Source organism: Salmo salar, chromosome 19, assembly GCF_965601325.2.
Source record: "Salmo salar chromosome 19, fSalSal1, whole genome shotgun sequence".
Lineage (NCBI taxonomy): Eukaryota > Metazoa > Chordata > Actinopteri > Salmoniformes > Salmonidae > Salmo > Salmo salar.
The window spans coordinates 66,246,154-66,499,466 of NC_138309.1; the positions used below are offsets into that span (position 1 = coordinate 66,246,154).

Sequence of the window (253,313 nt, forward strand, 5' to 3'; positions counted from 1 at the left end):
CATACTGGTTACAGACACATTACATAGGCATAGTTCATAGGGTTGGTTCCGACATGTGTCTGGCACCGTCTCCTATCTTAACTTATAGAACATATTCATGGCGTTCTGTCAGATGGTCCTAAGGAGTGGGTCATGTCACCCCCTCTATATCTTTACCAAGCACAGGCAGGAACCAAGGATTATTTATGACACGAAAGACAAGATGAACATTTTCAAGGTTGTCTCTTCACATGATAAAATTTTCTTCACAGTGTCATGGCTTTGCACATTGTTTCTGCATGCCGCTACCTAGTGTGTGGTAGTGTGTGGTTGATCACGTTACATTTTGCCATACAAAAATAAAAAAGCACCACCAACTAACCCTACACTTACGTATATACCAATATTTCATCAAATTAAAAAAATCACCACCCCATTCCACTACTTTGACCCTAACTGATCCTACACCAGGCAGACGGCCTGGGAGGATGGGACTCTGATTCAACACACCTTGTAACTCTCCTGCAGTAAAACCTTGTACACCCAAGTACTTCTCTGCAGCTGCCACCACAACATTCTCTGTGATTTACGTTCCATTGCTGCGGTACATTTGATAACAATGGCAATGAATGCTAAGAAGCCAATCTAACTGAAGCACAAATTCATATCACTCTGTATTGGCCTAGGCCTACTACTCACCCTTGACCCATCATCCTCTACTCTCTTCACTGTCTCAGCATATGATACCCTCTGTTCCACTCTGACCCTCACAACCCCAACCTGTCTCTCTTGCACCGGACACTTATGATCCCCAGCAACATGGGCACCCCCACAATTGACACAAACCGTTTTTTCCCCCCACTAATACTACACATTCCTTTGTCCCATGCCCTCCTGCACACTTCTCACATCTCAGAATCTCTCATCCTACACTCTGCTGCTACACGTACATGACCATAAGCGTGGCATCTGAAATCCCTTAGTGGGTTTGGCACAAAAGCTCTCACGGGATAACTGACATATCCTAACAAGACTTTATCAGGTAAAGACTCAAAAGGACAGACAATGTCTTGTCAGTTTCACCACGCTCGCCACTGGGTATGCGTCGCACCAAACGGTGTGTGTCACTTTCAAAGGCACCCTGCTCTGGAGAGCAAAACAATTCACAGGTCTTGTCCCTAGGCGAGTGACGCGAAGCACCCACTCCCTCTGGATGGAATAATCAATAAAAATCCACTTTGAGCTACCTTCACCTAATACAAAATTCACTTTTAAGTGTTTTGTTCACAGAATAGTAGCTATTTTCATCAGAAGAGAAATGTATGCAATTTTTTTTATTTAACCTTTATTTTGACAGAGAATCAATACTGAGACCAAGGTCTCTTTTCCAGATGAGCCCTGTATAGCACCACAATACAATAAACACATTAAACTACACATTCATAAACACAATAAAATACACGTTATTATACACAATAATAAACGAAAAGCAAAACACAATGATAAAAAACAGACGCAATAAAAAGGTCCCCTAACAACCGTTTGAAATGTTCTAGACGCACCAATTCCTCACATTTGAAAGTGTATTGTAGATCATTCCACACATAAGGTGCAAGGAAATTAAATGCTGATTTACCTAACTCTCTAGACACCAAAGGAGTGTTCAGAGTTAACCAACCCTGTGAACAGGTTTTAAATCTTAACAGGGATGTTAGGTAAGTCAGAAGTTTGTGGAGCAGGGCTTCGTAAACAGAAATAACATAATGATGTGATCTACGGGATTTCAAAGAGGTCCAGCCTTTTGGTAAAGAATACAGTGATGAATAATACAACTGTCTCGTGATAAAACGAAGGGCACTATGAAAAACGACATTCAAGGGTTTAAGAGTAGAAGCAGCTGCACTTTAATAAATTGTATCACCATAATCAAGAACAGGTAGAAAGGTTGACTGCACAATCTGCATCCTGCTGACTAGAGAGAGACAAGATCTGTTTCTGTAAAAGTGTGTTCACTGTTTCCAGCAATCAGTCAATACTATTGTACAAAATTGTAAATCACCCCATCAGAGTCAAACCATGTACAATATAGGGAAAGATCTCTAGCCAATGGGGACTCTTATTTTTATGCTGTTGTTTTTTTACAATATTGCAGACACGCGGAGATGCAGAGAATGAAGTTGGGTTACTTCTAAGTGACTTTGGTTTACTCCTTAGTCATCCTCTCCAACATTGTGACCTTCCATTACAAAGGTGTCATGCTGATATACGGGTTGATTGTTTAGCAACAAACCGAGGTGTGTGCCACTATGGGGCAAAACAGATCAGTTTGACTTAGATTATTGACAACATGTAAGTTATATTTAGTCTCCAATGTTTATTGAAAACGAAAAAATTAGCAATGAGCACTTGTTGTCTCTACAATACATTGTTACAGTTGTAAGTTAGCTCGCTAGAGGATTTTAGCCATATTACCATTGACATTAAATCAGTCAAAACACCTCAAAACAAATATGGTATCAATAACAAGATGAAATGACCCACTTATGATTAACCACATGGCAGTTTCTTGTCGTCCTTGCTAACAATCTGTCCATTCAGAATCACAACAACACGCTGACCTCAGCCCCACATCGTTTTCGTGACATTGTTAGCTAACCAAACTTTAGAGGGCACAGATTTGTCCTGTTTAAAAAATAATAAAAATTGTTTTCTCTGCAATACTAATTACCACTTAGTAACTTTATGAAGCTGGCTTTAGCTAGCCCAGATAGGTTCCCCATTTCCCAACCTCATAACTAGGTACCAAGAAGCCATTTCAGGCTATGAATCAAGTTAGAGTAGCTAGCTTGTCTAACTATCATAGCTGGCTTGCCTGCTGGCAAAGTTAGTAGCCTTTAGAAAACAATCAATAACTAAATATACTGAATAAGACACACATTCCCTTCAATCTTTTATCCAGATTTTAGCAAAGATGTGGAGAAGCATATTTAGTTTCTTTAAAAAAAAGAACCACCAGTCAGGAGGATACAGAAAGCTCAAGAGGTATGCTTAAATGTGCAGAAAAATATACTTATTTTTTAAATAAACTCAGAAAAAAAAGAAACGTCCCATTATCAGGACCCTGTCTTTCAAAAATTATGTGTAAAAATCCAACTAACTTCACAGATCTTCATTGTAAAAGGTTTAAACACTGTTTCCCAAGCTTGTTCAATGAACCATAAACAATTAATGAACATGCACCTGTGGAACGGTCGTTAAGACACCAACAGTTTACAGACGGTAGGCAATTAAGGTCACAGTTATGAAAACTTAGGACACTAAAGAGGCCTTTTTACTGACTCTGAAAAACACCAAAAGAAAGATGCTGTGAGATGTTACCCCACTCATCCACCAAGGTACTTGCAAGTTTCCAGACATTTCTGGGGGGAATGGCCCTCGCCCTCACCCTCCGATCCAACAGGTCCGAGACATGCTCAATGGGATTGAGATCCGGGCTCTTCACTGGCCATGGCAGAACACTGACATTCCTGTCTTGCAGGAAATCACGCACAGAACGAGCAGTATGGCTGGTGGCATTGTCATGCTGGAGGTTCATGTCAGGATGAGCCTGCAGGAAGGGTACCACACGAGGGAGGAGAATGTCTTCCCTGTAACGCACAGCGTTGAGATTGACTACAATGAAAACAAGCTCAGTCCGATGATGCTGTGACACACCGCCCCAGACCATGATGGACCTTCCACCTCCAAATCAATTCTGCTCCAGAGTACAGGCCTCGGTGTAACGCCTCATTCCTTCGACGATAAACGCGAATCACCCCTGGTAAGACAAAACCGTGACTCGTCAGTGAAGAGCACTTTTTGCCAGTCCTGTCTGGTCCGGCGACGGTGGGTTTGTGCCCATAGGCGACGTTGTTTCCGGTGATGTCTGGTGAGGACCTGCCTTACAACAGGCCTACAAGCCCTCAATCCAGCCTCTCTCAGCCTATTGCGGACAGTCTGAGCACTGATGGAGGGATTGTGCGTTCCTGGTGTAACTTGGGCAGTTGTTGTTGCCCTCCTGTAACTGTCCCGCAGGTGTGATGTTCGGATGTACCGATCCTGTGCAGGTGTTGTTACACGTGGTCTGCCACTGCGAGGATGATCAGCTGTCCGTTCTGTCTCCCTGTAGCGCTGTCTTAGGCGTTTCACAGTACGAACATTGCAATTTATTGCCCTGGCCACATCTGCAGTCCTCATGCCTCAGGCATGTTCACGCAGATGAGCAGGGACCATGGGCATCTTTCTTTTGGTGTTTTTCAGAGTCAGTAGAAAGGAATCTTTAATGTCCTAAGTTTTCATAACTGTGACCTTAATTTCCTACCGTCTGTAAGCTGTTAGTGTTAATGACCATTCCACAGGTGCATGTACATTAATTGTTTATGGTTCATTGAACAAGCATGGGAAACAGTGTTTAAACCCTTTACAATGACGATCTGTGAAGTTATTTGGATTTTTACAAATTATCTTTCAAAGGCAGGGTCCTGAAAAAGGGACTTTTTTATATTTAACTAGGCAAGTCAGTTAAGAACAAATTCTTATTTACAATGACAGCTGGACGTGATGCAGCCTGGATTCAAACCAGGGACTACAGTGACACCTCTTGCACTGACTTACACCACTGCGCCACTCGGGAGCCCTGTGCAGCAAGGATTTCAGCAAGCATTTGATACATTTTCCCTGTGCTAGGCAATCATTTACCATATTTCTTCATCTATAATGATCAATTAAAAAATAATGAAGAAATTAATATAATCTACTCAGGACATTGAAAGGGAAAGCACACTTGCACTCTTCATCAAAAGAGGACTGGTGCTCCTCCCTGAACTTCAGTTCCCCTCCTTTGTCCAGGCACATCAGCAACTTGTTTGGGTCATTTGGGCTGGACATCTTTCCTCTCCCTGAAGTGCTAAAGGTCTGCAGCATCAAGTAAGATTCTGACAACCATCCTGCAGACCTCCAGAGACAACTCAATGTCAGAAAGGATGACCAGCCTTAGAAGTCCGCTTTTGATGGAGACTGAAGTGTGCATTCCCTGATAATATCCTGAGCCACATCTTCAGCCAAGATGTTTTGAGTTACCACTCATTGTCGGCTTGATGTTTCAGTGTGAGCAAAAAAACATTTCTGCTGAAACATCATTACAATATTATTTAAGTAGAGTTGCGCCACAATGTCTTTCTTCAGTGTGTTCTTCTTGGCTTTAAAATGGGCCAGGTCTCCCCAGGGGCAGTGCAAGCTATTTGGAATTTGATTTGGGGCCCTCTCCCTATCTTGCAACAACACACCAACCTCCTCCCCTTGGTTAACACATTGCGCAGTATGGAATCTGCTGTTGGCAACCATCTATCTATTTTAGGGCTAGCCTCACTGATGGACTGATTTACAGTCTCAGTTTAAATATTCCTACCAACACAGGCCATATGGAACCAGTCTACAGTAGTATTTGGATGCCACTTTGGGGCTTTTTTTGGCTTCGTCAGCAACCAAGGCAATGAATGGAGATGAATGGCCGCATCGTGGGCACCAAGCCACTATACATGGCCCTAGCCCAGAGCCAGTGCAGACACAGTGACAGCCATGAGCAAGCCTCAGTACAAGTAGGCTACTTACAGTGCATTCAGAAAGTATTCAGACCCCTCCACTTTTTCCACATTTTGTTACGTTACAGCCTTATTTTAAAATTGATTAAATTGTTTGTTTTACTCATCAATCTAAACACAATGCCCAATAATGACAAACCAAAAACTGTTTTGAATTTCTTGCAAATGTATTAAAACTTAAAACTGAAATATGACATTTACATAAGTATTCAGATCCTTTACTCAGTACTTTGTTGAAGCACCTTTGGCAGTGATTACACCCTCGAGTCTTCTAGGGTATGATGCTACAAGCGTGGCACACCTGTATTTGGGGGGTTTCTCTCATTCTTCTCTGCAGATCCTCTCAAGCTCTGTCAGGTTGGATGGGAAGCAATCGCTGCACAGCCAGGTATTCATAAACTTCCTCACCCTTGGAAAAAAGCATCAAAACATTATTTCCCAATGCTTCTTGCCTAGCATAGATCGGGTTCAAGTCCAGGCTCTGGCTGGGCAACTCAAAGACATGATTGGTTTCCTCATGACAGGATTGGTTTCCACCTGGCCACTCTACCATAAAGACCTGATTGGTGGAGTGCTGCAGAGATTGTTGTCCTTCTAGAAGGTTCTCCCATCTCCACAGAGGAACTCTGGAGCTCTGTCAGAGTGACTATCGGGTTCTTGGTCACCTCCCTGACCAAGGCCCTTCTCCCTCATTTGCTCAGTTTGGCCAAGCGGCCAGCTCCAGGAAGCGTCTTGGTGGTTCCAAACTTCTTCCATTTAAGAATGATGGAAGCCACTGTGTTATTAGGAACCTTCAATGCTGCAGAAATGTTTTGGTACACATCACCAGATCTGTGCCTCGACACAATCCTATCTCGGAGCTCTATGGACAATTCCTTTGACCGTATGGCTTTGTTTTTGCTCTGACATGCACTGTCAACTGTGGGACCTTATATAGACAGGTGTGTGCTTTTCCAAATCATGTCCAATCAATTGAATGTACCACAGGTGGACTCCAATCAAGTTGTAGAAACATCTAAAAAAAATATCAATGGAAACAGGATGCACCTGAGCTCAATTTTGATTCTCATAGCAAAGGGTCTGATTACTTACATAAATAAGGTATTTCTGTATATTATTTTAATAAAATATAAACATTCATAAAAACCTGTTTTCTTTTTGTCATTATGGGGTGTTGTGTGTAGATTGATGAGGAAAATTGTTTATTTAATACATTTTAGAATAAGGCTGTAAAGTAACTAAATGTGGAAAAAGGGAAGGGGTCTGAATACTTTCCAAATGCACTGTATGTATGATAGAATGAAATGTGCCTTATTAACCTTTTACTGCAGTGGGCTAAATCAGGGTCACACAGAGTGTTCTTTGGTAGTCTTAAACAAGTCTACTTTGAAACAAAAGTATACATCTCACACACATGGTTATGGTCTTATAAAAATAAGACACCAGTATCATGTGAGATATAGACTTGAAATGTATTCCATTTTGAGTTTGTATCCCAGTATTACACTTTGTATACATTACAGAAGACTTGAATATAACATAACTGTGAGAAAACCCTGGATTATATTAAATATTAATAACATTCCACCCATGTGGCCACTGGAGGGCGAATTGGTCAGTTGACTGCAGGAAGGGGCTACATAAATGTATTTGTACAGCATAAAGTGATGTTTAGCTGATTGTTAGTTTTTATAGATGATATTATTTAAAAAATAAATAGGTCTGTTATCTTTTCTATATACTTTATGTCTGGTTTTTACTCATTTTAAGTTTTTATTCAGAAATGTTATTGAAAAAAAAAAAAGCTGAAAACATTTTTTTTACACTGTTTGGACTTGGCGACCCGAAACGGCCCACCTGAGGATTTCAATGGCAGAAAAATCCCTGGCTCTTTTGATGTCAAGAAATTCGTATAGAGGTAGAGCACAGCAAGGTGGCTGAGTCGGTGGCTGTGCTTCAAGCTCACCAGGCTAAAACTGCTACACAGAAATCTGTCCACAACACAGCTGGAGCTTGAACCAAAGGAAGGGACCACGATCCTTGAAACTTCCTTGAAACTTGCTTCATCGAAATAAAAATGTCAGAAAACATTTTTACATTGAAAAACATCTGGAAACATTGCAATATTGAGAAAGAAGCACTTGTTTACTTTTGAATGAAATTAATACATAAATGTATTCATACAGCATTAAGTTTACCATTAAGCAATATGATAATCATTCACCTGAGTGCGATAATACATGTTCGATCTGTGTCCTCTCAGGGTTTTTTCTGGATCAAAAAGTGGCTTGGATGGTGGGCGTGGCAGAGGGCACGGTTGGACCGTCTGCACGGACAAAATGTGGATACAATTTTAGAGGTCCCGCCCTTGGCGGTGTAGAGTAATTTTGGCATTTTTAAGCCAATGTCCGTCAATTCTACAAATTTCTCCTTGGAGCTGAGAGACATTTTTGCCATTTTATAAGGAATTTCCTGCAATTCTACACATTTTGCCATGCAGTTATGAGATAATGTTGCAGTTTTAAAGCACATTTCCTGCAATTCAACATATTCTGCCATGGAGTTGAGAAAAACTGTCTAGCTTTTACTTAGTTGTTAGTTCCCAGAGATTATATTATTTAGAAATACATAGGTCCATTATCTTTTCTACATACTATATATCTGGTTTTACTCATTTATGTTTACTCTGAAAGCATTTTTTCATTCTGAAATTTTATTGGGAAAAAAAAGTTATATATATATTTTTTAAATATTACACTCTTTGGACTTGGCAAACGGAAACAGCCCGCCCAAGGATTTCAATGGCAGAAAAATCCCTAGCTCTTTTGATGTCAAGAAATTCATATAGATGGAGCGCACAGCAAGCTTCTCGTTCATTACAAATGTAACTGAAGCAAGCTTTGCTGTCCTTGTGAATCATTTCTCATGTCTTCCCCCATCCAGGAGTACAACATTACAAAGCAACCCAATACCCACAGATTTCCATATTCAAGTCCAGGAGCCTCTGATGGCCTCTGTGCTGGCTGCTGCTCTTCCTCCTCAGGAACAGAAGCAAATGCTGGGTGAGAATCTCTTCACCCTCATACAGAACATGCACCCTTGCCACTCTAAGAAGATCACAGACATGCTGAGTTGCTCCACATGCTGAAGTTCCGAGAGTCACTATGGTCCAAGGTTGATGAGGAAGTGGCTGTGCTTCAAGCTCACCAGACTAAAGCTGCTACACAGAAATCTGTCCCAAACACAGCTGGAGCTTGAACCCAAAGGAAGGACCCCAATCCTTGAAACTTCCTTAAAACTTGCTTCACTTAAACATTTTTACATTGAAAAACATCTGGAAACATTGCAATATTGATAAAGAACTACTTCTTTACTTTTTGAATGAAATGAACACTTTGAGTATGTGATTAACCAGAAAATGTAAACACAAATGTGTGTGTGTGTGTGTGTGTGTGTGTGTGTGTGTGTGTGTGTGTGTGTGTGTGTGTGTGTGTGTGTGTGTGTGTGTGTGTGTGTGTGTGTGTGTGTGTGTGTGTGTGTGTGTGTGTGTGTGTGAGAGAGAGAGAGAGAGAGATGGGCAGAGACCTAGCTTATCATCACATTTGTTTCAAATAATGATGCAAAAGACCACATTATCTCAATATTCAGAATGTTGTGACTTCTATCATCAGAAGCCCATCTGCATTTGTTTAATCTACAGTGCAATGATGATTTACCTTACAGAATTACAATTTAACCACAATAAAATAAAACTAAATATAGTTGATAATATTCCAGTCAACAATATCGACCTGACAGTGGAAAAGGATGTCGCGACCTTAGGTCACACTAGCCATCTCTAGGGTACTGCAAGTCTGCAGTAACTCTCTTGCCTGTCTCCAGTCGTCACTAGCTTCTATAGACACAAAGTCATAAACCCAGCACATTCATACAATATATCTTCTTAAAATGTAATTTTAAACCTAACCCTAAATCTAACCACACTGCTAACCTTATTCCTAACCCAAACCTTAAATTAAGTTGATTTTTTTTGCAAATTTGGGCTTTGCGGCTGTGGAATCTGACTTTGTGGCTATCAAAGCTAGTGGAAAGCTCATTGCTTTCCGGGTTCCTTGAAAAGTCCCTACCTCATTGAAGTTTGAATGTAAAATTGTTAAAGGTAAGGGTTAAGGTTATGGTTTTTGATTCATGGTATGGACGTCCCAAGGACCCCAGATAGCGCTGACTCTAGGGGAAACCCCTGTCTTCTCCCCTCTCAGGACCCGTCCGCTCGCTAGACCCATAATTCCCCGCGCCAAGACAAGATGGAAGAAAGCAGGGGCCCCAAGACAACAATGTTTTGGCTATAAAACCTAAAAAGAACGAGAAAGGGAAGAAAATACGAACGTTTAATGCAAATAGCGGTCATGTGTAGGTAAATATACATTTCCATTTATTTTGGAGTATTTGTTGAAATGTGTCGAGTTATGTGGAAATGTGAAACGCATATCGTTTCAACCAGCGAGAGATGCACTCAAAGCCGAGCATCATTGTTTCTCTGTTGCATGGATCATAGTAATGCGGGGTTTCAGTTGGAGCGGCTAGCTCGTTAGCTTTAGCTAGCTGGTAAGCACTAATTTGGCTCATAGCATCCGTAGTTACTATTTTCAGAATGCGGTGCAATTTAACTTTAGATCCCAAACAGTACATCATGTATTACTAAATGCAGCGGTAATTGCTAGGTATAATTAGCTACAGTTATAACTAGCTAGTTACTGTAGTTTGATAAATATACTCGAACGCCAGAGATGACCAGAATGTTTTCTCGAGCCTGGTCCCAACCAATCGTCTTTCATAAATGGGTTAATAAAATGTGCTCCACCGTGAGCTAATGTCACTATTTGAGTTTTTATTAAGGTCGTGCGACCTGTAAAGCCATTGAATCCCAGGGTAATGTACTGTAATGTTTTGTCAGTTTGAGATTAACGTTACTTGGACTTAGCTAGCACAACTAGCTAACGTTACCCATTATTATTGAGCCGTCGCCAACCAGGTTAAATTTTCACAATGTATGAGTCGATTTGTTGTCCTGTGTTATTGTGTCTTAATAGTATTGCATTTGTGACAGAAGTGTGTTTTGTATCAGCAAAGCTGGCGAGGACATCTAGGTAGGTAGCTAACGTAATTCGTTTCATTGTAGCCAGCTAGCTAACTAGCTATGCATCACAAAAGCCCATCCGCTTTCCATATAATTCGATGTCGCGTAGCCAAATGGTAGGCTAGACTAAACAATACATTTGCGCCTGAGCCGTTCAGGATCCAGCTGGAATAGTCAGCCAAAGAGCCGTTTTAACGTTATACTACATTATGTTACTAAATTCAAGGTGAAATATGGTTTGTTTTAGACTAGTGGACCGTGTAATTTGACGTGTTTATCACAGGCAGTGACTAAAGCCTGTGGTTCTTCTTATAAATTGTCAAGGGCAGCAAATTCAAGGTGTTCACATCCCGGGTAATACATTTTAATAAATTGTCAACCAGACATTGTAATTTGAAAGGGAAAAGATAAACGTGCACATTTTACATTGCAGCAACGATTTTTGTTTGGCTGCATGTGATATACAAAATGTCGCACGTAACACGTGATTTGGATAATGTTTCAGAAGTAGCTAGCCTACATTTGATTGGTGATGGCTGGCTACACTATTCTTCACGGGCCTAATATTATGGTGATGTCTAATTGGTATTAGGCGAGCACAAGGTCATTTGAGAGGGTTAGAGGCTTCTGCTAGAGCATCGAGGAAAACAACTTCCATGTCGATCATTATTTTTTATAGAGCCCTGAGTTGATTAGTAAGCAATAATGCACGAGGGGGTGTGGTATTTTCGCCATATACCACAAACCTCCTAGATGCCTAATTGCTGTTTATAAACTGGTTACCAACGTAATTAGAGCAGTAAAAATTAATGTTTTGTTATACCCGTGGTATAGTGCCTGATATTTATTTTATTTTTTATTTCACCTTTATTTAAGCAGGTAGGCAAGTTGAGAACAAGTTCTCATTTACAATTGCGACCTGGCCAATATAAAGCAAAGCAGTTTGACACATACAACAACACAGAGTTACACATGGAGTAAAACAAACCTACAGTCAATTATATAGTAGAAAAATAAGTCTATATACAAAGTGAGCAAATGAGGTGAGATAAGAGAGGTAAAGGCAAAAAAGGCCATGTTGGCAAAGTAAATACAATATAGCAAGTAAAACACTGGAATAGTAGATTTGCAGTGGAAGAAAGTGCAAAGTAGAAATAGAAATAATGGGGTGCAAAGGGGCAGAATAAGTAAATAAATAAATACAGTAGGGGAAGAGGTAGTTGTTTGGGCTAAATTATAGATGGGCTATGTACAGGTGCAGTAATCTGCGAACCACCCGATTTATAATCCCTTTTATACCATTGTTATAATTGTTAATTTGCCTGTAGAAATGTGTTCAACATCCACTCAAGTAGTTAGCAAGTTTACAAGATAGCTATAGTAGTTGCCTGGGTAACCAAACAGACTCGCTAGTTTAACTAACCAAACCATCAGCTTGCTATTATGAAAATCGAATTCAGCAATGCCAATAATGTTTTTAATTCAACATTTGCTATCAAAAGCAGGTCAAACACAGAACAAGTAAGCATGAACTATAGCCTTTGAATTCTACTTTGAGGATATACCATAATGCATGCTCTACAAAAGCCCTTCCAATCAGAAATAGGCTTAGGAGGTGTACCTCATAGTGTTTGTAAATAGCCACAGGATGGGTTTTCAATAACATCAATACTGTGAAGTTTTTCAATAACTTATAATATTTGTTGCTACTTTAAGTAAATACCTGCAGGCAACTTGTGCATGCGTTAGATGAAGCAGATTGCGTTCTTATTTCACCTGTCACATTATTTTACATTTTGAATTACTTAGTTACTTACTTAGTTCCCAAGCACAGTTGAGCCAGTCACGTGTTTGTTTGTAATTATGAACTGGGTGGTTCGAGCCCTGAATGCTGCTCTTATTACGTTGGTAACCAGTTTATAATAGCAATAAGGCACCTTAGGGGTTTGTGGTATATGGCCGATATACCATGGCTAAGGGCTGTATCTAGGCACTCCGCGTTCGGTCTAATGCTGATTGATTAAAACCGCATTCCAGCCGATGTCTATTTCACAACTTACTACCGGCTTAATCAATGATGTTAAAATGCCTATTTACTGTGTTCCATCTGACTGCACAATCCACTGTCTCATCAGCCCAGCCAGATATTTTATAAACTTAATCTCCACTATAAAAAGCATCTAGACATTATCTCGCATTTCTTTTAGACTAACATTTAGTTTTCAACAGCTAAGATTTTTATAAACCTTGCTGTCTGTGTCTGACATTTGCAACATTGTTTCAATATTCAAATTTGATCTCCAGCTGTCCCATAGTAATGAACGTGTCGGGACGAGACAGGCAGGCAGCGTTTCTCAGACAGTCGAAACCATGAATCAGCTGGCATAATTTTTATGTATATATATATATATATATATATCTCTATATCTCTCTCTATATATATACAAAGAAATGTAAATTGGAAAAAGATAAAGTGCAGCTAGTTTGCAGTCATTCCAGCTTCAGTTTGAAGTTTATTGTGTTAGCTGTGTTGTTGGCTAGCTCCTCTGAACACCGGTTTTCTGACGAGGGAACACATTCTCTATGCCAGGCATAATCGCGCCTCATTAGACTGTATCTTGTGGAAGGATGAACTAGTATGAATAAATTCATCAAAATAACGTTTTTGTGCAAATATGTCAATCATTATTTGAATTATGTTAACCTGTCGTATAAAAGTGATAATACCATTGATGCCGACGTTTGGAGGATAAATTGGCACGGTTTGCCAGCCCTCGGCTTCGTCTCGGGCCTAACAACACCCGTGCCAATATATCCTCCAAACACCGGCTTCTCGGGCATTATCACTTAAATGGCACAACAGGAGAAAGCGGGAGCAGATGAGTCCAGCTGTGTATTGACAGGGGTCAAGATTTATATTGAAGCTAGTGTTTTATTGCTTCAATAGGGTGATCAGGGACGTGCAACTATCGTTTTCCATCACAGAAAATACATTAGTGCAACACATTCGACATAAAATGGCTTCCATTTTCATCAATGACAACAGAAGTGTAACACTATTTGGCTGGCAGCCACACAAGTAAATGAGCTTACAATGAATAAATAAAACTATGCATGGTCATCATATTTCTAATGTTTACGCCTGTTATAGAAATAATGTTCGCAGGTACATTTCCTAATGTTTTTGCTAAAAGTTAATCTTGCGTTTTACCAGAGATAAATTAGGCTGGCTACACTCAAAGTACTGGAGAAAAGAAGCTATTCATCAGTTGGAGCGCTGTCTGCTGATAGAATGGGCACTCATGAACTCTCATCCGAGTATAGAAGTGCAGCTGGAGCACAGAAATGGTTTAATGCCGAGCAGAAATTACAATAAGAAGCATTTTAGATCTGTGTTTACAAAACGCAGCAAGATATTTCTTGTGCGTTGAATCTTTTTTTCCTGCGTGAAAAACACAAAATTATGCGTAAACACGACCCTTCGTTTTTTGCTATCTAAAAGTGGCTGAATTAATAAGGTGACGGGGAATCATATTGTGTTAGCTTTCTGACGTGTTTGAGAAGGTAAGCCCTTTTGGATTAGTTATTTGTACAGCTGCCATTGCTATCTTGATTTCCTTGTATTTTTCTCCTCTCTGTTCACAGCCGGTCTGCTCCTCCCCCCTCTTCTTAGAGCAGGCAGGCCAGTTGCCCTAGCGACTCCAGACTCCACACATCTTGTAGACATGCTGCTGGAGCGCCAGTGCTGCAATTCGTCAAAACTTTGTTAATTTGCACAAATACCTAGATATGTAGACCTTTATGAGCTTGATTACCTGTCTTTGCATATTGTTTGCGCTCGTTAACATATTTAACTAGCAGCCTCCATGCAGCTTCGATATATATATATATATATATATATATATATATATATATATATATATATATATATATGACATAGACGCCCAATGGGCTTTTTCGCGTTTTTTTTGGTGCCCACTTGTGTACTAAACCGCTTATACCAGAAATCCCAGTGTGAGAGAAGGACGGTATGACGATATGAAAATCTGGATACTGCCCAACCCCAATCAGACTGCAACATAGGGACCGGAGAAATTCTAGTTCATCACTCACCACTTTAGGCTATCAAATGCTAAAAAAAAAACACGTCTTTGCTGAAACATCAATACTAGCTAGCTAAGTTTTTCCTCGATGGATCTGCATTTACAATGTAGTGTGGTTGTTGGTTTATTTTTCTGTAACTTTATAGCAAGTATGGTCTGCATGTGTAGGTGCATATTGCGTCAGGATTGCGAGGTGTCCCGATACCTTTTACAACTGTCCCATTATCTGGTTTTAATGTCCATTTCAGAATGCCCTTCTAACCAATCAGAAATGAGTATTCTACAATGCTGTGGTATAAACATTTGTAACATTTGCATGGACCATGGATAAACAAGTAGTCGTTGAGAGTCGACTCCAAACGACTCGATTCCTCGACTCCTTACCCGTCGTAGTTGCTGTCGGCTACTTCCGAGAACAAACTTTTTAGCGTCTTTCACAGCAAATAAGGAGCTGGGGAGGGGCATAGATAAGCAAGTCAACAACCAGGCAGACAGTCCTAACCATGCCTCGGTATTCAAAAGCTGTATCTTGCAATACTGTATCTGTCAATTTCTTGGCATGAAATGTCTCAAGTTCACTAAAGTAGGGGCTATCAATGAGTAGGCTACGGTACTCTAGACGCAACAGACCCACACAGACTGAACACACACTCACATCTTTCATAGCCAAGATAAAGAGCAGGCAAGGGAGAGACAGTCAGTCGGAACCGTGCGCATAGGCTGTATCTTTGTAATCTGTATCTCGCAATGTCTTATCTTGCAATGCCATGTAAATTCACCAAGAGTATATTAAAGTATAGATTATGCTATTAATGAGTATGGCTAAGCTATTCTACCATGTTCAAGTGGAATTGAAGTTCATCATCGCCAAATGCGTCAATTTAATTCGGCCAAAATGGGCAAAAAGTGCTGTGCCTATATATGTTATTTAATGAATTCCTGGCTGTTGATGTCCTAGGCAATAGATCGCAAAGCAGGGCATCCCCGATTCCCCGCTGTGCGCTTTCCAAAAAGTTTAGCAAGTTCACTTTCTCATCCATTAATGCGGCTCGTGCAAATACTGTTCAGCAGCTCAAATCAGCAGGATGGGAGGCATTTTTATTAGGGGTGGCATATACCATGAATTGCTAAAATAATGGTTATCACAGTTCCTTAATTTAAATATTATGGGGACATGTATACGTTTGGCAGTCAACCATGAGTTATCAGTGTAGCCTATTATTATTGTTGTTCTTTCGACCAATCGATTGGTCAAAATTCTTAGCGGTGTACAGTGCCTTTGTAAAGCATTCAGACCCCTTCACTTTTTACACATTTTGTTACGTTACAGCCTTATGCTAAAATGGATAAAATACAATGTTTTCCTCATCAATCTACACACAATACCCCATAGTGACAAAGCGAAAACATGTTATCAGCAAATGTATTACAAATAAAAAAACATACCTTATTTACACAAGTATTCAGCCCCTTTGCCATGAGACTCAAAATTTAGCTCAGGTGCATCCTGTTTCCATTGATCATCCTTGATGTTTCTACAACTTCATTGGAGTCCACCTGTGGTAAATTCAATTGATTGGACATGATTTGGAAAGGCGCACACTTGTCTGTATAAGGTCCCACAGTTGACCGTGCTTGTCAGAGCAAAAACCAAGCCATAAGGTAGAAGGAATTGTCTGTGGAGCTCCGAGACAGGATCGTGTCGAGGTACAGATCTGGGGAAGGGTACCAAATGTCTGCAGCATTGACGATCCCCAAGAACACAGTGGCCTCCATCAGTCTTAAATGGGAGACGTTTGGAACCAACAAGACTCTTCCTAGAGCTGGTCACCCAACCAAACTGAGCAATTGGGGGAGAAGGGCCTTGGTCAGGGAGGTGACCAAGAACCCAATGGTCACTCTGACAACGCTCCAGAGTTCCTCTGTGGAGATGGGAGAACCTTCCAAAAGGACAGCCATCTCTAGAACACTCCACCAATCAGGCCTTTATGGTAGTAGACAGGAAAGGGAAAGGCGGATACCTAGTCATTTGCACAACTAAATGCTTTCAACTGAAATGTGTCTTCTGCATTTAACCCAACCCCTCTGAATCAGAGAGGTTTGGGGGGCTGCCTTAATCGACATCCACGTCTTCGGCGCCCGGGGAACAGTGGGTTAACTGCCTTGCTCGGGCAGAACGACAGATATTTACCTTGTCAGCTCAGGGATTCGATCCAGCAACCTTTTGGTTACTGGCCCAAGGCTCTAATGGAAGCCACTCCTCAGTAAAAGGCACATGACAGCCTGCTTGGAGTTTGCAAAAAGGCACCTAAAGGACTTTCAGACCATGAGAAACAAGATTCTCTGGTCTGATGAAACCAAGATGAAACTCTTTTAAATTAATGCTAAGCATCACGTCTGGAGGAAACCAGGCAGCACTTATCACCTGGCCAATACCATCCCTACGGTGAAGGATGGTGGTGACAGTATCATGCTGTGGGGATGTTTTTCAGCGACAGGGACTGGGAGACTAATCACGTTAAAGATGAACAGAGCAAAGTACAGAGATCTTTGATTTAAAAACCTGCTCCAGAGCGCTCAGGACCTCCGACTGGGGGCGAAGGTTCACCTTCCAACAGGACAACGACCTTAAGCACACAGCCAAGACAACGCAGGAGTGGCTTCAGGATAAGTCTCTGAATGTCCTTGAGTGGCCCAGCCAGAGCCCGGACTTGGGCTTGTGTGTAGATTGATGAGGGGAAAAACAATTTTAGAGTAAGGCTGTAACAAAATGTAGAGAAAGTCAAGGGGTCTGAATACTTTCCGAATGCAGTGTATACGAAGCATACGAATGACATGACTTATTATAATAATTGTAATAACAATGAGTTAAAGAAAAAGGAGGGTGTAGGAGCGAGAGCTGCGTGCATATTATCAACCTGTTGACTTGAATGGCGTCAGCCCAAGTCGCATACTCCCTTTAAAGAACTTCGCTTGAAAAAACTCACAATAGCACGGTTTATGTCTCTTGAGACTCCAGAGCCAGTATACACTTCCTCAAAATAGTCCGAATTAATCTACGATATCTCAAGAAATCTGTCATTACTTTTGATGTTTTTGCAGAGGAGATCTTAGTCGCCCAATTTTTACATCTATGATGCAGTATTTCTCAAGTGGAAACATTTGCATGAAAATGAGTATCGTTGAATGACAAACACTTAATTGAAGACTGCCTACTGTTGACCAATGACCAACGAAGGGCCGTAGACTTTAGCTCCCGAACTTGGGCTTGCCTCGTGAAAAACGTTTGTGCACAAAATCCTTGACGAAGACAAATGTTGTCATAATATATGCAGACAACTTAAAGAATCCATCCAAAACCACTAATTCCTATAATTTACAGTGTTACAATAATATGTGAGAACAATATTCTTTGTGAAATGTTTCATTTTGTTAAGGTTGGAAGCAACATGAACATTTATTGTGGAAATCTGTTGCAGCTCAAGTTGACTACAAAACCCGCAATGCTCTCTCTATTGGCTGGCTGGCTAGCTAGCTAGCTAGCTAGCAAATGTAGCGGCTCACAGTAATAGCAATGTCAGTATCACCATGTGGAGTGGCTAGTTAGCTGTAAAATCACCTAAACAAACTGCACTATTAATTTAGCAGTCTACAATCTCACCATGTTCAACATGCAGATCGATGTGCCTCAGAGTGGAGTCTTACATTCGCAACGACACCATGCAATGCACCCTGGACTGAAAAGGCAGACAAATAGGAGAAATGCATTAGGGCCTCTGTTAAATTACACATTTCTTGAGGTAGGAATATATATATATTTTTAAAAGAGAACCTCCTGCGTTATGACATCTGACAGTATTGATATCTGATATCTATGATGTTTTTGCAATCTATAAATCAAATTACTATTAACTTCCAGTGTAGTGAGAGCGGCGTTATCGCAATGCTACGTTATACCTGCCGATTTTCTGCCAGCTTGAACGGTAATAGCTCAGATACACGTGAAATGACCCGGGCAATCGATAGTTTCACTCAGATTCACAAAAACAATATAACTTTCAAAATGGGTGAATCTTTTTTCTAAGTCTCCATATCGATCTACACTCCTATTTAATATGAAGGTCTGACTGCAGGGGATGTCCACTGTTCGGGTAGTCTAGTGCCTATCTGAAAATTGGTTTCTAAACATTAAAACAGAGAGTTGGGATTGTATTTCGCATGGTCCCACCGGTAAGCGGTGCTTATAGCTGAGAACCCTTGGGATAAGGCAGAATGCCTTGTTAAATGCGTTGTGTTTTCGAGAGCAAAATCTTCAGCGCCATTTATTAGGCAGATATTCCATTCAGACTGCCACAGCTGCTGGCCTTGGTCCATTGTTGGGGGCATGCTGCCTGCAGTCAAGAGGTTAAGCTTTGCTTTAGCTTAAGTTGTTTCTTTAATCTTTGTTGACCCGGTGAGATAGACTTAGTACGGTTAGTAATGGCCTTGATTTTGCTGTGAACCTTATGTGACATTGATATAACGCATGTCGCTCCCCTAGTGCTTTGCATGATAGCACTGGACTAGGCAATTTAGTCCCTGCTTTAACAGTATAGTTATTTTGCCCTCTTTAATCATGGCAATTTGATTTAGCCATAGCCGCCTGGCATTTGGAAATGTGAGCTATCCTACATTATATTGCATCAAGTAAACAAGAGGCAGGATGTTTAAAAGGTCTTCAAAGGAGCCACAGAAGTTTTGCTTGATAACCATAACCCAGCCACTATATCATAGCCTCACTCCATAGAAGTAGAATTACTCATGCATCCTGTTCCAGATAGGCAAAGCCCAATAAATCCAATCAAGTAATTAATGGATGACTGGGGAAATGGAGAACACGCAGACTCCACCTGGGACCAGTCTAGCCCTGAGGTCAGGGTTACACGATTGCTTTACAAGATTGCAGGCTTGCAGCCTATATCTTCCTCGGAATAACTGTCCGGCTTTGTTTTTTTCTCTCATGCAAAAAGCCACCGGAGAAAACAACTTTTCGTATATATTCTCTCAACTCAAGATATAGAAAAATCTGTCAATGTCCCCTCAAGCAAGGCAGTTAAAGGGAAATTTCACCAGCACCACCCCAACATCAACATGTGCTAATAGTATATTTCTATTTTTTTGTAGTCAAAAAGATAGAGGAAGAGAAGTGTTTCCAATGATGTCAACAAATTAGTAGGCAATGCCTACTCATAGTTGGTTGAAGTCAATGACGTCATTGGAAACATCTTCCTCTTTTTTTCCCCCCCAGAAAACATAGAAACATGCCAATTTCACAGGTGGTGCTGGAGATGATGAATATGAAGTTGAACAATTGTGAAATGTCCCTTTAACCCTAATTAATCCTTTAAGTTGCTCTGTATAAGTGCGTTTGCTAAATAACACTTGTAAAACTGATAATGTGGTTTTATACTTAGCCTCTTCTCCCTTCTCTTCCAGGACATCCCCACCTGGCCCCATTTAGTGTTTCCCCTTTCTACACGTACTGACCAACCATGAGTATTATCCAAGACAAGCTAGGCAACGAGTTTCTGCGAGGCAATGGGGGCATGGACCCAAACTTTGCCCCCGGCATGCTCATGTTCAGCCACCTGCCACCCGTCACCAGCTTCACCCGCCTGGCCTCGCAGTCGGTCATGGAGATGCCCCAGGAGATGATCCTGAAGAAGGAGCGCGACTCGCCACCCAACGCCCACGGCTTCCTCCACGGCATGGGCATCAAGCAAGAGCGGATGAGCGAGCTGGACTACCGCATGCCCCTTTATAGCGGAGGTGGCGGGGGAGGAGGAGGGCTGGGTGGCAGCTGTGGCGGAGGGGGCGCGGGGAAGGGCAATGAGATGCTGGAGATGCAGTTTGGTGGAGGCCACCACCACAACCATCAGAACATGCTGCTGCACGACCTCAGCCTCGGCAATGTCCGAATGGGAGAGCCGGTGAGGAACCATGTTTATTTGTAGCGTTGTAGTTTTAGTGGCTGAAAAGGGGCCTCGCTCAATAGATAGTTTCTGTAGAGTTATCATGTATGCTTTCATATTTTTGTCTTTGGTACTCCCTCTGTGAAGATCAAAATTAGTTATCAGTATAGCGCCTATCGCTCCTTTGAGAATATTCACACTGTGTGCATGAGATATCACATCATAAGCACGTATCTGTCTACATGGCCAACCACCACCTCTGCTTTGTCCTCAGATGTCTGGAAGACCAGAGAAAGGGCCGAAAGAGACGTCGGGAAGAAGACGGAAGAGCAACAGTGATGGGGAGGGGAAAGCCAGAAGAAAACGTGGAGAACCCAAGGTAGAACACATCTCTAGCATTTACATTAATATGCATTTTTAGAATCAAAGATACCAAAAAGTCGCACAGCAGATCAGTTTTGCTGTGGTCAGGTCATGTTAACAGCAGTTTGTCCCCTCAAACAACATGTTTACACTTCGCCGAAAAATTGCATTCGGGTTATTCTGACCTTTAATTCTGTCCCGCGCCCCGCACAGGCCATGATGTTGGACGGCGAGGGGACCGGCCTGTCTCCCAACTCCAAACCGCACATCTGTGAGCACTGCAACGCTGCCTTCCGCAGCTCCTACCACCTCCGCAGACATGTGCTCATTCACACAGGTGAGAGGCTTTCGGTGCTTTCTGCATGGGAATTATTTTGAGGTGGCTGGAGTGCGCACTTTTTTTATTTTTTTTAGGTAATTCTATTGGTTCTAAAGTGAAATCCTCACCCACCCAAGGCACAGGGTGAGCTAAAACGAATGCACCCAATATCACTGACGTGAGTAGCGTGGATGACATTTGTTTGATGCTACAAATGTCCTGTAAATGTTGAGGTAATGTAAATGACACAAACATTTCTTGCAGGTTTGACTCATTGTCGCCGCGGTGAGGAATTCTGTTTTATTATTTTTCTTTCAAGCGAATGTTCCGCCAAATTACAAATGTCTATGTGTATATATACATTTCTTTACCTTGAAAGTAGTCTATGGACAAGGAGAGAATGCAATCCACGTTGGTTTCGGTAAACAAGACACTGCTCCCCCAAAGTGTTTTATTGCAGATTCTGTCCAAAGATTGCTTTCAAGGTAAGGGAACAAATATAAATGTGTTATTTGGCTGAACTATCCCCTTTAGGATTTCACTCTTTAACTTACACTAGCATGTTTGCTTCTTCTGCAGTGTTTATCCAAAAAGTCGAATTTAATGAACTGAGACTTGAATAAAGCCAACTTCTGCTTTCCCCCACTGATAGTCAATTAATGTGGAGAGTGGGTGATTGTATTTTTGATCGCACAGGTGAGAGGCCTTTCCGGTGCAGTCAGTGTAACATGAGCTTTATCCAGAAGTACCTGCTGCAGCGGCACGAAAAGATCCACAGTGGTGAGTCTTGACCTATGACAGCCAGCACTGTGGTCAATTCCATTTCAATTTAGTCAATTCAGGAAGTAAATGGAAATTCAAAGAGACATTTGAATTTGAAATTCAGTTCACTTCCTGAGTTGAAATTAACCCAACCCTCATGCCTGAATGCCATTTATTTTGTATGTATGTACTGTACCAGCTAAAAGTTTGGACACCTACTCATTCAAGGGTTTTTCTTTATTTTTATATTTCTTACATTGTAGAATAATAGTGAAGACATCACAACTATGACATAGCACATATGGCATCATGTACTAACCAAAAAAGTGTTAAACAAATCAAAATATATTTGAGATTCTTCAAAGTAACCATGCTTTGCCTTGATGACAGCTTTGCACACTCTTGGCATTCTCTCAGCTTCATGAGGAATGCTTTTCCAACAGTCTTGAAGGAGTTACCACATATGCTGAGCACTTGTTGGCTTCTTTTGCTTCACTCTGTGGTCCAACTCATTCCAAAACATCTCAATTGGGTTGAGGTCAGGTGATTGTGGAGGTCAGGTCATCTGATGCAGCACTTTATCACTCTCCTTGGTCAAATAGCCCTTACACAGCCTGGAGGTGTGTTTTGCGTCATTGTCCTGTTGATAAACAAATGATAGTCCCACTAGGCACAAACCAGATTGGATGGCATATTGCTGCAGAATGCTGTGGTAGCCATGCTGGTTAAGTGTGCCTTTAATTCTAAATAAATCACTGACCGTGTCACCGGCAAAGCACCATCACACCACCTCCATGCTTCATGGTGGGAACCACACATGTGAAAATCATCCATTCACCTACTCTGCGTCTCACAAAGACATGGCTGTTGGAACCAAAAATCTCTAATTTGGAGTCATTATACCGACAGATTTCCACTGTTCTAATGTCCATTGCCCATGTTTCTTGGCCCAAGCAAGTCTCTTCTTCTTATTGGTGTCCTTTAGTAGTGGTTTCTTTGCAGCAATTCGACCATGAAGGCCTGATTCACACAGTCTCTTCTGAACATTTGATGTTGAGATGTGTCTGTTACTTGAACTCTGTGAAGCATTTATTTGGGCTGCAATCTGAGTCTGGTAACTAATTAACTTATCCTCTGCAGCAGAGTTAACTCTGGGTCTTTCTTTCCTGTGGCGGTCCTCGTGAGAGCCAGTTTTATCATAGTGCTTGATGGTTTTTGCGACTGCACCTGTAGAAACTTTCAAAATTTCTGATGTTTTCTGGATTATCTGACCTTTATATCTGAAATTAATGGACTGTTGTTTCTCTTTGCTTATTTGAGCTGTTCTTGCCATAGTATGGACTTAGTCTTTTACCAAATAGGGATATCTTCTGTATACCACCCCTACCTTGTCACAACACAACTGATTGGCTCAAACGTGTTAAGAAGGAAAGAAATTCCACAAATGTACTTTTAACAAGGCATACCTGTTAATTGAAATGCATTCCAGGTGACAACCTCATGAAGCTGGTTGAGTGTGCAAAGCTATAATCAAGGCAAAGAAGAAGAAGAATCTCAAAATATAAAATATGTTTTGTTTAGCACCTTTTTGGTTACTATACATTATTTCATAGTTTTGATGTCTTCACTATTATTCTACAATGTAGAAAATGGTACAAATTTAAGAAAAACCCTTGAATGTGTAGGTGTGTCCAAACTTGACTGGTTGTGTGTGTGTGTGTGTGTGTGTGTGTGTGTGTGTGTCTGTCTACACACACACACACACACACACACACACACACACACACACACACACACACACACACACAAGCAGTGCATTTGTAAAGTATTCAGACCCCTTAACATTTTCCTTATTTTGTTATGTTTCAGCCTTATTCTAAAAAGGATTAATGGATCAATCTACCCACAATTATCCCATAATGACAAATATTTAGCAAATGTATTAAAAATAAACTGAAATCACATTTACAAAAGTATTCAGACCCTTTACTCACTACTTTGGCAGTGATTACATCCTCTAGTCTTCTTGGGTATGACGCTACGGGCTTGGCACACTTGTATTTGGAGAGTTTCTCCCATTCTTGTCTGCAGATCCTCTCAAGCTCTGTCAACTTGGATGTGGAATGTCGCAGCACAGCTATTTTCAGGTCTCTTCAGAGATGTTGGATCAGGTTCAAGTCCAGACTCTGGCTGTGCCTCTCAAGGACATTGAGACTTGTCCCGAAGCCGCTCTTGCGTTGTCTTGGCTGTGTGCTTACGGCCGTTGTCCTGTTGGAAGCTGAACCTTCGCCCCAGTCTGAGGTCCTGGAGCAGGTTATCATCAAGGATCTCTCTGTACTTTGCTCCTTTCATCTTTCCCTTAACCTCTTGGGGCTAGGTGGGACGCTAGCGTGCCACCCGTGGTGCACTCCATCAACAGCAGGTGCATTTCAAGAGCGGCAAATTTGAATCCAAATAAATGTCAAAATTCAAATTTTTCAAAAATACAACTATTTTACACCATTTGAAAGATAAACATCTCCTTAATCTAACCACGTTTTACGATTTCAAAAAGGTTTTACGGCGAAAGCATAAATTTAGAGTATGTTAGGACAGTACATTTACAAGAGTTGTGTGTAATGTTTTGTCAAGTCAAAGACAGGGTCACCAAAACCATAAAACCAGCTAAAATGATGCACTAACCTTTTACAATCTCCATCAGATGACACTCCTAGGACATTATGTTAGACAATGCATGCATTTTTTGTTCTATCAAGTTCATATTTATATCCAAAAACAGCGTTTTACTATGGCATTGATGTTGAGGAAATCGTTTCCCTCCAATAACCGGCAGTCAAGTCAGCGTCACAAATTAAATAATTAAAATTAGAAAACATTGGTAAAATATTATATTGTCATTTAAAGAATTATAGATTTACATCTCTTGAATGCAATCAACTTGCCAGATTTAAAAATAACCTTACTGGGAAATCACACTTTGCAATAATCTGAGCACTGCGCCCAGAAAAATACGCGTTGCGATACAGACTAGACGTCATGTTGGGGAGATCTAAAATCGAAAATACTATGTAAATAATCCATTACCTTTGATTCTCTTCATCAGATGTCACTTCCAGGTATCACAGGTCCATAACGAATGTAGTTTTGTTCAAAAAAGCTCATAATTTATGTCCAAAAATCTCCGTCTTGTTAGCACATGATGTAAGCCAGCCGGACTTCTCGTCATGAACGAGGGGAAAAAATATATTTCCGTTCGTTCAAACATGTCAAACGTTGTATAGCATAAATCATTAGGGCCTTTTTTAACCAGAACATGAATAATATTCAAGGTGGACGAATGCATACTCTTTTATAACGTATTGGAACGAGGGTACCCAACATGAACTCGCGCGCCAGGTGTCTAATGGGACATCATCGTTCCATGGCTCTTGTTCGGTCAGATCTCCCTCCAGAAGACTCAAAACACTTTGTAAAGGCTGGTGACATCTAGTGGAAGCAATAGGAAGTGCCAAAATATTCCTAAGCCCCTGTGTTTTTCAATGGGATAGGTTTAAAGTCAATACAACACATCAGGTATCCACTTCCTGTCAGAAAATGTCTCAGGGTTTTGCCTGCCAAATGAGTTCTGTTATACTCACAGACACCATTCAAACAGTTTTAGAAACTTTAGAGTGTTTTCTATCCATATATAATAAGTATATGCATATTCTAGTTACTGGGTAGGATTAGTAACCAGATTAAATCGGGTACATTTTTTTTATCCAGACGTGCAAATGCTGCCCCCTAGCCCTAACAGGTTAATCCTGGCTAGTCTCCAAGTCCCTGCCCCTGTAAAACATCCCCACAGCATGATGCTGCCACCATCATGCTTCACCTTAGGGATGGTGCCTGGTTTCCTCCAGATGTGACACTTGGCATTCAGGCCAAAGAGTTACATCTTGGTTTCATCAGACCAGAGAATCTTGTTTCTCATGTTCTGAGTCCTTTGGGTGCCTTTTGGCAAACTCCAAGCGAGCTGTGCTTTTTACCGAGGAGTGGCTTCTGTCTGGCCACTACCATAAAGGCATGGTTGTTGGAGTGCTGCAGAGTTGGTAGTCCTTCTGGAAGGTTCTTTAATGTCCACAGAGGAACTCTGGAGCTCTGTCAGAGTGACCGTCAGATTCCTGATCACCTCCCTGACCAAGGCCCTTTACTCCCGATTGCTCAGTTTGGTTGGGCGGCCAGCTCTAGGAAGAGTCATGTTGGTTTCAAACTTCTTCCATTTAAGAATGATGGAGGCCACTCTGTTCTTGGAGACCTTCAGTGCTGCAGAAATGTTTTGTTACCCTTCCCCAGATCTGTGCCTCGACACAATCCTGTCTCGGAGCTCTACGGACAATTCCTTCGACCTCATGGCTTGCTTTTTGCTCTGACATGCACTGTCAACTGTGGGACCGTTATATAGACAGTTGTGCTTTTCCAAATCATGTCCAATTGAATTTACCACAGGTGGACTCCAAGGACACCACATCACCATAGTACCCTCCAAGCTCTTCATTAAGCTTAAGTCCCTGGGTCTGTACCCCGCCAATTAGGTCCTGGACTTTCTGACGGGCTGCCTCCAGGTGGTGAAGGTAGGAAATAACATCTCCACTTCGCTGATTCTCAACACTGGGGCCCCACAAGGGTGTGTGCTCAGGCCCCTCCTGTTCTCCCTGTTCACCCCTTACTGCGTGGCCATCTCAATCATCAAGTTTGCAGACAACACAACAGTTGTGGGCTTGATTACCAACAACGACGAGAAAGCCTACAGGGAGGAGGTGAGGGCACTCAGAGTGTGGTGTCAGGAAAACAACCTCTCACTTAACGTCAACAAAACAAAGGAGATGATCGTGGACTTCAGGAAACAGTAATGGTTCACCGAAATGGTCCACCCACACAGACAGTGTGGTGAAGGCGCAACAGCGCCTCTTCAACCTCAGGAGGCTCTAGAAATGTTGCTTGGCACCTAAAACCTCAAACTTTTACAGATGCACAATTGAGAGCATCCTATCGGGTTGTATCACCGCCTGGTACGGCAACTGCACCACCATCAACCGCAAGGCTCTCCAGAGGGTGGTGAGGTCTGCACAATGCATCACCGAGGGCAAACTACCTGCCCTCCAGGACACCTACAGCACCTAATGTCACAGGAAGGCCAAAAAGATCATCAAGGACAACAACCACCCGAGCCACTGCCTGTTCACCCCGCTACCATCCAGAAGGCGAAGTCAGCACAGGTGCATCAAAGCTGGGACCGGGAGACTGAAACAGGCCATCAGACTGTTAAACAGCCATCACTAACACAGAGAGGCTGCTGCCTACATAGACTCAATCATTGGCCACTTTTAATAAATGGATCACTATTTACTTTAAATAATGCCACTTTAATAATGTTTACATATCTTACATTACTCATCTATTATGTTTATACTGTATTTTATACTATCTATTGCATCTTGCCTATGCCGCTCGGCCATCGCTCATCCATATATTTATATGTACATATTCTTATTCCATCCCTTTACAGTTGTGTGTGTGTATGTATATTTAAGGTAGTTGTTGTGGAATTGTTAGTTCCGACAGTGCAGTACTAACAAGTAATCTATCTATCAGCACAAGCATTTCGCTACACTCGCATTAACATCTGCTAATCAAGTTGTAGGAGCATCTCAAGGATGATCAAAGGAAACAGGATGCACCTGAGCTCAATTTTGATTCTCATAGCAAAGAATCTGAATACTTGTGTAAATAAGGTATTTCGTTTTTACATTTTTAAAATAAATTTGCCAAAAAATATAAACCTGTTTTTGCTTTGTCAGTATGGGGTATTGTGTGTAGATTGAGGAAAAATGCATTTCATCCATTTTAGAATAAGGCTGTAACGTTACAAAATGTGGAAAGTCATGGGGTCTGAATAGTTTCTGTGTGTATGCACGTGCTCAAAAGTTTGGACTCTTACTCATTCAAGGGTTTTCTTTTATTTTTGCTATTTTCTACATTGTAGAATACTAGTGAAGACATCAAAACAATGAAATAATATACATGGAATCATGTAGTAACCAAAGAAGTGTTAAAAAAAATCTAAATATATTTGAGATTCTTCAAAGTAGCCACCCTTTGCCTTGATGACAGCTTTGCACACGCTTGGCATTCTCTCAACCAGCTTCATGAGTTAGTCACCTTGAATGCATTTCAATTAATATGTGTGCCTTGTTAATTTGTGGTATTTCTTTCTTTCCTTAATGCGTTTGAGCCAGTCAGTTGTTTTGTGACAAGGTAGGGGTGGTATACAGAAGATAGCCTTATTTGGTAAAATACCAAGTCCATATTATGGCAAGAACAGCTCAAATAAGCAAAGAGAAACAACAATTTGGTTCTGTGTCAATGTTGTCCCATTCTTTCCTTAGGAGAGAAGCCCTTCAGCTGTGACCAGTGTAACATGTGCTTCATCCAGAAGTACCACATGGAGCGACACAAGAGGACCCACAGCGGAGAGAAGCCATACAGATGTGACACCTGCCAACAGGTCAGTCACAAGGGTAACTAGGTTTTACCCTCGAAGCAGAACAGATTTTTGATTGGCAACCGACCTGTGTTCAAATTAGAGTATTTCAATTACTTTCAAACACATTTCGAGGTAAGTATTTTAAAAAATGTAGTTGAATATTGGAATGTATTTGGAAATACTTGGAAAGTATTGGTGTGTATTTATTTAAGTATTTTCAAGTACAAATATGTAGCCCTTAACACTTACAACGGGTATACGGGTTGAAAATGGCAGATTTGGCTACTGATAAGCTCCTAAAATGGAACGCAGTAGCTGTACAGTAAACTGTACATGAAGTCAGAGCTCAGGGTCTCCGCCTTTTCAGCTATGTATGGGATTCAACTGACAGCCTTTCTAAACTTGAGCACTGCTCGCAACAAGAATATGCCCCCAACCCTCCCGCTAATTGGGCTCCTTTTGCAAATGTTTTGTCTGAGTGAGGGCAATGCTGTAAATCAAGGTGTTCTGAGACGTTGAGAATTATTAAAAGAATGCCGCTTTGATGTCAGGAAAGCAAACCACACATCCGTCCAAATGTGCACTTCACATTTCCATATTTATAAAACTTGTCATTTGTATATCAACGTTTATGATCGCTTTGTTTGATGTACAACGTACATGGCGTCATACCCTGGGTTCTTCTGAACAGAATGAACCTATGTTGGTCATATTGTAAAGAGAACGATCATTGGAACAAGCACCCAAATCCACTCATGACTCTATTCTATTTCCAACAGAAATACGATGTTTCTCTGAAGTTCTTTGTGAAAGTCTAACACTGTAAGATCATATTTTATAACTTAGCTAGTAGCGATGGGCATTTCACATTTTTTGTGTTCGAGTACTCAAGTGACTAAAAAAGGTCTATTTTTAGAAAAGGGCCCACACTGGGGAAATGGTCTAATTATCTATATGCCAACAGTGCGCAACAATGCCTAATTTATTACCATTACAGATAAAGAATCCTAATTGCTAAATTGCCTCACACTCTGAGTGTACAAAGCATTAGGAACACCTGCTCTTTCCATGACGGACTGACCAGGCGAAAACTATGATCCCTTATTGATGTAATGAATTAAATCCACTTCAATCAGTGTAGATGAAAGGGAGGAGACGTTAAATAAGGATTTTTAATCCTTGAGACAATTGAGACATGGATTGTGTATGCGTGCCATTCAGAGGGTGAATGGGCAAGACAAAATATTTAATTGCCTGTGAACGGGGTATGGTAGTAGGTGCCAAGCGCACCGGTTTGAGAGTTTTAACAACCACAACACTCCTGGGTTTTTCACGCTCAACAGTTTCCTGTGTGTATCAAGAATGGTCCACCACCCAAAGGACATCCAGCCAACTTGACAAAACTGTGGGAGGCTTTGGAGTCAACATGGGCCAGCATCCCTGTGGAACGCTTTCGACACCTTGTAGTCATGCCCCAATGAATTGAGGTTAAAAGGGGGTGCAACTTAACATTGAGATGTTTTGTTCAGTCAATTAAAAAAATGTCCCATTTAAGATTCACTTATTGAAACCGTAATATCAACTGGTTATATTATGCAACACGATCTTCAAAAAGGTAGCCTATGGCTGTGCAGTGGCATAGTCTTGTTTTGTTAATTTAGTAGACAATACCCTCTTATTTCCCGAGCCCATATTGCAGTCAAGACACATCTATTTTATAGTAAAAAGAAAAAAACATGATGTAATATAACAGAATAAAATAGAACGGAATTGTGCGAAGTGATGCGCATCTTTTTATGTATTTTTACAATATAGGCCATTTCGACTTTGTGGCTGTGGTAACTAGTGACAATTTCAATTATTCCAAAATGCAGCTCATTGTTGGAACACATATTTCCTTACTTCAGTCAACCAGTCCATTTTGTGTGTGGCTACTTGGAGACACCAGTTAGACCTCTCACTCAAACCCTTGTCCTTTTGTTTGTTTGATGCGCCTAAGTCTCATGAATATTCTTACTATGTTACTGAATGTATCCAGTGTTATTTCAGATTTCTTTCATTGACAAATGCTGCAAAAAGTACAGTAAATGTAAAATGCACATAAAATCAAGTGTTATGTTTGGATTCAGTCTTGAAGTCAGGTCAGGTGAACTGTTGTGGATTTCCAAAGTGTTCCCTTTCATTTGCTACCATGATTATACACATGCTTCTCATATTTCTTCTGTTAACATTTCTATTTGCATATTTCTTCTGTTAAAAACATTTCGAATTTGGCCCTATCCATATAGGCCAATTCCCGTAAGTGTAAATGTTTAAGTACTTCATGCACTTGAACCAAGGTCTGCTTGGTCCTAGGTGTATTTGATATAATGTATTTGGAAGTAAGTATTTGAAAATATTTTTGTCTATTTATAGGAATTTATTTGAAAATACTATATAATAAGTAAAATACAAGTAGCTGATTTGGCCACATTATTTGAAAATACTAAAATACATAGAAAATGTGTATTTTTAAGTAACATACTTGAATACGCATTTATTTGAACCCAGGTCCGATTGACAATAGTTCTTGATGTTAGACTGATGTTTGCAGTTTATCTCAATCTAGCATGTTTGCTCAAAATATCATGGGTGTTCCACACTGTTGGAAGCTTGCTACGTGCTCTGTCATCAGACGTTTCAAACCATAACGCTTGGTCAAGAACACTTTGGGTGCATCTAACAGTGGGCCGATGCATTTTGCTGTCGGTGTGCCATTTGCTCAATCCAGTGACTAGAAAGTTTTCAAATACTCTGCATCTCCTCCCCCCGTTCCCCTGTAGTTTTTCTCAAGGACGGACCGGTTACTGAAGCACAAGCGGACCTGCGGAGAAGCCATAAAGAAGGGCCCGGACCCCAGCATGTTGGAGCTTGCCCACGGGGACATGGGCCAGGGCAACTACTCACTCACTCAGGGAAACGCTACCGCCACCTCTGCATGCAAGAGGGGCAAGTCCAAAAACGCAGGCGAGGGCAGTGATCGTAAGCGTAAGAAGGCTGCTGCCACCACTGCGTCGTCCGGGGGCCTGCAGGACTACGGCATGGAGTGTTCCGACCCCAGCCTGCAGGGCCGCACACCCAAGCTGGTGTTCAAGAAGGCTAAGAAGGGCCTCGTCCCCATGGAGGACGGGGGGCAGAAGCTGCTGTCTCAGAAGCAGGGCTCCATGGAGCTGGCGGGGGGCTCGGGGCTAGATGCCATGGTCCTCCAGGGCTCCTCCAGCGGAGGCGCAAAACGAGGCCCATCAGCCACAAGCAACAACTACGATGACGCCATGCAGTTTGTGAAGAAGCGGCGCTACCTCCAACACGTGGCCAACAACGACTACGCGGCGCCCTCCCTCCACATGGGCCAGCCCCATGCCAGCAGCGTGATCCAAGGCTCGCTGGGACACCACAACGAGCCCACCCTCACCATGCTGGACACCTCGCCCCTGGACCTCAAGCACCACGACAAGTCGGTCATCCCGGACGAAGTGCTCCAGAGCCTGCTGGACCACTACAGCCACAAGTCGGATGGCACGCACCACCACCACCACGACGTGACCTTTGACCTCTCAGACCACAGCGGCCCGCACCACGTGACCCTGCAGCCGGCGGCCCCTGTCACCCCAGAGCTGGACGACGACTCGCCCAACGGCGGCGACAAACAGGTGGTCATGAGTGAGTACTCCAAGTTTCTTCTGCAGGCCCTGGAGCGCACCAGCCACAGCGGGCCCTTCCCCACGCTGGGACCCAGCGGGCCCTTCCCTTTGCTCTCCAGCCCTACGGGACCCCTCTTCTCCGATAAGCATGTCTACACTACGTCTCCGCTGGAGTGCGGCTACCCGCCCACTGACTCCTCGCCACTGCCCATCACCTCCATCTCTTCTTCTTCCTCCTCTTTGTCTTCCTCTAAGTCCCACTACAGCATGGTGGTGGGCTCCCCCTCCCAGCCGGCCTTTCACCTCAGCGGCCTAGAGGCGGCTGGCCACCAGCAGCTCATCCCCTCTCAGGAGCTCACCGAGCAGCTGGAGAAGCAGCACCACTCCCCCGCGTTCCAGCTGACGCCCCAGGAGCTGACGGCCGCCGGTGGAGCCCCCAAGGAGCAGGGGGCCAAGGGCAACGGGAGAAACGGCAGCTACTCCGACCTGGACACGCCCAAGGAAATGGACCTGCGGGCCACCTACCAGATCGAGAACTTCGCCCAGGCCTTCGGTTCCCAATTTAAGTCGGGCCGTCGCACCCCGCTGGGCTACAGCACTGGGGCCGAGGTCGACCACCGAATACGAACTCCCGTGTCAGAATTCTCAGGGTATACCAGTTTGTTAGCTGACGTCAGTGAGCCAGTAAGTACAGGATCGAAAACCCCAACAAGCCAAAGTTTCAGGTAAGGGTTAAAACGAGGTGAACCTAGTTGCGGGTCTTGTGTTCTTCTTTGTGTCCCTATACCCCTCTACATTTTGTTCTTGTAGCGAGGTCAATTTTTTTTTTTAAACACTGCCATTAAATGTTGATAACGAGAACTCTACCAGGGGAAGGTCTTCAAGGCCTCAAATGCAATTTTTTATATTCCTTTTTAAAAAATCTGTATTTAGTCTTTATTTTGTTAGTGTAGTTGGTATGATATGAACGTAAACGTAGATTTTAATGTAATTTAAAATGAAAAATTAGGGGTTAGCTAAGCTTGATGATTTTTCTTTGAACTCTTGTTTTACCAATCATCATACAGTTGTAAAGTAATAATGAATGATGTTAATAATTTCAATAATAATACGTTTGTGGCAGGGAAAGGCCCAGAATTCAAATGGCAAAAAAAGTTATATATTGTCTGTTACTAGAATCGTATTACTCAGGTATTAAGGCAAAATTGTGTAATAAGGAGAACTTTGTATTATGAGATGCAATTAGCACACTTTTTTAAGTGTACTTTGAGACTACAAAGCTTTGTTACTATTTATCCCTCGAGGAGGGGGGAACAAAAAGACAAACAAATTCAGCGGATCTTCCTGTTCAGTTTTCTTCGCCATTGAACAACCCTTTCCTCTACGTGTAGCTGTGTAGAGATTACGGTACTTCTGTGTCAATGTGAAAATGACCGTTCCCATTTCCCCCCGTAAAGGGCCACATGTAAAACACACGCTAACACGGATATTTATACACTCAAGAACTCATAGTGCACACAGTCCAGGCTCAACGGAAAGAGGTTTCAATCCGCAATCCTTTTTTGTTTATATACAGTGTCAAGTGATGTTTGTCTAGCCATGCACCTTTTGGATGGCCCCTTCAGTGGCCCGTGACAAGGAAATGTGCTGGCCCCGTTGGCGACGTTTCAACAACTGTTGTCGCTCATTTTTACTGGGTTCCACTCCACTCCTGGCCGTTAACTTTTTTTTTTTGTCAGTGGAAATCAAACAAGCACTTTGAAAAACAAAATTGTCATTGAGACCTGAAAACAACCCAACTCAATTAAGGATGCGCAAAACCAAGTGATTCTTTTTTTTTTATTAGAGAGAACTGTGAACGGGGGTGGGTGGGATAGGGTGGTTTGTTGTTCTGTAGGGAGGGTTAGACTGGGGTTGAATAGATGTATTTTTGTTTGTGTTTTTTTGACGGTTTGGTCAAGGGGAAGGGTTGTACAAATGATTTGCCATTACTGTATGTAACCCAATGTTCTGAGAAGACCTCTGTATTGATACCGAACAAAAATATAAACAACATGCAACAATTTCAAAGATTTGACTGAGTTACAGTTCATATAAGGAAATAAGTCAATTGAAATGTATTCATTAGGCCCTAATCTATGGATTTAACATGACTGGGCAGGGGTACAGTTATGGGTGGACATAGGCCCACCTTCTGGGGAGCCAGGCCCAGCCAATCAGAATGAGTTTTTCCCAACAGAAGGGCTTTTTTATTTTGGGTTCCCGAGTGGCGCAGTGGTCTAAGACACTGCATCTCAGTGCAAGAGGTGTCACTGCAGTACCTGGTGATTGGGAGTCCCATAGGGCGGCGCACAATTGACCCAGCGTCATCCGGGGTAGGCCATCATTGTAAATAAGAATTTGTTCTTAACTGACTTGCCTAGGTAAAGGTTAAATAAATCAAATATATATATTACATTACATACCAAAATACTGCTCAGCACAAATTAAAGAATTAAGCTTTTTGTGCGTATGGAAAATTTCAGGGATTTTTTATTTCAGGTCATGAAACATGGGACCAACACGTTACATGTTGCTTTTTATATTTTTGTTCGGTGTAAGTTGTTTCGAGAGGGGGCAGATAATATGCTGCAACACTTCTTTTTTTTTTTTTGTATTCCCACTGATGTACTAAGACTCTACTGGATGCAAAAATCAAACTATTTTCCCTTTATTTATTTGTAACCTAGCAAGAGTTTATTTTTGCAGGACGATTTTGAAGTGCAAGTATTCACTGTACATCAATCTGTCTGTACCCTATGAAATCGGGCCTGATACATAAAAATTACCTCACTTGTACAGGCTCAACGTTATGTGTATGTATATATATATCCCCCCCAAAAAGGCAGTCCTTCAAACTTTGCAAGAATAAACAATGGCCTTCTTTGTCTTCCACAGCTCAAGCCATTCTCTCCCGGCAGTCAGGGTTGGTATTTAGATCATTTCCTGTGTGCCCCCCACAGCTGATAGACTTTTAAAGCTGCTCAGATCACAGGGAACAAAAGAATGACTGACCGGCCACTTCACTCCAAAACACATACTATGCTTTTAAAGAAAAGAGGGAGAGCGAGAGGCAGATGAGGAAATAAAAAATAGGATTGACCTAAATATACAGTGGGGTCCAAAATTGACAACCTTGATAAAGATTAATAAAAGTGACTGTAAAATACTGAGTTATATTGTATTCTCAAACAAATTAGGAAAATATATTAGATTATGTTTCAGTGCCATTATCCTCTGACGGTGAGGTATTGAAAACAGGGGTATCAATAATTTTGACCCCCGCCTTCGTTCTCTGAGCAATTGTATTAGTATAAAATAATGTATTTTCCCCAGCATGCAATATAGCTCAGTATTGGAATTATTTTATACAGCAATTTTTGCTCATTTTTGTCAAGTGTGTCTTTCAGAGATCAATGTACCTCATATCACTGAAGCGTCAGAAAACAGGGACACGTTTCATGTACGTAGTGGAAATACTTGTAGTATAGGTTAAACATTTGTATAATCATGTAACAATGCCTGTGTTTACAATTATAGAAGAGCAATTGACTCGTTGAATTGCAAAATGTATTTGTTTTGTTAAAGCCTTCACGCCAAGCAGTGTTGCATTCTAGATGCCTCATAGAAACTTTAATTTCTCTCATGTTATATCCCTTATTTTTGTTACTCGCCATAAATGTTTTGATATGATCTCTAGAAGGATATTGTTTACAAAAATGTACAAAAACACTAAAAATGTATGTTAATTTTTTGTTTTTGTTTCTACCGATATGCATGATATGTTTTTGTATGGCTTTTTTCTGATCGTCACAACACCAAATTTTGTAGCAGATGCCTCCCTATCCCTGTCTTATTTGTTCAAGACCCTTGTGATATGATTTCCAGGGCTGTACCTGTTATTGAATTTATAAACTGATTAGAGAAGCCAATAAAAACATTTTTGGTAATAAAAAAATGCCTGTGCAGACTGGACTTGATTGTGATAGTGAAGTCCTCAACACGTCAACACTTATTTTTGTAAGGGTTTGAACCACAGTAAAGACAGGCAAGAACTCACATTTAGATTTTTGGATTGATTCTTATACAATTATATTGCGAGATTTGAATTACAGGGGGGCTACGGGAGCAAAATAATGGAAATATCAATGTTTGTGTAATTTGAACCATCATATGTTCTATTGTAATTCTTTAAAATCTTCCTGGATATGATTATTCTTTAAAATCATATTTTAAAATGCTCTATCAATGCTCTCAATTCAAAGCAGACGCTAACATCGGTACTGACTGGTAAGTGACCTGGCATAATAGGGAGAATCTCAATTGCATATCCTCTTCTGCTCTCTCTCCTCTCCTCCTCAAAACCCTTTAGAGGAGAATGTTGGAGGAGAGGGACATCTTTTTTTCCCATGTCTTATGTTTTGGTAATACTTTACATTAAGGTGCCCTTTAAAGGTGTAAATGAGTAGTTAAGTAAATAAGTAGTTAGACAGTTAAATATCAATTAATATGAATTAGGACTTAATGTCAAACTATTAACTATCTAATGTAAACCCTTTACAATCCCCATTACAGGGTACTACATTTTTCCCCTCTAAGAAATCATCTTTATCCTAAAGCTTCATGTTCCATGTTCTTTTTCGTACCAGTTTTGCGTATGTTCTCAGCTTGACAGTTACTGCAACCATGTATCCCACTGATGTGTTCATGTTTGCTGTTCTGATTAATTTTTTTATATTTTATTTCACCTTTATTTTACCAGGTTGGCCATTTACAACTCCGACCTGGCCAAGATAAAGCAAAGCATTGCGACAAAAACAACACAGAGTTACACATAAACAAACATACAGTCAATAACACACAAAAGAAAAGAAAAATAGAAAACTCTATGTACACTGTGTGCAAATGTAGGGAGGTAGGCAATAAATAGGCCCTAGAGGCGAAAATAATTACAATTTAGCATTAAAACTGGAGTGATGTGCAGATGATGATGTGCAAGTAGAGATACTGGGGTGCAGATGATGATGTGCAAGTAGAGATACTGGGGTGCAAAAGAGCAAGAGGGTAAGTAATAAAATGGGGATGAGGTAGTTGGGTGTGCCATTTACAGATTGGCTGTGTACAGGTACAGTGATCGGTAAGCTGCTCAGACAGCTGATGTTGTTAAAGGCCTAACTATAATTTACCTAATTTTTGTAGTGATTTTCACTAGTCTTTATCTTATCCCACCTTTGGTTTTGCTTTATTTCTCCCCACTGGCAGTGGGAAGAGGGGTGTAGGAGAAAATGGCATTCCCTTTAACCAATTGCAAAAGCCACCTGAACTATCTGATAAGATGGCACCAGGAACAGTCCTAAAGGCCCAAGTTCTAGACTTCACTGCTTAAAATTATAACACACAACCCACATGGTGTAAAGAGAGTGGGGAGAACCTTTGGTCAAATCAAAATCAAATTTATTTGTCACATACACATGGTTAGCGGCTCTGGGCATAAGCGAAAATAACTTAATCAATGGTCCTTTCATGCGTAGTTTGGTCACAACGGTGCTAAGAGCCGATTCGATAGGGGTTCCTGACCATTTAAAAATTAATAATTGTGTGCGTGTGTAATTATTTATATATATATATATATATATATTATATATATACTGCTCAAAAAAATAAAGGGAACACTCAAACAACACATCCTAGATCTGAATGAAATAAATAATCTTATTAAATACTTTTTTCTTTACATAGTCGAATGTGCTGACAACAAAATCACACAAAAATAATCAATGGAAATCCAATTTATCAACCCATGGAGGTCTGGATTTGGAGTCACACTCAAAATTAAAGTGGAAAACCACACTACAGGCTGATCCAACTTTGATGTAATGTCCTTAAAACAAGTCAAAATGAGGCTCAGTAGTGTGGGTGGCCTCCACGTGCCTGTATGACCTCCCTACAACGCCTGGGCATGCTCCTGATGAGGTGGTGGATGGTCTCCTGAGGGATCTCCTCCCAGACCTGGACTAAAGCATCCGCCAACTCCTGGACAGTCTGTGGTGCAACGTGGCGTTGGTGGATGGAGCGAGACATGATGTCCCAGATGTGCTCAATTGGATTCAGGTCTGGGGAACGGGCGGGCCAGTCCATAGCATCAATGCCTTCCTCTTGCAGGAACTGCTGACACACTCCAGCCACATGAGGTCTAGCATTGTCTTGCATTAGGAGGAACCCAGGGCCAACCGCACCAGCATATGGTCTCACAAGGGGTCTGAGGATCTCATCTCGGTACCTAATGGCAGTCAGGCTACCTCTGGCGAGCACATGGAGGGCTGTGCGGCCCCCCAAAGAAATGCCACCCCACACCATGACTGACCCACCGCCAAACCAGTCATGCTGGAGGATGTTGCAGGCAGCAGAACGTTCTCCACGGCGTCTCCAGACTCTGTCACGTCTGTCACATGTGCTCAGTGTGAACCTGCTTTCATCTGTGAAGAGCACAGGGCGCCAGTGGCGAATTTGCCAATCTTGGTGTTCTCTGGCAAATGCCAAACGTCCTGCACGGTGTTGGGCTGTAAGCACAACCCCCACCTGTGGACGTCGGGCCCTCATACCACCCTCATGGAGTCTGTTTCTGACCGTTTGAGCAGACACATGCACATTTGTGGCCTGCTGGAGGTAGTGCTCCTCCTGCTCCTCCTTGCACAAAGGTGGAGGTAGCGGTCCTGCTGCTGGGTTGTTGCCCTCCTACGGCCTCCTCCACGTCTCCTGATGTACTGGCCTGTCTCCTGGTAGCGCCTCCATGCTCTGGACACTACGCTGACAGACACAGCAAACCTTCTTGCCACAGCTCGCATTGATGTGCCATCCTGGATGAGCTGCACTACCTGAGCCACTTGTGTGGGTTGTAGACTCCGTCTCATGCTACCACTAGAGTGAAAGCACCGCCAGCATTCAAAAGTGACCAAAACATCAGCCAGGAAGCATAGGAACTGAGAAGTGGTCTGTGGTCTCCACCTGCAGAACCACTCCTTTATTGGGGGTGTCTTGCTTATTGCCTATAATTTCCACCTGTTGTCTATTCCATTTGCACAACAGCATGTGAAATGTATTGTCAATCAGTGTTGCTTCCTAAATGGACATATTGATTTCATAGAAGTGTGATTGACTTGGAGTTACATTGTGTTGTTTAAGTGTTCCCTTTATTTTTTTGAGCAGTGTACTCTATGGATTTCACATGACTGGGAACGGTCAAAAAAGAAAAATTCCCTGTCTTAGGTCAGTTAGGATAACCACTTTTTATGTTAAGAATGTGAAATGTCAGAATAATAGTAGAGAGGGAATGATTTATTTCAGCTTTTATTTCAGTCATCACATTCCCAGTGGGTCAGAAGTTTACATACACTCAATTAGTATTTGATAGCATTGCCTTTAAATTGTTTAACTTGGGTCAAACGTTTCAGGTAGCCTTCCACAAGCTTCCCACAATAAGTTGGGTGAGTTTTGGCCCATTCCTCCTGACAGAGCTGGTGTAACTGAGTCAGGTTTGTAGGCCTCCTTGCTCGCACACACTTTTTCAGTTCTGCCCACAAGTTTTCTATAGGATTGAGGTCAGGGCTTTGTGATGGCCACTCCAATACCTTGACTTTGTTGTCCTTAAGCCATTTTGCCACAACTTTGGAAGTATGATGGGGTCATTGTCCATTTGGAAGACCCATTTGCGACCAAGCTTTAACACGGGGGCCCCTCAGGGGTGCATGCTCAGTCCCCTCCTGTACTCCCTGTTCACTCATGACTGCATGGCCAGGCATGACTCCAAACACCATCATTAAGTTTGCTGATGACACAACAGTGGTAAGCCTGATCACCGACCACGATGAGACAGCCTATAGGGAGGAGGTCAGAGATCGGGTCGTGTGGTGCCAGAACAACAACTTCTCCCTCAACGTGATCAAGACAAAGGAGATAATTATGGACTACGGTTAAAGGAGGACCGAGCACGCACCCATTTTTATCGACATGGCTGTAGTAGAGTAGGTTGAGAGCTTCAAGTTCCTTGGTGTCCACATCACCAACAAACTATCATGGTCCAAGCATGGTCCACACTAAAACAGTCATGAAGAGGGCACAACAAAGCCTATTCCCCCTCAGGAGGCTGAAAAGACTTGGCATGGGTCCACAGATCCTGAAAAGGTTCTACAGCTGCACCATCAAGCATCCTGACTGGTTGCATCACTGCCTATTATGGCAACTGCTCGGCCTCTGACCGCAAGGCACTACAGAGGGTAGTGCGTACGGCCCAGTACATCACTGGGGCCAAGCTTCCTGCCATCCAGGACCTCTATACCAGGCGGTGTCAGAGGAAGGCCCTAAAAATTGTCGAAGACTCCAGCCACCCAAGTTATAGACTGTTCTCTCTGCTACCGCACGGCAAGCGGTACTGGAGTGCCAAGTCTTGGTCCAAATGACTTCTTAACAGCTTTTACCCCCAAGCCATAAGACACCTGAACAGCTTATCAAAGGGCTACCCAGGCCCCTCTTTTATGCTGCTGCTACTCTGTTTATTATTATCACTTTAACTCTACCTACATGTACATCTTACCTCAATTACCTCGACTACCCGGTGCCCCCGCACATTGGACTCTGTACCGTGACCTCCGGTATATAGCCTCATTATTGTTATTTTACTGCTGCTGTTTAATTATGTTACTTTTATTTTCTATTTCACATAACCAACAATGCTTTAAGAAAAATAAGTGTTAAGGCATTGTAAGTAAGCTTTTCACTGTAAGGCGCATATGACAAATAAAATTGTTTTGAAGACAGAGACAGTACGGGTGCATCAAAACTGGGCCTGAGACTGATAAACAGCTTCTATCTCCAGGCCATCAGACTGTTGAACAGTCATCACTAGCCGGCCCAGTAGCCTGCCCTGAACCGTAGTCACTGTTACAAGCCGGCTACCACCCGTTACTCTACCCTACACCTTCTGCTGCCCTATGTACATAGTCATTGAACACTGGTCAATTTAATCATGTTTACATACTGTTTTACCCACTTCATATGTATATACAGTATTCTTCTAGTCCCTGCTCATCCTATATATCTACTGCTGTACACACCTTTTCTATTCATATACTGTTCATACTGTCTATACACTGAGTATACAAAACATTAAGAACTTTTTCCATGAGGCTGACCCAGGTGAAAGCTATGATCCCATATTGATATCACTTGTTAAATCCACTTCAATCAGTGTAGATGAAAGGGTTTTTAAGCCTTGTGACAATCACAACATGAATTGTGTATATGTGCCATTCAGAGGGTGAATGGGCAAGACAAAAGATTTAAGTACCTGTGAACCGGGTATGGTAGTAGGTGCGAAGCGCACCGGTTTGAGTGTCAACAACGGCAACGCCGCTGTTTCTTTTAACGCTCAACAGTTTCCCGTGTGTATCAAGAATGTTCCACCACCCAAAGGACATCCAGCCTATTTGGCACAACTGTGGGAACCATTGGAGTCAACATGGACCAGCATCCCTGTGGAATTCTTTCGACACCTTGTAGAGTCCATGCCTTGACCAATTGAGGTTGTTCTGAGGGCAAAGGGTGGGCGGGGTGCGCAGCGCAACTCGATATTAGGAAGGTGTTTCTAATGTTTGCTATATTCCGTGTGTACGCCATTATATTAGGTACACCACTCCATTCACGACAATGGTTCGCTCCTACAAACTGTGAGTCACATAGCCGTGGTTTTCTATGTAACGCAGGCAGACAGGCATCGAGGCATTCAGTTCCTGTTCCATTGACCTTGAGCGTGGTATGATCGTCAGTGCAAGGCGAGCTGGTTCCAGTATCGCAGAAACGACTGGCCTCCTGGGATTTTCACACACGACAGTGTCTAGGGTTTACCGAGAATGGTGCGGCAAACAAAAGAAACATCCAGTCAGTGGCAGTCCTATGGGCCAAAACAGCTCGTTGATGAGAGGTCGAGGGGAGAATGGCAAGAATCGTGCAAGCTAACAGGCGGGCCTCAAACAAATAACAGCGCAGTACAACAGTGGTGTGCAGAACGGCATCGTGGAACGCACAACTCGTCGGTCCTTATCACAGATGGGCTGTTGCAGCAGGCTACCACACCGGGTTCCACTGCTATCATCTAAAAACAAGAAAAAGCGGCTCCAGTTGGCACACGATCACTGGACGATTGAGGAGTGAGAAAAACATTGCCTGGTCTGACGAATCCTGGTTCCTGTTGTGTCATGCTGATGGCAGAGTCAGGATTTGGCATATGCAGCATGAGTCCATGGCCCCATCCTGTCTGGTGTCAGTGGTACAGGCTGGTGGTGTAATGGTGTGGGGAATGATTTACTGGCACACGTTAGGTCCCTTGATATGAATTGACCAGCGTTTCCATGGCCCGAAGATTTCTGCTAGGTATTACTGCACTGTTGGAGCTAGAAACACAAGTATTTTGCTGCACCTGCTTCATCTGCAAATCTGTGTGCTCGACCAATAAACTTAGATTTGATTTAACCTGTTGGGGCTCGGGGGCAGTATTGAGACATTTTGAAAAAAATATGTGCCCATTTTTAACTGCCTCCTACACCAACTCAGAAGCTAGGATATGCATATTATTAACACATTCGGATAGAAAACACTCTGAATTTTCTAAAACAGTTTGAATGGTGTCTGTAAGTATAACAAAACTCATATTGCAGGCAAAAACCTGTGAAAAATAGATCCAAAAAAATGTGAATTTTGTGACTGTACTATTTAGTGTCATTGTTTTATAGATACCATAGTGAGAAAGGATTCATTTCGCAACACCTACGGCTTCCACTAGATGTCAACGATCTTTATAAAGTTGTTTGAAGCGTCTATGATAAACAGAGAGCAAATTACAATGCGAGGAAGTTGACATGTCATCACTTCATTTTTTTGCGCCTGCGCATAAATCTGAGAAGCGTGAGTTTGTCATCATTGTTTATCTAGACATAGGATAGGTTGTGTGAAAATATTACTGATGTTTAACGTTAAAAATGGACCAAAAGATTAATGCTAAACAACATTTGACATGTTTGAACGAACGTAAATAGATTATTTACTAGGTTTTTTTAGCTTTTCGGCGTGATTTTACACCCCCCCCACCACCACGTTTTGTGGGAGCATAATGAACGCTAAGTACTTGGTGTTATTTGGACATCAATTATGAACTTTGTCAAAAGAAACCACATTTGTTCCGGACCTGGGATGCCTGCCTTCTGATGGAGATAATCAAAGGTAAGGGGATATTTACAATGTTATTATCGATATTAGATGATGCTAACTGTATAGCATAGCTTATTGTTCTTAGCATAGCACCCCGTTTATTGCAAAATGTGATTTCCCAGTAAAGTTATTTTGAGATCTGGCCATTCGGTAGCAATTACGAGATGATAATATATTATTCTTTGAATGACAATATTATAATTTACCAATGTTTTCGAATAGTAATTTTGTTATGTTCACCGGAAGCATTTCAGAGAAGAAAAAAATCTGAATTTCACGCTACTGTAAAATGCTGTTTTTGGATATAAATATGAACTTGATGGAACAAAAAATGCATGTATTGTATAACATAATGTCCTAGGAGTGTCATCTGATGGAGATTGACAAAGGTTAGTGCATAATTCTAGCTGGTTTCTGCTTTTGGTGACGCCTGACCTTGAATTGAAAATGGATGTTTGTACTTTTGTGGCTATGTACTGTCCTAACATAATCTAACTTTATGCTTTTGCCGTAAAGCCTCTTTGAAAATCGAACAATGTGGTTAGATTAAGGAGATGTTTATCTTTTAAATTGTGTAAAATAGTTGATTGTTTGAGAAATTGAAATTATTAGATTTTTGATGTTTTGAATTTCCAGCCTTGTTAGCAATCCCGACTCGGGGTTCATTGCTAACCTGTAGCCCCAACAGCAGTTTTCTGTTATCAGTTATTTTTTTGATTGGTAAATTAGTCTAGCCAGCTATCTAAACTTGTAGTAGGCTAATCATGGTCTAATTACCCACCGGACATGTGCCCAAGGGCCCTGACCCCAACAACATTATTGCTTAGGGCCCCCAAAAGGCTAGGGCTGGTCCTGGGAGAACCCATTTTAAAGAAAGTATTCAACCTCCCCCAAACCCATTTGATATTTGGAGTGTAGTTTTCATCCACATCCTGCCCTAAAAACAATTAATTGTCAAATGTATTTCAAGCATGTTTTCTGATTCTCCTCATGCTGGCTCTTTTGGAGCGTTATGTGGAAATATACAGTTTTATTTTCTATCAGTCTCCTCTCTCCCAGTTTAGATTTAAACCACCAGTTAGGTCATTGAGTCTTTATATTTAAGTATCTTACCATTATATTCATATTATCAACACATTTATTCTGTCATCAAAATACAGTGTGTAATTACACTGCCGTCAAAGCCAAGCTAACTATCTCTCACCCCGTCAAAGCTGTTGGCTGAAGTTTTGTCCAACTACTGTAGGGCTGGGCCAAGTGAACTCTTGGTCCAATGTGTTCAAATAGTGGTCCTAATCATCGTCAAAGTACATCGCCACCTGTCAGCAATGGTCTGGTTGGGTGTGGGCGAGATGGCCTTGCCCGCAAGTGACGTGAGAAAATTGACTTTCCCATGGCAATGCGACAGTGTCAATTTCCGAGCTGTGACGATGACGCACCCTTGCCATGCCTGCCTGTTAATCTATAAGTCTCTTCTAGTGTTTACATTTCTCACAATGATCTCTGCTCTTATCTCTAGACCCTTGTGATGCCAATGTCAAAGTTTTATGACAATCAATAGGCCTTTTCTCATAGTGGGTACAGTGCAATGATGTATATAAACCCTGGATTGCCGATGTTATGTTTTGGCCATGGAAATGCTTTGAAGGCACTGGTCGGCCATATTGGCACTCCTCAGAAAAGCAGTCCCGCATAGGAATGAATGGAATTCTACAGTATTTCATTTAAATGTAAAGACAAAATTACATGTATTTAAGTATTTTTTTTGTAGTTGTGACAGTAACATTAGTACTTTCTTAAAATTATACTTTAAGGAAAATGTTTTTATATCTTTTTTAATTTTTATGTTTAGATCACAGTCAAATTTGCACACACCTACTCATTCAAGGGGTTTTTCTTTTTTTCTTTTTTTCTTTTCTACATTGTAGAATAATAGTGAAGACATCAAAACTATGAAATAACAGATATGTAGTAACCAAAAAAGTGTTAAATAAATAAAAATATATTTTAGATTCTTCAAATAGCCACCCTTTGCCTTGATGACAGCTTTGCACACGCTTGGCATTTTCTCAACCAGCTTCACCTGGAATATTTTTCCAACAGTCTTGAAGGAGTTCATACATATTCTGAGCACATGTTGGCTGCTTTTCCTTCACTCTGCGGTCCAACTCATCCCAAACCATCTCAAATGGATTGAGGTCGGGTGAATGTGGAGGCCAGGTCATTGTGCTGTTGAAAAACAAATTATATTCCCACTAAGAGCAAACCAGATGGGATGGCGTATTGCTGCAGAATGCTTTGGTAGCCATGCTGGTTAAGTGTGCCTTGAATTCTAAATAAATCAGACAGTGTCACCAGCAAAGCACCGCCACACCATCACACCTACTCCTCCATGCTTCACATGCAGAGATCATCCATTCACCTACTCTGCGTCTCACAAGGACATGGCAGTTGGAACCAAAAATCTCAAATTTGGACTCAACAGACCAAAGGACAGATTTCCACCGGTCTAATGTCCATTGCATGTGTTTCTTGGCCCAAGCAAATCTCTTATTATTATTGGTGTCCTTTAGTAGTGGTTTCTTTGCAGCATTTTGACAATGAAGACCTGATTCACGCCGTCTCCTCTGAACAGTTGATGTTGAGATGTGTCTGTTACTTGAACTCTGTGAAGCATTTATTTGGGCTGCAATTTCTAAGTCTGGTAACTCTAATGAACTTATCCTCTGCAGCAGAGTTAACTCTGGGTTTTCCTTTCCTTTGGCGGTCCTCATGAGGGCCAGTTTCATCATAGCACTTGATGGTTTTTGCGGCTGCACTTGAAGAAACTTTAAGTTTTTGAAATTTTCCAGATTGACTGACCTTCATGTCTTAAAGTAATGATGGACTGTCATTTCTCTTTGTTAATTTGAGCTGTTCATTACATAATATGGACTTGGTATTTTACCAAATAGGGCTATCTTCTGTATACCACTCCTACCGTGTCACAACACTACTGATTGGCTCAAATGCTTTAAGGGTCGGACCCTTTTTTTCTATTTTTATCTAAAATGACATACCCAAATCTAACTCCCTGTAGCTAAGGACCTGAAGCAAGGATATGCATATTCTTGATACCATTTGAAAGGAAACACTTTGAAGATTGTGAAATTAATGTAGGACAATATAACACATTAGATTTGGTAAAAGATAATTCGAAAAAAACATGCAATTTGATTTTGGTCACTAGATGGCAGCAGTGTATGTGCAAAGTTTTAGACCGATCCAAGGAACTTCTGTTCAAAATGTTGTATCAAGTCTGCCCAAATGTGCCTAATTGGTCAATATATACATTTTCATGTACATTACTGTGCACTCTCCTCAAACAATAGCATGGTATGTTTTCACTGTAATAGCTACTGTAAATTGGACAGTTCGATTAACAAGAATTTAAGCTTTCTGCCCATATAACACATGTCTATGTCCTGGGAAATGTTCTTGTTACTTACAACCTCATGCTAATCACATTAGCGCTCGTTAGCTCAACTGTCCCGTCAGGGGGAAACCGATCCCGTAGAGGTTCATTTGTGAATTTCTTCCCCTTCTTAACAAGGTACAACTGTTAATTGAAATGCATTCCAGGTGACTATCTCATGAAGCTGGTTGAGAGAATGCCAAGAGTGTGCAAAGCTGTCATCAAGGCAAACGGTGGCTACTTTGAAGAATCTCAATATACAATATATTTTGATTTGTTTAACACTTTTTTGTGTTATTTCATAGTTTGGATGTCTTCAATATTATTCTACAATGTAGAAAATAGTAAAATGTTAAAAAAGAAGAAAAACCTTGGAATGAGTAGGTGTCCAAACTTTTGACTGGTACTGTAATATAATTTAAAAGTATGCATGTAGGTGTCTGTAATAGAATATTCGTGTCAAAAACAAATATAGACATTAGTAAATGCATTTCTATAGCTTCTACATTTTTTTTTAACAAAGGTGGCGTAGTGCCAAAATGGTGGCGCGGTGGCTTCAAAGCAGCGCACCAGGGGTGTCAAACTCATTCCATGGAGGGCCTAGTGTCTGCAGGTTTTTGTTTTTTCCTTTCAATTAAGACCTAGGCAACCTGGTGATGGGAGTTCTTTACTAATTAGTGATTTTAATTAATCGATCAAGTACAAGGGAGGAGCTAAAACTTGCAGACACTCTGCCCTCCATGGAATGAGTTTGACACGTGATCTTGTGTGTGTGTGTATATATATATATATCAGTGCTTTCTGAAATTATTCAGACCCCTTGACTTTTAACACATTTTGTTACGTTACAGCCTTATTCTGAAATGGATGAAATAAATGTTTTCTACACACAATACCTCTTTAATGACGAAGCAAAAACAGGTTTTTAGACATTTTTGCAATTAAAAAAAAACAACAGAAAATACTTTATTTACATGAGCATTCAGAGCCTTTGCTATGAGACTTGAAATTGAGCTCAGGTGCATCCTGTTTCCATTGATCATCCTTGATATGTTTCAACAACTTGATTGGAGTCCACCTGTGGTAAATTCAATTGATTGAACATGATTTGGAACTATGTCTATAGATACACGTCTATAGAAGGTCCCATAGTTGACAGTGCATGTCAGAGCAAAAACCCAAGCCATGAGGTCTAAGAAGTTGTCCGTAGAGCTCCGATACAGGATTGTGTCCAGACACAGATCTGGGGAAGGGTACCAAAAAATATCTGCAGCACTGAAGGTCCCCAAGAACACAGTAGCCTCCATCATTCTTAAATGGAAGAAGTTTGGAACCACCAGGACTCTTTATACAGTTGAAGTCGGAAGTTTACATACACTTAGGTTGGAGTGATTAAAACTCGATTTTCAACCACTCCACAAATTTCTTGTTAACAAACTATAGTTTTGGCAACTCGGTTAGGACATCTACTTTCTGCATGACACAAGTAATTTTTCCAACAATTGTTTACAGACAGATTATTTCACTTATAATTCACTGTATCACAATTCCAGTGGGTCAGAAGTTTACATACACTAAGTTGAGTGTGCCTTTAAACAGCTTGGAAAATTCCAGAAAATGATGTCTTGGCTTTAGAAGCTTCTGATAGGCTAATTGACATAATTTGAGTCAATTGGAGGTGTACCTGTGGATGTATTTCAAGGCCTACCTTCAAACTCAGTGCCTCTTTGCTTGACATCATGGGAAAATCAAAATAAATCATCCAAGACCTCAGAAAGAAAATTGTAGACCTCCACAAGTCTGGTTCATCCTTGGGAGCAATTTCCAAATGCCTGAAGGTACCACGTTCATCTATACAAACAATAGTACGCAAGTATAAACACCATGGGACCACGTAGCCGTCATACCGCTCCGGAAGGAGACGCGTTCTGTTTCCAAGAGATGAACGTACTTTGGTGCGAAAAGTGCAAATCAATCCCAGAACAACAGCAAAGGACCTTGTGAAGATGCTGGAGGAAACAGGTACGAGAGTATCAATATCCACAGTAAAACAAGTCCTATATCGACATAACCTGAAAGGCCGCTCAGCAAGGAAGAAGCCACTGCTCCAAAACCGGCATAAAAAAGACAGACTACGGTTTGCAACTACACATGGGAAGATCATACTTTTTGGAGAAATGTCCTCTGGTCTGATGAAACAAAAATAGAACTGTTTGACCATAATGACCATCGTTATGTTTGGAGGAAAAAGGGGGATGCTTGCAAGCCGAAGAACACCATCCCAACCGTGAAGCACGGGGTGGCAGCATCATGTTGTGGGGGTGCTTTGCTGCAGGAGGGCCTGCTGCACTTCACAAAATTAATGGGAAGGAGGAAGGAAAATTAAGTGTATATATTGAAGCAATATCTCAAGACATCAGTCAGGAAGTTAAAGCTTGGTCGCAAATGGGTCTTCCAAATGGACAATGACCCCAAGCATACTTCCAAAGTTGTGGCAAAATGGCTTAAGGACAACAAGGTCAAGGTATTGGAGTGGCCATCACAAAGCCCTGACCTTAAGCCATAGAACATTTGTGGGTAGAACTGAAAAAGTGTGTGCGAGCAAGGAGGCCTACAAACCTGACTCAGTTACATCAGCTTAGTCAGGAGGAATGGGCCAAAATTCACCCAACTTATTGTGGGAAGCTTGTGGAAGGCTACCCAAAACGTTTGACCCAAGTTAAACTATTTAAAGGCAATGCTACCCAATACTAATTGGGTGTATGTAAACTTCTGACCCACTGGGAATGTGATGAAATAAATAAAAGCTGAAATAAATCGTTCTCTCTACTATTATTTTGACATTTCACATTCTTAAAATAAAGTGGTGATCCTAAGACAGGGATTTTTACTAGGAATAAATGTCAGGAATTGTGAGAAACTGAGTTTAAATGTATTTGGCTAAGGTGTATGTAAACTTCCAACTTTAACTGTATATGTGTATGTGTGTATGTATGTATGTATGTCTCCCAAAAATATATATAACCCCCAAAATATATATATATATACCCAAATAAAAAACAAACATCCTGCTTGGAGTTTGCCAGACGGCACCTAAAGGGCTCTCAGACCATGAGAAACAAGATTCTCTGGTCTGATGAAACCAAGATGGAACTCTTTGGCCTGAATGCCAAGCGTCACATCTGGAGAAACCTGGCACCATCACTCCGGTGTGGGGATGTTTTTCAGTGGAAGGGTCTGGAAGACTAGTCAGGAGGCAAAGATGAACGTTGCAAAATACAGAGAGATCATTGATGAAAACCTTTTCTAGAGGACTCAGGACCTCAGACTGGGGCAAAGGTTCCCCTTCCAACAGGACAACAATCTTAAGCACATAGCTAAGACAACACGGGAGTGGCTTTGGGACAGGTCTCTGAAAATCCTTGAGTGGCCCAGCCAGAGCCCGGGCGAGGCTGTAATCGCTGCCAAAGGTGCTTCAACAAGGTACTGAGTAAAGGGTCTGAATACTTATGTAAATGTGATTAAAAAAAATGTTTTAATTATAGATTTTTTTTTTAATTGTGCAAACGCATTATTGCTTTGTGGGGTATTGTGTGTAGATCGATGATAAATAATTTAATCTATTTTAAAATAAGGCTGTAATGTAACTAAATGTGGAAAAAGTCAAGGGGTCTGAATATTTTCTGAATGCACTGTAAAGCCAATCTAATATCAGGGTGATTACATCAATCGTTTATAGAAATGAGATCCATTCCATTTAGCTCCACATGTATAAAAAATGTATTAATAGAACTGAACTTGAATGAACCCAAACCATATATTGATAGAAATTATATGTAATCGTCAAACATTGATCATGCATATGATAATTAGGGTCAGATCCACTGAACTGGGGTCAAACTAAATGAATTGGTGCAATTCGATTGACTAAATTGACAAAATATTTTTTGTGCATGTGATGGAGAAAAGTTTCATGTTACTAGGCTGGTGAAGCAGGAACCCGGATTGCCAAATTTCGATTCCCGGCTGTTCCCTATCATAAATCATCCCAAATAAAGTTGATATGTTTGTTTACTTTTTTGGAATTTGGAATGATCAGAACACTCAGATTTTATAAGGAAATTCCCTCCTACGATAGCTGCACACTACTGAATATTATGTAGAAAATGTCAACATCGAGTGAAGGGTAATTCCACGGTAAACGAGTGCCGCTGAGACTTTACCTTTTCACTTTAAAATGTATGCCAAGCAAAAACCCTTGCCTGCAAAGTTTAACAAACCATACACCGAAATGCAGGATGTCTACTTTTAACAATTGCCACTGACTATTTCACAAAGACACACTTACTTGAGAAACAGTGCATATGCAAAGTTTGGTAACAGAATGACGCTAAAATCTCCCTTAGTTTCTGATGAGACCACATTTTCCAAGAACTCTATTAAAGGTCCAGTGCAGCCGTTTTTATCTCAATATCAAATCATTTCTGGGTTCATTCAAGTTCAGTTCTATTAATACATTTTTTATACATGTGGAGCTAAAAGTAAACAAAAATAGCTTCTTGGCAAAGAGCAGTTTCTCAAGCAATAATGTTTCTTACACGAAAAGGGCATTGTCATCATTTTCACAGTATTATTTGAACCTCATAGTATCACTGGGCAGTTTATTTAGTACACCCTTCTAATAAACCGTGTCGGACCCCACTTTGCCTCCAGAACAGCTCCCGAGTGGTGCAGCGGTCTAAGGCACTGCATCTCAGTGCAAGAGGTGTCACTAGAGTACCTGGTTCGTATCCAGGCTGTATCACATCCGACCGTGGTTGGGAGTCCCATAGGGCTGCGCACAATTGGCCCAGCATAGTCCAGGTTTGGCCGGGGTAGGCCATCATTGTAAATAAGACTTTTAGAGAATTTGGCAGTAAGTTCAACCGGGCTCACAACCGCAGACCACGTGTAACCACGCCAGCCCAGGACCTCCACATCCGGCTTCTTCGCCTGCGGGATCGTCTGAGACCAGCCACCCGGACAGCTGATGAAACTGTGGGTTTGTACAACCCAAGAATTTCTGCACAAACTGTCAGAAACCGTCTCAGGGAAACTCATCTGCGTGCTCCTCATCCTCACCAGGGTTCCGGGCAGCCGAGCGGAAATGGAGGAAAACTCGCCTCCCTGCGGACCTGGCATCCTTTCACTCCCTCCTCTCTACATTTTCCTCTTCTGTCTCTGCTGCTAAAGCCACTTTCTACCACTCTAAACTCCAAGCATCTGCCTCTAACCCTAGGAAGCTCTTTGCTACCTTCTCCTCCCTCCTGAATCCTCCTCCCCCTCCCCCCCCTCCTCCCTCTCTGCGGATGACTTCGTCAACCATTTTGAAAAGAAGGTTGACGACATCCGATCCTCGTTTGCTAAGTCAAACGACACCGCTGGTCCTGCTCACACTGCCCTACCCTGTGCTTTGACCTCTTTCTCCCCTCTCTCTCCAGATGAAATCTCGCGTCTTGTGACGGCCGGGCGCCCAACAACCTGCCCACTTGACCCTATCCCCTCCTCTCTTCTCCAGACCATTTCCGGAGACCTTCTCCCCTACCTCACCTCGCTCGTCAACTCATCCTTGACCGCTGGCTACGTCCCTTCCGTCTTCAAGAGAGCGAGAGTTGCACCCCTTCTGAAAAAACCTACACTCGATCCCTCCGATGTCAACAACTACAGACCAGTATCCCTTCTTTCCTTTCTCTCCAAAACTCTTGAACGTGCCGTCCTTGGCCAGCTCTCTTGCTATCTCTCTCAGAATGACCTTCTTGATCCTAATCAGTCAGGTTTCAAGACTGGGCATTCAACTGAGACTGCTCTTCTCTGTGTCACGGAGGCTCTCCGCACTGCTAAAGCTAACTCTCTCTCCTCTGCTCTCATCCTCCTAGACCTATCTGCTGCCTTTGATACCGTGAACCATCAGATCCTCCTCTCCACCCTCTCCGACCTGGGCATCTCCGGCGCGGCCCACGCTTGGATTGCGTCCTACCTGACAGGTCACTCCTACCAGGTGGCGTGGCGAGAATCTGTCTCCGCACCACGTGCTCTCACCACGGTGTCCCCCAGGGCTATGTTCTAGGCCCTCTCCTATTCTCGCTATACACCAAGTCACTTGGCTCTGTCATATCCTCACATGGTCTCTCATATCATTGCTATGCAGATGACACACAATTAATCTTCTCCTTTCCCCCTTCTGACAACCAGGTGGCGAATCGCATCTCTGCATGTCTGGCAGACATATCAGTGTGGATGACGGATCACCACCTCAAGCTGAACCTCGGCAAGACGGAGCTGCTCTTCCTCCCGGGGAAGGACTGCCCGTTCCATGATCTCGCCATCACGGTTGACAACTCCCTTGTGTCCTCCTCCCAGAGTGCTAAGAGCCTCGGCGTGACCCTGGACAACACCCTGTCGTTCTCCACTAACATCAAGGCGGTGACCCGATCCTGTAGGTTCATGCTCTACAACATTCGCAGAGTACGACCCTGCCTCACACAGGAAGCGGCGCAGGTCCTAATCCAGGCACTTGTCATCTCCCGTCTGGATTACTGCAACTCGTTGTTGGCTGGGCTCCCTGCTTGTGCCATTAAACCCCTACAACTCATCCAGAACGCCGCAGCCCGTCTGGTGTTCAACCTTCCCAAGTTCTCTCACGTCACCCCGCTCCTCCGCTCTCTCCACTGGCTTCCAGTCGAAGCTCGCATCCGCTACAAGACCATGGTGCTCGCCTATGGAGCTGTGAGGGGAACGGCACCTCCGTACCTTCAGGCTCTGATCAGGCCCTACACCCAAACAAGGGCACTGCGTTCATCCACCTCTGGCCTGCTGGCCCCCCTACCTCTGAGGAAGCACAGTTCCCGCTCAGCCCAGTCAAAACTGTTCGCTGCTCTGGCACCCCAATGGTGGAACAAGCTCCCCCACGACGCCAGGACAGCGGAGTCAATCACCACCTTCCGGAGACACCTGAAACCCCACCTCTTTAAGGAATACCTGGGATAGGATAAAGTAATCCTTCTAACCCCCCCTTAAAAGATTTAGATGCACTATTGTAAAGTGGTTGTTCCACTGGATATTATAAGGTGAATGCACCAATTTGTAAGTCGCCCTGGATAAGAGCGTCTGCTAAATGACTTAAATGTCTTGACCTGACTGTAGTTCGGCGTCGTAACCGACTTCAGTGGCCAAATTCTCACCTTCGATGGCCACTGGCACGCTGGAGAAGTGCGCTCTTCACCGATGAATCCTGGTTTCAGCTGTACCAGGGAGATGGCAAACAACGTGTATTGCGTCGTGCGGGCGAGCAGTTTGCAGATGTCAATGTTGTGAACAGAGTACCCCATGGTGTCAGTGGGGTTATGGTATGGGCAGGTATAAGCTACGCTCAACGAACACAATTGCATTTCATCAATGGTAATTTGAATGGACAGAGATATTGTGACGAGATCCTGATGCCCATTGTCGTGCCATTCATCCGCCGCCATCACCTCATGTTTCAGCATGATAATGCAGAGCCCCATGTTGCAAGGATCTGAACACAATTCCTGGAATCTGAAAATGTCCCAGTTCTTCTTCTGGCCTGCATACTCACCAGACATGTTACCCATTGAGCCTGTTTGGGATGCTCTGGATCCACGTGTACGACAGTATTTCAGTTCCAGCCAAAATATCCAGTAATTTCGCACAACCACAGGCCACAATCAACAGCCTGATCAACTCTATGCGAAGGAGATGTCCTGCTGCATTTGTCAAATTGTGGTCACACCAGATATTGACTGGTTTTCTGATCCATGCCACTACCTTTGTTTTGTACTCCCAGTCATGTGAAATCCATAGATGAGGGCCTAATGAATTTATTTCTGTTTTCCTTATATGAACTGTAACTCAGTCAAATCTTTGAAATTGTTGCATGTTTGCTTTTATTTATTTTTTCAGTGTTGATAAGTATGTACTCAATATTCAGGAGTAGGCCTAGGCTATAGAGGAGTTCAACACAACGCCTTGTCCATTGATAATGTACGTTTAATTTTCTTTCGGGCTCTATTCTTATTGCACCAGACAAAAACATGCAACGGCACAGCCAGCACACATATCCCGACAATGGATATGCTATTTGTTATATTGTCTTTGGGCAAGTTCAGTTGCAATGCTGTTTGTAAAAAATATTTGGGCAAGTGCAACATCAATTGTACAAAGCACTTTTCATTTCTGATCAAGAAGCCTAAATTACATTATCACTCCATAGGTGCTTGATCAGTTTGTGGACACCATTTGGAAAAGATAGGGTGCTTTATGGCATAATATTATTGATCTCAAAATCTGTTAATATATCACTTATCTTCCAGAATGTTACTTTTTTACGTTGTACATTTTAGTTTGAAATGTTGGTCAAACTTTGTCTAAAGCCTACAGGTATAGCCAGCTTTAAATGCTTTATAACTTGTTATGCATGAGTCTCTTATTAGGCTTATAGTTATGTCAGAAATGTTAAACTTACTCAAAATGGCTGGTCTTTAATCATAATCATTATGATATATATATTATTTGATGATATTACATTAGAATGGGGTCATACATAAATGACTTATATCTGGCCAGACAGCCTATTGCATGTAGCCTAGTTTTGACTCTAGTCATATTGCGAAATAGATTGACTCAATTTGATTATATGTCCAAAATACGCAATTTAGTCTTTCCCACTACTTTTCATGGCAAAACCCAGAGCCTTATAAATACATTTCTATTTTTTTTATTAAGTAACAGATCGGCTGTTTTTGACGGCGCGGAATTTATTCCTAGTATGACCAATTACCCTAAACACGAAAGTAGGTGAGCGGTTTGATTGTGTCTTCCTAATCAGGGAAAAAATAATAATAAAGTACTAAGCATGACGCGGTTATTAAGTGATCATAGTGCATTAACATACTCATAAAATAAAATACGTGCCGCCCTCGCGATGAGTGGTCAAAGACACCTGAGCCATCAGTATTCACACAACGAGGAAGACCACCTGGCGACGCACCTAGAAGAACTCACCGTATTTATCGCCTGAAGAAAGTTTCTCCTTTTATGTTAATTTGATTTCATGAGCTGAGCAAGATGTTCGTCGTTAGACTTATTCTCTTCTTATGCCTTGCAGTGGCCGTTTTCGGACAGATATCAAGTAAGTTTAACGGTCTCTCCCCCATTTTGGACAACAGGTTGTCGTTATATAGTCTATTGAATGTCTTTGTCGAACAATGCATTTCAAACCAGTTTAGTTAGTCTTAAAGCTAAAATCCATAATCGAAACAATAACAAAGCGACTCCCTGCCTCTGAGGGATGGGCCTGGAGAACTCTCAAATGTATAGACTGAGCTATGGATGAAAGGACTGACCATCCATGATATCCACATTTGAGTTTAACCATGTTTTGAGGATATACGGTGTTTGTTTACGTTTACAAAGTTCACAAACATAAATGTATAAGTCTAAAAAATGGATGTAGGAACTAAGGATTATAGTTTTAAAGAAACGGAAAGGGGCTGTGGGTTATGAACTTGAGTTTAAACACATTTGAAAAAAAAAAAATTAAATTCAGTAAAAGTTAGAATTCAATCATAAGACTAATGCACTGAGTTATCCTTACATTCTCATAAATCAGGAGTAAGACTGAAGTTAATGAAAGCAGGCTATCATTGGTGAAAGGCTGTAATGCTTTCAAGTTGCCTCTGAAGAGTGAGCGCTCAATCTGCTGTTCAATGGTCACTTCTAACTTCCAATACTAATTTACTCACACAAATTCAAAGAAATTAGTAGGCCTATAATTGTCATTGTTGAAACATCTGCATTTGCTTATTTGTCAACATTTTAGTATTTTTAATACCCTTCTGTGCATGTTTATATTGTTCAAAGTTAATATGTAATACTGTATCTCTGCAGTTGAAGACAAGCTGTAGGCTACAGTAAACATTACCTAGCTATTTTTCACAGCATCAATTTGGGGAAGAGTCCCGTGTGCCAAAGAGCATCTCTATAGTCACCTCTTATCCATAATTGGCTTGGATTGATACATGTCTAAAAGCATTTCCCCCCAAGCGTTGTCTTGTGGACCAGTATGGGAGATTAAGGAGTGCTACTTGAAGGATTTCCCCCAGGAATTTTAATCTGTAATTTAATTTCCCCCAGATGGTACACTGCCATACAAATGTGTTGGGAGTCTGATGAGCTGACCTGAAATATATTGGCGATTGCAACATTTTTATTATAAAGACATACATAATTGTTTTGCTACTGCTGTAGGTTTACAAATAGTTTTCATCAAATCCATGCATATACAGTATTCATTTTGTAAAGGTCCAGTCTGCCTTTGCTCCTGAAGAGTCATTTGGGTGGCCCTAAGCTTTTGAATAGATATTTTGGCTAATTCTCAGTGTTTGCAACTGTTGCAGATGCCTCACTGATTCCATGTCAGTCAGGCTGTTTAGTTCCTATATTTGAGTCTGGTCCTTACAGAGTTTGGCTGATCTGGGATCTGCTAGCATGCCAGGCTTAAGAGATGGTGCTAGCTCAACCACGTCACCATTCGATTTCTTTCCAATCGCTGAAATGCCGTTGTGTCATATTTGAACCTTTCAAATTGTTTGCCTTTATAACAGTCGTCGTATGGAGTAGACCAAGGCGCAGCGGGTTGAGTGCTCATATTTACTTTTATTGAACACTTACAAAACAAAACAAGAACACGAACGAACAACAGTCTTGCAGGCTACACACAGCAATGCAAAAACAACTTCCCACAAAAGACAGGTGATAAAAGGACAGGTGAAAAAAGGTCTACCTAAGTATGACTCCCAATCAGCAACAACGATGTACAGTTGTTCCGGATTGAGAGCCATACCAGGCCAATAAAGAAATACACAACATAGAAAAACCATAGAAATACAAAACATAGAACAATACCCAAAAATCCCGGAACACATAAAACAAACACCCCTCTTACATAAGAACATATCCCAACAAACCCCGAACCACATAAAACAAACACCCCCTGCCACGTCCTGACCAAACTACAATAACAAATAACCCCTTACTGGTCAAGACGTGACAGCCTTCACACTTTGATCCTGGTCTACAGTATTTACTACTGTATATGACGTGGTTACTCATATTCTATGGTGGCATGCCATCTGAAACAATGTTTTTAATGTCATTGCTTGAATTACTGTGGCTCTGGAAAGCTTAATTGTGAGGAAGGATAACATAAGGAATGCAAATTTAAGTTGGTTCTTCTTCGCATCTATAAGAAAAGCCAGTTTTGAGCACCCAGTTGATCATATCAAGAAATTGCATTGAGTTGGTCATTGAAATCTTCATCCAACCCGTAAATGTCAAACTGGGATGTTCTGTCCTGAGAGGAAATGATACAGCTGTGGCCCACTGATTGCCAATCTCTCTTTTTTTGTAGTCTAGGACTGCAACCTGCACTGCTTGATGGGATAATGACTATTTCAGGAATGCGCCCCTAATCCCCCTGAGTAAGCGGGAGATGTTACCACAGTAACTCAGGAGAGCATTGGCTAGGCCCTCCATCTTCTTGTTTGGCTAAAACTCAAATGACACTGCACAGTGAAGACCCCCGAGTTTCTCGCTCATTGGGATATCAAATGACTTGGCTTGATTGAGACTCAAATGACTCAGCACAGAAAATACCCTCGTTTTTTTTGCTCAGTGAGGACTCAAATGACTTGGCACAAGTGAAGAGTCCAGTGTTTCAGGGAATCCAATGTCCTGGCATAATTCCGACTCCACAGTGAGGAATCATATTGCATATTGCTTGATTCAGACTCTAATTATCTAATTCAGTCTGGAATGAGTCAATTTAAGACTACTATGGATGACTATCCTCAATTAAGGCTCTTGTGATGAGACAAATATGACCTGAGACATTTAAGCCTGCTCAGTGAACCCCCACTTGTTCGTCATGATCACTGTATTCAACAATATAGTGTACCTTGGCCTTTTTTGTGATGGTTTCTTTCTAGAGAAATGAACAGGCAAAGTCCATGAACTCATAAATACCTAGGCTTCTCGAACATTATGTTCATGTCATGCTGATAGGCATATATTTTCCTTGTCGTTTTGATGATCAGTTGACCTTAGATAGTGGAGTTGATTCATAGGCATTGCTTTTATAACTACTCAATGACACTGATGTGTGTTGCCATTAGTGCCCTGATAGAAAGTTATTGACATGGACAAACATTTTGATTATGAGACAGGGACTCAGAAAGTTGGAATGGGACCCCACTGTGTTGGTCTTCTTCATACACTTTCAGTGGGGATGTGCAGGTACGACTGTGCATGTGAAGGTGTGTGTGGGTAGGAGAGGAGAGTGTGGGGTGGGTTGCTTGGAGGTCAGATGTGAGGTTTCAATGGGGGTCTTTCAGAAACCAGTGGGATTGTGTTTCAGGTATGTCCACACACACACACACACACTGTCTTATCGTCCCTGTCAATTAATAACGTTTTAAGTGCTCTCGGTTGCAAGTCATGACTTGATAAAAAGGCTGTTAAAGAAATGTCTCAACAAGATGGGTCAATTTTATGTCTGTAATGACAGAATGTCTGGATAATGTAGCCTCTGACCTAGCGTTCATTTTGAGTACAATACGTTCCTTGCATTCAATTCAATCATAAAACTAGAATAATTTACATAATATGAGAAAAAAAACAACACGTCACGTACAGGGATTCAAACTTGGCAAAATATTCCCTTTTAGTTAATATTCTATCCATCTGAGAGGTGGTGATAAAGGTCAGTCTGTTACTTTCTCATGGGTCTTACAATCACTAACTTAAACTCTTTTATCGTGGTTTTTGTGGTTCAACTCAGAGTTTTCAACGTTTGCGTATTTCCCCAACCATTGTGTTGGTGGGCCGTCCCTCCGATCCGGATCAGGCTCTATGGAATAGTATTGTAGCATGTGTGGGTGAAAACGTGCTTTGGTGATGAAATGTCACTTCCTTACCAAGACGTATTATTATTGATCTTCTGAATCGTTCAGTGGGGTCTTTCTCTAACGTACACTACATGGCCAAAAGTATGTACAGTAGCAAGGAAAAGTATGTGAACCCTTTGGAATTACCTGGATTTCTGCATAAATTGGTCATCAAATTTGATCCGATCTTCATCTAAGTCACAACAATAGACAAACAGTGTGCTTAAACTAATAACACACAAATTATTGTATTTTTCTTGTCTATATGTAATATATAATTTAAACATCCACAGTGTAGGTTGGAAAAAGTATGTGAACCCCTAGGCTAATGACTTCTCCAAAAGTCAGGAGTCAGCTAACCTGGAGTCCAATCAATGAGACAAGATTGGAGATGTCGGTTAGAGCTGCCTTGCCCTATAAAAAACACTCACAAAATTTGAGTTTGCTATTCACAAGAAGCATTGCCTGATGTGAACCGTACCTCGAACAAAAGAGATCTCAGAAGACCTAAGATTAAGAATTGTTGACTTGCATAAAGCTGGAAAGGGTTACAAAAGTATCTCTAAAAGCATTGATGTTCATCAGTCCACGGTAGGACAAATTGTCTATAAATGGAGAAAGTTCAGCACTGTTGCTACTCTCCCTAGGAGTGGCCGTCCTGCAAAGATGACTACAAGAGCACAGCGCATAATGCTCAATGAGGTTAAGAAGAATCCTAGAGTGCCAGCTAAAGACTTATAGAAATATCTGGAACATGCTAACATCTCTGTTGGTGAGTCTACGATACGTAAAACACTAAGTAAGAATGGTGTTCATAGGAGGACACCACGGAAGAAGCCACTGCTGTCCAAAAAAACCAAAAAAATATTCTGTGGACAGATGAAACTACAGTTGAGTTGTTAGGAAGGAACACAAAACACTATGTGAGGACGAAAAAAAGGCACAACACACCAACATCAACCTCGTCCCAACTGTAAAGTATGGTGGAGGGAGCATCATGTTTTGGCGCTGCTTTGCCGCCTCAGGGCCTGGACAGCTTGCTATCATCGATGGAAAAATGAATTCCCAAGTTTATCAAGACATTTTTCAGGAGAATTTTAGGCTATCTGTCCGCCAATTGAAGCTCAACAGAAGTTGGGTGATGCAAAAGGACAACGACCCAAAACACAGAAGTAAATCAACAACAGAATGGCTTCAACAGAAGAAAATACGCCTTCTGGAGTGGCCCAGTCAGAGTCCTGACCTCAACCCGATTAAGATGCTGTGGCTTGACCTCAAGAGATCAGTTCACACCAGACATCCCAAGAATATTGCTGATCTGAAACAGTTTTGTAAAGAGGAATGGTCCAAAAGTCCTCCTGACTGTTGTGTAGGTCTGATCCGCAACTACAGAAAACATTTGCCAAAGGAGGGTCAACCAGTTATTAAATCCAAGGGTTCACATACTATTTCCACCCTAAGTTGTGAATGTTTACACGGTGTGTTCAATAAAGACATGAAAATGTGTAATTGTTTGTGTGTTATTAGCTTAAGCAAACTGTGTTTGTCTATTGTTGTGACCTAGATGAAGATCAACTTTTATGACCAATTTATGCAGAAATCCAGGTATTTCCAAAGGGTTAACATACTTTTTTTTGCCACTGTAGATACCCCTTCAAACTATTTCAGCTACACACGTTCCTGACAGGTGTATAAAATCGAGCACACAGCCATGCAATCTCCATAGACAAGCATTGGCAGTAGAATGGCCCATACTGATGAGCTCTGTGCCTTTCAACTTGGCACCGTCATAGGATGCCACATTTCCAACAACTCAGTTCGTCAAATTTCTGCCCTGCTAGAGCTGCCCGGTCAACTGTAAGTGCTGTTATTGTTAAGTGGAAATGTCTAGGGGCAACAAAGGCTCAGCGGCCACACATGCTCCCAGAACGGGACCGCCGAGTGCTGAAGCGTGTATCGCGTAAAAATTGCCTGTCCTCGGTTGCAGCACTCACTACCGAGTTCCGAATTGCCTCTGGAAGCAACGTCAGCACAATGGAAACGCCTTCTCTGAAGTGATTAATCACGCTCCACCATCTGGCAGTCCGACGGATAACGGATTAATCTGGGTTTGGCGGATGCCAGTAGAAAGCTACCTGCTTGAATGCATAGTGCCAACTGTAAAGTTTGGTGGAGGAGGAATAATGGTCTGGGGCTGTTTTTCATGTTTCTGTCTAGGCCCCTTAGTTCCAGTGAAGGGAAATCTTAACGCTACAGCATAAAATGACATTCTAGGCGATTCTGTGCTTCCAACTTTGTGGCAACAGTTTGGAGAAGGCCTTTTCCTGTTTCAGCATGACAATGCCCCCGTGCACAAAGCGAGGTCCATACAGAGATGGTTTGTCGATCTGTGTGGAAGAACTTGACTGGCCTGCACAGAGCCCTGACCTCAACCCCATCGAACACCTTTGGGATGAATTGGAACGCCGACTGCGAGCCAGGCCTAATCCCCCATCCCCCATCATCAGTGCCCGACCTCACTAATGCTCTTGTGGTTGAAGGGAAGCAGGTACCCCACAGCAATGTTCCAACATCTAGTTGAAAGCCTTCCCAGTAGAGTTATAGCAGCAAAGGGGGGACCAACTCCATATTAATGCCCATGACTTTAAAATGAGATGTTCGGGGAGCAAGTGTCCACGTACTTTTGGCCATGTAGTGTTATCATTAACATTATTTCCCAAAAGTCCGATTTTATAACCTAATACATCTGAAAATAAGCACTGAGCTCTGACATAGCTGTGAAGGTTTCTCGTAACAACTTTGACGATTTTACATTTTGTGGTCTTTAAAGTTGTTTCCGCGGGTTTCAAAATTGACACAAGCTGAATTAAATGTAAAAGGCTTTGAAAACAAAAGCTTGGTATACGCTCAGTGCTCCGTTGACATTTCAGAGACACGCTTGTTTTTGTGAGAAATCGTTGAAAAATAAGAGGTATTTCGAGTGAATATGAAAAGCGTATACTAAAATATGAAAATACTAGTCATGTTTCAAAATCGATATCCATCTTAGTTCTATTGTTTTATGTCCTGCGGATTCGAGAAGAAAGATGAGAAGTTCAACGGGAAAGTGAGCCTGTCAAAATTCTTGCACAGAATCCAGCCTAGCTGTTGCGATGCAATTTTCCAGATTTTTGACCAGTTTTTTTCTCTGGCCTCCATTGATTTCGTCACCATAATTCTGGCCATCCTACAAGGGTCAAAACTCCAATAACTTTTGAACGGATTATGTTAGAGGAATGAGGATTGGTCGAAAGATGCATTTTTGATTGGACATGCTAAGTGTTGTTGTCTAACTTTGCACAATTTCCCCAAGACGATTTCCCAGAAATGAGCTATGAATCAAATCAAATGAAATCAAATGTATTTATATAGCCCTTCTTACATCAGCTGATATCTCAAAGTGCTGTACAGAAACTATACGAACTGTCTCATATACAGGTAACAGACAAAATATAGAACACACAAGTAAATTAGAGTTTTGGTGTCTCTTATGGTGTGCTGTGCATTTTCCTGCTAGTTTGGAACCACCAAGACTCTTCCTACACTTTTTCCTAACCAAACTGAGCAATCGGGGGAGAAGGGCCTTGGTCAGGGAGGTGAACAAGAACCCGACAGTCGCTCTGACAGAGCTCCAGAGTTCCTCTGTGGAGATGGGAGAACCTTCCAGAAGGACAACCATCTCTGCAGCACTCCACCAATCAGGCCTTTATGGTAGAGTGGCTGACGGAAGCCATTCCTCAGTAAAGACACATAACTGCCCGCTTGGAGTTTGCCAGAAGGCACCTAAAGGACTCTCAGACCATGAGAAACAAGATTCTCTGGTCTGATGAAACCAAGATTGAGCTCTTTGGCCTGAATGGTGGCAGCATCATATTTTTCAGCGGCAGGGACTGGGAGACTAGTCAGGATCGAGGGAAAGTTGAGCGGAGCAAAGTACAGAGATCCTTGATGAAAACCTGCTCCAGAGTGCTCAGGACCTCAGACTGGGGCGGAGGTTCACCTTCCAACAGGACAACGACCCTAAGCACACAGCCAAGACAACGCAGAAAAGCTTCGGGACAAGTCTCTGAATGTCCTTGAGAGGCCCAGCCAGAGCCCGGACTTGAACCCGATCGAACATCTCTGGAGAGACCTGAAAATAGCTGTGCAGCGACGCTCCCCATCCAACCTAACAGAACTTGAGAGGATCTGCAGAGATGAATGGGAGAAACTCCCCAAATACAAGTGTGCCAAGCTTGTAGCGTAATACCTAAGAAGACTCGAGGCTGTAATCGCTGCCAAAGGTGCTTCAACAAAGTACTGAGTAAAGGGTCTGAATACTTTTTGTTTTATTCATAAAAAACAGTTTTTGCTTTGTCATTATGGGGTATTGTGTGTAGATTGATGAGGGACATTTTTTATTTAATCCAGTTTAGAATAAGGCTGTAACGTAACAAAATGTGGAAAAAGTCAAGGGGTCAAGGGGAAAATGTGATATTTCAGTTTTTTTATATAAACTCAGCAAAAAAAGAAACGTCCTTTTTTTCAGGACCCTGTCTTTCAAAGATAATTCGTAAAAATCCAAATAACTTCACAGATCTTCATTGTAAAGGGTTTAAACATTGTTTCCCATGCTTGTTCATGATCCATAAACAATTAATGAACGTGCACTTGTGGAACGGTCGTTAAGACACTAACAGCTTACAGACGGTAGGCAATTAAGGTCAAAGTAATGAAAACTTAGGACACTAAAGAGGCCTTTCTACTGTCTCTGAAAAACACCAAAAGAACGATGCTCAGGGTCCCTGCTCATCTGCGTGAACGTGCCTTAGGCATGCGTGCCCAGGCACGCACAATCCCTCCATCAGTGCTCAGACTGTCCGCAATAGGCTGAGATAGGCTGGACTGAGGGCTTGTAGACGTTTATTCGCGTTTATCGTCGAAGGAATGAGCGTTATACCGAGGCCTGTACTCTGGAGTGGGATCGATTTGGAGGTGGATGGTCCGTCATGGTCTAGGGCGGTGTGTCACAGCATCATCGGACTGAGCTTGTTGTCATTGCAGGCAATCTCAATGCTGTGCGTTACAGGGAAGACATCCTCCTCCCTCATGTGGTACCCTTCCTGCAGGCTCATCCTGACATGACCCTCCAGCATGACAATGCCACCAGCCATACTGCTCGTTCTGTGCGTGATTTCCTGCAAGACAGGAATTTCAGTGTTCTGCCATGGCCAGCGAAGAACCCGGAACTCAATCCCATTGAGCACGTCTGGGACCTGTTGGATCGGAGGGTGAGGGCTAGGGCCATTCCCCCCAGAAATGTCTGGGAACTTGCAGGTACCTTGATGGTGGAAGAGTGGGGTAACATCTCACAGCAAGAACTGGCAAATCTGGTGCAGTCCATGGGGAGGAGATATACTGCAGTACAAAATGCAGCTGGTGGCCACACCAGATACTGACTGTTACTTTTGATTTTGACTTTGTTCAGGGACACATTATTCCATATCTGTGGAACTTGTTCAGTTTATGTCTCAGTTGTTGAATCTTGTTATGTTCATAGAAAGAAATATTTACACATGTTAAGTTTGCTGAAAATTAACACAGTTGACAGTGAGAGGACGTTTATTTTTTTTTCTGAGTTTACATTTGCAGAAAAAAACACTTTTATTTGTCATTATGGGGTGTTGTGTGTAGATTGAGGAAAAAAGGTCTGAATGCTTTCCGAATGCATTGTAAACTTAGTATTATTTTCTTAGCTACAGTATACATATCTCCCTGGCATATTACATCATTTATGCAGCAGCATACAAGACATTGTTGGACTCACCCTGTTGTTGTGCTCTGCTCACTTGAACAGGAAGGTGGTGCGGTGGGCCTTCGTGGGCAAATTTTGTCATCAGGCTTTGTAATCAAAGTCTGTCATTCTCTGGATTTATGGCGCTTTCAAGACACCTGGGAACTCCGAAAAAAATAAGGTTGAATCATGACGTTAGTGATCTTCAGGTCGGAGCTCTAGAAAGAGGCCCAAGTTCCCGACTTGGAATCCGAGTTGGATGACAATTCAAAATGTATTTTCCCAGTCTAAGCTTGTTTTTTTTCAAGAGTTCCCAGTTGTCTGAGATTTCCCAGTTCTGATTTTCCAGTTGTTTTGAACGCGACAGAAGTCATGACAGCATGGCCAATGTTGAATGTTTATCCTTTTAAGCTTGGAAAAGAGACCTTTAAACACAGACTTGGACCACACATCCACTCCAATGAATCGCAGGCTAGTGATTGCTTTGTTTGCAGTTACCCACTGATTCCTTCCAAACCACTCATTGTTGAATTTGCGATTTCCAACTTGTTGTGTAATGTTTATGTCCAATGGCCAATGAGCACCGAAACATTTTATCTATAATTTCTTCGTATTTTCCTCTGGCTGACCCACCACCACAGAAAGCACTGAGTTAGGCTAAAACACCTGCATTACTCAAGAAAGCAAAAAAGAGACTGTTTGTATGCGGCTTTATTAACTCAAATATGTTTAGTTTTTTTCCATTGTTTGCAAACTGATATGTGACACGTATTAATGCCAAAATAACATGCAAAACAGACACACCTGCACTGAATGACGGGTCGCCACTGGTCATTAAAAGGAGTTGGTAGAAGCAGTATAGGAACTTATCAGAAGTATTTAAGTGTCATGAATATTTTGCAATTAACTTCCCTAACCATTACAAAGTAGTTTCATTGTAGGGCAAATTCATGTCCCGAATTGTCTTGTGTGTTTTATGTGTGGACGTGAATCATTATATAATTTTACTGTGACACGAAAGAGGAAGAGACAGTGAAATTCAGCCCCTTTCCTGGCTGCTCACCCCCCCAGTGAACACGTAACCAAGCGATAAATCTATTTAGTCACACAACACAAAGTACAGAGCAGGTTACCTACCTACAGTACAAATAATGGCATTGTCTACGCCTAGTAGTTATGGCCTTGGACAGTGGACTCTTGCGTATTTTATTACATGACATGCTTTTTCTCTGAGTGATACCTGTAAATATGTTTCCTCTGACAGTGTAGGCATATACAATGTAGAGTGAAACTTTAGCCAAGTGTTGCTGGCTGGATAGCTTTGTTCTCTTTCAGGGGCCCCTGTAGTTCTCTTGGGAGAGGGTTGAGCTGTATACAGTCAAGGGCTGAACCCACAAGACTCCAAATAAAGACCCTATTCTTTACTGCTGCTGTTCTGCAAGAGCATCATGGTGGACAGTGAATGAAAGGATGTGGGTGTTTGTGTCTGCATTGTCTGTGTGTAGGGGTTGGTGTCTGCTTCAGTTATGAAATATGACCATTTAATCAGTGTCTATCTATCTTGGTGAACTTGGATCTGTCTTATCCTGCCAACTACAATTATCCAAATGAATGGCATATTATAGATTTTATCGTAGCATTAAGAAGCAATGGCTTAAGTCGCAGAGGGACCTAGCCTATACTGTATATGGGCTTAGTTTGTCATGTTAACTGTACATGCCCAATGCTGCATTTTTATTTGTTCACAGCTTGCCGCTTGCTGTTACGTGCCCTGGATTGCACCTGAAACGTAAACATAACGCAATGTTTATCATCCCGATGGTCTCATGATCAAGGTGACACAGTCTGCTGAAGTGGACACATCCTGTGTTTGGCAATCCTGTTATTGACGTGCTATATTATGAGTTTCAGGGTTGGTGGAGGGAAAGATGGTGGGGAGGGTGGAGAACTTTTCTGAATTCCGAATTTACCTCTAGGCCCTACCCTTCGGCACTTCATGTAGATCTGAAAGGATTGGATAGGTATAAGCAATATTGTACTTTCACCTTTTCCTCTGTACTTTCACCTTTTCGACCGAGTTACACCTGTCCAAGCCTTTAGCGCTACAGAAATACCTAAGGGACATGGGATAAGGGTTCTTCCCACACCCCTTCTACCTGAAGTGTGCACTTGTTCAAGTGCCTACCATATTTCTTACACCAGTCCAATTCTTTGAAATCCTTGATGGGGAGTGAATGAATCGATACCATCACCTCAGGGAGAAGGGGGGGGGGAAACCGTATTGGGCTAGGGTGGAACATAGAGGATAGGAAGACTCAATGTTTTTCCAGGGCCCATGCCAGTAGGTTGTGGGAGTCTTCCCAGCTGGGCCGATTAGAGAGGGGAGGAAGAGAGTCTGGCTGTGGCAGTACAGCCTTGTTTCCATTGTGTGACAGTAAATCAAGAATGAACTGGTCTTCTCTACCCATCACAGTACCTGACCATTGACAATATTTCCTGTCCAATTTCATTATATAGAATTTCTTAGAATTAAAAAGTTTTTGTAACATATTGTTATACATTAGCTACAGTAAAAATGAGTGTCAACTTTTTTTATGGGACACAGACCTTTCCAGTCAGCCACTGAATGTTGTTTTTGCTACAGTAATTATCTTAAAGGGCAATTCCACATCTTTTCAACCTCATATTCATTATCTCCAGTACAATACCAATACCAGTGTCTACATATGTGAAAACGATGCATTTCTACGTTTTGTAGTTAAAAATATGAAGTTAAAATGTTTTACTCATTGACATCAAAAGTAAAAACATTGATTTTCAAACAATATGAGATTTGCTGTGACACTGAAATGGATTGGTGAAATGCCATCCCCTGGCAAAAAAAAATCATTGCAGGTTTTGAAAAGTGGTGCAATTGCACTTTAATCTTTTTTTTAATCTATACCCTTCAGACGCTAATCCCAATTCTGAACCCCCAGCTACTGACGTTCCCCTGTCTACTGCAGCTCCCCCGTCTACAGAGGCTCCCCCATCTACTGAGGCTCCCCCGTCTACAGAGGCTCCCCCGTCTACTGAGGCTCCCCCGTCTACAGAGGCTCCCCCGTCTACTGAGGCTCCCCCGTCTACTGAGGCTCCCCCATCTACTGAGGCTCCCCCATCTACAGAGGCTCCCCCGTCTACTGAGGCTCCCCCGTCTACAGAGGCTCCCCCGTCTACAGAGGCTCCCCCGTCTACAGAGGCTCCCCCGTCTACTGAGGCTCCCCCGTCTACTGAGGCTCCCCCGGCTACTGACGCAACACCAACACCGGAGGCCACTACAACACCATCAAAATCAGGTAGGCTCATTAGTCATCCAGCTAACCTTCTTGTTTTTCCATGACCAGGGGTGACAAACAGCAGGCACCAATTTCAAATGGGCTGTCATGTAGGCTTGTTAAGATTGATTTTCTTTAAAAAAAAAAAAAATTCAATGACTAAAGCCATATAGCTTGTAGAAATGATAATGGCTGATGGAAAATTATTAGCTTAACAATCACTGAAACGAAAGCTAGACAGTCAGGGAACATTTATTGAAAGAGGAGTAATTGTTTTGCAGATTTTGACGATAAAACAAAAGCTAGAGTCATTGAGCATCAGAAATTCCAAAGACTATGGATAGAGGAGTATATTTTGCAAACTGTGACGGCAAGGCAATACAACCCATTTTCATTGCTGCCCTCTAGACATCAGTGAAGGCCCTCGGGGCGAAATGACTTAGTTGTTTAGATGACAGAATGGCAGTTCCCTAAATTGACTGGAATAGGGTATGGATTGGGTTAACACCATTATCAGACCTCGAAAAGTTATCTGGTGACATGATTAGATTTCAGGCAATTATTTCAATGCACATATACAGTGCCTTCAGAATGTATTCACGCCACTTGACTTTTTCCAAATAAAATAAAATACCAATATGTTTTCCAATGCCTCGCAAAGATGAGCACATATTGGTATTTTATTTTATTTAACCTTTATTTAACTAGGCAATTCAGTTAAGAACAAATTCTTATTTACAATGACGGCCTAGGAACACTGGGTTAACTGCCTTGTTCAGGGGCAGAATGATAGATTTTTAACTTGTCTGCTCGGGGATTCAATCTAGCAACCTTTCGGTTACTGGCCCAATGCTCTAACCACTAGGCTACCTGCTGATAACAATAAAAAAAAAGCTGACAATGAATATCCCTTTGAGCATGGTGAAGTTATTAATTTGGATAGTGTATCAATGCATCCAGTCACTACAAAAATACAGACACCCATCCTAACTCAGTTGCCGGAGAGGAAGGAAACCGCTAAGGGATTTCACCATGAGGCCAATGGTGACTTTTTAAAACAGAGTTTAACCGTTGTGATAGAAGAAAACTGAGGATGGATCAATAACATTGTAGTTACTCTACAATATTACCCTAATAAAAGAAGGAAGAATACAGAATAAAAAATATTCCAAAACATGCATCTTGTTTGCGACAGGGCACTAAAGTAACACTGCAAAAAATGTGTGTGTAACTTTTTGTGTAACTTTTGTCCTGAATACAAAGTGTTATGTTTGGGGCAAATCCAATCCAACACATTACTGAGTACCACTCTCCCATATTTTCAAGCATAGTGGTGGCTGCATCATGTATGCTTGTAATCGTTAATGACTGGGGAGTTTTTCAAGATAAAAAAAGAAACGGAATGGAGCTTAACACAGGCAAAATCCTAGAGGAAAACCTGGTTCAGTCTGCTTTCCACCAGACACTGGGAGATGAATTCACCTTTCAGCAGGACAATAACCTAAAACACTGTAGTTTCTTCTACAGTGATTACCCATTATGGGCATAGCCAATTCAATATTAAAATCCAAAATGAGTGCCCCATTGCCAATCTTAAGTGGTGATATGATATCCCACTTTGGATATTTTTTTATTTATGTGCATTATTTTCAGAGTAAGAATTTAAAAAGGTAATTACATTTTGTACATCATTTTCAGGATTCACAGATTAATAATTGACACCTAGTGTGGTGGCAGGTAGCCTTAAGGTTAAGACCATTGGGCCAGTAACCGAAAGGTTGCTGGTTCAAACCTCCAAGCCGACTAGATGAAAAATTGTTCTGGGGACTTGGCTGATTTCTTTTGATTTTCCCATGATGTCAAGCAAAGAGGCACTGAGTTTGAAGGTAGGCCTTGAAATACATCCACAGGTACACCTCCAATTGACTCAAATGATGTCAATTAGCCTATCAGACGCTTCTAAAGCCATGACATCATTTTCTGGAATTTTCCAAGCTGTTTAAAGGCACACAACTTAGTGTATGTAAATTTCTGACCCACTGAAATTGTGATACAGTGAATTATAAGTGAAATAATCTGTCTGTGAACAGTTGTTGGAAAAATTACTTGTGTCATGCACAAAGTAGATGTCCTAACCGACTTGCCAAAACTATAGTTTGTTAACAAGAAATTTGTGGAGTGGTTGAAAAACGAGAAGTACACACACAAGGGCTGTGTTTAGGATGAAGGAAATGCAGTAAACATTTTAAGTAAGTGGTAATGGGGCTGTTTTGATCAACCAGTGGAGGAAAGTTATTATTGTGGCTAACATGGCAATTGGGTACGGTGTGCTGCTGCATGACTATTGGTATTTGGGTCACATTTGAATAGCAGTGCGTGGTCACCCTGAGGACACCCTGAGCAACAGGAGCAAACGGACCTCAATGAAAGTTGAATAACTGTGTGCAACATTTTTATTATTTATTTACCCTTATTTTACCAGGTAAGTTGAATGAGAACATATAATTTTTTACAGCAACGACCGGGGGAATAGTTATAGGGGGGAGGAGAGGGGATGAATGAGACAATTGGATGCTGGGGATGATTAGGTGGCCATGATGGTATGAGGGCCAGATTGGGAATTTAGTCAGGACACCCGTTTTAATATTCCATCCAAAAAAAGGCGCCCTACGCAGGGCAATGATAACTTCACTGCCCTGGGGAATTGGGATCTCCTTTGACCAGATAGAAGAGTGCCCCCTACTGGCCTTCCAACACCACTTCCAGCAGCATCTGGTCTCCCATCCAGGGACTGACCAGGGACCGACCAGGACTGATACTGCTTAGCTTCAAAGGCAAGCCAGCAGTGATTTGGAAGCAGGGTGACATGCTGCTGGCAATTTCAAGAGCACTTAAGGGAACTTAATTAGTATGTACTGTTGCAAATGTAACCAAACATTTATTTGCACAAACCTTTATTTGCAACATGTAAAAAGACAAAGTAACATGGTGACAGTCTAACATAACATGGTGACAGCTTATATATAAACCACTTATAAAATTAACTATATTAACTACACTTTTTGTTGTCCTATTTTAACTACAACTAAAATAGGAAAATGAAAAATGTATAGAACTGAACTCACCCTTGGTTTCCCTGCTAGAAATCTGTACCTCGTTGAAATGCATCAAGCAAACCGGTTGTACACCTCAGATTTTTATTCTTCAGGGCAATTTTGCTGTTTAGTGGACAGAAAGTCTCCCCAAGACTTGCTCTGTACCATCTATTCTACACAGATTATTTTGTATTAATAAATGCATCACAAAGTGCTACGTGTGTTCTGAAGAACTGTGTTTCTCTTTGATTTTAAGATCCCTGTGCCTCACACCCATGCAAAGGTGGCAGCAGCTGTCAGCCAGGCTATAACTCCCACTTCACCTGTCTCTGTCTGGCTGGCCAAAAATACTCTGAGGCTAGAGGGCTATGTGAGGAAGGTGGGTATCTCCTGTCTGCCACCACTAGTGGGTGCTACAATACCATGGAGGACAGAGCGATATAGGCCTAAATAGCTCTGATTGATAGGGAGGAGAGCTTCATCATCTGCAATGAAAAGTTAGGAACTTTAGAAACTATTCTGATTTAAGACCAGTTTAGAGTGTTTTGTCCTGAGTATGGTTAAGTGTGGATAAACTGGTTCTAGATTTGTATTTAGCTTCCATGTGAAGCAATCGGATAGGCTTAGGTTTTGGCCAATAAATTGATATATTTATAAATGTATGAATACATAAATGAGAGCAACCTAGATGACAATGGCTAGAGGAGTCAAACTCAGTTAAAGATATATTATATTAGCTATAGCATCTATACATGTATATTGGATCTCATGTACCATCTCCTCTGTGGGCTTTTTAACACAATGCTACACCCCCACCATTTTCAATAGGTGCTTATAATTCTTATTTGTCATGTGATACCACCATGTGTTGATTCTGAATTTCAGCCAAGGTCTTCCCTGGATCTCTGACCCTACCTAATCAGCCCTTTGACGAAAGCATGACCAACCCACAATCAGAAAGTTTCAACGCCACAGCTGACAGTTTAATTGCTTTGGTAAAATAGATATTATACTTTTTACACTGTATGTATGTCTGGCTGTAGTTCAAAATCACAACTTTTCTGCAACGTCACATAGGTCATTACCAAGCTGTTTGTGACATTTTGACAACGTGTGAGCTGGGTAACAGCTGCATTACACTTGTTTCTAAGTCCTTGGAAACTATCCCAGTCAACCCAGGTCGTAGAAGCTGTAGAATTTCTCCCAAGCAGGTATTTTCAGAACAGTTAGTGCAGTAATTCTGAGGAGAAAATATGGGTTAACTTGATCTTCTAAGGAGCATCCATGTTGACCCGTTCAATCAGTGAACATACATCCACTGTAGTAATATGAACATTCTCATTTACTTACTTAATCTCACATATGAGATGAAGTTGATAAAGAAGTGCCATCTATTTTAAACATTTTCTAATTAACGTGATGGGATACAATTTCATGTGTGTGTGGGTATCCTTCAGTCAGTATCAGCTACTGTAATGGCCTCGAAATATGCTAATAAAGATGGACCCCCATGTAAAAATACGATAACGACGACTTTAGTACAACCCCTAGGGATTGGACCCTCTTGGTATAATGGATCAGGTTTTGGAATGGCAGTCACAGGGACTAGGGTTAGGGTCCTGGTCGGGTTACCCACCTAATTAACTACATTGGTGTAGGAAGTGGTTAGTACCATTGGAAGCATGTCCCTAGCAAGTCTGGGCCACAGTAACATTTTCTGAGGCATAGCTATTTGTGGTTGTTAGTGTGCATGCATTACAAAGTAATCAGAGCTATTCTCACTATATTGAAATGCCTTAGCTGCTATTCAGCTTGAATTCTACATCTCACAACTATAAAAACAAACAACATTTTCTTCGGGAAATGTACCATTTAAGTAATATTTAGCTTACCATAGAAGTATTATGTCAGTAGTGACGTCATCTACCATAAGGCCATGTTTACTTTGCAGGCTGACTAATACTATCTATTGAGTGATGGAATGTCCCATAAATGTATTGCTCAAATCAATTTATACAAGACATGTTTTGCCGCTATATAATCCAAAAGAAAGCTTGAGATGTTTACTGGAAGCCTGAGAACATGTTTGCTGTTATCTTGCAACTTTTCAGTAGGCTACATCTTATCTTTTTCCTTTTGCTGTTCGCAATTCACAAATGATTATTTTAATTCAAATGATTAGATTCACCATGATTGAACCATACCCATCTACGACAATGTTTGTAACAAACAACAATCTCCTTTATTTAGCTGTACTAGGCTAATAATGATGAACTGTCCAGTGAAATTATATTGTGAACTAATTAGCATTTGTCTGTCCATAATACAGATGGGGAAGGTTTTTGTGGATACACCTGGCTACATTGATTCCACAGTGCTGAATCTCAGGTCAGTGTTAATGTAGTTACTGTGGTCCCTGTTTTTACCAATAAACTATAATTTTGCATTACCACTCACGCTATAGGCTACACTACAATTTCTTTGTTGTTGGTTTGATTCTAACAAACTACCTTCATCCTTGAAGTTAATGTCTTGAATTTTTTTAACCTAATTTATTGTCAGTCCAGATTATTATAGCCATCATGATAATGTATCATTTTGATTTGGAGGATATCACACGCCCAAGACAACTATTGAGAGAAGATTGATGCTGTTGCTATCACTACTTTCATGAGTATGTGATAGTTCCATGATGATCATAATTCTAAAAACACTGACACTAATTTGCCTCCTAGCGAAATAGTTCCAGCTCGTACCTCCTGGTCACTTAAGTCAGGTGGTGTCAACGTGATCATGGAGAACAATTTTAAACTCGACTTCAACATCGAAGAAAACGTCATCAAGGGAAAGATAGACGGTGCTATTGAAACCTGTACCAAATCGGATCCAGGTTGTTTAGATGCTCTACTTAAACAAGCAGCATACAAAGGTATGTCACCTATAGTAATAGTAACACACTATTCCCTTGATGTATAATGACTGTGGTTTAACATAAACTAGGAGGCAATCTTGTGAGAATAGCTACATTGAATGTCAAGGAGAAGACAGAGAACCAGTGGTGGGAAAAGTACTCTTTTGTCATACTTGAGTAAAAGTAAAGATAACTTAATAGAAAATGACTGACGTAAAAGTAAGTCACTGAGTAAAATACTACTTGATTAAAAGTCTAAAAGTATTTGGTTTTAAATATACTTAAGTATCAACAGTAAATGGAATTGCTAAAATGTACTTAAGTATCAAAAGTAAAAGTATAAATCATTTCAACTTCTTTATATTAAGCAAACCAGACGGCATAATTTTCTTGTTTTTATTTTATTTTATTTACGCATAGCCAGGGGCACACTCCAACACTCAGACATAATTTACAAACGTAGCGTTTGTGTTTAGTGAGTCCACCAGATCAGAGGCTGTAGGGATGATGAGGGATGTTCTCTTGATAAGTGTGTGAATTTGAACATTTTCCTGTCAAAATGTAATGAGTACTTTTGGGTGTCTGGGAAAATGTATGGAGTAGAAAGTACATTATTTTCTTTAGGAATGTAGTGAAGTAAAAGTAATAATTGCCAAAAATATAAATAGTAATGTAAAGTACAGATACCCCCAAAAACTACTTAAGTAGTACTTTAACTAAGTATGCATTCAATCACAATCATGATGCTGTCATATGACATTGGTAGTATGATGTAACTTCACACTAGGGTAGTGATCCTCCTAAATCCTGTTGCTGGAGAGCTGTACCTGTATTTTGTTCCATGATTCAACTATTCATCTGATCTCCAACCCTTTCACTAGCTGGATCTGGTGTTTCACTGCTGAGCTACAATAAAAACCTGCAGTACTGCAGCTCTCCAGGAGCAGGATTGAGGATTATTACTCTTCTAGGAAAATATGTAAAAGAGGAGTTGAACAGTAGAAAAAGGTTTGTCACTGTAACTCCCATTGATAGACGTCTGGAGCATTCAGTAGACTAGGCAACTATAGTTAAGGAATTCTGAACACTATCCACATTACTATGTACTGTTTGTAATGCTTAGTCATGTCTTTTGGATGTGATGCATTCAGGCCTCCGGGGGGTAATGAAGACATGATTGGGGGGGGGGGGGGGGCAATTGCGTCACATCAGGCAATTGATTGAATTGATGGAATTGATCACTATTTGCCCCAACCACAATGCTGAATGGAGGTACTTTCTTACTGTATGTAATCCTCTCCCTGTGGTACTGTCTATACAGAAACCAATCTGTGTGATTCGTATCGGAAACCTTGTGAGGACGTGTCAACTACTTGTCAATCTAAGAATGGTAGACCTGAATGTACCTGTCTGGACAATTACGTGAAATCGGAATACTGTACCAGAACATGCAAAGGTGAGTGGCACTGATTGTTCCTCTTACAATAGATTCTGGGGGTTTGTGTAAGAGAGGGTAAAAAGAGATTGGGGCTTGGTGGTGAGTGTGTGTGTGATAGACTTACTTTACCGTCTCTGTCTGCAGCTTGTGAAAGTGGGAAGATAGCAGTGGACGGTGTGTGTAATGAGTAAGTACTTAAAACATTTAATCAATTTAGTAATTTTCCATCAATTCATTTATTCAGTCATATCTATTTTCACATAAACAATGTCTTTCAACTGGGAGTTTGGATACAGTGCAATGGTTAACTTGCATTATTGTTCTCTTTCAGTTGTTCATTTGGTTATTCGGGTTTTAACTGCAATGAATGTAAGTATAACATACCATATTATGGTATGATTCTTCCTTCCAAGGATTTGACACTAGGCTGCCTCTGGCCTTCGCAACAGGTGTTGTTCTCACCTTTAATGTGGTGTTTCCTGTAATAGTGGTATTGAGTATACTGGTGTTTGCAAGTTTTTTAACATTTCTCTCTCTCTCCCCCCTCTCTCTTGCTCTCTCTCTCTCGCTCTCTGTCTCTGCAGCATGGAAGTTGATACTGGTAATTGTCGGCACTGTTCTTGGCGCGCTGCTACTCATCACGCTAATCATGCTGCCAGTAGTTGCACGCAAGTGAGTCACACACACACAGAGGACAACATTTACACCATAACATTTGAATCACATCAAATACAATTAAATATATACCTTCATCTTTAATCTTGTTACGATTCCACGATTGACCCTAATGGAGTATAAAATGTAGTTGTTAAATCTTATGTGTATTATCATCTTCTATAGGACGTCCAAGAAGAGCTCCTCCAAGAAGTCCTCGAAGAACGCTGAGGTTCCTACCTACACCAGCCCCTATCCCACCAAGGACTTCAGGGCATCGGCCTTAACCAATGGGGGGGTGACCAATGTCAGTTCAGGTTTTGCGGGTGTACCCAAGATCCCCCGGGCCATGCCCAACAACAACAGCTGGGACCGTGGCAGCAACCTGGAGATGACGGAGAGCGGTAGCAGACAGGCACTGGTGACCAGGGGAGACAAAGGAGGGGTAAGAACCTCGGGAAGGGAGAGAGGAAGAATGAGTGAGAAAGGAGGGTGGGGAAGACACAAGAGTTCATCTGGCCAGATAACTACCAACATATGACTTTATGTCTAATCTCGGACATTCAGAACTAACATCTTGCGTAATTGCACCAGATGCTCGATTAAGTTCTGGGGTAAACGTGTTAGAAAATCTACTAATGAAACTAGTGAAGTCTCCACCTCTAAACCGAAATACTCAGCCAGTTTTAGGCAAGTCTATGGTCAGCATGTCCCCTGATTTATCCATATGATCAATGACACAAAGTCAGTGTGTGGAATTCTGGGAGGGAAATGCTCATGCAAGGTTATTGCTAAATTGTCAAATATTTAAATGTCAGTTATCATTTGATACAAGTTGGTGATGAGTGTAACCATTATATGCCCAATTACAAAAATACCACCTCTTGGCAACGTATATCATGTCTTGAAGAAGTACCTTCATGCCCTTATGCTGTCACTTACTATAAGATAAGTGACAGAATTATTTAATGTAAAACGGAATCATTTTATTTGATCAACAGAGGATTTTCTTACCAATAATTTGAGGAAATGTTTAAAATGTGTTTTCTATTCTGTGTATCCATGAATTATATTAAATAATTAAAAATATGAACAAAAAGTATATTCAGAGTGAAGTATCTTAAGATGTGAAGTACTGTACATATAAAGTACCAAATAGTACAAAGAACTGGGCCATTTAATCCCAACGAAAAACAATTTATTGAAGAACATTTCAAGCACTTGCATTCAACATTAATTGTGTATTAAAGTATACAAAAAAGGTGTATTTGTATGACATTTTTTATTGGTTGTAATATGATGTCTTCTCAACCAGAACACTAGTTGCAACCAGAAAATGACATCATTAAAATGTCTGGCGCCAAATCTTTCCCGCTGGGTAAAGACCAAGACCCCCAGGACTGAGACTGTCAGATACAGATGTTGTTTTGTGTTTTAGATTGGCGGCTACCAGAACCCTGATGACACAAGGTACTTCAACAACAGGAACCCCTACCAGAGCGGAGGTCAGGGCAACAACCCCTACCAGAGCGGAGGTCAGGGCAACAACCCCTACCAGAGCGGAGGTCAGGGCAACAACCCCTACCAGAGCGGGGGTCAGGGCAACAACCCCTACCAGAGCGGGGGTCAGGGCAACAACCCCTACCAGAGCGGAGGTCAGGGCAACAACCCCTACCAGAGCGGAGGTCAGGGCAACAACCCCTACCAGACCCGAAGCTAGGACAACCCTTACTTTACACACGACAATGGAAGAAGAAACTGAAGACCCACTGGAACAGTCAACTAAGGATACCATTTTCTTCACAACACAAATGCTTAGAAATCAGAAAGCAATAACAATGGTTTTTAAATAGTCCTACTTGTGATTCTTCCCTATGTTCTACTCAACTTTTATGCACTGTGTATCAATCTTTTTTTTTGTACAAGAAATGATAGTTGAGTTGCAGTGTCCATTCTGAAATTGATGTAGCCAAAAGGCTGTTAATGTATTGTCGGTCAGTTTTTCTTATGTTTTTTAGTATCAGTTAATCCATTCTCATGTCCTGATTGTATTGTATAACTGTAATTAATGTGTTTTCTAATATCAATCCAATACTGTATTCATGTGTGATACATGAGGGCTTAATCTGTGACTCATGCAAATCTTACATTAACATCAATGCAAGATGTTATAACATGAAAGTCCCAAGTTTCGCGTGCTAAATCATCATTACTTTATGATTGCATGGGTCTGTCATTTTAAATGTTTCTTGTTTATTCATTTAAATATGGACGAACCCAGTTAAATTGATGTTAGGGGAATTTATTGGTGTGGTTCGCCATTATCTGTTTAATCTCTTGTACATCTATGAATTTGCTGATATTCAATCAGGGTTTAGAAACAGCAAATAATGCCTTTTATCCTTAATGTGCCATCTTAATACATATTGTATATGTAATATAAATATTGTCAAATATAAATAAACAGAATGTGTGTAAAATTGTTCAACCATACATACAGTTCAGTATGATGACTTTTACACAATACATTTTGTAAATGAGACTGGCTTCTTGATGTTAGAATAAAGAAAAGGAAAATAAATCAATTTTGATTGTACAACTGCGTTTGGTTATTAATTCAGACATACAGAGTTGTGTGTTTCTGTACATAATGGAATTTAATAGTGTATCATATTGCAAATATGTAATGAGTGCTGTCAGGAAGCAGTTCTGTATTTTAAGATGAACACAAGCACCCCCTGAAATTGGGCTTTCGCTTTATCCCAACCGCTCCGAAAGGCATGTATAGGCGACACTTTGGAGCTTGGGGCTGCCACACTGGACCCCCGTGGAGCAGTTACTGGGGGGTCAGGTGCCTTGCTCAAGCGCGCAATGGCATCTAGGATTTTTAATAACACTTGTGAATAATGTCTGTAAAGGTACATGCTTCCATCTTAGAAATGTGTTTAAAATTATGCTTAGGTGGAATTATTAGTATTTCTGTAAAAAATAGCCTGTGGGTACATAACCGAGGCTACGTTTGAGGTCAGCAGGGGAGTTTGTAAAGGTTTCCAGATTTCTCCCTCCCTCTACCTTCTGACGTCTCAGATTTGATATCTATTCGTATCCCCAAATTCTTGTTTTTCCAATGTGTCTTTGTAACTATGTTTATGGTAGGTCTTTGGGAAAAAGTCATGCTTCGTCAGATTTCAGCATGATTTCAGATTGTTTTTAGATAAAAGTAACATTGCTCTCATAAAATGTATTACCTTGAGCACCACAGATATATCAACCCAATGTTATTTGTGAGAATTGCTCCATTGTTAAATATTTTGTTGTTGACCCACTCTTTGATGGTAGTCGTGGCCAAAGGTTTTGAGAATGACACAAATATACATTTTCACAGTCTGCTGCCTCAGTTTGTATGATGTCAATTTGCATATACTCCAGAATGTTATGAAGAGTGATCAGATGAATTGCAATTAATTGCAAAGTCCCTCTTTGCCATGCAAATGAACTGAATCCCCAAAAAACATTTCCACTGCATTTCAGCCCTGCCACAAAAGGACCAGCTGACAACATGTCAGTGATTCTCTCGTTAACACGTGTGAGTGTTGACGAGGACAAGTCTGGAGATCACTCTGTCATGCTGATTGAGTTCGAATAACAGACTGGAAGCTTCAGAAGGAGGGTGGTGCTTGGAATCATTGTTCTTCCTCTGTCAACCATGGTTACCTGCAAGGAAACACGTGCCGTCATCATTGCTTTGCACAAAAAGGGCTTTACAGGCAAGGATATTGCTGCCAGTAAGATTGCACCTAAATCAACCATTTATCGGATCATCAACAACTTCAAGGAGAGCGGTTCAATTGTTGTGTAGAAGGCTTCAGGGCGCCCAAGAAAGTCCAGCAAGCGCCAGGACCGTCTCCTAAAGTTGATTCAGCTGCGGGATCGGGGCACCACCAGTACAGAGCTTGCTCAGGAATGGCAGCAGGCAGGTGTGAGTGCATCTGCACGCACGGTGAGGCGAAGACTTTTGTAGGATGGCCTGGTGTCAAAAAGGGCAGCAAAGAAGCCCCTTCTCTCCAGGAAAAATATCAGGGACAGACTGATATTCTGCAACAGGTACAGGAATTGGACTGCTGAGGACTGGGGTAAAGTCATTTTCTCTGATGAATCCCCTTTCCGATTGTTTGGGGCATCCAGAAAAAAGCTTGTCCGGAGAAGACAAGGTGAGCGCTACCATCAGTCCTGTGTCATGCCAACAGTAAAGCATCCTGAGACCATTCATGTTTGGGGTTGCTTCTCAGCCAAGGGAGTGGGCTCACTCACAATTTTTCCTAAGAACACAGCCATGAATTAAGAATGGTACCAACACATCCTCCCAGAGCAACTTCTCCCAACCATCCAGGAACAGTTTGGTAACGAACAATGCCTTTTCCAGCATGATGGAGCACCTTGCCATAAGGCAAAAGTGATAACTAAGTGGCTCGGGGAACAAAACATCGATATTTTGGGTCCATAGCCAGGAAACTCCCCAGACCTTAATCCCATTGAGAACTTGTGGTCAATCCTCAAGAGGCGGGTGGACAAACAAAAACCCACAAATTCTGACAAACTCCAAGCATTGATTATGCAAGAATGGGCTGCCATCAGTCAGGATGTGGCCCAGAAGTTAATTGACAGCATGCCAGGGCAGATTGCAGAGGTCTTGAAAAAGAAGGGTCAACACTGCAAATATTGACTCTTTGCATCAACTTCATGTAATTGTCAATAAAAGCCTTTGACACTTATGAAATGCTTGTAATTATACTTCAGTATTCCATAGTAACATCTGACAAAAATATCTAAAGACTGTGAAAATTAATATTTGTGTCATTCTCAAAACTTTTGGCCACGACTGTAGTTAAAAATGGGTCTTGATTGGTGTGATCTGATCTTTCAAAACCAGGATGAAAAGAACAATTCCTGTCTTCCTGTTGCACAACAATGACTGGGGATGTTTTCTTGCTGATGTGGACAACATCTCCACCAGTACAAGTTAATCTTAGATGAATTTCATGTAAAAGAGAGTCATAAAAAGCTGTGTACTTCAAATTGGACCCTATGTCATTTGGGTTTCGAAAACTTCATCCAAAAGACACTCTGGTTTACACTGGGCTTAGAGGGAAGATAGGTGATAGTTAAGATTGAGTATGAATCAATTTTGTTCATCATACTAATTTATACCCAAACAAAAAAAGAGAGTATTGATTAAAGGGTGCTTGAAGATGGACCTCTTAGGTCTAAATGTTCTGTCTCTCTTACTGCTCTCTCAAGGAATTCAGCTTACTCAAGGTATGTATGATTTGAAAAAAAGGACGTGTCTATTACTGTTTGTTTTAATTTACTTTAATAAATTGTTATAGTAGACGTATTGCATTTATGGCACAGAGATAATGCAATATTTTAGTTTTATTGAATTTATTGAATCATTGTCTTTCTACATGATTTGAAAAGTGTCCTCTTAGTTGAACAGTTAGGTGTTCAATATGCTTTCCAGAATGCAACGTGCAGCCAAATGCCCAAAGCCCCAAACATAAAAAAAGATTAGTTTTTACCACAGGTCTAACCAAGATCCATAGGTGTGCTGACCTTATTCTATTATACCACAGGTTCCTTCAGCAAAGAATGTCATGAGTTATAATGTGCAATCGTGTAGACATGTTAAGTTTAGAATTGTAGGGGGATCCAAATATGTTTTGAAACATTTCTTGGTTGTTATTTTTATAGACAAACAGTATGAATCGTTAGATTTACTAAAAACTGCACACATTTTGATTTATATGAATGTTAGATATGTCTGCTCTAGAGCTGCGCACATTTAGATTTATCTGAATGTAAAATATATCTGCTTTAGAGCTCAACAGGTTAAAGAAGTCATGAAATTATTGTTTTTTAAAACGGAGTAGCTGATTGATTATCAATATGTATGAAGATGTATTTCCTTTGAAAAGTATTACATGATGACATGATTTGGTCATCTAAAACCAGCTATATGATCAAGGACTCATCTCTCATGAGTTTCAAGGTCATAGGATGTGCCCTGACTGCATTTATGGGCAATAATTAACTCTATTTTTAAAGGTCCGTCACATGCGGTAGGGTTCACAGGCCGTACAAAGTAGACGAAACAGTAGCTGTAGTTGTCATAAACATTGTTACTTATTGTTCAGGGAAACAGTAAAATGTTATTTTTTTCTAGCAAATTCTACCAGATGAAGAGATTCAAAGATATGTTATTAACAGATAGTCCATCTCAATGTCAGTTTTGTTCAAATGCACTGAAGACTATCATTTGTTTCCTTCACATCATGTCATTTTGTCTATCGAAAAGTACAACATATATATCATTAGTATCAAGACATGAAATGATAAAGGTTCGCTAGTTCTGTAGACTATCCAGGAGTGTACAATTTGATATTCTAATGGTTTAGATAAGTGATGGGGTGGGGGGGAGGGTCACAAAAAAAATCTGAACTCATCATGAGGGGCCGCAGTGGCTTGCGGGTCTGCGTACCCACATCCATAACCACACGTGCAGTCAGAGCTGGCCCTAGCCTTTTGGGGGCCCTAAGCTATTTATTTTTTTAACAAGTCGCAGTTACCACACTAACTGTGCTACTGACCGCTGAACTCTCTTTTTTTGAAGGCCAATGTGACAGTGGTAAGTTTCAGTGTGACAACGGTCAGTGCATTGACTTAGACTGGAGGTGCGATGGAACCAAGGACTGCACAGATGACTCTGATGAGCTCAATTGTCGTGAGTATCACCGGTACCATGATCTTGGAATTCCTTATACTGTACATGGCTTCAGGTTTTCTCTTATACATATTGAACATGATGCTAACTGTACCAGATCAAATTCAATTCAAATTTGATTGAGTGTATTTGAAAACGCCAGGCACTGGGTTATAGGTTTTGATTGAATAGTTCCCTATGCATAACTTGTCCTGGGCCTTATTCATGAAGCATCACAGAGTAGGATCAGGTCTTCTCTGTCCATATAATCTTCGTATCAGGGCACAAGGCGAGACCCAGATGGAGACATAGGAGGCAGATGGTTAGAGTCCAAGATGTTTATTAACAATCCAAAAGGGGTAGGCAAGAGAATGGTCATGGACAGGCAAAAGGTCAAAACCAGTTCAAAGTTCCAGAGGTACAGAATGGCAAGCAGGCTTGAGGTCAGGGCAGGCAGAATGGTCAGGCAGGCGGGAATGGAGTCCAGAAAAACAGGCAAAGGTCAAAACCAGGAGGACTAGTAGAAGATAATAAAAAGGCAGGAGCACGGGAAAAACACGCTGGTTGACTTGAACATACAAGACGAACTGACACAGAGAGACAGGAAACACAGGGATAAATACACCAGGGAAAATAAGCGACACCTGGAGGGGGTGGAGACAATCACAAGGACAGGTGAAACAGATCAGGGTGTGACACTTTGCCATTGTAATCTAAAAGGGAAAACTGATCCTACATCATATTCTGAGATGCTTTGTGAATATGGGCCCTTGTGTATTTCTGTGTGGCAGCACCTCCATCCTGTAGCTCCCAGCAGTTCAAGTGTGTGACGGGAGGCGAGTGTATCTCCCTCCAGTTTGTCTGCGATGGGGAGGAGGACTGCACTGACGGCTCAGACGAACAGAGAACCTGCAGTACGTACAAGTTCACAAGGCTTCACTTTGGGTTACATGGGGTGCCAGTTTCCTCTGGATATCACTCACTTAAGACCAACATTTTACTCTGAGACGCTTTATACATCCAGGCCCTGACCTCACACAGTTTGGTCTAATCTCAACCTGGTCTCAGAGAATGTCATATTATTCTGTACATAAATCTGAGACACTCCATTAAGTATGATATGTTACGTTTTGTATGGTATGCATTCATTTGTGTATGTCCATCAGCCATTTTGTATGATAAGTTACGAATGAGCAAAACGTGTTATATGCTATGAATTTGAAAACCGTACAATATGTTACGAATTTGCAAAATGTATGGGGGTGTTACACTTGCATCACAATTTCATATCAAGTGTCAGGAGTAATGTATCTTACAATTTGACTTTATTTAAAAATAACAGGGCAGCAGAGTTTCTGCATCTCAACAGCTCAAATATTCTCAAATGTAGTAATGTCTTATTCCTGGGGATTAAGACAAAGCTGTTGCATATCTCCCTCAATGTTTAGAATCCTGAGGTAAAATGTGTTTGTATTGGATATTCAGTTTTCTCTCATCAATAGCTATTGAACCAAGCATGCCATGACTATGAAAATGGTAAATGCTGAATCAGGGGTGGATGGAGAAAAATACACTGTAAAAAAAAGATAAAATGTTGCTTTCAACCTTCAATAGCTCTTGAACAAAGCATGCCATGACTATGCAAAAAAAAATATGTTTACATGGTACTGTACATATATAATATATGTACAGTACCAGTCAAAAGTTTGGACACATCTACTCATTCCAGGGTGTTTCTTTATTTTTACTATTTTCTACATTGCCCTATTTGGTAAAAGACCAAGTCCATATTATGGCAAGAACAGCTCAAATAAGCAAATTGAAACGAAAGTCCATCATGACTTTAAGACATGAAGGTCAGTCAATATGGAAAATTGCAAGAACTTTGAAAGTTTCTTCAAGTGCAGTAGCAAAAACCATCAAGCGCTATGATGAAACTGGCTCTTATGAGTACCGCCACAGGAAAGGAAGACCAAGAGTTACCTCTGCTGCAGAGGATAAGTTCATTAGAGTTACCAGCCTCAGAAATTGCCGCCCAAATAAATACTTCACAGAGTTCAAGTAACAGACACATCTCAACATCAACTGTTCAGAGGAGCCTGTGAATCAGGCCTCCATGGTCAAATTGCTGCAAAGAAACCACTACTAAAGGACACCAAAAAGAAGAAGAGACTTGCTTGGGCCAAGAAACACGAGTAATGGACATTAGACCAGTGGAAATCTGTCCTTTGGTCTGCTGAGTCCAAATTTGAGATTTTTGGTTTCAACCGCTGTGTCTTTGTGAGACGCAGAGTAGGTGAATGGATGATCACCGCATGTGTGGTTCCCACCATGAAGCATAGAGGTGGAGGTCTGCTATGTGGCGGTGCTTTGCTGGTGACACTGTGATTTATTTAGAATTCAAGGCACACTTAACCAGCATGGCTACCACAGCAGCGATACGCCATCTCATCTGGTTTGCGCTTAGTGGGACTATCATTTGTTTTTCTACAGACCAATGACCCAACACACCTTCAGGCTGTGTAAGGGCTATTTGACCAAGAAGGAGAGTGATGGAGTGCTGCATCAGATGACCTTTCCTCCACAATCACCCGACCTCAACCCAATTGAGATGGTTTGGAATGAGTTGGACCGCAGAGTGAAGGAAAAGCAGCCAACAAGTGCTCAGCATATGTGGTAACTCCTTCAAGACTGTTGGAAAAGCATTCCAGGTGAAGCTGGTTGAGAGAATGCCAAGAGTGTGCAAAGCTGTCATCAAGGCAAAGGGTGGCTACTTTGAAGAATCTAAAATATAGACTATATTTTGATTTGTTTGGCACTTTTTGGTTACTACATGATTCCATATGTGTTATTTCATAGTGTTGATAACTTAACTATTTTTCTACAACGTAGAAAATAGTCAACATTTTTTACTGGTACTGTATATGATATATAAAAACTAAATTTGAATTGGAAAAAAAAAAATGGATTTTTGTCCATCCTCCCATGATTCTGAATATATTATTTTCATAGTCATGTCACGATTTGTGTAAGAGCTGTTGAAGATTGAAAGCAAAAAAATGAACAAAAAAAGATGTTACAAAAAAGAAAAAGCCGTGGAGTTTTGTACATTCTCCCTTGATTCTGAACTTGTCATTTTCATAGTCATGTCATGCTTTGTTTAAGACTATTGAAGATTGAAATCCGAAATCGTATTATTTACAAAAATTTATGAAAAGAGTCTGAATATTTCTCCATCCACCCTTGATTCATAATATACCATCTTCATAGTTATGGCATGCTTGGTTCAATCGCTATTGACGAGAGATACCGAATATCCACGGAATATCAAATATAAAACTAAGTTTACCCTGGTGTAAATGCATTTGGAAGTAATCAATCCCATTGACTTTTTCCACATTTTGTTATGTTACAGCCTTATTCTAAAAATGATTACATCATTGTTTTCCCCCATTATCTACACACAATACCCGATAATGACAAAGCAAAAATAGGTTTTTAGAAAATTTTACAAAATGATGAAAAAAAATATTCAACTGAAATATTTACATAAGTATTCAGACCCTTTAATCAGTACTTTGTTGAAACACCATTGGCAACGATTACAGCCTCGAGTCTTCTTGGGTATTACGCTACAAGCTTGGCACACCTATTTTTGGGGAGTTACTCCCATTCTTCTCTGCAGATCCTATAAAGCTCTGTCAGGTTGGATGGGGAGCGACACTGCACAGCTATTTTCAGGTCTCTCCAGAGATGTTCGATCGGGTTCCAGTCCAGGTTCTGGCTGGGCCACTCAAGGACATTCAGAGACTTGTCCCAAAGCCACTCCTGCGTTGTCTGGCTGAGTGTTTAGGGTTGTTATCCTGTTGGAAGGTGAACCTTTGCCCCAGTCTGAGGTCGTGAGCGCTCTGGAGCAGGTCTTCATCAAGGATCACTTTTTACTTTGCTCCGTTCATCTTTCCCTCGATCCTGACTAGTCTCCCAGTCCCTGCTGCTGAAAAACATTGCCCCGTCATGAGGATGCCAGCACCATGCTTCACCGTAGCGATGGTGCCAGGTTTCCTCCAGAGGTGATGCTTGGCACCTGGGCCAAAGCGTCAAAATGTACATGGGCAATCTTGGTTTCATCAGACCAGAGAATCTTGTTTCTCAGGGTCTGAGAGTACTTTACGTGCCTTCTGGCAAACTCCAAGCGGGCTATCATGTGCCTTTTACTGAAGAGTGGCTTCCGTCTAGCCACTACCATAAAAGCCTGATTGGTGGAGTGCTGCAGAGATGGTTGTCGTTCTGGAAGGTTATCCCATCTCCACAGAGGAACTCTGGAGCTCTGTCAGAGTGACCATCTGGTTCTTGGTCACCTCCCTGACCAAGGCCCTTCTCCCCCAATTGCTCAGTTTGGCCAGGGGGCCAGCTCTAGGAAGAGTCTTGGTGGTTCCGAACATCTTCCATTAAAGAATGATGGAGGCCACTGTGTTCTTGGGGACCGTCAATGCTACAGACATTTATTGGTAACCTTCTCCAGATCTGTGCCTCGACACAGTCCTGCCTGTGAGCTCTACGGACAATTCCTTCGACCTCATGGCTTGGTTTTTGCTCTGACATGCATTGTCATCTGTAGGACCTTATATAGACAGGTGTGTGCCTTTCCAAATCATGTCCAATCAATTAAATTTACCACAGGTGGACTCCAATCAAGTTGTAGAGACATCTCAAGGATGATCAATGGAAATAGGATGCACCTGTACTCAATTTCGAGTCTCATACCAAAGGGTCTGAATATTTCTGTAAATGAGATATTTCTGTTTTTTAGAATAAGGCTTTAATGTAACAAAATGTGGAAAAAGGGAAGGGGTCTGAATACTTCCTGAATGCACTGTATATACTAAACAATAATATAAATGCAACATGTAAAGTGTTTCATGAGCTGAAATAAAAGATCCCAGAAAATGTACATGGGCAAAAAAAGCGTATTTCTCTCTCAAATTCTGTGCACAAATGTGTTTACATCCCTGGTAGGGAATATTTCTCCTTTGCCAAGATAATCCATCCACCTAACAGGTGTGGCATATAAATAAGCTAATTAAACAGCATGATCATTACACATTTTGCTGGGGACAATAAAAGTCCACTCTAAAATGTGCAGTTTTGTCATACAACACAATGCCACAGATGTCTCAAGTTTTAAGGGAGTGTGCAGTTGGCATGCTGACTGCAGGAATGTCCACCAGAGCTGTTGCCAGAGAATTGAATGTTCATTTCTCTATTATAAGCCGCCTCCAACGTTGTTTTAAAGAATTTGGGAGTACGTCCAACCAGCGTCACAACCACAGACCACGTGTATGGCTTTGTGTGGACAAACGGATTGCTGATGTCAACAGAATTCCCCATGGTGGCGGTGGGCTATGGTATGGAAAGGCATAAGCTACGGACAATGAACACAATTGCATTTTATCAATGGAAATTTGAATGCATAGAGATATCGTGACGAGATCCTGAGGCCCATTGTCGTGCCATTTATCCGCCTCAATCACCTCATGTTTCAGCATGATAATGAACGGCCCCATGTCGCAAGGATCTGTACACAATTCCTGGAAGCTGAAAATGTCGCAGATGTTCCATGGCCTGCATATTCAACTATGGGTTGTCATGTATGACAGAGTGTTCCAGTCCCCGCCAATATCCAGCAACTTCACACAGCCATTGAAGAAGTGTGGGACAAAATTCCACATGCCATAATCAACAGCTTGATCAACTCTATGTGAAGGAGATGTGTCGCGCTGCATGAGGCAATGGTGGTCACAGCAGATACTGACTGGTTTTCTGATCCACAACCCTACCTTTTTGTTAAGGTATCTGTGACCAACAGATGCATACCTGTATTCGCAGTCATGCGAAATCCATAGATTAGGGCCTAACTCATTTATTTAAATTGACTGATTTCCTTATATGAACTGTAACCCAGTAAAATCTTTGAAATTGTTGCATGTTACGTTTCAATTTTTGTTTAATAATGCCTTGCCCCCAAAATAAGATATTAGTCTCCCGTGTGGCGCAGTGGTCTAAGGCACCGCATCGCAGTGCTACAGATCTGTGTTCGATCCCGGGCTGTGTTGCAGCCGGCCACGACCGGGAGACCCATCATGCGGGGCACAGTTGGCCCAGCGTCGTCCGGGTAAGGGGAGGGTTTGGCCGGCTGGGATGTCTTTGTCCCATCACGCTCTAGCTACTCCTTGTGGCACGCCTGGCTTCCGGGTTAAGCGAGCCTGGCTTCCGGGTTAAGTGAGTGTGTCAAGAAGCAGTGCGGCTTGGCGGGGTCGTGTTTCGGAGGATGCATTGCTCTCATCCTTCGTGTCTCACAAATCTGTATGGGTGTTGCAATGATGGGACAAGACTGTAACTACCAATTGGGGAGAAAAAGGGTGTAAAAAGTACCAATAAATAAAATAAGACATTAACAATAAAGTGACGGGAATGTGAATTTCCTCCTGATCCATTTGACATTACATTGACATACCTTATGATTTCTGTGCTCGTGTTCTCCTACGTTTTCAGGAGAGCAGACTTGTGGACCACACCAGTTCACGTGCCAGGAGGGTCAGTGTATTCCCAAAGTGTACCGATGTGACCGTGTGAAGGATTGCCTGGACAACTCTGATGAGAACAACTGCAGTAAGAATTTTAAATCCACATTCCTTAATAAGATTGGTCTGTAGTTTACGGTTCTTTAAAACTTGTCTGGTTAATTTGCGGTAGATCATTTCTGCTGCTAGCAGAGGTTGTGGGCATTTGTCTATTTTGACGATAACACATGTTCACATGATTGAGTGTTATTAGTAGATGCTTGTGATTTACTGTATGATAGATGTAGGATGTATGTACAGTTGAAGTCGGAAGTTTACATACACCTTAGCCAAATACATTTAAACTCAGTTTTTCACAATTCCTGACATTTAATCCTAGTAAAAATTCCCTGTCTTAGGTCAGTTAGGATCCCCACTTTATTTTAAGAATGTGAAATGTCAAAATAATAGTAGAGAGAAGGATTTATTTCAGCTTTTATTTCTTTCATCACATTCCAAGTGGGTCAGAAGTTTACATACACTCAATTAGTATTTGGCAGCATTGCCTTTAAAAATGTTTAACTTGGGTCAAACATTTCAGGTAGCCTTCCACAAGCTTCCCACAATAAGTTGGGTGAATTATGGCCACTTCCTCCTGACAGAGCTGGTGTAACTGAGTCAGGTTTGTAGGCCTCCTTGCTCGCACACACTTTTTCAGTTCTGCCCACACATTTTCTATGGGATTGAGGTCAGGGCTTTGTGATGGCCACTCCAATACCTTGACTTTGTTGTCCTTAAGCCATTTTGCCACAACTTTGGAAGTATGCGTGGGGTCATTGTCCATTTGGAAGACCCATTTGCGACCAAGCTTTAACTTCCTGACCGATGTCTTGAGATGTTGACTCAATATATCGACATCACTTTCCTAGCTCATGATGCCATTTGTTTTGTGAAGTGCACCAGTCCCTCCTGCTGCAAAGCACCCCCACAACATGATGCTGCCACCCCTGTGCTTCATGGTTGGGATGGTGTTCTTTGGCTTGCAAGCCTCCCTCTTTTTCCTCCAAACATAACGATCGTCATTATTTCCAAACAGTTCTATTTTTGTTTCATCAGACCAGAGGACATTTCTCCAAAAAGTACGATCTTTGTCCCCATGTGCAGTTGCAAACCATAGTCTGGCTTTTTTATGGCGGTTTAGGAGCAGTGGCTTCTTCCTTGCTGTGCGGCCTTTCAGGTTATGTCAATATAGGACTTGTTTTACTGTGGATATAGATACTTTTGTACCTGTTTCCTCCAGCATCTTCTCAAGGTCCTTTGCTCTTGTTCTGGGATTGATTGAAACTTTTCGCACCAAAATACATTCATCTCTAAGAGACAGAATGCGTCTCCTTCCTGAGCGGTATGATGGCTACGTGGTCCCATGATGTTTATATTTGCGTACTATTGTTTGTACAGATGAACATGGTACCTTCAGGCATTTGGAAATTGATGATTTATTTTGATTTTCCCATGATGTCAAGCAAAGAGGCACTGAGTTTAGGTAGGCCTTGAAATACATCCACAGGGACACCTCCAATTGACTCAAATGATGTCAATTAGCCTATCAGAAGCTTCTAAAGCCATGACATCATTTTCTGGAATTTTCCAAGCTGTTTAAAGGCACACTCAACTTAGTGTATGTGAACTTCTGACCCACTGGAATTGTGATCCAGTGAATTATAAGTGAAATAATCTGTCTGTGAACAATTGTTGGAAAAATTACTTGTGTCATGCACAAAGTAGATGTCCTAACCGACTTGCCAAAACTATAGTTTGTTAACAAGACATTTGTGGAGTGGTTGAAAAACAAGTTTTAATGACTCCAACCTAAGTGTATGTAAACTTCCGACTTCAACTGTATGTACTGTATGTTCATAGTGAATGATACTGCAATTTGTGGGATTTGCAAATGTGCAAATTCAGACTGTTCTATTGTATATGGGACTAACTTTACAACCTTTCTTATTAAAAATATAAGAAGCATTCCGGTTTTGTTCCAGCTAGATATGCTTTAGTCACCAAAGGGTTTGATTTTTAATTAGGGGTTATTACGTTGTTAACTCAGATTGCATCTCCTATTACTGGCCACTGTTCATCTTAATGTGGCAATACAGAAGTAGACTTTATTCTCTCTTCCTTTTTTAACAAGAAAGTTGTTAAAGTCTATCATAGTTAAACTATATAATCCTCAGTCACATTGTCACATTTAACTCATTGCTTTGTCACAATTTTGTCCCCACAACCATTTTGAGATCTTGTGAGAAAATGTGCAACATGACAGTCTACCTTATAGCATGAGTGTGTGTGTGTGTGTGTCAGGGTTGGGGTCATCTCAAGTTGAAGTCAGCTAATTCAAGGAGTGATTAAAATACAAATGTTAAAACTTTTGAAGTAAATTGCTTCTCCTTTTCAGTTTATTGAGAATTAATTGAGCACAAATGGCCTTTTCTCAATTATTGAACTATAATTTCAGTTTACTTCCTAAATTGACTGATTTCAATTCGAAATTGACCCCAACCCTTGTGTGTGTGTTATTCTCCAGACTACCCCAGCTGCACTGAGAAAACCTGTGCCAATGGAGCTTGCTACAATAACTCGCAGCACTGCAACGGTCTGCAGAACTGTCGGGACGGCTCAGACGAATCCAACTGCAGTAAGTCAAATGGGTCAGGGGAACCTAACTATACAGCGTCAATAGAGTTAGTTAAATTGAACTTCAGTAGATCTAGAGAGTCTGAAAATTCAACTGAAGATAACCGTCACATAATGGTCTGTTTGAGGGGGTAGTCTTGACCTGAAACACCAAAGACACCTGTGACGTCCTGACCATAGTAAGTTGTTATTTTCTATGATAGAGTAGGTCAGGGCATGCTGTTTGTCCCACTTGTGTTTTGTGGGTGATTATATTTGTGAGTGTGTTTGTTCCTCCTGCGTCACGGTTTGTTGTTCTGTTCCTTCAGTTTATTTTTGTATCGCATCAAGTTTCACAGTCCAATAAATATGTGGAACGAAACCGACGCTGCATTTTGGTCCGATCATTCGAACAGCCGTGACAACACCTAGCAGGATGATAAAATATATGGCCCAATTAAGAAATGATGGTTTGACATAATCAAATAGTCATGCATTTATCCCATTTTTAATGACAATGACAAATGAAGACACAAAATATATACTAAATATATGTCAGGAATATGGGTTGACATAAGATTCATGAATTTATTAAATTTTCCTATATGTCTGCTCTTTTGCTGAGTATATTACATTGTGTCTCTTAGCAACACAGCAATGTCCTCTGCACCAGTTCCAGTGCACCAATGGCTACTGTATCCCCATGTCCTTTATCTGTGACCACTGGGACGACTGCGGGGACAACAGCGATGAGCAAGGCTGTGGTATGAAGCACATAGACCACCCTCGGTTCACAGGATATTCTTACCTCACAACATAAACACGGTGAAGTCCTAAAACATTGGTGTAAATATGTGTTAATCTGAGATTGCTATTTCAAACCTTTGTACCTCTCGCTAAATCAACTCAACAATATCAACCATACAGGATCTAATGGAGGTTTCATCGTGCCTATTGTTATGAGCCCACATGTAAAAATGCTATAGTATACTATGGTATAAATACTATAGTATTCACTGTTGTGTTATTTGTAAACATTACTGTAGTATTCACTATAGTGTTTTTGCGGACATTACTGTAGTATTTACTACAGCGTTATTTTTGCAGATAATACTGTAGTATTTACAAAATGCTATAGTAAACACTGCACATGATCGAGGGATACTACAGTGTGAAGTATAATATTCTTCAGTTTACTACAGTTTACTATAGTAAGTACTGTAGTATTCTATAGTAAACTGTAATATTTTTTCATGTTGGGAGCAGCCATTCAGATTTGATGGCTAGTCATGGCTTTGTTAAATGACAGACAGAAAGACACACACACACACACACACACACACACACACACACACACACACACACACACACACACACACACACACACACACACACACACACACATACACACATTGTATTGTATTGCATCATTTTCTTCCCCTTAGAGTACCAGAGCTGTAGTGGAACTCAGTTCACCTGCCCCAGTGGCCGCTGCATCCCTCAGAGCTGGGTGTGTGATGAGTTCAACGACTGTGGGGACTACAGCGACGAGAACGGATGTGGTGAGAAATTCACTAGGAAATCTTGGACAGTTTATTATGTCACTGACTATGAAGATTGAGACATTGTTGATTTGGAAATCTAAACGGTAATATGTAATAAGTGACAGAGAGGAACATAAAAGAGGAACAAATAACATTGTAGCTGTATGTGTAGCAAAGTAAATATTCTAAGTAGTGGTCATACTAAATGAAGTGAATGGAAACAATGGTTTTTTTTTTAAGCATACTGTTTCGTCAGCCCTAAAACATTGACGAATGAATGAATAAATGATGAATTAATTACATTTTATTTTCATGTCATGTCGTCAGTTGGCAACCCATTCCTTACGGGATTAATTTACACATAAACAAACGTTACAATAATTCAGTGGTAATTCAGTGGTAATTCAGTGTGCGCTGCATAAAGAGTGAAACATAAATCAATACATAATAGTAAATAAGGTTATTCAAGAAATAATTATATTGACATTTTAGTCAAAGCTGAGTGAAATGTATAATTATTGGATAAAAAGAACTGTGCCGTTGAGGCCTACCCAGCAAAAGGTGGTAAATAAAATGTGTTGTCTTTGCTCTTTCAGATAGTAACTCCCGAGACTGTTACCCTGGTGAGTGGCCTTGTCCAGGCTCCTCCATGTGTGTGCCAGTGGGCAAGGTGTGTGATGGCAAACCAGACTGCCCCAGAGGAACAGATGAGACCAACACCACCGCACTGCAAACCTGCAGTGAGTCTCTTCTTCTATCTGACACGTTTTACTACAGGGCACACCTTTGTACTGGGTTTTATGAGGTTAATAATTTGGTCAGCATGACCTTTCTCGAAATGTGTTCGGGACCTGGGCATGGACACAGGCACGCACGCACATACACTCATACTCTTGTATTTATTCGCTCACACAAACACACACGCCAACACACCAGATCAAATACTATTTCAAATATCTCAATTACTTTTACATACATTCGAAGTAAGTATTCAGATATCTTTCATTTGAAAAGACAAGTAGTTTAACATTTCCATGTATTTGGAAATACACTTGGAAAGCTATTTGAAAATGTCAAATACACTGACTCAAATACACTCCCATGCGTTTAACCCAGGTATTTGAAAATAGTATTTAAGTATTTGAATATCCTCTTAAATACAATTTGTGTCGACTATTTGGTTTTTACCAATAACCATTCAAATACGCAAATAAAAGTACTTGTTTTGTGCTGTGTATTTGAAAATACTCAAATACACAGAAAAAGTATTTTCAACACCAGATACATAAAATACACATGTATTTGAACCCAGGTCTGGCACACACACACACACACACACACACACACACACACACACACACACACACACACACACACACACACACACACACACACACACACACACACACACACACACACACACACACACACACACACACACACACACACACACATATATACACACACACACACACACACACACACACACACACACATATACACACACACAAGCGTACATAGTCAGCTCAATGCTGTGTGATGTTAAATTGGGCAGTAAAGCGAAGGTCCTGTGGTCATGCAACAAGACTGTACTCTTGAATGTTTTAATGTTCTTCCAAACTCACCTGTTACGACCGCTGTCGTCACATTTATGGCTTTAACTCTCACCTTCACTTATCCCTTCATCAGCATGTGCTTACACGCTCTTTGTTAAATATTTAACTTTGCACTTTTACTTACAACTACATAAAAATGTCCTCTTTAGTAATTTTACTGATGTTATAGTGTAAGTCATAGGCAGCCAGTAGAAGTTGGATTGTGGACATTCAGAGACAGTTTCCCCCAACAGAGATCAAGCTTAATCATTTTTTAGAATCTCCATTCAACATTCTTCTTAGTTCAGGACTAGGCTTGATCTGCGTCCAGGAAACGGCCCCTCAACGGCTGCTACCCAAATGGTACCCTATTCCCTATTTACTGTGCTACTGGTCAAAAGTAGTGACTATAGGGAATAGGCTGCCATTAGGGATGCACAATCTAAAAGTGTTAAAGTGTTTGAAAACTAAAAGTTTTAGTACAGCATTGGGGGTGTAGTAGATAATATGTCCTGTTGCAGTCCGGCCCATTTCCACCACTAGTTGTATCTAGTTGTTCATCTCGTTCCCCTCTCCCAGGCCTGGACCAGTGCTCAGCGCTGAGCTGTGAGTACCTGTGTCACTTCACCCCACAGGGCGGAGCCTGCTACTGCCCAGATGGCTTCATCGTGGCCAATGACAGCCGCTCCTGTGTGGGTGAGTCTGAGTGTGAACGGTTTGATTGGTGGAAGTAGTAAGGACAGAAACAGCTGAAGAAAGTGAGGAAGGAAACATGGCCGCTAGCAGTGATGTGACAAAAACTATGAATGAACCCACATACATATTACTAAATAGAAACAGATCTAGGCCAGAGAAATTAACAAAAATGACCATTCTTTAACATAGACACACAGAGGTATGTTCTATTCTATTCTATTCAATTCTATTATGTTAGTGTAGGTACAGGTAACTTCCAAAATAACGTAAACACCGACATAAAGTGTCTTAATAGGGCGTTGGGCAACCACGAGCCACCAGAACAGCTTCAATGCACCTTGTCATAGATTCTACAAATGTCCTGAACTCTATTTTGTATTTTTGCCAAGGCATCAGCTGCTCTTCCTGGGGTCCAGCAAAATTAAGGCAGTTTTACCATTTTAAAAACATTACAATACATTCATAACAGATTTCACAACACATTAAGCGTGTGCCCTCAGGACCCTACTCCACTACCACATGACACAAAATCCATGTGTAGGTGTGTGTATAGTCCGTATGTTATCATGTGTGTGTATGCATGTGTCTGTCCCTATGTTTGTGTTGCTTCACAGTCTCCGCTGTTCCATAAGGTGTATTTTTATCCATTTTTTAAATCAAATTTTACTGTTTGCATTAGTTACTTGATGTGGAATAGAATTCCATGTAGTCATGGCTGTATGTAGTACTGTTCGCCTCCCATAGTCTGTTATGGACTTGGGAACTGTGAAGAGACCTCTGGTGGCATGTCTTGTTGGGTATGCATGGGTGTCCGAGCTGTGTGCCAGTAGTTTAAACAGACAGCTCAGAGCATTCAACATGTCAAAACCTCTCACAAATACAAGGTGTGATGAAGTCATTTTCTCCTCCACTTTGAGCCAGGAGAGATTGACATGCATAATATTAATGTTAGCTCTCTGTGTACATCCAAGGGCCAGCCGTGCACCCCTGTTCTAAGCCAATTGCTATTTTCCTGAGTCCCTATTTGTGGCACCTGAACACACGACTGAACAATAGTCCGGGTGCGACAAAGCCATGTTCTGTAGGACCTGCCTTGTTGATAGTGCCGTTAAGAAGGTAGAGCAACACTTTATGATGGACAGACTTCTCCCCATCTTAGCTAGGAGGGATGCGACACCATTCTTCCACAATAAATTCCATAATTTGGTATTTTAATTGATGGTGGTGGAAAACGCTGTCTCAGGCGCCGCTCCAGAATCTCCCATAAGTGTTCAACTGGGTGGAGATCTGGTGACACAAACACATACACACACCCTTCAGACTCCCTATGCTCCTTTGAAAACCTCCTTTCAAAGTCACTGAGATCTCTTCTTCTAGCCACGGTAGCCAAAATAATGGGCAACTAAGCATTTTTATGCATGACCCTACACTGTGTGGAAGCACCTGCATTCTATATACTTCGTATCCCTCATTTATTCAAGTGTTTATTTTATTTAGGCAGTTACCTGCAGGTTTAGGCTACATGACAATACTGTGGTTGTGTTACCCAGACTATGATGACTGTGACATCTGGGGGATCTGTGACCAGCTGTGTGAGGACCGCCCCGGGACCCACCGCTGCAGCTGTGCAGATGGATACTTCCTGGAACAGGGCAACCGCTGCAGGGCCAACATCTCAGGTACAGGATGTGACACCACTAGCGTCACTCGTGATCACGTGGGAGCACTACTGTATTTTTGTTCAGGTTCAAGTTCATTTAATTCGTTCACATGCAGAATATAATTGATATCTTAATTGTGTGATGAATAAAATAAACGTAAAACAAACAAACATTCATGAAAGTTACATTTAGGGAACTGTAGTTTTTTTGTGATAAGTTGTGGTGTGGTGTGGCTAATGAGCTCGCAAGAGTGAGCATTGTGTGAAAGTGATGTGCTTAATTGTGGGAGTTCCATTGAAGGTCGTTATTCCAAAAAGGGTCATTGTGAAAAGACCTTTCTTGTGTGCATAATTGTGCTTAAGTAAACTTACAGTAAGTGTACCAGTTATCATTCCAAAATATAAAATGACTGTCCTATATAGGGTTATCTCCGTTATGATCAAGTTCAAGGACCTGGATGTAAGCCCTGTACTCTTTTCAATTATCTTCTCAGAAAACATGTTAACTTGAATTCAGGTCTCTGCCTAGTCCATAGATAATAACCTAACATGGTGTCAGAAGTAGGCTCAGAATGAACCCTTTACAGCAGGGGTGGGAAATTCCAGTGCTCGAGGGCCTGATTGGTGTCACAGTTTTGCGCCAGTCCCAGCAAACACACCTGACTCCAATAATCACCTAATCATGATCTTCCGTTTAGAATGCAGTTTGATTAATCAGCTGTGTTTGCTAGGGATGGAGAAACAGTGTGACATCAATCAGGGCCTCGATGACTGGAGTTGCCCACCCATGCTTTACAGGATAACAACCTATGCTTTATATCTACCCTGTAGTTGGCTTGCCGCAGCTCATCTTCACCAATGGCGGTGAGGTGATGATGGCAGACATTCATGGGCGCTTTATCAGAACCCTGGTCCCTTCACAGGGCAGAGGTAGCTCGGTGGGTGTGGGGTACCACTGGCACAGTCAGAGGGTCTTCTGGACAGACACTAACACTCAGAAGGTGGGTCGTATTTACTGCTTGTGGGTGACATTTTCCTCACGCTAAAACAGCACTGCGCTGTGAACTAACGCACCGTAATGATCTAAATAAGGGGAGCTCCGATACCTCAGAGCGATTGCATTGGTTTTGGCGCATGCAGTGCACTGTTTACTACATTTCTGGTTAAACTAAAGTTCCCCCTAACGGAAATTGTCAATGAAAAGTTACGACATAAATCGCTTACAGTGCATTAGCTCACAGTGCAGGTGACTTTGCCAGAGAAAATGTTTGACTATTGTCTGAAAAAGAAGCAGCCAATCAGGGGAGACCTAACATCTAAATGTGTAGATGCCCCCCAAAAATATAGGCCCCAAAAAAACATACTTGTGTGTCATGCCTTAAAGAAATAGCTCACTTTTAAATGTTAGAAAAATAAATGTCTCTGTTTGGTATCCAATAATAAAAATGTCACACAAGATTAATGCATGTAAGGGAGTGAACGTTATTTATAATAAGGGTTACATGGAGAAAATCAGACCTCTCTGAAATTAAAATTGATGTCCTTCCCTTATATATTTGACCTAAACCCTCACTGAACGCTTGAAAACAAAAAATGACCCTCCCCTATAAGCAAATAAAACAAAGTGAATGGCAGAGAACATGTCTACCATTTACAGTCACTTCTTGGACAGACCAAAGCCTTGGATATGCCGTTTTAGAAACAGTTCCTCATCCTGTAAGCATTACAGAATTTTTATACTACACAGGGCTGCTGGCCAGAAGCTTGTGGGTTCACAGACCACCCTGGACAAGTATGGGTGGAAAGATCTCCTTTATAGTAAAAGCATGGCATGAATCTATCATCATATTTGCAGGTCTTTTATAAACATTTCATACAATTCTACATCATTTTACATATTAGCAGAATATTTTTTTAATACCTGTCACGCCCTGACCTTAGAGATCCTTTTTATTCTCTATTTTGGTTAGGTCAGGGTGTGACTAGGGTGGGTACTCTAGTTTTGTATTTCTATGTTGGCCTGATATGGTTCCCAATCAGAGGGAGCTGTATATCATTGTCTCTGATTGGGGATCATATTTAGGCAGCCTTTTCCCACCTGTTGTTTGTGTGATCTTGTTTTGGTACTGTGCTGTGTAGCCCTTATGATCGTTACGTTAGTATTTGTTTTGTGTATTCATTTAATAAAGAAAGATGTACGCCTGGGTCCAATCCTTCAAACAACAAACGGGACAGAAGACCCCACCACAAACAGACCAAGCAGCGTGGCCAGGAGGAGCAGACATCCTGGACATGGGAGGGGATCCTGGAGTTGGGAGGAAATCCAGGCCGGAAAGCATCGCCTTCCATAGGAGCAGACGGAAGCAGCGAGGGAGCAACAACGACGACACCGGGGATCTCGACCACGAGGGAAGCCCGAGTGGCAGCCCCCATTTTTTGGGGGGGGGGCACACGGGGTGGTTGGCAGAGCCAGGGTTTGAACCAGAGCCAACTCCCCGTACTCACCGTGGGAAGCGTGTGACCGGTCAGGCACCTTGTTTTGCGGTGATACGCACGATGTCTCCAGTGTGCATCCACAGCCCAGTGCGTCCTGTGCCAGCTCTACGCTCGAAGCCTCCAGTGATGATCCATGGCCCGACGCCTCCAGTGATGAGCCATGGCCCGGAGCCTCCAGAGACGATCCAAGGTCCGGAGTCTCCAGCAACGGTCGGCAGTCCAGCGCTTCCGGCGACGGTCCCCGGTCCAGCGCTTCCGGCGACGGTCCCCGGTCCAGCGCTTCCGGCGACGGTCCCCGGTCCAGAGCTTCCGGCGACGGTCCCCGGTCCAGAGCTTCCGGCGACGGTCCCCGGTCCAGAGCTTCCGGCGACGGTCCCCGGTCCAGAGCTTCCGGCGACGGTCCCCGGCCGGTTCCTCTGGCGACGGTCCTCGGTCCGGTTCCTCTGGCGACGGTCCACGGTCCAGAGCCTCCGGTGACGATCCCTGCACCAGAGTCGCCACCGAAGATGGCGAATCCGCGAGCAGAGCGAGGTCTACGTCCTGCACCGGAGCCGCCACTGAGGCTAGATGCCTACCCGGACCCTCCCCTATAGAATCAGGTTTTGCGGCCGGAGTCCACACCTTTGGAGGGGGTACTGTCACGCCCTGACCTTAGAGATCCTTTTTATTCTCTATTTTGGTTAGGTCAGGGTGTGACTAGGGTGTGTACTCTAGTTTTTGTATTTCTATGTTGGCCTGATATGGCAGCTGTCGATCGTTGTCTCTGATTGGGGATCATATTTAGGCAGCCTTTTCCCATCTTTTTGTGGGATCTTGTTTTGGTACTGTGCTGTGTAGCCCTTCTGATCGTTACGTTTCATTTTGTATTTGTTTTGTTTTCGGTGTTCATTTAATAAAGAAAGATGTACGCCTACCACGCTGCACCTGGGTCCAATCCTTCAAAGAACGAACGTGACAATACCGAACAAATTACCGCAATTAAAGGCTAAGAACGGACAGAGATATAGGCCTATTTGTTCATCTTGTCATATTTCTCCAATGCCAAATCAGTGTGTCTTGTTTGCAATGAAACTGTGCCTGTTTGCAAATAATTAAATCTGAGACCTCGATTAGTTATCTGAGCACGGTACTTTCAAAAGTTAGGCCTACCTTTCCACCCCAGACTGCAGGCCTACTGACACAAACATTTAAGCTTTAACTGCTGGCTACTTTTCTTCCATGGCTTAACCCAACGAGAGAAGGTCACAAGTGTTTCCCTAAAAGCTGTCTGGGTTTAAACATCTTCTATTGTACAGAGAGTGAATAGCTTAATCAATTGATGGTAACAGAATTAGATTACTTCCCTAGTAAATTTGTTGTCTCAGTTATAGAAGGTTGTAGCTCAGCCTCTGAATGTCAAAGAAACTAAACAATGATATCCCCATATGCATCTTAGCCACGTTTTCCATGGTATTTTACAGCTTCTTTCTAGCATAAAGCAGCGTGGACCAAAGTGCTATAGATCACTTTAGATAATCGGATCTGTTTTATTTTCTTCAAAATCTTAATCTAACAATAGGTAGGCCTGTGGTTTTTTTAAATTATTTTTTAAAACATTTTCTTTAATAAAAGGTAGGTCTATGGCATACCCTCTCATACCGCCTCAATTAGAGTCCTGGTTTTAACTTAGCTTTCCTCCGTGTCAGTGAAGGACTGTTATTTAAAGAGTGCATGGTGGGTGGAGGAACTGGCAGACACATCTATGGATATAGCAGCATATAGCCTAATTTCGTTTATCAAACAGGTAGGCTTCAACACTAAGCCCTCTTGTTAGTCAAGTCTAATTAAAATTAAGATGGTTGAAATGAATTATGCCTACCGTAATTTCCGGACTATTGAGCGCGCCTGAATATAAGCCGCACCCACTGAAAAAAAAAACAACATTATTTTGAACATAAATAAGCCGCACATGTCTATAAGCCGCAGGTGCCTACCGGTACATTGAAACAAATGAACTTTACACAGGCTTTAACGAAACACGGCTTGTAACAAAAATAAATAGGCTTTAACGAAACACGGCTTGTAACAAAAATAAATAGGCTTTAATGAAACACCGCTTGTAACAAAAAATAAAAAATTTGCAGTAAACAGTAGCCTACCAAGAAAGTCATTGCTCCAGACCAAGCTCCCGTGCAGCAGCTCTATTTCCTTTTCCAACAGCCAGATCAATCGCCTTCAACTTGAAAGCTGCATCATATGCATTTCTCCGTGTCTTTGCCATGATGCGGGTGACAAAATGACTACCATAATCAGAATGATGGGAAGTTTGAGCGCGCTCGATTTAATCTAAACAGTAAACAAAAAGGTTGTTTGACCTTAACCCGTTCGGCAATTTCATTGGTCTAATGAAAGCTTCGTGCCGCCAAAAAACTGAGCACGTCACAGAATGTGTTTAAAAAAAAATATATATATATTTGAAAGTGGGAAAAATCCATATATTAGCCGCGTCATTGTTTAAGCCGCGAGGTTCAAAGAGTGGGAAAAAAGTAGCGGCTTATAGTCCGGAAATTACGGTACTTGAATTTGGCTACGTTCTACACCATGAGCTGTCCATTTCCGATTGATTGTGCAGCAGTTGCTGCTTCTAGTTTCAGCACCACAATGTAAGTTACTCGAATCTGGCAAATAACTCTCATAAATACATCATGGGCAAGAAACATATTGTTTTTATTCAAATTAATTATAGTAGTAGCAAGCTATCAAAGTTTACCTCCTGTCCTCCTTCTCATCTTTGGGTCTTCATTCTCAAATTGAAAGCACATAGGCTATAGGCTAGACCGTCCGCAAGATATAGATCCCAACATTTTTTCAGAAGAATTCTTTGACTCTCTTCCTGAACTGCCACTGTAGGCCTACACGGCACAGTCATTGGTTAGGCAGCACAAATAAAAGTTTGGATCAACAAGATCAGAGCAGGCTGGGGCTCAGGGTTGGAATATCCATTGCAGTGTGTAATGCAGCCTAGTTTTATTTACACAATCCCAGCAGCACAAAATAAAATACATTTTCTTAGAAATATAACTTTGCTCTGTACTTCTCTGAGCATGCACTTCCTAGCCTATAGCCTAAAGGCTATGGATAATTTGATTGAGACCAAACTAAATAGCCTATAGGCGCACTTGATATTGTGCGCCCAGCAGAGAATCAGAAACGAGGGGCGATATATAGCCTAATAAGCCACTAATTCTAAAATACTGCAGATTGAAAAAAAACTAAACCCTCTCCTTGAATGAAATTGAAAAAGCATCCCCCATTTTCCTCCCTAAGTCTAAATGTTAAGAATAAGATTTTGACATATTTGCTATATGTAATAAACTCACAAACTAAAAACACACGTCAAACCAGCTTTGTTTGTGTTTGCTGAATCAGACTTGTCTTTAAATTACCGTTGCAACCCAATATTAATACAACAAATACATTTTTTAACACATCTGTCATGCAATCATTTCTAGTACGGCGTATCCCTTAACTTTTTTTGCACTCAGGTTAATGGTGCAATCTGAGATATATGCAGCTGTTTTTGAACAATTGCAATGAATGATATACCTATTTATTCTTCAAGAATCCCAGATTGTATCTTAAATTAGTGTCACTCTCTCCCTATAGGTGTACTCTGCCAACTTTGATGGAGGTGACATCCAAGAAGTGCTGAACGAGGCCGTTCACAGTGCCCAGAACATCGCTGTGGACTGGATCAACTTCAAGCTCTACGTCCTAGAGGCCAGGGTGGAGCGCATCGACATGTGTGACTTTGACGGAGGCAACCGGGCCACCCTTGTGGCTGAGAACCTTTTGACTCCCCACGGGCTGGCTCTGGACCCCACAGTGGGGTAAGAACTTAGAACTTTGAACGTCTCACCACCAAAGAAATTAAACATGGAACCCATCCCCTTTACATTAATATAACCCATTACATTTACATTTACATTTAAGTAATTTAGCAGAAGCTCTTATCCAGAGCGACTTACAAATTGGTGCATTCACCTTATGATATCCAGTGGAACAACCACTTTACAATAGTGCATCTAAATCTTTTAGGGGGGGGTTAGAAGGATTACTTTATCCTATCCTAGGTATTCCTTAAAGAGGTGGGGTTTCAGGTGTCTCCGGAAGGTGGTGATTGACTCCGCTGTCCTGGCGTCGTGAGGGAGCTTGTTCCACCATAGGGGTGCCAGAGCAGCGAACAGTTTTGACTGGGCTGAGCGGGAACTGTGCTTCCTCAGAGGTAGGGGGGCCAGCAGGCCAGAGGTGGATGAGCGCAGTGCCCTCGTTTGGGTGTAGGGACTGATCAGAGCCTGAAGCTACGGAGGTGCCGTTCCCCTCACGGCTCCGTAGGCAAGCACCATGGTCTTGTAGCGGATGCGAGCTTCAACTGGAAGCCAGTGGAGAGAGCGGAGGAGCGGGGTGACGTGAGAGAACTTGGGAAGGTTGAACACCAGACGGGCTGCGGCGTTCTGGATGAGTTGTAGGGGTTTAATGGCACAGGCAGGGAGCCCAGCCAACAGCGAGTTGTAGTAATCCAGACGGGAGATGACAAGTGCCTGGATTAGGACCTGCGCCACTTCCTGTGTGAGGCAGGGTCGTACTCTGCGAATGTTGTAGAGCATGAACCTACAGGATCGGGTCACCGCCTTGATGTTAGTGGAGAACGACAGGGTGTTGTCCAGGGTCACGCCAAGGTTCTTAGCACTCTGGGAGGAGGACACAATGGAGTTGTCAACCGTGATGGCGAGATCATGGAACGGGCAGTCCTTCCCCAGGAGGAAAAGCAGCTCCGTCTTGCCGATGTTCAGCTTGAGGTGGTGATCCGTCATCCACACTGATATGTCTGCCAGACATGCAGAGATGCGATTCGCCACCTGGTTATCAGAAGGGGGAAAGGAGAAGATTAATTGTGTGTCGTCTGCATAGCAATGATAGGAGAGACCATGTGAGGATATGACAGAGCCAAGTGACTTGGTGTATAGCGAGAATAGGAGAGGGCCTAGAACAGAGCCCTGCGGGGCACCAGTGGTGAGAGCACGTGGTGCGGAGACAGATTCTCGCCACGCCACCTGGTAGGAGCGACCTGTCAGGTAGGACGCAATCCAAGTGTGGGCCGCGCCGGAGATGCGCAACTCGGAGAGGGTGGAGAGGAGGATCTGGTGGTTCACAGTATCAAAGGCAGCAGATAGGTCTAAAAGGATGAGAGCAGAGGAGAGAGAGTTAGCTTTAGCAGTGCGGAGAGCCTCTGTGACACAGAGAAGGGCAGTCTCAGTTGAATGACCAGTCTTGAAACCTGACTGATTTGGATCAAGAAGGTCGTTCTGAGAGAGATAGCAAGAGAGCTGGCCAAGGACGGCACGCTCAAGAGTTTTGGAGAGAAAAGAAAGAAGGGAAACTGGTCTGTAGTTGTTGACATCGGAGGGATCGAGTGTAGGTTTTTTGAGAAGGGGTGCAACTCTCGCTCTCTTGAGGACGGAAGGGACGTATCCAGTGGTCAAGGATGAGTTGATGAACGAGGTGAGATAAGGGAGAAGGTCTCCGGAAATGGTCTGGAGGAGAGAGGAGGGGATAGGGTCAAGCGGGCAGGTTGTTGGGCGGCCGGCCGTCACAAGTCGCAATATTTCATCTGGAGAGAGAGGGGAGAAAGAGGTCAAAGTATAGGGTAGGGCAATGTGAGCAGGACCAGTGGTAGAAAGTGGACCAGCGGTGTCGTTTGACTTAACAAACGAGGAGCGGATGTCGTCAACCTTCTTTTCAAAATGGTTTACGAAGTCATCCGCAGAGAGGGAGGAGGGGGGAGGAGGATTCAGGAGTGAGGAGAAGGTGGCAAACAGCTTCCTAGGGTTAGAGGCAGATGCTTGGAATTTAGAGTGGTAGAAAGTGGCTTTAGCAGCAGAAACAGAAGAGGAAAATGTAGACAGGAGGGAGTGAAAGGATGGCAGGTCCGAAGGGAGGCGAGTTTTCCTCCATTTCCGCTCGGCTGCCCGGAGCCCTGTTCTGTGAGCTCGCAATGAGTCGTCGAGCCACGGAGCAGGAGGGGAGGACCGAGCCGGCCTGGAGGATAGGGGACATAGAGAGTCAAAGGATGCAGAAAGGGAGGAGAGGGTTGAGGAGGCAGAATCAGGAGATGGGTTGGAGAAGGTTTGAGCAGAGGGAAGAGATGATAGGATGGAAGAGGAGAGAGTAGCGGGAGAGAGGGAGCGAAGGTTGCGACGGCGCAATACCATCCGAGTAGGGGCAGAGTGAGAAGTGTTGGAGAGCGAGAGGGAAAGGGATACAAGGTAGTGGTCAGAGACTTGGAGGGGAGTTGCAATGAGATTAGTGGAAGAACAGCATCTAGTAAAGATGAGGTCAAGCGTATTGCCTGCCTTGTGAGTAGGGGGGAGGTGAGAGGGTGAGGTCAAAAGAGGAGAGGAGTGGAAAGAAGGAGGCAGAGAGGAATGACGTGGGGAGGTTAAAGTCACCCAGAACTGTGAGGGGTGAGCCATCCTCAGGAAAGGAACTTATCAAGGCGTCAAGCTCATTAATGAACTCTCCAAGGGAACCTGGAGGGCGATAAATGATAAGGATGTTAAGCTTGAATGTGCTGGTAACTGTGACAGCATGGAATTCAAATGAGGAGATAGACAGATGGGTCAGGGGAGAAAGAGAGAATGTCCACTTGGGAGAGATGAGGATTCCAGTGCCACCACCCTGCTGGCCAGATGCTCTCGGGGTATGCGAGAACACGTGGTCAGACGAGGAGAGAGCAGTAGGAGTAGCAGTGTTATCTGTGGTAATCCATGTTTCCGTCAGCGCCAGGAAGTCGAGGGACTGGAGGGTAGCATAGGCTGAGATGAACTCTGCCTTGTTGGCCGCAGACCGGCAGTTCCAGAGGCTGCCGGAGACCTGGAACTCCACGTGGGTCGTGTGCGCTGGGACCACCAGGTTAGAGTGGCAGCGGCCACGCGGTGTGACGCGTTTGTATGGCCTGTGCAGAGGGGAGAGAACAGGGATAGACAGACACATAGTTGACAGGCTACAGAAGAGGCTACGCTAATGCAAAGGAGATTGGAATGACAAGTGGACTACACGTCTCGAATGTTCAGAAAGTTAAGCTTACGTTGCAAAAATCTTATTGACTAAAATCATTAAAATGATACACGACTGCTGGCTGGTGAAGTAGGCTAGCTAGCAGTGGCTGCATTGTTGACTTTGTTTGAAAGTGTAGCTGGCTAGGTAACCTCGATAGTTTCAGTACTACACCTTTATCATGATACAAAAGCAACTATGTAGCTAGCTAACATAACACTAATCAAGACGTTCCTTTGTAATGTTTTTAGTTTCTACAATGCTGCTCGTCGGTAAAAGTTGGCTAGGTTTGGAAAATGGCGTCGCGGGGGACGAAAATAGTAGGCTATTGACAAACAAACCCATTAGAAAAACAAGGAGATTGACAGAGAAATTTGATTGTCAACTTTTTCAACTCTGCTTACATGTGTGTGAAACCAACACTGTTTTTGGAGCACAGATATGCTGTCTTGGTCCTAACCAAGCTTACATCATGAATTCAGTTACTCTCCAACACTGTACTGCCCATAGTATTATTAATAACTGCTGCTAACTAGCACTGGCGAACGCAAGTTAATCAACTCAATGCTAACCCTCAAAATCTAACTTGGCTCTTGCTTTTTGAAGGTACATGTTCTTCACGGACAGCGGCTACATCAGTGAGGACATGAAGCTGGAGAGGGCTTACATGGATGGTAGTAACCGTGTGGAGCTGGTGAAGACCAGGCTGGGGATGCCGACTGGCGTCACCCTGGATATTGTCACCCAAAGGGTCTATTGGTCCGACAGCCACTTTAACATGGTGGAAACGGTCACCTACAGTGGTCTGGAGAGGTATGCATGCAAGTCCTCAGGTCTCAGGCAAGGTCCTACTAGTTAGAGAGGTGGATCTGCAACTGGAGGGTTGCTCGTCCAAATCCCAAGTCTGACAGGAAAAATTATAGGTATCCTAGATGCCATATCCTGCCTGTATGTCCTTAACCCCAAAACAGCTAACACATTTGCATGAGCTCAAATAAATGATTCTTCTTTTTTACCGAACCACCACCTTTACACTAGCATGCTTTTATATATATATAAAAATCATTGCCGTCTACAGTGTTAGCCATGTTTGCTAATTCTCCACAGGAAAACGGTGCTCAACGGTGGCACCCAGGTTCCATACCCATTTGGCATCTCTGTTTTTGAAAACCATTTGTTCTTCACCGACTGGACCAAGATGGGGGTAATACGGACCAACCGCTTCAACGGTAGTGACCCGAACCTCATCTACAGCACCGCAGACAGACCCGGTCACATTGTGGTCGCGCACCCTGCCCTGCAACCCATTGGTGAGTAGAAGAACAGCAGACTGCCTATCAATAAAGCACATGGTTTTCTCCAGTGTTGCAGTACTTTATAAGCCTGGTTCCAGATTTGTTTGTGTTGTATAGCCAACCGCTATGGTAATTTTCATGTTCAGGTAGTTGGAAAAAAACAGCACAAACAGATCTAAAATCAGGCTAGTACTTTATACAGTATATCTTACCAATTAATGTACTTTGCTAGATTGTAATGTGCCCAATTCTGCCTGGCATGGACCTCTGCAGGAGGTTGAGAGCATGTTGCTCTGTCTGGTTGCAGTAAAGTCCATAGGCATTGTGAGATTTGATCATCACACAATGATATCACAGCATACACAACCTTGGGGATATTTAAGATGGTTTGACTTTGAACATGAACATCCTTATTCGCATTTAAGAATCTAACTTTTTAAGAGATATTTGATGGTAGTCAAAAGTCACTACTGAGTCCATCTTTAATATTTTTTTTGGTGGGCTTTTAGCATTGTTGTAATTGACTGTGTGCAGTTCTACTCTGCTCTCTCTCTCTCTCGCTCCCACAGTGATGAGTCCATGCGGTCGAAACAACGGGGGCTGTCAGCACATCTGCGTCCTGAGTCACCTCTCCGACAATGATGGCCTGGGCTTCCGCTGCAAGTGTCGCCTGGGTTATGACCTCCATGAAGACCGCCACAGCTGCTTCAGTGAGTGACTGGGACGGAGGGGGTCTCATAAATTATTAAACGCCCAATCCTGAATTATTCGTAAAACAACAAAATGACAGTTCTGCCACTTGGTAAAGAGTTTAATATTAAAGAATTTCTGATTGTTCTGTCCCCCCTCCAGAGGTGAGAGACTACCTCCTACTGGCCACCCAATACGCAGTGCGTGGGATCCCCCTGAACGTGTCCCTCCAGGAGGATGTGACCCTGCCGCTGACCGGCCTGGGGGTCACCTTCTCCTCATCGGCTGTAGAGTTCGACGGCAACGAGGAGGCTGTGTTCTACAATGACCGCAGCAGGCAGATCATCTACAAGTCCAACACCAACGGCTCCAGTGAGTTTGTAGTCTTTCAGGGCCCGTGTTCACAAAACGTTTCAGAATAGGTTTCCTGATCTAGGGTCAGGTCCTCCCTGTCTGTATAATCTTATTCATTATGATCTAAAGTGGAAAATGTATCCTAGATCAGCGCTCCTATTCTGAGCTACCCAGGTCTGGCTGATTGCGTTCTGTCATGTCCTGCCTTTACCACAAGGTGGCAGTAAAGTTTGCAATGTGTTGTACCGCAATATCAGATCTGTTTCAATATTCACATTAGCGTACTACTTAGAATGAAGTGATTTATTGGACATGCATTCTAAGTGAGATGTTAGTATAGACATAGAAAAATAGCTTCCTGTCTTTATGCACATAAGTGATTTTGTTGTAAGGAAAAAGATTGAACTGAAGTAGTAGAAGGCTAAAGAGGACTTTACACATTAGACTTTACCTTTACACCTTCTACATTGCTAGTTTAAGTCTGCATTGCTACCTTAAAGTGATTTATTTCTCCAACTCCCTAATTCTACTCTTTCATTTACTACAACAAGCTTCATTGAAGTTACTGATACGTAAACATTCCACATATCTGTTTTGTTCTCTGGTATTAAAAATGAAAAATACCACATCCAATTGTCAGGCGCTGGACAAAGAAAACATAAGAGTTGTGGACATTACATTTTATTTAATGTTTTGTTCTCCAGACACAGAGATCCTGACAGGCTACAGGGTGGGCCATGCGGAGTCCATGGCGTACGACTGGACCTCCAAGGTCCTCTTCTGGACATCCAGCTCCTACAGGGTGGTGGTGGCCTTCAGAGTGACCGACAAGTCCAGGCGGGACATCGTGACAGGCCTGAAGAGCCCCAGGGGTCTCGCTGTGCACCCCAGTGCCGGGTGAGAACCAGAATTTTTACTTAAATGTAATCTTTATTTATCCCGGTTAGTTTCATTGAGAAAATCTATTTTTGAATAGCGACCTGGTCCAACCAAGACAACAGCAGGGGGAAATAATGTTTCAGATAAATCTCGGACATAGCAACACACCATAAACAATTTAGGATCAGTTTTGCCTCAAAGACCACAGTGAATAAGAATACAGGGACAGGGGGTGGGGGTGGGGCTTTCTCTCTAGACAGTCCAATAACAAAGATATTGGCCCACAGATATCTATTCTGGACTGACTGGTACCGGCCAGCAGTGATCATGAGGTCCTGGACTGACGGCAGCAACGCTGTTCCCCTCATCAACACCACACTGGGCTGGCCCAACGGACTCACTATTGACTACGTGTAAGGAGGAATACTACACACATCTGTTTGTTTAGGTGTTTCCATGCGTCCCAATTTTCCACCCTTTCTGCCCAATCATACTCCACTCGAGTGATTGCCGATGAAGACTTCCCTTCATGGATTTAAAAGGAAAGGACTGGTATGAGAAGTAAAGCGGAAACTGCCTCTAGCCCATGCCTTTACCAATCCAATGCTTTTAAATGTAAGGGGAAGAGTGCACAAATGCACACTTTTCAGAGAATTGCAGGTCGTCCCCTAAGATTTCACTCCAGCTCTTAAAGTAATGGGCGCTTCCTTCCCAATTTTAGTCAGTTGACACGTTTTTAAAACAACTGGAAGTTTATATGGAATTGATAAGATCTCTGCTAGCATGTCACAGGAATACTTATCTCATCAATGTAAAAGACGCATAGCTGATTCCTATGATTCGGCGCCTAAATAACAACCTGATCTCCTCTGACTTGGTTCCGGTTGGCAGGAATGACAGGCTGTATTGGGCGGATGCCCTCCTAGACCAGGTAGGCCACGTGGGCATCGACGGGTACGACAGACAGATGTTCTCCAACATCGGGCAGATCACCCAACCCTTCTCCATCACTATCCATGCAGGTGGGCACAGTCAGATGAGCCAGACTCTTATCTTTATTTGTGTAACTGTGAATTGAACTACATGTACATTTACATGTTCAAATGTTTGCATGTGAGTTACAAGTAGCATCTTTTCATTTAGTTTATTGGGGGGGTTGACTATGGATCTGTCTCCATCCATTCATACGTACGTTAATCACACACAATATCTCAGAGACCATGACAAAACTTGAGTGAATGGTGCATCTTGCCATGAAGATCTGACGTTTACAAAATTACACTGATTGGCCCAAGGGGGTTGCCATAGTAATCATCTGAAATCTTTGAACGAGCGTATCTCCTGTCCCGTTTGAGCTACAGCCATGAAATATTATACATATATGCAGAACCCTCATGAGTGGCAAGTTCCCGTAAGGACCTACAGTATAAGTTTTAAGGCACTGCATCTCAGTGCTAGAGGTGTCACTACACACCCTGGTTCGATCCCGGGCTGTATCACAACCGGCCGTGATTGGGAGTCCCATAGGGCGGTGCACAATTGGCCAGCATCGTCCGGGTTTGGCCGGGGTAGGCCGTCATTGTAAAATAAGAATTTGTTCTTAACCGATTTGCCTAGTTAAATAAAAAATAAGCTCTGCCTATTAGATTTTCAGAAAATGTTTGTCCCCCACAAAACTTTGAACAAACAAATAATTGACATTCAGATTTAATAAAAAAAATAACTACATAGCACAATTTCGCAACAGCTCTGACACATCTACATGTGAAATGAATGTATTTTCCCACATGCCACTAAGTTTGTTGTCTTTCCTTTATCCTGTAATGCATCTCCATATCAAGCGTGGAATCTGTTCTCTGACATCCCATCCATTGAGAGCTATCAAGTTATGATTTCCAACGAGGGAAAAAATACTTTAATTTCTCTCTCTCCCATTAATCCACACAACATAAGTTTTAATAATTGGCACTAATTGGACCAAGCGGGGAGCTGCAACATTCATGATTACTGTTCCTTTTGCACATTTTTCTCTTTCACTTTTTCATCTCTCTCTACCTCCCTCTTTCCCTTGTCTTTCTTCTACTCCTCTCTTTCTCTCCTTGTTCTCCCTCTACTCTTTCCCTCTCTCTCTTACCCTTCCTCTCTCACTCTCTATCTCTCTCTCCCTCTTCCTCTCCCTTTTTCCCCTCTCTTCTTCCAGATTACCTGTTTGTGTCAGACTCGAGGACCAGGTCGGTGTTCCGGATGCGGAAGAGGGACGGGGGTGAAATTACCCCTATCCGAAAGGGAATCTCCGGAATCCTGAGTGTCAAGGCTTACACAGCTGACCTTCATGGCAGTGAGTGAAAAATAAGCGATTTACAAACTATTTTGTTTTGTGAATAGAGTTTATGCATCTAGTACGCAAAATTAGCATTAGCATTTAGGTTACTCGTGAAATGTCATCTCTACTAGCCTGGGTACCAGTCTTTTTAGCTAACATTCCACTCTTTGCCACTCCTGACAAATGACATGAGTGGTAAGGAGTGTAATGTTAGCTAAAAAGACTGGTACCCAGGCTAGTAGAGATGACATTTCGCGAGTAACCTAAATGCTAATGCTAATTTAATACTGCCGTTCAGTTAAACCACCTTATTTTTTTACCACTATATCCCTAGTTAGGGGGCTGGTGAAATAATGCACTGCTAAACTACAGCTGTGCTGTGTCTTTTACCATTGTTCTTTTAAAAATCAACCGAGCCTCAAGTCACACAAGTTAAACACAGACATTGCTGTATTGATTTGTGCTTATAAAAGCTTTGGACTTTGTTCTGCAGCATTTCATCTGGGTGTTATAAACCAGACACTATTTCTCTCTCTTTCTAATAATAAAATAACACATGGGTTTTAAAGACCCAAATATGTTTCTGCATGTCTTTTTTGCACATCTGTTTCTCGTCTTTCGATGTTATATTAATTTCTCCTCTCTGCCTCAAAGTGTTCAACAGCCGGTGCAACATGGTACCAAATGGCCGCTGCAGCCACTTCTGCTTCCCCGTGCCCTCCTCTAGCCGCGTGTGTGGCTGCCCCTATGGCATGAAGCTCCAGGAGAACCAGAGGGACTGCGTGAAGGATGACTCAGTCCCCCCTATAGACACCAGCTGTGGAGACTACTCCTTCCCCTGCGACGGGGGCCGCTGCATGCCCAACTCGTACCGCTGCGACGGGGTTAAAGACTGCATGGACCAGACGGATGAGGCCAACTGCACTGACACAGGTGGTGGCACTAGAATGCACGTTTGCATCCTGGCAATGTGACTAAAACGGAGGCCATCTCGGTCAGGGATTCTTTTGTTTTATATCTCTATGAGTGGGGGACAGTGCAGGTATTTTGTGTTTAAGTGGGAGTGTGTGAACTTACATGTGCAAGATTGTTTGTGGTTTTCATTAGTGTGTGTGTTTATGTGAAATAATGAAAACTGTACGAGCGTGTGTCAAAGTGTTGTGTTAACATAGAAAACCTGTTTGTGTGTGAGATAATCAGCATCTTGTATCGCAATTTAAGCGCACCTGAATATAAGCCGCACCCACTGAATTTAAAAATATATATTATTTTGAACATAAATAAGCCGCAGGTGCCTACCGGTACATTGAAACAAAGTAACTTTACACAGGCTTTAACGAAGCACGGCTTGTAACAAAAATAAATAGGCTTTAACGAAACACGGCTTGTAACAAAAATAAACAGGCTTTAACGAAGCACGGCTTGTAACAAAAATAAATAGGCTTTAACGAAACACGGCTTGTAACAAAAATAAATAGGCTTTAACGAAACACGGCTTGTAACAAAAATAAATAGGCTTTAACGAAACACGGCTTGTAACAAAAATAAATAGGCTTTAACGAAACACGGCTTGTAACAAAAATAAATAGGCTTTAACGAAACACGGCTTGTAACAAAAATAAATAGGCTTTAACGAAACACGGCTTGTAACAAAAAATAAAAAATTAGCAGTAAACAGTAGCCTACCAAGAAAGTCATTGGTCACTATCTTCCTCCTCCTGTGCACTGAAACCACTGAAGTCATCTCCTTCGGTGTCGGAGTTGAATAGCCTCAGAATTGCTTCATCCGATATTGGATCGTTTTCATTGTCGCTCTCGTCACTTTCATCCGGAGGCAAATCCCCCGCTGAGCCCTCTTCAACACGCAGCAGTCCAGCCTTTCGAAACCCGTTGATGATAGTGGATTTTTTGACAATGCTCCACGCTGTCAGGACCCACAAATTTGAAAGCGGGAAAAATCCATATATTAGCCACGTCATTGTTTAAGCCGCGAAGTTAAAGCGTGGGGAAAAAGTTGCGGCTTATAGTCCGGAATTTACGGTAACTGTATCCTATCGTGCTCCCAAAGCAAACAAACATAGACAACCCAACAAGTTTTACCTATGTCCTCCTCTTCATGCTTCTATCCTCTTCTCCTTCCTTTACCTGTTTACCAGGCATGACCTGCTCCCCGTGGGCGTTCACCTGCGACAACAAGCACTGCATCCTGTCCAGCTGGCGCTGTGACGGCCACGAAGACTGTGGCGATGGCTCAGACGAGGTCAACTGCCCCACACGTCTGCCCTTCACCTGCAGTTCAGAACAGTTCGCCTGCACTGACGGCAGCAGATGCATCCCCAAAGCCTGGACGTGTGATGCCGACAAGGACTGCAGCGATGGCTCGGATGAGAGAAACTGCAGTGAGTAAAACTGTGAGGGGGCAGGATTGTTAGGGGCGGATAGAGTTTTATAAACATACTGTTACTTAAGTGTATCACTAGTCAAAAAATCCTATAGGATTAATGATTTTGTCACCTCTATCAGATTCCTATTGGAATTCATTTTTTCCTATTGGAAATCAAAAGTAATCCTATTGGATCCTATAGGATTAACACAATCCTATTGGATTTTGGCACCTCTATCAGAATCCTTTTGGAATCCTGTTGGAGTTCTTTTTTCCTATTGGAAATCAAAAGTAATCCTATTGGATCCTATAGGTTTTGTCAGATTTTGTCACCCCAATCAGAAGTGTTTTCTTAATTTAACACATTAAGTTATAGTTTGTTCTCATTTGTTCCAGTACAATACAATAATGTAATTGACAACATTTTTAGTTGATCGGAAACAACAGTTCTATATTAATTTCTGTTTTATTCACCACCACAATATGGGAGAGATTCAAGTGTGTTCATTTGAAGTATGACCACCAGTACAGCACACCTTTTTCGACAAAATACTCAGTTATTTGATTTGATTCTTACTCATGCAACTTGTCTTTGAATTAGACATTACAATGTGACATACAATACTATGTACAATGTTACAATACTATGTACAATGTTACAATAACACAAGAATGTAGGGGGTTTCCCCATAGAATGCACAGCATCTTCACATTTCTTATATGTAAATAAAAAAAAATCTGAATCAGATAAAATCATATAGGATAGGTTCCAAAATATGATAGGATTTTGTATTGATTCTAATAGGATTTTTTTTCATTCAAATCCTATAGGATAATTTGACTAGGGATATGTTTACTTGCCTGACGACTCATTCTTCCGCTGCTATATGTTGGCTACATACTTAAATCTGAGACTGCCATCATTGAAGTCGTTTGTGTTGATGTCAAAATGAGGGGTGTTGTACAAACCAAATTAATCAGTGATTGGATCATCTCTAACCAATCAGTGTATCAAAGCCAATGATGAATTTTCTAAATGCTGCTTTACCAAGGTGTGTTCAACTTCTGACTCTGGCCGAACCCATATGTTTCTGGGACCAATCAGAATGGTTAGAATGTGTTTGCGTTGTAGAAATGGTCAGAGAGGTACTCAGATCCAGACTCATTGCGGACAAGAAATTAACATCCGTTGGCGTGGCGTGGAATTTGGGTAGCCAGGAAAATATTTCACAGTATATGATTGCTTTGCGAAATTCTACTGAACTACATTGTTGATTTGTGTGTTATTTTATTTGAAGTGGTAGACTCATCAAGTCCCGACTTTTAAGTAATTTCTCAAGCCTTTACCCTCTCATACATGTAGCAAACAGACATGATGTTAAAGCGAGTTACATTTTTTTTAAATAAACTAAAACGTGAACTATAAGGATTGACCTCTGTCTTAATAAATCTGTCAGGGATTGTTCTGCCATTGAAATCCGTGGACGGGCCTTTTTCAGGTCGCCTTTAAGTCCTAACTGTTTAAACTTTTTTTGGGCTGAGATTTTTCCCTGGATGGAAAAACACTTAATGTAAACTTAAAGCTGCAGGCGACCCACCATATTAACATAGAAATGTGAATTATAGAGCTGTCATTCTCCTTGAAAGCAAGTCTAAGAAGCGGTAGATCTGTTCTATGTGTGCTTTTACTTCGATTTTGTACACCAGCTTCAAGCTTCATATTTTTGATTATGGAAAATATATTTCACAGGGGTTTAGATGGTACGATTATTCTCTACACTATACTTGCTTGTTTTGTCACATAAACTGAAATTAGGCGAACTATTTGAATTTTCACAACCAGGAAATGGCAGAGCGATTTCTGCATAATGCACCTTTAAACGACTATACCAGATATAAAGTATGTAGAAAATATAATGGACCTATATATTTTAACTACCAATCTCCACAATAAAAGCTAGACAGTCATGGAGTATTGAAAATTCCAAAAACAATGAATTTAGAAGTATATATTTTGTTATTATGTTTGAGTAAAAGAACATAGGATTAGCCATGCATGTAATGGCAGGAAATTTGCTTAAAAACTGCACCATTTTCTCTCAACTGCATGGCAAAATGTATTGAATTGCAGGAAATAATCTTAAAAATGCAAACATTTCTCTTCACCGCCAAGATGGGATGCCTCTGAAATTTCTCTAAAATTCAGCCGTGTCGATGGGCCAACCGTGCCCCCTGCCACACCCGTGTCACGTCGACCACCTAAGCCCCTTTTTGATTCAGAAAAAACCCTGCTCTGTCTCTTCTGACAGACGGGACCATCGCTACGTGTGAGCCTGGGTACTTCTTCTGTCCCGACCACCGCTGCATCTACAGTTCCTACGTGTGTGACGGAGACCAGGACTGTATGGATGGCTCCGATGAGAAGGACTGTGGTACGATGAGTAATCTAAGACTATCCTCCTCCGTGTGCTCTGTCACTGGGACATATAAGAGAGAATTAGTTATATTCAATAAGCTTCTATTTCTTTTTAATAAGCTTCTATTTCTTTAAGTACTCTTGTTAATCTAAGTTTTGTATTTTGCAATATTGTGCAATGTTTTTCCCCACCCTTTCTATTTCTAAACTATGCTCTTTTTTGCCTCTCATTTTTCTACTCTCCCTTCTCCTCCCCTCACAAATCCCCCTTTCCATCTTCTCCTTTACCACACCTTCTCTTCCTCTCCTCTCAGAGTTCTCTTGTTCATCCTATGAGTTTGCCTGTGCCAGTGGTGACCAATGTGTCAGTAGCATCTACCGCTGCGACGGGGTCTTCGACTGTAGGGACCAATCGGATGAGAGCGGCTGTCGTAAGTCAACTCTACCTGCTTCCTGTAGCATCATCCTGGGTTGACTCAGATTTCAAGTCATATGACAAATTCAATTTAGTTTTTCCCGTAGGAAAAATAATTGCTTTATACTTCCTAACTTTGAGTAATGCTGTGTTCTAATTTTATTGCAAGGACTTATCAAGCCAAATATTTATGCTTATCTGAGATTTAATCATATATTAATTGTATCATATTCTGCCCTCCAATGTCCTTAATGGACTCCTCAATCAACGTGTTCATTTCTTACGTCTGCAGCCACGCGAGGACCTGGCCTCTGCCACAATGATGAGTTCCAGTGCCAGACGGACGGCCTGTGCGTGCCCGACGAGTGGGAGTGTGACGGGCACCACGACTGCGAGGACGGCTCTGACGAACACAACTCGTGCCCGCCTGTAACATGCCACATCAACTATTTCCAGTGCGCCAACGGCAACTGCATCTCTCCGAGCTGGGTGAGTGAGTGTGTGAGTGAATGAAACAAGTGAATTCATTAATTTTGATTAGACAAATTCTAAACACACGGGAGTGTATCGACTTGTTTCCATTGTGGTCATTGTTATTATCAGGTGTGCGACGGCGACAACGACTGCAGGGACATGAGCGATGAGCAGAACTGCCCCACGCCTCCTTTCATGTGCCCCTCAGGCCAGTGGCTGTGCCCCACCGGCCAGGTGTGCATCGTCCTAGGGAAGGTGTGCGACGGACAGCGGGACTGTCCCAATGGAGCTGATGAGTCACCCCTCTGCAGTGAGTGACTGTAACGCTAGGGCGTAGTGGGTGCAGAGTCAGGAGCAGGAGGCAGAGAATGCAGGGTAGTGTTATTTATTCAACACACAACGGCAAAACACAAGCCGCCCCAACAGCGAACTAGAGCGCACACAAAAACCAACGTGCCCAAACACATGGGACAAAAACAGGTCGGCGCAACATACGCACTCGCACCTCAAAATACAAATGAGCGTGCATACACAAGCAATACAGCAAATAAATAATCTAAAATACAAATGAGCGTGCATACACAAGCAATACAGCAAATAAATAATCTTTCACACAGAGCAGGCGGGCCTCCTGGCTAAAATAGCCCAGCTAATCAGCCCAAACCAAAAACAGGTGCACACAATAAACGAAAAGGGGGAAAAGGGAATCAGTGGCAGCTAGTAGGCCGGCGACGACGACCGCCGAGCGCCACCCCAACAGGAGGGGGAGCCACCTACGGTAGGAGTCGTGACAGTGACAAGGACGTTTCTAGTTTACAAGTAGTGTATGACATGTAATAACTTTCAGGTACACAAGTGAAGTCACTATGAAACATACCTGCACACTGTTGAGTGCTCCCGCAGTGTTAATGTGCAAAGTTTTGACCTGAAGGTAGTTGCTGAGAGATGAATGCTTTTTGAGTTCGGTTCGGTTTCGGTTAGATTAAAATATAATCACAGAATTTTCTTTTACATTTACATTTACTATGCATTATGTAGGTTGAATGCTGTAACAACACAGAATAAAAGTATTAATTAAAGTCCCATGAGGGTAGTGACAGCCCATTACTGCTTATCACTAAGTGATATGACTTTTATAAGTAATACTGTATTAACCATAATTTATTCACATTACTTTTATAAAATATTTCAGTTCTGTGCATTAAATTTGTTTTATTTATGCATTCTTCTATCTTTTCTCTCTCTCTATGTGTCTGCCCCACACAGACCGCACAAGTAGACTCGCAATGGAGTATGGGCATTGTAGTTAATTCAATTGAAATCAAAATTACCACATTTTCTGCGCTAAACTATGTAGAATATATGCCTGTTGGAAACTACAACTCACTACCACACTGAACAAAAATATTAACGTGTTGGTCCCCTGTTTCGTGACCTGAAATAAAAGATGTACAAAAAGCTTTTTTCTTTAAAATGTTGCACACAAATTCATTACATCCCTTTTAGTGAGCATTTCTCCTTTTCCAAAATGATCCATCCACCTAAAAGGTGTGTCATATCATAAGAATCTGACTAATCAGCATGATCATTACACAGGTGCACCTTGTGCTGGGGAACAACAAAAGGCCACTCTAAAATGTGCATTTCGGTCACACAACACAATGCCACAAAGTTTTGAGGGAACATGCAATTGGCATGCTGCAGGAATATCCACCAGAGCTATTGCCAGAGAATTTAATGTTAATTTCGCTACCATAAGGCGTCTCCAACGTCGTTTCAGAGAATCACAACCGCAGACCACATGTAACCACGCCAGCACAGGACCTCTACATCCGGCTTCATCACCTGCAGGATCGTCTGAGACCGCCACCCCAACAGTTGATGAAACTGTGGGTTTGCACAACCAAATCATTTCTGCACAAAGCCGTCTCCGAGAAGCTCATCTGCGTGCTCGTCGTCCTCCCAGGATCTCGACCTGACTGCAGTTCGGCGTAGTAACCAACTTCAGTGGGTAAATGCTCACCTTCGATGGCCAATGGCACACTGGAGAAGTGTGCTCTTCACGGATGAATCCCAGTTTCAACTGTACCGGGCAGATGGCAGAAAGCGAGTATGGTGTCGTGTGGGCGAGCGGTTTTCTGATGTCAATGTTGTGAACAGAGTGCCCAATGGTGGCGGTGGGGTTATGGTAGGGCAGGCATCAGCTAAGATTGCATTTTATCGATGGCAATTTGAATGCACAGACTTACCGTGATGAGATCATGAGGCCCATTGTCGTGCCATTCATCCGTCACCATCACCTCATGTTTCAGTATGATAATGCATGGCCCCATGTCTGTACACAATTCTGGAAGCTGAAAATATCCCAGTTCTTCTATGGCCTGTATACTCACCAGACATGCCACCCATTGAGCATGTTTGGGGTTCTTTAAATCAACGTGTATGTCATAAGCGTCGAAAGGATTAGACCAAAGCGCAGCGTGTTGAGTGCTCATCTTCTTTTAATAACGTATAAAGTGAACACTTAAACAAAAATAACAAAACGACAATCGACAGTTCCGTAAGGTACACGGACTATACGAAAAAACAACCACCCACAAACCCAAAGGAAAAAACAGGCTGCCTAAGTATGGCTTCCAATCAGAGACAACGAAAGACACCTGCCTCTGATTGGAAACCATACTCGGCCACACATAGAAAATGAACATAGAAAATGAAAACTAGAACAAATCCCCATGAAACAAACCAACCCCAAAACACACAAAAACAACACCCTCTGCCACGCCCTGACCATACTACAATGACAAATGACCCCTTTACTGGTCAGGACGTGACAGTGTACGACAGCGTGTTCCAGTTCCCGCCAACATTCAGCAACTTCGCAAAGGCATTGAAGAGGAGTGGGACAACATTCCACAGGCCGCAATAAACTGCCTGATCAACTCTATGCCAATGAGATGTGTCGCGCTGCATGAGTCAAATGGTGGTCACACCAGATACTGACTGGTTTTCTGATCCACGCCCCTACTTTTTTAAAAGATATCTGTGACCAACAGATGCATATCTGTATTCCCAGTCATGTGAAATCCATAGATTAGTGCTTAATGAATGTATTTCAATTGACTGATTTCCTTTTATGAACTTTAACTCAGTAAAATCTTTGAAATTGTTGCATGTTGCGTTTATTTTTGTTCAGTGTACATCGCACAGTTCGGGCTTGATCTGATTTATTTCTAGAGAAACTGAGCATTGAGCTCACAATATATATTTTTTTAAATAAATGGTATTCAAATAATTGAACTGACATAGGTTAATTAGTTGTTTAAAAATGCTCAGCACTACCTGAAGGTCTTAGTCAAGCTGACAATGATGTTACACGCAGTTGTCTCTGACTTTGCCTGTCTGTTTCGGTGATTACAGTTGTATTCATTTGAACATGAAAAATACAAAATGAAAGAAATTGCTCAACAAGACAAGTGATGGGGTGTAAATAGACATTACTGACCTGTCTCTTGAAAGGTCACGTTACGTGTTCTCTCCCCTTCCCTAGGGTATATTGACTTGCACCTTCAGTGTTGATGTTAAGATTGACATGTGATATAACTGCCACGGATGTTGAGTGAAGACTTGTTTTAGTCTGTCCATGTTAGGTGAGGGTGCCATGCAATAAGTATTAGTGGTACTAGTGTGACTTTAACATGTGACAACATACACTATATATGCAGAAGTATGTGGACACACCTTCAAATTAGTGGATTTCAATTAGTGGATTTCAGCCACACCCGTTGCTGACAGGTGTATAAAACCGAGCACACAGCCATGAAATCTCCATAGACAAACATTGGCAGTAGAATGGTCTTACTGAAGAGCTCAGTGGCTTTTTCAGTGACTTTTCACCGTCATAGGATGCCACCTTTCCAACAAGTCAGTTCGTCAAATTTCTGCTCTGCTAGAGCTGCCACAGTCAACTGTAAGTGCTGTTATTGTGAAGTGGAAACTTCTAGGAGCAACAACGGCTCAGCCGCAAAGTGGTGGGCCACACAAGCTCACAGAATGGGACCGCCGATTGCTGAAGCGCGTAGAAATTGTCTGTTTTCGGTTGCAACACTCCCTACCGAGTTCCAAACTGCCTCTGGAAGCAACGGCAGCACAATAACTGTTCGTCAGGAGCTTCATGAAATGGGTTTCCACGGCTGAGCAGCCGTACACAAGCCTAAGATCACCATGCGCAAAGCCAAGCGTCGGCTGGAGTGGTGGAAACGCGTTCTCTGGAGTGAAGAATCACGCTTCACCATCTGGCAGTCCGACGTAAGAATCTGGGTTTGGCAGATGCCAGGAGAATGCTACCTGCCCGAATGCATAGTGCAAACTGTAATGGTTTGGGGCTGTTTTTCATGGTTCGGGCTAGGCCCATCAGTTCCAGTGAAGGGGAATTTTAACACTACAGCATACAATGACATTCTAGACGATTCTGTGCTTCCAACTTTGTGGCAACAGTTTGGGAAAGACCCTTTCCTGTTTCAGCATGACAATGCCTCTGTGCACATAGTGAGGTCCATACAGAAATGATTTGTCGAGATCTGTGTGGAAGAACTTGACTGGCCTGCTTAGAGCCCTGACCTCAACCTGATCGAACACATTTGGGATGATTTGGAACGCCGACAGCGAGCCAGGCCTAATCGCCCAACATCAGTGCCTGACCTCACTAATGCTCTTGTGACTGAATGGAAGCAAGTCCACGCATCAATGTTCCAACATCTAGTGGAAAGCCTTCCCAGAAGAGTGGAGGCTGTTAGAGCAGCAAAGGGTGGACCAACTCCATATTAATGCCCATGATTTTAGAATGAGATGTTTGACGAGCAGGTGTCCAGATACTTTTGGTCTAACATTTAATATGTTTAAATATTACGTTTATTTAACAGGGACACATACTGTAATTAAAACATAACTCTCATGGAGAAATGTGATGCATTGTACTAGATTTAGCTAAACAGGTCATTTATATCTACTGTCCCTGAGCAGGTGAACAATAAACATGCCTCTGTGTTTGTTCCTCCATAGACCAGGAGGACTGTGCATTGAACAACGGGGGCTGCAGTGACGGCTGTATCCAGGGTCCTTTCGGAGCAGAGTGTACCTGTCAACCAGGCTACCAGCTCCTCAACGACTCCAAGACCTGCGACGACATCGACGAGTGTTCCATCCCAGGCTGGTGTAGCCAGCAGTGCTACAACGAGAGAGGCTCCTTCCGCTGCTCCTGCTCAGACGGCTACATACTAGAGGCCGATAGTCGCTCCTGCAAAGCCACCGGTAAGGGTGCAAGCTGACATTTTAGCTGTTCGTTCATTGCTATTTTTTGGGGGGGGAAATTGCACTTCGAAAGAATATATTTATCTTTATAATTTTGAGGTGAAAGTGATGTGATTATTTTGACATTACAGTAAAAAAAAAAAAAACGAATCCCAATAGTTTTTATTGGCGAATACTAAGTAAGATATTGTTATGGAAACATTTTAGCCATGTAATGTTAGCAAATATTTTTATTACAATATATTGGTATAAATCTAAACGCTAACTCCCTGTAATCTATTGTGAAATACTTTTCTTGTATTTCCTACTTATTGGTTTACCCGCAGACCCCACAGCAGCCACGCTCCTAGTTGCCAAGCGCAGTCAGATCATCTCCAACAAAGTCAACCTCCGACCGCCCCTCATCCACCCTGTGGTCAGCGGTTCCGACATCGTGACCGTTGACTTTGACCGCTTGACCGGCAGAATCTACTGGGCCGACGCCTCGCTGAAGAAGATCTTTACCTCCTTTCAGAACGGCACGGACAGACGAGAGGTCTGAGAACATGCGTTAGGAACACGCTGAATGATGGTTATTTTTTTGGTTGTTGCTCCAAGAAAATGCCTTCGTCCTGTTTTTAATAACAAATATAGTTATTTAATATACATCAGAATGCTGTGCCTTATTATGATTCTTAATATTTCATCCATATTAACACAATATAACAGTATGACCTATATGACGTGCTGAAACTCCAAAATACTGTGTGTTGTAACGGCAAGATTTCAAACACATGAAATTGAACTCCACTATGGTCTACAGTGTTCTATTATACCACACTTTGTTCTTCTGTGGTTCTAGGTGTTCTCCACTGGTCTAATGGTACCGGAGAGCATAGCTGTGGACTGGGTGGCGAGGAACCTTTACTGGACCGACTCGGTGATGGAGAACATCGAGGTGTCCACTCTGGACGGCCGCTTCAGGAAGGTTCTCCTCACCAAGAACGTCACCAGCCCCCGTGGACTGGCTCTGGACCCCCGAAACCAGTAAGGTCTTTCACTGCTAACAATAGGAACACAGCAATGATTGAATGATCAGTAACACTGAAAGGTACCTACATAAGGATTTTCTAGCACATTCATTAACCATACATAGCACATTCATGAGCAGTAGACAATAATTCATTAAATTCCTGTCAACAAATGCTCAAATTATGAATTACTTAATTAATTAAGATACTTAATTACTGCTTATGAATGTGTTATGCTGACCCTTTTTAGGAAACCTTCAAATAAAGAATTGCAAAATTTTCTAGCACCACTGCATTTTACCTTACATGATGTTTTTTGAATCATTATTGTGCATTCTTTTTCTCTCTGTTGAGTTATCGACATCTACCTTATTCACTGCAAAATCACAGCACAGCAAAGGTAAAAAAAATGTATCATAATTGATTTGGCATTTGACCTTCCCCAGCACCAACGTAATGTTCTGGTCAGACTGGGGTCAGAACCCGAGGATAGAGATGGCCTACATGGACGGCACCGGGAGACAGGCCATTGTCACCACCAAGCTCTACTGGCCCAACGGTCTGGCCCTGGACTACACCACGCGCCGGGTCTACTTTGCTGACGCCTACCTCAAGTACATCGACTACTGCGATTACAACGGCAACAACCGCTTCCAGGTCATGGCCAGTGATATGGTGAGCATGGGTAAAACCTGCAGGCTGAGGTTGTCCTAAAATGTACACTGTACACTAGTATCTTATTCTTATTGTAAGGGCCCATGAATCATTTGTTCTCATGGCACTACTTCCTACAGTATCGTATTCATTGGTAACACTTAATGCAGACGGTAATGCATTGTAAGGCTGTTATAATGAATGCATCGTAAGACTTAAGCATAAGCATTTATGACCCTTTATAATGTCTTAGTATCATCACATGTTTGTGGCTAAGTAACTGCTATATAAATACATGATAAGTTGTATAATAAGACATTATAAAGGCTCAAACTATAACATGTAATAAAGGGTTGAACACGTTGGCTTTAAGTAAAGTGTCAGCCTTCTATCCTTTATAAATCCCAGTTTCTCCACCACTCTGTCCTTCCCCCTACCTCTCTGTAGGTTCTTCAACACCCCCACGGTATGACCATCTTCGAGGACCACATCTACTGGTCGGAGCGCTATACTTACCAGGTCCTGAGGACCAACAAGTTCCACGGGGGAAACACGACCACCATGATCACCAACGTCTACCAGCCCTTGGGCATTGTCATGGACCACCCCATCAAACAACCAGCAGGTAACGTTCAAACAACATCCAGATAACATTCAAACAAACAGTAGGTACTGTTCCAACAAATTCTGGATAACATTCTAACAACCAGCGGGTAACATTCAAACTTACTATTTGTTTATAGTGGATAGTGCTGAACAATTCAAATCAATTCTGGTTATTGAATGATGTCAGTTAAAGTAATTGAATTCCATTTCGTTCTTTTATTTTTGTGAGCGCAATGCGCAGTTTCTCTAGAACTAAATCAGATCAGGCCTGAACTGTGCGTTGTAGTAGGGAGTTCTACGAGTTTAGCGCAGAAAATGGGATAATGAACTATAACCATAAACCACTGCGCACCTCATTGTCCAGTCTGAGATGGAGAGAAGTGACAGAAGAAGGCACAAGCGAGACGGATAGAGAGCTTTGTGAGGTATCTCTACCTGAAAATACATGATATAAGTGGTTGGTAGTTGGTATTTAGCCTTATTTACTTTGAAGAACTACTAAAACAGTGCTTTTGTCAGACCGCACTTGGAAATGAAATAATAAAGTAATCAAATGTAATATACACAACAACTGAAATATTTTATTAAAGTAAAGTAATGTGAATAAATGATGGTTAATAAGTAATAAGCAGTAATGGGCAGCCACTACCATAATTGGACTTTTATTAATTGTTTTATTCTGTGTTACAGCATTCAACCAACATAAATGTAATGCCTAAGCATTTAAAGTAAAAAAAAGTATAATCAAAACCAAAATCGAAAACCGTGTGTCACGCTTCTCTTCGTCAGAAGATATGTTGAAATCGCTGTCGGACAAAGTGGACCAATATGCAGCGGATTGCGTGCTCATCATCATTTATTTTAAATGTGACCACGAGGAAAAAACCTATAAACAAAACTCACGACAGGAACAGTGTAGCAGGCGAAACAAAAGCAGTGCTAACATACAACTACCCAGAAGTGACAAACAAAAAACACACCTACTTATAGGACTCCCAATCAGAGGCAACTAGAAACACCTGCCTCCAATTGAGAGTCCAGCAACCAAACCTGCACATAGAAAACTTAACCTAGAACCTACTCATACTAAAACATACACCACAAAACCCCGGAACACATAAATAACACACCCCTCTAAGCTATACACAAAAAAACCACCATACAAAACAAACATACCTCTGCCACGCCCTGACCAAATAATACAAATAATCCTCTATACTGGTCAGGACGTGACACCGTGATTATTTTTTCATAATCGAACCGAAACCGAACTGACCTCAAAAAGCACTAATCACTCAGCACTAGTAGTGGATAAAGCATTACTTTACAGTTCCATTGACATTATTGTTCCATTGTTTTCCACTATGCAGCAATCAACCCATGCGCGGAGCACCTGTGCAGTCAGCTGTGCCTACTGTCTGGCTTTAGGCCCAGGTACTACACCTGCCACTGCCAGTCTGGCTGGAACCTCAACAGTGATGGGCGCACCTGCATCAAAGGTACCCTAACAGCAGCTCTAATGATAGGCTTGTAGCATCCCTCTTAACTCATCCATTTGACCTGATTAATTATTGCTGTCATAGTACAGTACAAGGGATTTTTTCTATTCCTAATCAATTGTATTTTGTTTCTATACCACTCTGATTTATACTATTCTGTATGAAGGCAAATGTGTTATGTATTTGTCATAACATCAGAAAAAAACAATGGTTGATTTTGCTTTTCTGTCTTGCTTGTCTCTTTCATATTCTATTCAATTCTATTCCACTCAACTCCACCTCATCCCTTTCTATCCTACTCTGTCTCTACCTCAGATGACACTCCGTTCCTGATGGTGGTGAAGGAGACTGTGATCTTCGGCATCCCTGTGGACCCGGCCGACCCCTCCAATAACGCCATGGCACCCGTGTCTGGCATCACCCAGGGGCGGGACATTGACTTTGACGACCAGGAGCAGTTTGTCTATTGGGTGCAGGACTCGGTGAGTGACAAGTTGCTCACAGTAAATAAGCCACTACCATTTTAAATTTCCAGGTTTTCCAGAAATCCTGGTTGTGAGATTCCCGTAATAGGGCAGGAATAAGCAGAGAATCTGGAATCCTCCAACCAGGATTTCTGGGGGGAAAAATGGGACGGTTACCCTGAATTTTGCAACTTTAACCATTTTTAACCTTTAAACTTTAACCATGTTCTGACAAAGAGTAAAAACTCAATCGGACGACTAGGAAAATGCTTAAACCAAGTTTATTCACCCACTGGGTCCAACAGCTGAAAAGACAAAGACATGTTACACAAGTACATATATTTATACCCTCTACTGGGCAGAGTCAACTTCTTGCACATCTAGACAGCCAATACATCTGTTGCTGGGCAGGAACTTAAGTGGTTCCTCTCATGGGTGTAGTCACGGCCTTGCCTCCTATGTGTGTATGTAGTGAGCAGGAACAGTCCTATGACATCTGACCTGACCTCGGCCCACATTCCTCACTTCTCCCTAATCCACGGCTATACAACCTTATCAGTGACTGAAACCAGACTGTTACTCTTTCCCTCTCTCCGTAGGATACATGAGATTTGACAATAACATGTTCCGACAGAATGTACATTTTCTGGGCTCCCCTTTCTCACTTAGTAGATTTACATGCACCCAGTTCTAATATGGTAACATGGATAAGGATATTTCAAGTTAGAACCCAGCACCCCAAAATTCACTTATTTCAAGTCTGGATTCGAGTCTAATATAAGTTAATTGTTTGCTGTCTCCCACTCTCAGAGCTCCATTTACAGGGTGAAAACTGATGGAACCAATAGGACTCTGTTTGCTCCATCTGCAATCATTGGCTCGCCCTCTGGTCTGGCTTTTGATTGGATAACTCGCACGATGTACTACACTAATCCAACTAATAAAGCAATAGAGGTAGCGTATCATGTCCTCATTGTAAATGATGTATAGACTATATCTGACTTGCTTTTGTAGAAATACAATATCATTACTTGGCTTAAGGTGTTATTGGATCCAATCTAGAGATGATAACTGAGTAGTTTCACGCTAATTGTGACTATATCTCTTTACTTTGCATAATGTCATCTTTTAACTGCATTCGTAGTAACGTGGTTATAATGTATTAATTTAACATGATATAGCAAGTTTCTCATCTACTGTAGGTCATTCGTGTGGATGGAGTTCAACTCTACAGGAAGACCCTCATCACAAACACAGGGAAGCTAGAGGGAGCAGGGGAGCCTATTGGAATAGCCCTGGACCCAGCCAGAGGGTAAACACTCATCTGTGTATCATTGTTACTAGTTACAAAGGATACAACTAAATCAATGTAATACTGACAAACAAGTAGTACTGTATGTGTGTGTGCCGTCCTGCGTGTGTATGTTTAATTGTCAAGTAATAATACTGTACAGTTTGTTGGCTACTGATCTATTTAGGAAATCAAATAATCAATGTGACTTTATACCAACATTGTACCAAGCGTTTCATAACCTTATAAGGAAAATCAACGACAACACCAGACATATATTTTGAATTGTTAGTTAGTCTTCATTCCATGTCATCATCAGTGGATTAATACTAACGCTATTACTAATTAATACTACACTTTCTGACTTCCTGCTTGATAGTAAATTGTTCTGGACAGACCGGGGGACAGACAGTGGCGTACCTCCTAAGGTTGCCAGTGCTGACATGGATGGAGGCAACCTGAGGAACCTCTACACCATCAACCAGGGGATCATTGGGTTCATCACCGCAGACATCGCTATGAGCAAGCTGTACTGGGGCGTAGCCAGCACCGGAGTGGTGGGTACCGAGTTACACAGAAACAAATATATCAAATCAAATTTTATTGGTCACATACACATATTTGCAGATGTTATTACCGGTGTAGTGAAATGCTTGTGTTCCTATCTCCAACAGTGCAGTACTATCTAACAATTCACAACAATACACACAAATCTAAAAGTAGAAGAATGGAATTAAGAAATAAATGAATATTAGGACGAGCAATGTCGGAGTGGCATTGGCTAAAATACAGTAGAATAGAATACATTATATACTGTACATTATTAAAGTGACTAGTGTTCCATTATTAAAGTGGCCAGTGATTCCATGTCTATGTATATAGGGCAGCAGCCTCTAAGGTGCAGGGTTGAGTAAACAGGTGGTAGCCAGCTAATGATGGCTATTTAACAGTCTGATGGCCTTGAGATAGAAGCGGTTTTTCAGGCTCTCAGTCCCAGATTTGATGCACCTGTACTGACCTCGCCTTCTGGATGATAGAGGGGTGAACAGGCAGTGGCTTGGGTGGTTGATGTTCTTGATGATCTTTTTGGCCTTCCTGTGACATCGGGTGCTGAAGGTGTACTTGAGAGCAGACAGTGTGCTCCCGGTGATGCGTTGGGCAGACCGCATCACCCTCTTGAGAGCCCTGCGGTTGCGGGTGGTACAGTTGCCTTACCAGGCGGTGATACAGCCAGACAGGATGCGCTCAATTGGGCATCTATAAAAGTTTGTTAGGGTCTTAGGGGCCAAGCCAAATTTCTTCAGCCTCCTGAGGTTGAAGAGGCGCTGTTGCGCCTTCTTCGCCACACTGTCTGTGTGGGTGGACCATTTCAGATTGTCAGTGATGTGTACGCCGTGGAACTTGAAGCTTTCCACCTGCTCCACTGTGGTCCCGTCGATGTGGATAGGGGCGTGCTCCCTCTGCTGTTTCCTGAAGTCCAAGATCAGCTCCTTTGTTTTGATGACTTTGAGGGAGAGGTTATTTTCCTGGCACCACTCCCCTCACATCCTCCCTGTAGGCTGTCTCGTCATTGTTGGTAGTCAGGCCTACTACTGTTGTGTCGTCTGCAAACTTGAGGAGAATATATGCCATTTAGAAGACGCTAAAGCGACTTACGTGTGCATACATTTTATGTATGGGTGGTCGTGGGAATCGAACCCACTACCCTGTCGTTACGAACGCCATGTTGTACCAACTGAGCTACAAAGGACCACACGGACGGACGGACGGACAGCCATACATGCGCGGACGCGCACAACCACTGTTGTAATCATTTCTCATTTAGTGCACACAACTTTATTGCATATCATATACTGATGTGTTGTTGTATGTGTCTGAAACACCACTAGCCTTAGTAATAATTACCCTAAGGGCACAAATAAGGTTGTACTGAATTCTATTGAATAGTGTTGCAACTGAAACATAGTAACTCTAAATGTACCAGAATCCCTCGACACTCCATTTCCCTGTGAACAGATTGAGTGTGGTACGATGGACGGGGTCAGCAGGGTGACCATAGTGAGCCAGCTGTCCCACCCCTGGGGCCTCACAGTGCACCAGCATTATCTCTACTACACCGACCTGGACTACGAGGTCATCGAGAGGGTGGACAAGGGCACCGGGGCCAACATGGTGGTGCTGAGGAGTGGGATGACAGGAGTCCGAGCCCTCAAAGTCCACGCCCGAGACAGTGAGTGTGGCTACCTACAGCTAACCTTCTAACCAGCTAACCTTCTAACCAGCTAACCTTCTAACCAGCTAACCTTCTAACCAGCTAACCTTCTAGTCTTTGTCCGCTGGTCTTTTTTCAACAGAGAGCGACAGTATGTAGAGTATGATACTGAACATTTTACTGATCCGATATTGGGTACATTTGCCACCAAGTAGATTGTCAGTAGATTCAAAGGTCCTTGAATTTTCATGTAAGTTGGTGTCAGTGGGAGATTTTTGTGAAAAAAAGTGTTCCACACAAGCATTATATCTCAAGTTAATTTCTCATCCTTCATCTTCTTCCCCAGACTCGGCCGGCACAACCAACGGCTGCAGCACCAACAATGGGGCCTGTCCCCACCTGTGTTTGCCCAAGCCTGGGGGCCAGAAGACATGTGTCTGCACCACAGGCTTAGTGCCTTCCAAGGATGGCACCACCTGCGTGCAGTACGACTCCTACGCAGTGGTCTCCACCCCCAGACTTATCCGAGGCTTCCACATCAACAGCTCCGACCACTCGGAGGCCATGGTGCCTGTTGCTGGATGTACGTAACCCTAACTCTAATTATAAAGTAACCAGACATAAATATACCCTAAGTCTATGTCTGAAACACATCTTGTGATGAATCCTCTTTCATGAATCTATACCCAACTTTGTTACTAACTTATACTGTAACTGAGTATCTCGATAAGTTAACATGTCTTTACCCACTGCAGACTCTTACTCTGTGATGGACAAGCTGGATCTTCACGTCGCCTCTAGGTACATCTACTGGATCGACAACAGCACTTCCAGCTCTTACAGAGGGATCTTCAGGGCCCAGACAGACGGTGGAAGCTTCACTCCCGTCGTCAACCAAGGCATCGGCCGAGGTGGCATAAAAGGGATGGCTGTGGACTGGATCTCAGGTTAGGATCCATGATGTAAAGAGTGGAGAGACATACTCCAAGTTGTAAATAGTTCTGGTACAGAGCCTCATCTATAAACCACATCCAGCAGGCAAAACTGTTTGAAATGACTTTATGCAATTGTTACCTGGAGATAAATGGGGGATGGGTTAGTATTTTTTTATTTAGTCCAGGGGAGGGTCATGTAATTTGTAATCGATTGAATGTTAGTATTTGTCAGCATTTTGGAATTGACGTATTGAATTTGACTCTGTGTATCTTTGAAGTACAACCCAAAAGAACTGGGGCGTATTCATTACGATGGTTCTGTTGCAAAACCTTTCTTAAACGGAAGCAAACGGAACGAAACGGGTAGGGACCTACAAATAGAAACTCTCGTTTTGCTCTGTTTGTTTTCGTTTGGTTATCAACAGTTAAACGGTTTCCGTAATGAATATGCCCCTGGCTGGGAATTTGAAAGGAGAGAGAGAGAGAGAGAGAGAGAGAGAGACTGCGCAGTGGTGTGATCAAAATACACCAGATGAGTAGCCTGCTAATGTAACTTTCAGGACCTTGTAAACTGTTGAGAATAGACCCATAACTGTTCCAAATGATTGCATAATCAGGCCTAGGCTGTATGGCACTCTCTGTATATACCTCCATTCTTGTGTATTTTTATTTTATTCCTCGTGTTACTATTTTACTCTGCATCGTTGGGAAGGGCTCGCAAGCAAGAATTCACGCTAAAGTCTACACCAGTTGTATTCGGCGCATGTGACAAAAATGTTATTTGGTTCACTCTAATCAGAGGGCTAATATCATATACTCTGCATGCCAGTCTCTCTTGGCTAAAAGTAAAGGAGAGACTGATTGCATTACTTTTTGTTTTTAGAATTCTGGCCTCTCTCTTCCAGCTATTCCCGTGCGCAATAGGCTATAGGCTACAAGCCTCTGCTATTCCGCTTCTCGTGAAATCCCAGGAAAAGCTATAGACTACAAAAACAATAGGAGTTTTTTTTTTGCTGTTGCATTTTTTTATACTAGGCCTAATAGCCTTCTTCTCTCCACGAAAAGCCTTTCTTGCTACTGCTGAATGTAAAATAGGCATTGGCAAAGTTGCGGAGAGAGAGTGCAGAGATGATACCATTGTTGCACAGAAGTAGCCTATTAAATGGTTGCACAGGACAGATAGACGGTGAGAAAGACGGTCCAAGAAAAATGGAAATCACTTTCAAACCACATGAGCAACGAGGCAATCAATGACATGATGTAAAAGATGTGCTGGCTAAACAGCGTTTGTTGTTGAATTTCAACATGTGATTAACATTTTCATTAAGCTACATGTAGCCTACATTGAAATATTATTAGCAGTTGTCACTATAACAATGGACACACTTTGAAGCACTGAAATGGTCTGTGTTATCACCTTATTAATAGGCCTACAGCGTGCAGTAGGATGCTTTGATAGTTGATTGACAGGTGTAGGCTACTGTAGTATACTGTATACTTTCTGCTAGTGTGGATGCTCTCCAACGTTTTATAGTTAGGTATAATTTATCGTTAGATTTATCGTCCTTGGTGTGGACGGCCCTTAACGCTTAAATTGGTAAATGCCCCCTTCTAGCAGAGAGCAGTGGTTCTCAACCACGGGTTGATTTGATAGAAAGCACGTCTGCAACATTGATAGCCTACTAAAAAGGGATTTAATATTCCTTGATATTTTGTTTTAATAATACTTTTTGGAGGGGGGGTTACATGTTTCGTTTTTTTTTTATGCCAGGTAAAAATATTTGTCCTCAGGGGGAGTGCCATCCATTTTAATTTCAAAGAGGTCCAGGTATCCCTCTATGTAAATGTTGTTCACTCCCTAAAATTATCTTTCTCCCATTCCCTCCCCCTTAGGCAACCTCTACTTCACCAACGCTATTGAGGCCCAGACCTACTTGGAGGTGACCCGCCTCGAAACCCCCTACCGCACGGTCCTCCTCAAGTCCACTGAGGACCGGCCCAGTGACCTGGCCGTCAGCCCCAAGCTCCGTTTTCTCTTCTGGGCCGACGGAGGCCAGAACCCCAAAATTGGTAGGTAGTCCAGAGGTTATAGAGGTTGACCAGTAACCGAAAGGTTACCGATGAGAACAGTGACCTAGGGTGGTCTAGCGGTCTAAGCCGCTGTCTCCGGCACACGTCTAAAGGGTCGGCATAGGTTTGAATCCGGCCTATTGCCCTTTGACACAACCTCTATCTTTCCCCACTCACCCTCTCTCTCTCTGTTCAATAAAGTCAGAAAACACCTTACAATATACAAAAGGAAAAGTGGAAATTGAACTGGCTACTGGATGGCTGCTGATGTTATTACTCCCACTACCGTTGTGCCCTTGAGCAAGGCCCTTAACCCCCAAAATAGCTTTCCATCCAGTGGTGCTGCATCCTAAACATGTGCCTAAACCCTGTGCCTTTCAATGTGTGTGTAACAAATGTATTATTTTCTATTCTAGAACGTGCCCAGCTAGATGGTGCCAACCGTACCGTGTTAGCCTCCGAGAGCCTGGCATCGCCACGCGGCCTCACTGTCGACTACACCAACGATTTCCTGTACTGGACAGACGATGTGCTGGATATGATTTCACGCATGGCACCCGATGGGACACAGAGGGAGATTGTCCGTTATGGGAGTCGATACCCTGCTCCGTACGGATTGTCGATATTTGGGAATTCTATGTTGTGGGTGGATAGAAAGCTCGGGAAGCTTTTCCAGGCCAGCAAGGATCCAGCGAATACGACCCAGCCAGAGGTGATTATGAAGTAGCTTTATGTTGCCTAGTGTCTCTTTCACTTTTTAGAAAAATTTCATATCAAAGTAACATAACAAAAATAATTATAATTAATGTACGCAACAATGTATGCAATGGGTAAACCCACAACATACAACTCCTAGATATTGATACAACAAGCTGCCCAAAAGTAGCACAAAATCACAAAGCACAAAATAGTGTCGTTCACATTCAAAGACTGAAATAACAACATCACTGTCATCACCAGGTGATCCGCGACGGCATTGACGGGCTCACGGACGTGGTGGTCTTCAACTCCCACGTGCAGCCCACCGCTGCCAACCTGGTGGGCTTCAACCCGTGCCAGGAGGACAATGGGCGCTGCCAGCAGCTCTGCTTCGCCCTGCCCGAGCAGGAGCAACCCACTTGCGCCTGCGCCCACGGTTCGCTCCTCAACAATGGAGTGTCGTGCGGCTACGGTCTGGACGAGTTCCTGGTATTCACCACGGACTACACCATGAATAGTTTACGTTTAGACCCCTCCGATCACACTAGCCCCTACCCTACTATCAACTTGGGCTATAATGTGGTGGCGCTGGATTTCGACTTTGCAGACAAGAGGATATTTTTTGCTCAGTACATGGGGATAGGCCGAAGCAGGATAGGCTATGTTATCACCACGGTTACCGGTGCTCCTGCCATCATAGCCGACAGTAAGTGTTGTGAATCCGAGGGTTGGGGAAGACAATGTAAAGTATGGTTTTTCCAGTTTTTGTAACGATTGTGGAAATGATGAAATTGTGAAAATGATGATAAGAGTTTGGAAAAAAATGCCTGGAATTTCAGCCAGCTCAGATTGTGACATCACAATCTGATTATTCTGATCAATGACCAGTCATCCTTTATTTGCATATGTATCCTCCTACTTTTAAGGGTAAGCGCTAGGCTGTAGAGTCTAGACCAGTGTTCGATCTCCAAGGCATTCCTAGTCAATCACCAAACATTTATGTTAAAACCAAACGATAAAGCCTTGCCTTCCTATTTGCGTTCCAATTATACATTTTTTCCGCGCTCTTGGCGATAGGTGCACTTGATTCAGCAGCCATAGCACCGGGAAGGCAAAGTACTCCAACTTTGAACCATTTCATGTGTCTGAAGGTAGAACTCCGCCTACCCGGCAGGCCAAGACAGCAAATCAAGTGCACCTAGAGGTTTACTGCTGGCCAATCAGAAAGCTCAGATCACTGTGTCTGCACAGTTTCCTCGAGTCATAGACTGTTAAAAGAAACCTTGAACGCTCAGAAAAGTTAATACTGTGAGATTTCGAAACATTTAAAACCATGACTAGAGAGAGACAACGAATACAGCAAAGAGCTGCTGTTTTTATGAGTAAGTTCATGTTTAAGTTGTTATTCAGCACTGTCAACACTTTGCTCAATATTTTATAAGCCATAAAATGCGCATTCTCCCTACTTCCATTTACGCTACAACCAGCACTGCAGCTGCAATGAATGAGTATATCGAAGTGTTTCGATAAGCTTGCATTGTTATTATTATTGGCTTATGTTTTTTTTAATATCGAGGAATATTTCACTTTCTCTGGTCATAGGAGTGACAACATGAATTGGTGCATTAGGCAGAAATAATGCAGTGTGACTTGACTTTCGCCATCAACTGGAGAACTGTTCCCTTTTCTCTGTGGAGGGAGGGAGAGCAAAGGGACGGTGAGTCAGGTGAGAGGCAGCCTCACCATTGCTCTCTCCCCTCAGACTATCTATCCAGGCCATCAGTCTATTAAAAAAAGTGAATTATTCTGCTCACTCAGGTGTGCCTCACAAGTAATACTACAAATTGTCTATTACCAGTGTGATCATATACAATTTAAAAAATATATATAATTTCAAAATTGTCCCAAGGACAACAACATTTGGCAGGGCAATTCAAGCATAGCCAATATGCAGTGATAATATATTTGGCCTATAGCCTACTGCACAAACCTGATTGATACATAACTGTTTTTAATTGGTTAATGTTGCATAGGCTTAATACGTTTTTTAAGTCATGATCTCAGCTTCCGTTTTGACTCAGAAAGTGATCTTGACTCAGAAAAGGTAGGTGACCGGTGACCACTGGTCTAGACGATCCTATCCGCGAATCAGGGCTGTGTATGTAAATATATTGAAATGTGTATCGACACGCCCATGCGATCAGACTGAGCATTTCAATGGCAAAAGGAGGCTCAGGGAAATAAATGATAACAAATATATTTGGATAAAAATATATACGACATGCAACAATTTCAAAGATTTTACAGTTCATATAAGGAAATCAGTGAATTGAAATAAATAAATTAGGCCCTAATCTATGCATTTCACATGACTGGGAATACAGGTATGCATCTGTTGGTCACAGATACCTGGTAGGGAAGTGGATAAGGGTCTGGATCAGGTTGGGGCGTGGATCAGGTTGGGGCGTGGATCAGGTAGGGGTGTGGATCAGAAAGCCAGTAAGTATCTGGTGGGATCCAGAGCATCCCAAACTGCTCAATGGGTGACATGTCTGGTAAGTATGCAGGCCGTGGAAGAATTGGGACATTTTCAGCTATCAGGAATTGTGTACAGATCCTTGCAACATGGGGCCATGCATTATCATGCTGAAACATGAGGTGATGGTGGCGGATGAATGGCACGACATTTGGCTTCAGGATCTTGTCACGGTATCTCTGCATTAAAATTTCCATCGATAAAATGCAAATGTGTTCATTGTCTGTAGCTTATGCCTGCCCATACAATAACCCCTCTGTCACCATGGGGCTCTCTATTCACAACGTTGACAACAGCAAACTGCTCACCCACACGACGCCATACATGTGGTTACATGTGGCGTGTGGTTGTGAGGCCCAGTTAGACGCACTGCCAAATTCTCTAAAACAACGATGGAGACGGAGAGAAATGAACATTAAATTCTCTGGCAACAGCTCTGGTGGACATTCCTGCAGTCAGCATGCCAATTGCACACTCACTCAAAACTTGAGACATCTGTGGCATTGTGTTGTGTGACAAAACTGCACATTTTAGAGTGGCCTTTTATTGTCCCCAGCACAAGGTACAGCTGTGTAGTTTTTTGGGGGAAATAAGCTTTTTTATGCTTATGGAACATTTTGGGGATATTTTATTTCAGCTCATGAACATAGGACCAACACTACATGTTTATATTTTTGTTCAGTGTACATAGGACCTTCTAACTAGCAAGTTTTGCGTGGGTGGAGTTTTGGCTTGACTGGTGACATAGCCAGATGGTAAATTAGGTTAAAACTATATTTTGGTATTTGTTTCATTAGTCCATTGTTGATATAGTCTAAAAATGTTTTGCATGTCAGCAATCATGTTTTCAAGATATATAACTTTCAAAATACAGAAATACAGCCAGTATGATGCATTTGCATAATGAAAGAAATGCCAAAATATGTTTTTGTTTTCCAAAGCTCTCTGCCAATAACAGATACTATTCAGTTTCCCCCTTCCTACTTCCAGACAGTCTTAGCAAAAATCTGTCTTGAGAAATTGTTTTTGCAAAAAATCTATTTGTGACCATTTTTAAATGGAAAACTATTACAGTAAGGTACTTAATTTCCACCCAGAAATGATTTGATTTACGAAAACGGCTGCATTGGGCCTTTTAATGTCTTGTTGCAGTATTGAGTGTAGCTGTTAACATCTATAAGTTGCAGTATTAGTTACCTTGGTGACTTAGGTTTTCTCCATCCTCACCTTTTCCCACTCTGACCCCCCCCCTCTCTCTCTCCCCTCTCTCTCTCTCTCTCTCTCTCTCTCTCTCTCTCTCTCTCTCCTCTCTCTCTCTCTCTCTCTCTCTCTCCTCTCTCTCAGATTTAAATTATCCACAGGGGCTGGCCTATGACTGGGTTCACAAGCGCCTTTACTTCACCGACAACTACAACAGAAGTGTCCAGGCCATGGGGGTGGACGGGCAGAACCGCTCCTTGATAGCCCATGCCAACCGCCCTCTTGGCATCATTGTGGATCCCTGCTATGGGTAAAACCAATTGAGATGTTTGCATACATTGATCGCTAATTTTACAAACCCCATCCAGGTTTTCCACAAATTGGTCCTTCGAGCAAGATACGAACAATTTTCTTGGAACGCTAATATCAATTATTTTGATTACTGCTGATGATATCTGGAAATATGCATGTACACCCTGGCCCATCTACTGTTGCTAGCCCCAATTCTGACTTGTGCTCTGATATCTGCTTCACCGATTTCTGCTCTCATAAAAGCCTGGGGTTTCTGCATGTTAACACTAGAAGCTTATTACCTAAAATGGATCAATTGAAAGTATGGGTTCACAGCTCCAATCCAGGTCATTATTGAGACGTGGTTAAGGAAGAGTGTTTTGAACACTGATGTTAACCTTTCTGGTTATAATCTTTTTTGGCAAAACAGATCCTCCGAAGGCGGGGGAGAGGCAATCTTTACCAAGGAACACCTTCAGTGCTCGGTTGTCTCCACCAAGTCTTTCCTCATACAATTTGATTTGCTGGTTTTAAGCATTAAACTTCCAAAAAACTCTTTGACTGTTGCCGGGTGTTATCGTCCTTCATCAGCACTGGCCTGTACCCTACCTGCACTGAGCTCTCTCCTATACCCTTACCTTAAGTCTGAATTTGTCCTGCTAGTTGCCCTAAACTGGGACATGCTTAAACCACCTGACCAAGTCCTAAACCAATGGGACTCCCTAAATCTTTCTCAGATTATTATCAATCCAACAACGTATGACTCCAAACACCCAGAAAAGGCTACTCTCCTGATGGGTATCAATCTGGTGTTTTCTGTAATGACCTTAGTGATCACTGTTTTACAGCCTGTGTTTGTAATAGCTGCTCAGTGAAACGACCGCTCCTGATTTGTCATAGACACTTTCTAAAACAAGTATGGCCCCGACAGAGATAGCCTCCTCGCTTCGCGTTCTTAAGAAACTATGCAGTATTTCGTTTTTTTATGTATTATTTCTTACACTGTTACCCCAGGAAATCTTAAGTCTTATTACATACAGTCGGGATGAACTATTGGATATAAGAGCAACATCAACTTACCAACATTACGACCAGGAATACGACTTTCCCGAAGCGGATCCTCTGTTTGGACCACCACCCAGGACAATAGATCGGATCTCAGTAGACGACCCAAAACAATGACAGGGCGCAGAAGGGGCAGACAGAGCGGTCTTCTGGTCAGGCTCCGTAGACGGGCACATCGCTCACCGCTCCCGAGTATACTACTCGCCAATGTCCAGTCTCTTGACAACAAGGTAGATGAAATCCGAGCAAGGGTTGCTTTCCAGAGAGACATCAGAGATTGTAATATTCTCTGTTTCACGGAAACATGGCTCACTCGGGATGCCTTATCAGAGTCTGTACAGCCACCCGGTTTCTTCACACATTGCGCTGACAGAATCAAACATCTGTCTGGTAAGAAGAAGGGTGGGGGTGTATGCCTTATGATTAACGAGTCGTGGTGTGATCATAACAACATACAGAAACTCAAGTTCTTTTGTTCACCTGACCTAGAATTCCTTACAATCAAATGCTGACCGCATTATCTACCAAGAGAATTCTCTTCGATTATAATCACAGCCGTGTATATCCCCCCCAAGAAGACACCTCGACGGCCCTGAAAGAACTTCATTGGACTCTATGCAAACTGGAAACCCCATATCCTGAGGCTGCATTTATTGTAGCTGGGGATTTTAACAAAGGTAATCTGAAAACAAGGCTCCCTAAATTTTATCAGCATATCAAATGCGCAACCCAGGCTGGCAGCATTCTGGATCATTGTACTCTAACTTCCGCGACGCATACAAAGCCCTCTCTTCGGCAAATCTGACCATGACTCCATTTTGTTGCTCCCAGCCTATAAACAGAAACTAAAAGAGGAAACACCCCTGCTCAGGTCTGCTCAACGCTGGTCCGACCAATCTGATTCCACGCTTCAAGATTGCTTCGATCACGTGGACTGGGATATGTTCCGGATAGCCTCAGACAACAACATTGATGTATACGCTGATTCGGTGAGCGAGTTTATTAGCAAGTGCATCAGTGATGTTGTACCCACGGTGACTATTAAAACCTTCCCAAACCAGAAACCGTGGATTGATGGCAGCATACGCGCAAAACTGAAAGCGCAAACCACTGCTTTTAATCATGGCAAGGTGACCGGAAACATGACCCGAATACAAACAGTGTAGCTATTCCCTCCGCAAGGCAATCAAACAAGCTAAGCGTCAGTATAGAGACAAAATAGAGTCAAAAAGAAAACCAGCCCCATCGCAAACACCAACGTCTTGCTCCCAGACAAACTAAACTTCTTTGCTCGCTTTGAGGACAATACAGTGCCACTGACACGGCCCGCTACCAAAACCTGCGGGCTCTCCTTCACTGCAGTCAACGTGAGTAAAACATTTAAACGTGTTAACCCTCGCAAGGCTTTGAGAGACTAGTCAAGGATCATATCACCTCCACCCTACCTGACACCCTAGACCCACTCCAATTTGCTTACCGCCCCAATAGGTCCACAGACGTCACAATCACACTACCCTAACCCATCTGGACAAGAGGAACACCTATGTAAGAATGCGGTTCATCGATTATAGCTCAGCATTTAACACCATAGTACCCTCCAAACTCGTCATTAAGATCGAGACCCTGGGTCTCGACCCTGCCCTGTGCAACTGGGTCCAGGACTTTCTGACGGACCGCCCCCAGGTGGTGAGGGTAGGAAATATATATCTCCACCCCGCTGATCCTCAACACTGGGGCCCCACAAGGGTGCGTTCTCAGCCCTCTCCTGTACTCCCTGTTCACCCATGACTGCGTGGCCATGCACGCCTCCAACTCAATCATCAAGTTTGTAGATGACACTGCAGTGGTAGGCTTGATTACCAACAACGACGAAACGGCCTACAGGGAGGAGGTGAGGGCCCTCGGAGTGTGGTGTCAGGAAATAATGTCAACAAAACAAAGGAGATGATCGTGGACTTCAGGAAACAGCCGAGGGAGCACCCCCCTATCCACATCGATGGGACAGTAGTGGAGAAGGTGGAAAGTTTTAAGTTCCTCAGCGTACACATCACGGACAAACTGAAATGGTCCACCCACACAGATGGCGTGGTGAAGACTTCAACCTCAGGAGAAGCTTCAAACAAGGTTCTAAAGACTGTTGACATCTAGTGGAAGCCTTAGGAAGTGCAAAATGACCCCACAGACACTGTAGTTTGGATAGGCAATCGCTTGAAAAACTACAGACCACTTCCTGTTTGGATTTTTTCTCAGGTTTTTGCCTGCCATATGAGTTCTGTTATACTCACAGACATCATTCAAACCGTTTTAGAAACTTCAGAGTGTTTTCTATCCAAATCAACTAATAATATGCATATCTTAGTTTCTGGGCGTGAGTAGCAGGCAGTTTACTCTGGGCACGTCAGTCATCCAAGCTGCTCAATACTGCCACCATCCATAAGAAGTTTTAAGCAAACCAGACGACACGATGTTCTTTTATTTACAGATAGCCAGGGTCAACACATAATTTACAAACTAAGCATTTGTTTTTAGTGAGTCTACCAGTTCAGAGGCAATAGGGATGACCAGGAAAGTTCTCTTGATAAGTGTATGAATTAGATAATTTTCCTGTCCTGCTAAGCATTCAAAATGTAACGAGTACTTTTGGGTGTCAGGGAAAATGAGTAAAAAGCACATATTTTCTTTAGGAAGGTAGTGAAGTAAAAGTTGTCAAAACTAAAAATAGTAAAATAATGTGCCCCTTCATAGGGGCCTTGGCTAAGCTAAGATGCTAGGATAACATTTCTCTCTAACTCTCTGTAGCTACCTATACTGGACTGACTGGGGGAGCCCTGCTAAGATAGAGAGAGCTACTCTGGGTGGAAACTTCCGGGTGCCCATCATCAGCACCAGTCTGTCCCAGCCCAAAGGACTTTCCATAGACAACGAGGAAAGGATGCTCTACTGGGCCGACGCTTCCCTGTAAGAACACGATCATTTGTGTCATTCTGTAATGTTTCAGCTGTTGTTTGTTTTGTGTTGTAATGTACAGCACTAAACATTTTTGTACCATAATTTGAATGAATCTCAAAGAAAGAAAGTAACTCATACGTAATTACCATTTGACCGTATCATTTCTTAGAATGTAACTGGTCGTTTAGTTGGAAATGAGGTGGAATCAATAAGTCCAAATCATGTGCCATTTGTGACACAATAGATTTTTTTTACCCAGAAAAGTGTTGAACAATTCTCCACTTCCTTAAATATTTAAAAGCACTAGGCTACACTGTTTTTCTATGCACCCATTTCTCATGATCTCTTAGCATTCTAACTCTCCATCCATCCATTCATCCTTCCATCCATATATCCATCCATCCACCGACTCACTCACCCACCCACCCATCCATTATTTTTCTCCATCCCCACTCCCCTCCCTCTCACCATTAGAGATAAGATTGAGCGTTCCACCCTGACCGGGGAGAGCCGCCAGGTGATCATGAGGGGGGTCCAGTATCCCTACGCTATGACCGTGTTCCAGCAGGACATATACTGGACTGACTGGACCACGCGAGCGGTCTACCGTGCCGGGAAGGACGACGGGTCAGGGTTCACGGTCCTGGTCCAGGAACTACAGTACAGGCCCAACGACATCCACGTGTTCGCCGGCTCCAAGCAGGAGGCTTGCTCAAGCCCCTGTCAGCAGTTTAACGGAGGGTGTAGTCACGTCTGCGTGCCAGGTCAGGAGTTTGAATAAGAAAACATTTCATTTTAGTGTCTTGGAGTTCTTACAGGGCTTGAGATCCACATGCTAAACTCAAATTTCTCATCTCTCATTGACATCAATTAATGATTCAGGTGAAAGTCTGAGAACAACAATACCCACTGGGCACACCACATTATTTCAACATGTATAATTTCGTAATACAGCATTTGGTTGAGACGTTGATCATTGAGATTACAACCTATATTCACCCACTCAAAAGACAGCCAAAAGACAGCCAAATCACTATGCTTTCAACCATTTAAAAGTACAGCAAAGTTTAAATGGGAATACAATGTCAGATATTTTGTTTAATGTGCTATCACTGTGCTTCATCTAATAGCAGAATCAAATGACCTGAATTGCAGTTTAGATGACATTAAAAGTACATGTTGCAAGTGATCATTGCCGTTCGAGATTCTGCACAGATTATTACAGCAATTGGGAAGATCTTCACAGACCTGCGACGACCTGGACCCACTCCAATTCACATACTGCCCCAACTGATCCACAGATGATGCAATCTCTATTGCAGTCCACACTGCCCTTTCCCACTTGGACAAAAGGAACACCTACGTGAGAATGCTGTTCATTGACTACAACTCAGCATTCCACACCATAGTGCCCTCAAAGTTCATCACTAAGCTAAGGTCCCTGGGACTGAACACCTCCCTCTGCAACTGGATCCTGGACTTCCCGATGGGCCACCCCCAGGTCAGGTGGTGAGGGTAGGCAACAACACATCTGCCATGCTGACCCTCAACATAGGGGTGCGTGCTTAGTCCCTTTCTGTACTCCCTGTTCACCCACAACTGCGTGGCCCTGCACGACTCCAACACCATCATTAAGTTTGCCGACGACATGATGGTGGTAGGCCTGATCACCGACAACGATGAGACAACCCCTAGGGAGAAGGACTACAACCTCGCCCTAAACTGATCATGGACTACAGAAAACTGAGGGCCGAGCACGCCCTCATTCACATTGACAGGGCTGTAGTGGAGCTGGTCGAGAGCTTAAAGTTCTTCTGTGTCCACATCATTAAGGATCTATCATGGTCCAAACACACCAACAAAGTCGTGAAGAGGTCACGATAATGCCTCTTCCCCCTCAGGAGGCTGAAAGGATTTGGCATGGGCCCTCATATCCTCAAGAAGTTCTACAGCTGCACCATCGAGAGCATCTTGACTGGCTGCGTAATCACTTGGTATGGCAACTGCTTGGCATCCGACCGCAAGGCGCTACAGAGGATAATGCGTACAGCCCAGTACATCATCTATGACCTATATACCAGGCAGTGTCAGTGGAAGGCACAAAAAAATTGTAAATGACTCCAGCCACCCAAACCACAGACTCTTCTCTCTGCTACCGCATGGCAAGCGGCTATCTTGAACATGCATGCTTTATATGATTACATAAGACATTTATAGTTACAGTAACCTCAAGATGAGGCCATTTTAAGGTTGAATGTTGCATTAGTTTGTAAGAGAGCCTTAACTTTAGGCTATTTACGGTATTTCAAAAGTGATAATGAATTGTGTTTGGTTGTCAACGCAACCAAATATCAATATTTGAAGATTTATCTTCTGCTTGGATAGTTCCATCTGTGCCACTGTCTGGCTTTAATTCCAGTTTGTCTACAAATGAATAATTGACATGTTGGATTCACATCTCCATCTCAACCAAAACAATCTAAGTTTAAGAATTGGACTAAATCAAACTTTAAATGCACTTTAAATAAAGTTTGATTTGATTTAGTCCTATTCTTTAGCTAGATTTTTGGTTGCGATGGAGACGCGAATCCAACATATCAATCAAACTGGAATTAAGGCCAGACAATGGCACATATGGAACTATCCAAGCAGAAGATAGAGGTAACCGCCAAAATAAAGTAAACATTTGAGTTGTTTAAGCTGTCATGGTGTGGGGTGCATTTTCCTGGCATGGTTTAGGTCCACTTAGAGGGAGAGGCAAACACCTGTAAATACACAGCCATTCTGAGCGATCAGCTTCAACATATGGTGAAGCATTTCTATCCTGATGGGAGTGGTTTCTTCCAGGATGACAATGCCCCCATCCACAGGGAACAAGTGGTCACAGAATGGTTTGATGAGCATGAAAACGTTGTAAATCATATGCCATGGCCATCTCAGTCACCAGATCTCAACTCAATTGAACACTTAAGGGAGATTCTGGAGCGGCACCTGAGACAGCGTTTTTCCACCACCATCAACAAAACATTAAATTATGGAATTTCTGGTGGAAGAATGGTGTCATCCCTTCAATAGAGTTACAGACGCTTGTAGAATCTACAGTCCATTCTGAAAGTATTCAGACCGCTTGACTTTTTCCACATTTTGTTACGTTACAGCCTTATTCTAAAATGAATTTAAAAACATTTCCCCATCATCAATATACACACACAATACTCCATAATGACAAAGGAAAAACACGCTTTTAGACATTTTGGAAAATGTATAAAAATAAAATAAAAAAACTGAAATATTACATTTACATAAATATTCAGAACCTTTACTCAGTACTTTGTTGAAGCACCTTTGGCAGTGATTACAGCATCTAGTCTTCTTGGGTATGACGCTACAAGCTTGGCACACCTATATTTGGGGAGTTTCTCCCATTTTTCTCTGCAGATCCTCTCAAGCTCTGTCAGGTTGCACGGGGAGTGTTGCTGCACAGGTATTTTCAGGTCTCTCCAGAGATGTTCAATCGGGTTCAACTCCAGGCTCTGGCTGGGCAACTCAAGGACATTTAGAGACTTGTCTCGAAGCCACTCCTGTGTTGTCTTGGCTGTGTGCTTAGAAGGTGAACCTTCGCCCCAGTCTGAGGTCCTGAGTGCTCTGGAGCAGGTTTTCATCAAGGATCTCTCTGTACTTTGCTCCGTTCATCCTTCCCTTGATCCTGACTAGTCTCCCAGTCCTCTCAGTCTTGGTTTCATCAGACCAGAGAATCTTGTTTGTCATGTTCTGAGAGACCTTTAGGTGCCTTTTGGCAAACTCCAAGCAGGCTGTCATGTGCCTTTTCCTGAAGAGTGGCTTCCGTAAAGGCCTGATTGGTGGAGTGCTGCAGAGATGGTTGTCCTTCTGGAAAGTTCTCCCATCTCCACAGAGGAACTCTGAAGCTCTAACAGAGCTTCAATCAGGTTCTTGGTCACCTCCCTGACCAAGGCCCTTCTCCCCCGATTGCACAATTTGGCTGGGCAGCCAGCTCTAGGAAGAGTCTTGGTGATTCCAAACTTCTTCCATTTAAGAATGATGGAGGCCACTGTGTTCTTGGGGTCCTTTAATGCTGCAGAAATGTTTTGGTATCCTTCCCCAGATCTGTGTCTCAACACAATCCTGTCTCGGAGCTCTACGGACAATTCCTTCGACCTCATGGCTTGGTTTTTGCTCTGACGCTGTCAACTGTGGGACCTTATATAGACAGGTGTGTGCCTTTCCAAATCATGTCCAATCAATTTAATTTACCACAGGTTGACTCAAATCAAGTTGTAGAAAGATCTCAAGGATGATCAATGGAAACAGGATGCGCCTTAGCTCAATTTCAAGTCTCATAGCAAAGGATCTGAATACTTATGTATATAAGGTATTTCTGGTTTTTTTTATATACATTTGCTAACATTTCTAAAAAAACAGTTTATTGATTTGTTATTATGGGGTATTGCGTGTAGATTGATGAGGATTCGTTATTTTAAATTGATTTTAGAATATCGCTGTAACTTAACAAAATGTGGAAAAAGTCAAGGGGTCTGAATACTTTCGGAATGTACTGTATGCCAAGGCGCATTGAAGCTGTTCTGGCGGATCGTGGTGGCCCAACTCCTTGTTAAGAAACTTTATGTTGGTCTTTCCTTTATTTTGTCTGTTACCTGTATATCTCCTTCAAATGTAGATGTTTTTTTGTTGTTGCGTTGACACCCAAACACAATTCAATTTCACTAAATATCATTACATTTGAAGTTAGCCAGAGCTTGAAACACTATTCCTATGCATTGCCTATTTATTGTTGAATCCTGGGTTGAATTGAAACAATAGCTGTTCATGACTTTGCAAATGGTATATAGTCCTAAATAGTGTCATTGATGATATTTGAGGTATAAAGTATGGTTACATTTCATATGCTCTGTTAAACCTACCCTTCGATAGCAGTACATCTATTTCGTTTTTAAGTGGAGATTGCTCAACAATCATTCTCACTATAGCATACTAGTAATAGTCAGTGACAAATATCATAGCTAAGGAGGTCTGGGTTAAAACCCTGAATGGGAGACCAAAGGCTAGCTGTAGATAGATCAATTCTCCAGTACAGCCCAGCCTATTTATATATTCTTTGATAGTGGCAGTGGTGGAAAAGTAACAAATTGCCATACTTGAGTAAAAGTAAAGATACCTAAATAGAAAATGACTCAAAAGTGAAAGTCACCCAGTAAAATACTACTTGAGTAAAAGTCTTAAAATATTTGATTTTAAATATGTTTAAAATTCATTATATTAGGCAAACTAGACAGCACAATGTTCTTGTTTTTATAATTTACAGATTGTCAGGGGCACATTTACAAATGAAGCATTTGTGTTTAGTTATTACGGCTCAGGCTAAGAACCTAGATCCAGACAGGAGGCGGATAGTACGAGTCTCTGTGTTTATTACAGTACAAGTGGCAGGCAAAAGGTAAGGCAGGCAAAGAGTCATAATCCAAATCATAGTCAGGCAGAAACAGGACTGCAGGCAATCAGTAGGTCAAGGCAGGCAAAGAGTTGTAATCCAAATCAGAGACAGGACAGGCAGAAAGGTCAGCACCGGGAAGATTAGGGAAAAACTAGTGCACAGGGAACACGCTGGTGGGACATGACAAACTGGCAACAGACAAACAGAAACCATTTTCCTGTTCCTTATTTTTTAATGTATTTTTTATTTAACCTTTATTTAACTAGGCAAGTTGGTTAAGAACACGCTGTTAAGCGTTCAAAATGTAACGAGGACTTTGGGTGTCAGGGAAAATGTATGGAGTAAAAAGTACATTGTCTTTAGGAATGTAGTGGAGTAAAAGTAAATGTTGTCATAGATATAAATAGTAAAGTACAGATACCCAAAAAAAACGACTTAAGTAGTACTTTAAAGTATTTTTACTTAAGTATTTACACCACTTGTAAGTGGTCTGATGTTGTTTTAGAGCTATAAATTCAACAAATTCAAGGTTTGTCCATGTTGACATTTTGTTACCATAATGACATAATCCTGTGGTTTAAATGTTACCCTCAAAACAAGTGTACATTGCTAACTTTTTTTCCACATCACAATAAGTTGACAAACTAAATTGAAACAAAGTTGAATCAACCAGTTTGTTCCCAGTGGGTAGTCACACACTTACTCACAATAATATTGAGCAACTAAAGCAACATCTACTAATGTCCATCATGCCAATGTCTATCACCCCTGACCCTGATGATGGTTCCCTCTGCCTATAGGTCCCTCTGGTTCGGAGTGTCAGTCTATCACCCCTAACTGTGACAACATATCTCTCCTCCTGTAGGTCCGTCTGGTCCAGAGTGTCAGTGTCCTGTATCGGGTAACTGGTATTTGGCCAACAATGGCAGGGACTGTATCCATGACAACGGTAACCGTTGTCAGCCCGAGCAGTTCACCTGTCTGAACGGTGGCTGTATCTCAGTGCGTTTGAAGTGTGACGGCTACAGTGACTGCCAGGACAACTCAGACGAGCTGGAGAGAGTGTGTGGTGAGTGTATTTACCTCAGTCGTTTTTTTGCCGCCATTTTAGTCAAGACCCAGCAACAGCAAAGCCAAATGCTCTTAAGTTTGGAATATTTCAAACTCAGCAGTCATGTCAAATGTTTTATAGCTCAAGTGTGCTCCCTGTACTGTCATTTCCCTGCACCTAGCAACCTTGTTAAAAAGACTCCATCATTATTGGTATTTCCCCCATAGATTTCCACACTTGCTCAATCAATCAATCAATCAATCAAATGTATTTATAAAGCCCTGTTTAGATCAATTGTCACAAAGTGCTTTACAGTAACCTCAGTAGACCCCAAAGACTAACCGGTGTCCCCGCACATTGACTCTGTACCGGTACCCGCTGTATATAGCCTTGCTATTGTTATTTTACTGCTGATCTTTAATTATTTGTGACTTTTATTTCTTATTCTTATTTTTTTTAGGTATTTTTTAACTGCATTGTTGGTTAAGGGCTTGTAAGTAAGAATTTCGCTGTAAGGTGTTGTGTTCACCTGCATGTGACAAATACGTTTTGCTTTGAAAAGCACAATGGCACGGAAGAAACTTCAAGAGAAACCAGTTGTGCTCACCCTCTCTTACTTTCCCTCTCAGCCTTCCACAAGTGCTCGGCCCAGGACTTCACTTGTGACAACGGCCGCTGTGTGGCCCTGTCCTACGTTTGTGACTACACGAATGACTGCGGCGACAACAGTGACGAGCTGGGCTGCCCGTTCCCCACTTGTGCCTCCGCCACCGAGTTCACTTGCACCAATGGACGCTGCATCTCCGCCGCCTTCGTCTGCGACGGCTACAATGACTGCCGCGACAACGACACCTCAGACGAGATCAACTGTCGTGAGTGATAACTGCTGTGAATAGAGTTGATTTAAGTAGAGTCAAAACAAAGATATTAGCAAGAGTGACAAAAAAAGAGAATGCACTAGTCCATAGATACTGTTACGCATCTGCGCATGTGCTTAGGAGTTCACCTGTCCAGCAACATATTAGCTGTGTGACATAAGTAAAGTTTGACCTCTTTATTCAAACTCTCTTTGCTTATGTCAGAAGTTACCCCGCTACTTATTGTAACGTCATATCGTTGAATCTGCCTTTAACACACTGAAACCTTTTCTACTTTACTCTGTTCCCGTAGCGCCCAGAACGTGTCCCTCCGGACAAACCAAGTGTGACAGCACCAACATCTGTATCTACGCTAGCCAACTGTGCGACGGTTACAACAACTGTGGGGACAACAGTGACGAGAACCCTTTGTTCTGTGGTAAGTCTAGCTATGATGTGTGTTTTGTTTTATACACTGAGTGTGCATCCTCTTTCCATGACTTAGACCGACCAGGTGAATCCAGGTGAAAGCTATGATCCCTTATTGATGTCACTTGTTAAATCCACTTCAATCAGTGTAAATGAAGGGGAGGAGACAGGTTAAAGAAGGATTTTTAAGCCTTGAGACAATTGAGACATGGATTCAGAGGGTGAATGGGCAAGACAAAATATTTAAGTGCCTTTGAACAGGATATGGTAGTAGGTGCCAGGCCCACCGGTTTGAGTGTGTGAAGAGATGCAACGCTGCTGGGTTTTCCACGCTCAACAGTTTCCTGTGTATCAAGAATAGTCCGTCACCCAAAGGACATCCAGCCAACTTGACATAACTGTGGGACGCATTGGAGTCAACATGGGCCAGCATCCCTGTGGAATGCTTTCGACACCTTGTAGGGTCCATGCCCCGAATTGAGGCTGTTCCGAGGGCAAAAGAGCGTGCAACTTAATATTAAGGTGTTCCTAATGTTTTGTACACTGTATATCATTCCTGTACCTGATGTGGTTTTGGACAAGGTAGTTATCTTTTTACCCCTGACTTGTTTGCACATGTATGTTTTTTCAGTGTTACGTCACTCTCCACAGTCTGTTCACTATATACTGTGCCGTGTGTCTATGTGTTACAGCAGGCCGGACGTGCTCACCGGACCAGTTCCGTTGTGACGAGGGGAAGTGTATCCCCAGCTACTGGGTGTGTGACTGGGTCAGAGACTGTGTCGACGGGACCGATGAGCCCCCCTCCTGCCGTGAGTACTACCGAACCTGGGCCATGTTCAGGCACCAAAGGCAAGAAAACAGACTGAAACAGGGAGAGATTAACCTGGACTTTTCCAATAAAAAAGTCAAACGTTCGTTTCCCATTTCAAAATGTTTTGCAACGGTGCACCCTAGATCATGGCCACATTCCAGAAGGCAAACTTTGCGGAATGTTGCAAATAATGTAATTTTGTAAAACTGTATTGATTCATTATTCTACAAGACAGTGAGGCATATTTGTTTGATGTAACGTATGTCTATCTGAATATTCAACAATGTAGTGAAAACAATAGCTGTTAAATTGTCCCCCTCTCTCTCTCTTTCCTCCAGAGGACCAAATAAACACCTGTCACCCTGACCAGTTCACATGCACCAACGGCAACTGTATCCCCATGTCACTGACGTGTGACGGCAACAACGACTGTTGGGACAATAGTGACGAGGCACTGGAACTCCAATGTGGTGAGACATTACAGTATACAGAACCCTTTACTTTTTCCACATTTTGTTAGGTTACAGCCTTATTCTAAAATGTATTATTGATTTTTTTTCCCTCTGAACAATCTACACAAAATACCCCATAATGACAAAGCAAAAACAGGTTTTTAGAATTTTTGCTAATTTTTTTTAAATAAAAAAAGGATTCAGACCCTTTACTCTGTACTTTGTTGAAGCACCTTTGGCAGCGATTACAGCCGCAAGTCTTCTTGGGTATGACGCTACAAGCTTGGCACACCTGTATTTGGGGAGTTTCTCCCATTCTTCTCTGCAGATCAAGTTGGATGGGGAGCGTCGCTGCACAGCTATTTTCAGGTCTTTCCAAAAATGTTCGATCAGGTTTAAGTCCGGGCTCTGGCTGGGCCACTCAAGAACATTCAGAGACTTGTCCCGAAGCCACTCTTGCTTTGTCTTGGCTGTGTGCTTAGGGTTGTTGTCCTGTTGGAAGGTGAACCTTTGCCCCAGTCTGAGGTCCTGAGCGCTCTGGAGCAGGTTTTCATCAAGGATCGCTCTGTACTTTGCTACATTCATCTTTCCTGACTAGACTCCCAGTCCCTGCTGCTGAAAAACATCCCCACAGCATGATGCTGCCACCACTGTGCTTCACCGTAGGGATGGTGCCAGGTTTCCTCCAGATGTGACGCTTGGCATTCAGGCCAAAGAGTTCAATCTTGGTTTCATCAGACCAGATAACCTTTTTTCTCATGGTCTGAGAGTCCATTAGGTGCCTTTTGGCAAACTCCAAGCGGGCTGTCGTTACTTTTACTGAGTAGAGGTTTCCGTCTGGCCACTCTACCATAAAGGCCTGATTGGTGGAGTGCATCAGAGATGGTTGTCCTTCTGGAAGGTTCTCCCATCTCTACAGAGGAACTCTAGAGCGCTTTCCGTGACCATTGGGTTCTTGGTCACCTCCCTGACCAAGGCCCTTCTCCCTCGATTGCTTAGTTTGGCCAGCTGGCCAGTTCTGGAAAGAGTCTTGGTGGTTCCATACTTCTTCCATTTAATAATGATAGAGGCCACTGTGTTCTTGGACCTTCAATGCTGCAGACATTTTTGGTATCCTTCCTCAGATCTGTGCCTCGACACAATCCTGTCTCTGCGCTCTACGGACAATTCCTTTGACCTGATGGCTTGGTTTTTGCTCTGGCGCTGTCAACTGTGGGACCTTATATAGATAGGTGTGTGCCTTTTTAAATCATGTCCAATCAATTGAATTTACCACAGGTGGACTCCAATCAAGTTGTAAAAGCATCTCAAGGATGATAAATAGAAACAGGATGCACCTGAGCTCAATTTCAAGTCTCATAGCAAAGAATACTTATGTAAATAAGGAAAATGAAATAAAATTGAAAACATTTCTATAAACCTGTTTTCACTTTGTCATTACGGGGTATTGTGTGTAGATTGCTGAGGATTATTTATTTAATCCATTTTAGAATAAGGCTGTAACGTAACAAAATGTGGAAAAAGTCAAGGGGTCTGAACACTTCCCGAAGGCATTGTAACTCAGAATCTACACACCACAAACAACACATAAGTGTGACACTATTGGTCTATCAACTTATAATGAGGGTGCTACACCAGAAGCATGTCACGGAGGCAGGAAATGAAAGCAATCATTTTTGTAACAATTGTGTATGCTTCAGAGATGCTTCACAGTGCGTAAAAACATTTGAAATATTCTTAAAGCGTAAAAAGACAGTTCAGCAAAGAGAGCCATGTGTTTTGCTTCACAATGCTTCTGATGTTTCATTTGGGGTTTGTTTCAACTCTGACTGACTGGCGCAAGACAAATGGTCTTCAGAATATTGTGTGTGCATCTTTACTTACCTCTCCCATTTCAGGAGAGCGGACATGCGCTTCTCATCAGTTCACCTGCCCCCCTCCATGGCGTCCTGGCCACCCGCGCTGTATCCCCCTGAGCTATGTGTGTGATGGGGAGAAGGACTGTGCCGACGCAGCTGATGAGCTTCAAAACTGCCCCAACCGCACCTGCCACATGAATGAGTTCACCTGCGCCAATGGCCTGTGTATCCTCATCCCCTTCCGGTGAGTTTGTGTGTGTGTCAGTCATATACTGTAAAAATAAGGACAATTCTGAAAAGTGGGGACATTTCGCCAGTCCCCACAAGGAAAAAGGCTATGTTAGGCTTAGGGGTTAGTGTTACAATTAGGGTTAGGGTAAGAATTAGAGTTAGGGAAAATAGGATTTTGAATGGGAATCAATTGTTTGGTCCCCACAAGCGTAGTAAAACAAACGTGTGTGTTTTGTGCAAATTTGCCTCTGTATATGTGTAAAAATGGCCAGCCCTCTCAATCTGATTGGCCTTCAAATCTAAAAATCACTTATTCATCCCAACCAATCAGGGCGCTTGGACGCACTTTAGGGCTCCGCCTCCTATCACTTCACGTTAGTGCCCGGCATATACCATCCTGAGAACAAGCACGTTTTGTGTTGCAGACGGACCTTTGGACATGCTGTTTCCTAACTGAAGCGTCCATTGACAAGTGTGTGTTGGGAATGTTATTGTGCTAATAGGGGGTGCAATAGTAGTAAGTTATGGTACCTTATTGTGCAGTGTACTGTAACTGCGTAGATACGTTTGCAAGTAAGAAGTTGCAGTGTTGTTTGCTAGGTCTCGTGTTAATGCTAGCTCCAGTTAATTTGTATGTACCCTGCCCAGTGCATGCTACTTCGTCTAGTATCTTTATTCATTGCTACAAGTGTGTTTATTGAGTCCGACTCGCCTACTCATTAGTAAGTATTAGCAATGTTTTGTATTACTTGCATGCCCCCGCTGCAATATGTTTATATTATATGCATGCTACCGCAGAAATATATTTATATCTGCAATATGTATAGCTTCACACTGCCCTTTCCCACCTGGACAAAAGGAACACCTATGTGAGAATGCTGTTCATTGACTACAACTCAGCATTCAACACTATAGTTCCCTCAAAGCTCATCACTAAGCTAAGGACCCTTGGACTGAACACCTCCCTCTGCAACTGGATCCTGGACTTTCTGACAGGCCGCCCCCAGGTGGTAAGGATAGGCAACAACACATCTGCCATGCTGATCCTCAACACTGGGGCCAGTCAGGGGTGCGTACTTAGTCGCCTCCTGTACCCCCTGTTCACCCATGACTGCATGGCCAAGCACAACTCCAACACCATCATTAAATTTGCTGATGACACAATGGTGGTAGGCCTGATCACTGACAACGATGAAAGCCTATAGGGAGGAGATCAGAGACCTGGCAGTGTGGTGCCAGGACAACAACCTCTCCCTCAACATGAGCAAGACAAAGGAGCTGATCGTGGACTACAGGAAAAGGAGGGCCGAACAGGCCCCCATTAACATCGACGGGGCTGAAGTGGAGCGGGTCGAGTTTCAAATTCCTTGGTGTCCACATCACCAACAAACTAACATGGTCCAAACACACCAAGACAGTTGTGAAGAGGGCACGACAACACCTTTTCCCCCTCAGGAGACTGAAAAGATTTGGCATGGGTCCCTAGATCCTTAAAGTTCTACAGCTGCACCATCGAGAGCATCCTGGCCGGTTACATCACCTCTTGGTATGGCAACTGCTCGGGATCACTGTACATCACTGGGGCCAAGCTTCCTGACATCCAGGAACTACAGTTGAAGTCGGAAGTTTCCATACACTTAGGTTAGAGCCATTAAAACTTGTTTTTCAACCACTCCACAAATGTCTTGTTAACAAACTATAGTTTTGGCAAGTCGGTTAGGACATCTACTTTGCATGACACAAGTCATTTTTTCAACAATTGTTTACAGACAGATTATTTCACTTATAATTCACTGGATCACAATTCCAGTGGGTAAGAAGTTTACATACACTATGTTGACTGTGCCTTTAAACAGCTTGGAAAATTCCAGAAAATGATGTCATGGCTTTAGAAGCTTCTGATAGGCTAATTGACTTCATTTGAGTCAATTGGAGCTGTACCTGTGGATGTATTTCAAGGCCTACCTTCAATCTCAGTGCCTCTTTGCTTGACATCATGGGAAAATGAAATGAAATCATCCAGGACCTCAGAAAAAAAATTGTAGACCTCCACAAGTCTGGTTCATCCTTGGGAGCAATTTCCAAACACCTGAAGGTACCACGTTCATCTGTACAAACAATAGTACGCAAGTATAAACACCATGGGACCACACAGCCGTCATACCGCTCAGGAAGGAGACGTGTTCTGTCTCCTAGAGACGAATGTACTTTCGTGCAAAAAGTGCAAATAAATCCCAGAACAGCAGCAAAGGACCTTGTGAAGATGCTGGAGGAAACGGGTACAAAAGTATCTATATCCACAGTAAAACAAGTCCTATATCGACATAACCTGAAAGCCGCTCAGCAAGGAAGAAGCCACTGCTCAAAACCCGCCATAAAAAAGCAAAACTACGGTTTGCAACTGCACATGGGGACAAAGATCGAACTTTTTGGAGAAATGTCCTCTGGTATGATGATACAAAAATAGACCTGTTTGGCCATAATGACCATCGTTATGTTTGGAGGAAAAGTTGGATGCTTGCAAGCTGAAGAACACCATCCCAACCGTAAAGCACAGGGGTGGCAGCATCATGTTGTGGGAGTTCTATGTTGCAGGAGGGACTGGTGCACTTCACAAAATAGATGGCATCATGGGGGAGGAAAAGTATGTGGATATAGTGAAGCAACATCTCAAGTCATCAGTCAGGAAGTTAAAGCTTGGTCGCAAATGGGTCTTCCAAATGGACAATGACCCCAAGCATACTTCCAAAGTTGTGGCAAAATGGCTTAAGGACAACAAAGTCAAGGTATTAGAGTGGCCATCACAAAGCCCTGACCTCAATCCCATAGAAAATGTGTGGGCAGAACTGAAAAAGTGTGTGCGAGTAAGGAGGCCTACAAACCTGACTCAGTTACACCAGCTAGGTCAGGAGGAATGGGCCAAAATTTACCTAACTTATTGTGGGAAGCTTGTGGAAGGCTACGTGAAACGTTTGACACAAGTTAAACAATTTAAAGGCAATGCTACCAAATACTAATTGAGTGTATGTAAACTTCTGACCCACTGGGAATGTGATGAAAGAACTAAAAGCTGAAATAAATAATTCTCTCAATTTAAAATAAAGTGGTGATCCTAACTGACCTAAGACGGGGAATTTTTACTAGGATTAAAGGTCAGGAATTGTGAAAAACTGAGTTTAAATATATTTGGCTAAGGTGTATGTAAACTTTCGACTTCAACTGTATGTATATACTAGGCAGTGTCAGAGGAAGGCCCCAAAAATTGTCAAAGACTCCAGTCACTCAAGTCATAGATTGTTTTCTCTGCTACCGTACGGCAAGCAGTACCAGAGCACCAAGTCTAGGACCAAAAGGCTCCTTAACAGCTTCTACCCCAAAGCCATAAGACTGCTGCACATATAATCAAATAGCCACCCGGACTATTTACATTGAACCCCCCCCCCCCCCTTTGTTTTTACACTGCTGCTACTTGCTGTCTATTATCTATGCATAGTCCCTTTACAAATTACCTCGACTAACCTGTACCCCTGCACATTGTATATAGCCTTGTACAATGTGCATATACATGTGCATATACATGTGCATATACATTGTATATAGCCTTGTTATGTTGGTTAAGGGCTGGTAAGTAAGCATTTCACGGTAAGGTCTACAATAGCTGTTGTACTTGTGCGCATGTGACAAATAACATTTGATTTGATGTTAATAGAAATGAAATAACTAAAATAGTCGTTGTATAAATATTCAGCTCCCTGAGTTAATACATGTTAGAAATACCTCAGTGTATAATCCACAGCATAATTATTAACTTGGCCATACTTTAAGAGTTTTAAAGCGTGGACACTAATGGATACTAATTATTGTATTGTTTCCCTTCTTAAAACCACACAACAATATAAATAACTTCTAATGGAATCAGCTGTGTCTGTGTCTGTGTGTGGGGCATGGGCCTCAACATCATGTTCTGACCGGACAGCACTAGGGTTGTGCAGTATGCAGATTTTCATACCGTCGTCCTCTCATCCCAGGATTTACGGTATTACCGGCTTGGTACACAAGGGGGTGCCATTTGGCATTTGCCAGAGAACACCAAGATTGGCAAATTCGCCACTGGCGCCCTGTGCTCTTCACAGATGAAAGCAGGTTCACACTGAGCACGTGACAGACGTGACAGAGTCTGGAGATGCCGTGGAGAACATTCTGCTGCCTGCAACATCTTCCAGCATGACCGGTTTGGCGGTGGGTCAGTCATGGTGTGGGGTGGCATTTCTTTGGGGGGCCGCACAGCCCTCCATGTGCTCGCCAGAGGTAGCCTGACTGCCATTAGATACCGAGATGAGATCCTCACACCCCTTGTGAGACCATATGCTGGTGTGGTTGGCCCTGGGTTCCTCCTAATGCAAGACAATGCTAGACCTCATGTGGCTGGAGTGTGTCAGCAGTTCCTGCAAGAGGAAGGCATTGATGCTATGGACTGGCCCGCCCGTTCCCCAGACCTGAATCCAATTGAGCACATCTGGGACATCATGTCTCGCTCCATCCACCAACGCCACGTTGCACCACAGACTCTCCAGGAGTTGGCGGATGCTTTAGTCCAGGTCTGGGAGGAGATCCCTCAGGAGACCATCCGCCACCTCATCAGGAGCATGCCCAGGCGTTGTAGGGAGGTCATACAGGCACGTGGAGGCCACACACACTACTGAGACTCATTTTGACTTGTTTTAAGGACATTACATCAAAGTTGGATCAGCCTGTAGTGTGGTTTTCCACTTTAATTTTGAGTGTGACTCCAAATCCAGACCTCCATGGGTTGATAAGTTGGATTTCCATTGATTTATTTTTGTGTGATTTTGTTGTCAGCACATTCAACTATGTAAAGAAAAAAGTATTTAATAAGATTATTTCTTTCATTCAGATCTAGGATGTGTTGTTTAAGTGTTCCCTTTATTTTTTTGAGCAGTATATTTTCTGTAAAAGAAACCTATAGTTGCAAAAAAAACACTTGACTTTTAATATAAAACGCGACCCCTGTTAATACAAAGCTGGACTCACCTGCTCCTGCTTTCTCCTGTTGTGCTAGTTACAATCTGGCTCAACTGTTCAGGGAAACTATGGTAAGCTTCATAATGTAAAATCATGTCATGGGTGAAATGAAGAACCCAATATTCTTTATCTCCTAACATATTGCACAACTTGACTGCAGGTATTTACTTAAACAGTAGCTACAAATATTACAATTTATTGAAAAACTTCAAAGAAATTGTTTCAACGGTATTGACGGTATTAAAAAACTATCCCGTTGCTATTTCCAAATAGCTTGTTATACGGTACACCGCCCAAGCCTAGACAGCACAATAATGGGCAGATCTTAGTGATTCAGTTCAAGTGTACTAGCAGGTGAGGGCCACTCAACCATAAAGGCCTGATTTAGTGGAGTGTTGCAAAGATGGTTGTCCTTCTGGAAGGTTCTCCCATCTCCACAGAGGAACTCTGGAGCTCTGTCAGAGTGACCATTTGGTTCTTGGTCACCTCCCTGACCAAGGCCCTTCTCCCCCGATTGCTCAGTTTGGCCAGGCGGCCAGCTCTAGGAAGAGTCTTGGTGGTTCCAATCTTCTTCCATTTAAGAATGATGGAAGCTACTGTGTTCTTGGGGACCTTCAATGCTGCAGAAATGTTTTAGTACCCTTCCCCAGATCTGTGACTCAACACAATCCTGTCTCGGAGCTCTACTGACAATTCATTCGACCTCATGGCTTTGTTTTTGCTCTGACAAGCACTGTTAACTGTAGGACCTTATAGACAGGTGTGTGCCTTTCCAAATCATGGACAATCAATTGAATTTACCACAGGTGGACTCCAATCAAGTTGCAGAAAGATCTTAAGGATGATCAATGAAAACAGGATGCATCTGAGGATGCATCTCAGTTTTGAGTTTCATAGCAAAGTGTCTGAATAGTTATGGGGTATTGTGTAGAATTATAATTTCTTTTCATCTGTTTTAGAATAAGGCTGTAATGTAACAAAATATGGAAAAAGTCAAGGGGTCTGAATACTTTCCGGATGCACTGTATTTTTGTTGAGTGTCTCTCTCTCTCTCGTACATTGAAGAGTAGGGGTACTTACACAAAGACTTCATAACCCATTGTTTACCTCCCCTCCTGTTAGCTGTGACCGAGTCAACGACTGCGGGGACGGCAGCGACGAGTTGGGCTGTTCCTACGACACCTGCACCAGCTACCAGTTCACCTGCCAAAACGGCGCCTGCATCCCAGCCACCTTTACCTGCGATGGCGAGGCCGACTGTCTGGACTTGTCTGACGAGGCAGAAGGCATGTGCAGCACCCCCCAGCCTACCTGTGCCCCGGGAGAGTACTTGTGCAAGTCGGGCGAGTGTATTGACACCCACAAGGTCTGCAACTCGCAGAAGGACTGCTCGGATAACAGTGACGAGAAGGGATGCGGTAAGATCTCTCGTACAGCGAAGGATGTAACACAATGGGGAAGGGATGGATTTCTTTTCGTTGAGTGAATGGAGGTTGTGGCAGTTGTACAATAGGTATGCGAATGTAACCACACTAAATCTATGATATTTCAAGACGTACACTGTATTTGGAGTAGGAAATACTGTAAGTGTGTGGAGTAGGAAATTAGTATTTGCAGTAAGAACATTAGAATTTAGAGTAGGAAAAGAGAACTTTGATTTGGATTCCTAGACTGATCTTACAGCCACTCGAACTCATCCTACCTCTATCTCCTTCCCTCTCTACTCTGTGCAGGAATTAACGAATGCCAAGATCCATCGGTCCACAAGTGTGCCCAGGTCTGCACTGACACCCTGACAGGTTACTACTGCTCGTGTAATGCCGGCTACCACCTCATGCCTGATGGTAAGGCGTGCGCAGACCTGGACGAGTGCCGCGACACGCCCGCCGTCTGTAGCCAGATCTGCGAGAACTCCGCCGGCTCCTTCCACTGCAAATGCGCCCCGGGCTACGTGCGTGAGCCAGACGGGCGTACGTGCCGCCAGAACAGCGCCATCGCCCCTTATCTGCTGTACAGTAATCGCTATTACATTCGTAATTTGACAACTGATGGTTCGCAGCTGAGCGTGGTTCTGCAAGGGCTGTCGAATGTGGTGGCGCTGGATTTTGACCATTATGAAAAGAGGCTGTACTGGTTGGATGCGGGAATGGTGCGGATTGAGAGGATGCGATTCGACGGCAGTGAGAGGGAGACGATAGTGGATAACAACGTGGTAGGGGCCGAGGGGCTGGCGGTGGATTGGGTTGGCAGGTGAGTGAAGGGGGAGGGGCATCAGAGCTTGATTGTAATTTTAAAATCATTTGCCTCATGGCGACGCAGTTTCCTTTATCTCCGTCACCTCAATTGCAAAGGACAGGTGAGGGGAAAACTGTGTGAATAATTTCACGATGCAATATGTGTTGTGTTCAAAGCTTAATAAATCTGTCTCACAATTCACATTTTGATTAGAGCCTACAGTTGGCTTATAATGACACATTTGTATCTCCTTACAATTATATGTAGGTCTGTATATACAGTGGCAAGAAAAAGTATGTGAACCCTTTGGAATTACCTCGATTTCTGCATACATTTGTCATAAAATTTGATCTGTTCTTCATCTAGGCCACAACAATAGACAAACACAGTCTGCTTAAACTAATGACACAAAAACAATTATACGTTTTCATGTCTTTACTGAACACACTGTGTAAACATTCACAGTGCAGGGTGGAAAAAGTATGTGAACTCTTGGATTTAATAACTGGCCGACCCTCCTTTTTGCAGCAATAACCTCAACCAAACATTTTCTATAGCTGCGGATCAGAACTGCACAACAGTCAGGAGGAATTTTGGATTTTCTTGGGATGTCTGGTGTGAACCAATCTCTTGAGCTCATGCCACAGCATCTCAATCGGGTTGAGGTCAGGACTCTTACTGGGCCACTCCAGAAGGCGTATTTTCTTCTGTTGAAGCCATTCTGTTGTTCATTTACTTCTGTGTTTTTTGTCGTTGTCCTGTTGCATCACCCAACTTCTGTTGAGCTTCAATTGGCGGACAGATAGCCTTACATTCTCCTGCAAAATGTCTTGATAAACTTGGGAATTAATTTTTCCGTCGATGATAGCAAGCTGTCCAGGCCCTGAGACAGCAAAGCACCCCCAAACCCTGATGCTCCCTCCACCATATTTTACAGTTGGGATGAGGTTTTGATGTTGCTGTGCTGTGCCTTTTTTTTCTCCACACGTAGTGTTGTGTGTTCCTTCCAAACAACTCAACTTTAGTTTCATCTGTCCACAGAATATTTTGCCAGTAGCGCTGTGGAACATCCAGGTGCTCTTTTGCGAACTTCAAACGTGCAGCAATGTTTTTTCTGGACAGCAGTGGCTTCTTCCGTGGTGTCCTCCCATGAACACCATACTTGTTTAATTTTTTACGTATAGTAGACTCGTCAACAGAGATGTTAGCATGTTCCAGAGATTTCTGTAAGTCTTTAGCTGACACTCTTGGATTCTTCTTAACCTCATTGAGCATTCTGTGCTGTGCTCTTGCAGTCATCTTTGCGGGACGGCCACTCCTAGGAAGAGTAGCAACAGTGCTGAACTTTCTCCATTTATTGATCATTTGTTTTACCATGGACTGATGAACATTAAAGTTTTTAGAGATATTTATGTAACCAGTTTCAGCTTTATGCAAGTCAACAATTCTTAATCTTAGGTCTTTTGAGATCTCTTTTGTTCAATGCATGGTTCACATCAGTCAATGCTTCTTGTGAATAGCAAACTCAAATTTTGTGAGTGTTTTTTATATGGCAGGGCAGCTCTAACCAACATCTCCGATCTCATCTCATTGATTGGACTCCAGGTTAGTGGACTCCTGACTCCTGAAGTCATTAGCCTAGGGGTTCACATACTTTTTCCAACCTACACTGTGACATTTTAAATGATGTATTCAATATAGACAAGAAAAATACAATAATTTGTGTGTTATTAGTTTAAGCACACTGTGTTTATCTATGGTTGTGACTTAGACGAAGATCAGATCAAATTTTATGACTAATTTATGCAGAAATCCAGGTAATTCCAAAGGGTTCACATATTTTTTCTTGCCACTGTATGATATTGTATCTATGCATATGCCCATAGTCATTCTTGTATGTTTATGTGTGTGTATCCCAAAGGAAGCTCTACTGGGTAGACGGGTACTACGGCTCTCTCCACGTGTCAGAGCTGGATGGTCGTTTCCAGAAGAAGTTGCTGAGTGGCTGCATGGGGCCTAACGCCACCTACTGCTTTGTCCGGCCCCGTGCCGTAGCCGTCAACCCCAAATATGGGTACTAACCAGTGGAGGCTGCCGAGGGGAGGACGGCTCATAATAATGGCTGGAACAGAGCGAATGGAATGGCATCAAACACATGGAAACCATGTGTTTGATGTATTTCAAATCGAATCAAGTTTTATTAGTCACATGCGCCGAATACAACAGGTGTAGTCCTTACAGTGAAATGCTTACTTACGAGCCCCTAACCAACAATGCCGTTTAAAAAAAATATGAATTAGAAATAAAAGTAACAAGTAATTAAAGAGCAGCAGTAAAATAACAATAGCGAGACAATATACAAGGGGTCAATGTGCGGGGGCACCGGTTAGTTGAGCTAATATGTGCATGTAGGTAGAGTTATTAAAGTGACTATGCATAGATGATAACAACAGAGAGTAGCAGTGGTGTAAAAGGGGGGGGGGGGGGGGGGCGCAATGAAAATATTCTGGGTAGCCATTTGATTAGGTGTTCAGGAGTCTTATGGCTTGGGGGTAGAAGCTGTTTAGAAGCCTCTTGGACCTAGACTTGGCGCTCCGGTACCGCTTGCCGTGCGGTAGCAGAGAGAACAGTCTATGACTAGGGTGCCTGGAGTCTTTGACCATTTTTAGGGCCTTCCTCTGACACCGCCTGGTACTGTATAGAAGTCCTGGATGGCAGGAAGCTTGCCCCCAGTGATGTGCTGGGCCGTACGCACTACCCTCTGTAGTGCCTTGCGGTCGGAGGCCGAGCAGTTGATACCATTCCACCTATTCTGCTCCAGCTATTACCACAAGCCCGTTCTCCCCAATTAAGGTGCCACCAACCTCCTGTGGTACTGACATGCACATGTATGCGCGTACACACAAACATACGAGGTCCCACACATCCCCACCTGCACGATAGAGGAAGAGTGGCCCTTCTTAATTAATGGCAGATATTGAGGCATTTTTTGATAATCATTACATTTTTATATATTATTGAGTAATACCAATTAACAAATTACATCAAATGTTTTGTTTTCTTTTAATTTACTCTCCATTTTTTTCTCTCTGCCTGCAGCTGGCTGTATTGGACAGACTGGGGGGACACCGCCTACATTGGCAGGGTTGGTATGGATGGTACCAAAGCCACTGCCCTCATCACCACCAAACTGGAGTGGCCCAGTGCCCTGACCATTGACTACACCACCAACAAGATCTTCTTCACCGACTCCCACCTCAATTTCCTAGAGTGAGACATCAACACAACACTGTCTTCAGAAATTAACTTCATAATTCACTCTAATACTTTTCTATGTAGTACTATCGTGCTTTATCATGAAAGTGTCGTAAGTCAGAAAAATAAGGCATTATGACCCCATCACATCTATGCCTTGAGTATCAGGGTTGAATGAGAACATGTTCAGTTGAAGAAAAAAACACTGAGGATAAGTTGGTAAGAAAACCTCTAGTAGAGAAAGGCAATGGAGGAAAACACTCTTTAGTTTGGAAGAAAGCAAGGAGCCCGGCCCTATCCTTCTCAAGCTTGCCTGTTTGGAGACCAGAGATCATGATCAATGAGGTCAGACAGGAGCTACCCTACAGAACTTTACATTGATATACATTTTGTTTGTTTATTTGGATCCCTATTTAGCTGTTACAGTCGTAACAGCTATTCTTCTTGGTGTGCACAAAAACACATTGAAAAACAATAGACAAGAACAAAATAAAGACAACAGAAAATTACAGTGATTTAAACACTAAAGTGTATGCCCTCTCTCTAACTCTCTCTAAAGTTTTGCTGATATGGATGGGGAGAACCGCCACCGGGCCATAGCAGGCTCCCTGCCTCACCCCTTTGCCGTCACCCTATTTGAAGACTGGGTCTACTGGACTGACTGGAACACCCACACCGTTGAGAAGGCCCACAAGTACACTGGCACCGGCCGCGTTGTCATGGGCAACAACACACACCGGCCAAATGACATCCATGTATACCATCCCTACAGGCAGCCTCGCAGTATGTATAGTACTGTGCCCTTTGACCGTTTGGAATTCCCATACATTGCTTGCTTAATTTTCATTTGTATACACTTTACTGTTGTACTTGTCTTTCCTGCATTTACACTCATATTTGTATTTTTTTTACTTGGCCTGATTTTGCAGATAGCAGCTTATTTAAAATATATTTTTTACTTGCAATGACTTTGATATGTGGTTGTTTTCCTCTACCTTAGATGAATGTACTTACTGTATAACAGCATTTGCTAAACGGCTTGAATGTCCATCGAGACAATATTATTAGCTTTCCATCATAGACGCGTCCATTCTTATGGCTGCTGATTGGTGTTTCCTAGGCGATAACCCTTGTGCAACACACCACCTAACCTGTAGCCACCTGTGTCTGATTGGTCCTGGTGGGACCAGCGCTACGTGTGAGTGTCCAGACCACTTCATTGGCATCTCCGTGGGCTTCAAGATCCAGTGTGTGGCCGACTGTTCCAGCACCCAGTTCCGCTGCGGAGACAACGAGAAGTCAGTCTGAATTTGTCACTTATGTCACGTATCAGGAATATTTGTTTTCCATGTAGTATAATTTGAATCAGGGGTTTTTGGATCAGATACTGACAGAAGCGTACAATTTAGGGCTTTTCACACTACCGAGCTGAGCCAAACTAAGCTGTACAAAGCTTGCTTGAAAAGGACAATGTGAAATATTTTTGCAAGCACAGTTTGGTTCAGTAAGTGTGAAAAGGGTATTTGGAGCCATGTGACTATTTACTTGATAACTTGTGTGGTTGCACAGTCGTCTAAATTCATTAAGTGAATTAGTTAGCTCTTTACTCTCCCACCTCCCTCCATCTCTCCTTCTAATCCCCTAGGTGTGTCTCTATCTGGTGGAAGTGTGATGGTCAGTCCGACTGTGGTGACGGGTCCGACGAACCCCTCACCTGCCCGCCCCGCTACTGTCCAATTGGTCAGTTCCAGTGCCAGGATGGGAACTGCACTTATCCTGGCTTCCTGTGTGACGGACATGCTGACTGCCGTGACAATTCAGATGAGGACGCTGCCCTCTGCAGTACGAAAACCCTATTCTACCTATTTTTACCATACTACTTCCATCCATCAGACAATGCAGCGCTTATTTTCTACTAGCGTCAGAAACCCACAGTGTGATAGAGCAACGAGAGCAGTTGAACAATCTTTCTGTTGTAGTGTCTTTAATTGCAATTACGAACCAACATGGGGGGGGAAGAAGGGCAACCCAGTCTGATCCCTCAAGATAAACAAAACCTTTCAGAGATGTGGCCTTAGAATCAAAACACCCAATCCTTCAATCCCCTAGGTGACCACAGGTGTGCAGAAAATCAGTTCCAGTGTAAAAACAAGCAGTGCATCCCTGTGTCATGGCACTGTGACGGCATCGTCGACTGTTCTGATGGGAGTGACGAGGACACTGATGGCTGTGCCCAGAAGACATGCCGGCCGGGCCAGTTCACGTGCGCAAACGGAGTGTGTATCCCGCCCAACTATGTGTGCGACGCTCAGAACGACTGTGGAGATGGATCCGATGAGCCCCACGAGATCTGCAGTGAGTTTGCTATATTTGTATAAGTCTGGATTTTTCATTTTGTGCTAATTATGAATTTATGTTTCATGTACAGAAACAGTGGCACTTATAGGATAAGGAGATTTGGGCTCCGTCATCTGCATAGTGCTTAATAAATAAAAAAAACTCTGTCTTGCAGAAACACTCACTGCGTCCATCTTTTTTCTCTATCTATCCCTTCATCCCTTTGTCTCCTCCCTCTGTAGTGGGGCCAGAATATAACTGCGACGAGCTCACGGAGTTCTCCTGTAAGACCAACTACCGCTGTATCCCCACCTGGGCCGTGTGCGATGGCTCCAATGACTGCCTCGACAACAGCGACGAGCAGAACTGCGGTGTGTGTATGCTTGTGATATAAGGGCAAAGTTACATTGTCTGAATATGGATACAGAAAATGTATAGTAGGCTACCAATGATATTTCCGTAAGCTCCGGGTCCTGCTTTTTCCTTCATATTCCACTTTTACATGCTGATCTTGTTCTGTTTTTATGCTTAGACACACTGAAGGCCCTGAGTAGATTAAATTCAAGTCATTAATGATTGACCAAGTAGCCAGAATCCCAAAACGCTGCTAGGAAGTCTACACTAAATAGTATCCTTACATTTCACTAAATAACTTCAAATAGATCATTTCAAACTATTTGAGCCCTCATTAACCTGCCCCCTGTACCCATTCACAGAGGCGTTGACCTGTGACCCCCTGGGAGACTTCCGTTGTGACAACCACCGCTGTGTGCCCATCCGCTGGAAGTGTGACGGCAGCAACGACTGTGGTGACGGCTCTGATGAGAGGGACTGCGGTGAGTAGAGGTCAACGACATAACCATCTGATAGGGATCAACTTCGTAGCCCTCTCATGCGGTTCAACTCTGTAACCATCCAACATCTGTAACCCTCTAACAGAATTCAACTCCATAGCCATCTAATACAGTTAATCTCCATAACCATCTAACAGGGTTCAAAGAAATGATGCAAAAAAGGTGGGAAACAAGCCAGACTGCTTAGCTGATTTAGTTTACATACTGTCAATTGAGAAATGTTGTGACTAAACTTAAAAAATAAATGATATTACCATAACAACATAAACAATGGGAAAATAATTGAGCACCTTAAATTATATTATGGGCAGAAAACCAAACGTATCTCCATCGTTCATTGAAGTTGATGGATCATTTATAACAAAACCTTTTGATAAAGCCAATCATCAGCAGACTGTATTGGTACCCATATTTGCCATGTCTTTAACCAAAGCCTAAAGGAGTGTGTCCCCACAGGTGTGGAAGGAAGCTAAAGTAATTCCACTACCTAAAAATAGTAAACCACCCTTTGCTGGCTCTAACAGCCGCCCAATCAGTTTGATGCCTGTTCTTAGAAATCTAATGGAGAGAATTGTGTTTGAACAAATACAATGCTATTTTTTAAAGAACAAGTTAACTACTGACTTTCAGCATGCATATAGGGAAGGGCACTCAACTTGTACTGCACTGACTCAAATTAATGTATAATAAGATGATAGTTGAAGCTGTATTGTTAGATTTCAGTGCAGCCTTTGATGTTATTGATCATAAGTGAGTTTTTTTAAACAAATTGTTATGGCTTTACATCACTTGCCATCACTTGGTTGGAGAGTTACTTATAGAACCCAGAGAGTATTCTTCAATGGAAGCTTCTCTAACATCAGATACAGTGAGGGGAAAAAAAGTATTCGATCCCCTGCGGATTTTGTATGTTTGCCCACTGACAAAGAAATGATCAGTCTATCATTTTAATGGTAGGTTTATTTGAACACTTGTTCCCGTCCTGCTCGATGACCTTCCACAGCATTTGTTTGAGTCCACCCATCTGCGGATGAAAGACTGAGGTCCGAATCTGCTTTAGCTGTAGGAGAGCACACAAATATTTCATTAGTCAGGACACGGGGTCCCGTGTGGCTCAGTTGGTAGAGCATGGTGTTTGCAACGCCAGGGTTGTGGGTTCGTTTCCCACGGGGGACCAGTACGGAAAGAAAATTTATGAAATGTATGCATTCACTACTGTAAGTCGCTCTGGATAAGAGTGTCTGCTAAATGACTAAAATGTAAAATGTAATGAACTCGGTACCTTGGCTGGTCAGGATCTTGTTCGGGATGCCCAGCCGGCTGAAGAGGTGGAATAGTTCCTGGGCGATTCCTTTGGAGACTGCCATCCATAGGGGAATGGGCCTCGGGATATCGAGTGACATAATCTACTATTACCAGGATCTACCGGTGTCCTCGGGCCATGGCGATGCATTGAAACGGCACTCCGATGATCGGTAGGGGTGGTGATTTGACAATCCGGGCAGCTGCGACAATAGTCTTCCATGGCCCACCACATCCCGGGCCAGTGGAACCGGGCGGCGATCCGTTCCCAGGTCTTCTCCATTCCCAGGTGTGCCCCCAACAAATGGGTGTAGGCCAGCATGTATTTTTGATCAATTTGATGTTATTTTAATGCACAAATAATGTGCTTTTCTTTTTTTTTTAAGGATATTTGTAAGTGACCCCACACTTTTGAACGGTAGTGTGTGTATGTATGTATGTATGTATGTATGTATGTATGTATGTATGTATGTATGTATGTATGTATGTATGTATGTATGTATGTATGTATGTGTGTATGTATGTGTGTGTATATATATATGTGTGTGTATATATATATATGTGTGTGTGTATATATATATATATATATATATATATATGTGTATATATATATATGTGTATATATGTATATATGTGTATATATATATATATATGTATATATGTATATATATATATATATGTATATGTATGTATATATATATATATATATATATGTATATATGTATATATGTATATATATATATTATATGTATATATATACTATATATATATTATATATATATTATATGTATATATATTATATGTATATGTATATATGTATATATATATATATTATATGTATATGTATATATGTATATATATATATATTATATGTATATGTATATATATATATATTATATGTATATGTATATATGTATATATATATATTATATCTATATATATATATGTATATATATATATATTATATCTATATATATATTATATCTATATATATATATTATATCTATATATATATATATATTATATCTATATATATATTATATATATATATATATATATATATATATATTATATCTATATATATATATATTTATATACACATACATACATACACACATACATATATATATATATATGTATATGTATGTATATATGTACAGTGGGGGGGGAAAGTATTTGATCCCCTGCTGATTTTGTACGTTTGCCCACTGACAAAGAAATTATCAGTCTATAATTTTAATAGTAGGTTTATTTGAACAGTGAGAGACAGAATAACAACAACAAAATCCAGAAAAACGCATGTCAAAAATGTTATAAAATGATTTGCATTTTAATGAGGGAAATAAGAACAAACATGGGAAGCGTAGTGAACGTGAGAGACAATCAATAACACCTAAGGACTGATGAACACAAGGCTAAATAAAGGGGAAGTAATCAGGCAAGTGATGAAGTCCAGGTGTGCCTAATGAAGGTTGCTAGGTTTGCGTAATGATGGGTTGCCAGGACAGGTGGTTAGCAAACTGGTGACGTCGAGCGCCGGAGCAGGAGTAGACGTGACAATATAACTCTTATTTATTTTTTTTATTTTTTTTTATTGTAATATCTTATGTTGTTTTTGTCTATTAGTGTTCTGTATTTTTTTTTTAATGTATTTTTACATTTTATGTGGACCCCAAGAAGAGTAGCTGCTGCATGTGCAGAAGCTAATGGGGATCCTAATTAACTAAACTCCATAACCATTTAAAAGGTTTCAACTCCGTAACAATCAAATAGAGTTCACCTCCGTAACCATATAATCCTTCAATATAGAGAGTAAAGAGACAAACAGTGAAGAGTTCCTGTGTCTGTGTGTGTGTTCATTCACAGTGCCAAGGCCGTGCTCGGAGAGCGAGTATCGCTGTGACAACCAGCAGTGCATACCTGGAAACTGGGTGTGTGACCATGGCAACGACTGTGGGGACAACTCAGACGAGCGCGACTGTGGTGAGATGGACCACTATATCTCTTCTCTCCTCTCTCTTCTCCCACTTTCTTGCTCTATTTTTTTCTCATTCTACATGTCTCTCTCACATACACACACTCACCTGGTCACTCTACCTTCCTCTCACACACAGAGTTGAAGACATGTCGTCCAGGGTATTTCCAGTGTCTGTCGGGTCACTGTATCCCCGCCGCTCTTCAATGTGACGGACGACCAGACTGCTTGGACATCTCTGACGAGAGCTCCTGTCGTAAGTCTCTACAAGAGGAACTGTTTCAGTTAGCGAGCCATTTTGCTACCCCAATGCTAGCCGTTTCGCTATTTTGCGTAACCAATGCTAGCCATTTCTCTACACCTTTACCAGCCATTTTGCCACACCAGTGCTAGCCATTTCACTATTTAAAAAAGAATGTTATGCAAATACATCTCTCATTCCCTACCTTTTCCCCAAACCATAGCGACCCGTTACCCAGGGGGCCGCTGGTGTCCCAACCACCAGTTCCAGTGTGCGAACAAGCTGTGTGTGTATGAGAACTGGGTGTGTGACGGCAACAACGACTGTGGAGACCAGTCCGACGAGGAGCTCATCTTATGTTGTAAGAAACACACACATGCAAGTACTCCCTCACACACACACAAAAACTCTCTAACATGATGGCATTTATTTGGTTATGTCTTCTGGTCTCCTTTTCATGGCAGTCTACTTAAAGGACAATTCCACCACTTTTCAACCGCCTATTCATTATCTCCAGCACCATACCCGTGTCTACATAATATGTACATATAATGTGAAAACGGCACATTTCTACTTTCTTTGGTTAAAAATATAAAAAGAAAGGACATTAAGTCCTACGCTATGACATCATCGAGTAGGATTAAAAGTAAAAAAAACAGTAATTTTTCAAAACCTGCAATGAGTTTTTTGCCAGGGGAAAGGCATTTTCTTGCTCCCCTTGTCATTGTGAATCTCATAGTGTTTTAAAATCACTGATTTGAAAATGTTTTTACTTTTGATAACATCATCAAATGGCACTTTTACCTTTTTAATACAAATTGTAGAAATGTGCCACTTTCACGTATGTAGACACTGGTATGAGAGATTTACCTTAATGTTCTTACCTGAGGGTTATACTACGAATCAAGCTAGATGTACTCAGGCTTTTCTGAAATTAGCTAACTTCAGTTAGCTTCACATTCCAGCAAGCTTAATCCATGTTACGAAGGTAGATATTGATTGTGCACCCGCCACTTACTCAAGCCTGCTCGAGCCGGGCATGAAACTGCACAAACATGTTGCATTTGGCTAGACAAACTCTTCATTGAGACAATGCTGAAACATCAATTCATGGGCAAGTCAGTGCCACATTCCATGTAATCATCCTATCTACCACACTGATTCCAGAACTGCTCTCTTATTTGTACGTGGGGTTATGGGGAGGGTCAGTGGGGTTAAATCACACGCTGCAAAAATAAATGTACACATACATGTTATTCAATCATTGCACCCACACTGCTCGCACACCAACGAGCGCCTGCGTTGCCATGTGCTAAAATAGAAGTTGATTCTATTTGTGACGTGCTGCGAGTCCTGCCTCTCTCATCTCCTCATTAGTTTTCAGAAGCATATACCCACGTGCTATCTCCTCATTCGTTATACCCACGTGGGTGATTGAAAGATGAACTGTGGTCGGTTGTGGTAATGCACCTTATTTTGAAAGTTTAGTTGCCAATCGCCATATAAAGTCCAAAGAAGAAAAAGAAGCCTGGAAGGAGGAGAGATGACTAGAAATAAAATAAAATAAAATTGTATTAGTCACATGCACCGAATACAACAGGTGTAGTAGACCTTACAGTGAAGTGCTTACTTACGAGCCCCTAACCAACAATGCAGTGTAAAAAAAAATACGGATAAGAATAAGAGATAAAAGTAACAAGCAATTAAAGAACAGCAGTAAAATAACAATAGCGAGACTATATACAGGGGGGTACTGATACAGAGTCAGTGTGCGGGGCACCGGTTAGTTGAGGTAGTATGTACATATAAGTAGAGTTATTAAAGTGACAATGCATAGATGACAACAGAGAGTAGCAGTGGAGGAGAGAGGGGGGCAATGCAAATAGTCTGGGTAGCCATTTGACTAGATGTTCAGGAGTCTTATGGCTTGGGGGTAGAAGCTGTTTAGAAACCTCTTGGACCTAGACTTGGCGCTCCGGTACCGCTTGCCGTGCGGTAGTAGAGAGAACACTCTATGACTAGGGTGGCTGGAGTCTTTGACCATTTTTAGGGTCTTCCTCTGACATCGCCTGGTATAGAGGTCCTGGATGGAAGGAAGCTTGGCCCCAGTGATGTACCGGGCCGTACGCACTACCCTCTGTAGTGCCTTGCGGTCGGAGGCCGAGCAGTTGCCATTACCAGGTAGTGATGCAACCAGTCAGGATGCTCTCGATGTTGCAGCTGTAGAACCTTTTGAGGATCTGAGGACCCATGCCAAATCTTTTCAGTCTCCTGAGGGGGAATAGGTTTTGTCGTGCCCTCTTCGCGACTGTCTTGGTGTGCTTGGACCATGTTAGTTTGTTGGTGATGTGGAAACCAAGGAACTTGAAGCTCTCAACCTGCTCGACTACAGCCACGTCGATGAGAATGGGGGCGTGCTCGGTCCTCCTTTTCCTGTAATCCACAATCATCTCCTTTGTCTTGATCACGTTGAGGGAGGGGTTGTTGTCCTGGCACCACACAGCCAGGTCTCTGACCTCCTCCCTATAGGCTGTCTTGTTGTTGTCTGTGATCAGGCCTACCACTGTTGTCATCGGCAGATGTAATGATGGTGTTGGAGTCGTGCCTGGCCATGCAGTCACGAGTGAACAGGAAGTACAGGAGGGGACTGAGCACGCACCCCTGAGGGGCCCCTGTGTTGAGGATCAGCGTGGTGGATGGGTTGTTACCTACCCTTACCACCTGGGGGTGGCCCGTCAGCAAGTCCAGGATCCAGTTGCTGAGGGATGTGTTTAGTCCCAGGGTCCTTAGCTTATTGATGAGCTTTGAGGGCACTATGGTGTTGAATGCTGAGCTGTAGTCAATGAATAGCATTCTCACATAGGTATTCTTTTTGTCCAGGTGGGAAAGGGCAGTGTGGAGTGCAATAGAGATTGCATCATCTGTGGATCTGTTGGGGCGGTATGCAAATTGGAGTGGGTCTAGGGTTTCTGGAATGATGGTGTTGATGTGAGCCATGACCAGCCTTTCAAAGCACTTCATGGCTAGAGATGTGAGTGCTAGGGGTCGGTAGTCATTTAGGCAGGTTACCTTAGTGTTCTTGGGCACAGGCACCATGGTGGTCTGCTTAACCTCTCTGGGCTAGGCGGGACGAATTCGTCCCACCTACGCAACAGCCAGTTGAATCCCGTGGCGCGATTTTCAAATACCTTAGAAATGCTATTACTTCAATTTCTCAAACATATGACTATTTTACAGCATTTTAACCTCTTACATCTAGACGTTCCGCTAGCGGAACACCTGCTCCAATATCCAATGATGGGTGTGGCGCGAAATACAAATTCCTCTAAAATCCGAAAACTTAAATTTTTCAAACATATGACTATTTTACAGCATTTTAAAGACAAGACTCTCGTTAATCTAACCACACTGTCCGATTTCAAAAAGGCTTTACAGCGAAAGCAAAACATTAGATTATGTCAGCAGAGTACCCAGCCAGAAATAATCAGACTACCCATTTTTCAAGCTAGCATATAATGTCACAAAAAACAAAACCACAGCTAAATGCAGCACTAACCTTTGATGATCTTCATCAGATGACAACCCTAGGACATTATGTTATACAATGCATGCATGTTTTGTTCAATCAAGTTCATATTTATATCAAAAACCAGCTTTTTTACATTAGCATGTGACGTTCAGAACTAGCATATCCCCCGCAAACCTCCGGTGAATTTACTAAATTACTCACAATAAACGTTCACAAAAAACATAACAATTATTTTAAGAATTATAGATACAGAACTCCTCTATGCACTCGATATGTCCGATTTTAAAATAGCTTTTCGGTGAAAGCACATTTTACAATATTCTCAGTAGATAGCCCAGCATCACAGGGCTAGCTATTTAGACACCCACCAAGTTTAGCACTCACCAATATCAGATTTACTATTAGAAAAGTTTGATTACCTTTCCTGTTCTTCGTCAGAATGCACTCCCAGGACTTCTACTTCAATAACAAATGTTGGTTTGGTCCAAAATAATCCATCGTTATATCCATTTTGTTCGTGCATTCTAGACACTATCCGAATGGTAAATAAGGGTCGTGCGCATGGCGCATTTCGTGACAAAAGATTTCTAAATATTTCATTACCGTACTTCGAAGCATGTCAACCGCTGTTTAAAATCAATTTTTATGCAATTTTTCTCGTAAAAAAGCGATAATATTCCGACCGGGAATCTGTGTTTCGGTAAATAGAGGGAAAAACAGAAAGACGGGGGCGGCCAGTGCACGAGCCTAAGCCCTTTGTCATCTGATAGACCACTTAGCAAAAGCGCTCGTGTGTTTCAGCCAGGGCTTTGAATTACGTCATTCAGCTTTTTCCCGGGCTCTGAGAGCCCATTGGAGCCGTAGGAAGTGTCACGTAACAGCAGAGATCCTTTGTAATGGATAGAGATGACAAAGAAGGGCAAGAAATGGTCAGACAGGGTACTTCCTGTACAGAATCTTCTCACGTTTTGGCCTGCCATATGAGTTCTGTTATACTCACAGACACCATTCAAACAGTTTTAGAAACTTTGGAGTGTTTTCTATCCAAAGCTAATAATTATATGCATATTCTAGTTACTGGGCAGGAGTAGTAACCAGATTAAATCGGGTACGTTTTTTATCCAGCCGTGAAAATACTGCCCCCTAGCCATAACAGGTTAAAGACAAGACTCTCGTTAATCTAACCACACTGTCCGATTTCAAAAAGGCTTTACAACGAAAGCAAAACATTAGATTATGTCAGCAGAGTACCCAGCCAGAAATAAGACACCCATTTTTCAAGCTAGCATATAATGTCACATAAACCCAAACCACAGCTAAATGCAGCACTAACCTTTGATGATCTTCATCAGATGACACACCTAGGACATTATGTTATACAATACATGCATGTTTTGTTCAATCAAGTTCATATTTATATCAAAAACCAGCTTTTTACATTAGCATGTGACGTTCAGAACTAGCATACCCCCCGCAAACCTCCGGTGAATTTACTAAATTACTCACGATAAACGTTCACAAAAAACATAACAATTATTTTAAGAATTATAGATACAGAACTCCTTTGTGCAATCGAGGTGTCCGATTTTAAAATGGCTTTTCGGTGAAAGCACATTTTGCAATATTCTCAGTAGATAGCCCAGCCATCACGGCTAGCCATTTAGACACCCACCAAGCTTAGCCCTGACCAAACTCCGATTTACTATTACAAAAGTTTGATTACCTTTGTTGTCTTCGTCAGAATGCACTCCCAGGACTGCTACTTCAATAACAAATGTTGGTTTGGTCCAAAATAATCCATCGTTATATCCAATTAGCGGCGTTTTGTTCGTGCGTTCCAGACACTATCCGAAGTGTAAATAAGGGTCACGAGCATGGCGCAATTCGTGACAAAAAAATTCTAAATATTCCATTACCGTACTTCGAAGCATGTCAACCGCTGTTTAAAATCCATTTTTATGCCATTTTTCTCGTAAAAAAGCGAAAATATTCCGACCGGGAATCTACGTTTCGGTAAACAGAGGAAAGAAAACAAAGCATTTGGTCGACGCGGGCACGCGCCTGAGTCTCACAGTACTGTAACCAGCCACTACCCAAACGCGCTACTTTTTTTCAGCCAGAGCCTGCAAAGCCACGATTCAGCTTTTTGCCGCCTTCTGAGAGCCCATGTGAGCCGTAGGAAGTGTCATGTAACAGCAGAGATCCTTTGTTTTGGATAGAGATGGCAAAGAAGGCCAAGAAATGGTCAGACAGGGTACTTCCTGTACAGAATCTTCTCAGGTTTTGACCTGCCATTTGAGTTCTGTTATACTCACAGACACCATTCAAACAGTTTTAGAAACTTTGGAGTGTTTTCTATCCAAAGCCAATAATTATATGCATATTCTAGTTACTGGGCAGGAGTAGTAACCAGATTAAATCGGGTACGTTTTTTATCCAGCCGTGTCAATACTGCCCCCTAGCCCTAACAGGTTAAAACATGTTGGTATTACAGACTCGGACAGGGAGAGGTTGAAAATGTCAGTGAGGACACTTGCCAGTTGGTCAGAGCATGCTCGCAATATACGTCCTGGTAATCTGTCTGGCCCTGCGGCCTTGTGAATGTTGACCTGTTTAAAGGTCTTACTCACATCGGCGGTGGAGAGCGTGATCACACAGTCGTTCTGAACAGCTGGTGCTCTCATGCATTTCAGTGTTATTTGCCTCAAAGCAAGCATAGAAGTAGTTTAGCTCGTCTGGTAGGCTCGTGTCACTAGGCAGCTCTCGGCTGTGCTTCCCTTTGTAGTCTGTAATGGTTTTGCAAGCCCTGCCACATCCGACGAGCATCAGAGCCGGTGTAGTACGATTCAATCTTAGTCCTGTATTAACGCTTTGCCTGTTTGATGGTTTGTCGGAGGGCATAGGGGGATTTCTTATAAGCTTCCGGTTTAGAGTCCCGCTCCTTGAAAGCAGCAGCTCTAGCCTTTAGCTCAGTGTGGATGTTGCCTGTAATCCATGGCTTCTGGTTGGGGTATGTACGTACGGTCACTGTGGGGACGATGTCATCGATGCACTTATTGATGAAGCCAATGACTGATGTGGTGTACTCCTCAATGCCATCGTAAGAATCCCGGAACATATTCCAGTCTGTGCTAGCAAAACAGTCCTGTAGCTTAGCATCTGCTTCATCTGACCACTTTTTTCTTGACTAACCGGTGCCCCCGCACATTACTCTATACCGGTACCCCTTGTATATAGTCTCGTTATTGTTATTTTACTGCTGCTCTTTAATTACTTGTTCCTTTTATTTCTTATTCGTATTTTTTAAACTGCATTGTTGGTTAGGGGCTTGTACGTAAGCGTTTCACTGTATTTGGCGCACGTGACTAACATTTGATTTGAAAGTAATATGCGTTTGACACTTGCGCTTCCTACCGCCAGCCGAAAATAAAGCCCTCAGTATATTAATTGTTTGTTTTTAGTCATTTTTGCTCATCTTTATAAAGGCTGTCAATGATTTCAGACCCCACTGTATGTATTTGAATATTTATATTTTTAACACACAAAAACATTTGATTAATGAAATATTTAATCAGTCGTCTGATGGGATGATGATGCACTCTTTGCAAAAGGGAGGGAATCTAATTTGATTGGTCCCCAACTCACAGCTCAAACCCTTCATTCAGAATAATTGGAGCTATCCCGGAGATAGCCTGCCCCGGAGCAGGTTAGTTCTGAAGGATTCGTTGCCATAGAAATTTAACTGGCTTAAAGGTGAGCCACTTTCGTGTCATCGGTTATCCCGAGTTGAACTTAGAGTTGACCAAAGTTACCTCGCTAAATTCTCAAGCCAAATTCGTAATATAGGGCTCAGGGCAACCAATATAACTGTAGAAATACAGTTGTGTGTGTTTGTCAAATTAATTAATACCCATTTCCTCCTTTGGTGTTGTTTGCCAGTGAACATCACCTGTGAGATGCCATCGAGGTTCCGCTGCGCTAACGGCTACTGCATCTACTCTGGGAATCTGTGTAACCAGAAGGACGACTGTGGGGATGGAAGTGATGAGAAGGAGGACCTCTGTAAGCAACGCACCCCCAACGCAACATTTGTGAATGCTGCCCTAATGCAATATGTTGTGGAGATTAGGTTCAGTAAACGCAGAAATAATGCAACCTGTAGTGATGTTTAGTGAAGTGACCGTAGCCCTAGTGCAACATATTGGGGTTTATCTAGGTTTAATTAAAGTAGCCCTTATGACTGTAGCCCTGATGCAAATAGTATTATGATTGTTTGAGTGAACGGATCCCTGACCCAAATATTCATTAGGTTAAGGTTCAGTGAACACAGCCTTATATTTGAAAATGTTGCAATATGCACTGAGTGTACAAAACATTAGGAACACCTTCTTAATATTGAGTTTAATCCACTTTTGCTCCCAGAACAGACTCAGTTTGTTTGGGCATGGACTACATGGTTTCGAAAGCGTTCCACAGGGATGCTGGCACATGTTGGCTCCGATGCTTCCCACAGTTGTGTCAAGTTGGCTAGATGTCCTTTGGGTAGTGGACCATTCTTGATACACACAGGAAACTGTTGAACATGAAAGACCTAGCAGCGTTGCAGTTCTTGGCACACTCCAAACCAGTGCTCCTGGTTCCAACTTCCATACCCCGTTCAAAGGCACTTAAATCTTTTGTCTTGCCCATTCACCCTCTGAATTGCACACATACACAATCCATGTCTCAATTGTCTCAAAAATCCTTCTTTTACCTGTCTCCTCTCCTTCATCTACACTGATTGAAGTGTATTTAACAGGTGACATCAATAAGGGATCATAGCTTTCACTTGGATTAGGCTGGTCATGTCATGGAAAGAGCATGTTTTGTACACTCTTTTTCCAATGGAATCTGCCCGAACATTCCATGGATAATGACTTTGTTAGATTACTCTCTATGTTAAAGTGCAGTTGGACAGGCACTCAGTGACTTAATCTCAAATTAAGGGTGAAAGGCAAGAGGGGCAGCATTTATGACTATTGAAATGACAATATTAGAGATTGAAAAAATGTAAAAGTAGTTATTTGTTTGCGTTCATGCTTGTGTGTGTGTGTGCTCATCCTAGCGTGTGTGTGTGCTCATCCTAGCATGTGTGTGTGTTTCCTTACAGGCCGTGAGCCCACCCTGGCTCCTTGCACGCTCCAGGAGTTCAAATGTACCAATGGACAGTGTGTAGCCCTGCCCTATGTGTGTGACCACAATGACAACTGTGGGGACCTCACTGACGAGATAGGCTGCAGTGAGTTCAACATCACTCTCTCACAACATGAATCTTCTGAGAGAGCAAAACCCATTGCTCATAATTATTTGTATTACATTATTGATACATTACAAATGAGTAACCATCATCTGCAATGTACATTTGAAGTCAGAAGTTTCCATACACTTAGGTTGGAGTCATTGAAACTCGTTTTTCAACCACTCCACAAATTTCTTGTTAACAAACTATAACAAATTGTAGTTTTGCAAGTCGGTTAGGACATCTACCTTGCATGACACAAGTATTTTTCCAATAATTGTTTACAGACAGATGATTTCACTTATAATTCACTGTATCACAATTCCAGTGGGTCAGAAGTTTACATACACTAAGTTGACTGTGCCTTTAACTTCTTGGGGCTATGTGGGACGCTAGCGTGCCACCCGTGGTGCACCCTATCAACAGCAGGTGCATTTCAAGAGCGGCAAATTTGAAACCAAATAAATGTCAAAATTCAAATTTTTCAAACATACAACTATCTTACACCCTTTGAAAGATAAACATCTCCTTAATCTAACCACGTTGTCCGATTTCAAAAAGGTTTTACGGCGAAAGCATAAAGTTAGATTATGTTAGGAGAGTACATTGACAATAGCTGTGTGTAATGTTTTGTCAATTCAAAGCCAGGCGTCACCAAAACCATAAAACCAGCTAAAATGATGCACTAACCTTTTACAATCTCCATCAGATGACACTCCTAGGACATTATGTTAGACAATGCATGCATTTTTAGTTCTATCAAGTTCATATTTATATCCAAAAACAGCGTTTTACTATGGCATTGATGTTGAGGAAATCGTTTCCCTCCAATAACCGGCAGTCAAGTCAGCACCACAAATTAAATAATTAAAATTAGAAAACATTGGTAAAATATTATATTGTCATTTAAAGAATTATAGATTTACATCTCTTGAACGCAATCAACTTGCCAGATTTAAAAATAACCTTACTGGGAAATCACACTTTGCAATAATCTGAGCACTGCGCCCAGAAAAATATGCTTTGCTATACAGACAAACGGCCATGTTGGAGAGATCTAAAATCGAAAATACTATGTAAATAATCCATTACCTTTGATTCTCTTCATCAGATGTCACTTCCAGGAATCCCAGGTCCATAACGAATGTAGTTTTGTTCAAAAAAGCTCATCATTTATATCCAAAAAGCTCCGTGTTGTTAGCACATGATCTAAGCCAGCCGGACTTCTCGTCATGAACGAGGGGAAAAAATATATTTACGTTCGTTCAAACATGTCAAACGTTGTATAGCATAAATCATTAGTGCCTTTTTTAACCAGAACATGAATAATATTCAAGGTGGACGAATGCATTCTCTTTTATAACGTATTGGAACGAGGGTACCCAACATGAACTCGCGCGCCAGAGTCTAATCGGCCATCACCGTTCCATGGCTCTTGTTCGGTCAGATCTCACAGTAAAAGACTCAAAACACTTTGTAAAGGCTGGTGACATCTAGTGGAAGCAATAGGAAGTGCCAAAACATTAATCAACCCCTGTGTGTTTCAATGGCATAGGCTTAAAGGTAATTCAACACATCAGGTATCCACTTCCTGTCAGAAAATGTCTCAGGGTTTTGCCTGCCAAATGAGTTCTGTTATACTCACAGACACCATTCAAACAGTTTTAGAAACTTTAGGGTGTTTTCTATCCATATATAATAAGTATATGCATATTCTAGTTACTGGGTAGGATTAGTAACCAGATTAAATCGGGTACGTTTTTTTATCCAGCCGTGAAAATACTGCCCCCTAGCCCCAACAGGTTAAACAGCTTGGAAAATTACAGAAAATGATGTCATGGCTTTAGAGGCTTCTGATAGGCTTATTGACATAATTTGAGTCAATTGGAGGTGTAATTGTGGGTGTATATCAAGGCCTAACTTCAATCTCAGTGCCTCTTTGCTTGACATCATGGGAAAATGAAAAGAAATCAGCCAAGACCTCAGAAAGAAAATTGTCGACCTCCACAAGTCTGGTTCATCCTTGGGAGCAATTTCCAAACGCATGAAGGTACCACGTTCATCTGTACAAACAATAGTACGCAAGTATAAACACCATGGGACCACGCAGCCGTCATACCGCTCAGGAAGAAGACGTGTTCTTTCTCCTAGAGATGAACATACTTTGGTGCGAAAACTGCAAATCAATCCCAGTACAACAGCAAAGGACCTTGTGAAGATGCTGGAGGAAACCGGTACGAAATTATCTATATCCACAGTAAAACGAGTCCTATATCGACATAACCTGAAAGGCCACTCAGCAAGGAAGAAGCCACTGCTCCAAAACCGCCATAAAAAAGCCAGATTACGGTTTGCAACTGCACATGGGGACAAAGATCGTACTTTTTGGAGAAATGTCCTCTGGTCTGATGAAACAAAAATAGAACTGTTTGGTCATAAGGACCATCGTTATGTTTGGAGGGAAAAGGGGGAGGCTTGCAAGCCGAAGAACACCGTGAGGCACGGGGGTGGCAGCATCATGTTGTGGGGGTGCTTTGATGCAGGAGGGACTGTTGCACTTCACAAAATAAATGGCAACATGAGGGAGGAAAATGATGTGGATATATTGAAGCAACATCTCAAGACATCAGTCAAGAAGTTAAAGCTTGGTCGCAAATGGGTCTTCCAAATGGACAATGACCCCAAGCATACTTCCAAAGTTGTGGCAAAATGGCTTAAGGAAAACAAAGTCAAGGTATTGGAGTGGCCATCACAAAGCCATGATCTCAATCCTATAGAAAATGTGTGGGCAGAACCGAAAAAGCGTTTGCGAGCAAGGAGGCCTACAAACCTGAGTCAGTTACACCAGCTCTGTCATTATTGTGGAAAGCTTGTGGAAGGCTACCCGAAACGTTTGTCCCAAGTGAAACAATTTAAAGGCACTACTACCAAATACTAATTGACTGTATGTAAACTTCTGACCCACTGGGAATGTGATGAAAGAAATAAAAGCTGAAATAAATAATTCACTACTATTATTTTGACATTTCACATTCTTAAAATAAAGTGGTGATCCTAACTGACCTAAGACCGGGAATTTTTACAAGGATTAAATGTCAGGAATGTATATGGCTAAGGTGAATGTAAGCTTCCGACTTCAACTGTATGTGTGAAGGAACTGGCCGTACCCATGCACACTAAGAGGTTAATTAAAATGGTAACTGGATTGGAAACATTTTCTAAATCTGTAAATAATTATTATAAAACAGATGGGTTAAAAACGAGGTTAAAATACAGACGATTGATCCACGATGGTGTAGCAGTCGACGTGTTTGCCTTGTCCCGTGTAAATAGTCGTTTTCCTCATTTTTTTCGTATTTTTTTTTAATATATTTTAATCTCACTTTCCATCTACGAACTGAATAGACTTTCCTGCCACCTGCCTCACCCAATGTGGTACGGTTCTGCTATTTTTATACTTTAGAATCGCAACCCCCATCAGAAGCTAGCCAACTAACTAGCTACTAGTCAGTTAGCCACTGCTAGCGGTCTTCACCGTTAACTCGGACACCAGCCAGCTTCAGCTCGGTCAATACCTGCCAGTCTGCACAGCGCAATATCAACCCAGAATTTATCAGAGTGCTTTTTCTCTACCTCATCACCGGATTCCTGCAGCAAGCCCTGGACCATTACACCGGATCGTCACAGCTAGCTAGCTGCAATCGGGTGGCTATTGCTGGCTAACACCTCTGTCCCGAAGCAAGCACCAGTTAGCCTTGAGCTAGCCTCGAGCTAGGCCTTCTCCCGGCTAGCCGAAGAGGTCTACCAGCTAATTCTTGGACTACTATACCTCTTTTGCCAATTGGCCTGGACCCTTTATTGCCGACACGGAACCCCGCCGATCTACCACGGCTGGTCTGCTGACGTAATCGTCCGAGGTGTTTTCAACAGACTTTTCCGTTGCAACGTCGCCGAAGCCCATCTGCTAGCCCCGGCCCACTAGCTCTCTAAATCGCCGTGTCTCCAGCTCGCCTAGCATAGTAGCGACTACCGAAGGCTCCCTGACTCACCTATTGCTGCTCATTGGACCCTATGATCACTCGGATACACATGCCTCTCCCTAATGTCAATATGCCTCGTCTATTGTTGTTTTGGTTAGTTATTGTCTTATTTTACTGTAGAGCCCCCAGCCCAACATGCCTGTCCCACCCCCCCACACATGCGGTGACCTCACATGGCTTAACTGGTGCCTCTAGAGACAAAACCTCTCATCGTCACTCAATGCCTAGGTTTACCTCCACATCCTACTATGCCCTGAATCTATTCTACCACGCCCAGAAATCTGCCCCTTTTACTCTCTGTTCCGAACGCACTAGGCGACCAGTTCTTATAGCCTTTAGCAGCCCCCAGCACCACACCTGTTCCCCAGGTGCTCTCATTTGTTGACTTCTGTAACCATAAAAGCCTTGGTTTCATGCATGTTAACATCAGAAGCCTCTTCCCTAAGTTTTGTTTTATTCACTGCTTTAGCACACTCCGCCTACCCTGACGTCCTAGCCGTGTCCGAATCCTGGCTTAGGAAGGCCACCAAAAATTCTGACATTTCCATCCCCAACTACAGCATTTTCCAACAAGACAGAACTGCCAAAGGGGGCGGAGTTGCAATCTACTGTAGAGATAGCCTGCAGAGTTCTGTCATACTATCCAGGTCTGTGCCCAAACAATTCGAGCTTCTACTTTTAAAATCCACCTTTCCAGAAACAAGTCTCTCACCGTTGCCGCTTGTTATAGACCCCCCTCAGCCCCTAGCTGTGCCCTGGACACCATATGTGAATTGATTGCCCCCCATCTATCTTCAGAGTTCGTACTAATAGGTGACCTAAACTGGGATATGTATAACACCCTGGCCGTCCGACAATCTAAGCTAGATGCCCTCAATCTCACACAAATTATCAAGGAACCTACCAGGTACAACCCTAAATCCGTAACCATGGGCACCCTCTTAGATATCATCCTGACCAACTTGCCCTCTAAATACACCTCTGCTGTTTTCAACCAGGATCTCAGCGATCACTGCCTCAGTAATGGGTCCACGGTCAAACGACCACCCCTCATCACTGTCAAACGCTCCCTAAAACACTTCAGATATATTGACCTCATCCCTTCAGTAGAGGATGCCTGGTTGCTCTTTAAAAGTGCTTTCCTCACCATCTTAAATAGGCATGCCCCATTTAAAAAAAATGTACAACTAAGAACAGGTATAGCCCTTGGTTCACCCCAGACTTGACTGCCCTTGACCAGCACGAAAACATCCTGTGGCGTTCAGCATTAGCATCGAATAGCCCCCTCGGAGGGCCTGTTGTCCGGACCTCTGGCAGTCTCTATGGGGGTGCCACAGGGTTCAGTTCTCGGGCCGACTCTTTTCTCTGTATATATCAATGATGTTGCTCTTGCTGCTGGTGATTCTCTGATCCACCTCTACGCAGACGACACCATTCTGTATACTTCTGGCCCTTCTTTGGACACTGTGTTAACAAACATCCAAATGAGCTTCAATGCCATACAACACTCCTTCCGTGGCTTCCAACTACTTTTAAATGCTAGTAAAACTAAATGCATGCTCTTCAACCGATTGCTGCCTGCACCTGCCCGCTCGACTAGCATCACTATTCTGGACGGTTCTGACTTAGAATATGTGGCCACCTACAAATACCAAGGTGTCTGGTTAGACTGTCAACTCTCCTTCCAGACTCACATTAAGCATCTCCAATCCAAAATTAAATCAAGAATTGGCTTCCTATTTTGAAACAAAACCTCCTTCACTCATGCTGCCAAACATACCCTCGTAAAACTGACTATCCTACCGATCCTTGACTTCGGCGATGTCGTTTACAAAATAGCCTCCAACACTCTACTCAGCAAACTGTGCCATCTGTTTTGTCACCAAAGCCCCATATACTACCCACCACTGCGACCTGTATGCTCTCGTTGGCTGGCCCTCGCTACATATTTGTCGCCAAACCCACTGGCTCCAGGTCATCTAGAAGAATTTGGTAGGTAAAGCCCCACCTTATCTCAGCTCACTGGTCACCATAGCAACACCCACCCATAGCACGCGCTCCTGCAGGTGTATTTCACTGGTCATCCCCAAAGCCAACGCCTACTTTGGCCGCCCTTCCTTCTAGTTTTCTGCTGCCAATGACTGGAACAAATTGAAAAAATCACTGAAGCTGGAGACTCATATCGCTCTCTCTAACTTTAAGCATCAGCTGTCAGAGCAGCTTACTGATCACTGTACCTGTACACAGCCAATCTGTAAATAGCACACACAACTACCTCATCCCCATATTGTTATTTATCTTTTTGCTCTTTTGCACCCCAGTATCTCTACTTGCACATCATCATCTGCACATCTATCACTCCAGTGTTAATGTTAAATTGTAATTATTTCGCCTCTATGGCCTATTTATTGCCTTACCTCCCTAATCTTCTACATTTGCTCACACTGCACATAGATTTTTCTGTTGTGTTATTGACTGTACGTTTGTTTATCCCATGTGTAACTGGCCTACCTGGTTAAATAAAGGTTAAATAAAAAAAACAAAAATAAAAAACAATGCTAAAGGTTATAAAATCAACAAACTTTCCTGCAGAGCATAAAAGCATGTCTACCTCCTTTCATTAAGTATTTCTCCTACACTGTTCAAACAGACACCATTCTAAAGCAAAACACAATAATTAAGATCAATAATTAACACAGTAATTAAAATCAACACACTTGAACACACTCAAACTGACAAGACAAACACTTGAAACTGTTGAAGGTGAAGTTGATGGTACATGTATAGCAAGGTTTGAATGATATGAAACACAATTTGGGGCGGAATTAAAAACAACATATTTGACAAACTAACACATTTAAGAATGTATAAGTGAAGATGCATTGTGCTTATGCAGATGCTATCTTCACAGTATCTATTATGTAATGTAAGTAGGTCATTTACCTCAGCCTTTCTGAACCGCAATTCCATGTATTTGATGTATTCAAACACCACTGAAACTAGTGAACTAATCAGCAAAGGGTGTGCAGGTGTTGGAGTACAACTAAATTATGGAATGACTGGTGGGCCTCGAGGATTGGGTTGAGAAACCTTACTTTAAACCTACTTTCATAGCCTGAACCAGAATCCTTAACTTTAAACGGTTGTTTATTACTGTGATTTTATCAAAAGCTGATTTAGACAAATGGAGAAAGTGACCCATTGTGTGCCCCGTTTCAGATTTTGGCCATGACCGGACCTGTGAGGAGAGACTGTGTCAGCACGAGTGTACCAACCTGAACAGGACCGGCTTCATCTGCTCCTGTAGACCTGGATACAGAGTGGACCCGGACAGCACCTTCAACTGCACAGGTACACACATATAGAGACGTGCTCACTAGGGTTGACCCAATTTAGTCGTCTGGTTGATAGGCTGTTTGTTGTTTGACCCAGATTTCTTTAGTTGAGCAAAAAATGTATAAATCATGGTGTTCAAGACACCTGTCTGAGTGGACTACTCCATTGTGGGGATGGCGCAGTCCATCACTAAGGCATGTGCTACTAAAATTGTATATGGTTAAGGACAATGGTACAACACTAATAAAAAAAAATATATTTTATAACAAATGCGCTTTCTCCCTCGTTTGATAGCGGTTGCTGTCCACTGTTCTGAAACGTGAGTGCGCCTTTGAATTGGTGCCTTTTCCTAGACCATGTTGCTATGTGCATAATAGCAAAGTTAACCAGTATATTGGTGTTGAGAACAATGTGGTGGAGGCAGCAGCAGAGTTAGGAGACGAGAAAACAGCCCTTGCCTTAATTGTCTAAGAAAAGTGAGGAGAGAGGAAACCCGAACTTAATTAGGTCTATAATCAATAGCCTAACTGTTAATTGTGGCTGGTTTTTTTTGTCATCCATATATACTTTATCTACAGAAATAAGACAGATCCTGCTTGTGTTGCCTGTTTGAGTGTTTGTTTAATAGGCTACTGATTCCTTGAGTACCAAGCCTCATGCAACACATGTCGGATAAACAATTTCACAAATTCGGCTGTTTTTAATATTTGCTGTGCAGAATCTCTGGTATTACTTGTTTATTTAGTGTTTATACTGTTCCAAATTGTCAGGAAAAATTATCTTTATAATAACAATAAGCCTCCTTTTCTTGATCTCCTCCTCCAATAATGATCATCATTATAAGTAATGTCATTATCATTAGTAGGGTTAGTAGTTTATAAGCTATATGGAATTGTTTTAAGAAGGTCATACCAAGGATCATTTTGCTATTTGATTTTTTGAATTTTAAGACCCCTTGAAGTATCAAAAAAATATATTACAAAAAACATTACAAAATAATTTTTGGGCCTTACTGCTATTAGCACATTCAAACGCATTGAATAACAGATTCACTACATGGAACAACAAATAGTCCCAAACAAAACCTAAAGGAAGTTTGTTCTGAAGTGTCTGTCAAATCAAATCAAAGTTTACTTGTCACGTGCGCCGAATACAACAGGTGTAGAACTTACAGTGAAATGCTTACTTACAGGCTCTAACCAATAGTACAAAAAAACGTATTAGGTTAATTATTAGGTCCTGTATCTCAGAGATGTAAGAAAGATCAGGAAACATTTGTTGTATTTTTTGTACATGTATTTAACCCCTTATTTTTGTCACTAAACAGTGTCCATATACTGTACTTCCATAAATTGTTCCAACTAGTACAATGGGACCTTCAGACAAGTCTTTTGAGGCCTAGAGCAAAACAAGAGACTCACTTTTACACAGAGGGGTCATATTAGTGTGTAGCCCAAACCGTTTGGACTCTACAGACAGACGTTGGCAAATCGGTTGTACCGACTGCAAGATGAGTCCCAAGATGCTTGTGGGGGTGTCATAGAGCAAGAGTCTCATCTTTCCATAGAGGGGTCATAATAGTTTCTAGGCCAAACCGTTCGAACGCTACAGACTATTTTGTGAGTATACCGATCTTCGTGTCGTCATGTTCTGACAAACACCGTTCTAGTTCCATTACCTTTCACTGCAGCTACGGAAGTGTTACTTAGGCGGACGCGGTTGATTGAGACGCATCCAATGAACAATTGATATCTCTAGCTTAAACAGATTTTTATGGGGATTTTGGTATTATGCGAATTTGATTTCCACGAAGGAGCGGACATCGCCCTTAGGTTAATTATTTAATCAAACTGAGCGCTTAAAGCACCAGACAAGCTCAGTGCATATAGTTGATTTTGATTAAAACACATAGGACGTGTCTATATATGGAAAAATCCACATTTAAATATTTGGACCAATCAAGATTTTTTTTGAGTCGGGGACAGCCCTAAGGCTTGCACGCACACATACACGCCACACACACTCCAACATTCACTTAAACAACATTCAACTTACACTACACCCACACAGACTCAAACAACATGAATATTGTTTATTAACTGGATCATTGCCTTCATTCCATCTCTTCCTTGTAGAGTTGTTGTTCACTGAAAACAATGAAACACAATCAACGAAGCGTAGATAACCCTCTGAAAGAACATGAATCAAAGTGTTTGTTGTAAAAAGCAGCATTAGTACAACTCCTTTTTGTGGTTATGTACATTATTGGTCAATTCTTTGTCCAAAACATGTTTTGCTTAGAAAATAACATTTAAGTAAATGTTTACAATATGGAGGGCAAACTCACTTCTTAACATCCACCCACCCCTACCTAGACCTTGCTACCCTATAAACAATAACAAGCACATATAGTTAACTTTCTACCAAAACTTTCCCCAGATATCAACGAGTGTGAGGTACATGGGACTTGCCCGCAGGTCTGCAAGAACACCAAGGGCGGGTACGACTGTGAGTGTGCCCCCGGGTACCGCAAAGTGGGTAATGGCAACCAGTGTGAAGCTGAGGGTGAGTTCACACCTCTACCATACTATTGTTTAGACCTGAGACCGAAAGCTTTGCTTTAGAAATATGCTAATTGCTAAGTATTTTGCTAATTAAAGACCAGTAGTCTAATTTGCAAATTAACAGTTTGTTGGTTTTATCTCATTTTAGTACTGTTTAGGCCTATAAATTGAGTGTTTGGGATTTCAAAATAATCTCCATAATATTGTACACTATTATGAACAAAGTAACAATATTGTTGTTATTACAGTTGCTATTAATTTATCGATGTTTCTGGAGAAACGTTTTATGGGTAAACTGATTTTTATTTGTTTTACTTTTTCCTACTTCAACACAAACTTACCAGGTGCCGGGCCTCTCCTGTTGCTCCCAGAGAATATCCGTATCCGGAAGTTCAACTTGCAGATGGAGGCCTACCATGACTTCCTCGAGGAGCAGGAGCACATCATGGCTCTGGACTATGACTGGGACCACAACAACACTGGACTCAGTATGTCACACAAACAAAATTAGCTGCCTCCTATGACCCAGACAAAATAGCTACGATTATACTAAAAATACCATTTTATTTATTTTTATAAAAAAATGTATTTTAATTTTAATTTAAAAAATGATTTTACAAAGAAGCCTTACTTATCAAAGTCAGGAATGCATATTCAAATACGTGTTTAACATGTTAGTTAAACTTACATGGAAAACCTTAATTATCATCAACATCATAAAAAAGTTACTAATTATAATCAAAAGTGACTAAATAATGCAAAATAATAATCCTGACAAACATAAGGTATTCACGTTAAAAGAGAGCTGAGTAAGCTCTCCATGTCTTTCTCAGGTATGGTGTATTTCACGGTGGAGGGGAAGGACAATGCGGCAGGCGCCATCAAGAGAGCATATATACCCACAGTGGACGACAATAGCAACAATATAGCCGCCGCTGTCGACCTGGGCATCAAATACATTACCACGCCAGATGGCATCGCTGTTGACTGGGTCGGAAGGTAGGACGGCATGGCTGCGCCTCTTTATTTATTTGTCTGTTGTTCAGCTTCCCTTGTAATGCAGAACTGGGCATATTCCCCTACTGTGTGGTTTTGTGTTTCATTCATATTCTGAAATGTTCACATTATGGAACAGTAATGTAATCTGTTAGCTAATATATCAATCACTGAAATTGCCATGGCAGTGGTATCTACACATTACTTGTTATATTTATGTTAATGGCTGTGAATGACTTTGATATGCAGTGCTATAACATGTTTGGGACATAACATGTTCTTTATTTTCCTGTGAATAGGAACCTGTACTGGGCGGACTCGAGAGTCAAGAGGATAGAGGTGGCCATGCTGGATGGGCGCTACAGGAAGCACCTGGTCAAGACGGACATTGACCATCCCTCTGCTGTGGCTGTCAATCCTCGACTGGGGTGAGAATCATTGTAGGCTGTTATGAGTCTGGGGCTTGTATTGGAAGCTGTGGATGATGCTTCGAGAGCCTGACAATTGTTTTGCCCCAAAAAAATCATACAAATAGAAAATGTGAACTGGTTTCAACTACAAATTGATGGCTCATCGCAGTACAACAGTTTTCACAATTGATGTGCAAGCAGTCATGGATGAGACATGGTCATATTTGTTGTTGACCTCATAATTCTTTGGACAAAAACATCTGACATTGTCTGAAAAGCCCCTTACAAAATAAATCTACTCAAGGTGAAACACTTATCCCTCATTTTCCTTTTCCACTTTACTTTCTTCATCCAGGATGCTGTACTGGGCGGACCGCGGAACCGCGGCCAGGATTGAGTACTCATGGTTGGACGGGCAGCACCGGAATGTCCTGGTGCCCGACGGCCTGGGTTTTCCCACAGGCTTGTCAATCGACTACGCCAACGGTGACCGGGTTTACTGGTCCGATGCCAAGGAGAGTCGCATTGAGTCGGTGCTACCTTCCGGAGAAGACCGCCGCACTGCACTGTATATTGGTGAGGCTGGAGGGCAGAGTGATACACCATGGGGTGGAGGGAAACACGAGGCCTGAAAATAGTATATTTTTTATCGTTTGCTTTACTTGTACAAAACTCTATCATACGATTGCCATGCCTCTGTGTGACAGTCAGCTGACTTACTATTCAAACTTGATGCTTTTTTTTTCTTCTTTAAAGGGGCATTACACTCAATCTAAGTTTTGTGGAGAATTGGTTCGTTTTGACATTAGACTACTTATAGGTCTGAAAATGAACAGAAATTAAGGTGGTACATTACATGGTTTCTAACCCTATTTTGTTTAATTGGTTACCTGTAATTTCTAACCCCTGTGTTTGTCTCTGTGGGCCCAGATGTGCGGTACCCTTTCAGTGTGAGTGTGTTTGAGGACCACATTTACTGGAGCACGCAGGAGAAAGGGGAAGTGTTCCGGCAGGACAAGTTTGGCCGTGGCACCAAGACCAAGCTGCTCACCGCTGGGCCCTGGCTCACCCAGATCAGTGTGTACCAGCAGCAGAGATACAACTCAATAGGCAGTGAGTGACACTTCAAACATCTCTTGTGTTTCCTGTTTGATATAAACTAAAATGCAGTCTAGGTTTAAGTGACATTGTTTACTTGTGTCTGTCAGTGAAAACCCCTTGTAAAGGGATCTGTAGTCACTTGTGTCTGCTCAGACCTGGAGGCTACACCTGCGCCTGCCCTGAGGGAACAAGCTTTGTCTCTGGCAGCAAGACGGACTGTGATGCAGGTACCATAGCCTCCTCCATCTTGGACTGATGACTCTGTCTTGTATTGTAAATGTCAATTATCTGTAACTTGTTCCTCTTGGTTTGACTGTTGTGGTTAGCTACATTAGGTTTTTAATCTATGTTGTGTGCCACAACAAAATTGGAATAGCTGTTCCAAACTTTAGTATTGGGCAGAGACAGGATATGATGTAATACCTTAAACAGGAAGAAACACTTTGAAGGAAATTGTGCTGACTAGTGTTGACCTTTGAACTCTGACCTCTGTCAGGATTTGACCCCCCACCCACCATGCCCCCTCCATGCCAGTGTATAAATGGCGGAACATGCTACTTTGATGACAACAAGGCCATGTGCATGTAAGTTGGCTGTTACATTAACTTGTCCTATTAGTGCCATTTTTAAGTGTCCACGGGTCCTTAAAAAGTATTAGTCTTAAATGAATTTATCGGATTTAAAAGCCTCTAAGTCCTAAAATGTCTTAAATTCAGTCTTCAAATGTCTTAACAAATGTGACGGAGAGGACTAGAGTGTTTCCTTTATATTGTGCCGCTGCTAAGGATCCGCCCCTTTTTTTCAATTTTCGTCTAAAATGACATAGCCAAATCTAACTAGCTGTAGCTCAGGACCTGAAGCAAGGATATGCATATTCTTGATACCATTTCAAAGGAAACACTTTGAACTTTGTGGAAATGTGAAATTAATGTAGGACAATATAACACATGAGATTTGGTGAAAGATAATACAAAGAAAAAACCATGCGTTTTTTGTTCCATCTTTGAAATGCAAGGGAAAGGCGATAATGTATTATTCCAGCCCAGGCGCAATTTAGATTTTGGCCACTAGATGGCAGCAGTGTATGTGCAAAGTTTTAGACTGATACAATGAACCATTGCATGTCTGTTAAAAATGTTGTATCAAGACTGCCCAAATGTGCCTAATTGGTTTATTAATAACTTTTCAAGTTCATAACGGTGCACTCTCCTCAAACAATAGCATGATATTCTTTCACTGTAATAGCTACTGTAAATTGGACAGTGCAGTTAGATTAACAAGAATTTAAGCATTCTGCCAATATCAGACATGTCTATGTCCTGGGAAATGTTGTTACTTACAACCTTATGCTAATCGCATTAGCCTACGTTAGCTCAACCGTCCCGTGGGGGACCCACCGATCCTGTAGAGGTTTTAATTGTTGCCACCACGGCAAAAACATTTACAAAATTTATCAAATAATATCCGAGGCACACTTTCAAGATGTAGAAGAGGTATCCAACCACATGTCTGTGTATACACATCAGGTGCGTGTGCATCCGTTGCCAGAGAAGAGAGATGAGAGCAAGGTAGTCTAATAAGCCTATACAATTTGATAGACAACACTAACATTGCCCTCTTATCGAAGCAAATTTGCTTACATCTGTAATTTCGATGATTAGGCTACACTAGTTCCTGCAGATGTTTTGGCTCTAAAACCATTATTTGGTCAACAATAATGTGCTTTAATTCATCTGCTTCCTGCAATGAAAGTATGTATCTGCCCTGTCCCTGTTTTGTCCTGGCTCTCACTGCCGCTCACCTATTTAAAACATGGAGTGAAGGGAGAGATGCATTCTGTAAGCATACTGATAGTTGAGCAACATTTCAAAATGTAATTGTGTGAAAGACAGTTTTTTTTTAATAACTACTGATACTGTTGTTAAAAAAAGAGTCTCAGCTTTATGTGAGTATAACAATTATTTCTCAACTGTCAATACAGAGGAAATAACACCACTTTACAAACAGAGTATGTCATTGAGAGCAGGTAGCTGGCTAGTGGTGGCTATTCAGCAGCCTGATGGTCTGGGGGTAGAACCTATTGGCCAGTCTGTTAGTTTTAGCATGATGCTCCTGTACTGCCCGCATTTGAGTGATGGAAGTAGGGAGAACAGGCCGTGGCTCGGGTGGCTGAGGTCTCTGATAAACTTCTTGGCCTTCCTGCGACACCTGGTCTGGAAGGTGTCTTGGATAGCAGGCAGTGTGCAACCAATGGTGCATTCAGCTGAGCGTACCACCCTCTGTAGAGCCTTGCGGTCAGTGGCGGTGGAGTCGTTGTACCAGACTGTGATGCAGTCCGACAGTATGTTTTTGATGTGAGGGCCTTCTGGGACAGGCCGAATTTCTTCAGCCTCCTGAGGTTAGAGTGGCTGTCGTTCCTTCTTCACCACAGTGTTAGTGTGGTCTGACCATTTCAGCTCCTTGGAGATGCGTACACTGAGGAACTTGAAGTTTTGACAGCCTTCACAGCGGCCCCATTGATGAGGATGGCGGCGTGCCCAGCCTGGTTCCTCCGGAAGTCCACAATCGGCTCCTTTGTTTTGCTGACGTTAAGAGGTTTTTTACCTGGCACCACACCGTCAGTGCCTACCTCCTTCCTGTAGGACATCTCATAGTTGTTGGTAATCAGGCCTACTACTGTTGTCGTCAGCACTCTTGATGATGTAGTTGGAACTGTGTGAGGAAATGCAGTCGTGGGTATACAGGGAGTACTGGAGGGGACTGAGGACATACCCTTGTGGGGCCCCCATGTGGAGGAGATAATGTCGCCTACCTTCATCATCTGGGGGCGGCCCATCAGGAAGTCCAGGACCCAGTTGCATAGGGAGGAGTTCAGTCCCAGGGCTGTGCGCTTTGTGGTGAGCTTAGAGGGCACAATGGTTTTGAAAGCCGAGCTGTAGTCGATAAAAAGCATCCTCACATACAGTACCAGTCAAAAGTTTGGACACATCTACTCATTCAAGGGTTTTTCTTTATTTTTACTATTTTCTACATTGCAGTGAAGACATCAAAACTATTAAATAACACAGAGAATCATGTAGTGTTAATCATATTTTAGATTCTTCAAAGTAGCCACCGTTTGCCTTGATGACAGCTTCGCTGGATCTATTGGGGCGGTAAGCAAATTGAAGTGGGTCTAGGGTGTCAGGTAACTAGCCTCTCAAAGCATTGCATGATGACGGAAGTGAGTGCTACGGGGCGATAGTCATTTAATTCAGTTACCATTGCTTTCTTGGGTACAGGAACAATGCTGGACATCTTGAAGCAATTGGGGACAGCAGACTGGGATAGGGAGAGATTGAATATGTTTGTAAACACTACAGCCAGCTGTCCTGCGCCTGCTCTGAGGAAGCGGCTAGGGATGTCGTCTGGGCCGGCAGCCTTGCTAGGGGTAACACGCTTAATTGTCTTTCTCATGTCGGCCACGGAGAACGTGAGCCCACAGTCCTTGGGAGCGGGCTGCGTCGGTGGCACTGTGTTATCCTCAAAATGGGCGAAGAAGGTGTTTAGCTCGTCTGGGAGCAAGACGTCGGTGTCCGTGACGTGGCTGGTTTTCCCTTTGTAATCCGTGATTGTCTGTAAACCCTACCACATATGTCTCGTGTCTGAGCCGTTGAATTGCAACTCCACTTTGTCTCTGTACGGACGTTTTGCTTTGTTTGATTGTCTAACGGAGGGAATAACTACACTGTTTGTATTCAACCATATTCCCAGTCACCTTGCCATGGTTAAATGCGGTGGTTCGCGCTTTCAGTTTTGTGTGAATGCTGCCATCTATCCACGGTTTCTGGTTTGGGTAGATTTTAATAGACACTGTGGGAACAACATCCCCTATACACTTCCTGATGAACTCAGTCACTGTGTCCGGGTAAACGTCAATGTTATTCTCTGAGGCTACCCGGAACATATCCCAGTCCGCGTGATCAAAACAACCTTGAAGCATAGATTCTGATTGGTCAGACCAACGTTGAATAGACCTTAGCATGGGTACTTCCTGTTTGAGTTTCTTCCTATAGGAAGGGAGTGGTGATCTGATTTGCCGAAGGGAGGGTGGGGGAGGGCCTTGTAGGTGTCTCGAAAAGGCGAGAAGCAGTGATCTAATGTTTTTCCTAAGCGAGTACTACAGTCAATATGTTGACAGAACTTCGGTAGCGTTTTCCTCAAATTTGCTTAGTTAAAATCCCCAGCTACAATAAATCAGGATATGTGGTTTCCAGTTTGCATAAAGTCCAGTGTAGTTCCTTGAGGGCCGACGTGGTATCGGCTTGAGGGGGAATATACACGGCTGTAACTGAAGGGAATTCTCTTGGGAGGTAATACAGTCAGCATTTGATTGTGAGATATTCTAAGTCGGGTGAACAAATGGACTTGAGTTTCTGTATGTTATCACAATCACACCATGAGTAGTTCATGAGAGTTCATTATTCCTGTCTGCATGATGAACTGAGAACCGAGCTGGCTGTATGAACAGGGACAGTATATCCCGAGAGAGCCATGATTCCGTGAAACAGACTGTTAGCCCCTGATGTCTCTCTGGAAGGAGATCCTCGCCCTGAGCTCGTCTACTTTGTTGTCCAAGACTGAACATTAGCGAGTAATATACTCGGAAGCGGTGGATGGTGTGCACGCCTCCTGAGTCGGACTAGAAGTCCACTCCGAATACCTCTTCTCCGCCGGCGGCATCTTGGAGCAGCCTCTGGGATAAGTTTAATTGCTCTGGGGGGCTACGAACGAAGGATCCACATCGGGAAAGTCATATTCCTGGTCATAATACTGGTGAGTTACCGCCCTCTGATATCCAAAAACAAAACACTGCAGAGTTGCTTAGGAGCTAGAAGCAGAGCTGCAATGTCTGTCGGCGCCATCAACAGCTAATTGGTCTGCACATGCACTGAGGGCACGCCTTGGGATGCCGTATGGGCCGGCAGCCTTGTGAGGGTTAACACGCTTGAATGCCTTGCATACGTCCTCCGTGAAGACCGTAAGCACATAGCCCTTGTTGTCGTCAAGGGCTCTACTCAGCGGCTCAGAATCATTTTGCTCAAAGCGTGAGAAAAAGGTGTCTAGCTCGTCCGGTAGGGCGGCGTTGGTGGTAATCCGTGATCGTTAGAAGCCCGTCACATGCACCTCGTACCCACCTCTTTGTCCCTATACTCATCATCTTGATTGATCTGCATAGGTCGTATTTGTACTGTTTAATCATACAATTGCCCCCGGTCAATATGCACAACAAACATTACAAATCAAAATATCCATCATGCATTCAATTAACATTTTAGATTAAACTTCTTTCATGTCTTACTTGTGTGGTAAACCGTGGGGTGTTGGATTGAGCGTGCAGAGATTGACACAGAGACAGGGAGGCTTTAGTCCGAAAAACAACTTTACTTAAGACAGAAAATAAATATATCAAAGAAATAACTTAGGTTTCTCTCGCTTAACTGGTGTCCGTCTCTCTCCCGCTGTGTGCCACCGTGCTCCTTTTATTTAGCCTCCACGGCTGGTTGGCACTTTTCTCTAATTACCTCCACTTAGCTGTCCGTGTCAGGGTGACCAGCTCCCGTATTCCCAGCAGAGGGAGCCAACGTCGCCTCACGTACCTCCCCTCTATTACCATCCCCCGGGGTAGACCTCCTGGGATACCACACTTGGCACTGGAAAAACTCAGTCTAGAGCTACCTTGCTTCAAAGTATAGCCATTTGATACCTGATTCACTGAACAAGGGAATCATTTTATTAGACTTTTTGGTTGTAGGCTAATGTTCTAATAGTATAGCATAATACCTCCAAGAGAGCTACTGCTTGTGTAGACTTTTGTTCCACCCTCAACTCTAACACACCAACTGCTCAACAGGACCTTGTTAAGCTGACTCAGGTGTGTTTGAGCAGTGCTGGATCAAAAGCCTGCACACCCAGTGGCTTGGATTTCCAGATGGAGAGTTGACCACGTGTTTCATACAGTAACATAGCTGTATATTTGACTTTAAGGCATTTTCACAGTGGTTTCGTTATGATATTGAGCATCATTATACTAAACTGATATTGGTATCGCAGCCAAAATTCTGAACACTTAGGCCTAGAGTTTTTGATTTAGCTAATGATTTATTTGCCCATTTGGGGTACCCTAATCAAATGCAGATGGGCAACCTCATGCTTCAGCCATCTATAGCCTAGCTACTATGCTACTACATTTTACATTTTTAGTCATTTAGCAGACGCTCTTATCCAGAGCGACTTACAAATTGGTGCATTCACCTATAATATCCAGTGGAACAACCACTTTACAATAGTGCATCTAAATCTTTTAAGGGGGGGGGGTTAGAAGGATTACTTTATCCTATCCCAGGTATTCCTTGAAGAGGTGGGGTTTCAGGTGTCTCCGGAAGGTGGTGATTGACTCCGCTGTCCTGGCGTCGTGAGGGAGCTTGTTCCACCATTGGGGTGCCAGAGCAGCGAACAGTTTTGACTGGGCTGAGCGGGAACTGTGCTTCCTCAGAGGTAGGGAGGCGAGCAGGCCAGAGGTGGATGAACGGAGTGCCCTTGTTTGGGTGTAGGGCCTGATCAGAGCCTGAAGGTATGGAGGTGCCGTTCCCCTCACAGCTCCGTAGGCAAGCACCATGGTCTTGTAGCGGATGCGAGCTTCGACTGGAAGCCAGTGGAGAGAGCGGAGGAGCGGGGTGACGTGAGAGAACTTGGGAAGGTTGAACACCAGACGGGCTGCGGCGTTCTGGATGAGTTGTAGGGGTTTAATGGCACAGGCAGGGAGCCCAGCCAACAGCGAGTTGCAATAATCCAGACGGGAGATGACAAGTGCCTGGATTAGGACCTGCGCCGCTTCCTGTGTGAGGCAGGGTCGTACTCTGCGAATGTTGTAGAGCATGAACCTACAGGATCGGGTCACCGCCTTGATGTTGGTGGAGAACGACAGGGTGTTGTCCAGGGTCACGCCAAGGCTCTTAGCACTCTGGGAGGAGGACACAAGGGAGTTGTCAACCGTGATGGCGAGATCATGGAACGGGCAGTCCTTCCCCGGGAGGAAGAGCAGCTCCGTCTTGCCGAGGTTCAGCTTGAGGTGGTGATCCGTCATCCACACTGATATGTCTGCCAGACATGCAGAGATGCGATTCGCCACCTGGTTGTCAGAAGGGGGAAAGGAGAAGATTAATTGTGTGTCATCTGCATAGCAATGATATGAGAGACCATGTGAGGATATGACAGAGCCAAGTGACTTGGTGTATAGCGAGAATAGGAGTGGGCCAAGAACAGAGCCCTGGGGGACACCAGTGGTGAGAGCACGTGGTGCGGAGACAGATTCTCGCCACGCCACCTGGTAGGAGCGACCTGTCAGGTAGGACGCAATCCAAGCGTGCGCGGTGCCGGAGATGCCCAGCTCGGAGAGGGTGGAGAGGAGGATCTGATGGTTCACGGTATCAAAGGCAGCAGATAGGTCTAGAAGGATGAGAGCAGAGGAGAGAGAGTTAGCTTTAGCAGTGCGGAGAGCCTCCGTGACACAGAGAAGAGCAGTCTCAGTTGAATGCCCAGTCTTGAAACCTGACTGATTAGGATCAAGAAGGTCATTCTGAGAGAGATAGCAAGAGAGCTGGCCAAGGACGGCGCGTTCAAGAGTTTTGGAGAGAAAGGAAAGAAGGGATACTGGTCTGTAGTTGTTGACATCGGAGGGATCGAGTGTAGGTTTTTTCAGAAGGGGTGCAACTCTCGCTCTCTTGAAGACGGAAGGGACGTAGCCAGCGGTCAAGGATGCGTTGATGAGCGAGGTGAGGTAGGGGAGAAGGTCTCCGGAAATGGTCTGGAGAAGAGAGGAGGGGATAGGGTCAAGTGGGCAGGTTGTTGGGCGGCCGGCCGTCACAAGACGCGAGATTTCATCTGGAGAGAGAGGGGAGAAAGAGGTCAAAGCACAGGGTAGGGCAGTGTGAGCAGGACCAGCAGTGTCGTTTGACTTAGCAAACGAGGATCGGATGTCGTCAACCTTCTTTTCAAAATGGTTGACGAAGTCATCCGCAGAGAGGGAGGAGGGGGAGGAGGATTCAGGAGGGAGGAGAAGGTAGCAAAGAGCTTCCTAGGGTTAGAGGCAGATGCTTGGAGTTTAGAGTGGTAGAAAGTGGCTTTAGCAGCAGAGACAGAAGAGGAAAATGTAGAGAGGAGGGAGTGAAAGGATGCCAGGTCCGCAGGGAGGCGAGTTTTCCTCCATTTCCGCTCGGCTGCCCGGAGCCCTGTTCTGTGAGCTCGCAGTGAGTCGTCGAGCCACGGAGCAGGAGGGGAGGACCGAGCCGGCCTGGAGGATAGGGGACAGAGGAAATCAAAGGATGCAGAGAGGGAGGAGAGGAGGGTTGAGGAGGCAGAAGCAGGAGATAGGTTGGAGAAGGTTTGAGCAGAGGGAAGAGATGATAGGATGGAAGAGGAGAGAGTAGCGGGAGAGAGAGAGCGAAGGTTGGGACGGCGCAATACCATCCGAGTAGGGGGAGAGTGAGAAGTGTTGGATGAGAGCGAGAGGGAAAAGGATACAAGGTAGTGGTCGGAGACTTGGAGGGGAGTTGCAATGAGATTAGTGGAAGAACAGCATCTAGTAAAGATGAGGTCAAGCGTATTGCCTGCCTTGTGAGTAGGGGGGGAAGGTGAGAGGGTGAGGTCGAAAGAGGAGAGGAGTGGAAAGAAGGAGGCAGAGAGGAATGAGTCGAAGGTAGACGTGGGGAGGTTAAAGTCACCCAGAACTGTGAGAGGTGAGCCATCCTCAGGAAAGGAACTTATCAAGGCGTCAAGCTCATTGATGAACTCTCCAAGGGAACCTGGAGGGCGATAAATGATAAGGATGTTAAGCTTGAAAGGGCTGGTAACTGTGACAGCATGGAATTCAAATGAGGAGATAGACAGATGGGTCAGGGGAGAAAGAGAGAATGTCCACTTGGGAGAGATGAGGATTCCAGTGCCACCACCCCGCTGGCTCGATGCTCTAGGCGTATGCGAGAACACGTAGTCAGACGAGGAGAGAGCAGTAGGAGTAGCAGTGTTATCTGTGGTGATCCATGTTTCCGTCAGCGCCAGGAAGTCTAGGGACTGGAGGGTAGCATAGGCTGAGATGAACTCAGCCTTGTTGGCCGCAGACCGGCAGTTCCAGAGGCTGCCGGAGACCTGGAACTCCACGTGGGTCGTGCGCGCTGGGACCAGCAGGTTAGAGTGGCAGCGGCCACGCGGTGTGGAGCGTTTGTATGGCCTGTGCATAGGAGAGAGAACAGGGGTAGGCAGACACATAGTAGACAAGCTACAGAAGAGGCTACGCTAATGCAAATGAGATTGGAGTGACAAGTGGACTACACGTCTCGAATGTTCAGGAAGTTAAGCTTACGTTGCAAAAATGTTATTGACTAAAATGATACAGTACTGCTGGCTGGTGGAGTAGGCTAGCTAGCAGTGGCTGCGTTGTTGACTTTGAACGTGTAGCTGGCTAGGTAACCTCGGTAGTTTCAGTACTACACCTTGTCATGATACAAAGCAACTTTGTAGCTAGCTAGCTAACATGACACTAATCAAGACGTTCCTTGTAGTGTATTTAGTTTCAACAATGCTGCTCGTCGGTAATAGTTGGCTAGTGGCTAGGTTAGGAAAAATGGCGTCGCGGGGGACGGAAATAGCTGGCTAGCTAACCTCGATGGCTGGCTAGCTAACAATTATCAATTAACAATTATCAAGCTATGACAAAGACAACTAGGTAGCTAGCTAGGTAACACTGCACTAGTCAAATCGTTCCGTTGTAAAGTATTAGTAACTACAGCGCTGCTAGTCGGTAACGGTTGGCTAGCTGGCAGTGGGTAATGATGACTAGGTGTGTTGAGTAAGTCTGGCGCCGCGTCGCGGCTGGCTAGCACACCTCGATAATACTCAAACTACACAATTATCTTAGATACAGAGACAGCAAAGACAACTATGTAGCTGGCTAACTAACACTAACGCCACACTAATCAAGTCGTTGCGTTGTAATGTAATAGTTTCTGCGGTGCTGCTAGTCGGTAGAAGTTGGCTAGCTAACAGTGATGACTAGCTAGCTAGCAGCTAGCAGTGTTGACTACGTTAGGAGGACGAAGATAGCTAGCCTCGATAATTACTCAGTTACTCTAAACTACACAATTATCTTTGATACAAAGACGGCTATGTAGCTAGCTAAGAAGAATTGCTCAGATCAAACAAATCAAGCCGTTGTAATGTAGCGAAGTGTAATATTACCTGTGGAGGCTGCTAGGCTACAGGAGAATGCGCATTGCTAAAATAGCACACCTGCCTGATAATATTATGAGCCATGTACTGTAGGTTATAGCCTTTGGTGAAATTCAAACATAAAAATACTACTTTTTGCCAACATGGAGTGGAATATTAGCAGGTGTGTGGCGCTTGCAAACTTCAAAATTGGTAATGATTTGCATTCCAAGTGGCATTAAAAAGTCTTAAATTCAACAAATAACCTGAACATAACGTGTGACTCTGTCCTTATTATGGATAGTGTACGAGCCCTGCCGGTGTTACCTCCCTCTGTATAACATTGGTTACATTTTTTTCCTCAGATGTCCTCCAGAATGGCAGGGAGACTTTTGCGAGATAAACATATTTGGGGTGGTGGCATCTTCAGGTACATGCTACAGTATATCCATGATCCATCGTTATTTTGTTCATACATATTTTTTTCCATACCACAAGATATCAATGTCTTTCCGTCTCCCCTTTTGTCTCTATCTTTCTCCCTTTCACCTAAAATCCTATCTCATTTCTCTTTCACCCCCTCTCTCATTCTCTCCTCTCCCTCACGCAAACCCCCTCTCCTTCCCTCCCTCCCTCCCAGTGGGTATAGCCATCGGGGTGACTGTACTGATAGTACTTGTCCTTGGGGGTCTGGTCTATGCTGCCCAGAGGAAGGCCAGTGTCATGGAGACAATAAGCCACATCATGCCAAGTATGGCTAGCTTCAGGTGAGCCACAGTTCCACAGGTACTGCCACACTATATCTTGTCCACTAGCCCACTAGATTCTAAATGGATGCTAATGCTAAAGCTAGCCCCCCCATCTCATTAGATTCTAAATATAAAGGGATTCTAATGCTAAAGCTAGCCCAACAACCCATTAGATTCTAAATCTAAAGGGATGCTAATGCTAAAGCTAGCCCAACAACCCATTCGATTCTAAAGGGACGTTAGTGCTAAAGCTAAGTTTCCTCATAATACAGAGCTAATATCTGTATCCTAATCCTTTCATTCATGCCAAGTGTACTTTTATTGGATATTTTCAGGGGTGCCCCATATCAAAGCTCTGACCCATCAAAGGAGGAGGGGAGTGACCCGGGCCCAAGCAGCAAAGCGGTTTGTCTGATCATGATTTGTTAATAATCCATAAAACAAAAACATTAAAGTATTTCAATCAGTATTTTCCAGCACACAGACACCTACTGTACTATGGTTAGCTTATGTTCATGCAAGGGGACTCTTTACATAGTCCGTAACGGTCTATGTCTCATCTTTGTCTCATCAGGAGCCCTGTACTGCTGTTCCTATGGAGGAGGCAGGGGGGAAGAGTTTTGAGAACCCCGCCTATGCAGCTGAGGGGTTTGAGAGACCTGCCACTAACGCTATCACTACTGCCATCCTTGTGCCCAATGGGACAGCAATGGTCAATACACCAAATATACTTTATTAGCTAATTTATGTACTATGTAACCTTTTATTTAACTAGGCAAGTCAGTTAAGAACAAATTCTTATTTACAATGACGGCCTACCCCGGCCAAACCCGGACGATGCTGGGCCAATTGTGTGCCGCCCTATGGGACTCCCAATCACGGCCGGATGTGATACAGCCTGGAATCGAACTAGGGATGCAGTGCCTTAGACCGCTGCGCCACTTGGGAGCCCTATAATGTACTGTATTCTGTTAAATCATCCCAATGTGGATTTCAGCAGTTCTATGATTTTAGTTTTACTAAGACAACACTGGCGGGTCACATCCAATCAGCTTGTGGGCCAGATTGAAGACCCTTGTTTTGGAGTTTCAATTGAGAGCTAGTTTAAAAAGTGTATTATTATTGTTTTTAGGGACACGCACTGAGCAGTATGCCAATGTCATTCAGAACATAGAACATGAGGATGACCACCCTGTCGACCTGTATCTTGCGCGTAGTTCTGAACTGTTCTTTATGTTGTCCTTGGTTCTATAGGAGAACATTGAGAACCCGTTGTATGCTGAGGTTCGTGTGGTAGCTGAGCCTGACCCTGAGCCAGACGCTAGCGCCACACCTGCTAATACTGAATCAGTCGAGGTAGGCACCATTTGAAAAAAACACATTAAGGGACTAGTTATAGTTCACATCTAAAATAAAAGCTGGTCAGCTTGTTTTCATTTTCATGGGATAGTTAACTTTTTAAAGTTTTAGCTGACTTTTGACATAGGGTGAATTATCCCTTTAAATGTGGTCTTAACTCAGACTGACAAGTTTTGATTTTGAGGTGAACTCTCCCTTTAAAATATCAGACAATAGAGTAAGAGCTTTACAGTTCAGGCTTTTATTTAAAAAAAAATCTGGCTGCCATTTTAGGGGGCCTTTGAGAATCCAGATGAGGAACTGACTCCCGAGGAACCAGTTGCCGACGAGTCACTAAAGGTATCCATGGAGATGATAAAGGACAATTAGACATGGATACGACTCTGTACTTTGTGAAAATTATATATGATGATATTTTAATTGTAGTGTACAGTTCTCTCTGTGTATACCATACTATGAAAATACTGTAAATGTTATGCGTACTTGAATATGGTCATATGTCTTTGTTTGAGATATAAGTTCATGTTAATTTACCTGAATGCCAATAATTGTTTCTTTCACACCACCCTCTTCAGTTCGAACCCATTCCTGATGACAATGCCGACGACAATTTCATAAACCCAATGTTCTCGGTGAGTGTTCAAGAAATAAGTGTGCAATCCATCTCTGCATTCTACAGTAGAATGTGTTTTATTGTTTTCGTATGCGCTTTGGTGTATTGATGTCATCTTTATGCATAATGGCAGTGTAATATAAGTTGTAGACCTAGGTAGAATACATAATAACACTTTATAGTTTCAAATAAACTCCAAACACACCTCAAACACTTTCAAATCTTTAAACACACAAGATCAAATACTGTCTGTCTTCATTCTAATGCTCTTTCGACAGGATCCCACTTACCCATCCACCCCAGCAGACTCCTTCACTTGACCTCCACACCAGGCAAATCAGTGGACAAAACAACAGGACTAAACACTGGACTAAACTGAACACTAGGACTAACACTGGACTAATCATACCTCCCCCACCTTTCCCTGGTTGGAAAATGGGTTATTAAAGCTAACCTACTGTAATTTTTTCCTCAATATATTTCATGATGTGCCAAATATGTGATTTAGTGGATTATTATTGGGTAAGCATTAGAATAATTTCTCTGTAGGAGCTGATCCATCGTCAGTATTGTGGAATACTTATAATTTAAAGGTAAGATTTGAATGGAGAAAGCTGATCTGAGAGTAGCGCTGCCTTTCTTTTGATCCTATCAGTATGGACATATTCTCCAATGTAACACTGAGTGAACATTAACTCTCCGTGGTGTTCTGGAAACGCATGTTTCATCTTCAGCCGTTGTAAGAACAATGCATCGTTAAAACACTCATAAGTTCCATCGCTATTGGGAAACGGTGCCCAGAGCAGTTAAAGGAAGTGATGCGATAGTGGGTGAACGGTAGAACGGATGTTTCTAGAATGATGTGCCTTAGTTATAAGTATTTATAACTAAGGCTACATTTTTATGATTACAATCTGTGATTAATTATATTTGATTGACTCTTGTCATAAAGCGAAACAAACTGTTGATGTATATTATGTTGTAAATGATCTTGTTTGATACTGTATGATTAAACCGTTTGTTGTCGAGTTTCATAAGTGTTCTTGGAGATGAACCTTGGCAACCAGGCCTTCGATTTCTTCATCCTATCTATTATGAGTAGGGCCCTGTGTATTGCTTAATAATGTCACACGACCTGAATTTTAAACTTTATTTAAAGCTTTTTCATCAAACTGTCCCCTTTTTTTTATGTCAGATGGTCCAGCACCATCCTCAGACAATTTCTTTCATTTTTGGTATAATTCTAATTTCTAGAAAAGGCTTTAAAAATCCAGGTCATGTGACATGATCCAAAACACAGGGCCCTGATTATGAGATAAATAAAAGTGTAATAATCTGACCAAAAATGAATTGTTTGGATGAAGGACAATATGGATGGTAATTATGTTAGTATTAACAATGACATTGGCCACCACAATACAGTAGGCTACATATACATATATACTCTCTCCCTCTCTCTCCTTCCCCTCTCCAAATTCTCTGCATCCCTTTTTTGTGTTTGTATCTGTCCACTCCACACATATTTGCCAAGCAATCAGCATAGAGACTCACACTGGTATCATCTGAGTAGGATGACCCTAATTCCCATGTAGTGTTTGCTGTGACCCACTGAACTTGGCTGCTGTGCTCCCTGTTCAGCCATAAAAGCCTACAGCCCTACACTAACCACATAGCCACGCCTTAATGATTACTGATGGGGTAACAAAAAAAATGACTACAGCACTTTGCAACTACCTTCCTTTCCTCTTCTCACCTCTCCTCCCCTGTCCTCCTCTACCTTTCCCTCCTCTCATCCTGCCATCATAAATGTCTTATTACATCAAGGCTTCCCCTTTGACTGAGTGGACTGTAACTACACTCCAAAAGGGTTCTTCGACTGTCCCCATAGGAGAACCCCTTTTGGTTCCAAGTAGAACCCTATTTGGTTCCATGTAGCACCCTCTGTGGAAAGGGTTCTACCTGGAACCCCCAAAAATTATACCAGGAACCACAAAGGGTTCTTCAAAGGGTTCTCCTATGACTGTAGGGCACTAAAAGAGAGAGAGAGAGTAGATGGAGGACAGAGTGGTTGGTTAAGGGATAAGTGGAGTGATGGTGCGGTGATGGAAGAGTGGAGGGATGGGGCAGAAAAGGAGTGAAGTAGGGGGACTGGTAAATTTAGAACCAAAAGGGTGCTATCTAGAACCTAAAAGGGTATTTAGGCTGTCCCCATAGGAGAACCCTTTGAAGAACCCTTTTTATTTCCGGACCCCGGCCGTAGAACCCTTTGTGGTTCAAATGTAGAACCCTTTCCAGAGGGTTCTACCTGGAACCAAAAAGGTTCTCCCTATAGAGAGCCGAAGAACCCTTTTGGAACCCATTTTTCCAAGTGTGTCATTTAGCAGACACTCTTATCCAGATCGATTTACAGGAGCAATTAGGGTAAAGTGCCTTGCTCAAGGGCACATAGACAGATCTTTCACCTAGTCTGCTTGGGATTCGAACCAGCGGCCTTTCAGCTACTGGCCCAACACTCTTAACCGCCAGGCAACCTGCCACCCCATAATGATTCATAGGCATGTTTTAGTTCTACTACCCCCACATGTCAAATCTGCTTATCAGCTCAAGCATGTCCCAATCAGCAGCATTGGTGAAGCAGCTAGAGAAAGAGAGAGAGGAAAGGGGTGGACCACAGATCCTGCATCCATGAGTCTGTATGTGTGTGAGAGAGAGGGGGCGAGAGAGAGGAACGGCGTGAGTGATATAATGAAGATAGACAGAGAGGGGGAGGGAGGAGACTGAGCGAGAGATAGAAAGGCGAGGACCAGAGAAGTGCAGTGCTGCACGCGTGTCTGTGTGAGGAGGAGGAGGAGAGAGTGATACAGCTAGCAGGGAAGCTAATGGCAGGTTTACACAGGAATCAAGACACATCGCTAGGCACCAACCCAAAGGAGTAAAAGGAGGGATTGCCAATGCACACACGCCCACACAGATACACACCACAGACAGAGCAGAGCATGAATAAGGTAGGGATCTTATTCGGTTTCATTTATAGTTATTCTGGCAGACGTTGTCTCAGCGGGAGGGAAGGATTGAGCAATTAAAGAGATTGAGGGATACAACGTGTGTGCACATTTATGTGAAAGCTGCAGGGATGCTCAGCCTCGAGTGTGTTCTTGTGAAACCTGCTAGGATTCTCCAAATGCTAGATTTTTACAAAAACAAGTGGAGTGGGTTTATAGATTGCCATATGTAGTCTTTAAATCCAATCTATTTAGTTTGCTATAGCTGCTTTATGTTTGATTTGGTATTAGAGGTAGCATTGAATGCCATGGAACTGTAGGTTGAATGATACATTTAGTATGTCTTTGTGTTCTGTGGGGGGGGTGTGTTGTGTTAATGCAAAGTCAACTTCTCAGACTAATGGAATGGCAAGGACACACATTGCATTCTTACCTTGCATGACCGCCCCTGCTCTCTTTGGCCTGGAATGATTCAATACATGAACTTAGAGTGATCTGGTCATCTCACGGTATTTCTTTTTTAAATACTACAGCATATTTTGAAACCACTTGCCATAAGCCATCACATTGCTTACACCAACTCGTTGCTTTTCAGACACTTTAAGGGACAGAGGAAATAGGTTTGTTTGCAGACCAGGCAGTCAACCTTTACTTAAGGATAACAGGTGAGGCCATTGGCTGTGTCACGCACCAACACACACACACACTGGGTAGAAGGGCAGATGGTGCCAGGTCTGTGTTTTGAGTGACCTTGCCTTCCCCCTCTCTGGCATCACCCACAACAACAGATAAATCATCCACTCTTCATCCGACTCCACAGGCAGGCAAACAGGTGGTGAGGGAGAGAGAAAGGGATGGCGAGAGAGAGGAAAAAGAGGAGAGTGTATGTGTGTTTGTGCGTGACACCACCCTTGGCATTGACAGAGAGATGGGGAATGGAGAGAGGTGGAGGAGCGAGAGAGAGAGGGAGAGGTCAACAACAAGGGGTCACAATCTGCTGAATGAAGACCGTGGTATCATACGGTCCCGTGTGGCTCAGTTGGTAGAGCATGGTGTTTGCAACGCCAGGGTTGTGGGTTCGATTCCCACGGGGGACCAGTACAGAGAAAAAATGTATGAAATGTATGCATTCACTACTGTAAGTCGCTCTGGATAAGAGCGCCTGCTAAATGACTAAAATGTCAAATAAATATGATACTGTGACCTTCGGTAGCATAGCTGAGGGGGTTCACCATCTGTCATAGAGACAGGCACTGTGAAAGGCTATTGTATGTCTACGCAACGTAATGATGAGTAACCTTGCTTGAGACCTGAAGACTTGTGTCAGAGCTAATGCTTATAGGCTGATGTGGTCCTGAGACACAAGACCGGTACTACAGGAGTGAGCTATAACAGATTTGAAGAAAATATCTTAACGATCTCTTTCAAATCTGTTCACACTGCTTATCATTTAGGTCTCTGAAGTTCAAACAGACAACGATTTTAGCTTTTAACACTGTTGCAACCATGTCCATTAGCCCGATGCTTAGGGACTTGGCTAAAAGTACAGACCTCTTTGTCTAATGCTTAGTCTTCTGGACCAGATGATAATCCTCTCACCACCCTCACTACAAAAGTACTGTGTGCAGCAATATAGTATAGTGTGCATGTAACAGAGTACCATGCCACAGATGGTACTAACAGATTGTAGTCCCACTACTATTCTATAGACCACTCTGTATTAGAAAGTACTACCAAAGGCATTCCTCTTGTCCTGGACCATATAGCCAGTAAGAAATGTCATATTGTTCAGTGGCAGGCAGACAAATGTCAGTGGGAGAAGGCTGTCCACTCTAAGCTCTCCTCCACTGCTTGTTATCAGAGTCCTGGAGAGGGGAGGGCTGGAGGATTGTAGGGGATGGACAGAGAAGATGGCGAGGGAGAGAAAGAAGGTAGTGGGGGAAGGGCAGAGAGGATGGGAGGGAGTAAGAGAGAGGGAAATATATGGGCATGAAATAAGGGTAAGAGGGAGAGGGGTAGGGAGGAGATGTAGGGAGAGAAGAGGGATGGGGAGGATGAAGGAGGGATAGGAGGGAGGGAGGGATAGAGAGATGGGTTGGGAGGTAACGAAGAGGGATGGAGAGGGCGAATTGAGGGGAGAGAAGGGATCCAGCTTTTGTCAAATTAATATCAAAAGTTGAATGTTTAGCATTTTAGCTAACCCTAACCCTTCCCTAAACTTGTCCTAATTCTCATAACATGCTACATTCATTTTCCTATCCTGCTGCGTAAATTCTAACCTGCTACGAAAAGTCAAATCTGACGTTATTCTGACAAAAGCTGGATCCCTTCTAGCCATGACCGAGTAAGAGGGGGCTTGAGAGGGAGGCAATCTGTAGAAATTACTGATGAGGACCAGAGATTTCCTGAGCAGAGATGTCAGGGCGTCATGGCCTGGTTTATTCAGATAGAAATGGACTGTCTAGATTGGAAAAGACATGGCTTTTTGTTGAAGTGTAAATAGCCATATTAATTTATTTTCCATCCCTGAAGACCTCTTCCTAAGGCAACCATGACCGTTTTTATTATACTCTCTAGCATGTCATTGGTAGGCGCAGAGTGATTTGTTACCTCTTCTAGGAATAGAAGTATCAAATCAAAGTTTATTGGTCGCGTACACCAGTGGCGGTCAGTTCCGTTTATGATGAGGGAGGATGATATTTTCTTTCATGAGCATGACCTTATTTCTACTACAGCATGTTGGATGACTGTCATTCATATTCCATTCACCCAGTTCAAAGTAACATCGCTAGGTTTAGGCTACTACATGATACTCTAATTTTCCCTGTGCCCATCATGAGGATGCTACAACCTAGCCTATGAATGAAAGTTTACAATGTAGGTGCACACAGGTCGAGAGAAACATTTGAGATGACAGTGACACATGGACAGACAGTGACACATTCAATACCGCCTTGCACACTCTTGCCTGCATCTAGCTTATCTAGGGTGTAATTAGTCCAACAGTTGCAAACAAGAGTTTCTATTGGACAAATTCTGGTATTTTTGTCCCTGTTTCGTTTTCTTCCATTTAAGAAACGTTTTTCAACAGATTCGGTGGAATGTATACACCCTTGATCACGCATAAACACAGTTCACTTTCATAGCAGCCACGTTGTATTCATTCTAGCCTCTATGCACTCTCCTCCTCTCACCTTTTCCCTTAATTTGTGGACTTGTCAAACCATGTCATAACCGCTACACACAGCCTACATCATTGTCCCCATATTAGCTAAAGTAACGTCTTAGTCAACATAGCTAATAGAACTAATGCGTTAGTAAACCCACTACAATCATGCAGTAACGTTAGTAAGCAGTTACACTGGCGGGCCCCAGTGGCAATAAATTAATTAAACCTGAAGCTTACCTTAACTTGACTTGGAAGAGTTCCAGTGTTATGTTGGATAGTCATAGCCAGCAGCAAGTTAAAAGAGAACAAATCTCCAGGGAATGATGGCATTATTAGTGAATTCTATAAATATTTTCAGGAGGATATTATTGAATTTATATTTAATGTTTTTAAGGAGGCAATTGATTTAGGGGTCCTGCCTGTTTCTATGACACAGGGCCTCCTTTCTGTAATACCCAAACCAAACAAAGATTCTATGATGTTAGAAAATTGGAGACCATTAATGAACAATGATGGAAAGCTACTTCCATCCATCTTTGCAGAAAGACTTAAAAAAGGTCTTGACCAAATCATTGATGATACCCACTCTGGTTTTATGAAGGGCAGATATATATGTAATAATATTCCACTAGTCTTGGACTTGATAGACTACAATGAGCACATTATGGAAGATAGCTTTATTTTATTTGTAGACTTTTACAAGGCATTTGATACAGTTGAGACTTCGATTTTTTTTGTTTTGGTCAAAATTTTCAAAGTGTAATTAAGACACTTTACAATAATAGTAACAGCTCTGTTAAATTATCCCATGGTACTCCACAGAGATTTGACATTAGACAAGGATGCCCAATTTCTCCTTTCTTATTTTTATTGGTCACACAAGTTATGGCACTTCATATAAATAAGGATAGTTTTAGGGGTATTCAGATACAAGACAAAGAGATAAAAGGTTCACAATTGGCTGACGAGACCACACATTTTTTTGAAAGATCATAATGAAGTCAGGAAAGCTATTGAGTGTATTAATGCCTTCTCACATGTATTAGGTTTATCTCTGAATATTAGGAAATTTGAATTATTTGCGTTAAAAAGATGTGACTTAAACTCAGTATGTAATATCCCTGTAAAAGATGTGATCACATATCTTGATATTAAAGTTATCAAAGATCAGAAAGAAAGGGCCAACTTAAATTTCTCTCGTATTGTAGAGAAAATTGGAAAGAGATTTAACTCCTGGTTATTAAGAGATCTTTTTTTATCTGGACGTGTACTTTTATCAAAATCTGAAGGTCTGTCCAGATTAGTTTATACCTCCCTTGCCTTGGATGTTCCTCTGTCAGTAACTAAAATGGTTGATAATAAATTATTTAACTTCATATGGAGGAATATACCTCATTATTTAAGAAAAGCGGTAATATGTAGTACTCAAAGTGAGGGAGGGTTGAATGCTCTGGATTTGAAAACCTCTAATATAATATTTAAGATTAAATGGATACAGAACTATTTTAGAAATAAGGATTGCATTTTGAATATCATCCCTAATTTAATATTCCAACAGAATGGTGGTCTAGAATTCTTACTAAAATGCAACTTTGATATGGGTAAAATCCCTATTAAGCTTGAAAACTTTCATAAACAAGTACTTCTAACTTGGAACCTCATGTACAAACACCATTTTTCCCCACATAGGTATACAATCTGGAGAAATAAAGACATAAAATACAAAAATAAGTATTTTTGTTTCCAGAACTGGTTTGACAACAACATTATTTGGGTTAAACAATTATTGAACAATGATGGACAACTATATGATTATCCAGAATTTATTAAACACACAATGTTACATTCACTCCTGAGGAGTATCAAATTGTTGTTAGAGATGTCCCTACAGGTGCTATTCTTCTTTTAGGAGAATATAACAATACTCCAAGTGCAACTGTTGAGGATTTTGTAGCCTAAATAGAATTAGAAGGAATTGACATTTTAAACTATAAATGTAATAACATGTATATAAGGAAACTATGTCAATATGTTACTATTCCCTCTGCTAAAATGTACTGGAATGAAGCCCTAGGACAAGTGAACTGGAACAAAGTTTTGTTGTTGTCTGGTAAATATTGTATATCTAATAAGGTGAAAGAAGTATCATACAAACTCATTCATAGAATCTACCCTGTAAAGACCTTTATTATACACAGATTTAAAATAGCTATTGATAACAAATGTGTATTTTGTGGTTGTGACCCAGAAACTCTTGACCATTTATTTTGGGACTGCTCTTATGTCAGAAGATTTTGGAGTGAGTTAGATTTTATTTTAAAAGAAACGATTATTAATTACTATTAAGAAATGACTCTGGTGTTATGTTTTATTTTGATCCGAATGATATGGACCCTGATTTACCTTTCATTGTTAATTTGTTTATCTTTCATGGAAGATTCTTTATCCATAAAATGAAGTGGGCAGAGAACAAACCCCTCTTCACATTATTTAAGATAAAATGTAAATATTATTTTGAAATGATCAGTAAATGTATAAACAATGAAGCAATACGCACCATAAAAGTATTTAACAAATTGAAAATGTATCTTGATATGTAATACCCCTGTCTGTTAGGTTTATGTACTCTTGTTTGTATATTTCAGTTTTTTGTATTTGTTGTGTTCATTATAAAAATAAAACATTATTATAATTTTTTTTAAAGACAGTCATAGCCAGCTAACTAACATAGCATCCCTTTGTTTGAGCCGGGTGTTTGAGTAACCTAACAAGCCTTTGCTAGCTAAGTAAGTGAAACTGAAAGTGGAAAAACAATTATTCTCTCTCACTCTCTTGCTTCTCCTTCATTTTTGAAGGAATGAATTTGTTGAACACTGTTCAACTATTGTCACTCTCTCTTTGAGTCAACTACTCACCACATTTTATGCACGGCTGTAGCTTATGCATTCAGTACTAGATTTATTCTCTGATCTTTTGATTGGGTGGACATGTCAGTTCATGTTGCAAGACCTCTGATAGGTTGGAGGACGTCCTCCTGAAGTTGTCATAATTACTGTGTAAGTCTATGGAAGGGGTGAGAAACATGAGCCTCCTAGGTTTTGTATTGAAGTCAATGTACCAAGAGGAGGACGGAAGCTAGCTGTCCTCCGGCTACACTATGGTGCTACCCTACAGAGTGATGTTGAGGCTACTGTAGACCTTCGTTGCAAAACAGTGTATTTTAATAAAATATTTGGTGACGTGAACATATTTTGTATAGTTATATCTAAAAAGGATTACTTTTTCAATGTTTTAACATTTTGATTTTCATGAAATTCACTGAGGAAGATGGTCCTCCCCTTCCTCCTCTGAGGAGCCTCCACTGGCGTACACAAATTTGCAGACGTTATTGCAGGTGCAGCAAAATACTTGTGCTTCTAGTTCCAACAGTGCATTAAACATACCTAGTAAATAACAATTACTAAACAATACACAAATAAGCAAACGAGTTCTAATAAAGAAATTACGAAATATCAGCGCGAGCAATTTCGTTCTGAGATGTGTGTGTATATATATATATACACACACACACACACACAATACCCCAAAATGACAAAGCGGAAACAGGTTTTTAGAAAATTTTGCAAATGTATTAAAAATAAAAAACATATCTTAATTACATAAGTAATCAGACCCTTTGTTATGAGACTTGAAATTGAGCTCAGATGCATCCTGTTTCCATCGGCCATCTTTGAGATGTTTCTACAACTTGATCGGAGTCCACCTGTGGTAAATTCAATTGATTGGACGTGATTTGGAAAAGCACACCTGTCTATATAAGATCCCACAGTTGACAGTGCATGTCAGAGCAAAAAAACAAGCCATGAGGTCGAATAAATTGTCCGTAGAGTTCCGAGACAGGGTTGTGTCTTGGCACAGATCTGGGGAAGGTACCCAAAATTGTCTGCAGCATTGAAGGTCCCCAAGAACACAGTGGCCTCCATCATTCTTAAATGGAAGAAGTTTAGAACCACCAAGACTCTTCTTAGAGCTGGCCGCCTGGCCAAACTGAGAAATCGGGGATGAAGGGCTTTGGTCAGGGAGGTGAACAAGAACCCGATGGTCACTTTGACAGAGCTCCGGAGTTCCTCTGTGGAGATGGGAGAACCTTCCAGAAGGACAACCATCTCTGCAGCACTCCACCAATCAGGCCTTTATGGTAGAGGGACCAGACAGAAGCCACTCCTCAGTAAAAGGCACATGACAGCCCGCTTGGAGTTTTCCAAAAGGCACGTAAAGGAGAAATAAGATTCTCTGGTCTGATGAAACCAAGATTGAACACTTTGGCATTAATGCCAAGCATCACGTCTGGAGGAAACCTGGCACCATCCCTAAGGTGAAGCATGGTGGTGGCAGCATCATTCTGTGGGGATGTTTTTCAGTGGCAGGGACTAGGAGACTAGTCAGGATTGAGGGGAAGATGAATGGAGCAAAGTACAGAGAGATCCTTGATGAAAACCTGCTCAAGAGCGCTCAGGACCTCAGACTGGGTCAAAGGTACACCTGTCAAAAGGACAACGACCATAAGCACACATGCAAAACAAAGCAGGAGTGGTTTCGGGACAAGTCTCTGAATGCCCTTGAGTGGCCTAGTCAGAGCCCAGACTTGAGCCCGATCGAACATCTCTGGAAAGACCTGAAAATAGTTGTGCAGCGATGCTACCAATCCAACCTGACAGAGCTTGAGAGGATCTGCAGAGAAGAATGGGAGAAACACCCCAAATACAGGTGTGCCAAGCTTTTATCATGATACCCAAGAAGACTCAGTACTGAGTAAAGGGTCAGAATACTTATGCAAATGTGATATTTCCGTTTATTTATTTGTATAAATATGCAAACATTTCTGAAAAAATGGGTTTTGCTTTGTCATTATGGTGGATTGTGTGCAGATTGTTTTCCCCCCTCATCAATGTAATCAGTTTTAGAATAAGGCTGTAACGTAACAAAATGTGGAAAAAGTAAAGGCGTCTGAATACTTTCTGAATGTACTGTATACCCGTGTATATACAGTGTACACTGAAAAAATATATAAACGCAACACGTAAAGTGTTGGTCCCAAGTTTCATGAGCTGAAATAGAAAATCCCCCAAAAAATTCATACGAACAGAAACCTTATTTCTCTCAATGTATTTATGTCCCTGTTAGTGAGCGTTTATCCTTCGCCAAGATAATCCACCTGACAGGTGTGGCATATCAAGAAGCTGATTAAACAGCATAATCATTACACAGGTGCACATTGTGCTGGGGACAATAAAAGGCCACTTTAAAATGTGCAGTTTTGTCACATAACACAATGCCACAGATGTCTAGTTTTGAGGGAGTGTGCAATTGGCATGCTGACTGCAGGAATGTCCACCAGAGCTGTTGCCAGAGAATTGAATGTCAATTTTTCTACCATAAGCTGCCTCCAACATCATTTTAGAGAATTTGGCAGTACATCCAACCGGCCTCGCAAACGCAGACCACATGTAACCACACCAGCACCACATTCCGCTTTGTCACCTGTGGGATTGTCTAAGGGGGGGGGGGGGGCTATGCCCTTGTAGGCCTACCCATGGCTGCACCCCTGCCAAGTCATGTGAAATCCGTAGATTAGGATCTAATTTATTTATTTAAATTGACTTGCCTTCCTTATATGAACTGCAACTCAGCGCAAAGCAGTCTCTAAGGAGCAGGGTAGATTACCGGGTGGTAGCCGGCTAGTTAAAGTTACTAAGGTTCAGGGCAGGGAACTGGGCGGAGGCCGGCTAGTGGTGGCTGTTTAACAGTATGATGGCCTGAAGTTATAAGCTGCTTATCAAACTCTCGGTCCCGGTTTTGATGCACCTGTACTGTCTCCTCCTCCTAGGTGGGAGAAGGGTGAACAATTAGGTACCATGGTTAGGGTCAATCCAATTTCAATTCAGTCATTTCAGGAATTCCACTCAAATTCAAAATGTTCTCATTGAGAAATGCCAGTTTACCTTCTGAATTTACAGTTGCTAAAACACAATTTCTGAAACCTTGCTCCATTTCCTGAAAATATTAAACACAAAACCTCATCTTCAAGCACTATTTACATAACCTCTGACTCCTCTCGCAAAATGAAACATTCGCCTCAAAACAGTTTTACCTGTGTTCAAAATCAAACACTGCTCTCAAATCATAAACAAAGTGATCAAAATGATATACACTCTCAAGCAGTCAGTAAACAATACACCGAAAAATAGAAAACACATTGTTCAAAACATACAATTCTCAGGGAGAAGTACATTTTTAATCTAAAAAAATATTCTTGCTCCTGAGTGAATATAGCTGTCCTTCCACCTGCATGTGGCAGCCTTGCAATTCTACAAAAAAATAGTTGTGCAGTTACAAAACATATTCATGCAGTACAATACATACAGTGATTAACTTTACAAATGTCTATTGAAACAGCTGCATAGTGTAGTACAGTAAATTTGCAATTACAAAAATACAGTAGGATACTGTACCTGTTCTCTTCTCTGAATGTCCTTACTATGGTGGACACAGAAAATATGCTCAAATTGGGTTGCACTCTAAGTCCTGCTTCCCTCATTGTCAGTCCATGGACAAGAACATGGTCTATAACTGTTGCTCAAATTTCATCAGATATTTCCACTCTTTGTCCTCCTCTTCCTCTTTCTTGCCCTCCTCCTCCTCCTCCTCTTCCTCCTCGTCACCCACCTCGCATACGTACTCGTCCTCTCACATTGTTTCTTCTATCCATTCTCAGACTTTCTCCTTCCCACCTTCAACAACCTGTTTGCTCTCTGAACTGACTTATATTGGTTGTGTCGCATCATTTGAAACAGGTTAAATCAATTTTGAGTGATTGTGTTCAATCAATGACATGTGTTCTCTATTTGTATTTGACTGTTGCCACTTGTGTTTACCTGTATGGATGACATGTGCAGAATGTGTTTTGAGAATGTTTTTAGTGTTTTGCTGAAAAGTCTAAGTGAGATCTGCAAATTGTATTTTACCATGTGAAATGGTTTAAGGTATTGACAACAGACTGCATAATTAGCTAAATGAGTCCAGGCAACTGAGAACTTTGTTCAGCCAATGGGTTTTAGTGTTTTAGCAATTGAGAAAAACTGTAAAAGGAATCTGACCCCAACTGGTAGTCACTAGCCATAACGTTCTCCAAACTTTTATTACTGTATTTCATGTTAGCATGCAAGCTATGTTACCTAACTTATGGGTAACACACAGACAGTTTTTCCAGAGAAGATAAAGTAAGATGCAGTGTATGGTGCAGGCATGCAATTATCATGTTGTTTGGATGAAACTTTTTTTTTTTTTTTAGGTATACTGCAGTAAACCCGAGCCTTTAATGTACTTTTAATGATCAAATAAATAAATTAAATATTATTAACAGATAAGAAAGGTCAACCATATATGTAACAGGGAATAGTAACAGTTTTTTGTCTCGTTTACAGCTGCTTTCTTTGGTTCAGCACAGGGTGGTGTCTCTCTCACACACACACACTGTTAGTGTCAATCACTGCAGGCTGTATGATGGAGCATGGACTGACGTTTCCATGAAAGAAGGTGGTACGGGTTTCCTGATCTCCCACACTTATTTCTCAGGTTGACCATGTCACGCGTGAGGAAATGGCTACGCTCCAATGTCTATATTAGCATACTACTTTGGATGCGTGCACATTACATTATTTAATTCTAAGTAGTATGCTAGTGTGGATATCGAAACAGAGCTAATGTGCGCCTATGCCTGTGAGGGATGAGAAGTGAGTACTATACAGTATTTTAATTGGTATGTCCATTTCAATCATAAGTCCATAACTATGTAGGCTATAGTGTCAACAGGTGCGCCTTAGGGAAACGCTGTCCTCTCCCTTTTAGAAAACCCACACTACACTTCCCATGACTCCACAGTTAGCCATATTGGTGCAGTCTTCCCTGTAGCTCAGGCAAAGTTGGTAGAGCATGGTGCTTGCAATGCCAGCATGGTGTGTGCAATGCCAGGGTTGTGGGTTCGATTCCCACGGGGGGCCAGTATAAAAAATGAAATGTATGCATTCACTACTGTAAGTCGCTCTGGATAAGAGCATCTGCTAAATGACTAAAATGTAAATGTAAAATGGTGCACAGGTGTGAAAGTTTTGCCATTCCCGATCAGCTCTGCTGGCCCCATTTCATCAAGAAACTGAACACAGCACATTAAAGGCCCAGTGCAGTCAAAAATGTGATTTTATGTATTTCCACACTGAGGGTGAAATAACACTGTGAAATTGTGAAAATAATGCTAATGCCCTTTTAGTGTAAGAGCTGTTTAACAAAGACTACCTGACATTTCAGCCTGCTTTGGTGGGATGGAGTTTTGCCCTTCCATTGTGACATCACCATGCAGTAAATTAGACCAATAAGAGAGTTCCAAACCTCTCTGCCATTAACATCTAATTTTCAGTTTCAGACCACTCCCAGAAAGTCCTAGAAAATTCTTGCTTAAGAAATTGTTACCCAGAAATGATTTTGATATTGAGATTAAAAAAATTAAAAACAACTGCATTGGACCTTTAACTCTTAGTATTAAGATTTTTTTTTTAAACGGTTTGTAAAGTAAAGTCCCCTGTTTTGGGGACCTGCGTGGTCGAGTACCGGTTCCCATCGACATTTTTTCTTATAAATCGATATGTGCGTTGAGCAGTAGCCCTGATTCTCATGGACACAAGAGTATGTATCTTCTGCCTATGTGAAGCAGAACGTGAAATCTGACACCACTTGAAGCTGGGATGTCCCTCCTACCATTTAATTTGCTCTTCCGACTGTCCATCAACTCCTGGCTGAAACCTACGTCATTGCCACAATGAATATTATTATTTTTTTTTACTAACGACACATTCTAATTTACAATAACGGCCTAGGAACAGTGGGTTAACTGCCTTGTTCAGGGGCAGAACAACAGGTTTTTACCTTGTCAGCTCAGGGATTCGATCTAGCAAACTTTCGGTTACTGGCCCAATGCTCTAACCACTAGGCTACCTGCCGCCGCTTATGCCTGGAATCCTTACATCGTAACACATCAGGAGAGAGTGGTTTCATCACTGTAGCACTGTGGATCGATTTATAGCCAGTAATCTAAAATAATTCAATGATTTTAAACAAACACGTTGTTTAGTATTTGTTATTTTAGGTATTTTATTAGGTTCCCATTAGCTGTTGCGAAAGCAGCAGCTACTCTTCCTGGGGTCCACATAAAACATGACATAATACAAAACATTAATAGACAAGAACAGCTCAAGGACAGAACTACATAAATGTCAGTCATTTGTCATAGACGGACAAGATGAAAGGCAAGTTCCTAACAAGTTCAGGAAGCCAAGCTTGAGCTCTGTGAGAAGTTCACAGCGATGGGGCAGACTTTTTGATCAAGAGAGACCTTTAGAAAGTATGGACATTTTCTCTAACACTAAATATACAAATGATGTGTTTTACAGGAAGGTGAAATATTATAGTTAGTCGTTTTATAAATTAATTTTACTATATTTAAAAAAATAAGTAATTTCAAGCCTAATTCATACAGTTTTGTTGAATAGGAAATACATCATATAAAATATTTCATATTTTCATCATGTTTGTGCTGTGTACTTGAGCTTGGGTCCTCATAAATGACAATTTTTTTTACCTTTCTTGGAGTACGCAACATTACTATTGTTAATGGCTCAATAATTACTTTTGGGGTTTACGTAGATTACATTTTCGATTACATTTAGTTACATTTAAGAGGTTAAGAGAGACACATTCGAGAGCAGCAGGGCTTGCATTTGAAAGCCCATAAGTTTGTTTAATCAAGTGATCTAAGTTCTGTTTTGCATGAAGACTATTTTGAGATGAATACCTTTGATTTTGTATGTAAAATCTAATTTAATTAAATAAAGAAGAGCTAGCAGTTTGTTTTGTTGTTGTTGTTTTTTCCTGTAGGTTTGACTACCGGGGTATAAATCTGGATAATAAGAAAAAGGAGGCAGAGAAAGAAGCTCCAGCAACTCTATCTTCCTTTTCTGTCCATCCTGAGTCTACACTAGGTGGCCCTTCCAGCTTCTAAATGATTGAAGCCATGCCTCACCTCTCTGGAAGCACAGGTAAGGACAGACACATGGCTAAGACTCATGTATAATGTTCATGTTACTACATTATTTAAACGTTTTATTTAACTTGGCAAGTCAGATAAGAACAAATTCTTACTTACAATGACGGCCTACCCCAGCCAAACCCGGACGACGCTGGGCTAATTGCGCGCTGCCCAATCCCGGCTGGATGGGATTCAGCCTGGATTTAAACCAGTGACTGTAGTGTCACCTCTTGCACTGAGATGTAGTGCCTTAGACCGCTGCGCCACTCGGAAGCCCCCTGCCACTTGGGAGCTAAGAGTGCACTTAGTACCAGCTTTTTGGGGCCAGCCAATCACAGAGTTATGTTGTCCCCTAATTTGAATATTAATTGTGGGTAGCACTGGGCTAACAGTGCTACCCACAAGTAGCACTTTAAAGTATTTTGACTTAAGTAGTTTTTTGGGGTATCTGTACTTTACTTTACTATTTATATATTTGACTACTTTTACTTCACTACATTCCTTAAGAAAATAATATACTTTTTACTCCATACATTTTCCTTGATATCCAAAAGTACTCGTTACATTTTGAATGCTTAGCAGTACACAAAAAATGGTCTAATTCACACACTTATCAAGAGAATATCTCTGGTCATCTCTAATGCCTCTGATCTGGCAGACTCACTAAACACACATGCTTCGTTTGTAAATTATGTCTGAATGTTGGAGTGTGGCCCTGGCTAGCCGTAAATTTTAAAAAATATATATATTGCCGTCTGGTTTGCTTAATTTAAGGAATTTGAAATGATTTATACTTTTACTTTTGATACTTAAGTATATTTTAAACCAAATTCTTTTAGATTTTTACTCAAGTAGAATTTTACTGGGTGACTTTTACTTTTACTTGAGTCATTTTCTGTTAAAGGTAACTTTACTTTTACTCAAGTATGACAATTGGGTACTTTTTCCACCACTGTTGCCCTGTAATGGGATCATGCTTTTCTCACTGTAGGGTTGCATGAGACTCTGGCCCTTCTCACCTCTCAGCTCCACCCTGATGCCAAACACAAAGAAGACCTGGTGTTCCTCAAGGATGTCTTCAGCGAGAAGAGCCTGGCGTATCTGATGAAGGTACAACCCTATAGATTTGTACCCCTTATGGAACCCACTGGGTTCAAAGTCGTGTTAATGCTGTATAGCCTAGGCTCTGGGAGCTAACTTAAGTCTTCAGGTCTTATAGGCAAGGCAGGCTGAATTTGATCTTCATCATATATGTGTTGCAGAGAAGGCTGGTGGGAGGATGGGCTCATTGTAATGTCTGGAATTGAATTAACGGAACAGAGTCAAACGTGGTTTCCATATGCTTGATGTGTTTGATACCATTTCAGCCATTACTATGAGCCTGTCCTCCTATAGCTCCTCCCACCAGCCTCTGATGTGTTGTACCACAGATCCATGAGAAGTTGCGGCAGTATGAGCGGCAGAGCCCTACTCCAGTTCTCCACAGCGCCTCCTGTCTGGCAGAGGATGTAAGTACATCCACAACCCACTGAGTTGAAAACACAGGACAGGTGAAGAAGATATGGTGGATGCCTCCTGGAACTTTTCTGTCCCCTACCCAGTTAATAAATGTCAGTGAAGATGGAGGAAGATAGATTCAGATGTGTTGAGTCGCCAGCAATATGTCTTAGGCCTACTTATGATGACATCCTAATGCTGTGGTTGACAGTTGGCTGAGGAGATTCAGAATGGACCGATGGAAGGTGATGAGAGGGAACTGCTTCTGCTTCTGAGCGCTCCTCATCTCAAGGTACACATGTCTCACACACACACACACGTCTCTCTCTTGCTCTCTCCCTCTCTCTCTCTCTCTCTCTCTCTCTCTCTCTCTCTCTCTCTCTCTCTTGTTTTTTTATCTCTTCAACATCATCAAAAGCAAGCACTAAGCCTTTTTACAGCCCAGACACAGGCTGAGTCCCAAATGGCACCCGATTCCTTACATATTGTGAAAAGGTAGTGCACTACATAGGGAATAGGGTGCCATTTCAGACGCAGCCACAGACAGTTCTCTTCAGTCACATTAATCAAGGTCATTATGCTCAATTTGATTGGCTTTTTATGTCCAACAGCTAGGGAAGAAATCACAGCTCATGACATTAGTATAGTAATATCTTCATTATACCCGCTCGTTTGCACAATAGCCTGGGGGGATTTGTCTCTCTCTTTCAATCTCTTCTCAAGGTTCTTCAGTCTAAATTTCTTTGTGCCTCTCTTTCATCCTTTCTCTCTTTCCGTGCTTTGCTCATTGAATTGATGGATTGTCTGTCCCACTCAGTTTTAGTGGGAACAAAATATTTATTATCATCGTCATTGTTTAGGATGTGTCCAATCTCACTATGGTCTGTCTCTCTCTGACCTATAGGCTATCCTGGCAGCCCATGACACGGTGGCCCAGAAGAACTTTGACCCCGTGTTGCCCCCGCTGCCAGACGACGTGGACGACGAGCTGGAGGAAGAGTCTGTGAAGATCGTTCGGTTGGTGAAGAACAAGGAGCCCCTGGTGAGTCTTGATACGATATGATGTGATATGATACAATATACAGTACAATTTACGTTAGCTTATAATATGCGATACAATACTTTATTGTGGGTGCATGAGATTCTGGCCCTCATTTCATGGAAATTCATTTTGAGAGGCCAGTGGTACATTTCAAATATAATTCGCACAACCATACTCAACCATTTAGAATTTGAAAGGCTATAAGAAGGTAGGTGTCATGCTTTGCGATTGTCTTCTGTGAGCTAGATAAGTGTCTGCGAGCTGGTTAAGTGTCTGTGACCTAGTTAAGTGTCTGGGAGCTATAATTAAGCGTATCACCTGGTGAAATTTTCCAGGGGGCGACCATCCGCAGAGATGAGGTGACGGGGGCTGTAATAGTGGCCAGGATCATGAGGGGAGGGGCTGCGGACCGCAGTGGTAAGAGAGCAGCATGTGTAAGCACGTGTACACACACACAGTACAAACCCTCACTCCCCACAACAATGCCCTACCCCTCATATGGTACTGTACCAACCATATCTTAGATCCTTCCCCATACCGACACCACCAAAGTACCCTACCTCCTCCATTTTTCATCCACATTCATACCCACCCTCATAAACTACCAACCTGGACTCAGGGGTAGATGTAACATAGTAAATATAAATCCGAGACACTCCAATTAGTATGATTCGTATTAGTATTTTGTATGGTATGTATTAATGTGTGGATGTCCATCCTATGATGAGTTACGAATTACAATTCGTACAATATGTTACAAATTGCAATTCGTACAATTTGTAACGAATTTGCAAAAAGTATGATATGTTACTAATTCCATTTTGTTGTGGCTAACATTAGCTAGGTGGCTAATGCTAACGTTAGCTAGGTGGCTAACGTTAGCTAGGGTTAGGAGTTAGGTTAAAGTGTTAGGAGTTAGGTTAAATGGTTAGCTAACATGCTAAGTAGTTGCAAAGTAACTTAAGTAGCAAGTAGTTCGAAAGTTGCTAAAATGCTTAAGTTGTCTGTGTGGAGATTCAAACACGGAACCTTTGGGTTGCTAGACGTTCGCGTTATACGCCCACCCATCCTGACCAACCAGCCTTAAGTAACCTTCTGTCTTATGTAAACATACTGATGGGTTCTGACTTCTAAACTTGAAATACTATTCATCATCAGGTATCCTATGGAAATGAGAAGGGCCACAGTCTGGTTTCGACACCAAAAGTTAATGATTATCTGTAGGAGGAATGTGTATGGTGGAGTCAATTAAGATTGGATATGAGCCATGGGCTTGGAATGTACCGAGTAAAGGAAAGGCAATCAAATGGTTGCAGTTACTGATAAGGGTGGAGAGCTGTGGATTAGTGAGGAGTGGGGGCCGAGGTCAGGTCAGATTAAGGGAGTTTATTACCCCCATCACTTAACTTCCTGCAATAAATATGTAATGTTGAGAGGGAAGGAGGTGATTTTATTCAAATTAGGTTTATATACTTGTGCTGGTGGGAACATGTCTTGGTCTGTTCAGATGTCTGACACTTTGAGTGTATAAACTTGGTTTGAGCTTTAATAATCGTCCGTGAGTTTTTACACGGTTCATTTAGAACCTAACAATAACAAACGTATCATAGCATACTAATTTCAGTATGCCGGATTTAAATGTACAATGTTACGTCTATTCTACGAGACCTGGCTGAAACTACTGTTCCACTTTACTCAACTTAACCCTGTCTGTTGATCAGCATCCCAACCTATTACAACATAATGAAAGTTATTCGTGGTCATAAAGTTCTCACCTCAAAAGTCAAACTTCTTGGTTTAAGTCAACTGGATGACTCAAGGCACCAAATCCGTCTCTCTCAACCACACCATTCTGAAGACAGAGAAAGAAGAACTTCAGATTTATACCCACATTTGAAGTTGAACAAATATTGAAATGCTGATAGGAGAAGGGATTATATGTCATGGCCTCACAGAAATAAAACTAGTCACTACTGTATATAGACTAGACATCAAATCCTTCAGATTAGGCGTGTGTCACAAGATTGCATTTTGCAGATTATTACTGAGAGGGGTTGCAGTCAAAGCTGGTTACTGCCATTGCCATGGAAATGCACATGTTGGTATTTGACTGACTGGTACTGCTTGTGTTGTTTCATGGCTGTCTGTTTGTCTGTCTGTTTGTCTGTCTGTTTGTCTGTCTGCTTGCCTCAAGGTCTGGTGCATGTGGGAGATGAACTTCGAGAGGTCAACGGAAACCTGATCATTCACAAAAGACCAGATGAGATCAGTCAGATTCTGGTAGGTGTAATGCTCTGCTCTATTGCTCTCTAATCTTGCTACTATACAGGCTATCATTGTTTTCATTGAAGACAATGAACTGCAGTAATTGATTATCAAGGTAATTTTAGCCTCATGCGTTATCCTTTTGACTTTTATTTAACCAGTCCCAGTCACAAGGCTCCATCACTTTGAAGATCATCCCTGCCGTTGCAGAGGAAGACAGGCTGAAGGAGAGCAAGGTGAGGAGGAACACCAAAACTTTACATTCTTATTGCCCCAGTTCAGATGGTGTGAAAACGTTTTCTCCCTGCTGAACACAACCCTGATTTGTTATGCGAGTATCCAGCCATAGAATTACAATGCATACTTCTATGTACTATGAACATTCTGAGGAATGTTCGTAGTCCATTGACAGTCAAAACGTTATGAAGGCCATTGATGGCCAGAATGTTATGCTTTTATTTATGTATTGGCAGCTATAAAAAATAAATAAAGATATATAAACTCCCAGTAATTTATTGTGTAAAACACCAACTTGAAGGCACAGTGATACCGAAACGTTGGTGCTTTACCCAATAAATTACTGGGAGTTTATATAGTCAGCGCCTCTAAAATAAATCTATTTTTTCTGGGTGTTTGCCAGCTCATGCTATTTATTTGTTGGCACACAAGAAAATACAAAACAATATGATGAGAGTTTAAAAGGCAAACGAAAAGAGGGGCAAAGAGGGGCTTGTAAGGCATCTCCTCCTTAAATTTAAGTTCAAATAAGACATTTTAATTGTGGTTAGAGACGCACCTATTCTTCTCTTTAGAATGTCTATGCACCCCTGTCATGATTCGAACCCTGATCTTCCTGTACTAGGTCTACCTGAAGGCCCTGTTTGACTACACCCCCTTTGAGGACAAGGCCACGCCCTGCCAGGAGGCAGGACTTCCTTTCAAGCGGGGGGACATCCTGCAGGTGGTGAGCCAGGACGATGCCACCTGGTGGCAGGCCAAGAGAGTGGGCGACAGCAACTTGAGGGCCGCACTAATCCCCTCTACACAGTTTCAGGAGAGGTAGGCAAGACTGAATTTTTTGGAATGGTTTAAACTTTAAAGAGTACAAAATAATGGACAACTTACTTAAGGGCCCTGCTGTATATGATGTCATATTGCTGAATTTACCTTTCATTTGAGGAATAGATTTGTATGAGTATTCTGCATTTTCCAAACACTGTTGGGATATAATTGCCAATGATATTGGGAAGAGCCAGTAGTTTTAGTCTTGGGAGATTAGAATTTTGTTATTGTTGATTTTCTGTAAGCTGGAAGTCACCTCGCTGTGTATGACGATGTCAAATTGCTGAGTCTACTTTAACTTTGAGGGATTTTTATCCCATCTACACCTCTCCCAGGCGTCTTAAATACAGAATAAAGATGGGTACTTACCAGGCGCCTGTGTCACCGAAAACACCCACATGTAAGTTCTCTCAATACACTGATTCCCAATGATCACTTATATACTGCTCAAAAAAATAAAGGGAACACTTAAACAACATATCATAGATCTGAATAAAATAAATAATCTTATTAAATACTTTTTTCTTTACATAGTTGAATGTGCTGACAACAAAATCACACAAAAATAATCAATAAATATCCAATTTATCAACCCATGGAGGTCTGGATTTGGAGTCACACTCAAAATTAAAGTGGAAAACCACACTACAGGCTGATCCAACTTTGATGTAATGTCCTTAAAACAAGTCAAAATGAGGCTCAGTAGTGTGTGTGGCCTCCACGTGCCTGTATGACCTCCCTACAATGCCTGGGCATGCTCCTGATGAGGTGGCGGATGGTCTCCTGAGGGATCTCCTCCCAGACCTGGACTAAAGCATCCGCCAACTCCTGGACAGTCTGTGGTGCAACGTGGCGTTGGTGGATGGAGCGAGACATGATGTCCCAGATGTGCTCAATTGGATTCAGGTCTGGGGAACGGGCGGGCCAGTCCATAGCATCAATGCCTTCCTCTTGCAGGAACTGCTGACACACTCCAGCCACATGAGGTCTAGCATTGTCTTGCATTAGGAGGAACCCAGGGCCAACTGCACCAGCATATGGTCTCACAAGGGGTCTGAGGATCCCCCAAAGAAATGCCACCCCACACCATGACTGACCCACCGCCAAACCGGTCATGCTGGAGGATGTTGCAGTCAGCAGAACGTTCTCCACGGCATCTCCAGACTCTGTCACGTCTGTCACGTGCTCAGTGTGAACCTGCTTTCATCTGTGAAGAGCACAGGGCGCCAGTGGCGAATTTGCCAATCTTGGTGTTCTCTGGCAAATGCCAAACGTCCTGCACGGTGTTGGGCTGTAAGCACAACCCCCACCTGTGGACGTCAGGCCCTCATACCACCCTCATGGAGTCTGTTTCTGACCGTTTGAGCAGACACATGCACATTTGTGGCCTGCTGGAGGTCATTTTGCAGGGCTCTGGCAGTGCTTCTCCTGCTCCTCCTTGCACAAAGGCAGAGGTAGCGGTCCTGCTGCTGGGTTGTTGCCCTCCTACGGCCTCCTCCACGTCTTCTGATGTACTGGCCTGTCTCCTGGCAGCGCCTCCATGCTCTGGACACTACGCTGACAGACACAGCAAACCTTCTTGCCACAGCTCGCATTGATGTGCCATCCTGGATGAGCTGCACTACCTGAGCCACTTGTGTGGGTTGTAGACTCCGTCTCATGCTACCACTAGAGTGAAAGCACCGCCAGCATTCAAAAGTGACCAAAACATCAGCCAGGAAGCATGGGAACTGAGAAGTTCCCATAAAAGATTTAGATGCACTATTGTAAAGTGGTTGTTCCACTGGATATTATAAGGTGAATGCACCAATTTGTAAGTCGCTCTGGATAAGAGCGTCTGCTAAATGACTTAAATGTAAATGTAAATGTAAGTGGTCTGTGGTCCCCACCTGCAGAACCACTCCTTTATTGGGGGTGTCTTAATAATTGCCTATAATTTCCACCTGTTGTCTATTCCATTTGCAGAACAGCATGTGAAATGTATTGTCAATCAGTGTTGCTTCCTAAGTGGACAGTTTGATTTCACAGAAGTGTGATTGACTTGGAGTTACATTGTGTTGTTTAAGTGTTCCCTTTATTTTTTTGAGCAGTGTATTTTACACCATTAGTAAAAAAAAAAAAAACTGTTTTGTCTGCATTGTATTATTTGCATTCTAGAAATTGTTATACTTTATGTAGAGAAAGAGAAAGAAAGATAAAGGATATCAAAAGACAGGAGGGATTTTAGAATGATCCTCCAATGGTTAATCCTTTTATCCAATTCGGAAGCAAATATGACAACAAATCTGTAGGCAAACAAAGAGTAACATAACTGTCCTTTCTTATATCTTTATCTGTCTGAGTATTGACTGGGAGGTCTTAGATTTTGATATACTCTAATGTTATCTGTACCTTGACAAAAATGCATGACATCATGTGGGCACTGCCTGTTTGAGTTGTGTTGATTTCCCCCCCCCCCCCCCTTACTGCTCACCTCAGATGATCTGGCTGAAAGAGGTAGGTGGAGAGAGCACTCACACACATACAGACACTTGTCGAATGTTATTTTCTTTGCTTACGTACCCTACCTTCCTTGACCCAATACTTGTAACACACCTGCCTGCTTTGCTTTACCACCCTAACTCCCCTCCTGGACTCTTCAGAAACCTCCACAGTTCACACTGCCCTTCCCTCCTTACCCTCCCCCTCTCACCCGGTCTTCTCTCCCTGCTTGCCTCCCTACAGCAGACTGTGACAGTGAGGGCTCTCAGAGCGGACAAGACATAGGTGAGGGCATCACGGACTAAGCTCCACTCGCCAACACGCTTCATTTTAGCCCCGACGGTAAAGCTAAGCTTTACCTAACCTCGCGGCTAAGCTAATCCATTCACTGAAAGGTTGACGTGGGCTTTTGAAACAAATTTTGTTCAAATTAATGCATTATGACACCATTATTTACCCTTATGAGGTCTTTACTATGTAGCTCTAGTCCCTTTTTGAGAGTTTAAGTGAAGGTTTACAAGATCTCCATCACACCACATCTCCTTTACCTTGACCTTTCCCTTCCTTGTGACTATGGCCATGTTCCAGACCGCCTGCAAAGCAGTCACACTGCACACATTAACCAATGATTGAATACTACATCATATCCATTGCAGTCGTGCATCAGATTACATTATCATATTGAAGTGGTTACCTGCAATGTGGGTAGGCCTCGAACGTGGCCTATATGACAAATCTGCTGCACTCCCCGGTCCTCAAACCCACATCCACCTTTCTAGCTAGTATCTCTACTGCTTTGCTAACTGCTAATACAGGATGCACCTTTCATACTATGTTAGAAGTGTCTTACTATGGCTTAATGCTGCTGAACACTTTTGCCACCTCCTTTTTGATTTCTTGAACAGAGTTGGGTCAATTCCGTTTCAATTGTGGTTGGTTGAAATGAAGTTGTGCTCCTATGGGGAAAAATCCACATCCAATTCAACCAACTGTTAGCAATGTGTTAGTGCTATTAGCATTGTGTGCTTCTTGTCTACTTTCAGTATGCTCTGTGGCCTTTTGTTGAGCGCCATTGCTGTGAACTTTTGTGGTGCTCAGCGTTTGCGCCTCACTGTGCAGAGGAGCAGCTTTCTTTAAACGCTATAGTGTACAGAGAGTGCTTCCTTTATTTTATACTTTAATAAGCTATAGGTGCTTGTGTTTTTGTCTATTGGTGCTTGCCTTTAAAGAGGCCTTGCGTTGGACTCATGGCTAACTCAACCAAGCTGATCTGCTCTTTTCCTGCACCATATCAGACACTGGGGCTGGTTGAGTAGTGGTCTAATGCTAGTTGTAGTTTTTCCCAATAAGAGTAAAGCGACCCCTGCTTCCTGTGGCCATGCTTTTTCCTGGGATTTTTACTCAGGTACCGTTACAGACTTTTATTCACGTCGTAGTGTTGTGTTATGTTGCTTTTTCCTTCCATAAATTTTTTGGGGGAGAGTGAAATTGATCATTTTATCTGGAGCCCTTTGATCAGGCAACTAACGTTTTGTGATTGGAAGCCTTTTCTGAAAATAAACTTCTCTCTAAATTATACTGTGAAGTTAGCCTGAGTGCTATTTTGTCTCTGCTTTTGCAAATTATGAATCATCAATGTTATGTTATTTAATTTAAAAAACAGTCAGGTACCCAGCAAAAAGGTTTAAGTGTTCATTTTAGGCACCCAGACTAAAGTGTTAAGTGCTCTTTCTTGCGTTTTGTATCTGTCTGTCATTCATATTTGTCTGTCTTTTCGTGTGACTGTTACCTCAGCTGGTCTACGCAGAAGTTTCTGTCTGAGTAGAAAATATCGACAGGGGTCCACGGGAGAGCCTCGCACTCCAGACTCGGCCATGCTGGACTTCCTAATCTATGAGGAAGTGACACGCTACCAGCCCCGCCCCAGCGAGAGGCCTCGCCTAGTGGTGCTGATAGGTAAAGGACATGAGGGCTCTGTAGATTATTAGTGTCAAGCTGACTATGGTCTTGGGATATATTGAACTACAGGTATGAGATTTAGGATTTCAGAATTTACCAACCCATAATGGTAGCTAGTTGTGTTAAACATATACTTTCTATATATACAGTACCAGTCAAAAGTTTGGACACACCTACTCATTCAAGGGTTTTTCTTAATTTTTTTACTATTTTCTACATTGTAGAATAATAGTGAAGACATCAAAACTATGAAGTAACACATATGGAATCATGTATTAACCAAAAAAGTGTTAAACAAATCAAAATATATTTTATATTTTTCAAAGTAGCCACCCTTTTACATTTTAGTCATTTAGCAGACGTTCTTATCCAGAGCGACTTACAGTAGTGAATGCATACATTTCATACCTTTTTTTTTCTGTGCTGGCCCCCCGTGGGAATCGAACCCACAACCCTGGCGTTGCAAACACCATGCTCTACCAACTGAGCTACAGGGAAGGCTTTTGCCTTGATGACAGTTTTTTGCACAATCTTGGCATTCTCTCAGCTTCAGCTTCATGAGGAATGCTTTTCCAACTGTCTTGAAGGAGTTATCACATATGCTGAGCACTTGTTGGCTGCTTTTCCTTCACTCTGCAGTCCAACTCATCCCAAACCATCTCAATTGGGTTGAGGTCAGGTGATTGTGGAGGCCAGGTCATCTGATGCAGCACTCCATCACTCTCCTTCTTGGTCAAATAGCCCTTACACAGCCAGGAGATGTGTTTTGGGTCACTGTCCTGTTGAAAAACAAATTATAGTCCCACTAAGTGCAAAACAGATGGGATGGCATATCACTGCAGAATGTTGTGGTAGCCATGCTGGTTAAGTGTGGTAAGGTGGTTAACACTTGAATTTAAAAAAAATCATGACAGTGTCACCAGCAAAGCACCATCACACCTCCTCCTCCATGCTTCACGGTGGGAACCACACATGCGGAGATCATCCGTTTACCTACTCTGCGTCTCACAAAGACACGGCGGTTGGAACCAAAAATCTCAAATTTGGACTCATCAGACCAAAGGACAGATTTCCACCGGTCTAATGTCCATTGCTCGTGTTTCTTTGCAGCAATTCGACCATAAAAGCCTGATTCACGCAGTCTCCTCTGAACAGTTGATGTTGAGATGTGTCTGTTACTTGAACTCTGTGAAGCATTTATTTGGCCTGCAGTCTGAGGTGAAGTTAACTCTAATGAACTTATCCTTTGCAGCAGAGGTAACTCTGGGTCTTCCTTTCCTGTGGTGGTCCTCATGAGAGCCAGTTTCATCATAGCGCTTGATGGTTTTTACAACTGCACTTGAAGATTGACTGACCTTCATGTCTTAAAGTAATGATGGACTGTCATTTCTTTTTGCTTATTTGAGCTGTTCTTGCCATAATATAGACTTGGTCTTTTACCAAATAGGGTTATCTTCTGTATACCAACCCCTACCTTGCCACAACTCAACTGATTGGCTCAAACACATTAAGAGGGAAAGAAATTCCACAAATTAACTTTTAACAAGGCACATTTGTTAATTGAAATGCATTCCAGGTGACTACCTCATGAAGCTGGTTGAGATAATGCCAAGAGTATGCAAAGCTGTCATCAAGGCAAAGAGTGGCTACTTTGAAGAATCGCAAATATAAAATATATTTTGATTTGTTTAACACTTTTTTGGTTACTACATGAGTCCATACGTGTTATTTCATAGTTTTGATGTCTTCACTATTGTTCTACAATGTAGAAAATAGTAAAAATAAAGAAAAACCCTGGAATGAGTAGGTGTGTCCAAACTTTTGACTGGTACTGAGTATACACTGCCATTGTTTTAGTGAGGAACCTTAGCTGATCGGTTGAATTGCGTGTGCTTGTCATTGAAAGCGTTATTAATATCTACAACAATTGATCAAAAATTTACATTAACCAGTGGAGGCTCCTCAGAGTAGGAAGGGGAGGACCATCCTCCTCAGTGAATTTCATAAAAATGAAAATAGTGAAACATTACAAAAGTTATCCTCTTTAGATAAAACTATACTAAAAATATTCAAATATCACCAAATAATTTATTAAAACACACAGTTTTGCAATGAAGGTCTACAGTAGCCTAAACAGCACTCTGTAGTGTAGCACCATGGTGTAGCCGGAGGACTGCTAGTTTCCGTCCTCCTCTGGGTACATTGACTTCAATACAAAACCTAGGAGGCTCATTGTTCTCACCCCCTTCCATAGACTTACACAGTAATTATCACACCTGCCAGAGGACATCTTCCAACTTATCAGAGCTCTTGCAGCATGAACTGATATGTTGTCCACACAATCACAGGATCAGTACTGAAAGCATAAGCTACAGCTAGCTAGCTGCTGCAGTTCATAAAATGTGGTGAGTAGTTCACTCAAAGAGAGAGAAAGACAATAGTTGAACAGTTTTGAACTCTTCAAAAATGAACGAGAAGCGAGAGAGCGAAAGAGAGAGCGATGTCGTATTTTTTTTCACTTTCACTTAGCTTGCATATGCAGCTAGCTAGTTTAGCCTACTCAAACACCCGGCTCAAAGAGAGAGGGATGCTATGTTAGCTAGCTGGTTATGGCTATCCAACACTGGAACTTTCCAAGTCAAGGTAAGCATTTGACTGTACACTGTACTGCATGATGGTAGCGGGTTTACTAATGCGATAGTTCTAGTAGCTATGTTGACTATGACATTAGTGAATATGGTGACAATGATGTAGGCTGTGTGTAGCGGTTAGCGGTTATGATATGAAGGTTTGGCTTGGAAAAGTGTTTTCGCCTGGTCACAGACAGCTGATTTGTTGTGCACTGAAGTTCACAAGCGAAGGGAAAAGGTGAAAAGGAGGAGAGCACGTAGATGCGAAAAGGAATTATGTGATCATGCTGTTTGTACGTGGCTGCTATGAAAGTGAACGGTGTTTGTGTGTGATCAGGGGTCTATTCCTTCAGCTGATTCTGTTGAAAAACTTTCCTAGAACAGAATCAAACGGGGATAAACATACCTGAATTTGTCCAATAGAAACTCTCGTTTGCAGCTGTTGGACAAATTTCTACACCCTAGATCAGTTAGATACAGGCAAGAGTGTGCAAAGCGGTATTGAATATATCTCTGTTACTCACATTTTTCTCTCGACCTCTGCACCTACGTTGTAAGCTTTCATTCATAGGCTAGTTTTTAGCAACCTCATGATGGGTATAGGGAAAATTAGAGTATCATGTAGTAGCCTAAACATATCGATGTTACTTTGAACTGGGTGAATGGAATATGAATGACAGTTATCCAATATGCTGTAATAGAAATAAGGCCATGCTCATAAAACAATAATCGTCCTCCCTCATCTTAAACGGCACCGACCGCTACTGACATTATCACACTCCCTTATAGAGACATTTAGAAAGGTAGTCCTGTTTCATGAGAGTCTCATTTACAAGGGAGGTCCTTTCTACCTGGACTGGCCTCTACCGACCTGCACTATAAACATGTATGCCTATGTAATGTAGAGTTGACGACAAGTGTTCAGACGGTTGGTAACAAGGTGTTCTATCCTTGTGTGTCTGGCCACAGGTTCCCTTGGGGCCAGAATTAATGAGCTCAAACAGACGGTGATCGCTGAGAATCCCTGCCACTTTGGTGTGGCTGTACCACGTGAGTCTCTCACACACACACACACACACACACACACACACACACACACACACACACACACACACACACACACACACACACACAGTGACTTTATCACACACACACACACACACACACACACACACCCAAGTGACTTTATTTCACACACAGACACACACACACACACACCCAAGTGACTTTATTTCTCATACACACACACACACACACACACACACACACACACACACACACACACACCCAAGTGACTTTATTTCACACACAGACACACACACACACACACACACACCCAAGTGACTTTATTTCACACACACACACAAGTGACTTTATTTCACACACAGCCCCACACACACACACCCAAGTTACTTTATTCACACACACACACACACACACACACACACACACACACACCCAAGTGACTATTTCCCACACACACACACACACACCCACACACACACACACACACACACACACACACACACACACACACACACACACACACACACACACACACACACACACACACACACACACACACACACACACACACACAGACAGAGTAAGTGGCATTGTGTCCATGTTATTCTTGGTATTGTATCTGTGAATTTCCTTTCCACCCTAGACACCACTAGAGCCAAGAAGAGTCACGAGAGGGAGGGAGTGGAGTACAACTTCATCACTAAACAGGCCTTTGAGGCCGACATTCAGAGCAACATGTTAGTTCATACTTCTAACATTATATAGATTAGCTAATAAAAAAATAAAGGAAAGTTGTGAAGATAGATATAAGGCTCAATTCAATCTGTGGAAGTTCAGCGTTGAATCCCGATTGAAATTGAAAGGCAATGTTCCCGCAATAGCTGAGACTGCATTCACGGTAAGACCTGCATATGCCGGCTCAATTGGAAATGACCTTAACATTTCTATTGCGGAATCTGTAGCGCAGCGATACAGATTGAATAGAGCCCTTAGTATTTATCAATAATAAAGAAATGTTGTTTCTACTGCATTGTGTTAGGCTATGTTTTGTTTGTTCAGTTTTATAGAGTATGGGGAGTACAAGGATAACTTCTATGGCACCAGTCTGGAGGCCATCCGCAGTGTGCTGGATCAAAATAAGATTTGCTTGGTGGATGTACAACCAGAGGTATGTATGTATCTCAGCCAGTGGAGGGGAAAAAGGGGGACGATGGGCTCATTGTAATGGCTGGAATGGAACGGTCCTCCCCTTTTCCTTACTCCACCCTCCTCTACTGATCTCAACCAACAGATTGACATCAATATTGTAAGTACAGTGACATGTACACAATCAACTGAATAAAAAACAAAACTATTACTTGCGGTGTTTATACGTTATGTAACTAAAGTTTGTGACTATGGCATAACATGCATGTGTCTTCTGCTATTTCTGTGTAAACCATTTGAGGTTAACCCGAGCCATGTATATTGTGCCGTCCAGGATGACGATCATGATGAGTAAGGTGTTCTGTTCTCCATCAGGCACTGAAGATCCTATGGACAGCTGAGTTTAAGCCTTATGTCATATTTGTGAAGCCTCGTATCCATGAGAGTCACTGCAAACGTCACGGCTCCTCTTCGTCACTCAGTGTAGGCATCACTGTGAGTCACACACACACACACACACCCACACACACACACACACACACACACACACACACACACACACACACACACACACACACACACACACACACACACACACACACACAGGAGTTTTTTCTTGATCAGGTTGCATAACCAGGAAAAACCACATACATAGCCACACACATAGGCATAACCTTTTCCCCAGACACACTACATAATATCCATTTAAAAACAAACACATTCACCCTATCAATACACCAATGCTATAGACAACCCACACCTTTAAGTCAAACTCACCCTATGGACACACCAAACCTCGTATGGATAGCAGTCACATCCTATTGATAATACATAGGTATGTAGCTACAGTAAAACCAATGCTTTTAAAACATCTGATAGTCCTGAATCTCTCTCTCCACTCTCTCTGCCCCATGGTTAGGAGGAGGACCTTCAGGAAATGAGGCAGTCGGCCGTGCTGATGGACGAGCGCTACGGCCACCTGGTGGACCGGGTACTAGTGAAGGAGGACTTGGCCAGTGCCTGTGTAGAACTCCGGGATATCTTGCAGAGGGTTGAGACGGAGGTTCACTGGGTGCCTATTTGCTGGGTCCGAACCACCTAGCATACACTCCCTGGTGCTACAGAGGGGCTCTTGCATATAACACAATTAAAACCATGCCATTAGAAACTAGCGGGTGACATTGAGATAATGGGAAATGGATTTGAACTTTTAAGTGTTTTACTGCCATTGTGTTCAACCACTACCATAATCTCACAAGCCAGAACCAAATCTCAGATGTGCTTATGCTAACAGTCACGAGAGACTACCACTGCCAGAGTGATGGTGTTGGTGGTGGCAAACTGACATTGAGATGAGTGGAGAACGAAGAGGGAACTTGGGAATGGGACCTTTCCACTAGGACAACGGCTATCGGTGGTGACTACAGTGGAATCATTTGGAGCAGTTTGGTTTGCCTGGCTCTTGACAGACTCTTAAGAGACTGTCGTTGCCGTTACATGTTGGATCAGAAGTATTGGCTGTTGTCACCTCAAGATCAAGTCTATTTTGCATTGCTGAATTGTTGACAGTTTAAACATTTGTATTATTCATTCATCCTCATTGTATGAGCTTGTCCTGTTTACTTCATTTTTAATGGAGGCTATGTGCAATGGGGAATTGTGGATACTGGCTGAACTAAAGCATAGTAATCAAATGTTGTTGATCAGGAGGCTAATATAATGTAAGTCCCAAATGGAAGGCTAACAGATTGTAGCCTCAGAGACTCCCCAGAAATCTGCCAAACTAAGCTCAATAACTCAATGCGTCCACACACTCCTATTGAGCATTTACCTGTATTGTGAGTAGAACCTACGCCACCTTGATCTATAGTAGAGCATAATAATCCGAAGTGGCAATGTGACAACAACCATGAAAATGCATATAATACTTGCATGTGAGAATAATGGTCTTGAAAATGTATACTATTTATCAGAGCCATGCATTCTATAATAATCTAGAATGTGTACAGTAGATTAGTCTAGTAAGTACTGAACATCAAACAGAATGCAGTACAAATAGTGGTTTCGATGATACATAACAGATGTGGGCAAGATGGAGATATGATTTCATTATGAATGATCAATGATGATTACTCATTGAATGCAAAATAACACTGAGGACTGTGTGCTTGTGATGAAGTAATTCAATAAAATCTCTTCCTTAAAGATACAAGGTGACCCTGTTGATTTGGCCACACTCTTCATTGTCCTTCTAGCCCTGGTTACACCTGGCACCATCATGTGGTTTTTGTGATTTGATAAAGATGGATCTGATCACAGTTTACTGCGTCTCCCCGTGGTATTAAAATGTGTCTTTTATGCGTCCACTGTGTCCGCACCGTGACCAGATTTCCTGGTCCCTCTCTATACAAATGATTTGAATGATATTTATTCAATGGTGCCAGGAGAGGACAAGAAATTGAGGAAAGAATAATTGAGAAAGAGCCTGGAATTCTGCCCAGAGGGGTTTAACTCATTCAGTTATGTTCTGAGGGCAACTCCGCACCCAGGGCACTGGCAGATCAAATTTATTGGTTTGATGAAAGCTCAGTGGGCAGAGCTTAGAGTGACAAGTCAGTGAGTGGAGTTTACAGGTGAGCGTAAAACAAAGACAAGGCTGGCAGGGAGGTAGGCCCCTAAACCATTTCCCATGCATTGTCTATGGGGTTTCTTAACAAAACCGGGTGTAGTATAATTCTGGCCACTGGTTTGTTTTGTGGCGCTAGTCAGTCTGATTTCGCATAGGGAACACTGTAAACTGGAAGAGGTGCATATTTCTTTGCATTGAGGAGTATACCACCTCAGTCTCGGGCTTCATCAATAAGTGCATCAATGATATCGTCCCCACAGGCAAAGCGTCAATACAGGACTAAGAATGAATCCTACTACACCGGCTCTGACGCTCGTCTGATGTAGCAGGGCAAACTATTACGGACTACAAAGCGAAACCCAGCTGCGAGCTGCCCAGTGACGCGAGCCTACCAGACGGGCTAAATGCCTTTTTATGCTCGCTTCGAGGCAAGCAACACTGAAGCATGCACAACTGTGTGAAAAAGGATATCAATTATTCAGATCTGGATTGACAAGTACGCTAAATTACAAAACCTCTAGGGCTTAGTCTACACAAATGAAATAAAGGATGCAGGACCTGAGCCCTAGGACCATGCCTCAGGGCAGGACTACTTGGCCTGATGACTCTTGGCTATCCCTGTCCCCAGTCCACCTCGTCGTGCTGCTGATCCTGTTTCTGTCTGCGGCTATGGAACCCTGGGCTGCTCAGGACTCACCGGAAGTGCTACCTTGTCCCAGACCTGCTGTTTGATCCTGTCTCTCTCTACCAGACCTGCTGTCTCAACTTCTAAATGCTTAGCTATGAAGAGTCAACTGTGATTATTATTTGACTCTGCTGGTTATCTATGAATGTTGAAATGTCTTGAAGAACAATCTGGTGTAAATGGCTGAACTATTTTATAATCTCCACCAGCACAGCCAGAAGTAGACTGGCCACCCCTCAGAGCCTGGCTCCTCTCTAGGTTTCTTACTAGGTTCCTGTCTTTCTAGGGAGTTTCTAGGGTGTCGATGCAAATAGTCTGGGGGGCCATTTGATTAATTGTTCAGAATTCTTATGGCTCGGGGGGTAGAAGATGTTAAGGAGCCAAGCGATACCGGAGTTCCGGTACTGCTTGCCGTGCGGTAGCAGAGAGAACAGTCTATGACTTGGGTGACTGGAGTCTTTGACAATTTTTTTGGACCTTCCTCTGAACACCTAGTATAGAGGTCCTTGATGGCAGGAAGCTTGGCCCCAGTGATGTACTGGGCCGTTCGCATTACCCTCTGTAGTCCACGATCAGCTCCTTTGTCTTGCTCACATTGAGAGAGTGGTTGTTGAAGTGGCACGCTGAAACTTCCAGAGGCTTGTACACCTGAAGCAGTGTGATGTGGTCCAGTTAATTATCACACACACTCACTCTGTTTTGTTGTATAATTATTTTAACTTAAGAAAACTGTGCCTTTCTATGTTAGATCTGACACCCCTATTTGCTCAACCACAGCCTTCACAGCTGCAGTCGTCTGCCCCTGCACCTGCTACACTGGCCGCAAAAGGTGATACAGATAATTAACACACACATGCATACGCTCCCTCTATTTAATCACATCCGCTTTAGCCGACATCAGCATAGCGGTTGTTTTGGTGGGGTCTGAGGTGGAACTGTGTTAGAGCTGTCAAATCCAAAAGCGGCTCCTGGCATTATACTTAAAGTCGCATTAACAGAAATCTAATGCAGCCCTGTTTACAAGTCTAAACCCCCGGAATGTGAGATGTAATCTACACTTTGATTAGGCTGATAGAAATCCTCATTATTTAATTTCATGATTTTGAGTTTGAGTCATTATTTCTGTGTAGCCTACACTTTCTCGCTCTGAACTTGTAGCGCGAGTAGGACGGGTGTGGCTTCGTGACAATGATTTGACAGATCCAACACAGTCACACCACAGGCAAAACATCAGCTATGCGGATGTCGGTGGTTAACGCTTGATCTGATTGAATCTAGGCCTTATACTCATTCTCTGTTTAGTTGTATGATAATTGTCAGATCTGCAGTCACAGCAGTCCTCTGCTGTGGTATTTAATTTACCGGCTGCACCAGTTCCTAACACACTGGCCATGAAGGGAGAAACCTTCAAGGATTCCCAGATGGATACAGGTCATTCAGAATTATATTACATACACATACGATCACTCACTCACACCAACAGATGTACGCACAGACATGTTGAGCTGTTTACTTACTGTCACTTTGTGTATCTCTCTTTCAGATCTGCCATGCACTCCACCACTGCCTGACAGCCTCACCCAGAAGTGCATGCACTGGGCCTATCAAGACTGAAAGCAGAGATGGGTGGTTGATAAGGAAAAATAAAACACAACATGCACACACTCTCTCTGTCTCTCTCACACACACACACGATCCCCAAAGTAAAAACATTGTAATTACTTGTTTATTTTATGTACGCTACACTTTATTTTAGGATTGGAGATATCTACGCCTGAAAAACATGCCTCCCTCTCTCACACATCAGACCCAATGTAAATACATTTGTTTATTTTATGTATGCTACGTTTTATTTGAGGATTGTGTGCAACAAAGTACATTCACAGTTAAGCAACAGTTTGGTTCATTGGATATTTATCTGATTAAAATGAATGACCAAAAGGAAGTTGGCAAACCTGCAACCCTCTGTGTGTGCAGGTTTTGTCTTCTGGAGCTGCCCTCACATATGTACAGGGTTCCCAGGAGTGGCAGGCACCTACAGTTGAAGTCGGAGGTTAACATACACCTTAGCCAAATACATTAAAACTCAGTTCCATAATTCTTGACATTTAATCCTAGTAAAAATTCCCTGTCTTAGGTCAGTTAGGATCACCACTTTATTTTAAGAATTTGAAATGTCAAAATAATAGTAGCGAGAATGATTTACTTCAGCTTATATTTATTTAATCACATTCCCAGTGGGTCAGAAGTTTACATACACTCAATTAGTATTTGGTAGCATTGCCTTTAAAATAGTTTAACTTGGGTCAAACGTTTTGGGTAGCCTTCAACAAGCTTCCCACAATAAGTTGGGTGAATTTTGACCCATTCCACCTGACAGAGCTGGTGTAACTGAGTCAGGTTTGTTGGCCTCCTTGCTCACACATGCTTTTTCAGTTCTGCCCAAAAATGTTCTACAGGATTGAGGTCAAGGCTTTGTGATGGCCACTCCAATACCTTGACTTTGTTGTCTTTAAGCCATTTTGTCACAACTTTGGAAGTATGCTTGGGGTCATTGTCCATTTGGAAGACCCATTTGCAACCAAGCTTTAACTTCCTGACTGATGTCTTGAGATGTTGCTTCAATATATACACATAATTTTCCTACCTCATGATGCCATCTGTTTTGCGAAGTGCACCAATCCCTCCTGCAGCAAAGCACCCCCAGAACATGATGCTGCCACCCTGTGCTTCACGGTTGGGATGGTGTTCTTCAGCTTGCAAGCCTCCCCCTTTTCCCTCCAAACATAACGATGGTCATTATGGCCAAACAGTTCTATTTTTGTTTCATTAGACCAGAAGATATTTCTCCAAAAAGTACAATCTTTGTCCCCATGTGCAGCTGCAAACCGTAGTCTGGCTTATTTATGGCGGTTTTTGAGCAGTGGCTTCTTCCTCGCTGAGCGGCCTTTCAGGTTATGTCGATATAGGACTCGTTTTACTGTGGATATAGATACTTTATCTGTTTCCTCCAGCATCTTCACAAGGTCCTTTGCTGTTGTTCTGGGATTGATTTGCACTTTTCGCACCAAAGTACGTTCATCTCTAGGAGACAGAACGAGTCTCCTTCGTGAGCGGTATGATGGCTGCGTGGTTCCATGGTGTTTATACTTGCGTACTATTGTTTGTACAGATGAACGTGGTACCTTCAGGCGTTTGGAAATTGCTCCCAAGGATGAACCAGACTTGGAGGTCTACAATAATTTTTCTGACGTCTTGGCTGATTTCTTTTGATTTTCCCATGATGTCAAGCAAAGTTTGAAAGCAGCCATTGGAATACATCCACAGGTACACCTCCAATTGACTGAAAGGATGTCAATTAGAAGGAGACTCGATCTGTTAGCTCACTAACTTTAAACATCAGCTATCTGAGCAGCTAACCGATTGCTGCAGCTGTACATAGCCCATCTGTAAATAGCCCACCCAATCTACCTAACTCATCCCCATATTGTTTTTTAAAAACTTTTCTGCTCTTTTGCACACCAGTATTTCTCCTTGCACATCACCATCTGCTCATCTATCACTCCAGTGTTAATTTGCTAAATTGTAATTACTTCGCTACTATCGCCTTACCTCCTCACGTCATTTGCACACACTGTATATAGACTCTTTTCTTTTCTATTGTGTTATTGACTGTACGCTTGTTTATTCCATGTTTAACTCTGTGTTGTTGTTTGTGTCGCACTGCTTTGCTTTATCTTGGTCAGGTCGCAGTTGTAAATGAGAACTTGTTCTCAACTAGCTTACCTGGTTAAATAAAGGAGAAATAAAAAATAAGAAAATTTGCCTATCAGAGGCTTCTAAAGCCATGACATCATTTTCTGGAATTTTCTAAGTCGTTTAAAGGCACAGTCAACTTAGTGTATGTAAACTTCTGACCCACTGGAATTGTGATACAGTGAATTATAAGTGAAATAATCGGTTTGTAAACAATTACTTGTGTCATGCACAAAGTAGATGTCCTAACCGACTTGCCAAAACTACTCTGTTAACAAGAAATTTGGGGAGTGGCTGAAACATGAGTTTTAATGACTCCAACCTAAGTGTATGTAAACTTCCGACAACTGTATGTTTATTGTCCTGCAAAATAATGTTTTATGTCCCAAGGCCATTCCCTGGAAACCATCCACATCGCTCCGGCCAAACTGGCGTTTGTTCTCCACAGTGAATGTATGTAGCGATTAAAATTTAGGGTGAGTCATCAGGCAACCAAGGCCAAGGAATGGAGAGAGAGAGATGACCTGGAAGGAGTTCCAGACCTCAGCTTTTTATGAAGCAGAAAAGCATGCGCCCCCCCACACACACACACACACACACACACTGTCTGTAAATATGTAAATACATTGTAAGATATCTTGGCCTTCTTTACTAGAGTGTAGTAAAAAAGGTTTATCATTAATATTACTCAACAAGTAATGCCTCAAACTGGGATTGAACCGTGTCCTAAAAGCAGCATAAAAGGTCAGATAAGGTCACAGACGTTTCTGTTATGACTATACACGTCTGGCCGGCCCCTGGTGGTATTTGTATTTATATTAAGGCTCTCCTTGGCAGTAGTTATTCTTCCTGGAGTCCAGCAACATTAAAGCAGTTATATATAATTTAAAATATTGCATGACATATTCCATAGCACTTTTCACAACACATTGTGTTCCCTCAGGCCACTACTCTCACATATCTACAATACAAAATTCAGATGTACGTGTGTGTTGAGTGCATGCCTTATGTGTATGTGTGTGTCTCTTCAGTCCCCGCTGTTCCATAAGGTGTATGTTTATCTGTTTTATAAATCTGATTCTACTGCTTGCATCAGTTACCTGATGTGTAATAGAGTTCCATGTAGCAGTGTGCGTCTCCCATGTTCTGTTCTTGAGGATTGTGAAGAGACCTTTGGTGGCATGACTTGCGGCGTATATGCATGGGTGTCCAAGCTGTGCGCTAAACTCAGCAAAAAAAATTTATAAAAAAGATTGAACAACTGACACATAAACTGAACAAGTTCCACAGACATGTGACTAACAGAAATGGAATGTGTCCCTGAACAACGGGGGGTCAAAAGTAACAGTATCTGGTGTGGCCACCAGCTGCATTAAGTACTGCAGTGCATCTCCTCATGGACTGCACCAGATTTGCCAGTTCTTGCTGTGAGATGTTACCCCACTCTTCCACCAAGGCACCTGCCAGTTCCCGGACATTTCTCCTCCACTTTGAGCCATGAGAGATTTACATGCATATTATTAATGTTAGCTCTCCGTGTACATTTAAGGGCCAGCCGTGCTGCCCTGAACCCTTGAATTTGTGTAAGTGCAGTGATTGTTAAATGTCCTTCCATATAGGCGTGCTGAAAGTCTGTTGTCAATTTGTTTACAGTAAAATAGCATTATATCTGCTCAAAACATTTTTTGCCAAAAGTTTACTAAGGGTTGGTAACAGGCTGATTGGTGTTGAATACTGTATGTGATACACAAGGTCGACAGTTCGAATCCCAATGTGACTTTTGTTTTCCAACCTTAACCAAAATACTTAAAGATATTCCCCAGTACCATTTAAAAAACAAATGGAAGTATATGGAGATAGTTTAGTGCCTAAAATAAGGGGATACATATACTGAACAATATTAAACGCAACCTGCAACAAAAGATTATACTGAGTTACAGTCCATAGCAGGAAATCAGTCAATTGAAATAAATTCATTAAGCCCTAATCTATGGATTTCACAACTGGGAATACAGAAATGCATCTGTTGGTCACAGATACCTTTAAAAAATGTAGGGGTATGGATCAGAAAACCAGTCAGTATTTGGTGTGACCACCATTTGATCTTATGCAGCATAACCCAGGCCACAATCAACAGCCTGATTAACTCTATGCGAAGGAGATGTTGTCCAACTCCTCTTCAGTGGCTGTGCGAAGTTGCTGAATATTGGCGTGAACTGGAACACGCTGTTGTATAAGTCGATCCAGAGCATCCCAAACACGCTCAATGGGTGACACATCTGGTGAGAATGCAGGGCATGGAAGAATTGGAACATTTTCAAATCAAATTTGTCACATGTGCCAAATACAACAGGTGTAGAGCTTACAGTGAAATGCTTACTTACAAGCCCTTAACCAACAATGCAGCTAAGAAAAAATGTGTTAAGTAAAAAATAGATAAGTAAAACATAAGAAATAAAAGTAACAAATAATTAAAGAGCAGCAGTAAAATAACAGCGAGGCTATATACAGGGGGTACCGGTACAGAGTCAATGTGCAGAGGTTAGCACCAGTTAACTCTACATGTATGTAGAGTTAAAGTGACTATGCATAGATAATAAACAGAGAAAAGCAGCAGTGTAAAAGATGGGTTAGGGGGGGCAATGCAAATAGTCTGGGTAGCCATTTGATTAGCTGATCAGGACTCTTATGGCTTGGGGGTAGAAGCTGTTGAGAAGCCTTTTGGACCTAGACTTGGCTCTCTGGTGCTGCATGCCGTGTGGTAGCAGAGAGAACAGTCTATGACTAGGGTGACTGGAGTCTGACAATTTTTAGGGCCTTCCTCTGACACCGCCTGGTATAGAGGTCCTGGATGGCAGGAAGCTTGGCCCCAGTGATGTACCGGGCCGTACTCACTACCCTCTGTATGGCGAGCAGTTGCCATACCAGGAAGTGCTGCAACCAGTCAGGATGCTCTCGATGGTGCAGCTGTCAAACTTTAAGGATCTGTGGACCCATGCCAAATCTTTTCAGTCTTCTGAATAGGTTTTGTCCTGCACTCTTCACGACTGTCTTGGTGTGCATGGACCATGATAGTTTGTTGGTGATGTGGACGCCAAGGAACCTGAAGCTCTCAACCTGCTCCACTACAGCCCTGTCCATGAGAATGGGGGCGTGCTCGGCCCTCCTTGCCTGTAGTCCACAATCATCTCCTGTGTCTTGATCACGTTGAGGGAGAGGTTGTTGTCCTGGCACCACACTGCCAAGTCTCTGACCTCCTCCCTACAGGCTCTCTCATTGTTGTCGGTGATCAGGCCTACCACTATTGTGTCATCACCAAACTTATTGGTGGTGTTGGAGTCGTGCCTGGCCATGCAGTCATGAGTGAACAGGGAGTACAGGAGGGGACTGAGCACGCACCCGAGGGGCCCCCGTGTTGAGGATCAGCGTGGCGGATGTGTCGTTACCGACCCTTACCACCTGGGGGCTGCCCAGCAGGAAAACCAGGATCCTGTTGCAGAGAGAGGTGTTTTGTCCCAGGGTCCTTAGCTTATTGATGAGCTTTGAGGGCACTATGGTGTTGAACGCTGAGCTGTAGTTAATAAATAGCATTCTCACATAGGTGTTCCTTTTGTCCAGGTGGGAAAGGGCAGTGTGGAGTGCAATAAAGATTGCATAATCTGTGGATCTGTTGGAGCGGTATGCAAATTGGTGTGGGTCTAGGGTTTCTGGGATAATGGTGTTGATATGGGCCATAACCAGCCTTTCAAATGCATTTCATGGCTACAGATGTGAGTGCTACGCGTCGGTAGTCATTTAGGCAGGTTACCTTAGTGTTTCTTGGGCACAGGGACTATGGTTGTCTGCTTGAAACATGTTGGTATTACAGTCAGGGAGAGGTTGAAAATGTCAGTGAAGACATTTGGCATTTGGTCATGGCATACTCGGAGTACACGTCCGGGTAATCTGTCTGGCCCTGTGACCTTGTGATTGTTGACCTGTTTAAAAGGTCTTTCATCGGCTATGGATTGCGCAATCACACAGTCGTCCAGAACAGCTGATGCTCTCTTGCATGTTTCAATGTTACTTGCCTCGAAGCGAGCATAGAAGTAATTTAGCTCATCTAGCAAACTCGTGTCACTGGGCAGCTCGTGATTGTGCTTTCGTTTGTAGTTTGCAAGTCCTGCCACATCTGACAAGTGTTCTAGCCGGTGTAGTACGATTCAATCTTAGTCCTGTATTGAAGCTTGGCCTATTTGATGGTTTGTCGAAGGGCATAGCGGGACTTCTTATAAACCTCCGCTCCTTGAAAGCGGCAGCTCTACCCTTTAGCTCAGTGGTGATGTTGCCTGTAGTCCATGGCTTCTGGTTGAGGTATGTACTCCTCAATGTACTCCACATTTTAACATCTTGACCATGTTCTGTTAAAATATCCACCCGGCACAGCCAGAAGAGGACTGGCCACCCCTCATAGCCTGGTTCCTCTCTAGGTTTCTTCCTAGGTTTTGGCCTTTCTAGGGAGTTTTTCCTAGGGAGTTTTTCCTAGCCACCGTGCTTCTTTCACATGCATTGCTTGCTGTTTGGGGTTTTAGGCTGGGTTTCTGTAGAGAACTTTGAGATATCAGCTGATGTACGAAGGGCTATATAAATACATTTGATTTGAATGCCATCAGAAGAATCCCGGAACATATTCCAGTCTGTGCAGCAAAACAGTCCTGTATCTTAGCATCTGCGTCACCTCACCACTTTTTTTTATTGACCGAGTCACTGATGCTTTCTGCCTTAATTTCGCTTGTTAACAGGAATCAGGAGGATACGATTATGGTCAAATTTTCCAAATTGAGGGCGAGCTTTGTATGAGTCTCTGTGTGTGGAGTATAGGTGGTCAAGAGTTTATTTTTCCTCTGGTTGGTAAAACAGATTTAAAGTTCTCCTGAATTAAAGTCCATAGGAGCACTGCAGTTTTAGTGCCAGCATTGGTTTGTGGTGGTAAATAGACAGCAACTAATATATATGAAAACTCTCTTGGTAAATAGTGTGGTCTACAGGTTATCATGAGATACTCTACCTCAGGCGAGCAAAACCTTGAGACTTCCTTAGATAGTTCACCAGCTGTAATATACATACAAATATACATAGACCGCCACCCCTTGTCTTACCAGCGGCTACTGCTCTTTCCTGCCGATAGTGTATAACCCGCCAGCTGTATGTTATTCATGTCATCGTTCAGCCACAACTCGGTGAAACATAAGATATTACAATTTTTTTTTTTACACGCTTGTAGTTCATCTATTTTATTATCCAATGATTGTACGTTGGCTAATAGGACTGATGGTAAAGTCAAATTACCCACTCGCCACCGGATCCTTACAAGGCACCCGACCTTCATCCTCGATATCTCCGTCTCCTTCTCCTGCAAATGACGGGGATGAGGGCCTTATCGGGTGTCTGGAGTAAATCCCTGTCATCTGACTCATTAAAGAAAAAAATCATCTTTCAATACGAGGTGAGTAATCGCTGTCCTGATTTCCAGAAGCTCTTTTCAGTCATAAGAGACAGTGGCATAAACATTATGTACAAATAAGTTACAAATAACATGAGAAAAAACACAATAGCACCATCGGTTAGGAGACCGTAAAACGGCAGCCATTCTCTCCGGCACCATCATTCAGCTTCCAGGTTGTGTACAGATCCTTGCTACATGCGATTGTCTAAAATGACATTGGAGGCAGCTCATGGTAGAGAAATTAACATTCAATTCTCTAGCAACAGCTCTGGTGGACATTTCCTGCAGTCAGCATGCCAATTGCACACTCCCTCAAAACTTGAGACATCTGTGGCATTGCGTCCCAAGCAAATGGTACACTTGTGTAATAATCATGCTGTTTAATCAGCTTCTTGATATGCCACACCTGTCAGGTGGATGGATTATCTTGGCAAAGGAGAAATGCTCACTAAGAGTGATGTAAACAAATTTGCGCACAAAATTTGAGAGCTTTTTGTGTGCATGGAAAATTTGAAACACGGGACCAACACTTTACATGTTGTGTTCATATTTTTTGTTCAGTGTACTTTCCTGATCTTTCTTATCTCTCAAATATAGGATACACTTCAGAACAAACTTCCTTTAGATTGTTGACTATGTTGTTCCATGTAGTGAATAAGTTATTAAATGCGTTTGTATGGGCTAATAGTAGTAAGGCCAAAAATTATTTAAATCTTTTAAAATATTTTTTATACTTTAAGGAGTCTTACACTTCCAAATCAAAAAGCTAAATTATACTTGGTATGTCCATCTTACAACAATTCCATATGTTAGCATCTGACAAAATATGGTCACAATCGGAAGGTAGACCAGATCAGGAGAAAGGGTGCATGGTTTTAATAGGGTTTCTGTTCAAGGTTTGCCACGTCTACACATGGTATTAAAATGTCTCCCAAATTAGATGTTTTGCCAATCTGCTACCCATCTGAGCTTTTACCTAATGGGTAAACAGCAAAACATCACATGGAATATGGTCTTTTGAGTTCAGATTTATTATAACCACATCCATATGTGGATCTTAATTCTGATATTGGATATGGGACCTCAGTCTGGACACAATTTTTTTTTGCTCTCAAGTGTTTTTTTTAACATGACCTGCCATTAGCTTAAATAATGCCAAATTTCAAGGAACGGTGACAGGAAATGAGCATTGCATCTGTGTTACTTTGGAGGCTACATCAGTGTGAATGCTTAAATCTGATATGGGTCAAAAGTTAGAAGAAAAAAATGTGGCTATGAAAATCAGAATTGGGTTCTCAGGGTGGCTGTGCATACACAGGCAGCTCAATTCTGAGGTTAATTGGCAAAGACCTGATCTGATACCCCTGGGAGGTGGTCAGGAAGTCTATACCCATCTAAAAATGCCGGCAAAATCTGGACACGTTAGCACCAGGTATAAACAGGGCTTACTTGGACTTCCTTAAAGGTACACAGCAATTAAATTTGCACGTTGCTGAATCTCACCGAAGAAATCATCTGAGTGAGGGAGACGCCGCCTCTGTCTCAGTATGTGTAGCCCATGTACAGTGAGGGAAAAAGTATTTGATCCCCTGCTGATTTTGTATGTTTGCCCACTGACAAAGAAATGATCAGTCTATCATTTTAATGGTAGGTTTATTTGAACAGTGAGAGACAGAATAACAAAAAAATCCAGAAAAACATGTCAAAAATGTTATAAATTGATTTGCATCTTAATGAGGGAAATAAGTATTTGACCCCCTCTCAATCAGAAAGATTTCTGGCTCCCAGGTGTCTTTTATACAGATAACGAGCTGAGATTAGGAGCACACTCTTAGGGAGTGCTCCTAATCTCAGTTTGTTACCTGTATAAAAGACACCTGTCCACAGAAGCCATCAATCAATCAGATTCCAAACTCTCCACCATGGCCAAGACCAAAGAGCTCTCCAAGGATGTCAGGGACAAGATTGTAGACCTACACAAGGCTGGAATGGGCTACAAGACCGTCGCCAAGCAGCTTGGTGAGAAGGTGACAACATTTGGTGCGATTATTCGCAAATGGAAGAAACACAAAAGAACTGTCAATATCCTTCGGCCTGGGGCTCCATGCAAGATCTCACCTCGTGGAGTTGCATTGATCATGAGAACGGTGAGGAATCAGCCCAGAACTACACGGGAGGATC

At 42.4% G+C, this 253,313-nt stretch overlaps 4 protein-coding genes across 8 annotated transcripts; all 4 read left to right on the top strand.

Moving 5' to 3' along the window:
* Positions 1 to 9,898: 9,898 nt before the first annotated feature.
* znf281b (zinc finger protein 281b) lies at positions 9,899 to 36,456 on the top strand. 3 transcript variants are annotated; one of them, XM_082965889.1, is made up of 7 exons: positions 9,899 to 10,028; positions 20,334 to 20,827; positions 21,084 to 21,188; positions 21,386 to 21,508; positions 22,178 to 22,271; positions 28,682 to 28,800; positions 31,602 to 36,456. In XM_082965889.1, exons 2-7 carry the CDS (start codon positions 20,390 to 20,392, stop codon positions 33,186 to 33,188), a joined length of 2,466 nt encoding a protein of 821 aa, XP_082822015.1. In that variant the 5' UTR covers positions 9,899 to 10,028; positions 20,334 to 20,389; the 3' UTR covers positions 33,189 to 36,456. The 3 variants fall into 3 exon arrangements, with proteins under 3 accessions (XP_082822015.1, XP_014014137.1, XP_082822014.1); XM_014158662.3 differs by having other exon boundaries at positions 9,903 to 10,032; positions 21,386 to 21,509; positions 22,188 to 22,271; XM_082965888.1 differs by having other exon boundaries at positions 9,903 to 10,032.
* A 19,646-nt stretch (positions 36,457 to 56,102) lies between these two features.
* Positions 56,103 to 80,035, top strand: muc13b (mucin 13b, cell surface associated). 3 transcript variants are annotated; one of them, XM_014158656.3, is made up of 12 exons: positions 56,103 to 56,398; positions 69,030 to 69,359; positions 72,690 to 72,812; positions 73,319 to 73,428; positions 74,763 to 74,821; positions 75,169 to 75,362; positions 76,666 to 76,800; positions 76,927 to 76,969; positions 77,114 to 77,151; positions 77,367 to 77,454; positions 77,623 to 77,881; positions 78,875 to 80,035. In XM_014158656.3, exons 1-12 carry the CDS (start codon positions 56,335 to 56,337, stop codon positions 79,154 to 79,156), a joined length of 1,725 nt encoding a protein of 574 aa, XP_014014131.2. In that variant the 5' UTR covers positions 56,103 to 56,334; the 3' UTR covers positions 79,157 to 80,035. The 3 variants fall into 3 exon arrangements, with proteins under 3 accessions (XP_014014131.2, XP_014014130.2, XP_045558538.1); XM_014158655.3 differs by having other exon boundaries at positions 56,139 to 56,398; positions 69,003 to 69,359; XM_045702582.2 differs by having other exon boundaries at positions 56,199 to 56,398; positions 68,976 to 69,359.
* A 2,504-nt stretch (positions 80,036 to 82,539) lies between these two features.
* Positions 82,540 to 208,188, top strand: lrp2b (low density lipoprotein receptor-related protein 2b). The gene is made up of 83 exons (XM_014158653.3): positions 82,540 to 82,752; positions 84,107 to 84,217; positions 84,988 to 85,110; positions 90,749 to 90,865; positions 93,341 to 93,451; positions 94,077 to 94,193; positions 94,875 to 94,991; positions 95,570 to 95,713; positions 97,148 to 97,264; positions 98,815 to 98,943; positions 99,756 to 99,925; positions 105,066 to 105,289; positions 109,122 to 109,328; positions 109,623 to 109,825; positions 110,380 to 110,520; positions 110,663 to 110,872; positions 111,559 to 111,751; positions 112,021 to 112,146; positions 112,625 to 112,755; positions 113,934 to 114,071; positions 114,711 to 114,989; positions 116,213 to 116,455; positions 118,749 to 118,871; positions 119,170 to 119,286; positions 119,563 to 119,759; positions 119,874 to 120,054; positions 124,806 to 125,054; positions 125,381 to 125,589; positions 125,896 to 126,080; positions 126,511 to 126,739; positions 127,166 to 127,343; positions 128,695 to 128,823; positions 129,139 to 129,305; positions 130,098 to 130,241; positions 130,490 to 130,599; positions 130,958 to 131,135; positions 132,595 to 132,808; positions 133,137 to 133,373; positions 133,546 to 133,737; positions 135,619 to 135,795; positions 136,212 to 136,507; positions 136,756 to 137,200; positions 140,375 to 140,540; positions 144,386 to 144,544; positions 145,010 to 145,299; positions 150,871 to 151,074; positions 151,686 to 151,928; positions 152,227 to 152,352; positions 153,035 to 153,154; positions 153,495 to 153,626; positions 155,507 to 155,711; positions 161,864 to 162,159; positions 162,475 to 162,991; positions 164,898 to 165,050; positions 166,076 to 166,246; positions 166,791 to 167,014; positions 167,352 to 167,529; positions 167,877 to 168,073; positions 168,341 to 168,586; positions 168,811 to 168,939; positions 169,285 to 169,404; positions 172,591 to 172,707; positions 172,839 to 172,955; positions 173,164 to 173,301; positions 180,409 to 180,531; positions 181,619 to 181,747; positions 189,007 to 189,138; positions 191,563 to 191,688; positions 192,032 to 192,175; positions 192,521 to 192,686; positions 192,983 to 193,111; positions 193,449 to 193,669; positions 194,024 to 194,206; positions 194,302 to 194,421; positions 194,691 to 194,778; positions 204,805 to 204,869; positions 205,080 to 205,206; positions 205,524 to 205,593; positions 205,763 to 205,900; positions 206,443 to 206,544; positions 206,821 to 206,886; positions 207,123 to 207,179; positions 207,439 to 208,188. Exons 1-83 carry the CDS (start codon positions 82,686 to 82,688, stop codon positions 207,478 to 207,480), a joined length of 13,851 nt encoding a protein of 4,616 aa, XP_014014128.2. The 5' UTR covers positions 82,540 to 82,685; the 3' UTR covers positions 207,481 to 208,188.
* Positions 208,189 to 209,480: 1,292 nt separating this feature from the next.
* On the top strand, positions 209,481 to 240,777 carry mpp3b (MAGUK p55 scaffold protein 3b). The gene is made up of 19 exons (XM_014158647.3): positions 209,481 to 210,165; positions 223,319 to 223,479; positions 224,461 to 224,579; positions 224,900 to 224,977; positions 225,178 to 225,258; positions 225,871 to 226,008; positions 226,344 to 226,425; positions 228,203 to 228,288; positions 228,435 to 228,509; positions 229,136 to 229,332; positions 229,671 to 229,735; positions 231,814 to 231,831; positions 232,060 to 232,101; positions 233,611 to 233,772; positions 237,375 to 237,455; positions 238,075 to 238,168; positions 238,491 to 238,599; positions 238,953 to 239,072; positions 239,497 to 240,777. The coding sequence occupies exons 2-19, from the start codon at positions 223,443 to 223,445 to the stop codon at positions 239,677 to 239,679; spliced, it is 1,767 nt and encodes a 588-aa protein (XP_014014122.1). The 5' UTR covers positions 209,481 to 210,165; positions 223,319 to 223,442; the 3' UTR covers positions 239,680 to 240,777.
* Positions 240,778 to 253,313: the final 12,536 nt, after the last annotated feature.

Coding starts and splice junctions, on each gene's coding strand:
- lrp2b (XM_014158653.3), top strand. CDS start 82,686: ATGGACCTCTTAGGTCTAAATGTTCTGTCTCTCTTACTGCTCTCTCAA. Junction 105,290..109,121: donor GCTCTGGACCCCACAGTGGG/GTAAGAACTTAG, acceptor TGCTTTTTGAAG/GTACATGTTCTTCACGGACA. Junction 173,302..180,408: donor CGAGGAGCTCATCTTATGTT/GTAAGAAACACA, acceptor GTTGTTTGCCAG/TGAACATCACCTGTGAGATG.
- muc13b (XM_045702582.2), top strand. CDS start 56,335: ATGTTCGTCGTTAGACTTATTCTCTTCTTATGCCTTGCAGTGGCCGTT. Junction 74,822..75,168: donor TCCACAGTGCTGAATCTCAG/GTCAGTGTTAAT, acceptor TTTGCCTCCTAG/CGAAATAGTTCCAGCTCGTA. Junction 75,363..76,665: donor TAAACAAGCAGCATACAAAG/GTATGTCACCTA, acceptor CTGTCTATACAG/AAACCAATCTGTGTGATTCG.
- znf281b (XM_082965889.1), top strand. CDS start 20,390: ATGAGTATTATCCAAGACAAGCTAGGCAACGAGTTTCTGCGAGGCAAT. Junction 21,509..22,177: donor GACATGTGCTCATTCACACA/GGTGAGAGGCTT, acceptor GATTGTATTTTT/GATCGCACAGGTGAGAGGCC. Junction 22,272..28,681: donor GCACGAAAAGATCCACAGTG/GTGAGTCTTGAC, acceptor TTCTTTCCTTAG/GAGAGAAGCCCTTCAGCTGT.
- mpp3b (XM_014158647.3), top strand. CDS start 223,443: ATGATTGAAGCCATGCCTCACCTCTCTGGAAGCACAG. Junction 223,480..224,460: donor TCACCTCTCTGGAAGCACAG/GTAAGGACAGAC, acceptor TTCTCACTGTAG/GGTTGCATGAGACTCTGGCC. Junction 237,456..238,074: donor CTTTGGTGTGGCTGTACCAC/GTGAGTCTCTCA, acceptor TTTCCACCCTAG/ACACCACTAGAGCCAAGAAG.